At 46.9% G+C, this 288,358-nt stretch overlaps 2 protein-coding genes across 5 annotated transcripts; one reads left to right on the top strand and one right to left on the bottom strand.

Moving 5' to 3' along the window:
* Positions 1-33,743: 33,743 nt before the first annotated feature.
* On the bottom strand, positions 33,744-56,247 carry LOC134909001 (uncharacterized). Its single transcript, XM_063915345.1, has 22 exons — positions 56,064-56,247; positions 54,600-54,661; positions 54,423-54,515; positions 52,374-52,501; positions 52,137-52,280; positions 50,114-50,197; positions 49,200-49,370; positions 48,835-48,931; positions 46,948-47,171; positions 46,682-46,835; positions 46,420-46,616; positions 45,459-45,564; positions 44,463-44,647; positions 43,480-43,588; positions 40,944-41,113; positions 40,620-40,693; positions 39,842-39,969; positions 39,189-39,378; positions 37,520-37,658; positions 36,077-36,179; positions 34,472-34,565; positions 33,744-33,818 (listed from the first exon to the last, which is right to left on the bottom strand). Exons 1-21 carry the CDS (start codon positions 56,135-56,137, stop codon positions 34,495-34,497), a joined length of 2,703 nt encoding a protein of 900 aa, XP_063771415.1. The 5' UTR covers positions 56,138-56,247; the 3' UTR covers positions 33,744-33,818; positions 34,472-34,494.
* Positions 56,248-83,302: 27,055 nt separating this feature from the next.
* Positions 83,303-279,373, top strand: KCNS3 (potassium voltage-gated channel modifier subfamily S member 3). Of its 4 annotated transcripts, XM_063915342.1 has the most exons (3): positions 83,519-83,665; positions 224,891-224,968; positions 276,008-279,373. In XM_063915342.1, the coding sequence occupies exon 3, from the start codon at positions 276,054-276,056 to the stop codon at positions 277,518-277,520; it is 1,467 nt and encodes a 488-aa protein (XP_063771412.1). In that variant the 5' UTR covers positions 83,519-83,665; positions 224,891-224,968; positions 276,008-276,053; the 3' UTR covers positions 277,521-279,373. The 4 variants fall into 4 exon arrangements, with proteins under 4 accessions (XP_063771414.1, XP_063771412.1, XP_063771410.1 ...); XM_063915344.1 differs by lacking the exons at positions 83,519-83,665; positions 224,891-224,968 and adding an exon at positions 83,303-83,349; XM_063915340.1 differs by lacking the exon at positions 224,891-224,968 and having other exon boundaries at positions 83,520-83,665.
* The last annotated feature ends 8,985 nt before the right edge of the window (positions 279,374-288,358 follow it).

The following is a 288,358-nucleotide window of genomic DNA, read 5'->3' as shown; positions in this document are numbered from 1 at the left end:
ACTCTCTGCCTTAAACGTATTTATATCCGAGTGCCGCCGTACCTGGAAGTATGCTGTGGGCCTATTTAGGCACCTAGGAGGGCACCGGAGCAGTTGTATCTTTCACTAGGAGTGCTGCCCTACTTGCGGAATTATATATATATATATGTATGTATAGATAAAAAGCTGCGCATTTAAACACACTTTCCTTTAATATATTCGTCCATTATTAATGCAGAGGCAGAACTCTGGGAGGCAACGGAGTCATCTGCCGCCGGGCTCCTGCTCTGAAGGGGGGCACCTCTCCTCCCATTCTGTGACACCATTGAATTAAGTTAGTCGATAGCTGTCGCTGTCTTTTCAGAGGCCAACTTCCTCACTGGTCCCTGCACCTTACACATCACACCCTCTTTATTATACTGAATATACACATTTTACAAGTGTTATACCCAGGATTAGAAACCACAACCTATTACACTGGAAGCAGACACCTTACTGATGAAGCTGTTTGCTCCTGTATAGGAAATATGAGATTTCTAACTATATGAAGATACTTCTGTGACAATTACACGTAACTTCATATAGTTAGAATTCTCATGCTTCCTGTACAGGAGCAAATAACTCCATCAGTACAGTGTCTGCTGTTAGTGTAACAGGTCATGGGTTCTAATCCTGGGTATGACTGCTAAGAAATGTGTGATTTAAATAAAAGACAATGAAATGTATAAATACAGTATATACATTTTTTTCAGAACACTCCATACACACACACACACACACACACACACTTATCTTAATATAGGAAATAGGGGGGCACCAATATTTATCTTGCCTCCGGGCAACTGTGACGAACTTACGCCACTGTATTAATGTCCTGCGTCCCGTTATTTCTGATGTATGCTGCCGCTTCCTCCATTGTGAATCAGAGCCACTGATTCCAATAAGCATGTAATGAAAGAAAGGTGGAGAGCGCAGGTGTAAGTAAAAAAGTTGACAATTCCATTTATTAAGAAACAATGGGGGTCATTCCGAGTTGTTCGCTCGCAAGCTGCTTTTAGCAGCTTTGCACACGCTAAGCCGCCGCCTACTGGGAGTGAATCTTAGCTTATCAAAATTGCGAACGAAAGATTAGCAGAATTGCGAATAGACACTTCTTAGCAGTTTCTGAGTAGCTCCAGACTTACTCGGCATCTGCGATCAGTTCAGTCAGTGTCGTTCCTGGTTTGACGTCACAAACACACCCAGCGTTCGCCCAGACACTCCTCCGTTTCTCCAGCCACTCCCGCGTTTTTCCCAGAAACGGTAGCGTTTTTTCACACACACCCATAAAACGGCCAGTTTCCGCCCAGAAACACCCACTTCCTGTCAATCACATTACGATCACCAGAACGAAGAAAAAACCTTGTAATGCCGTGAGTAAAATACCTAACTGCATAGCAAATTTACTTGGCGCAGTCGCACTGCGGACATTGCGCATGCGCATTAGCGACTAACCGCTCCGTTGCGAGAAAAAAATAACGAGCGACCAACTCGGAATGACCCCCCATGCTCACATACATCTCAGCTTTAATTGGTGAACTCAATCCTCCATACAACGGCCAAGTCTCGGAACCGCTCACTCCCGTACTCGCTCGTACGTTAGATCTCAAGAATCGCGGGTGCCGCTCGTTGTTTCACCGGGACCCAGACACAGTTCCAGCAGTACGTCTCTCGCTCCACAGGCCACGCTATATATAAAACAGAAAGAAGACCCACACTATGCGTACAGTCTTATTTAATTACCCGAGTTCCCTCCTGGAGAACTGGAGACAGCTTTCATATAGTAAGAGTGGCATTCATCAGGCTTGACATGCAGAGGCGGTCGCTGGGCGGGAGGAGGCCGACCCGGCGGCGTTTGACCGCCGTCTTGGAAGCGCGGTCCGGGCAATGGAGGGTGCCCGGACCGTGCAAGGCGCGGGAGTGTCGGCAGCGTGATGTCAAATGCAGCCACTGTGACCCGGACAGCGACGGGTAGCTCCCTGCCAGCGCACAGGAGCTGCACAGATAGGTAGCTACTCGTCAAGTATAAAAGCGCAATGCTTTGTACTTGTGCGCGGGGGGGTAGGGCCAGACATGCGGGGCGAACTATCCCTGTGCAGTGCGTCCCCCCGCATGTCTGAGTAATTGATCATAGCCGTGCAGCTACGGTCAGGTCTGAAGTAGGCCCATTGTTTTTGGGTGTTTTATAGAAGATCTACAATGTCCAGGCCAACCCCATATGTTCAACATGCATTAGGTTGACACTGACAAAAGGTCAACACAGGAAAATGGTCAACACATTTTTTGTGTGTGTCGTTTTCACCGTCAGAGCACAGGGAACCCCAATTAGTATACCGCGTCCCCTTGCAGCTGCGCTCGGCACAGGTTATTATGCCCAATCATAGTCCACGTGGATGGTCAAGTATGAATAAGGTGTAAAAAAAAAAAAAAAAAACCTTAAAAAACTGTGTCGACCATTGCCATGTCAGCCATTTGTACCTATCGACCTTTTCCGAAGTCAACCAAGACATTGTCTATCTAAACTAGTGATGTGCACCGGAAATTTTTCGGGTTTTGTGTTTTGGTTCTGGATTCGGTTCCGCGGCCGTGTTTTGGATTCGGACGCGTTTTGGCAAAATCTCACCGAAAATTTTTGTCGGATTCGGGTGTGTTTTGGATTCGGGTGTTTTTTTCAAAAAACCCTAAAAAACAGCTTAAATCATAGAATTTGGGGGTCATTTTGATCCCATAGTATTATTAACCACAATAACCAAAATTTTCACTCATTTCCAGTATATTCTGAACACCTCACAATATTATTTTTAGTCCTAAAATTTGCACTGAGGTCGCTGGATGGCTAAGCTAAGCGACACAAGTGGCCGACACAAACACCTGGCCCATCTAGGAGTGGCACTGCAGTGTCAGGCAGGATGGCACTTCAAAAAAATAGTCCCCAAACAGCACATGATGCAAAGAAAAAAAGAGGCGCACCAAGGTCGCTGTGTGGCTAAGATAAGCGACACAAGTGGCCGACACAAACACCTGGTCCATCCAGGAGTGGCACTGCAGTGTCAGACAGGATGGCACTTCAAAAAAATAGTCCCCAAACAGCACATGATGCAAAGAAAAAAAGAGGCGCACCAAGGTCGCTGTGTGACTAAGCTAAGCGACACAAGTGGCCGACACAAACACCTGGCCCATCTAGGAGTGGCACTGCAGTGTCAGACAGGATGGCACTTCAAAAAAATAGTCCCCAAACAGCATATGATGCAAAGAAAAAAAAAAAGAGACTCACCAAGGTCGCTGTGTGACTAAGCTAAGCGACACAAGTGGCCAACACAAACACCTGGCCCATCTTGGAGTGGCACTGCAGTGTCAGGCAGGATGGCACTTCAAAAAAATTGTCCCCAAACAGCACATGATGCAAAGAAAAAAAAGAGACGCACCAAGGTCGCTGTGTGACTAAGCTAAGCGACACAAGTGGCCGACACAAACACCTGGCCCATCTAGGAGTGGCACTGCAGTGTCAGACAGGATGGCACTTCAAAAAAATAGTCCCCAAACAGCACATGATGCAAAGAAAAAAAGAGGCGCACCAAGGTCACTGTGTGACAAAGATAAGCAACACAAGTGGCCGACACAAACACCTGGTCCATCCAGGAGTGGCACTGCAGTGTCAGACAGGATGGCACTTCAAAAAAATTGTCCCCAAACAGCACATGATGCAAAGAAAAAAAGAGGCGCACCAAGGTCGCTGTGTGACTAAGCTAGTATACTTGACGACACAGAGGTAGGTAGAGCAGTGGCCTACTGTACCGTAATGCTATATATTATATACTGGTGGTCAGCAAACTGTGCAAAACTGAAATGCACCACAGGTATGGATGGATAGTATACTTGACGACACAGAGGTAGGTACAGCAGTGGCCTTCCGTACCGTACTGCTATATATACTGGTGGTCACTGTCAGCAAACTGCAAAACTAAAATGCACCACAGGTATAGAATGTAGATGGATAGTATACTTAATGACGACACAGAGGTAGGTACAGCAGTGGCCTTCCATACCGTACTGCTATATATACTGGTGGTCACTGTGTCAGCAAACTGCAAAACTAAAATGCACCACAGGTATAGAATGTAGATGGATAGTATACTTAATGACGACACAGAGGTAGGTACAGCAGTGGCCTTCCGTACCGTACTGCTATATATACTGGTGGTCACTGTGTCAGCAAACTGCAGAACTAAAATGCACCACATGTATAGAATGTAGATGGTTAGTATACTTAATGACGACACAGAGGTAGGTACAGCAGTGGCCTTCCGTACCGTACTGCTATATATAGTATACTGGTGGTCACTGTGTCAGCAAACTGCAAAACTAAAATGCACCACAGGTATAGAATGTAGATGGATAGTATACTAAATGACGACACAGTGGTAGGTACAGCAGTGGCCTTCCGTACCGTACTGCTATATATAGTATACTGGTGGTCACTGTGTCAGCAAACTGCAAAACTAAAATGCACCACAGGTATAGAATGTAGATGGATAGTATACTTGATGACGACACAGAGGTAGGTACAGCAGTGGCCTTCCGTACCGTACTGCTATATATACTGGTGGTCACTGTATCAGCAAACTGCAAAACTAAAATGCACCACAGGTATAGAATGTAGATGGATAGTATACTTAATGACGACACAGAGGTAGGTACAGCAGTGGCCTTCCGTACCGTACTGCTATATATAGTATACTGGTGGTCACTGTGTCAGCAAACTGCAAAACTAAAATGCACCACAGGTATAGAATGTAGATGGATAGTATACTCAATAACGACACAGAGGTAGGTACAGCAGTGGCCTTCCGTACCGTACTGCTATATATACTGGTGGTCACTGTGTCAGCAAACTGCAAAACTAAAATGCACCACACGTATAGAATGTAGATGGATAGTATACTTAATGATGACACAGAGGTAGGTACAGCAGTGGCCTTCCGTACCGTACTGCTATATATACTGGTGGTCACTGTCAGCAAACTGCAAAACTAAAATGCACCACAGGTATAGAATGTAGATGGATAGTATACTTAATGATGACACAGAGGTAGGTACAGCAGTGGCCTTCCGTACCGTACTGCTATATATACTGGTGGTCACTTTGTCAGCAAACTGCACAACTGAAATGCACCACAGGTATAGAATCTAGATGGATAGTATACTTAATGACGACACAGAGGTAGGTACAGCAGTGGCCTACTGTACCGTAATGCTATATATTATATACTGGTGGTCACTGGTCAGCAAAACTCTGCACTGTACTCCTCCTATATAATATTATACTGGTGGTCCCCAGTCCCCACAATAAAGCAGCACACTGAGCACAGATATGGAGTGTTTTTCAGGCAGACAACGTATACTGGTGGTCACTGTCAGCAAAACTCTGCACTGTACTCCTGCTATATAATACTAGAGATGAGCGCCTGAAATTTTTCGGGTTTTGTGTTTTGGTTTTGGGTTCGGTTCCGCGGCCGTGTTTTGGGTTCGAACGCGTTTTGGCAAAACCTCACCGAATTTTTTTTGTCGGATTCGGGTGTGTTTTGGATTCGGGTGTTTTTTTCAAAAAACACTAAAAAACAGCTTAAATCATAGAATTTGGGGGTCATTTTGATCCCAAAGTATTATTAACCTCAAAAACCATAATTTACACTCATTTTCAGTCTATTCTGAATACCTCACACCTCACAATATTATTTTTAGTCCTAAAATTTGCACCGAGGTCGCTGGATGACTAAGCTAAGCGACCCTAGTGGCCGACACAAACACCGTGCCCATCTAGGAGTGGCACTGCAGTGTCACGCAGGATGTCCCTTCCAAAAAACCCTCTCCAAACAGCACATGACGCAAAGAAAAAAAGAGGCGCAATGAGGTAGCTGTGTGAGTAAGATTAGCGACCCTAGTGGCCGACACAAACACCGGGCCCATCTAGGAGTGGCACTGCAGTGTCACGCAGGATGGCCCTTCCAAAAAACCCTCCCCAAACAGCACATGACGCAAAGAAAAAAAGAGGCGCAATGAGGTAGCTGTGTGAGTAAGATTAGCGACCCTAGTGGCCGACACAAACACCGGGCCCATCTAGGAGTGGCACTGCAGTGTCACGCAGGATGTCCCTTCCAAAAAACCCTCCCCAAACAGCACATGACGCAAAGAAAAAAAGAGGCGCAATGAGGTAGCTGTGTGAGTAAGATTAGCGACCCTAGTGGCCGACACAAACACCGGGCCCATCTAGGAGTGGCACTGCAGTGTCACGCGGGATGTCCCTTCCAAAAAACCCTCCCCAAACAGCACATGACGCAAAGAAAAAAAGAGGCGCAATGAGGTAGCTGACTGTGTGAGTAAGATTAGCGACCCTAGTGGCCGACACAAACACCGGGCCCATCTAGGAGTGGCACTGCAGTGTCACGCAGGATGTCCCTTCCAAAAAACCCTCCCCAATCAGCACATGATGCAAAGAAAAAGAAAAGAAAAAAGAGGTGCAAGATGGAATTGTCCTTGGGCCCTCCCACCCTTATGTTGTATAAACAAAACAGGACATGCACACTTTAACCAACCCATCATTTCAGTGACAGGGTCTGCCACACGACTGTGACTGATATGACGGGTTGGTTTGGACCCCCCCCAAAAAAGAAGCAATTAATCTCTCCTTGCACAAACTGGCTCTACAGAGGCAAGATGTCCACCTCATCTTCACCCTCCGATATATCACCGTGTACATCCCCCTCCTCACAGATTATCAATTCGTCCCCACTGGAATCCACCATCTCAGCTCCCTGTGTACTTTGTGGAGGCAATTGCTGCTGGTCAATGTCTCCGCGGAGGAATTGATTATAATTCATTTTAATGAACATCATCTTCTCCACATTTTCTGGATGTAACCTCGTACGCCGATTGCTGACAAGGTGAGCGGCGGCACTAAACACTCTTTCGGAGTACACACTTGTGGGAGGGCAACTTAGGTAGAATAAAGCCAGTTTGTGCAAGGGCCTCCAAATTGCCTCTTTTTCCTGCCAGTATAAGTACAGACTGTGTGACGTGCCTACTTGGATGCGGTCACTCATATAATCCTCCACCATTCTATCAATGTTGAGAGAATCATATGCAGTGACAGTAGACGACATGTCCGTAATCGTTGTCAGGTCCTTCAGTCCGGACCAGATGTCAGCATCAGCAGTCGCTCCAGACTGCCCTGCATCACCGCCAGCGGGTGGGCTCGGAATTCTGAGCCTTTTCCTCGCACCCCCAGTTGCGGGAGAATGTGAAGGAGGAGATGTTGACAGGTCGCGTTCCGCTTGACTTGACAATTTTGTCACCAGCAGGTCTTTCAACCCCAGCAGACCTGTGTCTGCCGGAAAGAGAGATCCAAGGTAGGCTTTAAATCTAGGATCGAGCACGGTGGCCAAAATGTAGTGCTCTGATTTCAACAGATTGACCACCCGTGAATCCTTGTTAAGCGAATTAAGGGCTGCATCCACAAGTCCCACATGCCTAGCGGAATCGCTCCCTTTTAGCTCCTTCTTCAATGCCTCCAGCTTCTTCTGCAAAAGCCTGATGAGGGGAATGACCTGACTCAGGCTGGCAGTGTCTGAACTGACTTCACGTGTGGCAAGTTCAAAGGGCATCAGAACCTTGCACAACGTTGAAATCATTCTCCACTGCACTTGAGACAGGTGCATTCCACCTACTATATCGTGCTCAATTGTATAGGCTTGAATGGCCTTTTGCTGCTCCTCCAACCTCTGAAGCATATAGAGGGTTGAATTCCACCTCGTTACCACTTCTTGCTTCAGATGATGGCAGGGCAGGTTCAGTAGTTTTTGGTGGTGCTCCAGTCTTCTGTACGTGGTGCCTGTACGCCGAAAGTGTCCCGCAATTTTTCTGGCCACCGACAGCATCTCTTGCACGCCCCTGTCGTTTTTAAAAAAATTCTGCACCACCAAATTCAAGGTATGTGCAAAACATGGGACGTGCTGGAATTTGCCCATATTTAATGCACACACAATATTGCTGGCGTTGTCCGATGCCACAAATCCACAGGAGAGTCCAATTGGGGTAAGCCATTCCGCGATGATCTTCCTCAGTTGCCGTAAGAGGTTTTCAGCTGTGTGCGTATTCTGGAAAGCGGTGATACAAAGCGTAGCCTGCCTAGGAAAGAGTTGGCGTTTGCGAGATGCTGCTACTGGTGCCGCCGCTGCTGTTCTTGCGGCGGGAGTCCATACATCTACCCAGTGGGCTGTCACAGTCATATAGTCCTGACCCTGCCCTGCTCCACTTGTCCACATGTCCGTGGTTAAGTGGACATTGGGTACAACTGCATTTTTTAGGACACTGGTGAGTCTTTTTCTGACGTCCGTGTACATTCTCGGTATCGCCTGCCTAGAGAAGTGGAACCTAGATGGTATTTGGTAACGGGGGCACACTGCCTCAATAAATTGTCTAGTTCCCTGTGAACTAACGGCGGATACCGGACGCACGTCTAACACCAACATAGTTGTCAAGGACTCAGTTATCCGCTTTGCAGTAGGATGACTGCTGTGATATTTCATCTTCCTCGCAAAGGACTGTTGAACAGTCAATTGCTTACTGGAAGTAGTACAAGTGGTCTTCCGACTTCCCCTCTGGGATGACCATCGACTCCCAGCGGCAACAACAGCAGCGCCAGCAGCAGTAGGCGTTACACGCAAGGATGCATCGGAGGAATCCCAGGCAGGAGAGGACTCGTCAGAATTGCCAGTGACATGGCCTGCAGGACTATTGGCATTCCTGGGGAAGGAGGAAATTGACACTGAGGGAGTTGGTGGGGTGGTTTGCGTGAGCTTGGTTACAAGAGGAAGGGATTTACTGGTCAGTGGACTGCTTCCGCTGTCACCCAAAGTTTTTGAACTTGTCACTGACTTATTATGAATGCGCTGCAGGTGACGTATAAGGGAGGATGTTCCGAGGTGGTTAACGTCCTTACCCCTACTTATTACAGCTTGACAAAGGGAACACACGGCTTGACACCTGTTGTCCGCATTTCTGGTGAAATACCTCCACACCGAAGAGCTGATTTTTTGGGTATTTTCACCTGGCATGTCAACGGCCATATTCCTCCCACGGACAACAGGTGTCTCCCCGGGTGCCTGACTTAAACAAACCACCTCACCATCAGAATCCTCCTGGTCAATTTCCTCCCCAGCGCCAGCAACACCCATATCCTCCTCATCCTGGTGTACTTCAACACTGACATCTTCAATCTGACTATCAGGAACTGGACTGCGGGTGCTCCTTCCAGCACTTGCAGGGGGCGTGCAAATGGTGGAAGGCGCATGCTCTTCACGTCCAGTGTTGGGAAGGTCAGGCATCGCAACCGACACAATTGGACTCTCCTTGTGGATTTGGGATTTCGAAGAATGCACAGTTCTTTGCTGTGCTGCTTTTGCCAGCTTGAGTCTTTTCATTTTTCTAGCGAGAGGCTGAGTGCTTCCATCCTCATGTGAAGCTGAACCACTAGCCATGAACATAGGCCAGGGCCTCAGCCGTTCCTTGCCACTCCGTGTGGTAAATGGCATATTGGCAAGTTTACGCTTCTCCTCCGACAATTTTATTTTAGGTTTTGGAGTCCTTTTTTTACTGATATTTGGTGTTTTGGATTTGACATGCTCTGTACTATGACATTGGGCATCGGCCTTGGCAGACGACGTTGCTGGCATTTCATCGTCTCGGCCATGACTAGTGGCAGCAGCTTCAGCACGAGGTGGAAGTGGATCTTGATCTTTCCCTAATTTTGGAACCTCAACATTTTTGTTCTCCATATTTTAATAGGCACAACTAAAAGGCACCTCAGGTAAACAATGGAGATGGATGGATTGGATACTAGTATACAATTATGGACGGGCTGCCGAGTGCCGACACAGAGGTAGCCACAGCCGTGAACTACCGCACTGTACTGTGTCTGCTGCTAATATATAGACCGGTTGATAAAGAGATAGTATACTCGTAACTAGTATGTATGTATAAAGAAAGAAAAAAAAACCACGGTTAGGTGGTATATACAATTATGGACGGGCTGCCGAGTGCCGACACAGAGGTAGCCACAGCCGTGAACTACCGCACTGTACTGTGTCTGCTGCTAATATATAGACTGGTTGATAAAGAGATAGTATACTCGTAACTAGTATGTATGTATAAAGAAAGAAAAAAAAACCACGGTTAGGTGGTATATACAATTATGGACGGGCTGCCGAGTGCCGACACAGAGGTAGCCACAGCCGTGAACTACCGCACTGTACTGTGTCTGCTGCTAATATAGACCGGTTGATAAAGAGATAGTATACTCGTAACTAGTATGTATGTATAAAGAAAGAAAAAAAAACCACGGTTAGGTGGTATATACAATTATGGACGGGCTGCCGAGTGCCGACACAGAGGTAGCCACAGCCGTGAACTACCGCACTGTACTGTGTCTGCTGCTAATATATAGACTGGTTGATAAAGAGATAGTATACTCGTAACTAGTATGTATGTATAAAGAAAGAAAAAAAAACCACGGTTAGGTGGTATATACAATTATGGACGGGCTGCCGAGTGCCGACACAGAGGTAGCCACAGCCGTGAACTACCGCACTGTACTGTGTCTGCTGCTAATATAGACTGGTTGATAAAGAGATAGTATACTCGTAACTAGTATGTATGTATAAAGAAAGAAAAAAAAACCACGGTTAGGTGGTATATACAATTATGGACGGGCTGCCGAGTGCCGACACAGAGGTAGCCACAGCCGTGAACTACCGCACTGTACTGTGTCTGCTGCTAATATAGACTGGTTGATAAAGAGATAGTATACTCGTAACTAGTATGTATGTATAAAGAAAGAAAAAAAAACCACGGTTAGGTGGTATATACAATTATGGACGGGCTGCCGAGTGCCGACACAGAGGTAGCCACAGCCGTGAACTACCGCACTGTACTGTGTCTGCTGCTAATATATAGACTGGTTGATAAAGAGATAGTATATACTCGTAACTAGTATGTATGTATAAAGAAAGAAAAAAAAAACACGGTTAGGTGGTATATACAATTATGGACGGGCTGCCGAGTGCCGACACAGAGGTAGCCACAGCCGTGAACTACCGCACTGTACTGTGTCTGCTGCTAATATAGACTGGTTGATAAAGAGATAGTATACTCGTAACTAGTATGTATGTATAAAGAAAGAAAAAAAAACCACGGTTAGGTGGTATATACAATTATGGACGGGCTGCCGAGTGCCGACACAGAGGTAGCCACAGCCGTGAACTACCGCACTGTACTGTGTCTGCTGCTAATATATAGACTGGTTGATAAAGAGATAGTATACTACTAATATTATATATACTGGTGGTCAGGTCACTGGTCACTAGTCACACTGGCAGTGGCACTCCTGCAGCAAAAGTGTGCACTGTTTAATTTTAATATAATATTATGTACTCCTGGCTCCTGCTATAACCTATAACTGGCACTGCAGTAGTGCTCCCCAGTCTCCCCCACAATTATAAGCTGTGTGAGCTGAGCAGTCAGACAGATATATAATATATATAGATGATGCAGCACACTGGCCTGAGCCTGAGCAGTGCACACAGATATGGTATGTGACTGACTGAGTCACTGTGTGTATCGCTTTTTTCAGGCAGAGAACGGATATATTAAATAAACTGCACTGTGTGTCTGGTGGTCACTCACTATATAATATATTATGTACTCCTGGCTCCTGCTATAACCTATAACTGGCACTGCAGTAGTGCTCCCCAGTCTCCCCCACAATTATAAGCTGTGTGAGCTGAGCAGTCAGACAGATATATATAATATTATATATAGATAATAGATGATGCAGCACACTGGCCTGAGCCTGAGCAGTGCACACAGATATGGTATGTGACTGAGTCACTGTGTGCTGTGTATCGCTTTTTTCAGGCAGAGAACGGATTATAAATAAAACTGGTGGTCACTGGTCACTATCAGCAAAACTCTGCACTGTACTGAGTACTCCTAATGCTCCCCAAAATTAGTAAATCAAGTGTCTCTCTAATCTATTCTAAACGGAGAGGACGCCAGCCACGTCCTCTCCCTATCAATCTCAATGCACGTGTGAAAATGGCGGCGACGCGCGGCTCCTTATATAGAATCCGAGTCTCGCGATAGAATCCGAGCCTCGCGAGAATCCGACAGCGTCATGATGACGTTCGGGCGCGCTCGGGTTAACCGAGCAAGGCGGGAAGATCCGAGTCGCTCGGACCCGTGAAAAAAAACATGAAGTTCTGGCGGGTTCGGATTCAGAGAAACCGAACCCGCTCATCTCTATATAATACAGCTGCTCCCCAGTCCCCACAATTAAGCAGTGTGAGCACAGATATATGCAGCACACTGAGCACAGATATGGAGTGTTTTTCAGGCAGACAACGTATTGCTGGTGGTCACTGTCAGCAAAACTCTGCACTGTACTCCTCCTATATACAGCTGCTCCCCAGTCCCCACAATTAAGTAATAAGCAAGCACAAAATATTTGCAATGCATCAACATAAACGGAGAGGACGCCAGCCACGTCCTCTCCCTAACATTTCCAATGCACGAGTGAAAATGGCGGCGACTTATATAGAATCCGAATCTCGCGAGAATCCGACAGCGGGATGATGACATTCGGGCGCGCTCGGGTTACCCGAGCCATACGGGAGAATCCGAGTATGGCTCGGACCCGTGTAAAAAGGGTGAAGTTCGGGGGGGTTCGGTTTCCGAGAAACCGAACCCGCTCATCACTACATAATTTACACTCATTTCCAGTCTATTCTGAACACCTCACACCTCACAATATTATTTTTAGTCCTAAAATTTGCACCGAGGTCACTGGATGACTAAGCTAAGCGACCCAAGTGGCCGACACAAACACCTGGCCCATCTAGGAGTGGCACTGCAGTGTCAGACAGGATGGCAGATTAAAAAAATAGTCCCCAAACAGCACATGATGCAAAGAAAAAAAGAGGCGCAATGAGGTAGCTGTGTGACTAAGCTAAGCACCCCAAGTGGCCGACACAAACACCTGGCCCATCTAGGAGTGGCACTGCAGTGTCAGACAGGATGGCACTTCAAAAAATAGTCCCCAAATAGCACATGATGCAAAGAAAAACGAAAGAAAAAAGACGTGCAAGATGGAATTGTCCTTGGGCCCTCCCACCCACCCTTATGTTGTATAAACAGGACATGCACACTTTAACAAACCCATCATTTCAGCGACAGGGTCTGCCACACAACTGTGACTGAAATGACTGGTTGGTTTGGGCCCCCACCACAAAAGAAGCAATCAATCTCTCCTGGCATAAACTGGCTCTACAGAGGCAAGATGTCCACCTCCTCCTCATCGTCTGATTACTCACCCCTTTCACTGTGTACATCCCCCTCCTCACAGATTATTAATTCGTCCACACTGGAATCCACCATCTCAGGTCCCTGTGTACTTTCTGGAGGCAATTGCTGGTGAATGTCTCCACGGAGGAATTGATTATAATTCATTTTAATGAACATCATCTTCTCCACATTTTCTGGAAGTAACCTCGTACGCCGATTGCTGACAAGGTGAGCGGCGGCACTAAACACTCTTTCGGAGTACACACTTGTGGGAGGGCAACTTAGGTAGAATAAAGCCAGTTTGTGCAAGGGCCTCCAAATTGCCTCTTTTTCCTGCCAGTATAAGTACGGACTGTGTGACGTGCCTACTTGGATGCGGTCACTCATATAATCCTCCACCATTCTTTCAATGGGGAGAGAATCATATGCAGTGACAGTAGACGACATGTCCGTAATCGTTGACAGGTCCTTCAGTCCGGACCAGATGTCAGCATCAGCAGTCGCTCCAGACTGCCCTGCATCACCACCAGCGGGTGGGCTCGGAATTCTGAGCCTTTTCCTCGCACCCCCAGTTGCGGGAGAATGTGAAGGAGGAGATGTTGACAGGTCGCGTTCCGCTTGACTTGACAATTTTCTCACCAGCAGGTCTTTGAACCTCTGCAGACTTGTGATATGACGGGTTGGTTTGGACCCCCCCCAAAAAAGAAGCAATTAATCTCTCCTTGCACAAACTGGCTCTACAGAGGCAAGATGTCCACCTCATCTTCACCCTCCGATATATCACCGTGTACATCCCCCTCCTCACAGATTATCAATTCGTCCCCACTGGAATCCACCATCTCAGCTCCCTGTGTACTTTGTGGAGGCAATTGCTGCTGGTCAATGTCTCCGCGGAGGAATTGATTATAATTCATTTTAATGAACATCATCTTCTCCACATTTTCTGGATGTAACCTCGTACGCCGATTGCTGACAAGGTGAGCGGCGGCACTAAACACTCTTTCGGAGTACACACTGGAGGGAGGGCAACTTAGGTAAAATAAAGCCAGTTTGTGCAAGGGCCTCCAAATTGCCTCTTTTTCCTGCCAGTATATGTACGGACTGTCTGACGTGCCTACTTGGATGCGGTCACTCATATAATCCTCCACCATTCTTTCAATGGTGACAGAATCATATGCAGTGACAGTAGACGACATGTCAGTAATCGTTGGCAGGTCCTTCAGTCCGGACCAGATGTCAGCACTCGCTCCAGACTGCCCTGCATCACCGCCAGCGGGTGGGCTCAGAATTCTTAGCCTTTTCCTCGCAGCCCCAGTTGCGGGAGAATGTGAAGGAGGAGCTGTTGACGGGTCACGTTCCGCTTGACTTGACAATTTTCTCACCAGCAGGTCTTTGAACCTCTGCAGACTTGTGTCTGCCGGAAAGAGAGATACAACGTAGGTTTTAAATCTAGGATCGAGCACGGTGGCCAAAATGTAGTGCTCTGATTTCAACAGATTGACCACCCGTGAATCCTGGTTAAGCGAATTAAGGGCTCCATCCACAAGTCCCACATGCCTAGCGGAATCGCTCTGTTTTAGCTCCTCCTTCAATCTCTCCAGCTTCTTCTGCAAAAGCCTGATGAGGGGAATGACCTGACTCAGGCTGTCAGTGTCTGAACTGACTTCACGTGTGGCAAGTTCAAAAGGGTTGCAGAACCTTGCACAACGTTGAAATCATTCTCCACTGCGCTTGAGTCAGGTGCATTCCCCCTCCTTTGCCTATATCGTAGGTAGCTGTATAGGCTTGAATGGCCTTTTGCTGCTCCTCCTTCCTCTGAAGCATATAGAGGGTTGAATTCTACCTCGTTACCACCTCTTGCTTCAGATGATGGCAGGGCAGGTTCAGGAGTGTTTGCTGGTGTTCCACTCTTCGACACGCGGTGGCTGAATGCCGAAAGTGGCCCGCAATTCTTCGGGTCACCGACAGCATCTCTTGCATGCCCCTGTCGTTTTTTAAATAATTCTGCACCACCAAATTCAATGTATGTGCAAAAACATGGGACGTGCTGGAATTTGCCCAGATGCAATGCACGCACAACATTGGTGGCGTTGTCCGATGTCACAAATCCCCAGGAGAGTCCAATTGGGGTAAGCCATTCTGCGATGATGTTCCTCAGTTTCCGTAAGAGGTTGTCAGCTGTGTGACTTTTATGGAAAGCGGTGATACAAAGCGTAGCCTGCCTAGGAACGAGTTGGCATTTGTGAGATGCTGCTACTGGTGCCGCCGCTGCTGTTCTTGCTGCGGGAGGCAATACATCTACCCAGTGGGCTGTCACAGTCATATAGTCCTGAGTCTGCCCTGGTCCACTTGTTTACATGTCCGTGGTTAAGTGGACATTGTGTACAACTGCATTTTTTAGGACACTGGTGACTCTTTTTCTGACGTCTGTGTACATTTTCGGTATCGCCTGCCTAGATGGAACCTAGATGGTATTTGGTACCGGGGACACAGTACCTCAATCAATTCTCTAGTTCCCTGTGAATTAACGGTGGATACCCGGAAACACGTTTCTCACCACCCAGGCTGCCAAGGCCTGAGTTATCCGCTTTGCAGCAGGATGACTGCAGTGATATTTCATCTTCCTCGCAAAGGACTGTTGGACAGTCAATTGCTTACTGGAAGTAGTACAAGCGGTCTTCCGACTACCCCTCTGGGATGACGATCAACTCCCAGCAGCAACAACAGCAGCGCCAGCAGCAGTAGGCGTTACACTCAAGGATGCATCGGAGGAATCCCAGGCAGGAGAGGACTCGTCAGACTTGACAGTGACATGGCCTGCAGGACTATTGGCTTTCCTGTCTAAGGAGGAAATTGACACTGAGGGAGTTGGTGGTGTGGTTTGCAGGAGCTTGGTTACAAGAGGAAGGGATTTAGTTGGCAGTGGACTGCTTCCGCTGTCACCCAAAGTTTTCGAACTTGTCAATGACTTCTGATGAATGCGCTCCAGGTGACGTATAAGGGAGGATGTTCCTAGGTGGTTAACGTCCTTACCCCTACTTATTACAGCTTGACAAAGGCAACACATGGCTTGACACTAGTTGTCCGCATTTGTGTTGAAATAATTCCACACCGAAGAGGTGATTTTTTTTGTATTTTGACCAGGCATGTCAATGGCCATATTCGTCCCACGGACAACAGGTGTCTCCCCGGGTGCCTGACTTAAACAAACCACCTCACCATCAGAATCCTCCTTGTCAATTTCCTCCCCAGCGCCAGCAACACCCATATCCTCATCCTGGTGTACTTCAACAGTGACATCTTCAATTTGACTATCAGGAACTGGACTGCGGGTGCTCCTTCCAGCACTTGCAGGGGGCGTGCAAATGGTGGAAGGCGCCACCTCTTCCCGTCCAGTGTTGGGAAGGTCATGCATCGCAACCGGCACAATTGGACTCTCCTTGGGGATTTGTGATTTCGAAGAACGCACAGTTCTTTGCTGTGCTTTTGCCATCTTAAGTCTTTTACGTTTTCTAGCAGGAGGATGAATGCTTCCATCCTCATGTGAAGCTGACCCACTAGTCATGAGGAACATAGGAGAGGGCCTCAGCCGTTCCTTGCCACTCCGTGTCGTAAATGGCATATTGGCAAGTTTACGCTTCTCCTCAGACGATTTTAATTTTGATTTTTGGGTCATTTTACTGAACTTTTGTTTTTTGGATTTTACATGCTCTCTACTATGACATTGGGCATCGGCCTTGGCAGACGACGTTGATGGCATTTCATCGTCTCGGCCATGACTAGTGGCAGCAGCTTCAGCATGAGGTGGAAGTGGATCTTGATCTTTCCCTATTTTACCCTCCACATTTTTGTTCTCCATTTTTTAATGTGTGGAATTATATGCCAGTAATATATTTATCAATAGCAATGGCCTACTACTATATATACTGCGCACAAAAACTGAAATGCACCATAGGTATGGATGGATAGCATACTTGACGACACAGAGGTAGGTAGAGCAGTGGCCTTCTGTACCGTACTGCTATATATTATATAATGGTGGTCAGCAAACTGTGCAAAACTGAAATGCACCACAGGTATGGATGGATAGTATACTTGACGACACAGAGGTAGGTAGAGCAGTGGCCTACTGTACCGTACTGCTATATATTATATACTTGTGGTCAGCAAACTGTGCAAAACTGAAATGCACCACAGGTATGGATGGGATAGTATTCTTGACGACACAGAGGTAGGTAGAGCAGTGGACTACTGTACTGTACTGCTATATATATATATATATATATATATATATATATATATATATAGTTATACTGGTGGTAAGCAAAATTCTGCACTGTCCTCCTACTATATACTACAATGCAACACAGATATGGAGCGTTTTTCAGGCAGAGAACGTATAATACTGGTGGTCACTGGTCAGCAAAACTCTGCACTGTCCTCCTACTATATAATACTGCTGCTCCCCAGTCCCCACAATAAAGCAATTAGCACACTGAGCACAGATATTTGCAGCACACTGAGCACAGATATGGAGCGTTTTTCAGGCAGAGAACGTAGATATTTGCACTTGCAGCACACTGAGCACAGATATTTGCAGCACACTGAGCACAGATATTTGCAGCCCACTGAACATAGAAACTGAGAGGACGCCAGCCACGTCCTCTCACGATCATCTCCAGTGCACGAGTGAAAAATGGCGGCGACACGCGGCTCCTTATATAGAATACGAATCTCGCGAGAATCCGACCGCGGGATGATGACGTTCACCGAGCAAGGCGGGAGGATCCGAGTTGCTCGGACTCGTGCAAAAAAAAGTGAAGTTCGGGCAGGTTCGGATCCCGAGGATCCGAACCCGCTCATCACTAATCTAAACATTGGAAACCATTATTTTGGGGGGCCATTAACAGAGTATAAAGCAGTGGTAGAGTAATACATAAGTTTAATGTGACGCTTTGTTATGTTCTGTCTGAGCAGACAGCGTAAAGCACATGCAGTTTGATGAATCTCACCAGCTAGCAGCTGCTCTTATTTTGCTACTTTTTCTGGCAAGTTTATAAGCCACTGGAAACTTGCATCAAGGTGCGGGTGATTCTGCCGGATTTCTATGGCGTTTGCCTATTTATCATATTCTATTACACATACGACATTAAAATTGGAGACTATTACATGTGCCCTCTGATATTTACTAAGCAGGAGAAAGTTTCCTTTTTAAAAGGCTTGTTACAGTATATCAATCAGTTATTTTCTAATGGTGCCCATACACTTGTGCGATTGTGCACAATGCGATATTGGGCTTCAATTTCCCTTGAAGCTCCCCATGTGAAAGTGCTTTTTGGTCCATTCGATGCGCAAACAATCATGCGGTTTATCGCATGCCCCTTGTGACCAGAAATCGGGTGATAGAATGGTATCGCATCTCATGCTGCCCAAAGCACACCAGATTTATCTGTGAGATCTGTTGAAATTTGCAAAGAGGGCTGGGCTATCTGTATCCTGTATCCTATGCACAATGGGTGGAGGGGAGTGTCCAGGAAGTGAGCTAAATACCTCACAGATTGCACATTGCAGTGCGATAAATCAAATGTGGTAAAAACAGCATACGATCGCACATGCGATCCGATAAATATTAAGTGCAGCACATAATATCTTGAGATGCGAGTATCGACCAGCGTGCCCGCGCATCGCATCGGGGGACACATTCGATGTGCATACAATCCTGCGATTTATCGCACAGATTCGGTCAAAATCGAACGGTTGTACCAGATATCTCACAAGTGTATGGGCACCGTAAGATGTAATTAGTAGAATCTGATTGGCTGTTACAGGCAACATCTCCACTTGTCCACTTTAGGTTTGAGAGTGAGCACTATTAGACTCTGGCACTGTGGCAGAGTCTACTGGGCATGCAGAGGGCTCCAGGAAAATGGCACGCTGGTGAATTTCCTATTGCACATATGCAAGACACCAGGAAAAATGGCAGCTGCGCAATTTTTGCAGTGATTTGTGCAGCGCTGCCACCGTGCAGCTACAGAAAGGTGAGTATTGAAGAAATGTGTGCAGGGTGTGCAGTGGGGACCTCCCGAACCCAGAGGCCCATGTACATCACACACCCATTCTACAGTAGATACTGTACACCACTGTGTCTAGTGTGGTACCCCGAAAAGTGGTGTGCATTCCCCTGTAAGACCTGACTCACCGGTCTGCAGAAGCACAAGGGGAGAACGCGGCCCAGCAAGAGTTAAAGCAGGGATCCTGGTCTGATAACATGGTCTGGATTTGGACCACTGATTGGACAGGGGCAGCCTGGGGGAAGAGAGCCTTGTAGGAAGGAGGTAGGAGTTGTGGTTGTGTGAAGAGACAGAGGGAATGCTTTCTGTACGCGGAGCAGAGCGGGAGCCGAAAACAAAGTGACAGCTGCGGGATGCTGGGCGTGATAGCAGCACAGCAGAGTGCTGCCAGAGAGACAATCTTGGGTCCGAGAGGAGCCATTCAGGACTGGCCTAGTAAGTGAACACCCCCGAGGTTAAGAGGGTCTGAGTGAGTGCATGAGTGAATAAGTAACAAGAGCCCCGGGATAGCCTGATATCCAGATTAAAGGAACCCTATCACAAACTGTGCAGTTAAAGGGCCTGCAAAGCCACATTCCGCAAGCAAAGCACTACAAGGAGGTTATTGAGGCAACACTCTTCCCCTTCCACATTGAGACTGTGAAAATATTTAAGACTGAGTTGTGTACCAGTGCCGATGCAGACATTCCTTTTTAACAGTCTGAGTGTGGCAAGTTTGAATATAGCCCTGTAAAACAGGAAAGAGACAGAGTTTGTTCCATTGGAGAGACCCTCATTGCTAAGTGACTTGAATCTGTTGAGAGGCACTACCATCCTTTTTGCATAGTACTGTGAACAATTGTCTCTGTTACCACACAGGATTTCCCCTTTAATTTGTGTGCCAATCCCCCATTGACATACTGCGGCACAACAGACTTCTACCTGAGCTCCAACGTTTATTGCTTGTGAAGATGGTCATACCTTGGCTAGGGAAAGTTAGTGTTTGCTATTACAGATGGTATTTTCATTACTCTCCTCATCACTACAGTATACAGTGGGATTTCAATTATCTCATGCCAATAATTATGATTCTAATTAACATGTTCATCTGTGATTCCCATGATATTCTGCCATTCTTTTGGGATTCCAATGTATTGTGTTGCATATTGAATGCTCTTTTGTGGTGTGAACTGTAGCCAATTGTCTTCTCTTTGTTCATCTTTTACGCTTAATTCTTCTTTTGTGAATAATTCAAATGAATGCCAATTAATAGTCATCATCTTCAATCCAGAATTAGTTGCCACGCAACGAAGACATCCTGTTGGAATTGCTCTCACTCCTGTTTTTATATTAATCTATCCTACCTCTCTGAACATGGTACCACAGGTCAAGGTACAAGGAGAAACATTACAGGGGAAAGGTCCGTGACCTGGCCCACCCAACACCCGTGATACCTATTTCAGCCACTTAGACATACCCGCCATACTCGGGGTTTTACACTAGCACTTCTCTACACAGTTATGATAGAAGTGGAAGCACCTCACTAGTGGGACAGCAGTTACTGTAGGAGAAAGGTGCTCCAGCTGAGCAACTGAACAGCAACAGCTGAGGAACTGAACTGCACAGATTCAGCAATGATGTAAGATCATTGCTTAAGGGGGACATTCTGACCTGATCGCTCGCTGCAGTTTATCTTTGTTACCTACTGGACTTCTACACTCTGCCTAACAAGCATTTTGCACGTCAAGCACTTTCATCTATATTTATAGACCGATATTGGCCTTGCAGCGGCTTATATTCTCTGCATGCCGCAGCTGACATCGAGGCCCGCCGAGCGGCATTGGTAACTCAGTCTCCATAGCGGCTCCTTTATACCTCCAGCAACGTCTCCGTGTAGGACTCCGCCCGGTGCAAGCTTTGCACTCTCCCTCCCAGTGACAGCTACGTGGTGGGCAACGCAGGAAAATCTAACCGAGGATGCTCGGTTAGAAACCAGCCCACGGCAGAGGTAATTTTGACTTTATCTGACATCAGAGTATTTTTACATACCGGAGCTCCATTAATACATTCATGGGACTGTAGTTACCAGTCTAAAACTTATGAATTACTCCATATTCTAACAATTCATTCATATCCAGGATACGATATGAGCCCTCATTCCGAGTTGTTCGCTCGCTAGCAGATTTTAGCAGCATTGCACACGCTAAGCCGCAGCCCTCTGGGAGTGTATCTTAGCTTAGCAGAATTGCGAACGAAAGAGTAGCAGAATTGCGAATAAAAATTTCTTAGCAGTTTCTGAGTAGCTCGAGACTTACTCCTACACTGCGATCAGTTCAGTCAGTTTCATTCCTGGTTTGACGTCACAAACACACCCAGCGTTCGCCCAGACACTCCCCCGTTTCTGCAGACACTCCCGCGTTTTTCCCAGAAACGCCAGCGTTTTTTCGCACACTCCCATAAAACGGCAAGTATCCGCCCAGAAACACCCACTTCCTGTCAATCACACTCCGATCACCAGAACGATGAAAAAACTTTGTTAGGCCGTGAGTAAAATACCAAACTTTTGTGCTAATTTACTTGGCGCAGGCGCACTGCGAACATTGCGCATGCGCAGTTTGCGACTAATCGCTCTGTAGCGGAAAAAAATAACGAGCGAACAACTCGGAATGACCCCCATTGTTTCCACTTGTTGGATACAAATGTTGCATATTGTTATCGCTCACATCACAAGTGCTTGTATTATCTGATATCCAGTACAGGCTATTTTATTATTTTCCCTCTAAGGTTTAATGTCCAGACTATGGGGTATATTATATTTTACTAAGGTCCCGATTTTGACCGAGATGCCGTTTTTTCATCAAAGTGTCATCTCGGTAATTTACTAAACTCAAATCACGGCAGTGATGAGGGAATTCGTATTTTTTGGGTAGTCCATGAAAATAATTACGAATGAATACACCATCGGTCAAAACGCGGCTGTTTAAGTATGAATCTCGGTCATTTACTAAGAAGTGCAAAGCAAAAAAAAAATAAAACACTGCCGTGAAAAATTACAACTCGTAAAAAAGTGCTAAAAAAAAACAGACCTGCTTTTTTAATCCGTGATTGTATAGGCATGCAGGGATCCATGAGATCCGTGCATGTATATCAGTGGGAAGGGGTGGGAAAGTGGTTATTTTCTTTAAAAAAATTGTGTGGGGTCCCCCCTCCTAAGCATAACCAGCCTCGGGCTCTTTGAGCCGATCCTGGTTGCAGAAATATGGGGATAAAATTGACAGGGGTTCCCCCATATTTAAGCAACCAGCATCGGGCTCTGCGCCTGGTCCTGGTTCCAAAAATACGGGGGACAAAAAGAGTAGGGGTCCCCCGTATTTCTAAAACCAGCACCGGGCTCCACTAGCTGGACAGATAATGCCACAGCCGGGGGTCACTTTATATAGTGCCCTGCGGCCGTGGCATCAAATATCCAACTAGTCACCCCTGGCCGGGGTACCCTGGGGGAGTGGGGACCCCTTCAATCAAGGGGTCCCCCCCCCAGCCACCCAAGGGCCAGGGGTGAAGCCCGAGGCTGTCCCCCCCATCCAATTGGCTGCGGATGGGGGGCTGATAGCCTTTTGTGAAAATGAAAAGATATTGTTTTTAGTAGCAGTACTACAAGGCCCAGCAAGCCTCCCCCGCATGCTGGTACTTGGAGAACCACAAGTACCAGCATGCGGCGGAAAAACGGGCCCGCTGGTACCTGTAGTACTACTACTAAAAAAATACCCAAAAAAAGACAAGACACACACACCTTGAAAGTAAAGATTTATTACATACATCCACACAAACATATACACATACTTACCTTATGTTCACACGCAGGTCGGTCCTCTTGTCCAGTAGAATCCATGGGGTACCTGTTGAAAAAATTATACTCACAAAATCCAGTGTAGATCGGTCCTCTGCAAATCCATTTGTAATCCACGTACTTGAGAAAATAAAAAAACGGAGTCCCGACCATGAACTGAAAGGGGCCCCATGTTTTCACATGGGACCCCTTTCCCCGTATGCCAGAAACCCACTCTGACTTCTGTCTTGGTGGGTTTCTTCAGCCAATCAGGGAGCGCCACGTTGTAGCACCCTCCTGATCGGCTGTGTGCTCCTGTACTGACTGACAGGCAGCACGCGGCAGTGTTACAATGTAGCGCCTATGCGCTCCATTGTAACCAATGGTGGGAACTTTCTGCCCTGCGGTTGACCGAAAGTGACCTCACCGCTGAGCAGAAAGTTCCCACCATTGGTTACAATGGAGCGCATAGGCGCTACATTGTAACACTGCCGTGTGCCGCCTGTCATACAGTACAGGAGCACACAGCCGATCAGGAGGGTGCTACAACGTGGCGCTCCCTGATTGGCTGAAGAAACCCACTTAGACAGAAGTCAGAGTGGGTTTCTGGCATTCGGGGAAAGGGGTCCCATGTAAAAACATGGGGCCCCTTTCAGTTCGTGGTCGGGACTCCGTTTTTTTATTTTCTCAAGTACGTGGATTACAAATGGATTTGAAGAGGACCGATCTACACTGGATTTTGTGAGTATAATTTTTTCAACAGGTACCCCATGGATTCTACTGGACAAGAGGACCGACCTGCGTGTGAACATAAGGTAAGTATGTGTATATGTTTGTGTGGATGTATGTAATAAATCTTTATTTTCAAGGTGTGTGTGTCTTGTCTTTTTTTGGGTATTTTTTTAGTAGTAGTACTACTACTACTACTACTACTACTACAGGTACCAGCGGGCCCGTTTTTCCGCCGCATGCTGGTACTTGTGGTTCTCCAAGTACCAGCATGCGGGGAAGGCTTGCTGGGCCTTGTAGTACTGCTACTAAAAACAATATCTTTTCATTTTCACAAAAGGCTATCAGCCCCCCATCCGCAGCCAATTGGATGGGGGGGACAGCCTCGGGCTTCACCCCTGGCCCTTGGGTGGCTGGGGGGGGGGGACCCCTTGATTGAAGGGGTCCCCACTCCCCCAGGGTACCCCGGCCAGGGGTGACTAGTTGGATATTTGATGCCACGGCCGCAGGGCACTATATAAAAGTGACCCCCGGCTGTGGCATTATCTGTCCAGCTAGTGGAGCCCGGTGCTGGTTTTAAAAATACGGGGGACCCCTACTCTTTTTGTCCCCCGTATTTTTGGAACCAGGACCAGGCGCAGAGCCCGATGCTGGTTGCTTAAATATGGGGGAACCCCTGTCAATTTTTTACCAATATTTCTGCAACCAGGATCGGCTCAAAGAGCCCGAGGCTGGTTTGGTTTAGGAGGGGGGACCCCACGCATTTTTTTGTGTGATTTTACAGTGTTTATTTAAAAAAAAAAAATGAACCCCAGCACAGATCACACAGATCCGGCCGAGATTCATTGTGATAAAGTCGGCAGTGTTTTGCTAATCACTGCCGTAAAAAACGGGACAAAAACACGAATGACATCGACATCGGAACAAATTAAAATGCAGAATACGACAGCTTAGTAAATTAGTCGTAATAAATTCAAAAAGTTGCAGTTTTACACTTTCGATGTCATTCGTGATTGAACTTTGACCTTTTTCCGAAAATTACGAATGTTAATAAATATACCCCATTATGTTTTATTGTATGTAATGTCCTTCATTGTCATATTAAATTCTTCTTTATAATTTATCTCAGCATACGTCAACTTTTGTTCATGTTTCCAATTTCACTGCGCAGCTGAGTTCTTTTTTCAATTCAGAAGTGCGCATGCGCCGGCGCATGACTGACAGCTGACGGCTGTCGCGGCCTAGCGATCGCCTCTGCCTGATTGACAGGCAGAGGCGGTCGCTGGGCGGGAGGGGGCAGCACGGCGGCGTTTGGCTGCCGTTTGTGGGTACTGTCCGGCCAACGCAGGCGTGGCTGGACCGTGCGGGGGGCGAGGCAGTGACGAAGTAGCTCCCGGCCAGCGCGCAAAAGCTACGCTGGCCGGGAGCTACTCCTGAAGTACAACTGCATCACCGCTGTGCAATGCTTTTGTACTTCAGCAACGGGGCAGGGAAGGACATGCGGGGTGGGCTAGCCCTGTGCTGGGCGTCCCCCCGCATGTCAGTGCGGATGATCGTATCTGTGCTAAATTTAGCACAGCTACGATCAACTCGGAATGACCCCCTAAGTTGGAAGGTCCTGCTGAGCGATGATCAGGGAAGAGCAGTCTTCAGAATTATTTTAAGAGTCAGGCTAAAAGCATGTGCCACAAACTAGCTGGCCTTAAAATAGTCTAGTCAAGGTCTAGATCTATTTTTTAAAGAGACTAGTACCCTTGCTGGTCACTGATAGCTTACCATGGGTGTGCAAATATGCATTCAGCATAATATAGGTTACTGTATATAAGAGCCCTGGTTTACAAAAAACTAAGAATTTAGCAGTTTTCTGTTTGAAACAAATCAACATTGCTGCAGCCTGTGCTGGTGTAGAGATTTTTTTATTAAGGAAACCTAATTTATACAGAGTTCCTGAATCATAATTAAGGCTGGGTACACACTTGCCGGCGGATTGGACGATATAACGTATACATCAGTGTGTGTATACCCTATATCGTTAATGATGCGCGCTGCCGCGGGTCATTAATGAGGTACGATATCTTTCATATTCAACTTGAAATCTAAAGATATTGTACGAGATGGCATGCACCTAGATGTGGGTGCATGCCGCCACTGACGAGACGCAAACTATATAGCTCAGTGTGTATGAACGATATTGTTTGCGGGGGATCTTGCACAATGTCACGGACATCAGCAAGTGTGTATTCAGCCTAGTCTGAATACACAACCGAATGATCTTCCTGCACATAATAATTTACTTATATGGAACACAAAAATTATAAGCTTGGGTACAAATTTCCATCAGACATTGGCACCAATCTATATAAAAGTACATAAACATTTAAGTTTCACAAGAAATATATATATGTATGTATGTATGTATGTATGTATGTATGTATGTATGTATGTAGATTGTTTTGATTATAGAATAATTCCACTGGCTGTAAATTAAAAGTAAAAGATAACTATAAGGGGCAGATTCAAATCAGCCACAGCACTAACGAGGTTGGAAAAAAAATTCTAGCATCCATAAGACTGTGCATACTCTTTATGGCTACAGAAGGGCCCAAAAGACAACACCCTAGGAAGGGAATGGTGAGTGATCATCAGGGATTGCTGCATACTTGCCTACCCTCCCGGAATAGCCGGGAGGCCCCCGAAAAACGGGTGACCCTCCCGGCCCCCCGGAAGAGCAGGCAAGTCTCGCGATATCCGTGGGTCACCCCCTGCCCGCCGCCCACTTAATGAGTAAAGTGGGCGGTCCGGGCAGGCGATGACACGATTCTTGTTGAATCGCGTCATCGTAGCCACGCCCCCTGCATTACACAGCGTGGGCGTGGCTTAAATGATGCAGTCCGGAAGCCACGCCCCGTTCTGCCTCTGGTCCGCCCCCCTGTCACGTCACCTCACTGCCCCCCCCCTGCTGAGCCGACGGGCTGCTCTCGGAGAGAGCAGCCCAGAAGTCGGCAACTATGGATTGCTGCCCAGTATCTCTTATACCCCTTTGGAACATGTGGTACAAGGGTAAAGACTCTAAGAGTGGACAAAAACACCCTCAAATTGTCACTACTTCAACCCATTCACATGTAGGATTTAGGGACACTCCTGGAGATTTACATGTTTAGAAGCAGTTTAGTCACAAATTAGCCATTTTAGATTCCCCCGCACAACAATCTGTTTACTAGTTACACAGTGGTACCTGGGCCGGATTAAGCATTCTCCCTGAACTTCCCTCTTAATATGTAATTGGTGTCACCTGTGTTGAACTATTTAATTGATAAGAAAGGTATTTTAACACACGTGATTGCAATCATAATTGATAAGGAAGTCTAGTTAGCAAACATTGTGCACCTCCTGGAATGGGTCATGCTGGGAGGTATGGATTGTGTATATTAAATTTAAACTAATGGCAGTGGCATAACTAGAAATTTTTCTCCCCCAAGCCAAAACAGTCCCCCCCCATCCCCATAATTGCCACTAGTAAAGTGACGAATCTCTGCGCGCCTTCGGCGTGCGCTGCAAAAAAAAAAAGGGGGCATGGTCTTGCTGAAATGGGTGTGGCTTTGTATAAAGGGGCATTTGCTGGAGTGCGGCATTTCAGGGAAGACTACCTTATAACCCAATTTTGCAACCTGCATGCCCAGACGTTGGCCACCACAGGAAAAAAAATAAGCCTGATTCATGCCCATTACATTATTTGTCATTTTTCCTCCTTATAGTAATGCCCAGTATACATTATGCCACAAACCGTAATGCCCCCGACACATTATGCCACACACCGCAATGCCTGTTATACATTATGCCACACTGCAATGCCCCTGAGACGACATACCACAGTGCCCGTGATATAAAATATACCACACACCATAATGCCTGACACATTAAGCCACACACTGCAATGTCCGTGATACATTATGCCACACACCGCAATACCCATTACACATTAAGCCCTACAGTAAGGCTTCTAATTACTTTTAAATTACCTGCTCATTCCAGGGGTTTCATGCTCTTGGTTCCATGCACGGTGCCAGGGGTTTTCATGCTCAGGGTGTCATGCACATTGCCAGGGGTTTCATGCGCTAGGTGTTATGTTTGTTGCCAGGGGTATCATGTGCTGGCTGTCAAGCTCGTTGCCAGGGGTTTCATGCACTGGGTGTCATGCTCATTGGTAAGGGGTAATGCTCGTTGCCAGGGCTGTGCCCCCAGTCCCAGATAAAAATATACCCCTCCTCCCCCCCAGTGCCAAATATGCCTTCCCAGGGCCAGATACACATATGCCCCCAGTGCCAAATCTGCCACCCCACTGCCAGGTACATACCCACCCACTGCTGCTGTGCGGGAAGGAGGGTACAGTCCGAGTCCAGGTAGGAGCCGGAAGGCACCGTGCGCCCCTCTCCTGTGTCCGTCCTGTGTCTTCAGCAGCGTGTCTGCCAAATGAAGCTGCGGCTCCTGATTGGCTCACGAGCCGGCACTTCATTTGACAGACATGCCACCACCAGGGACACAGGAGAGACATGCGCTGTGCCCTCCGGCTCCTTCCCAAACTCACAACAGCAATCAGTGTCGGCGCCCCCGCAACCCTGCACCTCCAAGCCTCCGCAGTGGCTGCGGGGGTGGGAGTTACACCACTAACTAATGGTGTATATTAGATTTAAACTAATAGTTTTATGATGCCCGAGTACTGTTTATAGCTACAGCTAATTGAAAGACAATTATTTTATAACATTTTCTTGTAGTGGAACAAAGACAACATAACCTTAAAATACACATAGAAAAAATAGAAACTATAATTTGCCATGCTCAGCTTGAGTTGAGGATCTGACGACTGACAATTGATTGAGGGAGCAGCTTTCAGCAAAGGAAGGAAATGAGATGGCTGAATGTAGTTATTACTGATGGATTGAAGACTTAGGCCTGAAGATGTAGAGGGGTAGGCAATGAGGACAATGAATGAGAACGATACACTAAAGAAAGATTAATTCAGCTTTACAGAGACCTCAATCACACACACAACGACTAGGAAATAAGTGAGTGAATTCGGAAAGATGAAATGTTCGTGACTTGTAAACAATGCTGAAAAATTCTGAATGAAGAGATGACTTGTAAACAATGCTGAAGAACACTTAATGAAGAGATGACTTGAAGAACGATGTTGGAGAGGATCGCTGTGAGCACCATCAGCAAACGGAGACCCTCTACCAGACAGAGGACCCAGCAGTTGAATTGCAAGAGCAGATGGACTGGGAGCAAAGGACTGCAATAAAATAACTGACCACCAGGTGGCCACAACAGAACCAGGATACCAGGGGTTAACCTGGGAGCACAGACCTTGAGCACCATACAGCAGCAAGTAACTTGGAGCACTGGCACCATGACTAAGCATCAACCCCTTTTTATAAGGGAAGACTGCACCAGATTGGCTGAATGCAAACTGGGATAACTATTGGCTTGGCTTGGTCTCCAACATGGTGGCTCCTTGCACAAAGGACACATGTGGAACCAGCACAAAGGACACATGTGGAACCAGCACAAAGGACACATGTGGAACCAGCACAAAGGACACATGTGGAACCAGCACAAAGGACACATGTGGAACCAGCACAAAGGACACATGTGGAACCAGCACAAAGGACACATGTGGAACCAGCACAAAGGACACATGTGGAACCAGCACAAAGGACACATGTGGAACCAGCACAAAGGACACATGTGGAACCAGCACACAGCCACTACCTCAGGCCTCAGCCACACTCCGGCAACAGCACACTTGGAAACAGACACCTCCGGCTGCCATGCTCCACACCCCAGGACCCAGACTCCGGCCTCCAGCCACCCGGCAGCCGCACTGGAGGACCTCGCTACCGCAGCTTCCATCCGCCACAGCAGCCCGCTAAAAGGAAGGCCACAGAGGTAAGACTCTGGATGCTGACATTATTTATCTGGTCACATGCAAGACTAGCAGAAGCCTCTGTACAACTTACACACTGGGACAGGACTCAGGAGGACGGTGTGTCTCTCTAGACCAGAGGTTCCCAAATGCAGTCCTCAAGGGACCCTAACAGTCCAGGATTTTAGGTATATCCATGGCTCAGCACAGATGGTTAAAGCAAGTTGACTGAGGTGCTAATTAAGTCACCTGTGGCCAAGCATCGATACATTTAAAACCTGGACTGGTGGGGTACCTTGATAACTGCATTTGGGAACCTCTACTCTAGCCCCTTATTTAATAACAGGTTACACATGACCCAGACATCCAGGCGGGAAGGATGAGAAGCTGGGATCCCTGTGTCACTTAGAGCTCCCTCCATCCTCCTCTCATTGGAAAACTGTCAGTAGCTCATGAAACTTGATACTCCTGTGTCTCTGCCTGCATTGCTTACTGTGCTGCTCGCATTCGGGCTGTCTGGTTCTGCTACTGTATAAGAGGGAAAGTTATTGATGTCAGTATGCTCCAGACAGGGGCACCCCAACAAAGGGGGACCCAGAGTACAGTATGCCCTGCCACCCACCATTAATCTGGCTGTGAGTGGTACTACTACACATGTAGCGTTACAACTTCTTGTTCTGACAAGAGTAAGAACGTAATTCATTCAACATTTATTGCAGTAAATGTTGAGGGCAGAGTTAAAATATTGCACGTGGGACATGCCCAGTAGCAAAGCAGCCTAAATGAAATCCTCTGTAAAAGTGTGAAGTGTTGTACACTGTGAAACTTACACTTCCAAACCAATTTACTTTTTCCATTAAGTGTGGCCACTGCACTATTGTAGTGCAATCAGCTACATGTCAGCAGCAAGCGCCCTCCAGTGGACTGCATAAGGTATACATCAGTTGGCATACACAGTTTAGTAGGCATATAGCCTCCCTTGAATTAGACCTCCCATTAAGTGTAGAAGATCAGAGTATTTAACTATTTTGAAATTAAATAAAACACAAAACCCACTTCTGCAGGCATTAGTTAAAACAGATCCAAAAAGGTATTTTTCCTGCCAATGGGAATAAAATAAAAAACCACATTAGAAGGGAAACATTTTAAAATATATATATCACACACAGGTTGAGTATCCCTTATCCAAAATGCTTGGGACCAGAGGTATTTTGGATATCAGATTTTTCTGTATTTTGGAATAATTGCATAAGATAATGAGATATCATGGTGATGGGACCCAAGTCTAAGCACAGAATGTATTTAGGTTATATACACAGCCTGAAGGTAATTTAATACAATATTTTTTTTATAACTTTGTGTCTTAAACGAAGTTTGTGTACATTGAGCCATCATAAAACAAAGGTTTCACTAAAACACTCACGCAAAAAAAAAAATCTGTATTTCGGATATGGTATAACACACACACAGGAATGGGGGTATAAGTGACCAATGGTGTCACACAATATTCCATATTAAAAAGGATCAGATACCTAAAGTATCTGAATTTATTTATAACATTTAAATATATTATAGTATACTTTGAGTGATTCGCGTCTGCACTGCAGGGCTGCCGTGGGACTCTGGAGGAGTAAGTATTCTATATGGGAGCAGGATGGACCCACCCAGACCTAGGGGTTGTGTGCAATGCATAAATTAAAGAAATGCCTATGATTATCACCTGTTTGATTAACCAATCATACCATACACCCAACTATAATCCTACAAAGTACCTGACTGTGCAAGTGTACCTTAAAGAGTTGTCCGTTTTGAAAGCAAAAGGTAGTCTCCCCAAATATGGATTTAGACTTCTCTTCTGTTTAAAAAAAAAAAAAAAAAACCTCCATAGAAGTGCAGGCAAATATGGACAAGATCGTCCATATTGGCCTGCCTGCACAGGAGACCAGCGATGAACGAGCGCGGGGCTGTGTATCATTCATCACTGGTGCCTCCATACTCCGATATGAATGGTATCTCGCTCATTAATGAAGATAATTCATATCCGAGTATTATCGCCCAGTGTGTAGGGCCTATTAGTTTTAATATGGTCAGTTAACCCTAGCAAACAGATGGACACTTCACAAGATGACTGCCCCCACCATAAACAGGTAGCCTTACAATGAGACTTCTACAAGCTGCAGGTAGTCCAAACAAACTCTGAAATCCAGGTAACCACCTCTAGCACTGCTCAATCAGCAACTGGTGAGGTCAGGGGCATACAGTATATTAACATCACTGTTCTATCAGGGCTTTATGACAGTCTGGGGCTCTCCACAGTACTAGAGGCTGTGTGGAAACCCATTCCATTGGAAGGTGGAGTGATGGCTCTCAAGATTGTGGATCACGTTACAATGCTATAGCGCAGAGTTTCCCCAACCTTGGTCCAAGGAACACCAACTGTCCAGGTTTTTGCGATATCCTTGCTTGAGTACAGTTAAGTGTGCATAAAGGACCATAGATTGGCACCCTTGCAGTACTCTAGTAGCCCAATTTTAGTTGTTATAGTAAGTGGCTTCCAAACAGTCCTCAAGGCACCACAGATGTCCAGGTTTAAGGATATCCATGTGTAGGCACCAGTGGTGTAGAGAAGGGGGGGGGGGGTACAGATTACCCAGGCCTGATGGAGGGCCCTCCCTTACTTGGCGGCAGCAGGTCTTCTCAGCTGCTGGGCTGTAGTGTGGCCATGGAGGTGCTTAATGTACTATTTTATTCTAAGGGTGCATGACCACACCTCCTGTGATTAGGCCACACCCCCTGAACTACCAGGGCCCCACCAGGCTCTCTACTGCCATGACTTAATTAGTACCTCAGTTTAACCATCTGTTCACAATCATGGAAAGCCCTAAAACCTGGACTGTTAAGGTGCCTTGAGGACTGCATTTGTGAAGCACTGATCTATGGTGATTGAGAATAGAGATGGCTCTACTACTGTATACATTAAAAGTTTACACACACCTTGTACTTAATTGTCCACCTTGACACCCCTGCTGCCCCCAAATATTAAGATATGTTGGCCATGGTTAGCCATCCATGGGTACTTGGAGTTTAAGCAGTTGACAAATGACATTTATACATTAGACCGGGGCCATAAGTAGATGTGGGCACAATGCGCTGCTGTGGAGCAGAAAAATCTCCATTAGCACCTGCCACCCTATTTGTCTACCTGCCAGCTCCTTCTCACTGGGAAGTTGTAGCCTGGCAGTGCTGCAGCTGCCCATCTGCCCCCTCTGTCCTGAGACTCGGGAGAAAAGTCATAAGGTGTCTCCCAGCCTGTCCCAACATACTGTGCCCTGCGAGGAGCCATGGTGTTGTGTTTTCTGGAGGGAGAGCCTGGAAGCAGAGCAGCCAGGTAGATTGGACAGTCCACCTCGCCTACAAGCAGCAGGTGCAGCACTGCAGTGTATGTACACCTGATAGTGTACCCCCACCCTGCAGGTCAGTGCCCTCAGTCAGTCTCACTGAGGGGAGGAGGGGGTTTCTGGTTCTACCAGGTGTAATGAAAGTGGCACCACCGTGTGGAATAATTTGAATGGAAACTACTGTGCAGTGTAATATGAATTATTATTATTTTGTGGTCACGCCCTATATTTGTGGCACACACCTACAACATGCACTGAACCCATTTTACATATGGGGGGTGCACGATGCAGTTTCTTGCACACATTGCTAAAATGTCTAGTTATGGTACGGCAGTAGATGGTAAGATGATTGTAGCACTAACAGCTTTAAGCAACCAATACATAAAATACTTGAAGACTCCAAGCATTATATCCTCTTTTTATTACCAAAAAAAGTGCTTAAAAATACATATTTAGTAGTTGAGGATGATTGTTCCAAGCTGCAAGACAAAATAGATGGAGTTAGTGGCTTAGTCTCAAAATCGTCACAGGCATAGTCAGTCTACAGTGTAAATACGGGACAAATATTTAACATAGGGGGCTTCCACAGGGCTGCTATAGAAACACTGTACAGTACTCATTTTCCAGGCCTCCTCAAAATAAATATGAAGTTACCATGTGTGGCAAAGAAAAACAAACCCTTTGGTTTAATTTATCATTTTTAAACCAATCATTTACGAATACCAAATGTTTAATACCATTCACCCAGCTAGTTTAGTCAAAGGGTGGATATCCAATTAGCCCTGGCAGGTCACAGCACTTCGAGTGGCAGTGCCAAGTCCCAGAGTGCTACGCCATGCCTGCAGTCTCAGCCTGCTGCAGCGGGCATGGGACGCTGCAAGCTATCTGCTATCACTGGAGACAGTTTCTGCCAAAAATGGGTCTCACTGAACCTGTGTGTTTGGGAGAAAGCCTGTTAAAAAAAAAAAAAAAAAAAATTCATCCTGATGTTTTTACCAAAAAACCCTACATTTTTTGGACCAGATGTTTTACCGGGGCTAATAGGATATCCCCCTTATTGTGTTTTGAGTAATGACCCAAATTCTGTCCCAACATGTTCGGTAAAAATCTAAGAAAACTGAAGTCTACTCACAGTGCATGGTGTCAGACGACCTTTCACGTCAGAAGGAAGACTGCTCTGGAGGTGGAGACCGATCTGTGCGCATCACTGGGTTTTATACTACGCCCTGGAAGTACAAAGACAATTCTGTGAATGCAAGACATATGCGGCACGCAGTTTTATACAGATTGTTCAGAGTATCCCTGGTTACATTGCAGGTTTCACTGAACCCAAGTGGCATGGTGAATGGAAGTCGGCCTTGTGTTATAAAATTCAGTTTTTTTTTATCTCCGAAAAAACCAACCTCAGCTTTAGGAGCAGATTACATTTTTTGCAGCTTCCCCCTGAAAGCGCATGTTTTGTTTTCAGGGGGTAACAGCAAATATGTAGTATCCCTTGAATGTATGACAGAGGGCCCACAGCAGATTTCCAATGCCTGCTACAATCCCTCAATTCCTGCTGGCAGCCCTTCCATAGGTTTCTATGTGGAATGCGATGTTGCCATATTTAAACTTCCGGAATGCAACACATTCCAGAGATTGGTCCCTGCAGCTGCTATCTGAAGCTAGTGGTACCCTATGGGCTACACCTCACAAATGTAGCTGGCTGATGGATCTACTGGAACCCTCCTGGCAATAGCCGCCATGCATGGGTGGTCATCTGGACAATGTATGCTCCATGTCCCCAGCAGCACCGAGCACAAACCCTCGGCTATGCACTAATAGTCTGTCAGTGGTTTGTGAAGCAGGAAGCTGCAGCACTGGAATGCATGGATGCCATGCTCAGATGGAGCAGCTCAGCTTTTGGTCATTTGGCAAGTTACCAAAATCACCACCAATGCGTTAAGTCATGACACAAGTGCTAATGACTGCTTGATACATTCACCGCTTTTTCAGAAGTTTTACCATTTAGTTGAGCTTCATTCCATAACCATTTCATTTCTTGTGCCAAAGAAATCACAATAGAACCATGTCCATGCTCAGCAGTTTTAAGTCCACTCTTCCCTTGCCGAGCATTTGTGCAAGCTGCACTGTAGACCGCTGCTCTAGGGTCAGATCATATTTTCCACACCAGCAATGCGTCTTCTTCCCTGTTCATTAGTTCTAGAGACTACACATAGCATTTGCTATTGTGTTGACCTGAACACATCTCCAGCTCCTCTCATGTTAAGGTTTCTGATGGTGGACACTCCAATCTAGAAGGTTGTACTGTAGTAGCTGTAGTCCTCAGCTAAGAAATAGTCCATGGTTGTAGAGAAGGCACAACAGCCATTCAAATCACCAATATGGACTACACCTTGATAAGTTTATGGATATTGTATACCTTAAATTGGCTTTTCTTTAATTAAAAAAAAGAGGCTGTCCAAACTATGTCCATCTTTCATAGACTGCATACCCACCAATCATGTTCCACTGTGGTGAAAGGGGTGCCATTTACCCATTAGGGGTGCGAACAGAGCAAACTGAGTGGATATTCACAGCGACAGCATTTGTTCTTAAGTTTGCTCAGAGTTCAAGGCTTCTGTATTACTGCAACACGAGTAGGATCAGCTCCAAAACAGACCAATCCTGTTTCTTGGACAAAGTTTGTTTTAACAAGATACAGTAGACCATACATACTTCGATTAATAGTACTTACCTGATCTCTGCTTGGTAGGTATACAAGATCCAATTCCTGTGCAGACTGAGTCAGAGGACAAGTTGGAAGCATCACAAATAATCACATTACAATGGAAATAGATCTGTTGGGAAAAAAAAAAAAAGGATTACAATATGGCATCTTAAAAAAAAAAAAAAAAAAAAAAAAACACCCCCCCACACAAACAATACACCCCACTGAAAGTTGACCAACATGTTCTATCACACTGCTCATGGTGAGCAATAATGCACACGTCTGAAGTCTGGTCTGCTTGGAGGAGAACATCAGGTCTTTAGTGCCTCTTGGCTGGGTGAAATTGGTAGTAGGGTAGGGCCACTTAGCATTTTAGCATGAACTATGCTAGCCTACGATGCTGGCCAGTTAAACCCTAAGAAAGTGAGGGCCAACAGCAATTTGAGTCAGCCTGTGAATTAGAAACACAAATGCCTATAAGAGTTGAAATGAGAGGAAGGGCTCTGATGAAGCTGCTCAAAATGCAGGAGAACCCCAATTCACTAATGATGCCAAACATTGATAGATGTGTTGGCATGTGTAGGATCTGGATGTGCCATAAAATGCTTGCAGTGATTAACTGGTTTGTTGCCACTAACTGCCAGTGTAATATCCACTTTCCTACAATCTGGGTGCTAGAGCATGGTCATTTGTTATAGAACCAGATATACTGTAACATGCAGGTGGGACAGCTGCAACATGTACAGAGTTCGATTTGGGTGGGGTGTGTTCAAATGGAAATCTAAATTGCAATGTAAAAATAAAGCAGCCAGTATTTACCCTGCACAGAAACAAGTAACCCACCCAAATCCAACTCTGCACATGTAATATCTGCCCCCCCTTCCTGCAGTGCACATGGTTTTGCCCATTAGACAACAAATTTGCTGCTGCGATCAGGTCTGCATTAGTCCCTGGGTCCATTACATTGCCCAGCCTGAACTGGGTGACATTACATTCAGCGAGGTGTGTAGTGGATGTTTTAATAGTGAGGGGGGGGGGGGGGGGAAGGCACACTAATGTGGCATAATCTGCCCTGGGGAAACTCCTGTGAGTTGGGGTACAAGGTGTACTGGCAGCCCTACAATGTGACAATGTAAACTAGGGACTACAGTTTAATAAAATAATCTAGGGTACTACTATGAGGCATAATATATTAACTAGGGCACTACTATAGTAACATGAACTAGGGCACTGTTATGGGCATAAAAATGAATAAAAAAAAAAAAAAACCTTGTGCAAAGAGGTTTCTCAAGAACCATTGACTGGCCTCTTTAATATGTTGCTATCGGGCCCACAAAGTTCTCCCATACAGAAGAATAGGATTGTGCTAGCAGACTGATCCACTGAGCTACCACGACAAGTTAGAAGGTAGATACACCACCAAGTACCAGGTTTGAAAAGCCAATGAATGGACCATTTTAATGTACTCGCCTCTCCCATGTAAGGTTGGTTACCATTCATAAATGTAAATGTTTTGACTTCAAATCTCTTGAAGTGGGATGGAAACTGAACTCTGGAGTCTGCAGTCACTTTGTAGAAGTTGGTCTGGTAGGGCTCATTGTGTTCACAGCTGCAAGGCAAAGCATATCGTTCTAGGAAAATAAGCAATCAGCTCCTGCCAGCATGTACATTCAACACTAGATGCAGCCATGACTACAAGGCATTAAATAGACCCCTAGCTAGAAGCTGCAGTTGCTATTTACTGGAGTGCAGGCTTACAGAAGTGAGATGTTGCCCACAGCAACCAGTTTCTAGCTTACCTTTTAGAAGGTGCAAGATAATGAAGTAGAATCTGATTGGCTGCTATGGGCAACATCTCCACTTCTGTAAACCAGACGTTCAGTAAATATACTCCTGGAATCCATCAAACCCCTCATACTTTACATCCTTAACATTCCTGGGTCCCACACCCTAGTCTGTATGCAGCACTACATACTTACAGGAACCATTTAAGAGACTTTACTACAGTCAGAGGCGGATTGGCCATAGGGTTTACAGGGAAGATTCCCAGTGGGCCGACGCACCCATGGGGCCCGTTTTGTTTGAGGACATGTGGTCCCTTTTATAGACCTAAAGAATAAGATGCAAAATAATTTGCATATATGAAAATTACTGCCACTTAGCCTGTGATTACAGATGATCTAGTGTATGCTCTGTCTGCCTGCTTGGCAGACATAAGATTGAGTGAATAGTGATTGGGATACGGTTGGTGTAATAAGCAAGAAAATGTATCTTTCTAAAGAATAGTTTCCTAAATTCTGAAGGTGTATCATATAATGTGCTCATAATATTTAATTTTATTTCTTTTTAACTTCCCCTTTGATGCTGGACATGCCCACTATCTGGAAAGCCTTGGGGGGGGGGGGGGGGGGGTGGTGCTGCCATGGCCCTTGGCTAGACCGTACACCTCTGGTGCTGCCCATGTGGGGCCACTAGTACAAATTTTTCCAGGGACGCTTTTTGTTCCCAATCCGCCCCCGACTACAGTAGAGCCAATATTTGATGTATTTTCTAAAGATGCAGGAACACTAGGTATAATGTTAAAGACAGTCGGCCAGTATTACTAGAAACACATTGGTGTACTCTGTAATGGGCCCTACACACCTAGCGAGCCACCCGATGGCAGTTTCTTCACTCCTGGCTCCATAACAGTGCATGCTAATATGGACGAGATAGTCCAGATTGGCCTACATGCACAAGCGATTGGGAACCAACGATGATCGAGCGCAGGGCCGCGCATCATTCATGCCTACACACGGAATGATATGAACGTGTTCTCGTTCATTAATGAGAAATAACATTCAGTTTTATTGCCCAGTGTGTAGGGCCTATTAGATGGATCAATGCTGCATTAATACCCAAATGGTTGGCTTTCCCCATAGATGTTACCACCATTATAGGCTACCTGAACCTCAAATACATCAATTTAGACCAGATAACTATATACAGTTTCATAGCACCCCTTCTGTTTTGTAGGCAGTGCTCCAGTGTTCGTTCAGGGCCCACCCATACCCAGTAGTCTTCAGTGTATGAAGTCACCCATTCCAAGTTATCCTGAATTAGCTACAGCAATAGGGATAGTGCAAACATTCGATTTCACCTGTTGTCAATAATGGGCCATGCAGGAAGGCTGCTCATATCAGACGTGGTTGTAGCCCAGCAGGTGTCCAAGAACAGCTCCAATCGTGGATCAGAGCTGTATAGGAGCTCAACTTCAAAGTAAAGGGAATCCCTCAAGTACTTTACAACTGGATAATCAACCTCTCCATAGAATGTAGTGTAGGTACTGTCTAGTGAGGAGAGGAAAAAAAAAAAAAAAAAAGTTTTAATTGTCAGAAAGCACAAATAGTAACAATGATCTCTGCAATATCCGACAGTTATCCACATTGCCCCAACAGGGTTTCATTATTCATAAATTGATCTCTTGCCAGAATATTGCCCTATACCACAACAGACTGCCCTCTTACAGCATCTCAGGAAGTCAAGTGGACCAGTCATCTGCATTAACCAGGTCACACATTTGGCTCCTATCAAACACTTTAGCTAGACATTTAGAATTAAACAGATGGCAGGGGGGCATGGAGGAGCACTTGGTGGTTGCTATGGAACATTATTGAATATGGATTAGAGTAGCAGTCATTCCAACAATTGTTCAACCACACCAGAGTCCGTGTAAGCAGCCTCCAGCTGGCAGAATGTGCTCACAGGTTCTCCATCCCAAGAGGGATTTAAAAAATAAAAAAAATCCTTTACCTTTGCTTAGTCTCAGAGTCAAATCGATGGAAGCTATTGCAGTCTGGGCACTGGGTGTTGGGTTGTCATCATAACCATAGCTTAAGACCAAGGTTCCATTAATTGTGTAGTCACATGTAACATTCATTCTGTACAGTAGTAAATGGACAGTTAGAAGCAATCTTTCCCTCAAACCTTTAACTTATTGCATTTTGAGTCAGGTGACCTTTAGGGGGAAGGCTTCCATTTAAAAAATAAATACAACCCCACACACACGAAGGTTAAGGAGAAGGGGGGATTGGATTGCAGGTTAGGGGAATCCTGCCTCCACGTAACACCCTGCTTGGTACACAATGTTGCTGCTTCCTAAACGGTCCAGCTTTCCAGTAACTCAGGAATGTTTAGGCCATATCTGGGGAGGTGGGTTGAAGTGGTACCAGACATGTTTGATTTGTGCCACCCAACAAGGCTGGAGAACCAAACCTGCAGATGTTACCACAACCGGTGCGATTAAGAGTCCCTGCGCCTTTCCTCATTTGAGTATCCATGTTTGCCACTTATTTATAGCACTACAGACTCAAGGGCCCAGACATCTGGTAGCCGTTTCCAGGACTCAAACAGCGATACATCTGGGAAATTCTTAAATAGTATAATTCCCCCTCACTGACGACCATCTTGAATATCAGATACCCCAGCATTGGAGATCTGCTACAGTTGCATTGGGGCCTTATCTTACATACCCTCCCAATCTTCAAATACTGTTATTTGCATCCTCTAGAGAGCAGTTTCTATTACTTACACATAAAGGAGTTTCCCAGATGTTCTACTGTAGTAGTATACTTCATTCTCATAGATCATCATATCTTGTTCAAACTGGAGGGGGGAGAATGAAAAAACCCTGTATTAGTAGTATCCACAGCTTGATTAGGCGCCTGGGGCATATTCATTCAGCGCTATGTGCAGTCAGATTAGTTGGGCAAAAGGCATTTGGACCAGGGTGGAGGGGTTCCAGTAGTTATACCACCCCTTTGTGGTAGCGCTGGGCCCACACCTAGTTGTGTTACTGTGCTGCCACAAGTGCATTATTGCTGCAATCATGATTAAACTTCAGGGAATGGTGTACCTGTCTTGTAGTTTTACAGGAGTTTGCAGCAAAGGTGAAATGCGCCATGTTGTTGCTGAAGTAATCCGGAGCACATTGGGGGTCTCTCAGGGTCAATAGAGACATATCCATATCCGGTATGTTGCTTACTTTCTTTACTGTAACCTCTATAGTCCCATTTGGAAAACAAGCTGGAACCAGGAAAAATGAAGTTAGCTTTGTAAGAATATAAAATTTTATACAGACAGTGTAATTGTTAGAATTACCGAACAAAGTACTGAGGTCAGTAGTTCTATTCCCACAATGACCCTCACTGTGTGGAGTTTGTATATTCTCCCTGTTCATGGGTGGCTCTCTTCTGGGTACTCCGGTTAACTCCCACAATCAAAACACACTGGTAGGTTAATTGGCTCCCAACAAAATGAACCCTAGCGTGAATGTGTGCATGTGGTCGAGAATATATATTGTAAGGTCCACTGGGGCAGGGACTGACACGAGTGGTCTAATATGCTCTGTAAAGTGCTGTGGAATGTGTGCACTATATAAATATGCAACTATGTTGAGTCATCCTTATTTGGGAGATGCATCAAGGTTTTTTTTGGCGGGGGGGGGGGGGGTTTAAAGAGTGGAATAGTGGATAAGTAGAGACATTGCCCTCAACCAGCTTTTAACTACTGGTGTGCACTGGGCCATTTTGGGTTGTGTGTTTTTTTATCTGGATTGGTTTTGACAAAAACCACCATTGCAGGTCTTTGTTCTGGATCTGTATTTTCCAGAACCACCCCCCCCCCCCTGCTAAAAATAACCAAATTTGGGGGTGTTTGTATACCTACAGTATTAACATCATCAACATTCATTTCCAAACTATGCTGAACACCTCACAATATTGTTTATACAGTTCAGGCCAAAAGGTTGCACAGAGGTGGACTAGCCACAGCTTTTGGATGTATATTGGGGGGGGGGGGGGGGGGGAGCATTAGTCAAGGCTAAAGACTTCTGTTCAGAGATGATTAAGGCAAAAAAAAAAAATTAGATTTAAAAAATGTTAAACTTCATTTAGAATAAAGTTATTTGTTTCCTCAGATAACAACGATGTGCAAAAAGTTCACTATGTGTGGAGTATAGTCATTTAATTTAAAATTATCCATTAATATTAATTTGAATTACAATGTGGTGATCAGAGTTATGAAAAATAGGACCATAAGTGATAAGAATTTCAGCTAAAGACATCACACCCTAAAATGGACAGAGCATGCCTGGATGTAATATGGCAAGATACATCACCAAAATAAAAAAAAGTCCTATTTTGGCTGGACTGACAGAACAGCTGCAGTCCCCGGATGTATACGGAGATGACAGCACAATATATAATAAATATATATATTTTATATAACATACTGCAGTTGGTGTCACACAAGTGAATCTGAAATCTATATAATTACACACTGCAGTTGACTACATAGACAGCATTTCACAATGCTATTACGAGTTGTAAATATACTGTGGTCTGACCAGTGTCAGTACTTTGGGGGGAGGGGGAATAAAATAAGTAGTACACTACATACAAAAATTCAGGCTTCGTTTTAGAATTTATTTTCATTTTACACTGGGGTGAAGCCCCTGAATGGATGGACAGAGCACCCCTTTCAAATAGAGATTTTTGGCTTTGGATCACACACACATAGCAGTAGTATACGGCTGCTGCAGTGACACCAACAGAAATATAATTGGTCTTTGGATCACACAGGATATATAGCGGTACACATACAGCCACAGAATGCTATGCAGAGCTTAACAGTGACAGCACACCAAACCCGCTGCTTTCTCCCACACAGGACAGACGGAACACGTCTTTACTGTGCACTCTCCAAGGCAGATGTGAAGATGGTGCTGATCGGGAGAGCTATATATTTTCAAAAACCTGCGAGATCTGACAGGATGATGTTTTTGCCTCATTTTCAGATCAGAGTTAAGCGCACAAAACAGAGCTCGATTTGGATCCCCAAGTTTGTGCAGGTTCGGTTCTCAGGGAACCTTACTCGCTCACCCACTTTTAACCATCAAGTACAAGATCTAAAAGTAGAAGCAGATGGTAGCTATGGGCAACTTTACTCTTTAGAATGTTTGATACATCTCCCCATGGGGGCAATTCAGCGTTGAATGTAGCCACACGTTTGTTAGCAGTTGGGCAAAAACCATGTGCACTTCAGGTGGGGGCAGCTAGAACATGTGCAGAGGGTTAGATTTGGGTGGGGTGTGTTCAAACTGAAATCTAATTTGCAGTGTAAAAATAAAGCAGCCAGTATTTACCCTGCACAGAAACAAAATAACCCACCCAAATCTAACTCTTCAAATGTTATATCTGCCACACCTGCACTGCACATGGCTGACAAAGTTGCTGCTACGATCAGGTCTGAATTAGGCCCCATGTCTGTTACACACTGCATCATGGGGCATGTTCTGAAAGCTGGCGATTGTGGTGAAATGTTAGTCTTTACATAGCAGTTAGTGACCAAGCATCAACACTTCATGTTACCATGTCAGCTACAGCCCTTACCAACTGGATTTATTGGTACATCACAGGAAAGAACAAACTTATACAGTGTGGCTCCATTCTGATCTTTTATGGTTAATGGCATGGTTACCACATGGCCCCCACTAACCACCTGTAAAAAAGTAAATAAAAATAAATTGTTTTAGTACTTGCAAAGTTTGTGTATTGAGTGCATTCACATAAGGCTCCACAATATATTGGACAACTTGGATCCTTGTGCACAACTGGCTTTTAGAGGTTTAAGGCTTGTCAATTTGTTAAGTTACTGTTCCCATAAAATTAAGGACTATGGGGTCCAATTACTAAAGCTTGGATGGAGATAAAGTACCAGCCAATCAGCTCCTAACTGCCATGTCAAAGGCTGTGTTTGAAAAATGAGTTATCAGCTGGCTAGCTGCCAACTATCTGTCCAGTGTCCACGTTCTCTCCAGTCAAGGATTAGAACATAAACCCCTTTAATCCTAAATGGTAGGATGTACTACACATCAAAGGCGATCCATACCACCAGTATGTACCTAGAAATTAGTTTAGAATTGTAGAGGACAGTGCTCCCGATAAGTTGTCCTATGCATCTGCTGGGAGGGATCCAGAGGGATCCCTCAGATCAAACTGAAGAGCCCATAGGCTTTGTTTAGAAATGCCATCTAAAGATTACGGTCAACACTCCTGAAAGCATCACATTCCAGGGCTTTGTACTGTACATATGGAAACTCAGCAAAAGTCAGAAAACTGCATTTTTGAAGTTACACATCCCGCTGGAAGTCTTTTGATATCACATAATGGAGGAAATGTCAGATTAAAGAAATGTATATCTATGGAACTGAACAAAGCTCAACCAAGTTTATACAAGTCAAGCATCAAAGTGGATACAATGGGTAACATGCCACAGCTAACTCCCATTAAATTGTATACCACACCATAGCGATTCCTAGAAGTGACCAAAAACTGAAAAAGGCTTATGCAATAGATACTGGTCTTGTACAAACCTCATGCATGATCTGTTCAGATGACGCAGGCACTTGGACCATAGTATGCGTTTTATTGGCAGTCAATCCATTGCTTAAGGTTAATTGTTGCTCTTCAATATAGATGTTCCAGTCTGGGCTCAAATTTCCAATTGCGGCTGTCAGTGAAAGACCATTCATTCCACAGGGTCCAACAGTAGGCTGGGCTGCAAGACAATGGAGTTATGGAGACTTCAGCTAAAAAAGGAGACATGGGGAACTGTGGCATATATGTAGCAGTCTTCCAGCAATGGACTCAGAAAGTTAATGTCTGCAACCACGAAATACTGTATCAACCAAAGTCCAAAACCAGCACTGGTCCGAGTGTCAGAGCAACATCTGAATAGTTTTAGAAAATCTGACTAAAAATAGAGCGGCAACTAATCAAATACATTTCATTGTTCGTTTCAGAAGTGTGCTTGGCCAGCTTCACGTAATTTGGGTTACCGTGTTACAATTGAAGGGAGAGCGGGGTTTTGGGGGGGGGGGGGGGGGGGACGGAGGGAGGAAGGAGGAGAGGGTAGTGGCAGTATCCTTTTGCCCATGTTTGGGGAGGGTTTACATCATAGTGAACTGAAGGATATTAGCACTTGGTATTTACTATATATAGCCATCATGTGGATATCTGGCATTGTGCAATTAAAAAATAGCAATTAGTTTTTAGTGTATGCTACAGAATACACAAGAACATCCTGGGCACGAGTTGGGTGTCCATACCTAGAGCAGAAATTCTCTAGCTCTGGAATGCCATCTGCTGTTGGAGCACCAGAACAAGACAACCTGAAGTCACCTACAGCAGGTACCAATACACTATTGCTGGACCTCAACTACCATTCATGATGTTTAGCAGTTAGAGGCTTCAATCCTAATTCTATTAAAGATAGATTACCATTTAATAGATACAACTGCTTTGGAAGTCTCCAGAGTTGCCCCTGGCCTTGAAGAAGCTGCTAAATGAGACTGGCAGGAGTGACTTACGGATAAAACTGACAATTGTAGCAGAGGAAGTGAAGGTCTCATCATAAGGATGAATCTTGAATCCAAAGACAACATTCAAGGTTAACCGTATGCCATCCGGGAAAAACTGAGGAAATAGAATTGTCAAACAACTTCACTAACGAGTTACAGTACTAGCATGAACAGTTTGATTAGAGCCACAACTATACTCAATTCTAGAATGCACTTTAGTGATATTTAGTGGTCAGTATCTATTAAATGTACAGATATAGGAATGCAGATAGTATTTATATACACCAGACTATACCCTTTGATCAAGGTAATATTGTAGCTTTAAAATGAGCTCCTACTGTAGCAGGTGTCACTCCTTTTGTTTCCACCAAAATGACCAAAGCATTGTGGAACTACTGGTTTGGAATGGTTTGTATGATCAGAACCTAGCCATCTGCGGGAGTTCTACTATAGCACAGTATCTGGTGCAGAACACAAAGCAGGAAGCAGCTATACCTACAACCAACAGATTACTTATCCATGTAGGATAACCGATGGACACATCTGTGGATGATACATGTAGGCATACTCTTAGCTCCAGCAATAAGATCATAGGAGTTTAATTGTACTAGGACGACAATTTGGCAGAGAATACTGGAAACCTGGGGAATGTTAATAGCTGCCAAAATCAGTACACAATATAAATATAATCTCCACTGGCTACCAAGACAAACTTTTGCTCAGTAAGGCCATTTAAGTCATTAGCAGCTGGGTGTAAGAATTTGACCCAATGCTTACAGCAAAACCATCTGCTTTTACTTAATGGTCCCTTTTGGACATCCCCCCCCCAAAAAAAGAAGTTTCCCTGGAGAGTGAATTAGCTAGTTAATGGCAAGGCTCAGTTGCCAGACTAGCTCCTTTCTAGAAGGAGACCCTTTATCCTGTAGATAAACTCCCAGTACTACAGACAAACGGAATTACTGGCACATACCTCCTTTGACACATGCGGATCCAGGAAGGGCACTTTAAGAACAAAGTCAGAACTCATGTTTGGATGGTGTTTTGTAGAAATAGGGTAGCTGACATTAATGGTCTGTTGTACACCACCAATGGTGAGGTTCACCAGCTGAACGTCCGGAAGAAAGGGTCCAATTGTGACATTAAATATTGAAGTTACTGGTATGGTGTCTACAAAAGAAAGCAAAGTTATACACTGCCACTTTAAACTGGATTTTACTTCTACGACATCTTACCATTTGTTATAATGGGAGGGCGACGGTCGAAGGGCGTTGTCATTTGTTTAACAATCGTGTACTTTGTTATACCCCAGGCATCATCCACCCAGAGATTTTCAAGGAATGGATTGATACTGTAGGTTATTCCATATTCCTTATTTACAACATGACTCTAGAAGGAGGATCAAGAAACTCGTTAGACTCAATTCAAAGAATGGCAATTAATCCTCTGCAGTGGAGACACTGGTCACTGCACCCATATATAAAGAGTTATATTCTGTTACCTTATAATATCCTCCTTCAGCACCCACAGGGATGGTCACTACAGTGGCCTTGCTGCTGTCTGTAATATTATACCTCCTGGAGTGTATTTCCCCATCTGTTAGATTCCAAAGGTTAACACCAAACTGAATTTGGCTGCTCTGGGTTATCTTTGCACCAATGAGCAATGGAGAAATGTTCTTTGGGATTGTCCATGTGATCCAGCTTCTTGTATAGGTCACATCATCTGATGAAAAAAAAAGACCGGCTTATGCACTTGCTGAGGCTAGAAAAGAAAATTCCATGCACAATGTAGGAAAGGGTTCTCCACGGTAAGAGCAATAAAGATTTGGAACTCACTGCCAGAGAAGTTAATAATGGCAGACTCTGTAAATGCATTTAAAAAAACGATAGAAATTTGTCCAAACTGGAAAACGTATCCAGGGCTTTAGCATAGACATTAAAAATTATCTGGGAGTGGTAGGAATCATTGCAGTCAATCAGTACTTAACCATTAATTCAGCAGGCACATCAAAATATGAACAGATTAACGCAGAATACAGGTTGAACCAGATGGCCATTTTGCCCTTTTTCAACCTCACCGACTATAACTTTATCAAACCATGTCACGCCATTTACTATCATTGTACTTTATCAGCCTGTTGATATATGTTGGTTTATGTCCCATAAAGAGGTTTGGCTAGGAACTGGTACATAGTAAACCCTTATGGTCATGACAAGTTGGCTGTTTGACATGGTACTAGCTTTCAGTGCTGGATTTGTAATCAAATTAATACACTGCTTAATATGTTGGCTGGGTCAAAAATCATCTATTAAGGGACTGAGCCCCCCCCCCACCCCACCATCTTTTGCCTGGTGGGACTGACCTACCAGCAGGGTGCCTAGGTTTGTTAAAGGGTGGTCCACATAAAATTAAGTCAGGGCTGTCCCAGTTGTTGCCCATTTCCTAGTGGCTGGACCTCAACCCAGAACCAGTCACCAATGAACTGCCGACCAGTCCTGTTCCACCCATTCAACTCTTTGAAAGAATTTTGCAGTCTGGTGCATGTACTGTATTTGAGAAACTACCAAAAAACAGCCTGGTTTCTACCAACAACCTGCATTAGAAGTCTTAAGACATGTGATCACGGCAAAGAGGCTCATTCAGGTGCGGTTGCTCATGCTGCCGCCATCTTTCACCATATGCAATTGCATGCCAATATGGGCAGAAGCTAACCCGAGCATAGGGACACCCACTGCTACAACAACTTCCATCAAACAGCATATAGTTGCCGATACATCAGTATTGTATTTGCAAATCGGGAAATATCCAAGAGTCTTGAGTGCCTGGTGTAGTGCAGGCTGAGCTGCTCTCCTGGGATGCAGAGGGCTCTCTAGTAGCAAGCAAGATTGCAACTGTCGATTTATGCACACCCAGAAAACTGCATCTGAACAGCTAGGACATTTCTGCATTAACCTGACCACTCCCCAAACACTGTTCCTGTCACTCATTTTTGACAGATTCCTCAGTATGACTGCAATTCATGCACATCACTGGGGCTCACACTCAATATAACTAGCTGCTACCCAGAGTACTCTCCTAGCTGAGCAAAATAATTCTCATTACTCCTGTCAATAGTTAGATTTTACTTACTAAAGACACCTACCCCCAGCTAGGATTTTAAAGCCTACCACTTACCAGTCCCACCCCCACTTCAAAATTAGTAGTAAACTGGATAGTGATGGCAAGTACATTTTTACACATTACACAGGTTCAGTGGTTTATTAACAAAGTTAAACAGACCTTAAGCCAGCCACAGATCTTGTGCAAATCACAAAAAAAAAAAAAAAAAAAAAAAAGTAATCCAAGTACCCTGAACTATGGAATAACCATGTAGAAAGTTACTCACCAACTGGGCAGGCTACTGCATTGTCAACCAAGAAGATAAACCAGCGTTGTTTATAGAATAGTGTGGCTCTTATAGTTGAGAAGGTCACTCCACCAACCTGAAATATAGTTCTAACAGTTGGAAGCTGAAGTGTAGCTACAGCTATATCCAAGAGAAACAAAAAAAAAAGGGACACAAATCTGACCAAGAAACTCCTGAGAAAAAGTAGTAAGCGGTCCATAGATATTCTCAGTCAGGATGAGACTATGCCATGCTGAGTGATTGTTACACCACAAACAAACTTGGGGGAGTAACTTGGGGGAGGGGTGACAAACCAAAAAACACCCTAAACCACTCCAGCTTATTTGTCTTGCCAAGTCACTTACCTTTTGAAAGACAGATTCACTGGAATTGTAGGGAGATCTCAGCAGAGTCCTGGATTCTGTTGTATTAATACCATATCCAATATTCTGCGCCCCATCAATCATCATCGTTGTTTTCTGATTTGCAGTCAGATGGAACACAACTTGCCAGATAGACATGAGTCCACTGACAGCCTGGAAAATCAAAGACCAAAATTATCCTTCAAAATAAGGTTTTTTTGTTGTTTTTTGTTTTTTTAACACAGGACAAGTCACCTGTAACCTCAAACAGTCTGTAAGACTAACCAAAGATGTAGCCATTAGCAGAACATGATTGTATTTGTATCAGGCATCTAGCTAGCAGACTCTACAACTCTGTAGGAGCTCTCAACTTATGAATTCAGGGAGTAGACAACCATAAGAATTTACAACCTAGAGTAGTTGAGAGCTGAAGAACTTTGCCTTTATCAAATTTGAATCGGTTATCTATAGAATCTGCAATAGCATCCCACAGCGAACAGAATTTAACATAGTATTTACTTACATTGCTTAATGGGCAAGGCCAAGGGGTCTATTTGTAATAATTGCTGCATTTAGGCTCAGACCTATTTAATATAGCGATGCCACTGTGGCTTTCCTTTTTGTACACATGGTTCTATGGGTACTGCATAAAAATTTTAATCATTTCAGGGCTGGGAATTGAATGACACTAGTTAGACTTTACATTCACCTCTACACTAGCTCAAGCACATAGGCTAGACTGTGAACACAGTACTAAAATAACCCCATCATTAGGACAGGGTTATTAGAGCCACTGCCCTGGCAACAGAATAAGCCATAAAAAGTTTTTTTTAATAAGCAGTTGTAGTTTATGGACCCACCCTGCCAACAATCACAAAAATATGCCCCATTTAGATTCTGGGGCTATTAATCGATACCTGGGGAATTGCAGATGACCAGTCCTCAGGCTCATCTCGAAACACTCCTTCTGATATCACTGGAATCTTCCTCCTGACTGATACCTGTTAAATACAAACTTTTAGATTGTTTTTAAGGGTGGAGGGAGAAGTGAAGGAACATGCACAAAACACTAAAAATGCCCTATGATCGTAGACATCAGGAACTTGCTAATCCAGTCCACACAGATCTTAATGAACTCTGGAAGCCAGAGGTTGCTTTGTGTAGGTAGTATGTACAGTAAATGTAGGATGATCCTGTGAGCAAGAAAACAATGACCTTTGCAGACCAGGTGCACCAGGGAGAGGAGTTTGGCAATTATAAGGCACTTGTCTACATGTGCTTATAGACTACCAGAGGATGCTCTTGGCACTAAGTCAGAAGACTTATTCTAGCAGCACAAGGTGTGACTTGACATACACAGGTATCAAAGCCCTTACATTTTTTTCTTTTTTTGCAAAAAAGTGTATTTCTATAACAGCTAGGAGTTCCCAAAATATTTGCAGTCTTTACGCTGGATTGGTGTTATTAGGGGGGCATCTAGTACATATGATTTGTGAGAAGTTAGATATACAACCAATCAATTATATCCCAGATTAGTGTTTGAGACAATACCATATTTCACAAGGGGAATTTTGTACTCAAGTTACATCAGTCCTAGCATGGACCTGGATTTTTAATTGGATAGCCAGTCATCAAGGACATAGCCATGACATCACTACAGGGGCAGGGTGTGTGATAAATTTGCTCAGGGTTAGATGTGGGGGAACTCTAAGTTGATGCCAGACCTGCATTTCCCCACAGTATCCCTAAACCAGAAAAAGCCAAATGCATTTCTGTGTAGGTGAATTTTGAAACTGCAGTGCATAGGTATTCTTTAATCAAGGGGCTCCCAGACTCTTGCATTACAGCACCCTAGGGTCTCCTCACTTTCCCTGGTACCTTTAGGCCAGAAGTTTGTTGGGGAGGCAAAAAATAAAATAAAAATTGTACAATGAAGTAAACTGCTGGTGTCATCCAGTCACAGCACCCCGTTTCGGAATCACTACCGAAACCTCATTTTAGGGTTAGGCTTAGTTGCAGAATTTGTGTAACTAATGTATTAGTCATTAGGAAGGCTTACCATATCCTCTTTAAGCCAAGACACTTACAAATAACAGATTCTATGGCTGGCTTCAAGCCTGTATTTCACCTGATTTTAAACATCCACAGAAGCTGTGTAATTCATGTGTCCCGGTTTAAAGGGATCGTATGGTAAGCCAATTAGTCCATGTCATATGCGCCAGATACCAGTCTGAGAAAGTTTAGACCCCTTTTTTATCATTTCCACTGGAGAGGGCAGTAGGTGTATGGTATAATGGGCAGAGTGATTGAATATTCATTGTATTATGGGCAGAGTGATAGAATAGTCATTGTATTATTTAGGCTCTGCTCTCACTACAATAGGACTTAGATCTGTGCAGTCAGTCCTGATGCTAGTAGAGTACTAGTCAGGGTGATAGTGTCTGACCATAGTCAGAGTGCCAAGTCATGGATAGCTACTGGGTCCCTAACAATCCAATATACTATAAACAAAAAAAAAAAAAAAAAAAAAATTAAAAAAATTGTGGATTTAAAGAACAATGGATCATGCTGGCACCATATATAAAACTTAAGTTTGTAGCAATGCCAAATATAAAGGTGGAGATGTACAGACCCTTGGAGGTATATAAAGTACCAACCAGCTCCTGCCTGCCATGTTACAGGCTGTGTTTGAAAAATGACAGAGGCCGATTGGTTAGCACTTTCTCCAAGCTTTGATAAGTCTCATAAGGGAGAGAACTTCACCCAAACAGGGACAGAGTATAATATTTAAGGAAACAGTCACATGACTAGCTATACGGTGGTGTACACTTCTTGCAATTTTCTACATAAAGTTAAACACATCAATACTACACAACAGGAAGACCTCAGACTTGAATACTAAAACCTAGAGCAGTAAAAGACATGCTAAGGATCTCTTGCCTCCATGTAGTTTGTTTCACAAAGTATTTCCCGGGGATGCCACACGTAAGGACAGCTGACCACCTTTATGTAGCCTTCTGCACCACTCATGTCAGGCTTGGATGCAATCTCAATCTTCACAGTCACTTCATAATGGGTATCATTCTGGATGGCAGATAAAACATCCAATGTTACTCTTTCTTCATAGAAGGGTGGGGGGGGGGGGGGGGGAGGAAGGAGAGGGGAAATTGGACCTACCCTAATTTCAGTGTAACAGCTAAACAGAGAAGTCCTGAAATCAATGTTACCCCAGCCATCTTGGGAAATTGTATAGCCACACTGTGAAGCCAAAGCTCTGGTGATAAGAAAGGCTCTTCCGTACTTATCTGCAGAGAAAATAAGATTTTTTTTAGAGGCCAAAAAAAACCCCCACACAACTCTACCAGTGATGCTTTAGAACATGCCACACCAATACGGTATTAATGAACTCTGCCCTGTTATAAGCTACAGATATTGTAAAACATGACCAAGCAAGGACTCAATGTCACATTTGGACATATTCCATTCTGCATTAAATGGACAAGAACGCTTGGCTGTAGTATGTCAGTCATTATACCACCCCCACCCCTCCATATCTCTGCTTCAGAGTTATTAAACAGACCGACAGCAAATAAGAACCACATGGCCCATCTAGTCAGAAACTTTAGCCATCCAATAACCTCAAGCCCCATTTGATTCTTAGGTCTATCCCAAGAATGTTTAAATTGCTCCACTATCGTAGTGTACCTCTGATGGGAGCCACTTGCCTTCCTCATTGCTTTGATATACTGCTTGCCCTACTTAAAGCCACCTGAAATAGCAACTCCTATATCCATTTCCTCCTCAGTATTTCCATTACAGAGCAGATACTATTTAGCCTTTGGGTCCTTTAGACATTCTGGTACCCAGTGACAAAACTAATTGGTGCCCCCTCTCCAGAGATTTAAAAACAGGGACTGTGCGTTCCAAAGGCATATATCAAAAATAAAGTGACATGGTTATGGCCACAGAAGAGCACCAATTCACATTACACTGCACAGTAGTAACTTATTCTAATTACACTTCACAGTAAGAGCCCCTTATACAAAGGGGATGGTGTGCAGGGGGTGTGGCCACTTACTGCACTGCTCCCTTTTGCCCTGTGATCTGCTACCTCTGGCCCCAGAAGTCCTCTACTCATTACACGACCGACTCACTGCTGTACCAGCGCTGCCTACGCTACAGAGTTAGAGGCCAGCGCTACAGCTTCACGATTGGGATAGTGGCAGATAGTGCCTTGCACACAGCACATTTGTGCTATGGGCAAACTGTCTGCCCTACCCTAGATACATCCATAATACCACCCACTAAGGGACCCTCTGTATGATTATGAGGGACATCACACGTAGCAATAATATGAGAGACTCGCCATTAAAGAAAGCGGTGTGTAGCCAGCATGTTTAATGTACAGTGGTGACAGTGGACACTTAACACCTGCAGGAGTCAGTGGACAAGTGAAAGTTCTAGTTCACTATGCACTGCTGGAGAGCATCTCATGGCCCCTGTAGAAAGAGGGGTTTGCGGGACAACACTTTAAAAAAGTGCTCACCAACTGTTGTGGACACACTGAGGCAAAGGTAGGAGAGAGAGAAGCGTTTCAGCGCTGTCTGACATCTCTGGCTGCTGACACCAATTGTGATCCGATTAAACCCTCACAGGAGTAGCCAGACCCAAATGCAGTGTGTGCAAAGTACCATCTGCCCTACCCTAGTTATGGCCCTGCAATCACACAGATTATACCCCCTCTGGATTTGCCCTTGCCCAAGGAGCACAATAGCACCCCCAAGCTTGTGTTTAGAATTACTGACAAAGTGTCTTCACCATTAGGTTGCATAAAGAGTGTAACCACATCTCCCATAATTAGGCCACCCCCCCAAAAAAAAAAAAAATTATATGTGGACCTACACCTGTGCACACAGCACAGGTTGCCTGGGGGAGGGACTGGCAGCCCCCACAAGCTCTAATTTGTCTGGGCTTGCAATCAGGACGTGGAGAGCCACACAGCATCTCTGTGCACTCCTGATGCCCATTGGAACCCAAGAAGTAGGCAAAGTAAGGCGTGATAAGCCGGTCTGCAGGTACTCTAATCAGAGACATCAGCCGCACTCACAGGAGTTAGTGACAGCAGTGCAAGGTGCACCGGAGTCTGACCCCCAGCTCCATGCAGTGCTGCTTGCGGAACACCCTCTTCTGCACTAGGCTGAGAGTTAGTATAACAAGTCTGCTTACCTATAGCTGAAAACTGCACAGATTTCCCGACAACATCCTGAGCAGGCAGATGAAACTGTATCAGAGACTTCCTGCAGCTGGATACTATAAAATCTGGAATAGAAAAGAGATGATGCTGCAGATTTGCTGCCAGATTCCCGCGCAGTGTAACAGATAGGTCAAAGTTACAGCGGTTACCTGAGTTAGGGCTTTGCTGTGCACAGACTTCAGTGGACAAAGCAGCCACTAGGACCATTACCCTAAAAGACAACAGGAATTACAGCATGTACTAGACAAGTTGCTGTAACAGTACGGTTTACGTGTGTGTTGGAGAGATTGTAATAAATTGCAGTTTTCCATTTAACAGTTTTGCAAATAACACACACATGGTATATAGGACGATCACATGTAATAATTTGTGTTATACCCCTTTCAGACCGACAAAAGTTTCCCAGGTTATTGCACATGAACACGCATCAACCCAGAAAATTGCTCAGCGTGAAAGGGTACAGAAACAATATCCCAGTATTTCATCCCAGGTCTCGACTAGGGTTGAATCCAGGATCGTCCCAGGATGTGGTGCAGTGTTAAGGCGCCCCAGCACCCATTCTCTGCATAGGAGGTGCGTGGAGAGGATTATCTCCAAGCACAGCCTCCGGTAGAGTCATTGATGACATCACCAACCCAGCAATATTCCAGGTCAGGCCGCAAGTCTGAAGGAGTCTCAAGCCGGGTGGCACATAGGAAGCACCCGTGTACACATTCCCAGGTCTTGTCAGTCTGAAAGGGGTATCATTTATTCCAAACAGGCAAGCTAAGCCTTGCAGTCTGTTTCAGTGTAATACAGCACAAGTAGATTAACAGAATGTCCAGAGTACAACACAAGGATAAGGTCTGGAAAGCATGGACATACTGGGGGGGTGATTCAATTGTTTAATCACAACCGATCCCCCGTGTAAAGTGACGAGAGATTGCGGGGCAATACTTAGTTGTCCCCAGTTATCACATCCAAATCAGTCAGGTATAACTGCATAGAGCAATAAACCCAATTAAACAAATGGGCACAACACGAAAAGTCCAAATTTGGGGGCCCAAACAGGTCACTTCGCATTTCAGGCCCCCAGGGGCAGAGAGCTGAAATTAAATTATCATGCATGAATAGCTGCCAGGGGCCTGCAGTAACATTTGTATATCACCCACTAGATCCATAAACAAATCAGTTATTTTGTAGATATTGGACGGACCACATCAGAACAGATTTAATACAGATCAAATCACTAGTGGGCAGCAAAGTTAACTGCATTCACATTTAAGAAGTGTTTTCACAGTACTTCTAGTTCTTTATCACAACATACACATTCCAGAGAATATTTGCCCATTCACATGTCCCTGCTCCAGCAGAGCTTAAAATCCATATTTCCTACCATATGTACAGACACAGGTTAATTTTAGAAGAACTGTACATCCCCAAATGCTCCGCCAGTTTCAGCATGCCCCAACACCAAAAAGGTCTCAGGGCATGCTGGGATGTGTAGTTCTACAGCAGTTGGTGTCCACTAGTTTTGGGCCTCATCTGAAGCAGTGAGAAAACATTAACATTAGTGTTCTGCAAGTAACTCAGGACACAGCCAACAACAGCCCAACGCTCACCCAGGATCTTACCTGAAAAACACCGCCATCTTGTCAGCCAGGGACTCACCAGCCAGTAGCAACCTCACTGTACAAACCTTTACCATGGAACCACAGTAAAACACCTCATCACAAAGTGCAGCACATACTTCTCAGCTACTCCTGTGTGACCAGCAACAGGGAAGAGACTACTGTGCAAATGCCTCCTACCAGACTCATATATCAGGTACTTATCTAATTGACCTAATTAATACATTCTGGTATAGATTATCCTAATTAATGGAGGTGACCAGCCATATGTTAGCAATAGTAGCTGTTATGTTCTCCTAGTTATATCAGATAGGAAACATGGCTATTTGGCATCTTACTAATATTTGGAACGTATTTAACGATAAAAACAATCTAAATGCTTTAAAATGTTGAGCTAAATAAAGCCATAAAAACTGCAATTTGTATCATACTTGCCTACCTGACCCTCTCCATGAGGGAGAAAATGCTCTGTTCCTGGACTTTCCTGGTAATGTATGATTGCCATCACCTGTGGTGAAACACCTTTCTTATCCATTAACTAGCTCACCACAGGTGATGGCAATCATACATTACCAGGAAAGTCCAGGAACAGAGCATTTTCTCCCTCATGGAGAGGGTCAGGTAGGCAAGTATGATTTGTATCAATATAACAAAAGGTACATGGTGATGTTTAAAAACTTACTGACAGAAAAAATGGCAAAACATTGTATTCAATCTATCCCATGGCCTCCCAAAGGATTCAGGTTGGAGTTATCAAGGGGAAAATTATGTGGAAGCTGCAACCTTCTGTAAAGAAAGTGCATTTCTGCATTTACTATACCTAGTCGCGCCACTATGTGGCAGCACCTGTCCTACTGGCAGCAATTTAGCTTTCTAATCAGGTTTCTGTGGTCACTCCATACAGGCTTCTGCAGCACAGTATATTCACTATATTGGAATACTCCAGCTGTTGAGAAACTACATATCCCAGCATGCCCTCACACAGTTTTGCTGTCAGAGAATGCTAAAGCTGTGTCAGGACACGATGGGATGTGTAGTTTCTAGAGATGTGCACCGGAAATTTTTTCGGGTTTTGTGTTTTGGTTTTGGATTCGGTTCCGCGGCCGTGTTTTGGATTCGTACGCGTTTTGGCAAAATCTCCCTGAAATTTTTTTGTCGGATTCGGGTGTGTTTTGGATTTGGGTGTTTTTTTTTCAAAACCCTCTCAAAAACAGCTTAAATCATAGATTTTGGGGGTAATTTTGATCCTATAGTATTATTAACCTCAATAACCACAATTTCCACTCATTTCCAGTCTATTCTGAACACCTCACACCTCACAATACTATTTTTAGTCCTAAAATTTGCACCAAGGTTGCTGGATGACTAAGCAAAGCGACCCAAGAGGGCGGCACAAACACCTGGCCCATCTAGGAGTGGCACTGCAGTGTCAGACAGGATGGCACTTCAAAAAATTGGCCCCAAACAGCACATGATGCAAAGAAAAGAGAAAAAGAAGTGCACTGTGGTCGCTGGACGGCTAAGCTAAGTGACACAAACACCTCAATATCACAAGAATTATTTGTTCTAATCAATGGTATTATTGGTCCAAATCACTGGAAGAAAATGACAAAATCACTGGAATTATTCGTAAACATTTGTAGAAAGTCACTGCTTTCTGATTACAGAAATGCTCAGATATTCCTGCGAATCCACAATCCCTTCCCAGAGGAAAAAGAAATTGAGAAACCGTTGTTTGAGAACGTTTGTTCTCTTTCACTTACAAAGGAACAAACCACTTTCCAAGAAGACTGAAGTTTTTGGGATTATGGAGACATAATGTTTTTGAATATAAATCCTAAAGCAGGTGGTGTATTAGAGAAAAAGAGTGCAAGAGACCAGCCATGCAGTTTCTGAAATATTATGACAAAATGTTACTGTATTTAATAAGCACTCATTCCTAACTCTGCTAAGTATACTGCTAGGTATACTGTATCTGGCTTCCATGAGGTAGTTGTCCATTATTTCAGCTTCCATTGACCTTTTTGAAAGTGGTAGAAGTTATCGATTCTTTTTTTCTATTTTTATTTTCCCCTATTTTTAATTTTCTCCTGCATAGCCCAGTAAAATGTTGCAATGTTAAGTATTGACTTGTGCCTTCTGGGGGTCCACTTCTTCACGAAACCCAGCCAAATTTCATCCTAACCCTCTGTTCCACGTTCTCTATGTACTCCATCTGTGTCACCCATGTCTGTCTACCCCTCCCCTTTAGATTGTAAGCTCTCACGAGCAGGGCCCTCTTCCCTCATGTGCTTATCCTTTGTCTTACTTTAAGAATATTCAACTGTACCACATCCAGCAGTCTTCTGCCACCTGATACTTATTCCAGTGTCATCTGCTGATGTAACTATGTTTATTTACCCTGTACTTGTCCTATACTGTCATCAACTGTAAGTTGCTGTTTTCCTGTTTGATTATTTATGTACTCTGTAATTGGGCGCTGCGGAACCCTTGTGGCACCATATAAATAAAGGATAATAATAATAATAATAATAATAATAATAATAATAATATAGGGTGTATAATCACCAGGTGTATCTCACACATCGCTCAGCACAGTATACAGGGTGTATAATCCCCAGGTGTATAACACACGTCGCACAGTACAGTATAAATATTGGTCACAACAATGCAGCAGATATTGAGCACTGATCAGGATACTAGAAGTGACACAGAGCTGCAAGATACAGCAATGGCCTACTGTACTGTACTATATATGTATACTGCTGGTCACCAAAATGCTGCACTGTATTACTATATATACTGCTCACAATAATGCAGCACAGATATTGAATGGATACTTGCAGTGACACAAAGCTGCAAGATACAGCAATGGCCTACTGTACAACTATATACTGTTGGTCACCAAAATGCTGCACTGTAATACTATATATACTGCTCACAAAAATGCAGCACAGATATGGAATGGATACTTGCAGTGACACAGAGCTGCAAGATACAGCAATGGCCTACTGTACAACTATATACTGTTGGTAACCAAAATGCTGCACTGTAATACTATATATACTGCTCACAAAAATGCTGCACAGATATGGAATGGATACTTGCAGTGACACTGTACTGTACTACTATAATTAATTATATACTGGTGGTCCCCAGTCCCCACAATAAAGCACACTGAGCACAGATATTTGCAGCACACTGAGCACAGATATGGAGCGTTTTCAGGCAGAGAACGTAGATATTTGCAGCACACTGAGCACAGATATTTGTAGCACACTGAGCACAGATTATTTGCAGCACACTGTGCACAGATTACGGAGCTTGTCAGGGAGAGAACGCAGCCACGTCTTCTCTGTTCAATCTCCAATGCACGAGTGAAAATGGTGGCGACGCGCGGCTCTTTATATAGAATACGAATCTCGTGAGAATCCAACAGCGGGATGATGACGTTCGGGCGCGTTCGGGTTAACCGAGCAAGGCGGGAAGATCCGAGGCTGCCTCGGAACCGTGAAAAATAGGTGAAGTTGGTTTTTTTTCCCGAACCCGCTCATCTCTAGTAGTTTCTCAACAGCTGGAGGGCCGCAGTTTGGACATGCCTGGCTTAAGGGGCAAATTTACTAAGATGGGAGTTCTATTTAACATGGGATGTTGCCCATAGCAACCAATCAGATTCCAGGTATTATCTTCTAGAAGTAGGATCTGATTAGTTGCTATGGGCAACATCCCATTTTAAATAGAACTCCCATGTTAGTAAATTTACCCCACAGTGTACTAAGCTAAACAAGCTGCAGACTAGTCCCCATTTTTGGCAGTGGGGACTGCGGCCAGATCTTATTTGCAAAGCTATGCTTTTCGGAGTTGTCCCCTTTAGCTAATGCCATCTTCTGATAATAAGAGGCTTGTGGGATTTATTTTCACAAAGGGGTGTAGAGAGCACTGGCGGGCCAAGGTACTTTTTTCGGGGACGTGGCCTAACCATGGGAGTAGGGTTACCACCTCATCCCTTTAATTCTGGACACATATTAATTACACAGGTTATGTGGCTGGCTGACTTCAAGACTCCATTTCACCTGGTTTTTTATCAGCCACAGATCTGTGTAATTAATATGTGTCCAGAATTAAAGGGATGAGGTGGTAACCCTACATGGTCAGGGCCTAATGCAAATGAATGCAAAAAATATATACTTTCAGCGCTGCAAAGCGCAGAATTGGGGGTGCTATTGTGCCCCTCAGCCAGGGGCAAATCCAGATGGGGGCTCAATCAAGAGGTGGCAGCAGCCTCCCTGCACCACCACAGCCCAGTCAGCACACAGCAGCGTGTGCTGGCTGGAGAAGAAGCTGCTGCTGACAGGCAAGGGGCATATTTATCAATTAATATTTGCAGGATATCCCCTGAAAACACCCATTTTTCCTACAAAATAAACCCACAAGGATAACATTCACCAGGATCATACTAGTGGTATGTCACAGTACACCAGAACCCGGAGTTCACATACTGGGTCTGATGGCAATGGCTTCCTGGGGCTGCAGCGGGCATGGGTCCGTCGGCATCCGGCACGGTGACATGGTGGAGGCCGGCGTTCCCCTTTTGCTGGTATCACCATCTGCTGTGTGTCAGACTTCCATAGGGACGTGCGCAGCAACTTGTTTAAAATGTAAAAGAGTATGCGCGCCAAACATGATGTCATGTATGGCGCCAAATTTGAATCTCCTCCCTATGAAAGGGAGTCTCTGAGCACTGACAAGTGCCAGAGTATGGGCTACCAAACTCCAGAATCTAAACCCCTGTGCTCATTGTGCATTTCCTTGGTGAGTTGTGATTCCTAATTCCTGTCACTCCTGTGTTCTGTTTCCTGACGATACCTTGTACCTGTGCTTTCCCTTCTTGTCTCAAGCCAGTCTGATGACTACAAACTGCATGCCTCACAACATATATCAGGTCCGGCTCATGTGTATACTAGCCGTGTACTTAGGAACCCAGACAGAGGGCCGCGACCTGCGTGTCGGGAGTAGTGAAGCTTAAACCTCCTTGCAGGGAACCCTTGTGAAAACCACCTGCTTGTTAGACTACGCGCCTCTGTTCTGGGTATCAATACAATTCTAAAGTATGGGTCAGCCTCCACGATATCTGTGAGTTTGCGATATGGTAGAAGTGCCCCACTGGAGCCTTACCAGCTCCTGTCCTTGCCTAATATTGCAGGGCATTCTTCTGTCCTTGCAAGGCACCCTGCACAGGACTTTCTGGATTGGGACTGTGCACACTCCTTAGCTTGCCAGTCCGTCTTCATTTCTTTACCCAGCGCCTTCTTTCTTTTTTCCAGTGTCTTTTCCCTGATTCCATCTTCCGGCACCGCCTGTCTTCACTCTGTTATCTATCTTCTCCCCTGCGGCGTCTTTGTCCTTCTTTTATCAGGAGCTCTTCTCTGCTCCCACATCTCTGCCGGACTACTCCGACGCTGCTGGCAGCCGTTTACATAAATTGCAGAGAGGGGGTAGAGCTATGATGCACCTTGATTGGCTCATTGTGACCATGTTATTGGCTACCAGTCCGCAAGCCATGATTAGCGATGGATGAGAACCAGTGTGTGGAAGATTAGTATTGTCAAAGCATTTAAAAATAGACTGCAGCAGGGACAGATAGCTACAGTAGACAGCAGGGTTGGGCTGGGCCACAGGGGTACCAGGGAAACCACGGTAGGCACCACTGTCTGAGGGCCCATCCTCTCCTCTAGGGATCCGGTTCCAGACCGTGCACTTGAATTATACATTATACATATGTTACATTATACAGCATAGGACTATGGTGTAGTTCCCACAGTGCATTGCTGTTACTAATCACATTATTATCATGCATGGACTAGCAGTATTTATGGGATGCAGTTGATACGCCGGCGGTCGGGATCCGGGAGGGCAGGAGACTGACGCCGGAATCCAGACCGCTGACAATGCCGCAAGCCGACACCCATAGAGTGGGAATTGAACCTGTAGTGAGTGCAGCGAGCCACTGAGCCCACAAGAGTCTCCGTTGCGCTCCCCACCCCACCATACCAGGATTCTGGCAGTCATGATCCCGTGGTCGGTATGCCCCAACCCATATTTACTATATGTATATTTCTGTAATGGATAGCCAAGCCTCTGTGGTGGCTGGCCACACCCCCTCTGGAGGCTGGTCACACCCATAAGCTTGAGACCCTACCACTACATTTCCTTGGTGGGCCCTTCATGCCCAGTCCGACACTGGTAGACAGGAAGAGGTTGCAGTAGCCTAACTGGAAGTTGATGAGAGAAGGGATAAGAGTTTTTAATGCATCTTACATAGAAACATAGAATGTGACGGCAGATAAGAACCACTTGGCCCATCTAGTCTGGACCTTTCTTTTTTTTTACTATATTTTATATCTCAAACCTTATTTGATCTTTATTTCTTTGTAGGGATATCCTTATGTCTATCCCATGCATGTTTAAATTGCTCTACTGTCTTAGCCTCTACCACCTCTGATGGGAGGCTATTCCACTTGTCCACTACGCTTTCTGTTAAGTAATTTTTCCTCAAATTTTCTCTGAACCTCCCCCCTCCAGTCTCAGTGCATGTCCTCGTGTCCTATTGCTTCTCTTCATTTGGAAAATGTTTCCCTCCTGTACTTTGTTAAACCCTTGATATATTTGATAGTTTCTATCATGTCCCCCCTTTCCCTGCTCTGCTCCAAACTATACATATTGAGATTTCTAAAGGTGCATACACACTGAGCGCTTTTCCCCCCTGCCCATTGATGTCAGTGGGGGTAAGCGTCTTTCCATAGCATCAGCGCTCACCGCTCATCGTTTGGCCATACACACTGGGCGGCTTTGAGCTGAAAGCAGCTCAAAACACCAAAAGTGATCTGCTTTCAGCTCAAAATCGCCCAGTGTGTATGGGCCTTAAGTCTTTCTGTGTATGTTTTGTGATGTAGGCCATGCACCATTTTAGTTGCCCTCCTTTGTACAGTCTCTAATGTATTAATATCCTTTTGAAGATATGGTCTCCAGAACTGAATACAGTATTCTAGATGAGGCCGTACCAATGACCTATACAGTGGTATTATTACTTCTTTCTTTCTGCTGCTGATTCCTCTCCCAATGCAGCCAAGCATCTGACTAGCCTTCCTCATTGCCTTGTTACATTGCTTACCTGCCTTTAAGTCATCTGAAACAGTGACTCCAAGATCCCTTTCCTCCTCAGTAGTTTCCAGTATAGTGCCATTAATACTATATTTAGCCTTTGGATTTTTGAGACCCAAGTGCATGATTTTTCATTTGTTGGCATTAAACTGTAATTGCCAGACTCTTGACCATTCCTCTAGTCTACCTAGATCCTCAATTATTTGTTTTACCTCTCCTGGTGTGTCTACCCTGTTGCATACCTTTGTATCATCTGCAAAGAGGTATACTTTCCCTTTAATGCCATGTGCAATGTCACCAATAAAGATATTAAAAGGGACTGGTCCAAGTACAGATCCCTGGGGTACTCCACTGGTAACATTTCCCTCCTGTGAATGCACTCCATTTACCACAACTTTCTGTTTTCTATCCTGCAACCAAGATCTTATCTTGGATAAGAAAAGACAGTGTTCTATGACCATTTCAAAGATGAGCTAATTCAGACCTGACTGGGAGAGAGCCTGGATGTGAGGAATGAAGTAGAGGCAGGCAGGGCTGCCATCAGAAATTATGGGGCCTGGGACTGACAAAACAGACAGGACCCCCCCCCCCCAAAAAAAAAATAAAAAAAAAAATGCCGCACTGCTCCACTCCTATGTGATGTCATACATTGTGACGTTACGTATAGGTGGAGTGTTGCGGACCTACAGTAACGGTTTATAGAGAGCTGATGCGCAGATAAGACTTGTTTTAAGAATTCCTCCTTGTGCATGAGACTGCCGTTGATCCACAGACTAAGCAGCTCTACAGGTATTGGTGGTAGGAGCCAGGGGTGGGCCCCCCTATCTGTATGGGCCCGGGACACCAGTTCCCACAGTCCCTGCTTGATGGCTGCCCTGGAGGCAGGAGTCCAAATTGACAGGGTAGCTGGGTTGGGAGACTGAGGAAATCATGGTGTTATTGACAGTGATGGAGACGTCAGGGAAGGTGATGACTTGAAGATGATCAGCTCTGGACCTGCAGAGTTCTAGGTCATATTGGGAGATCCATGTTTAAGTAGCAGAGATCCATCACCACTTTATTATACAGTACTAAGCAGAGGCAGCGCTCTAGAGCTGATGGCATCAGACGGTCCCAAGCGCTTCCAATAGTTGAAGAAGGTGACATTTCTTTTGCATATATGAAATAAGTTGACGTGTGTTGAAAAAGAAATATCTTCATGTAAGATGATGTGGAATGACGGAGATACCGCCTAATATAGCCCGTGTGAGGGTAACATGGGAAATCTACACCTGTCACTTCACAAGCTTAAAAGCTCCTGAGCCATAGTTGCCTACTTTTTAGCTTACCAATTCGATGGGTGGGGTCACTCTGTCGTGACACTAGCCCCACCCCAAAATATAATGGTTTGATGGTTTGAGTGAGGGTGGAGCTAAGTATGCAAATATGTGCCATTTAGCCCCGCCCCCTCCATACAATGCCAATATTTCCTGTATTATCTCTTCATCCTGCCCCATCACTAGGAAGCGGGCGGGATAAGGGAGATCTGGCCGCTCTTCTGTGGGTGTGGGGGACCACCCGAAAATTCATGAGTCTCCCGCAACTTGTGGGAGAATAGGTAAGTACAGACATGTCACTGTCTAGCGTCCTGGCATGTAAACAGCACCACTAGTCACGCCATGCTGTGGCATGACTCGGTAGCACTGAGCATATTGTTGTGCGCCTTTTTCCATGAAAATGCTTAGTACATCTTGTGTCAGATCCTAACTGCATTCCTTGTGCTGGGTGAATGTGCTGATCTACCAAGATACACACACTGACATTTTTAACCATCTTTAAAACGCATTTATGGTAAGTGTGTTACAGGAACTCAGTGGGGGAGATGTATCAAACCTTTGAGAGAGATAAAGTGAAGTTGCCCAAAGCAATTAATCAGCTTCTGTAGCTGTCATTTTATAAATTGTGCTAAATATATGACAGAAGCTGATTACAGCAGCTGCTGTTGGCAACTTACTTTATCTCTTTCCAAGGTTTGATACATCTCCCCTTATATGCTCTTGATACAGTATGTGTTTAGATGCATTTAGAAATGTTTTCAGTCCATATGTTTGACACTTAGGCCCTCATTCCGAGTTGTTCGCTCGCTAGATGCTTTTAGCAGCATTGCAAACGCTAGGCCGCCGCCCTCTGGGAGTGTATCTTAATTTAGCAGAATAGCGAACGAAAGATTAGCAGAATTGCTACTAAATAATTCCCTGCAGTTTCTGAGTAGCTCCAGACCTACTCCTAGATTGCGATCAGCTCAGTCCGTTTAGTTCCTGGTTTGACGTCACAAACACGCCCTGCGTTCGGCCAGCCACTCCCCCGTTTCTCCAGACACTCCTGCGTTTTTACCTGGCACGCCTGCGTTTTTTAGCACACTCCCTGAAAACGGGCAGTTTCCGCCCAGAAACACCCACTTCCTGTCAATCACACTACGATCACTCGAGCGATGAAAAAATGTCGCTCGAGCTTGTGTAAATCTACAAAGTTTTGTGTGAAAGTGCTTAGTGCATGCGCACTGCGTACCATGCGCATGTGCATTTTTGCCATTTTTTCACTTAATCGCTGCACTGCGAAAATCGGCAGCGGGCGATCAACTCGGAATGACCACCTTAAATCGGTCACCTTCATTTGGAATGGTAAGAGGGCTCAGACAGGTCTCATGGAATTGCAGCAAAGCAAACCACATGGTGGCATCTATTTCCCTAATATTGGGGGTCATTCCGACCCGTTCGCATGCAGCGGTTCTTCGCTGCGGTGCGAACCGGTCAGAAATGCGCATGCGCGGCGGACGCATTGCACATGCGTGGCGGATGCATTGCGCACGTGCGGCGACGATCATTGCCGCTACGCCACCAGTGAGAAATGTGATCGCAGCGGCGATCGCAAGAAGACGGATAGGCGGGAGGCGTTCCGGGGCAGATACTCACCGTTTTCCAGGCGTGGTGAGTCCAACGCAGGCAGATCCTGGTGTTTGGAGGGCGGATGTCTGACGTCACAGCCGGGACCTTCATCGCTGGATCCGTCGCACTGTAAAACCTCTGACGCGTTTCGCTCCTATTACAGGGGCTTTATCAACTTGATAAAGCCCCTGTAATAGGAGCGAAACGCGTCAGAGTTTTGGACCCCTGCAACAATTTTGGACCTCTATCTTGTCACCGCTATTGCTACTGACCACCAGCCGAATAGGAACCGGGAGGAGACCGCGCATTGGTGCTTGCACGCAGCACACAGAGGTTAGGACTCACAGAGCCCTGAGGTCGGGAAATACCATCAACAGCAGGCGCCAGCACAGGTGCCAGATCCAGCAGCCAGAGACCACCTCATTTGATATTGGGACTCTCCCTTGCTGACACCGCCGGCGGAAGCCGCACGTAAGGCTCCAGTGTGGAGCGTTTTGACATACTGCATTATTTATTGCTGAGTTACTGAGGAACAAAGTAACTGTTTAGGAATCCAACTGATATATGGGGTTAACCCAAATCGTTATTGATTTTATGGAATATAAAAGTGAATCTGAGTCTACAGACTGAGTTTTAACCGTATCCCCAAATTATACTTCAAGTTTGGCTCCACCTCCTTAGAGTGTTTAATGCATTGCATGTGATTGTATATTGCTATATTTAAGACCGGTCAAGTTTTTATAATAGTGAAATATTTTTCTTCTTCATAATAAATTTTATATTATATATAAAATACACAGTTTAATTTTGTTGGACTTTCAGCCATATCGTATTTTAAATATAGCGCAAGAGGGTATTCGTTTGAGTATGTAAGACTGGGATTACTACCTTGCTCAAAGTGTGGTGGGTAAATCGAGCCCATGAGGGTCTTCGTTACCAATAATTGGGATCACAGGTGATGAAAATTACCCCAAAAATAATAAAAAAAACTTGTGTCAACCGTTTTTGTGTCGACCATTCCATGTCAACCTTTTCATGTATACTGGACACATAGGGGGATATTCAATTGTTTGAAAAGTTAGTTGGGTGTCTAATAGACAGGAAAAAACAGACACCCAACCAACTTTTCAAACAATTGAATTCCACCCATAGAGCTTGTATGCTGGACGTATGGAGCATGTAAGCTGGACACATTGTGAACATATGCTGGACACACAGAGCATGTATGTTGGACACATTGAGCATGTATGCTAGACGCACTCTGCAGGCTTGCTGGATACATGAAGCATGTATACTGGATGCACTGAGCTTGTATTCTGGCCATATGAAGCATGTATGCTGACACACTGAGCATATATACTGGACACACTGAGCATGTATACTGGACACACTGAGTCTGCATGCTGGACACACTCTGCAGGGGATAAGTACGAGATCCCGGCGGTCAGGTCCTCGACTCCGGGAGCCCGACATCCGAGATCCCGGCGGCGAGCGCAGCATGTCCCCTCGGTGGCTTGCTGTGCTCGCCACGCTTCGGGCCCGGTGGCGACCTTAGGTCGCCATTGGCTTCTATTTCCCTCCGGGTGGTTGCATGGGCCACCACCCAAGAGGGGTAACCAGCCGGCGGTCAGGACTCCGACCGCCGCTATTTCAGCTGGTGTCGGGATTCCGGCGTCAGTATCCTGACCACCGGGTTCCCGACAGGCGGTCAGTAGACTGCCTCCCCTCTGCAGTTATGCAGGGCAGTGAGCATATATGCTGGACACACTGAGCATGCATGCTGAACACGCTCTGGACACATGGAGCATGTACTGCATGCCACACACTGTGCATGAATTGCTTTCTGATTTTAAAACTATTGGTCAGAGCCACCTATGATTGCCTGTTAGTAAATGTATCCCTATAGCTGAAGTTGAAATTTACACATTGTCAGTTAGGTATGGGCAGTGTCGGACTGGGGCATGTAGGGCCCACCGGGGGAATGCAGTGGTAGAGGCCCATGTCTAGGGGTGTGGCCAGTCTGCAGAGGGGGTGTGGCCTGCCACCTCTTTGGTTTGACTAACCATTAGAGAGTGCAACGTCTGGGCCCCTTCATAAATATAGACAGTAAATTCAGTTGCTGCATGCATGATAATGTACCAGATTAATAACAGCAATGCACTGTAGAAAATACACATCCTGTGCAGTATAAGGTAACATATGTATAATGTATAATTCAAGTGCACAGTCTGGAACCTGATCTTTAGAGCAGGAGGTGGGCCCCCAGGCACTGGGGCCCACCGGTGGTCTCCCCTGTATCCCTGTGGGCCAGTTCAAGCCTGGGTACAGGGCCCGATAACCAGCTGTAATGAAAAGTGGGGATTGTGGCTGTGGGAAGGTTTGCAAAGGCGCATGTCCGATAATTCTGGCTTTGCAATAATAATGATGTAATTTCCAGATTACCAACCATATTTGATCTGTATACAGCAATCTTGTATTGAATCAGATTATTGATATGGGAACTTTGAGTGGCCACCCATAACTCACCCCCTTACCTCTTTGGACACTGAAGGGTAAATTTACTAAAGGTCGATTTTAATTGATTTAAAATTGGTCTAAATCAATGTGTCTCAGGGACTAAAGACACATTTACAAACATTTAATCACTGTCCCAGAGTCTAGTGTGCATGTGCAGGTCTGTGGGAAAATGCAGCGGTGGCCATTTTACCAGTGACTTCCCTACTGCTCACGTGCGAAAAACACCAGGAAAATGGCCGTCACACCATTTTGACCACTGCAGTGTTGCTGCTGGAACCTGGGACTGGAGAGTAAGCACCCCAGGGGCCCCTGTACAGCGCACACACTGCACCCGTTATAAATTAGCCAGTGAATAATGGTCTGTTTGAAATATGCATTTTAGCCCCTGAAACACAACATCGATTCAGAACGATTTCCAGCCTCATCTCTATTGTTTGCCTGGTCTTAGCCCTGTTCTCCTCTGCTCTGTAGTGTATTCTCAGTACTCCTATCCGCCGGCATGGATCAAGGTCACTCAGGGTTGAACTCGTACTACTGCCAGCGGCGTAAGACCCGGTGGCATCCCAGTACCGGTAAGCACGTCAATGAGTTCTACGAGTCTCAACCCTGGGTGTACACTGCCAGAAGACCTTTAGAAGACGCGGATCCCTCAAGAAGAAGATCCTCCAGTTATAACACAGAGCTCATTTTCCCCTTCACTTACCATTGGATTAGCGGCAGTGAAATATAACCGTCGTCGTCATCGTCATCATCATCATCATCATCATCATCATCATCATCATCATCGTCAATAGAGGTGTCCCAAGGCTCAGTTAACTCTGGACCAGTATAACAATCCCAATACTGTTCCTGAAAATAAGGAGCAGCTAGAACTGATTTACATCACGCCTGAGTGTAATCCCTCACTCTATGTTTGTATGCAATGCTGATGTTCACGCAACAGAGAGACTATTGGCAGCGCATGTGCCACCATCACACTGCGCATGCGCCAAGGTAACTTTGCGATGCCGCTTGCGGTGATATTTTTAAGGCAGGGTGATAGACAGGAAGGGGGAGGTAATGGGGAGTAGCGGTAAAAACACTTTTGAGGCGTGTATCTACCCTTCAGCTGCGATCATGTACATAGAGACACATGGCACCAATGTAGCTACTGCCGCGGCCAGTCTGTGTGACCATAGACTCACTCGGGAGTCAATGATCCTCGTTATTGTGTCAGTGCAGCATATGTGTACACGGGACCAGTACGAGATCCCGCTGGACAGGATCCCGGCGGTCGGAATACTGACACCGGGATCCTGACTGGCACAATCCCAACAGGGGGCGAGCGCAGCCCCTTGTGGGCTCGCTGCGCTCGCCACGCTGCAGGCACGGTGCCTCACTAAGCTCGGCACACTCATTTATTCTCCCTCTATGGGTGTCGTGGACACTCACAGAGGGAGTATATGTCGGGATTGTGCCAGTCGGGATCCCGGTGTCGGTATCTTGACCGCATCCCGTACACAGTTGCCAAGGACTTTTTAGTGGCTCCAGTGGGATCTGCAGCTTCACTTGAGAGGTTTATCAAGTCCGTAGCTTGATAAATTGCAGCTGGCATGTACAAACAAACATGAATTTCAGTAGACCAGTGGTTCCCAAACTGTGTATCTAGGCACCCTGAGGTGCCGCCAGACTCTTGCACACAGCATCTATTCACCGCTGCTATGCTAAGCAGAGCAACGAGTGACAGCCTCCCAACTGCCCCCCCCCCCCCCCCCCCCTGCGGGACACTGCGGCCTGCGGGTGGGACAGCGAGACAGTCCCGAAAAAATGGGACTGCTTCGCAAAAATAGAGACAGTTGGGAGGTATGGTTTACTATATGTGCCTCTGCCTCCCACTCCACACCCCATGTGTGTCTCTGCCCTTCCTCCACTTCCCACGTGTCTCTGCCCTTCCTCCACTTCCCACGTGTCTCTGCCCCTCCTCCACACCTCTGCCCCTGTCACTTTCTTTCTTCCCCTATGTCACATTAACCCATCTTTCTCCGCATACCATCTGTTCCCCAATCTTCTTCTACTCTCTGACCGAATCATTCACTTTGCCAGACCTTTGTCCACCCTCCCACCCTCCATCTTCCACCTCTCCCCTCTTTATGTCTTTCCATCCTCATCTTCTGAATATTGTGCATAGAATCATGTCAAGGAACAAGGGACAAGCCGTGTTTTTTTCTGGGGCCAAAGAGTTTTTTTTTCCAGGGGGGCCCTTTCAAGATTTTGCTATGGGGCCCACAAAGTTTCAGTTACGCCCCTGACAGTAGGCCCTCAGTAGGAGAATGCGTGGAACCTCTGGCATTAGGACTGTGCAGAAGCCTCATCGTCGTCACATTCCCTATACCCTGCTCTGCTCCTATTTCTGTACACACTCCTGAGGTTGAACCACATGTTTTCAACAGGGGTCTCCTTGAAGTACATACAGCAAGTCTTTCAGTGTTTAATCTTCTCCCCTGTAAGTGACCCTGTGTTAGTGAAGTAACAGTCTGTAACGACTTCTGTGCTGTAGTAACAAGAGAATGATGAGATAATGTTACTAAAGCATATCCTAGCTTTTCTGGCAGCCGAGGAGTAATATTATCCTACTAGTATTTATAGCTGTATTTTCCTTCTTTCTTTTTGTGTGTGTGTAAATGCTCAGTAAGGAATAAGGCTAGGTCACTCTGTACACATGGTTTTTGCATTGCATATGTACATTTGTTAATCATACTTACCTACTTTCTGGCAGCCCTCTGGAGGGGCTGTCCGGGACAATGACGAGAGGAGGGGGCGGGGAGGAGGCGGAATGGGGCGTGGTGGAGGCAGGTACGAGGGTGGGGTTACATTGACACCGCTTTTAATCCACACCTCCCGCTCTGTAATGCCGCTATAACTGGCATTTTACAGCAGGGGGCGTGACTACGATGGCGCGATTCTTGTTGAATAGCGTCATCGAGTGTCCGGACCGCCCACTTTACTCTCAAAGTGGGCGGCCGGGCAGGTGGGAAGTGGAAAGTCGGGAGACTTGTCTGCTCTTCCGGGGGGCCGGAAGGGTCACCCGATTTTCGGGAGCCTCCCGGCCATTCCGGGAGAGTAGGCAAGTATGTTGTTAATATGAATGAGAATTATAATAATAATAATAATAATAATAATAATAATAATAATAATAAATATTGCTTGCTGTGTCTACCTATTGTTACCTGGTAAATGAGAAAAGAATAGAGGAAGGTGTGTGTGTGTGGCAGGCAGGACTGGATTAAGGGCTGGTAGAGCCTGAGGACAAAATGGGCCTATCGTGAGAAGTGGAGGAGGTGTGGCCAGTGCTGTATGGGTGTGGTCAGCAATGTGTGGGTGTGGCCAGTGCTGCATGGGTGTGGCCAGAGCCATGTGGGCATGTACTCCCCCTTCATTATCAGCCCCAATGTTTCCCTAAATATGTAAAAATATAAATATTGCATCATTTTGTGAGGTAAAAGGAAATGCCATTCTAATACAGTACTTATGGTTTATAGATTACCGTTATGGCCAGCTGGTAGTCATGTTGTCATGGAGATGGGCCTATTTTTATGTGGAGGTCTGGAGATGTAGTCCCAACTGCCCCATTATTAGTCTGGCCTTGTATGGTATGCATCCTACAATGACAGAATCCTCTTACTCCTTTGTGGCATAACTTAGCTTTCATCAGGTTTTGTCTACATCATGAGTCTTCAACCTGTGGCCCTCTAGCTGTTGTGGAACTACACATCCCAGCATACCCTGCTCAGGTTTAGCATACCTTCATAGCAAAACTGTGGCAGAGCGTGCTGGGATGTGCAGTTCCACAGCAGCTGGAGGGCTGCAGGTTGAAGACCCATGCTCTACATGGTGCATGAAATGGTGGTCAGTCAAGCTCTTCCATCCAATTAGTTGACTGTTAAATCGGTAAATTCTAAGATTTACAGATTAATAAAAACTATACGACATTCCACTCTCAGAGATGTTTTTATTATTATTATTACTATTATTATTTGTATAGTGCGAGTGTAGACATGTGCCCTGTATCGCAGTGCACATCAGAGCAGCAGCGGCGGGTGCCCGGTGCAGGGACCGCGTATTGGTTCCCTGCACCGGACCTGAAGTGGCGACGGGCGACGCCGCAGCAGCCAATCTGAAGGCGCCGGCGGCGGCATTTCAAATCCGGCGCTGTCCGCGAGCCAATCACGGCTCGCGGGGCGCCGGCCAATCACGGGCAGGCGCGGCGAGCGCCGATTGGCATAGTCCCCGCCCCCGGCAAGTGACGTCAGAAGCAACCGGGAGGAGAAGAAGACGGGAGGCCATGCCAAAGAGCGGTCAAGAGTCGGGCGGTGCCAGGAAGAAGAGGACGCCGCGGAGGGAGTTCCTGAGGCCGTGGAAGAGGCCTGAAGATGCGGGCAGCACCAGAGAAGATGTCCAGCGGCGGCTGGATGCGGAGAGGCGATGGCGGCGCTGCTGGCCAGGACGGGCCAGCGGCAGAAGACTGAAGAGGAGTGCCGGAGAGGCCACCAGGGGAGGAAAGCGAAAGAGCTAACGAAGCTCCCCCCTGGTGCCTCTCCCACTGGTACAGGTAGGCCCTCGGTGAGGGCGCCTGTCACCCCTTCTCTCTTCCCTAGACCACCAGGGATCGGGCATTAGGCCCATGGGGCACAGTCAGGCCACAGGCCTGTGGCAAGCAGGCGGGCACTAGGCCCGTGGGGTAATATCAGGCATTAGGCTTGAGCTACAATAGAGGGCATTAGGCCCTAGTTCATTTGCGGCCACTAGGGATATAAGGTGACCCTGGCATTAGGCCCAGGTCACCTCACGGGCCCGAAGTTAGGTGGGCGCTAGGCCCGAGGGAAAAGTCAGGCCTCTGGCCTGTGGTCAGTAAGAGGGCAGTAGGCCCAAGTAAGTGTACAGGAGGTGGGTAGGCTGTACGGCACTCACTCCCCAGAGAGCAGGTAGGGATTTAAAGGAACAGCACCGTTTAACCTTGTACTGTTACTGTGATTTGTGATGTGTTTGTTTCCGTGCAGGGCCAAGGTTGCTTATAGTTTGTTTTGTTTTGTCACAGCACACACACAGAGCTAGTTTGAGGGCTCTGCCGTTGTAGTTAGTGTAGTGCTGTTACATCAGGCTCCGAGAGGGGATCGCGATGTCCGGGTCCAACTGAAGGTTTCCAGGTCCGTTGAAGGTTCCGTGATCTAAAGGTGAGAGAGTGCGGCACCTGGTGAGTAGTTAGTCTACACCTGCACAGCAGCAGGCACTACTCCGCACCGCCACCCTCTTACACGAGCATATTCCACAGCAGTTTACACTTTGGAACAAACAGTGATAACACAAGACTGTGTAATAACAGACAGACAGGCTAGTAAGGTATTAGCTAATAAGGTAACAGGCTAATAAGGTATTAGCATGCATAAAGTGGGGAATTGATGCAAGGCACGAGAGTGTTATACTCCCATTATATAAATCACTAGTGAGGCCACACCTTCAATACTGTGCACAATTTTGGGCACCATACTACAAAAAGGATATCCTGGAGCTAAAAAAGGTACAGAGGCGAGCAACCAAACTTATTAAGGGCATGGGGATGCTGGAATATGAGGAAAGGCTTGTAAGGCTAGGCATGTTTACACTGGAAAAGAGTAAACTAAGAGGGGACATGATCAACATTTACAAATATACAAGGGGACAATACACAGAGCGTGCGGGGGACCTGTTTTTGGTAAGATCAACACAGAGGACACGTGGACACTCACTTAGGTTAGAGGAGAGGAGATTCCGCACAAAACGGAGAAAAGTTTTTTTCACAGTAAGGACAATACGTGTTTGGAATTCCCTGCCTGAGAGAGTAGTAATGGTGGACTCGGTCAACACCTTTACGAATGGGTTAGATAAATTCCTAATGGATAATGATATACGGGGTTATAGTGCGCAGTCACGCACTATAGTTATTATAAAAGAGATTAACAAACACAACGGCCGACATCAGCAACAAACAAAATTAGTCCTAAAATAATACAGCGTAGGAGATCACAATTAGGTTGAACTCGATGGACAAATTGTCTATTTTCAACCTCAGAAACTATGTTACTATGTTACATACCTCTCAGCTTTTAGATGTGAAGATTCGGAACCTCAGGCAAAGTGTCAGGGCCTCATCAGAAAGGGGGTGGAGTCTCATTGCATCCCTGTTTGCATCCTCCCCTTCTCAGTGTAGGCAGGGCCGGATTAAGCCTGGGCGGGGGGGCGGGGCTGGGGCATTTAGGACAGGGGGCCCCTGGGGGGGGGGGGGGGGGAGTATATTAGATTGTGCATAACTCAGTCTCAACATGACCCATTCCAGGAGGGACAAACTGCTCTCTACCTGGACTTCCCTTTTAATATATGATTAGCATCACATGTATTGAACTATTTAATTGATAAAAAAGGTATTTCAACAAAAATGATTACAATTATAAATTAAGAGGGAAGTCCAGGTAGAGAGCATTTTGTCCCTCCTGGAATGGGTCGTGTTTGGAGGTATGGATTGTGTATATTCTTCCTTTTCTAGGAAAGGTTATTGAGAAAGTGGTTGCAAATCAACTGGAAACCCGCCTGACAACCCATGATATTTATGATCCATTCCAGTCAGGATTCAGGAGAAGACATAGCACTGAAACAGCCCTGGTGTGTGTGCTAAATGATCTTTTGATGGCAAGAGACAGAGGTGACTGTTCAATCTTAATCCTTGTGGACCTCTCTGCAGCATTTGATACCATGGACCATGGGCTTCTGATTGAGCGACTGATACATTTTTGTGGACTGGATGGCACAGTCCTAAGCTGGTTCAAATCATTTCTCACAGGCAGGTCACAAAAAAAATCGTCTGGAGTATACTCATCACCATCAGTGCCATTGTCATGTGGTGTCCCACAAGGTTCTATACTATAGGTTCTATACTATCCCCCATGCTTTTTGCAGTATACATGCTCCCACTGGGTGAAATAATCAGGCGCCATGGCCTGGTCTACCACTGCTATGCAGATGACACACAACTGTACTTGTCCTTTGCTCCGGGCACTGATAACCCAATAGCAACCCTAAATGGCTGTCTAGCTGAGCTCCGGGAGTGGATGAGTGCCAGTTGGCTGCGACTGAACTCGGATAAAACAAAGGTCCTTATGATAGGACCTCAACATCAAAGGACAAGACTGCAGCATAGTCAACCAACTGGACTTACACTTGGGGATTCAGAATTACAAACCACTGATCGTGTGCGGAATCTTGGCGTTGTCCTGGATGGTGGCTTTACATTTAAACATCAGCTATTAACCACAATCAAATCCTCATTCTTTCATCTGAGGAACATAGCCAGAATCAAGCACTAATACCCTCAGATGATCTGCCAAAAGTCATACATGCATTTGTATCATCTCGATTAGACTATTGTAATGCCCTCTACCTTGGTCTCCCAGCAAAAGAATTGCACCGCTTACAGCTGGTGCAAAACACAGCTGCCAGGTTGGTAACCAACCAGCCCCGTTCTAGCCACATAACACACCCATCCTCTACTCCCTTCACTGGCTGCCTGTAAGATGGCGAACCATATTCAATAATTGGCTTACTGAGTTTCAAAGCACTACATAACCAGGGCCCAAGGTACCTGAAGGAGCTTCTGACACCATACTGCCCCACTCGATTACTGCGAACTGTAGATGAATGACTTTTAGCAGTACCTAGAATCTCCTGTAATTCATATAGGGGTCGAGCTTTTAGTCATGCGGCTCTGATTCTATGGAACTCACTTCCCTGCACAGTGCGAGAGGCCCCAACTATAGAATCCTTCAAAAGTAGACTCAAGACTTTCCTGTTTACTCAAGCATTTCCATAAGCCGGGCAAGCATGGAGAGGCTCCATACACACTGAGGAAGCCGCCGAGGACATACTAAGGCGGAGAAACGCGTATGTGGACAAGTGAGTTTACAGCCGGCCGGCTTAATCAATTCTTCAAGCAATTGCATGCTGTCTCATTTTCTCACCAACGTACTCAGTACCCGGACATCCGGACCCCAGTGCTAAGGGGGAATAGGGAGTACGCTCCCCTATCTGAGTTATATTACATCTCATTCAGAGGCAGCTGTTATACCCTAGTGCTAAAGGGAAGGACATATTATAAGCTTGACATAATTGCACTAACAATACTGCTTTGCTGACCGACGATCTTTGGGACGCTCTTATACCTGAGTTTTAAGACATCTCACTCAGAGGCAGCTGTGACACTTCAGTGCCAAAAGAAAAGACATATTATACATTTGTCAATATTGCTCTAACAATACTGCTTTGCTAACCTATGATCTTTGGGACAGTTTGGAATAAGTGACTGAAGCAATAACCTAAACAAACGGACATTATACGAATTACCTTACATTGCAGGGACGCCTGCAATGTTATAGGAGTCACCTAAAGGCAGTTATTTTAATTAGTGGAGTTCCCTTATGTGCACTAATGTTTTAATGTATGTTTTTAGGAGAAAATTTCTCTGTGTAGAATAGTTATGTGCTATAGAGGCACTAAATGCTATATATATACATTTGTTTGATTTGTGCAATATATGAAAACCGGCCGATAATTGTATAAGTATATACATTTTATACATATATCTTTTTTATTTGTGGGAATGAATAAAATCTTTAATTGAATGTTAAGCGCAGTTCCAGTCTTTTTGTTATTTCCATAATGACACTTTAGTATCTACTTGCTTCTGTATTTTATGAAAAGCTGTTCTGTACCTCAAGTATCTGTTAAGCACATTGAGTCCTATTGGAGAAAGAGTACTATATAAATAAAATGATTATTATTATTATTATTATTAAATATAAATCAATAATGTATATTAGATTTAAACTAATAGTTTAATAAGGCCAGTTACTTTTTATATCTCCACCTAATAGAGAGACAACTATTTTATAATGTTTTCCTGTAGTGGAACAAAGACAATTTAAGCTTAAAATACACATAGAAAAATAAAATCTATAATTTATATTGCAAAAATGCAATAGTAACAGCATCTGTACTACTTACACACTGGGACAGGATTCAGGAGGATGCTCTGTGTGTCTCTCTCTAGACATGAACGCTCTCATTAGATAACAGGTTACACAGGGCCCTGACACCCAGGCAGGAGGAGAAGCTGGGATCCCTGGGTCACTTACAGCTCTCTCCCCTCTGCTATCTTTACTCTAGTCAGAAAGCTCCGTCGGTATCTCTTGAAACCTGATACTCCTGTGTCTATGCCTGCAATACATACAGTCCTGCTCACATTCTGGCAGCCTGGTTCTGCTGCTGCACAAGAGGGAGAGCTAGTGATGTCAGTGTGCTCTGTCTAGAAGGCCCCTTGACAGAGGGGAGCCCGGGGTACAGTATGCCCTGCATCCCTCCCTTAATCTGGTTTTGAGTATAGGCGCTATAACATTTTCAGACCCAGGCCCATGTGGCCCTTAATCCGGTCCTGGGCGTGCAGCTGCCCCCTGGCTTTCCCTGGACTGTGTATACAATAGATGCGGTATGCATTGCGTCTATTTATAGCAGAGCAGCAGTGATGGTGCTTCCACCCCAACTTTTTCCCCCACCAGGACACTGTGGCCTGCGGGTGGGACAGCAGGACAGTCCCTGAAAAACAGGACTATTCCACTGAAAGCGGGACAGTTAGGAGGTATGCTGTTTGCAAGTTTATAATCTATAGGAAAATATAAGTTTGACACATGAGAATAAGTGGCACATATTACAATTAGGCCCAGTCAGACTGCAGTAGCAAAAGTGCTTTGTGGCGCTATGTGATCCTGCCAAATCGCAATATTGCTTATTTGAGAATAAAAAATAAATGCCTGTTTCAGCGGTGGATTCAATATGGAATGTTTTTGCAAATGGCAGGTGTTTTTCTACGGCGCATGTGTCTCAATCACATTGTGAATGTGCCGCAATGGATTTAAGATGGTGGTCATGGTCGTGTCGCGTAACTGGCTGTGAACTGAACCGTTTTATAGCGTACATTCAAGGCTATACTATGACAGAGATGGAGCTGGGTGCAGAAGTCTAAAGAAGCACCAAGCATCATCGTAACATCTAAAGACGCGCAAAGTGCATACTATTAGCATAAGTCACATACACAGATGCTGCTACGTCCGACTCTGAACTAGGGATAGCCATTGACCATCGATGATTCAAAATCATCGATGGTTTATGGCCGCTGTCGAATACTTTAGCCACCGATGGTGGAGAACCACATGGTTTCCTGCCATTGATGGTAAAGGCTAACCAAAATCCCTCCACCCCCCCCCCCTTTAAAATCTGTCTGGACATGGAGCATAGCCCGCTCCCTGAAACCCGCGAAGCCCCGCCCCGGTCACTGATTGGCCCACAGTCCGCTTCATAAGAATGCAGGGATAACCATCAATGGGTGAAACCATAGATGGATACCTAGCAGATAGTTTTATACCATCGATGGTTGCAATCAATGGTACTATTGATGGCAACCATCGATGGATAACCCACCGATGGCCATCCCTACTCTGAACCAAAACCTATATTTGATTAAGGTAGAACCATTGTCGAAATATTTATTTAAAATGTCTTTGTAAACAATATTTGCAGTTTTTCCATCAGGGATTAACACGACATGCTTGGGGCTACTAACTTGTGAGCAAGTCACGTAAAGCTGCCCATGGGAGTAGCAGCTGGTCCTGAGATCTACGCCTGCAGCCCTGAGCGTTTGCCCCTGCGACTTGTTGATTGTCATAGCGAAGCAGATGCTTACAGAAAACTGCAGGCGCTTGAATTGAAAAGGAAAATTGTTGGGAAAAAGAGGTATATATGGTATGAAGACAGTCTCACCTGCACCACATCCCATTAGAATCTCTGCCTCAATAAGGTTCTTCTGCAGAGCAGTCACTTTAAGGGTGTAAATCAGAGTTGATCGCAGCAGCAAATTTGTTAGCAGTTGGGCAAAACCATGGGGGTAATTCCAAGTTGATCGCAGCAGGAATTTGGTTAGCAGTTGGGCAAAACCATGTGCACTGCAGGGGAGGCAGATATAACATGTGCAGAGAGAGTTAGATTTGGGTGGGTTATTTTGTTTCTGTGCAGGGTAAATACTGGCTGCTTTATTTTTACACTGCAATTTACATTTCAGTTTGAACATACCCCACCCAAATCTAACTCTCTCTGCACATGTTACATCTGCCCTCCCTGCAGTACACATGGTTTTGCCCAAATGCTAACAAATTTGCTGCTGCGATCAACTCTGAATTAGGCCCTAAGTCGGGTCCATTGCATAACATATAATATAACTACATATTTATATACATATAGGGCCTAATTCAGTAAGGATCGCAAATTCTGCTAATTAGCAGAATTTGCAATCCTTTTGTTAGCATGCTGACTGCCGCCTTACCCCCTTCAACAAGCAGAAATTGCGAATGCATCGCAATTTCTTCTTGTTAGCAGAAATTAAGGATGCCTCCTGCGGCAGGAGGCCCGCCGCCATGTTCCCGTTTGCAGCGGCTGCGTGTGACGTCACGCAGCTGCTGCGATCACGCCCCCTGTTTACAGGCCATGCCCCCGCAACACTCTGTCTCGCCTAGGAAAAGGAGTGTTGCCGCCCCCCCGCCCCGGGCAGAGGCGTTCGCAATTTCTGCGGGGCACCTGCAGAAAGAGCGGGCGCATGCAAAGTACGTGTGCTGTACGTGCGCCTACGGGGCGAACACAATAATTCCAATTGGATCGCGATTTGCGATCCAACCTGAATTAGCCCCATAGTCTGGAATGCTGTCATACCGACGGCGGAATCCCGACACTGCTCGGAATACCCATGCCGAGATCCCTACAGGGATGACAATGCCGGGAACCCAAACGATGAACCGCCGCCACTCAGGAGAGGTAAACCGCGGAGGATTAGGTTTAAGCAGCGGGGGAAGGGTTAGGCTGCAGGGAGAGGGGTTACGCACCACCGGGGAGGATTAGGGTTAGGCTGCAGGAGAGGAAGCGTTAGGTTTAGGCTGCAGGAAAAGGTGGGGTTAGGCACCACCGGGAAGGATTAGGGTTAGGCTGCGGGACAGGAAGCGTTAGGTTTAGGCTGCAGGAAGGGGTGGGGTTAGGCACCACCGGGGAGGATTAGAGTTAGGCTGCGGGAAAGGAAGCGTTAAGTTTAGGCGGCGGGAAGGGGTGGGGTTAGGATTAGGCACCACCGGGAAGAATTAGGGTTAGGCTGCGGGGAGGGGGGGGGTTAGGGATTAGGGTTAGGAACCTCACTCTTTAGGTGCCAGCGCCGGGATGCTGCAGTCGGTATTTTGACTGCCAGCATCCTGACCGTCGGGATATTGTATGTATTCCATATAGTATTTTGAACTTGAGAAGCCTGTACACTGCACGCGCCGAGTGTCAAGCGTCTGTTTTTTCCTTTATTGTTCCTCTCCCTGATGTCACATAGAGATCATACATACCTCAGTCTCTTTCTAGGTCACTAAGCTATACAATAGTGAAAACGCCATCCAAATTCATCCTGTAGTTTTTGTGTGATGCCGGAACAAACAGACAGGCAGATAAAAATTCCGTTGTTTTTTTTTTGTACGAGTCTCCGTAGTTCATAAAGAGTCCCTAGAAGCATACTGTATTTCTATAAAAGATATTGCTATGTACAGACACAACCCGTACAGATTCATTATATGTAGTATCGATTGTAAAAGTTAACCTTTTGATGCCTTTGCTTATGGCCATGAACAGCCTTCTGTATGGTCCTGCTGACACTTTTCTGGGGTTCAGGGTGATTTTCCCCACTCTGCAGAGGCGGAACTACCGCCAGTGCAAGCAGTGCGTTGCACTGGGGCCCGCCTCTGTCCTGGGGCCCAAGCATGTAATGAGTCAAATTGACTCATTACATGCCGCTGTGCGCTGCGGGCAACCGCTGCCCGCAGCGCACAGCTGCCCACAGAGGAGAGGAGCAGCGGCACGGACGGGGGAAGGAGGAGGAGGGAGGTGAAGGAGGGAGCCGCAGCAGCGCTTTGTTACTGGTGGAGGCGCTGCTGCTGCTGCCCCTCTGCTTCACTATAGGCTGTCTTCAGAGAACAGCCTATAGTGAAGCAGAGGGGCAGCAGCAGCAGCGCCTCCACCAATAACACAGCGCTGCTGCGGCTCCCTCCTCCACCTCCCTCCTCCTCATTCTCTACTGCCCGGGAATCGCCTGACGCTGCACCGAGGAGCCTGAGCCAGCGGAGAGGGTAAGTATAATTCTTTCTTTCTTTCTTTCTTTCTCTTTTTCTTTCTTTCCTACAAAAAAGGGGGACTGTGTGCCAGAATGTGTAAAAACGGGGAATCTGCCTGCCGCAATGTGTAAAAATGGGGAATCTGCCTGCCGCAATGTGTAAAAATGGGGAATCTGCCTGCCGCTATGTGCAAAAATGGGGAATCTGCCTGCCGTAATGTGTAAAAACGGGGAATCTGCCTGCCGCTATGTGTAACAAGGACACGCTGTCTGCCGCATTGTGTAAAAAGGGGGAATCTGCCTGCCGCAATGTGTAAAAAAGGGGAATCTGCCTGCCGTAATGTGTAACAAGGGCACGCTGTCTGCCGTAATGTGTAAAAAGGGGACGCTGTCTGCCATTATGTGTAAAAAGGGCACGCTGTCTGCCGTTATGTGTAAAAAGTGTATGCTGTCTGCCGCTATGTTTAACAAGGGCACGCTGTCTGCCGTTATGTGAAAAAAGTGTACGCTGTCTGACGCTATGTTTAACAAGGGCACGCTGTCTGCCGTTATGTGAAAAAAGTGTACGCTGTCTGCCGCTATGTGTAACATGGGCACGCTGTCTGCCGTTATGTGTAAAAAGGGGACGCTGTCTGCCGTTATGTGTTAGGTCTCTACCTGGTGTAGTGTTGCTACTGTGCGGCGTAATTTGAATAATGGAGACTACTGTGCACCGTTTTATGAATTGCTATTATTTTGTGGCCACACCCCTTCCCCACGAAGCCACGCCACTATGTATTTTTGCGCGCGCCTACGGCGCGCACTGCCCCTGTTTTGCATTGGGGCTCCAATGACGTTTCTTGTACACAGTGATAAAATGCCTAGTTACGGCACTGTTGCTAGGTATCCACTTCCCTGAGCAGGTCCCCCCTCACCAGATCCTCTCCAGGGGTGAGGGGGTGGACTTGAATGGGATGGGGGGGGGGGGCCCAAGCCATTTTGTCGCACATGGGCCCACCGCTCGCTAGTTCCGCCACTGCCACTCTGTCATGCGCTTCACACCGGTCGTGTACTATAGAAATAACGCGCAGCACCTCTGGGACACCTGCGGCATGCCATTTGCAGCTGAATAACAGCGCACGCCTCAGGAACAAACAGTAAGCTGCGATTTGCGCAATTTGTAAAGCTGGGATTTTGCACTCCTAACTGAACTGACTCCCAAATGTATTTGCTACAGAATAAAATACCAATAGGCACACACTCAGATCCCCTGTGAAAGATGAGAAGGGTATAGTATGTAGTACAGGTGTGTGAGTGACAGCTCCTTAGTAAATGTCAGTCTTACCATAAATTAGTGCATAAAATCCCCAGGGTGCAACTCAATGGGAAGCTGGGAGATAGTGTTACATGTGTAACACACATCGACAAGAGACACATGAGTGTCTGAGCTGAGTGCAGTAGGAAATCTGTATGTATAACTAACGATATATGTGTATTTGGAGAGGGGGTCCCCAGGCATCTAGCACAGGGCACTGCTGCTACTCCCTGCTAGGTATTCCCAGGGCAGGAGGGGAAGAGGGGGCAGAACCGTGGAGATAAGGAGGTCCAATGATGGTTCTGCCTCCCCTGCCAGCCTCCCCTCCCCATGCAGCCTGCTGCTGCTGCTGCTGCTGTGTGCTCGGGAGGGACCGGCTGCAGCAGCACAGCCCGGCTCCAGGAGCACAGACACTCACAGGAGCAGTGTCACAGGAGCACGTTCCCCCATGCTGTGCCCGGCTCCCCAGGTATGTACCCACCTCCTCTGCTGTAACTGCTGCTGGGACCCCTGGCTCATCACCCTGCACCAGCTGCTGAGAACTTTTCTCCTGCTCTGCATTCACCACAGCAGGGAGAAAGTCCTGGCACAATTGCAAACTCATTCAAAGCCCTCTTCAGTTCTGCATTCTATACACTGGAAAACAATGACACTAGTGGTTGTGTTTTTGTTATCACCAATCTGTATATTTATAATCTTTTTAAATGTGTGTCTAATGAATATATATATATATATATATATATATACACACACACATATATATATATATATATTCATTGTTATTGCCTATGCAACTTATAATAGCTCAGCTCTGCAGACGTGTAATTTGTATTCTGTTTGAAATCTAATGACAAATAAACGGGGTGGTGACATCTGGCGTTATCTATCTATGTGTGTGTGCAAGATATATATATATATATATATATATCTGTGTGTGCGAGATATATATATATGTGTGTTTGTGTGTTATATATATATATATATATATATATATATATATAGTAATGTGTTGAATGCTGTTGGCAGTAGAGTTCATGTGGCCGTTATATTACTGTACTATGTCATCACCAATTTTCTATAAGTTTTACACCTATCTTTATAGTATTACATGTATTGTTGACATTTTATTTATGCATATTTGCTGCATATATGAATGTGCTGTCAGATAATTAGCAGTTTATGTTTTCTACAAAGCATCTTATCTGGGTGACATGGCTGTAACTGGACATACTGTGATGCAGCTCCTGCCTACGTACCAGCTCTGCCTATTTTATTGCACCTATAGAAAAGCAAGGTCAGGGTAGATTTGCTCTGGTCTGTTCTCTGCATACTTACTTTCAGTGCTATTTTGCAGTAGGTGCTGTTTAGTGTGAGCACCCCCAATGTTTTTGCTGACACTATCCATATACAGTATATTCATGGTATACTTACTTTTGAACAAGTTGGCTACTATTTAGTGTAACCCCAGGTAGTTTTCCGGTGTGCTGACAAGGATGTGGCACAAGCTTATGATAAGAAGTGTGAAAAGGGGACAGAATTGTATTGCAGAATAAACTACGGTATTCTACGTTAATTACTGCTGTTGCCAAATGGCACAAGGCTAACTAGTCACATGCCTGGGGCTCAGGCTTGGACTGGCCCACAGGGGTACAGGGGAAACCACCGGTGGGCCCCACTGCCTGGGGGCCCACCTCCTGCTCTAAGGATCAGGTTCCAGACTGTGCACTTGAATTATACATTATACATATGTTACCTTATACTGGACTATGGTGTATTTTCTACAGTGCATTGCTGTTATTAATCTGTTATTAATCTGGTTCATTATCATGCATGCAGCAGCTTAATATACTGTATATATTTATGAAGGGGCCCAGATGTTGCACTCTCTAATGGTTAGTCAAACCAATGAGGTGGCTGGCCACACCCCCTATGCAGACTGGCCACACCCCTAACATGGGCCCCTACCACTGCATTCCCCCCGGTGGGCCCTGCATGCCCCAGTCCGACACTGCTGGGGCTGCACAGTTGAGGGGCAGCATAGACATTGCTTTATCCTGATTCCATGTACTTTTACTTTTTGCATACTCCTGTGTTATTGCTTGACCAGCCAGCTATTTTTGTCAGTAATATATTAAAGGGCTATGTAGTGAAGGGCACATAGGGTGTAGTATTTAGAACAGTAGCAGGTTCATCTGCATGTGAGCTGCTGCAGACAAGCTCGGGACATAACGATGGGTGACAAGCCACAATTGCCCCAACGGACATGCATCTGGTTCCACTGACAAGTTGGAAGGGTTAAGACAAGGGTGGGTGAAGGTTTGGAGAAGTGGGAGATGGTGGTAAAGCAAAGGGTAAGAGAGATCCAAGTTTTCTTACTGTCCTTGGATGGATCTCCTTTGCTGGCCCTGCACCCCCAGATCCACATTTGGTGCTGCTTCTGTGCAGTCTTAACGCCTTGTCACAGTCTCTGTAAATGGTAGCACAAAGCCAGGAAACAACTGATTTTCCTGGAACTGTAGTGCGCCATTATGTGCTGTGAGCCAATAGAAGTAGTGATAAAGTTCCGTTGGTTACTCCTGGACGCATCACTACTGTATTTTGAGATTTAGACTATTCTCATCATACTGGTATTAATGTCTGTACTTTTGCTTGTAGCACTTAGTATTGTTGATCGTTCTGCCTGTATATATATTTTTTTAAAGCATATGATGCTAAAAACTCCCAAGAAGGTATTAGCAAATCCCCAGCCAGTCCCTGCACTTCTACCCAGAATCAGGGAACACTGCGGAATTGTGGATGAATGCTGTATATGCGGGTACGGGTCGTTGAGTCGACAGTAATTAGGTTTATATGCATTGGGCCGACCACTGAAGGTCGACATGCACTAGGTCGACAGGGTCGTTAGGTCGTCGTGAGCAAGGTCGACGTGGAAAAAGGGTGACATGAGTTTTTTTTTAGTTTTTTTGGGTGTCGTTTTCTTCGTAGAGTGACGGGGAACCCCAATTAGTGCACTGTGTCCCCTCACATGGCTCGCTTCGCAGTGCGATGCCAGGGGTGCCCTGCGGTCAGTGGTAGTCCCGAGGGGAATTCCTGCAGCTCAGCGCCCACCGCACCCTGACCTCCTGCAGCATGGAGTACGGCCTGAGACCCCCTGCCGGCACCCGCCCGTCTCCCTTCATATGCTTCTGCGTCCGGTCGTTACCACCATCAGCACCCGGAACCCCGGCACTTCATACAGGAACAAGCAGCTGTGCGGCCGGGGCAGGGTGCGGGGCAGCTGCAGGAAGCATCGGCTTCCGGAGGACGGAGAGGAGGAATAGGAGGACCCCCACCAGCTGCTGCAGGAGCTCGGAGGCGGCTGAGGATCCTGGAGCAGGCTGCCAGGACACTGATGAGAGAGGGGCAGCGTTTGGCGGCGAGTGCGGTGGGTTGCGGAAAGAAGCCCATAGGCTTCTATAGGGTATCATTACAGTAATAAATCAGAATCAGAATCAGAATCAGCTTTATTGGCCAGGTATACTTACGTATACTAGGAATTTGTCTTCGGTTTGCTATACAACAGCCAAGTAGGTAACAGGTAAGCTGGTGTGTGTGTGTGTGTGTGTGTGGGGGGGGGGGGGGGGGGCAAGTAAAGTTACACAGATAGGTATACCGTAGGGACACAAGTGAGTTACATGTACGTCTAGTCAGTCAATGTTCAGGAGTTCAGCAGGCAAATATATTAGTTATCACCACAATTTGACATTCACTGGGACATTTGCATCAGCAATAAAATAATGTTCAGCGGAACTAAGTAATTATTGAGTAAGAAAAGGGATGATTATTGCTCTGGAGCCCCAACTGTCCTCTATGGAGCGTTTGTGGTGAACCTTACTGCTTCATGCTTTTCACACTTCCAAATATCTGCCCACAGTGGCGAAAGTCTTTTAATACATAGGAGATTTAGCAAAGCTTGGAGAGAAATAAAGTGGAGAGAGAAAAAGTACCAACCAACCAGCTCCTAGCTATAAGGTCACAAACACAGCCTGTTAGAAGCTGATCGGTTGGTTCTCCAAGCTTTGATAAATCTTCCTCTAAGAGGGAAATTTATCAAACCTTCTAAAATTGAGACATTGAGTTGTTGGCTATAGCGACCAATCAGGTTCTAGATATCATTGATCTAGTTCAGCCTATAAAATAATGTCTACAATCGGATTGGTTTCAATGGGTGACGCCTCCACTTTTGTTCTTTAGGATTTTTGAGCCGGGGCTTCAGCTATACTTACCCCTTTCACACCGCCAGATGGTCCCGGGTCCCGGAGATGACGTCATCTCCAAGCACTCCAGAGCCAGCCAGTTGGCAGCTTCTAAACGTGACCCGGGTCATCAATGACTTGGGTCTGCCTTTCACACTGCAGTGGACCTGAGAAGAACCCAGGTCGCAACCCAGGTTGCGGACTTGGGAAGGACCCGGGATGCACAAGCTGGGTCGACCTTAACACACCGCACCTGGGCCGTGGTTGCGCTGGCTTGCCCTGGCAGTAGCCCACGTTCTCGGTTCTGTTTGATGGGGTATTCCCCTGCAATTAGGCCATACTGCAATTAGGCCATAGGCCAATGTCTGGTCCTACCAAAGATCAGACATTGCTTCTATACTACAATACCTTTTATTCTGAAACTTGATAACTATAATAGGTGTAACTGGGAGCTTAAACGTTTTTTTCATAGGCCAATTTCTCAGGAACAAGAATAGCAAGAATATAGATTTATTAAGGGGTGAAAAGCCCTATTGGTGGCAAAAGTGTTTGCTTTGTTTCGCCCAATAGAACAAACAGTTGCCAGTGTGACACCCACCCAACATTTTATTTTATTAGTGGCAATGAAAGCCCAGATCTGGTCTCTAATTCCCAAGGAATTCTATTCCTTACAGCTTTGGTACAGTATTGCCATCTGGAAGGGTCAAACTGGCCCACAGGCGTACAGGGGAAACCCCCGGTGGGCACCACTGCCTGAGGGCCCACCCCCTCCTCTAGGGACCAGGTTACAGACTGTGCACTTGTATTATACATTATACATATGTTACATATGTTATTACATTACTGTATACTGCACAGGACTGTATCTTCTACAGTGCATTGCTGTTATTAATCTGGTACATTATCATGCATGGACTATTTTTTGTAAGGGGGCCAGACAATCTCTAATGGTTAGCCAAGCCCCTGTGTTGGCTGGCCACACCCACTCTGGAGGCTGACCACACCCCTAAGCATGGGCCCTACCACTGCATTCTCCTGGTGGACCCTTCATGCCCCGGTCAAAAACTGCCAGCAGTGGCCTGTCTTGCCAGGGGTGGGGGGGAAGGGGGGGCTATAAACCAGAAACCCAAAGTGGGGTGGTCATGGCACTTTTGGCGTGTGCAGTGGCTCCTGGGATCTCTTGTGGCCCTGATTGTTGGCATCATAGCTTAGCTTCCCTGGTGATAATTATTGATGAAAGATGGTGCAAGTGCCCCATTTAATATATCAGTCTCCATAACCGCGTACAGGGGCTAATTCAGGTCGGATCGCAAATTGCGATCCTGCTGGAATTTTTGCGGGGGTGCCGCGGGCGCATGTGCAGCGGGCCCTACTGTGCATGCGTCCGCAATTTCTGCGGGGGGCCGCAGAAATTGCGGTCGCCTCTGCCTGTCAATCAGGCAGAGGCGGTCGCGGGGCGGCAACGCTCCGTTTTCAGGGAGGAAACGGAGCGTTGTGGGTGCGGGGCAGCACAAACGGGGGCGTTTTGGGGGCGCGGTCGCGTCGGCTGCATGACATCACATGCAGCCGATGCTACAGCTAAGATGGCGCTGGGACTCCTGCGGCCGCAGCTAAGCTGCGCCGGCAGGAGTCAACCTTAGTTTCTGCTGACAAGTAGAAATTGCGAGGCGATTGCAATTTCTGCTTGAAGCAGGAAGGGAGGCGCCGGTCAGCATGCTGGGCGGCCTTGCCCAGCGCTGGGCGGCCCCAGCATGCGTGCAGAAGGATAGCAAATTCTGCTGATTACCAGAATTTGCTATCCTTACTGAATTGGCCCCATGATACAAAATACAATTGAGAGTAAAACATTGAAAATATTCTGGAAATGCAAAAAATAGATTGGGGGTGGCACAGTGTACAATATTAATAAATATAACACACGTGACTTGTTTGTGTCCGTCATACAGTACAGCTACCGGATACACACAGTGGGGGTAATTCCAAGTTGATCGCAGCAGGACATTTTTTAGCAGTTGGGCAAAACCATGTGCACTGCAGGGGGGGCAGATATAACATGTGCAGAGAGAGTTAGATTTGGGTGGGGTGTGTTCAATCTGCAATCTAATTTGCAGTGTAAAATAAAGCAGCCAGTATTTACCCTGCACAGAAACAATATAACTCACCCACATCTAACTCTCTCTGCACATGTTTTATCTGCTGCTGCAATCAACTCTGATTTACACCCTTAAAGTGACTGCTCTGCAGAAGAACCTTATTGAGGCAGAGATTCTAATGGGATGTGGTGCAGGTGAGACTGTGTTCATACCATATATCCTGCTGCGATCAACTTGGAATTACCCCCCGTATACAGACACAACGTTGCAAGTGATCACTAATCCAAGTGGATTTCATTTCCTTGTGATAACTATGTTTTTTCCCCCTCTTCAAATCTACTCTTAATACTTTTATTCCTGTTGTTTTCTGCATCTCCTGCCTGTGTTCTAGGCTTCCAGTGCATTTTGCTGCCCCCTAATTCCCCAAAGGAACTGTGGAAAGCCGGAGAGTAGATTATGTGCTGATTGTTATTCAATGATGGTTCCTGGGAACTTGTTCTGTCGTGTGCTGTTATGTCAGAGTTCATACTAAGCAATATAATATAGGTCCTGCCTCTGTAAATGCCGACAGCCAACATTCATACGTATACTGCACAGACTATAGGGGGTCATTCCGAGTTGATCGCTAGCTGAAAATGTTCGCTGCACTGCGATTAAGTTAAAAACCGGCACTTCTGCGCATGCGTATGCGGCGCAGTGCGCACGCGCTACGTAATTTTACAACGCCCAATGTAATTTCACACAAGGTCTAGCGAAGCTTTTCAGTCGTAATGGCCGCCGCAGAGTGATTGACATGAAGTGGGCGTTTCTGGGTGTCAACTGACCGTTTTCAGGGAGTGTTCGAAAAAACACAGGCGTGTCTGGAAAAAGGCAGCCGTGGCTGGGCGAACGCAGGGCGTGTTTGTGACGTCAAATCTGGAACTGAATGGTCTGAAGTGACCGCAATCGCTGAGTAGGTCTGAAGCTACTCAGAAACTGCACAACATTTTTTTGTAGCCGCTCTGCGATGCATTCGTTCGCACTTCTGCTAAGCTAAGATACACTCCCAGAGGGCGGCGGCCTAGCGTTTGCACGGCTGCTAAAAACAGCTAGCGAGCGAACAACTCGGTATGACCCCCATAGTCCTTTAAGTAAGTTGATGTAATTTTTTTGTAAATGTAAATCAGATGTATCCTAGTTAATGACGGTGTCTCCTCAGTTCCATGATCCTTGAATGTTTCCACTGGCTAGCCTTTCATATTTACTAATTACAGGATACTTACTGGTAAAGTCTGGTTATCTGTTTATCATTTTTAAAGCATCTTAAATATGTAACCCTTTTTGCACTGCGTTCAGTGCTCGAAGTGGGCCGGTATATAATGTTATGGCATACCGGCACTTATATGAGCACCGTCCCCCGCCGGGCCACCGCCACAACAAACTGATTGCGGCGCTGCTATTTAAAATCTACCGCGGACCGGCAGCCAATCAGGAGCAGCCGCGCGGAAGCAGTGGCGTAACTACCATAGGTACAGGGGATGCGGCTGCTATGGGGCCCGAGATATACTTGGGGTCCGCAGCTCCCCTGCACACAATCATGCGGCAATACAGTGCAGGTCGCAGGAAGCACAGCAGCAGCTGCGAGCATGCATTTGGATGCTGCCTGCGTGTGCTGCCTGGTGTGTGGCGTGAGGGGGCGCCGGCTGCGGCTGTTGGGAACCGCGTTGCCGATGGCTGCTGTGTGCGAGTGCAGCCAGGTGTGGGGCGTGAGTGCGGGGGTGCTGGCCGCGGCTGCCTATCATCTGTGGACATAGGGTTACCACCTCATCCCTTTAATTCTGGACACATATTAATTACACAAGTTCTGTGGCTGGCTGACTTCAAGACTTAATTTCACCTGGTTTTAATCAACCACAGAACCTGTGTAATTAATATGTTTTCAGAATTAAAGGGATGAGGTGGCAACCCTATGTGGACAGTAGGTTTGTGCGCTGCGGTGCCGTGCGTTACAGGTGTGTGTGGGGGGATGGGGTGTTAAAAGAGGGCATGCTGGAACAGAGTGCAGTGTGCAGAGGGGATTGACGTACAGTGTACTGAAGGGGGTGGGGGGGGGGGGACTGATGGGGCGGTATTCAATTCTTTTCACCACCTTCCACACCCGTTCTGTTTCTGCTGACGGGCGTGGTATAATAATTTCAGCTTGCTACCCCTGGAGTAGCGGGGGCGCCCAACCCTTTACGCAGCTAAACCTGATTACAATGGGTGCAATATGTGGGATAACGGGTATCAGTTTAGAAAAGAAAATTGGGTGTGATATATCATTTGAATACCGCCCATGGACTCCTCTTAGCTAATGGATTGTCTACGTTGCTCGGTGTTGCCCTCTGCTTCCCTCTCCCCCTCTCTCCCATTCCCCATTGATCTTGGGGGCGTAGGGGGAGGCCCTTTCAGTAATTTGCTATGGGGCCCATAAAGGTCTAGTTACGCCCCTACGTGGCATATTTGAAATAGTAACGCCATGGTCGTAGGAGCAGCACTGCAGTGCCTCACCAAAGGCCGCCTACCACAGCCGCCTCCTCCTCCGGTGCACTGCCGCCGCTCTCTGCCTCCTCCTCCGCTGCACCGGCACCGCCCTCAGCTTCCTCTGCCGACATCGGTATGGGTGAGTTTCTCTGTTTGACTTTAAAATATAGATTGCCTTGCTCTAGATGGGCATACAGTGAGGAGCTAAACTGGTTAGACCTGTGCCCTCAGTCTTCCTCTGCACCTCCGCCAGCTCCCACAGCCTCCTCCTCCACACCATCTTCGAGGCCCACAGCCTCCTCCGCCCCACGCCGACCACAGCCTCTTCATCCACCGCACCGCAGACCACAGCATCCGCTGCTAAATAGGTAATTTTACCTTGCTGCCTTTCTCTCGCCCTAGTCCCTACTGTATGCCCCTGCTGTCCCTCTCTCTGTCACTCTCCCTGTCCCTATGTCCCTGCTGTCACTTTCCCTGTCCCTCTGTCACTCTCCCTGTCCCTATGTCCCTGCTGTCACTCTCCCTGAATTTTGTCTCATTCCATGTGGCATAATGTGAATTTCGGGTCATTCTTTGTGCTATAATGTGAATTTCGGCTCATTCTGTGTGTGCTATAATGTGAATTTCTCATACGTCCTAGAGGATGCTGGGGTCACTTCAAGAACCATGGGGTATAGACGGGATCCACAGGAGACATGGGCACTTTAAGACTTTCAAAGGGGTGTGAACTGGCTCCTCCCTCTATGCCCCTCCTCCAGACTCCAGTTTAGAATCTGTGCCCAGGCAGACTGGATGCACACTGAGGAGCTCTACTGAGTTTCTCTGAAAAGACTTTTAAGTTAGGTTTTTTATTTTCAGGGAGAACTGCTGGCAACAGTCTCCCTGCTTCGTGGGACTTAGGGGAGAGAAGTCAGACCAACTTCTGTGAGTTTAAAGGATCTGCTTCTTTGGCTACAGGACACCATTAACTCCTGAGGATTTGGAGCACTAGGTACGCCTAGGGGTTCATTCCCAGAGCCCGCCGTCACCCCCCTTGTAGAGCCAGAAGTCAGAAGACAGGTGAGTAGAAGAAGATCAGAAGACTTCAGTGACGGCTTTGTGGTACCGCACAGCGGCCACGCTGCGCGCCATGCTCCCACACACAGCAGCACTGCAGGGTGCAGGGAGCGGGGGGGGGGGGGCGCCTGGGGGGCGCCCTGGGCAGCATATAATACTCAATTATCTATCTGGCAACAGCGGACAAGGTGCCTGGGCACTGTCCGGACCCCCGCTAGTGTCAGAAAGTTTAAAAATGAGCGGGTCTGAAGCGCGCCAGTAAGGGGGCGGGGCTTAGCCCTCACAACACACAGCCCGGCGCCATTTCTCTTCACATGTCTGCAGATACGCTGGTCCTTCCTCGCACTGCTGTAACAAGTAACAGGGTGGAAAACGGGGGGGGGGGGGGGCACAGCGATTTTGGTGCATTGTACTAGTTTATAAAAGCGCTGCTGGTCTGGGACATTGGCTGTAGTGTTCAGACCGGGTTTGGGTGCTGGGGTGTGAGCTGGCTATATCTCCCTCTGTGTCTCTCTGACAGGCTTTGCTGTAGGTCTGTCCCCTATAGGCCCAGTGTATCTGCATGTGGTGGGTGCACATATGTCGGCATGTCTGAGGCGGAGTGCTCCTCCCAGGAGGAGACTGTGTTGGGGACGCAAAAGGCTGTGGGTGGGAGTGACCCTGTCGGCACCGCCGGCACCGGATTGGGTGAATGTTTTGAGTGCTTTGAATGCAAATGTGGCTCTGATTAATAAAAGATTGGATAAAGCTGAGTCTCAGAACCAGGCTTGGAAGAAATCCGTAGAGGATGTGTTGTTTCTAGTCCAGACCCCTTCGGGGTCACAAAAACGTTAATTTGCCCAGCTGGCAGACACGGATACCGACACGGACACTGACTCAAGTGTCGACTATAGTGATACCAGATTAGATCCAAAACTGGCAAAGAGCATTCAGTACATAATTGTGGCTATAAAAGATGTATTACATATCACTGAGGACCCTGCTGTTCCTGATACTAGGGTCTGTATGTTTAAAGGGAAGAAACCTGAGGTAACTTTTCCTCCCTCTCATGAACTGAACGCACTTTGTGAAAATGTTTGGGAAAATCCTGACAAAAAGTTTCAGATTCCCAAAAGGATTGTAGTGGCGTATCCGTTTCCCTCTGGGGATAGGGAAAAATGGGAGGCACCCCCCATTGTGGACAAGGCTTTATCACGGCTGTCCAAAAAAGTGGCTCTTCCGTCCCCTAACACGGCAGCCCTAAAGGATCCTGCGGATCGTAGGCAGGAAAATCCATTGAAATCCATTTATATTTCCACGGGTACGCTACTCAGACCAGCCATTGCATCTGCATGGGTGAGTAGTGCTATTGAAAAATGGGCAGATAACCTGTCCTCTGAATTGGATACCCTGGATAGGGATAAAATTCTTCTGACGCTAGGTCATATCAGGGACGCTGCAGTCTACCTAAAGGAAGCTGCGAGAGATATTGGCCTCTTGGGTTCACGGGCCAATGCCATGGCAGTCTCAGCTAGGAGAGCATTGTGGATTCATCAATGGAATGCTGATGCTGACTCCAAAAGCTATGGAGTCTCTACCGTATAAAGGTGGTGTATTGTTTGGTGACGGCCTCGCTGAATTGGTATATACGGCTACCACGGGTAAGTCATCATTTTTACCTTATGTGCCTGCACCACAAAAGAAAGCAAACCAGTATCAGATGCAGTCCTTTCGGCCCTATAAATACAAAAAAGGCAGAGGGTCTTCCTTCCTTGCTACTAGAGGAAAGGGAAAGGGTAAGCGATCACCGGCTGTGGCCGGTTCCCAGGAGCAGAAGTCCTCCAACGCTTCTGCCAAGTCCACCGCATGACGCTGGGGCTCCTCTGTGGGAGTCCGCACCGGTGAAGCCAGGCTCTTCAGTCAGTTCTGGGCTCGTTCGGGCCTAGACCCATGGGTTTTAGAAATAGTGTCCCAAGGGTACAAACTGGAGTTTCAAGACGTCCCCCCTCACCGATTTTTCAAATGAGCCTTACCAGCTTCTCTTCCAGACAGGGTAGTGGTATGCGCCGCGATACAAAAATTGTGTCACAATCAAGTCATTCCCGTTCCCCCCATCACAACAGGGAGAAGGCTTTTATTCGAGCCTGATCGTGGTCCCGAAGCTAGACGGCTCAGTCAGACCAATCATGAACCTCAAATCCATCAATTTCTACCTAAGAAAATTCAAATTCAAGATGGAATCTCTCCGGGCAGTGATCTCCAGTCTGGAGGAGGGGGATTTTATGGTATCAGTGGACATAAAGGATGCCTACTTACATGTTCCCATTTATCCTCCGCATCAGGCTTACCTGAGGTTTGCAGTTCGGGATTGTCATTACCAATTTCAGACGTTGCCGTTTGGTCTGTCCACGGCTCCGAGGATTTTCACCAAAGTAATGGCCGAAATTATGGTTCTCCTGCGCAAGCAAGGAGTCACAATTATCCCGTACTTGGATGATCTCCTGATAAAGGCGAGATCCAAGGACCAATTAATGCGGAACATTACGCTCTCCCTGACAATTCTGCAGCAACATGGTTGGCTCCTAAACTTGCCAAAATCACAGTTGGTTCTGACGAGACGGCTGTCGTTTTTGGGAATGATTCTGGACACAGAATTACAGAGAGTTTTTCTTCCAGTAGAAAAGGCGCTGGAAATTCAGAACCTGGTCAAACAAATTCTGAAACCAGCAAGAGTATCGATCCATCAATGCACTTGGTTGCTGGGGAAGATGGTGGCGGCCTACGAGGCCATTCAGTTTGGCAGATTCCATGCCAGAGTGTTTCAGTGGGACCTGTTGGACAAGTGGTCCGTTTCCCATCTGCACATGCACCGAAGGATAATCCTGTCTTCCAAGACCAGAATCTCACTCCTGTGGTGGCTGCACAGCTCTCACCTCCTAGAGGGACGCAGGTTCAGGATCCAGGACTGGATCTTAGTGACCATGGATGCGAGTCTCCGAGGCTGGGGAGCAGTCACGCAGGGGGAAAGCTTCCAGGGAAGATGGTCAAGCCAGGAAATGTGTCTACACATAAACATTCTGTAGTTAAGGGCCATTCACAACGGCCTTCTGCAAGCGGAACATCTTCTTCGCAATCGGCCCGTCTTGATTCAGTCGGACAACATAACGGCAGTAGCGTACATAAACCACCAGGGCGGAACAAAGAGCAGAGCGGCGATGGCAGAGGCCACAAAGGTGCTCCGTTGGGCGGAAAGGTATACAAGCGCTCTATCAGCGATCTTCATTCCAGGAGTGGACAACTGGGAAGCAGACTTCCTCAGCAGACACGATCTCCATCCAGGAGAGTGTGGTCTTCATCAAGAGGTTTTTGCAGAAGTGACAAGTCTTTGGGGACTTCCTCAAATAGACATGATGGCGTCTCGCCTCAGCAAGAAACTTCAAAGATATTGTTCCAGGTCGAGAGACCCTCAAGAAATAGCAGTGGACGCTCTGGTGACACCGTGGGTGTTTCAGTCGGTGTACGTGTTTCCTCCACTTCCACTCATTCCAAAAGTGATAAAGATCGTAAGAAGAACAAAGGTTCAAGCGATCCTCATTGTTCCAGACTGGCCAAGAAGGGCTTGGTATCCAGATCTGCAGGAATTACTCATAGGAGATCCCTGGCCTCTTGCTCTGAGGGAGGATCTGTTACAGCAGGGTCCGTGCGTGTTCCAAGACTTACTGTGACTTCATTTGACGGCTTGGAGGTTGAATGCCGGATCCTAGCCCAAAAGGGTATTCACAAGGAAGTCATCCCCACTCTTATTTAGGCCAGGAAAGGAGTAATGTCTACACATTACCACCGTATTTGGAGAAAATACGTGTCTTGGTGTGAATCCAAGAAGGCTCCTACGGAAGAATTTCAGTTAGGACGTTTTCTTCATTTTCTACAAGCCGGTGTGGATGCGGGCCTAAAGTTGGGCTCAATTAAAGTTCAAATTTTAGCTTTATCGTTTTTCCCCCCAAAACAATTGGCCTTCCTTCCAGAAGTTCAGACCTTCGTGAAAGGCGTGTGGCACAACCAACCTCCCTTTGTGCCCCCTGTGGCACCATGGGATCTTAACGTGGTGTTGCAATTCCTTCAATCTCATTGGTTTGAACCTTTACAGAAGGTAGAGTTGAAATTCCTTACTTGGAAAGTGGTCATGCTGTTGGCCTTGGCATCCGCAAGGCGGGTGTCTGAATTGGCGGCCTTGTCTCACAAGAGCCCTTATTTGATCTTCCATGAAGATAGAGTAGAGTTGAGGACTTGTCAGCAGTTTCTGCCAAAAGTGGTTTCGTCGTTCCACTTGAACCAACCTATTGTGGTGCCAGTGGCTACTGACGCCTTGCTGGAATCGAAGTTTCTCGATGTAGTAAGAGCTTTGAAAATTTATGTCGCCAGAACGGCTCAGTTTAGGAAAACAGAGGCTCTGTTTGTCCTGTATGCTTACAATAAAATTGGGGCTCCTGCTTCCAAGCAGACTATTGCGCGCTGGATCTGTCATACGATTCAGCAGGCTCATTCTACGGCTGCATTGCCGTTACCGAAATCGGTAAAGGCTCATTCTACCAGAAAGGTGGGCTCGACCTGGGCGGCTGCCCGGGGGGTCTCGGCATTACAGCTTTGCCGAGCGGCTACTTGGTCGGGTTCAAACACCTTTGCGAAGTTCTACAAGTTTGATACCCTGGCTGATGAGGACCTCATGTTTGGTCAATCGGTGCTGCAGAGTCATCCGCACTCTCCCGCTTGTTCTAGAGCTTTGGTAAAAACCCCATGGTTCTTGATGTGACCCCAGCATCCTCTAGGACAGGCATGTCCAAACAGCGGCCCTCCAGCTGTTGAGAAACTACACATCCCAGCATGCCCCTGACACAGTTTTAGCATTCTCTGACAGCATAACTGTGTCAGGGCATGCTGGGATATGTAGTTTCATAACAGCTGAAGGGCTGCAGTTTGGACATGCCTGCTCTAGGATGTATGAGAAAATAGGATTTTAATACCTACCGGTAAATCCTTTTCTCTTAGTCCATAGAGGATGCTGTGCGCCGGTCCCAGTGCGTACTGTATCTGCAGTTATTAGTTGTGATTACACACATGTTGTGTTACGTTTATAGTCAGCCTGTTGCTGATGTTATTCATGCCGTTGACTTGCGTTGTGTAAAATGCCATGTTGTACGCGTGCTTGAGGGGTGAGCTGGTATGTATCTCACCTTAGTTTAACAATAAATCCTTTTCCTCGAAATGTCCGTCTCCCTGGGCACAGTTCCTATAACTGGAATCTGGAGGAGGGGCATAGAGGGAGGAGCCAGTTCACACCCCTTTGAAAGTCTTAAAGTGCCCATGTCTTCTGTGGATCCTGTCTATACCCCATGGTTCTTGAAGTGACCCCAGCATCCTCTACGGAGTAAGAGAAAAGGATTTACCGGTAGGTATTAAAATCCTATTTTCATCTCATGCCGTGTGCTATACAGGAGCGGTTCTAGGCACGGGCAATCCCGCATCCTGCTCCCCCTCTGCAGTCGGCGCCAGTGCCAGATGCTAGAGGTCATAATTGACCTTTGGTGTCTGTGCGGCACTATGGGAGAGACGTCATGACTTCTCTCCCATAGAGAGGAGCGGGCGGCCAGAGACGGAGCGGCAGCAGCGATCGGGAAGCAGGAGCGGGGCTGGTGAGTATTGTTTTTTTTTTTTTGTGTTTGTAAGCGGTGCTACTAGGGGGCGCAACTGCAGGGGGCACAACTACAGGGGGCACAACTACAGGAGGCACAACTACAGGGGTCACAACTACTGGGAGCACAGCTACAGGGAGCACAACTACTGGGGGCACATCTACAAGGGGCCACAGCTACAGAGGGCACAGCTACAGGGGGCACAATTACTGGGGGGCACAGCTACAGGGGGCTCATTTTGGGTGCTATAATGTGAATTTCGGCTCATACTGTGTGCTATAATGTGAATTTCGGCTCATTGCATGTGCTATAATGTGAATTTCGGCTCATTTTGGGTGCTATAATGTGAATTTCGGCTCATTCCATGTGCTATAATGTGAATTTCGGCTCATTGCATGTGCTATAATGTGAATTTCGGCTCATTGCATGTGCTATAATGTGAATTTCGGCTCATTGCATGTGCTATAATGTGAATTTCGGCTCATACTGTGTGGTATAATGTGAAAGGGGCACCAGTACTAGATAGTATAAGGGGTCCTACTATTGTGGTGCATAATGTGTATAAGGGGTATATGGTGTGATAAACTACACTGAAGGACATGCTCCTTTTTAGTGACCACGCCCCCTGTTCCGGAGCGCGTGCGCGCCTTCGGCACGCTCATAGTTACAATCTTCACTTTTCCATACCCCCACTTCAAAATTTCCTCTTCGACCCCTGACCATCTATCTAGTATCTACCTATTTAGTATCTATCTATCTATCTATCTATCTATCTATCTATCTATCTATCTATCTGTCTGTCTGTCTGTCTGTCTGTCTGTCTGTCTGTCTGTCTGTGTCTGTCTGTCTATCTACTATATCTAGTATATATCCATGTATGTATGTATGTATTTATACATCTATCTATCTATCTATCTATCTATCTATCTATCTATCTATCTATCTATCTATCTATCTATTTTCTATCTATCTATCTATCTATCTATCTATCTATCTATCTATCTATCTGGTATCTATCTTTCTGCAGCGGGGTACACTGGTATTCCACAGGGAATAACATCGGGGTGTAGAGTTGGATCTTGATCCGAGGCACCAACAGGCTAAAGCTTTAACTGTTCCCAGGATGCACTGCACCTCTATAGCCCCGCCTCCAGGCACTGGAGCTCAGTTTGTAAGTTGGTGCCTGCAGTGCAGGCAGCTAACAGGTGGTGCTGCGCTAGGCAGCCCTAATAAGAGCTTTTTAAGAAGAAAGAAGACTACGAGGGCCGCAGCACAGGCACTCATGCTGACATTCTGTGCTGCAGCTCCATCACCTCCCCCAGCGGCGCTGTATACTCCCGCACCCTGGTTGCCGGGTACTTGCAGCGGAGGCGCTTCGGTCATCAGGCACACATCACCGCTGCTGCTCTCCTGGATCGCGTGGCCGCACTTCAGGGAGGAGGTATGAGGGTCCCCCAGGTGGGACCCGCCGAAATCTTGATCCGGTTGTGGTCCCAGGAGACGGACCGCGCAGCTGGCGTGGACACTGTGGCCATGCAGGAACCCCACTATATCCACCAGGGCAGGGAGTACAGGTCGGATTTACTAAAATCCGTTTATTATAGGCTCCATAGTACTCGGTGGTGAAGTCCAGCAGAGGGGATAAGGCGCTGACCTGTAGCCCCTCCCCCAGCTCCAGGCGCCATCTACAGCAGGTGTTCCCGCCCTGGAGCTGCATCTCTCTCTCTCACTCTCTCCCTGTCAGTGTTTGGGCGCCATTACACAGAGCTACGCTGATACTGGAACTGCTGGGCACTGTCTTCTCTGTAAAGCTGCCTGTCTCATCAGCGCTGTGCATTTACAGGACACTTAAGTATTCTACATGTCATTTAGACAGCGTTAGGTAAGAACAAGTATTTTGTGATATACAGCCAGTGTTTACTGTGCATTGTTATATCTGTATACATACATATCTCTATATAGTATTACTAGTCCAGTGTTGTCTTATTGTTTATATGTAATAATTTGTGCATTGTACCTGTGACTTTGTGTGCCTATAGCTGCTGTGTGGATTCTATTCTGTGTATCACACATATTGCTATCACTATATTCTGTGCCCTGGGGGTCTAAGTGCGTCAGGGTCTCAAATACCATATAGTGTTCCACAGGATATACTGTTTTGTAGTTTTCACTGTGTGTTTCAGTCACCTCATACCACTTAAATCCTCTGTTTGTGCTCTGCAATTGCAGTCAAATATCTTAGGTTTTTTTTGTCAGGTATTGTGTTTGCCTGGCTATATTGTACCGATACACCCTAAGGCTACATTCCCAATAACGTCTGCTACACAGGGCGGGAAATCCGCAGACGCTCCTGCATCATTCAGTGCTGGCGCCACGGATTTACTTGAGGAAATTATTTCTGCTCATGTTCAGGTACTGGGTGTTCTGCACCCCCTAGTCAGCCCACAGCACCTTTGGCAGATCCACCTTGGTCTGCATTTTTAAATATGTTGACTTCGCTTGTAACAAGACTTACGCCCCCTGTGGGACCTCCTGTGCCATTACAGCCATATTTCTCTAACGTCCTAAGTGGATGCTGGGACTCCGTAAGGACCATGGGGAATAGCGGCTCCGCAGGAGACTGGGCACAAAAGTAAAAGCTTGAACTAGCTGGTGTGCACTGGCTCCTCCCCCTATGACCCTCCTCCAAGCCTCAGTTAGATTTTTGTGCCCGAACGAGAAGGGTGCATGCTAGGTGGCTCTCCTGAGCTGCTTAGAGTAAAAGTTTATTTTAGGTTTTTTATTTTCAGTGAGTCCTGCTGGCAACAGGCTCACTGCATCGTGGGACTAAGGGGAGAAGAAACGAACTCACCTGCGTGCAGAGTGGATTGGGTTTCTTAGGCTACTGGACATTAGCTCCAGAGGGACGATCACAGGTTCAGCCTGGATGGGTCCCGGAGCCGCGCCGCCGGCCCCCTTACAGAGCCAGAAGAACGAAGAGGTCCGGTGAAATCGGCGGCAGAAGACGTTCCTGTCTTCAACTAAGGTAGCGCACAGCACTGCAGCTGTGCGCCATTGCTCTCAGCACACTTCACACTCCGGTCACTGAGGGTGCAGGGCGCTGGGGGGGGAGCGCCCTGAGACGCAATAAAAAACAGAAATACCTTAGGATGGCAAAAGAAATACATCACATATAGCTCCTGGGCTATATGGATGTATTTAACCCCTGCCAGTTTTCCAGAAAAAAGCGGGAGATAAGGCCGTCGTGAAGGGGCGGAGCCTATCTCCTCAGCACACAAGCGCCATTTTCCCTCACAGTTCCGCTGGAAGGACGGCTCCCTGACTCTCCCCTGCAGTCCCTACAGAATCAGGGTAAAAACGAGAGAGGGGGGGCACTATTGGCAGCTAAATTATAAACAGCAGCTATAAAAGGGAGTAACACTTATATAAGGTTATCCCTATATATATATATATAGCACTCTGGTGTGTGCTGGCAAACTCTCCCTCTGTCTCCCCAAAGGGCTAGTGGGGTCCTGTCCTCTATCAGAGCATTCCCTGTGTGTGTGCTGGGTGTCGGTACGATTGTGTCGACATGTATGAGGAGGAAAATGATGTGGAAGCAGAGCAATTGCCTGTATTAGTGATGTCACCCCCTAGGGAGTCGACACCTGACTGGATGGTTGTATTTAAAGAACTACGTGACAATGTCAGCACTTTACAAAAAACTGTTGACGACATGAGACAGCCGACAAATCAATTAGTGCCTGTCCAGGCGTCTCAGACACCGTCAGGGGCGATAAAACGCCCGTTACCTCAGTGGGTCGACACAGACCCAGACACGGATACTGAGTCCAGTGTCGACGGTGAGGAGACAAATGTAATGTCCAGTAGGGCCACACGTTACATGATCACGGCAATGAAGGAGGCATTGAACATTTCTGACACTACAAGTACCACAAAGAAGGGTATTATGTGGGGAGTGAAAAAACTACCAGTAGCTTTTCCTGAGTCAGATGAATTAAATGAGGTGTGTGATAAAGCGTGGGTTTCCCCCGATAAAAAAGTGCTAATCTCTAATAAATTATTGGCACTATACCCTTTCCCGCCAGAGGTTAGGGCACGTTGGGAAACACCCCCTAAAGTAGATAAAGCGCTCACACGTTTATCTAAACAAGTAGCGTTACCGTCTCCTGATACGGCCGCCCTCAAAGAACCAGCGGATAGAAGGCTGGAAAATATCCTGAAGGGTATATACACACATACTGGTGTTATACTGCGACCAGCAATCGCATCAGCCTGGATGTGCAGTGCTGGAGTGGCGTGGTCGGATTCCCTGACTGAAAATATTGATACCCTGGATAGGGACAGTATATTACTAACTATAGAGCATTTGAAGGATGCATTACTATATATGCGTGATGCACAGAGGGATATTTGCACCCTGGCATCAAGAGTGAGTGCTATGTCCATTTCTGCCAGAAGAGCGTTATGGACGCGACAGTGGTCAGGGGATGCGGATTCCAAACGACATATGGAAGTATTGCCGTTTAAAGGAGAGGAGTTATTTGGGGCCGATCTATCGACCTGGTGGCCACGGCAACGGCCGGAAAGTCCACCTTTTTACCCCAGGTCACCTCTCAGCAGAAAAAGACACCGTCTTTTCAAACTCAGTCCTTTCGTTCCCATAAGTACAGGCGGGCAAAAGGCCACTCATTTCTGCCCCGGGGCAGAGGACGAGGAAAAAGACTGCACCAGGCAGCCTCTTCCCAGGAGCAGAAGCCCTCCTCTGCTTCTGCCAAGTCTTCAGCATGACGCTGGGGCTTTACAAGCGGACTCGGACACGGTGGGGGCCCGTCTCAAAAATTTCAACGCGCAGTGGGCTCACTCGCAAGTGGACCCCTGGATTCTGCAGGTAGTATCACAGGGGTACAAACTGGAATTCGAGACGTCTCCCCCTCGCCGGTTCCTGAAGTCTGCTCTACCAAAGTCTCCCTCCGACAGGGAGGCAGTTTTGGAAGCCATTCACAAGCTGTATTCCCAGCAGGTGATAATCAAGGTACCTCTCCTACAACAGGGAAAGGGGTATTATTCCACGCTGTTTGTGGTACCGAAGCCGGACGGCTCGGTGAGACCAATTTTAAATCTAAAATCCTTGAACACTTACATAAAGAGGTTCAAATTCAAGATGGAGTCACTCAGAGCAGTGATAGCAGGGACTATATGGTGTCTCTGGACATCAAAGATGCTTATCTCCACGTCCCAATCTACCCTTCTCACCAAGGGTACCTCAGGTTTGTAGTACAAAACTGTCATTATCAGTTTCAGACGCTGCCGTTTGGGTTGTCCACGGCACCTCGGGTCTTTACCAAGGTAATGGCCGAAATTATGATTCTTCTTCGAAGAAAAGGCGTTTTAATTATCCCTTACATGGACGATCTCCTGATAAGGGCAAGGTCCAGGGAACAGTTAGAAGTCGGAGTAGCACTATCTCAGTTAGTGTTACGTCAGCACGGGTGGATCCTAAATATTCCAAAATCGCAGCTGATTCCAACGACACGTCTCCTGTTCCTAGGAATGATTCTGGACACAGTCCAGAAAAAGGTGTTTCTCCCAGAGGAGAAGGCCAGGGAGTTATCCGAGCTAGTCAGGAATCTCCTAAAACCAGGCCAGGTGTCAGTGCATCAGTGCACGAGGGTCCTGGGAAAAATGGTGGCTTCTTACGAAGCGATTCCATTTGGAAGATTCCATGCAAGAACGTTTCAGTGGGATCTTCTGGACAAATGGTCCGGATCGCATCTTCAGATGCATCAGCGGATAACCCTGTCGCCAAGGACAAGGGTGTCTCTTCTGTGGTGGCTGCAGAGTGCTCATCTACTAGAGGGCCGCAGATTCGGCATTCAGGATTGGATCCTGGTGACCACAGATGCCAGCCTGAGAGGCTGGGGAGCAGTCACACAGGGACAAAATTTCCAGGGCTTGTGGTCAAGCATGGAAACATCTCTTCATATAAACATTCTGGAACTAAGGGCCATTTACAATGCCCTAAGTCAAGCAAAACCCCTGCTTCAGGGTCAGGCGGTATTGATCCAATCGGACAACATCACGTCAGTCGCCCACGTAAACAGACAGGGCGGCACGAGAAGCAGGAGGGCGATGGCAGAAGCTGCAAGGATTCTTCGCTGGGCGGAGAATCATGTGATAGCACTGTCAGCAGTGTTCATTCCGGGAGTGGACAACTGGGAAGCGGACTTCCTCAGCAGACACGACCTTCACCCGGGGGAGTGGGGACTTCATCCAGAAGTCTTCCAAGAGATGGTAAACCGTTGGGAAAAACCAAAGGTGGACATGATGGCGTCCCGTCTCAACAAAAAACTAGACAGATATTGCGCCAGGTCAAGGGACCCTCAGGCAATAGCGGTGGACGCTCTGGTAACACCATGGGTGTACCAGTCAGTGTATGTGTTCCCTCCTCTGCCTCTTATACCAAAAGTACTGAGAATCATAAAAAGGAGAGGAGTAAGAACTATACTCGTGGTTCCGGATTGGCCAAGAAGGACTTGGTACCCGGAACTTCAAAAGATGCTCACGGAGGACCCGTGGCCTCTACCTCTAAGAAAGGACCTGCTCCAGCAGGGACCTTGTCTGTTCCAAGACTTACCGCGGCTGCGTTTGACGGCATGGCGGTTGAACGCCGGATCCTGAAGGAAAAAGGCATTCCAGAAGAAGTCATCCCTACCCTGATAAAGGCCAGGAAGGATGTAACCGCAAAACATTATCACCGCATTTGGCGAAAATATGTTGCGTGGTGTGAGGCCAATGAGGCCCCTACAGAGGAATTTCAACTGGGTCGCTTCCTACATTTCCTGCAAACAGGACTGTCTATGGGCCTAAAATTAGGGTCCATTAAAGTTCAAATTTCGGCCCTGTCGATTTTCTTCCAAAAAGAACTGGCTTCAGTGCCTGAAGTCCAGACGTTTGTCAAAGGGGTACTGCATATACAGCCTCCTTTTGTGCCCCCGGTGGCACCTTGGGATCTCAATGTGGTTTTGGGGTTCCTAAAATCACATTGGTTTGAACCACTCACCACTGTGGAATTAAAATATCTCACATGGAAGGTGGTAATGCTGTTAGCCCTGGCTTCAGCCAGGCGTGTCTCAGAATTGGCGGCTTTATCTTATAAAAGCCCTTACCTGATTTTTCACACGGATAGGGCAGAATTGAGGACTCGTCCTCAATTTCTCCCAAAGGTGGTTTCAGCGTTTCACGTGAACCAGCCTATTGTGGTGCCTGCGGCTACTAGGGACTTGGAGGACTCCAAGTTACTGGACGTAGTCAGGGCCCTCAAAATATATATTTCCAGGACGGCTGGAGTCAGGAAATCTGACTCGCTGTTTATCCTGTATGCACCCAACAAGCTGGGTGCTCCTGCTTCTAAGCAGACGATTGCTCGTTGGATTTGTAGTACAATTCAGCTTGCGCATTCTGTGGCAGGCCTGCCACAGCCAAAATCTGTAAAAGCCCATTCCACAAGGAAGGTGGGCTCATCTTGGGCGGCTGCCCGAGGGGTCTCGGCTTTACAACTTTGCCGAGCAGCTACTTGGTCAGGGGCAAACACGTTTGCTAAATTCTACAAATTTGATACCCTGGCTGAGGAGGACCTGGAGTTCTCTCATTCGGTGCTGCAGAGTCATCCGCACTCTCCCGCCCGTTTGGGAGCTTTGGTATAATCCCCATGGTCCTTACGGAGTCCCAGCATCCACTTAGGACGTTAGAGAAAATAAGAATTTACTTACCGATAATTCTATTTCTCATAGTCCGTAGTGGATGCTGGGCGCCCATCCCAAGTGCGGATTGTCTGCAATACTTGTATATAGGGGGTGATTCTGAGTTGATCGCAACAGCAAGTTTTTTAGCAGTTGGGCAAAACCATGTGCACTGCAGGGGGGACAGATATAACATGTGCAGAGAGAGTTAGATTTGGGTGTGGTGTGTTCAATCTGCAATCTAAATTGCAGTGTAAAAATAAAGCAGCCAGTATTTACCCTGCACAGAAACAAAATAACCCACCCAAATCTAACTCTCTCTGCACATGTTATATCTGCCTCCCCTGCAGTGCCCATGGTTTTGCCCAACTGCTAACAAAGTTCCTGCTGCGATCAACTCAGAATTACCCCCATAGTTATTGTTACAAAATTCGGGTTATTATTGTTGTGAGCCATCTTTTCAGAGGCTCCGCTGTTATCATGCTGTTAACTGGGTTCAGATCACAGGTTGTACAGTGTGATTGGTGTGGCTGGTATGAGTCTTACCCGGGATTCAATATCCTTCCTTATTATGTACGCTCGTCCGGGCACAGTATCCTAACTGAGGCTTGGAGGAGGGTCATAGGGGGAGGAGCCAGTGCACACCAGCTAGTTCAAGCTTTTACTTTTGTGCCCAGTCTCCTGCGGAGCCGCTATTCCCCATGGTCCTTACGGAGTCCCAGCATCCACTACGGACTATGAGAAATAGAATTATCGGTAAGTAAATTCTTATTATTGCCCCTGTAGTTAATCCACCATGGGCGAATACTCTATCAACCCAGTTACAGCAATTAAATAAGTCCTTGGTTAAACAAAAACCTAACCCTTGCCCTACTGGGACCAAAGGGTCATCTAAGCGGGCCATTTCTTCCTCACAATCCACTAATATTTCGGATGATTCTTCCGATTCGGATGGGGAATATACTGATCCATCAGATGCTGATACTGCTGCTTCTCATGAAGATTCTACAACACAGGTTGATGTTCCTGACCTAGTGATGGCTATCAAGCTGATTCTTCAGATTGATGATGAGATTGACTCTCCTGATACATCTAAGAAACCTGATAAGTTCAAACGTCAGAAGGTTACTAAATTAGTCTTACCACATTATGACCATTTAAGTGACATACGTCAGGAATCCTGGTCTTCTCCAGGAAATAAATTTTCCCTGTCTAAAATGATGCTAGCTCGTTATCCTATCTCTGCGGAATTGAGTAACAAGTGGGAAACCCCGCCACCAGTGAACTCACATGTAGCCTGTCTTGTAGTGTCATCTACTCTGCCTGTCACCACCGTCACCTCTTTGAAGGAACTGACAGATAAGCGTGTGGAGGGTTGCTTGAAGTCTATTTACACTCTTACTGGTGCTGTACATAGACCAACTATGGCAGCCTCTTGGGCTGCAAAAGGCATTGAAGCATGGGTTCAAGCAATTGAGGAAGAGCTACCTCTGAATTGTTCTGACACTGCCAGACAATATCTGTCCTATATTACCACAGCCTCTCACTATATTCAGGAGGCGACCTCTGATGCAGGCGTTATGGTGGCCAAGGCATCTACTACGTCTATCCTGGCTCGCCGGATTCTGTGGTTACGGTCCTGGTCGGTGGACATGGACTCTAAGAAGACCTTGGAGGTACTCCCTTTTAAGGGAGATATACTATTTGGAGATGATCTGAACAAGATTGTGACCAACTTGGCGTCGGCCAATACTGCGTTTCTCCAAAGTACTAATCCTTCGGTTCCGAAGGCTAAGAGTACTACTTTTTGTTCCTTTCGACCTCCAGGTAAAGCAAAGGGTCAGGCGTATCCGAGACAGGCTCGCATTTCCAAGTCCTCTAAGCTTGGGCCGCCCGTCAGCCTGCTTCCAAACCGGACAAGCCTGCTGCATGATAGGTTGGGCCTCCCCCTGGGGGACCCCAGGGTGGGACGTCGACTTCTGCATTTCACCCAGGTATGGTTAAAGACCACTTCGGACGCCTGGGTGCAGGAAGTGGTATCTCACGGGTACGCAATCTCTTTCAAGAGATGTCCCCCTCGCCAGTTTTGCTCAACGGTTATCCCTTCGGATCCGTTAAAAGCACAAACTCTTCATTTGGTTGTTCAATCCCTCCTGGATACAGTAGTGATAGTGCCGGTGCCTCTGTCTCAGAGAGGCAGGGGATCCTATTCGACGCTGTTTCTAGTTCCGAAGCCGAATGGATCCTCCCGGCCTATACTCAACCTTAAATCTTTGAACAAATTTGTGAGGGTGTCCAAATTCCGTATGGAAACTCTGCGCTCTATTGTACTGGGTATGGAACCCAAGGATTATATGGTATCCCTGGATATACAGGATGCTTACCTGCACATTCCTATTGCCATGTCGCATCAGCAATATCTACCAATTGCTATTGACAACCTTCATTATCAGTTCCTATCTATCTTTCTTTCTTTCTATCTATTTTATATCTATGTATCTAGTATTTGTCTATCTATCTATCTATCTATCTATCTATCTATCTATCTATCTATGTGTCTGTCTAATTTTATATCTATTTAGCTAGTATCTATCTATCTATCTATCTATCTATCTATCTATCTATCTGTCTGTCTGTCTAATTTTACATCTATTTATCTAGTATCTATCTATCTATCTATCTATCTATCTATCTGTCTAATTTTATATATATTTATCTAGTATCTATCTATCTATCTATCTATCTATCTATCTATCTATCTATCTATCTATCTATTTTATATCTATTTAGCTAGTATCTATCTATCTATCTATCTATCTATCTATCTATCTATCTATCTATCTATCTATCTATCATCTGTTTATTTAGTATCTATCTATCTATCTATCTATCTATCTATCTATCTATCTATCTATCTATCTATCTATCTATCTATGTGTCTGTCTAATTTTATATCTATTTAGCTAGTATCTATCTATCTATCTATCTATCTATCTATCTATCTATCTATCTGTCTGTCTGTCTAATTTTATATCTATTTATCTAGTATCTATCTATCTATCTGTCTAATTTTATATCTATTTATCTAGTATCTATCTATCTATCTATCTATCTATCTATCTATCTATCTATCTATCTATTTATTTTATATCTATTTAGCTAGTATCTATCTATCTATCTATCTATCTATCTATCTGTGTATTTAGTATCTATCTATCTATCTATCTATCTATCTATCTATCTATCTATCTATCTATCTATCTATCTATCTATCTATCTATCTATCATCTAAAGGGCCCTACACACATACCGATCCGCCGCCGAGCTGCCCGTCACCCGGCTCCATAGCACTGCACACTAATATGGACAATCTCGTCCATATTGGTCTGCATGCATAAGCGACGGGGCACCAACGATTAACGAGCCTACACACAGAACGATATGAACGAGTTCTCGTTCATTTATGAACGAGATCGTTCATATCGTTCTGTTTTATCTGCCAGTGTGTAGGGCCCATACCTCATATCTATCTATCTATCTATCTATCTATCTATCTATCTATCTATCTATCTATCTATCTGTCTGTCTGTCTATCTATCTATCTATCATCCATCCATCCATCCATCCATCCATCCAATGTATTTAAAATTAGTATCTCTCTGTCTGTCTGTCTATCTATCTATCATCTATCTGTTTATCTATATATCTATGTATTATTTAGTATCTATCTATCTATCTATCTATCTATCTATCTATCTATCTGTCTGTCTGTCTGTCTGTCTGTCTGTCTGTCTGTCTATATATCTATGTATTATTTAGTATCTATCTATCTATCTATCTATCTATCTATCTATCTATCTATCTATCTATCTATCTATCTGTCTGTCTGTCTGTCTGTCTGTCTGTCTGTCTGTCTGTCTGTCTGGTATTAGTATCTCTCTCTCTCTCTCTGTCTGTCTGTCTATCATCTATCTGTTTATATATCTATGTACAGGTTGAGTATCCCATATCCAAATATTCCGAAATAGGGAATATTCCGAAATACGGACGTTTTTGAATGAGAGTGAGATAGTGAAACCTTTGTTTTTTGATGACTCAATGTACACAAACTTTGTTTAATAGACAAAGTTATTTAAAATATTGTATTAAATGACCTTCAGGCTGTGTGTATAAGGTGTATATGAAACATAAATGAATTGTGTGAATGTAGACACACTTTGTTTAATGCACAAAGTTATAAAAAATATTGGCTAAAATTGCCTTCAGGCTGTGTGTATAAGGTGTATATGTAACATAAATACATTCTGTGCTTATTTATTTATTTATTTATTAACAGTTTCTTATATAGCGCAGCAAATTCCGTTGCGCTTTACAATTTGAAATAACAATAACAAACTGGGTGATAACAGTCATAGAGGTAGGAAGGCCCTGCTCGCAAGCTTACAATCTTAGATTTAGGTCCCATCACCATGATATCTCATTATGGTATGCAATTATTCCAAAATACGGAAAAATCCGATATCCAAAATACGTCTGGTCCCAAGCATTTTGGATAAGGGATACTCAACCTGTATCTATCTATCTATCTATCTATCTATCTATCTATCTATCTATCTATCTATCTATCTATCTATCTATCTATCTATCTATCTATCTCTCTATCATCTATCTGTTTATATATCTATGTATTTAGTATATGTCAGTTTATCTATCTATCTATCTATCTATCTATCTATCTATCTATCTATCTATCTATCTGTCTATCATCTATCTGTTTATATATCTATGTATTTAGTATATGTCAGTTTATCTATCTATCTATCTATCTATCTATCTATCTATCTATCTATCTATCTATCTGTCTATCATCTATCTGTTTATATATCTATGTATTTAGTATATGTCAGTTTATCTATCTATCTATCTATCTATCTATCTATCTATCTATCTATCTATCTATCTATCTATCTGTCTATCATCTATCTGTTTATATATCTATGTATTTAGTATATGTCAGTTTATCTGTCTATCTATCTACTCAGAATAATTAATGTGAAAACTTGCGGCATACAGTATAAACAGTATCATTGTAGTTTTGAAAGAAATATAGTTTTTACTGACCTTTATTTTCTTCTGACAATTAAAAATACATAAAGGAGACTTTAAGTGTTTCTCTGTGTCAGTAAATTTACAGACTTTTAGTCAGCCTGCCTTTCATATTTCCATACAGGTACAAAAGCGCATTACTCTGCTGCGTACTTGGGCACTCACAGGTGTGCAGCCCCCTGGCCGTGTCCCTCGCTGACGCAACCAGTGGTCAAGGTAATTAGTGACTGATGGCTGCAGGAGCCGCCAACTCTCACCAAGATTAATAGTAAAGCACTGACCAGCAAACACAATCTCAAACCTGGGGGTAAATTTACTAAAATGGGAGTTCTATTTAAGATGGGATGTTGCCCATAGCAACCAATCAGATCCCAGGTATTATCTTCTGGATTCTAGAAGATAATACCTGGGATCTGATTGGTTGCTATGGGCAACATCCCATCTTAAATCGAACTTCCATCTTAGTAAATTTACCCCCTATTGCTGTCATTGCTCCTTTGTCTAGAATGAGAGTGTCAGCAAGTTCTCCTGTTTGTATTGATAGTTGTATGTTTTTTCCTGTAACATTATCTCATAGTATTCATTGCTGCCAGCTACAAATGGATTGCAGTGAATTGTAACTGCAGTGCCACTGCTCACTTGCCAGGAATAAACTGCTGTTGGGGAAATAATCTCATGACAGACCCAGATTAGCAGCCCCCGGTTTATGTCGGCTAGTCCCTCCAAAATTGTGCCTAATTTAGACCTGATTGCGCCTTTGCGAATTTGCAGAGTTTTGCAATTGGATAGTCGCCACCAAGACAAAATGAAAATCCGCCCAGTGCAAGGCTGGGGACGCCATATAGAAAGCTTTGCAAATGCCGGCCAGCTGCAAATCCATTCGCATCTCGCGCACCATTGAATGATTTTTCCAGATTGTGCAGTTTGAGCATAGCCCATGATCTATCCCTACAGCGCGATACAAATAGGCTGATCGGGTCCGGAGCTGACGTCACACACGCTCCCTGAAAACGCTTGGGAACACTTGACACTCCCAGAAAACAGCCAGTTACCATCGTCCGCTTCCTCTCAATCAGCCTGCGTTCGCCCAGTGATCAAAAAAGACGCTGATTTATTTTGTAGTTTGGCCTTGCGCCTGCGCATTATGATCCGTATCCATGCGCAGTCGATCGATAATCGGTCGCTGTGCAATTTCACACAACAGCAATCAGGTCTGAATTAGGCCCTTGCTTTTTACTTTTGGGTGGAGATATCATTTTAGAAACATACGAGTCTTTAATAAGCAATATTTTAAAAGTGCAAAGTTGGAAATAAATGGTCACAAGGTGATTGTAGGACATTAAAATTACACTTTTAGCTTTGCCGCTACATTTTTGCAAATATCTCTGAAACGCATGTGCATGGATCGGGGCGACAGCTGTATAAGTGCATGTTGGACAATATGACATTATGGCCCAAATGTGATAGGCTCCGATTTGCTGGACTTGACATAATTCCAGTTCTATAGATACTGTACATACTGTATGTATAAAAGCTTACAGAGATATAAATCACCAACCAATCAGCTCATAACTGTCATTTTTCAAACACAGCCTGTAACATGGCAGTTAGGAGCTGATTGGTTGGTACTTTGGCCCAGATTAAAAAATTGCACGGTGATAAAGTACCAGCCAATCAGCTCCTAACTGCCATGTTACAAGCTGTGTTTGAAAAATGACAGTTAGTAGCTGATTGATTGGTACCGTGCAATGTATCACTCTCCAAGGCTCGATAAATCTGGACCATAATCTCTTTCCACTTTATCTTTCTCATTGCTTTGATACATATGCCTCTAAGGGATCTATGTATTAAATTTTGGAGAGAGATAAAGTAGTGAAAGATAAAATACCAACCAACCAGCCTGTGACATGGCAGTTAGGAGCTGCCTGGTTGGTACTTTATCTCTCTCCACTATATCACTCTCCAGAGCTTAGTACATCCCTAATAGATTTAAAGCAGCAATTAGTTTTAAGGCAAAATCTTGTTGGTTTTGCCTTAAACTAATTGCTTCTTTAAATCTAGCCGCTATGGGGGTCATTCCAAGTTGATTGTAGCCCTGCAAAATTTGCAGTGCTACGATCATGACAATAGCCATGCGGGGGGACGCCCAGCACAGGGCTATCACGCCCCACATGTCAGTGAAACCCCCCCTACCCTTGCAGAAGTGCAAAAGCATTGCACAGCGGCGATGCTTTTGCACTTTAGGAGTAACTCCCGGCCAGCGCAGCTTTAGCGTGCTGGCTGAGAACTCCTCTCTCTCCCCGGCCCGCAGCGACTGCGTGTGACATCACACAGCTGCTGTGCCCCGCCCCCCCATGGTCCGGCCACGCCTTTGTTGGCCGGACCGTGCCCACGAAACTGTGGCCGAACGCCGCCCTTCCAAAGCCCCCCCCGCCCAGCGACTGACTCTGCCTGTCAATCAGGCAGAGGCGATCGTAGCTCAGCGACGGCGCCGAAGTTCAGACCCGATCGCTGCGCTGCAAAAAACTGCAGCTTGCGATCGGGTCAGAATGACCCCATGACCGCCTATATCACTGGAATTCGACCGGATCCAGAAAATCGGAGCCTATTTTATTTGGGCCTGCTGTATGTGTGTTATATTTAGGTAAATGCTTTGTCGCCATTTCTCTATAGATAGCTGATCATTGTCAGAAAAGTAATGCAGTTATTCAGGGAAGTTTATCACATTACTTTGCTAATCAGTTCTCTAGCTGTCTCCCCTCTCTGTTTTCAGTGCTGGCACTTCCTATTCCCTTGGTGCCATTTTTAAAGCACTTTCATTCTGTAGCCAGATGGAAAACACCTGTATGGCCGGTGCAATGTGTACTCCGTCCTAAGCACTTGGCAGTCTCACAACCCTATTTGATGACATACAGCTGGTCCATTGCTGAACACTTTGTGCCTCTTGTTCTGATTCCCTTATTTTCCTGCTAGCACGTTTGGTGTATTTTCATGTATTGTTGTGCAGCACTGCATAATTTGATTGCAGTTTCTGAATGCGAGAATAATACATAATAATGGAGAAGAGAGGGTTAACTATGCACTGATCTATATAGGTGTCTTTTGCATAGAAGCCTGTAGTTCAGTGGCAGACCTATATTTTTGGGGCCCTGAAGCTTGAACTATTATGGGGGCCCCTTCACAAAGAACAACAATTGGGCAACATTCAACAAGGTTCAAAGGGCCTTGCTGCCCTTGCAAGGACCTCGATGCCCAGGGTAGTGGGGTGAAGTGCTTGAAAATGGGCCATACAGTGAGCCCCTTCCCACCAACCTTTGTCTATGGGGACAGGTCGGATATTTGGCATGGTGAGAGAATCTGTGGCGGGCAGATGTGGTGGATGATGTGGTGAGAGAGCCTGTGGGGCAGATGTGGTGGGTGATAGGACGAGAGCCTGAGAGCCAGGCCTGGTTACAGCTCAAACCCCCCTCCCAAGCCCCTTTAATGTCCACCTATCACAGCACCCCCCCTTCAAAAATCACCTAACAGCACCCCCCTTCAGTAATCACCTCACAGTACTCTCTCTCCTCCCTGCCTCTTCAATAAACACCTGACAGCACACACCGCTCAGCACCAGTAAAATTACCTTATTAGACGCCTCCTTGTCCCGGGCTCCTTCTCACCTTTCATTGCTCCCAGCCTCCTTCCTACGACAGGCCCTCTCAGGCTCCGCCACTTCTGAGAATGCCACTGTAAGGGTACCGAGATGGTGTAATACCTGCGACCGTAAAAGTGTACCACTGCTTACCTCCGATTGCGCCGCACCCTCTGTCCCACTCCGCCCTGGCTACGAAGCACTTCTCTTCGGCGCCTCCGCCCGGGGGTCAGTCTGGAAGCCGGCGGCTAGAGGAGACAAGGAATATTCTCACTGTGTGCCCACTCCTTCCTCGTAAGAGAATAAGTGGCACACCGGGGTGGTCGCGACGTTCACCGGTTAGGTGAATGTCATCATCGGCCCGTGGGCCTCAGCCACCCAAATCGTCACCTATTTGGCACTTGCGCACCAAGGTGGGAGCGAGCCCGCTAGGCCTAGCGGGGTCTCGCGACCGGCACTCAACACGGACAAGGACACACACTCACAGAGAATACTCACACTGGTACTCTTGTCAGCTTGCTTGACGCGAACTTCCGCTCCTGGGGAGAGAATGACAGCAGCCTCCCTACAACTAAACAAGGGCTACAACAGAACTGAGCCAAACTACTATAACTACAAACGGTTCAACTTGGTTGGCTACTTCACCTACTCTCCGTCAACATGTCAAGCAACTACGGGTCACAGTGTGAATATAATGTAAATGAGGATTACCTTCACCATCCGGTCCGATGCAGGTTCCGCTACCTCGCCCCAGTTGAGTCTCTCCACGGCCCCTCCCCACCCCAAAGGCCTATACAGGACGTGAGGGCCAGCCGACCCTCCGTGCCCAGCCTGCAAGGGACCCCGCGCGGGCTGCCACACAGCTCACCCACTGGAGTACCCAAAGGGCGGGGCTCCGCCTGAACTAAGATCGTCCCCCTGCCTAAGGACCTGGATTCTCCCTCAGGCCTTTTCCTGGCCGTGACACGGGCCTAGAGCCCGATTGCAGCCTCAGGCCTAGTGCCCGCCTAGTCAGTGCCCGCTGGGTGACCTGGCCTTGTGCCCAGGGTCACCTTATAGGTACCTACTGCCCAAAGTATGCTAGAGCCTAGCGCCCCCTAGCTATACCCCAGGCCTATAGCCTGTTTCTGTCCCTCGGGCCTAGTGCCCGCCTACGGTGTGGCTGAGGGTGGCTCGGGCTTAACGCCCGAACCCCCAGGTGGGTGAGAGGTCGGGTCTGGGCCTACAGGCCACGGGCCGAGGGGATCCTCGACTGCGCCTGGCCCCGGGCCCAGACACGCCGACCCACTGGTGCCCACGGACCGGAAGGGCCCGACTATCTGCCCACAGGCCGGGAGGGCCTGACTGTGCCCGCGGGCCTAATGCCCGAACACCCGGTGGTCTAGGGAGGGTAGGAGACTCGGCTCGAGGCCGCTTACCAGACCGTAGGGAGAGGCCGCAGTGGGGAGCTTCGTTAGCTCTTTTGCTTCCCACACCGCGGCACTCTCCACCGGACCTCCTGGTGGGCTCCTCTTCTCCAGCCGTCTCGACGTCTTCTCCTCGGGCGTCGCCTGTCACTCTCCGCGGGGGCCTCTTCCGGCTTCCTCTGGCGCCTCTTCTGCTTCTCGGCCGCCGCCGCCGCTTCTTCCTCTCGACCGCCGCTTCTTCTTTTCTTCGGGAGCTCTTCACTGCTCCGGGTCCGACGCCGACTGCCTGCTCCCGCTCCGCTGCGTCTGTTATAAGACGCTGGGAGGGGGCGGCGCTATGACGCGATGAGCCCTGTTTGGCTCGTCGCGGCATGCTCCCATTGGCTGACCGGGCGCGAGCCCTGATTGGCTCCCGCCCGGCGCCAACCTCGTCTTGCCGCGCCGTGATTGGAGGGGCTTGAATCCCACCGGATGCAAGCCCCTCCACGCCGGAGACCCGCCGCAACGCCGCTTGTGTCCCGCCGCTGTCTGCCCGGGGGGAACGAGGGTGAGCGACCTCCCCCGTCCCCCCAACCCGCTGTCCTCTCACATTCCCCCCCCCCTGTTTCCTTTGTAGTCCCTACAAAGATGTGGGCCGTGGCCCACTCGAAGTTTGGGTCCGCGAAACGGGGGGCCGGTACTCCCAATGTCGTTCGGGTTGAACGCCTGGGCAGGGTTGCTGAGGTTGGACCGGAAGCCTCCGGCACAGAAGCCACCGGGTCATTACCCTCGGCTGACTCTCCCGATGGCGGGGGGTCCAGTGCCCCTTCGGGCGGCGGAACCCACCAATCATCCTCCTCCAATTCAGGGGTAGCCCCTGGAACTGTTTCAATGGGGAGCAGATCCTCAAAGAGGCAAGGACGCAGCATGTTCCTATGCAAAGTGCGGGCACGTCCACTACCGTCTTCCGCCTTTACTTCATAAATGGGGTTGTCAGGAGACACTCGCCGCTGCACAATGTATGGCATCACCTCCCATCGCTCGCTCAACTTGTTCCCAGGACGTTTCTCTCGGACTAACACTCTTTGCCCCTCAGCGAATGGTCCTCCTAACGACCTCCCGGGACTAGGGTGTAGGTTGGATCCAATGTTCCCCTGCCGCCACTTCCCGGGCGAACGTCAGGCGGCGTTTCTGCTCCTCAATCCATCCACTGTGCGTCCACTGTTCCTCCTCCCCTGGTAGGGACAGATCGAGATCCTGCAGGTCCTTCTCCGGTCGGCCAAACAACAGAAAATACGGCGAGAACCCCGTGGTCCGGTGCACTCTGTTGTTATATACCCACACTAATTCCGGGACAAAGTCGGGCCAGCGTCGCTTCTTGTCAGCCTCCAGGACCCTCAGCATTTGTAGCAACGTCCGGTTGAATCGCTCGCAGGCTCCATTTCCCTGTGGATGGTACGGGGTGGTCCTTGATTTGTTCATGCCATAGGTGCGACACAGCCGTTCCATCACCCGACCTTGGAAGCACGCACCTTGATCGGAATGGACGCGCTCTGGGCAGCCGTACCTTCGGATAAAATGCTCGACACCACAAAGAGAAGTTGTGCAGGTTGTCAGGAATTGTAGTTTGAAACGGATACACGGTTCACGCTATTTACAGAGCACAAATTGCCTAGTTGGACTACAACTCCCGCGGTACTAAGCTACGAGCATTTAAGCTGTAAAAGCAGCTATGCTGTACTAGAAGCTTGGTTGTCAAGCTCTGAGATTCCGTCAGAACTCGTACGTTTTTTAAAGCGGCAATCATTTACAAGGTAAAACCAGGTTGGAATCTCGGAGCTCAGGCCATCCCGCACTGCATTACATCCGGCCCATGGTCTCTAATGGATGTCTAAGCCTCTGTGGGCTTGTATCAGCCTGTGGTAACTGGCCACACCCGTTAAGCATGGGCCCCTACCACTGCATTCCCTGGTAGGCCCTTCATACCCCAGTCCGCCATATGGTTCTCCACCATCGATGGCTAAAGTATTTGACGTTGCTGATTTTGAATCATCGATGGTCGATGGCTATCCCTAGTTATCAAAAAAGTGTGTGGTAAACTGTTATTTCAAATGAACCGTCCTAGTCGGCATTTTCTCTTCAAAAAATGCTCTACTATAGCTTAAATAAACAGCAAGAACTAATGAACAGTAGGTGTGGTATAGAAGATCTACATTCGTTATGTCTACAGTCATTAGGTCCACCACATGTGGTCGACAGACACAAGGTCAACATGGACAAAAGGTCGAAATATGACATAGGGTCAAAAGGTTGACATGACAATGTTTGCCACAAAAATGGTCAACACACTTTTTTTTGGCATTTTTGGGGTTAGTGTGGATAGTTTTTCCATCTGGGACCACCATTTGTAGAGACCTGTCCTCTCGCAGGATCGCTTCATGCACAGTGTCTTGCCTCGCTCGCCTCAAGGTTACTAAAGGTTATGATTTGTGCCATGGATAGTCAGGGAAGGAACAAGTCCAAAAACATAAAACTCTCCCAAAACCAAGCGTCCACCATATGTGTGTCAACCATTGCCATGTCGACCATATAAACCTGTCAACATTTGAACCTGCCGACCTTTTCCTGCGTCAACCTTTCATGTGTTGACATTTTGTCCATGTCGATATTTTGTCTGTCGACCGTATGGGGTCGACCTAATGAAATGCAGACCTAATGTATGTCGACCTATAGTCCGGATCTCTAAATATTTACCCTCAAATCTCTCATTCATTCATTAATTTTTTTTTATTTTTTTTACTCCTTGATAAAATGCTTAGGGTGATATTCAGTTACCACTTAAAAAGCTTTGGGTGATATTTCCCAATGTTCCATCTATGTTTTTTTTACCCGGAAAAAACATCCTTTTCACCCGAAAACACACTGGAGGCAGGTGAAACAAATTCCCGTAAAGTCGCGGCACGCGCCGGTTTATCGGGGCTAATTTAATAGCCCCCCCGGCGATACTTTTACACCTGGCGTAATTGATTATTCCCCTTATTCACAGAATAAATCATGTTTTCCAGCATTTTCTTCTGTTTTCTCTATACTGAGGGGACAATAACAGAACAAAGATTGCGCCGGTATACGCACCGCCACAATTCCAGTTATGTAAGCTTCCACGTGCTTTCTGCGGGGGAGCTTATATCCAGACAAATATGAAAATTCTTAGTTGTGCTTTGGCCAATGGTGACGTCCTGGTGTATGCTGTTCCTGCTTTCCCATTTAATATCAAAGTTTTAGTCCCAATAATTATAGGCCCTCATTCCGAGTTGTTCGCTCGCAAGCTGCTTTTAGCAGCTTTACACACGCTAAGCCGCCACCTACTGAGAGTGAATCTTAGCATAGTAAAATTGCGAACGAAAGATTCGCAATATTGCGAAAAGACATCTCTGTGCAGTTTCTGAGTAGCTCGAGACTTACTCTGCCAGTGCGATCAGTTCAGTGCTTGTCGTTCCTGGTTTGACGTCACAAACACACCCAGCGTTCGTCCAGACACTCCTCCGTTTCTCCAGCCACTTCCGCGTTTTTCCCAGAAACGGTAGCGTTTTTTCCCACACGCCCATAAAACGGCCTGTTTCCGCCCAGAAATACCCACTTCCTGTCAATCACATTACGATCACCAGAACGAAGAAAAAACCGTGAGTAAAATTCCTAACTGCATAGCAAATTTACTTGGCGCAGTCGCAGTGCGAACATTGCGCATGCGCACTAAGCGGAAAATCGCTGCGATGCGAAGAAATTTACAGAGCGAACAACTCGGAATGACCCCCATAATCTCTTATCGCAGCTTATCGCGGCAAAAAGAAATTAAAGGTTGCTGGCATTTATTAAAATGAACATGATGAATGTGATCACTTTACTTTCATTTTGTGAGGCGTGCTACTGTGCATGTGAGGACTGCGGACCATGGGGGTAATTCTGAGTTGATTGCAGCAACACGTTTGTTAGCAATTGGGCAAAACCATGTGCACTGCAGGGGGGCAGATATAACATGTGCAGAGAGAGTTAGATTTGGGTGGGTTATGTTGTTTCTGTGCAGGGTAAATACTGCCTGCTTTATTTTTACACTGCAATTTAGATTTCAGTTTGAACACAACTTACCCAAATCTAACTCTCTCTGCACATGTTATATCTGCCCCACCTGCAGTGCACATGGTTTTGCCCAACTGCTAACAAATTTGCTGCTGCGATCAACTCAGAATTAGGCCCCATGCTTGTGTGATTGGAGACTGCTAGGAGGGATCACCTACTTTTGCAAGAACCAATGCCATCTGAATATGGAGTTAGCTACCGATGCCAAGTTCTTGAATGCTTCAGATTCTGGATTCTTGGTAAATTCAGAAATAAAGTAGCACCTATAGAAAACTATTGCAATCGCAGCAGAATCTCCAATATCTGCTGCAGTTCCTTATAGATACATCCCGGGGATAATTAATATTTGCGGGTACATCCCATAAATGTGTGATTTGGGAGCATTCCACAAATATTCTTTGACCAATGAGCACTTTGATAATCAGAGACACATTTACTGTAATGAAGTGGTTGCTAGGAGAAAAAGTAGTGCGGCACCAGTTTCCTAAATCATCATGGAGCAGTCTCAGTCTAAACCAGATATCATGTAGGTTACATAAAGGGGCTTATCTATCTATAGCCCCCTTCTCTGGACATGAGGCTGATATTTTTAATGCTGCCCTTTTTCCACAAGGACATGAGTGAAGCAATTTTGCCGCTGCAGATAGCAGTTGTTGCTGGCATCGCTCATTTTCATTGGCAATTGCTCTGTTTGCCCTCTGATAAATTGCCTACAGTAACTGTAATGTTACAGGGACAGAAATCTCAAAGCAGCGTAAGAAGATACTGTAGTTCTTGGACAAGAACAATGAGTAATTGTGACTATGGCCCTCATTCCGAGTTGTTCGCTCGCAAGGCGAATGTAGCAGAGTTACACACGCTAAGCCGCCGCCTACTGGGAGTGAATCTTAGCTTCTTAAAATTGCGACCGACGTACGCGCAATATTGCGATTACAAACGAGTTAGCAGTTTCAGAGTAGCTCCAGACTTACTCTGCCTGTGCGATCATTTCAGTGCTTGTCGTTCCTGGTTGACGTCACAAACACACCCAGCGTTCGCCCAGGCACTCCCACCGTTTCCCCGGCCACTCCTGCGTTTTTTCCGGAAACGGTAGCGTTTTCAGCCACACGCCCCTGAAACGCCGTGTATCCGCCCAGTAACACCCATTTCCTGTCAATCACATTACGATCGCCGGAGCGAAGAAAAAGCCGTGAGTAAAAATACTTTCTTCATAGTAAAGTTACTTGGCGCAGTCGCAGTGCGAACATTGCGCATGCGTACTAAGCGGATTTTCACTGCGATGCGATGAAAAATACCGAGCGAACAACTCGGAATGAGGGCCTATATAACTACAAAACAAACATAATGTTTCCATACAAATATGGTTAAGGTCTGTGAACACCTTTATTGTGACATTGTAACCAATAAAATTGTGGGGGGGGAGGAATATTTTAGTGAAACAGTGAAGGACAAAAAAAATTCTGATACTCTGGTTTCATGTGTCTGCTTCCCATTTCCGTAATAAGGGCCTAATTCAGAGTTGATCGTAGCAGCAAATTTGTTTGCAGTTGGGCAAAACCATGTGCACTGCAGGTGGGGCAGATATAACACGTGCAGAGAGAGTTAGGTTTGGGTGGGGTAGTGTTCACTCTGGGGTATTTTTAGGGCAGGGTGCAGGTCATTAAGGAGGGCACTATTTTATTTTGAAGGGCACATTTTTGATGACGCTTTGCGCATAAAGCATAGTGCAAATGTTTATCGTTTTTGTACATATATTTTCCCCTTAATATATCCTTTACCCATACATACATACATACATACATACATACATACATACATACATACACACATACATACATACATATAGGACACCCATGTAACACCCAACATCTGTACTGAGAAACATACTGTATATGTCCAGTCTTCATGAAAGATTGGCTGTAGCATATACATAATAAGTAGATAATAATAAATGTCTCCTCCAGTGCTGAAGTGGTTATAATTCGTTATGTGTTATAAAACAGAAAAGTTAAGCAGAGGGTTCAAATATATACGTAAAAAAAATGTCTGTTCTACTAGGGAAATACTGTAAGCAGTACATGCTCACTGCTTACCCTGTTCTTTCCCTCTTCATCAGAGTGCTGTGTTATGCAGGCAGCCACAGCAGTGATGTTACAGTCCCTCATCTACCATCCAGTTCGCTAAGGATAGAATTTGTGCTCCAATTTCAAAGATGAGCAAGGAGTAGACAATAACATTGTAACATGCACTCTGACTGTTGCATTCTGTATACAAGGGGGCGATTTATGGTCCTGCAGGGTGCACTGAAAAAGGGCAGGGTGCTTTTTCACATTTCAAAAATGGGCAGGGTGCAGCACCCTGCTGATACAGCCTAGAAGGAACACTAGTGGGGTGTGTTCAAACTGAAATCTAAATTGCAGTGTAAAAATAAAGCAGCCAGTATTTACCCTGCACAGAAACAAAATAACCCACCCAAATCTAACTCTCTCTGCACATGTTATATCTGCCCCACCTGCAGTGCACATGGTTTTGCCCAACTGCTAACAAAATTTGCTGCTGCGATCAACTCTGAATTACCCCCTAAGTCTGTTAACCAGTCACATTCAAAATCATGTTCAAAGGTAATAAGCCTGGTTGCATAAGTGTACATAATTGAACTAAACATTTGTAGAACTGCTTTTGCTTTCATTATAGCAGATAGGAGGTAATTCCAAGTTGATCGCAGCAGGAAATTTTTTAGCAGTTGGGAAAACCATGTGCACTGCAGGGGGGGACAGATATAACATGTGCAGAGAGAGATAGATTTGGGTGTGGTGAGTTCAATCTGCAATCTAATTTGCAGTGTAAAAATAAAGCAGCCAGTATTTACCCTGCACAGAAACAAAATAACCCACCCAAATCTAACTCTCTCTGCACATGTTATATCTGCCTCCCCTGCAGTGCACATGGTTTTGCCCAACTGCTACAAAATATCCTGCTGCGATCAACTTGGAATTACCCCCATAGTCTTTGTTAATACTGTAATGCCCCCCACACACATGGCGATGTTCAGCCAAGGTGCCCTACGGCCGGCTAGCGACTCGGCAGTGGGGAAGGGGGGGAGTGACGGGGGGAGTGAAGTTTCTTCAAAATTGTCCATATTGGCCTGCATGCATAAGCGACGGGACACCAATGATGAACGAGCGCGGGGCCGCTTATCGTTCATCGTTGGTGCCTACACACTGCACGATATGAACGAGTTCTCGTTCATTAATGAACGAGAACGTTCATATCATTCAGTGTTATCTGCCAGTGTGTAGGGCCCATAAGTCTCTATCTACTTTGCAGAACTGGACGTAGCAAATCTATTCCACTCTTCCCTGCTCCAACTGCAGTATAATGCTCAGTGGATCACGGTGGTACGTGTACTGCCACAATGCTTCTTCTGTTATCTATCTCTCAGGATGAAGAAAATGAATGAAATGAAGCATTATTCTTTGAACATTTTTTTTTTAAATCTCTTTTTCTCTGACGTCCTAGTGGATGCTGGGAACTCCGTAAGGACCATGGGGAATAGCGGCTCCGCAGGAGACTGGGCACAAAAGTAAAGCTTTAGGACTACCTGGTGTGCACTGGCTCCTCCCCCTATGACCCTCCTCCAAGCCTCCGTTAGATTTTTGTGCCCGGCCGAGAAGGGTGCATTCTAGGAGGCTCTCCTGAGTTTCTTAGTAAAAGTTTAGTTTTAGGTTTTTTATTTTCAGTGAGACCTGCTGGCAACAGGCTCACTGCATCGAGGGACTAAGGGGAGAAGAAGCGAACCTGCCTGCTTGCAGCCAGCTTGGGCTTCTTGGCTACTAGACACCATTAGCTCCAGAGGGACCGAACACAGGCCCAGCCTCGGAGTCCGGTCCCAGAGCCGCGCCGCCGGCCCCCTTACAGAGCCAGAAGCAAGAAGAGGTCCGGAAAATCGGCGGCAGAAGACATCAGTCTTCACCAAGGTAGCGCACAGCACTGCAGCTGTGCGCCATTGCTCCTCAGGCACACTTCACACTCCGGTCACTGAGGGTGCAGGGCGCTGGGGGTGGGGCGCCCTGAGCAGCAATAGAAACACCTGGCTGGCGAAAATACATCACATATAACCCCCAGGGCTATATGGATGTATTTTAACCCCTGCCAGAATACAGCAAAAAGCGGGAGAAAAGTCCGCCGAGAAGGGGGCGGAGCCTATCTCCTCAGCACACGGGCGCCATTTTCCCTCACAGCTCCGCTGGAAGGACGTCTCCCTGACTCTCCCCTGCAGTCCTGCACTACAGAAAAGGGTAAAACAAGAGAGGGGGGCACTAATTAGGCGCAGTATAAATAAAACAGCAGCTATAAGGGGAAAAACACTTCTATAAGGTTATCCCTGTATATATATATATAGCGCTCTGGTGTGTGCTGGCATACTCTCCCTCTGTCTCCCCAAAGGGCTAGTGGGGTCCTGTCCTCTATCAGAGCATTCCCTGTGTGTGTGCTGTGTGTCGGTACGATTGTGTCGACATGTATGAGGAGGAAAATGGTGTGGAGGCGGAGCAATTGCTTGTAATGGAGATGTCACCCCCTAGGGAGTCGACACCTGAGTGGCTGAGCTTATGGAAGGAATTACGTGACAGTGTCAGCTCTTTACAAAAGACGGTTGATGACATGAGACAGCCGGCTACTCAGCTCGTGCCTGTCTAGGCGTCTCAAAAGCCATCAGGGGCTCTAAAACGCCCGTTACCTCAGATGGCAGATACAGACGCCGACACGGATACTGACTCCAGTGTCGACGATGAAGAGACGAATATGACTTCCAGTAGGGCCACACGTTACATGATTGATGCTATGAAAAATGTTTTACATATTTCTGATAATACAAGTACCACTAAAAAGGGTATTATGTTTGGTGAGAAAAAACTGCCTGTAGTTTTTCCTGCATCTGAGGAATTAAATGAAGTGTGTGATGAAGCGTGGGTTTCCCCCGATAAAAAACATAATTCCTAAAAGGTTATTAGCATCATACCCCTTCCCGCCAGAGGATAGGGCACGTTGGGAAACACCCCCTAAGGTGGATAAAGCGCTCACACGTTTGTCAAAACAGGTGGCACTACCGTCTCCTGATTCGGCCGCCCTTAAGGAACCTGCTGACAGAAAGCAGGAGAATATCCTAAAATGTATATACACTCACACGGGTGTTATACTGCGACCAGCAATCGCCTCAGCCTGGATGTGCAGTGCTGGGGTGGCTTGGTCGGATTCCCGGACTGACAATATTGATACCCTAGATAGGGACAGTATATTACTGACTATAGAGCATTTGAAAGATGCATTTCTATATATGCGTGATGCACAGAGGGATATTTGCCGACTGGCATCAAGAGTAAGTGCGCTGTCCATTTCTGCCAGAAGAGGGTTATGGACGAGGCAGTGGTCAGGTGATGCTGATTCCAAAAGGCATATGGAAGTATTGCCTTACAAAGGGGAGGCGTTATTTGGGGTAGGTCTATCAGACCTGGTGGCCACGGCAACTGCTGGGAAATCCACATTTTTACCCCAGGTAGCCTCTCAACATAAGAAGACGCCGTATTATCAGGCGCAGTCCTTTCGGCCCCATAAGGGCAAGCGGGCAAAAGGCTCCTCATTTCTGCCCCGTGGCAGAGGGAGAGGAAAAAGGCTGCAGCAAACAGCCAGTTCCCAGGAACAGAAGCCCTCTCCCGTTTCTGCCAAGTCCTCAGCATGACGCTGGGGCTTTACAAGCGGACTCAGGCACTCCCCTAAAGTCTGCTTTACCGACGTCTCCCTCCGACAGGGAGGCGGTATTGGAAGTCATTCACAAGCTGTATTCCCAGCAGGTGATAATCAAGATACCCCTCCTGCAACAGGGACAGGGGTATTATTCCACGCTGTTTGTGGTACCGAAGCCGGACGTCTCGGTGAGACCTATTTTAAATCTGAAATCCTTGAACACTTACATACACAGGTTCAAATTCAAGATGGAGTCACTCAGAGCGGTGATTGCGAACTTGGAAGAAGGGGATTATATGGTGTCTTTGGACATCAAGGAGGCTTACCTCCATGTCCCAATTTACCCTTCTAACCAAGGATACCTCAGGTTTGTGGTACAGAACTGTCACTGTCAGTTTCAGACGCTGCCGTTTGGTTTGTCCACGGCACCCCGGGTCTTTACCAAGGTAATGGCCGAAATGATGATACTCCTTCGAAGGAAGGGAGTTTTAGTTATCCCGTACTTGGACGATCTCCTGATAAGGGCAAGATCCAGGGAACAATTGGTAGTCGGGGTAGCACTATCTCAAGTAGTGTTGCGGCAGCACGGTTGGATTCTCAATATTCCAAAATCGCAGCTGATCCCGACGACACGTCTTCTATTCCTAGGGATGATCCTGGACACAGTCCAGAAAAAGGTGTTTCTCCCGGAGGAGAAAGCCAGGGAGTTATCCGAACTAATCAGAAACCTCCTAAAACCAGGCCAAGTGTCAGTGCATCAATGCACAAGGGTACTGGGAAAAATAGTGGCTTCCTACGAAGCAATCCCTTTCGGCAGATTCCACGCAAGAACTTTCCAGTGGGACCTGCTGGACAAATGGTCCGGATCGCATCTTCAGATGCATCAGCGGATAACCCTGTCACCAAAGACAAGGGTGTCTCTCCTGTGGTGGTTGCAGAGTGCTCATCTTCTAGAGGGCCGCAGATTCGGCATTCAGGACTGGGTCCTGGTGACCACGGATGCCAGCCTGCGAGGCTGGGGAGCAGTCACACAGGGAAGAAATTTCCAGGGCTTGTGGTCAAGCCTGGAGACATCACTTCACATAAATATCCTGGAGCTGAGGGCCATTTACAATGCCCTAAGCCAAGCAAGACCTCTGCTTCAAGGTCAGCCGGTGCTGATCCAGTCGGACAACATCACGGCTGTCGCCCACGTGAACAGACAGGGCGGCACAAGAAGCAGGAGGGCAATGTCAGAAGCTGCAAGGATTCTTCGCTGGGCGGAAAATCATGTGATAGCACTGTCAGCAGTGTTCATTCCGGGAGTGGACAACTGGGAAGCAGACTTCCTCAGCAGGCACGACCTCCACCCGGGAGAGTGGGGACTTCACCCAGAAGTCTTCCACATGATTGTAAACCGTTGGAAAAAAACCAAAAGGTGGACATGATGGCGTCCCGCCTCAACAAAAAATTGGACAGGTATTGCGCCAGGTCAAGGGACCCTCAGGCAATAGCTGTGGACGCTCTGGTAACACCATGGGTGTACCAGTCAGTGTATGTGTTTCCCTCCTCTGCCTCTCATACCCAAGGTACTGAGAATTATAAGATGGAGAGGAGTAAGAACTATACTCGTGGCTCCGGATTGGCCAAGAAGGACTTGGTACCCAGAACTTCAAGAGATGCTCACAGAGGACCCGTGGCCTCTACCTCTAAGTAGGGACCTGCTCCAGCAAGGACCCTGTCTGTTCCAAGACTTACCGCGGCTGCGTTTGACGGCATGGCGGTTGAACGCCGGATCCTGAAGGAAAAAGGCATTCCGGAAGAAGTCATTCCTACCCTGATCAAAGCCAGGAAGGATGTGACCGCAAAGCATTATCACCGCATTTGGCGGAAATATGTTGCGTGGTGCGAGGCCAGGAAGGCCCCAACGGAGGAATTTCAACTGGGTCGATTCCTGCATTTCCTGCAAACAGGAGTGTCTATGGGCCTAAAATTAGGATCCATTAAGGTTCAGATTTCGGCCCTGTCGATTTTCTTCCAGAAAGAACTGGCTTCAGTTCCTGAAGTTCAGACGTTTGTCAAGGGGGTGCTGCATATACAGCCTCCTTTTGTGCCTCCAGTGGCACCTTGGGATCTCAATGTAGTTTTGGGGTTCCTAAAATCACATTGGTTTGAACCGCTTAAATCTGTGGATTTGAAATATCTCACATGGAAAGTGGTCATGCTGTTGGCCCTGGCTTCGGCCAGGCGCGTGTCAGAATTGGCGGCTTTATCTTATAAAAGCCCTTACCTGATTTTTCATACGGACAGGGTAGAATTGAGGACTCGTCCACAATTTCTCCCTAAGGTGGTTTCAGCGTTTCACCTGAACCAGCCTATTGTGGTACCTGCGGCTACTAGGGACTTGGAGGACTCCAAGTTGCTGGACGTTGTCAGGGCCCTGAAAATATATGTTTCCAGGACGGCTGGAGTCAGAAAATCTGACTCCCTGTTTATCCTGTATGCACCCAACAAGCTGGGTGCTCCTGCTTCTAAGCAGACTATTGCTCGTTGGATTTGTAGAACAATTCAGCTTGCACATTCTGTGGCAGGCCTGCCACAGCAAAAATCTGTAAAAGCCCATTCCACAAGGAAGGTGGGCTCATCTTGGGCGGCTGCCCGAGGGGTCTCGGCTTTACAACTTTGCCGAGCAGCTACTTGGTCAGGGGCAAACACGTTTGCTAAATTCTACAAATTTGATACCCTGGCTGAGGAGGACCTGGAGTTCTCTCATTCGGTGCTGCAGAGTCATCCGCACTCTCCCGCCCGTTTGGGAGCTTTGGTATAATCCCCATGGTCCTTACGGAGTTCCCAGCATCCACTAGGACGTCAGAGAAAATAAGAATTTACTTACCGATAATTCTATTTCTCGTAGTCCGTAGTGGATGCTGGGCGCCCATCCCAAGTGCGGATTGTCTGCAATACTTGTACATAGTTATTGTTAACTAAATCGGGTTATTGTTGTTGTGAGCCATCTTTCCAGAGGCTCCTCTGTTATCATGCTGTTAACTGGGTTCAGATCACAAGTTGTACGGTGTGATTGGTGTGGCTGGTATGAGTCTTACCCGGGATTCAAAATCCTTCCTTATTGTGTACGCTCGTCCGGGCACAGTATCCTAACTGAGGCTTGGAGGAGGGTCATAGGGGGAGGAGCCAGTGCACACCAGGTAGTCCTAAAGCTTTACTTTTGTGCCCAGTCTCCTGCGGAGCCGCTATTCCCCATGGTCCTTACGGAGTTCCCAGCATCCACTACGGACTACGAGAAATAGAATTATCGGTAAGTAAATTCTTATTATTTATAAATGTAGTAGGCATTGAAAAGACTGTTACATATATTAGAACAGAGTCATGACATACATATGCAGGCATTTAGACTAAAAGATACAAATGATCAAACACATAATAACTAGATGTACATTAGATCATAGCAAGACATCAAATTCTGCAATGCAACATGAAAATTACCGATCTACCGTTTTTGTTCCTTTTTTTTTTTTCCGCCAACCGAACTACCATTTTTTTTTTTTAATCAATGTCTATGCGTATTTGTTTGCAAACAAACAATTTATGCATGCAATTCTGTTAAAAGAGTAATAGTAAAAGAGGATATATGGAGGGAAAAGAAGGAAAGGAAAAAAGGAAAGGGAATTAAAAAAAAAAAAATAATATGAATAAATAAATAAACTAATGGGAAAGTTTCACCAGGCGATAGTGTGATATTAATACCACAAAGAATTAACACAGTGCAGGCAGAGTTAAAGTGAGAAAACCATGGGGTCCAGACCTCGTGAAATTTAGCTGTTTTGTCATGTAGAAGAGCAGTAATGTACTCCATGGAAGCAGTGTACCAAACTCTGGGTGTAATTCCAAGTTGATCGCAGCAGGAAATTTTTTAGCAGTTGGGCAAAACCATGTGCACTGCAGGGGAGGTAGATATAACATTTGCAGAGAGAGTTAGATTTGGGTTGGTTATTTTGTTTCTGTGCAGGGTAAATACTGGCTGATTTATTGTTACACTGCAATTTAGATTGCAGATTGAACTCACCACACCCAAATCTAACTCTCTCTGCACATGTTATATCTGCCCCCCCTGCAGTGCACATGATTTTGCCCAACTGCTATAATTTTTCCTGCTGCGATCAACTTGGAATTACCCCACCTATTAACCACTTAACTGACGATTTATTTAGCCAAAAACCGCTACGAAATTGTTTTTTTTTTTATGAGTGAATTAGGTGAACAACATGAATTTAACGCTATCCCAAATGATTTTAGTTAAAAAATAAGAATTTACTTACCGATAATTCTATTTCTCGGAGTCCGTAGTGGATGCTGGGGTTCCTGAAAGGACCATGGGGAATAGCGGCTCCGCAGGAGACAGGGCACAAAAAGTAAAGCTTTAGGATCAGGTGGTGTGCACTGGCTCCTCCCCCTATGACCCTCCTCCAAGCCAGTTAGGTACTGTGCCCGGACGAGCGTACACAATAAGGGAGGAATTTTGAATCCCGGGTAAGACTCATACCAGCCACACCAATCACACCGTACAACTTGTGATCTAAACCCAGTTAACAGTATGATAACAGCGGAGCCTCCGAAAAGATGGCTCACAACAATAATAACCCGATTTTTGTAACTATGTACAAGTATTGCAGATAATCCGCACTTGGGATGGGCGCCCAGCATCCACTACGGACTCCGAGAAATAGAATTATCGGTAAGTAAATTCTTATTTTCTCTATCGTCCTAGTGGATGCTGGGGTTCCTGAAAGGACCATGGGGATTATACCAAAGCTCCCAAACGGGCGGGAGAGTGCGGATGACTCTGCAGCACCGAATGAGAGAACTCCAGGTCCTCTTTTGCCAGGATATCAAATTTGTAGAATTTTACAAACGTGTTCTCCCCTGACCACGTAGCTGCTCGGCAGAGTTGTAATGCCGAGACCTCTCGGGCAGCCGCCCAAGATGAGCCCACCTTCCTTGTGGAATGGGCCTTAACCGATTTAGACTGTGGCAGGCCTGCCTCAGAATGTGCAAGTTGAATTGTGTTACAAATCCAACGAGCAATCGCCTGCTTAGAAGCAGGCGCACCCAACTTGTTGGGTGCATACAGTATAAACAGCGAGTCAGATTTTCTGACTCCAGCTGTCCTGGAACATATATTTTCAGGGCCCTGACAACTCCTAGCAACTTGGAGTCCTCCAAGTCCCTAGTAGGTGCAAGGCACCACAATAAGCTGGTTCAGGTGAAACACTGACACCACCTTAGGGAGAGAACTGGGGACGAGTCCGCAGCTCTGCCCTGTCCGAATGGACAAACAGATATGGGCTTTTTTGAGAAAAAACCACCAATTTGACACTCGCCTGGTGCAGGCCAGGGCCAAGAGCATGGTCACTTTTTATGTGAGATGCTTCAAATCCACATATTTGACTGGTTTTAAACCAATGTGATTTGAGGAATCCCAGAACTACGTTGAGATCCCACAGTGCCACTGGAGGCACAAAAAAAAGGGGTTTGTATATGCAATACTCCCTTGACAAACTTCTGGACTTCAGGAACTGAAGCCAATTCTTTCTGGAAGAAAATTTACAGGGCCGAATTTGAACCTTAATGGACCCCAATTTGAGGCCCATAGACACTCCTGTTTTCAGGAAATGCAGGAAACGACCGAGTTGAAATTTCTTTGTGGGCCTTCCTGGCCTCACACCACGCAACATATTTTCGCCACACGTGGTGATAACGTTGTGCGGTCACCTCCTTTCTGGCTTTGACCAGGGTAGGAATGACCTCTTCCGGAATGCCTTTTTTCCCTTAGGATCCGGCTTTCCATCGCCATGCCGACAAACGCAGCTGCGGTAAGTCTTGGAACAGACATGGTACTTGCTGAAGCAAGTCCCTTCTTAGCGGCAGAGGCCATAAGACCTCTGTAAGCATCTCTTGAAGTTCCGGGTACCAAGTCCTTCTTGGCCAATCCGGAGCCATGAGTATAGTTCTTACTCCTCTACGTCTTATAATTCTCAGCACCTTAGGTATGAGAAGCAGAGGAGGGAACACATACACCGACTGGTACACCCACGGTGTTACCAGAACGTCCACATCTATTGCCTGAGGGTCTCTTGACCTGGCGCAATACCTGTCCCGTTTTTCGTTCAGACGGGACGCCATCATGTCCACCTTTGGTATTTCCCAACGGTCTACAATCATGTGGAAAAAACTTCTCAATGAAGTTTCCACTCTCCCGGGTGGAGGTCGTGCTGAGGAAGTCTGCTTCCCAGTTTCCATTCCCGGGATGAAAAACTGCTGACAGTGTTATCACATGATTTTCCGCCCAGCGAAAAGTCCTTGCAGTTTCTGCCATTGCCCTCCTGCTTCTTGTGTCGCCCTGTCTGTTTACGTGGGCGACTGCCGTGATGTTTTTCCCACTGGATCAATACCGGCTGACCTTGAAGCAGAGGTCTTGCTAAGCTTAGAGCATTATAAATTTACCCTTAGCTCCAGTATATTTATGTGGAGAAAAGTCTCCATACTTGATCACACTCCCTGGAAATTTTTTCCTTGTGTGACTGCTCCCCAGCCTCTCAGGCTGGGCTCCGTGGTTACCAGCATCCAATCCTGAATGCCGAATCTGCTGCCCTCTAGAAGATGAGCACTCTATAACCACCACAGGAGAGACACCCTTGTCCTTGGATATTGGGTTATCCGCTGATGCATCTGAAGATGCGATCCGGACCATTTGTCCAGCAGATCCCACTGAAAAGTTCTTACGTGAAATCTGCCGAATGGAATTGCTTCGTAGGAAGCCACCATTTTTACCAGGACCCTTGTGCAATGATGCACTGTTTTTAGGAGGTTCCTGACTTGCTCGGATAACTCCCTGGCTTTCTCTTCCGGGAGAAACACCTTTTTCTGGACTGTGTCCAGAATCATCCCTAGGCACAGCAGACGTGTCGTCGGGATCAGCTGCGATTTTGGAATATTTAGAATCCACCCGTGCTGATTGTAGCAGTATCCGAGATAGTGCTACTCCGACCTCCAACTGTTCCCTGGACTATGCCCCTATCAGGAGATCGTCCAAGTAAGGGATAATTAAGACGCCTTTTCTTCGAAGAAGAATCATCAATTCGGCCATTACCTTGGTAAAGACCCCAGGGTGCCGTGGACAATCCAAACGGCAGCGTCTGAAACTGATAGTGACAGTTCTGCACCACGAACCTGAGGTACCCTTAGTGAGAAGGGCAAATTTTTGGGACATAGAGGTAAGCATCCCTGATGTCCCGGGACACTATATAGTCCCCTTATTCCTGGTTCGTTATCACTGCTCTGAGTGACTTCATCTTAATTTGAACCTTTGTAAGTGTTCAAAAAAAAATTTTTAGAATAAGTCTCACCTAGCCTTCTGGCTTCAGTACCACAATATAGTGTGGAATAATACCCCTTTTCTGTAGTAGGAGGGGTAATTTAATTATCACCTGCTGGGAATACAGCTTGTGAATTTTTTCCCATACTACCTCCTTGTCGGAGGGAGACTTGGTAAAGCAGACTTCAGGAGCCTGCGAAGGGGAAACGTCTCGACATTCCCATCTGTACCCCCGGGATACTACTTGTAGGATCCAGGGGTCCTGTACGGTCTCAGCGCCATGCTGAGAACTTGTCAGACGCGGTGGAACGCTTCTGTTCCTGGGAATGGGCTGCCTGCTGCAGTCTTCTTCCCTTTCCTCTATCCCTGGGCAGATATGATCTTATAGGGACGAGAGGACTGAGGCTGAAAAGACGGTGTCTTTTTCTGCAGAGATGTGACTTAGGGTAAAAAACGGTGGATTTTCCAGCAGTTGCCGTGACCACCAGGTCCGATGGACCGACCCCAAACAAGTCCTCTTCCTGTATACGGCCATACTGTGCCGTTTGGAATCTGCATCACCTGACCACTGTCGTGTCCATAACATCTTCTGGCAGTTATGGACATCGCGTTTATTCATGATGCCAGAGTGCAAATATCCCTCTGTCCATCTCGCATATATAGAAATGCTCTATAGTCAATAAAATACTGTCCCTGTCAAGGGTATCAATATTTTTAGTCAGTGAATCCGACCAAGCCACCCTAGCTCTGCACATCCAGGCTGAGGCGATCGCTGGCCGCAGTATAACACCAGTATGTGTGTATATACTTTTTATTATATTTTCCAGCCTTGTCAGCTGGTCCTTGAGGACGGCCCTATCTATAGACGGTACCGCCACTTGTTTTGATAAGCGTGTGAGCGCCTTATCCACCTTAAAGGGTGTTTCCCAACGCGCCCTAACTTCTGGCGGGAAAGGGTATACCGCCCATAATTTTCTATCGGGGGGAACCCACGCATCATCACACACTTTATTTAATTTATCTGATTCAGGAAAAACTATGGTAGTTTTTTCACATCCCACATAATACCCTCTTTTGTGGTACTTGTAGTATCAGAAATACGTAACACCTCCTTCATTGCCTTTAACGTGTGGCCCTAATAAGGAATACGTTTGTTTATTCACCGTCGACACTGGATTCAGTGTCCCTGTCTGTGTCTGTGTCGACCGACTAAAGTAAACGGGCGTTTTAAAACCCTTGACGGTGTTTTTGAGACGTCTGGACCGTACTAATTGTTTGTCGGCCGTCTCATGTCGTCAACCGACCTTGCAGCGTGTTGACATTATCACGTAATTTCCTAAATAAGCCATCCATTCCGGTGTCGACTCCCTAGAGAGTGACATCACCATTACAGGCAATTGCTCCGCCTCCTCACCAACATCGTCCTCCTACCTGTCGACACACACGTACCGACACACAGCACACACACAGGGAATGCTCTGATAGAGGACAGGACCCACTAGCCCTTTGGAGAGACAGAGGGAGAGTTTGCCAGCACACACCAAAACGCTATAATTATATAGGGACAACCTTATATAAGTGTTTTCCCTTATAGCATCTTATATATATATAAGCATATCGCCAAATTAGTGCCCCCCCTCTCTGTTTTAACCCTGTTTCTGTAGTGCAGTGCAGGGGAGAGCCTGGGAGCCTTCCCTCCAGCCTTTCTGTGAGGGAAAATGGCGCTGTGTGCTGAGGAGATAGGCCCCGCCCCTTTTTCGGCGGCCTCGTCTCCCGCTCTTAACGGATTCTGGCAGGGGTTAAATATCTCCATATAGCCTCCGGAGGCTATATGTGAGGTATTTTTAGCCAAATTAGGTATTCATTTGCCTCCCAGGGCGCCCCCCTCCCAGCGCCCTGCACCCTCAGTGACTGCCGTGAGAAGTGTGCTGAGAGGAAAATGGCGCACAGCTGCAGTGCTGTGCGCTACCTTTAGAAGACTGAGGAGTCTTCTGCCGCCGATTCTGGACCTCTTCTTACTTCAGCATCTGCAAGGGGGCCGGCGGCGCGGCTCCGGTGACCATCCAGGCTGTACCTGTGATCGTCCCTCTGGAGCTGATGTCCAGTAGCCAAGAAGCCAATCCATCCTGCACGCAGGTGAGTTCACTTCTTCTCCCCTAAGTCCCTCGTTGCAGTGATCCTGTTGCCAGCAGGACTCACTGTAAAATAAAAAACCTAAGCTAAACTTTCCTAAGCAGCTCTTTAGGAGAGCCACCTAGATTGCACCCTTCTCGGCCGGGCACAAAAATCTAACTGGCTTGGAGGAGGGTCATAGGGGGAGGAGCCAGTGCACACCACCTGATCCTAAAGCTTTACTTTTTGTGCCCTGTCTCCTGCGGAGCCGCTATTCCCCATGGTCCTTTCAGGAACCCCAGCATCCACTAGGACGATAGAGAAAAAGGAAAACATTTTTTTTTATTTAAAAAATAAATAAATCCCCCCCCCCCAAAACCCCCCTCCCCATCAAAACATCGATTGGGAACATCGCGACCACCGCGGCTTTCATTTTGAAAGCTGGGACAGCCTCCAGGTATACAGGGGGTGGTCTGGGGGTGGCTTGGGAGGGTTAATTTACACTCCCCTGCGGCTGCCATTGTCTGCAGCCGCTGGAGGGGGGGGGGAGTTTCTGCCATGCTGACTGATCGGCAGCACGGCAATCAGTAGGGGAGAGTGCAGGGAGGCAGAGGTAACCTTCCGGTCCCTCCGTCTCTCTTCCCTGCCGCTGCTAACTCTCTCTATCTGACTGGTCTCGTCCTGTACAACCAGGTCAGATAGAGCACTTGCAGGCATGGTCGCATCTGATGCCACCATGCCAGGCAAGTGGTTAAAGCTGTGATAGAGGGTGCAGCAGGCTGTTTCCAATTTAGGGCAATTAGCAGTTTGGCAGCATTTAAAAAGTGTCCGCAGAGTTTATTAAAAGGTTTGGAAACCTCTGGGATCGGGGAACATAACAATACGCAAAGGGGGACTTTAGGAGGTAGAGAAGTAGTGAGATCACCCAACAAGGACATAACAGTGTTCCAATATTCAGAAATAAAGGGACAATTCCACCATTTATGAAAATAAGTACCTTTATGTCCGCATTAACGCCAACAGAGATCCGAGGTCATCGGATAAATAAAGTGCAATCTCTCTGGGACCATGTACCATCGGGTGTATATTTTGTAAGAGTTTTCTTTTAAATTAGTACTAATAGATGTCTTGGCTACTCTGTGACGGATGTCTGACCATTCCTCATCATCAAGATACCTCCCTATATCCTTTTCCCATGCTGCTTCGAAGGACTTTATCCGCGGTTGATGGGGTAGCTAATAATGAATTTAAGATAGATATAGTTCCCGTTCGTCCACGGTCGTAAGTACAAAGGTGCTCAAAAGTACTAAGGTCTCTAAATGTCCGTGATTTCCTAAGCGAATGAATGAAGCGAACAATCTGCATGTACTCAAAATGATGGTCAGCTTGCAATCCGTATTTTTAGCTTAATCATCAAAGGTCCGAGGGGCAAAGTTTCCTGAGTTATGGCACACGCTAGTGATCCCTGCTGCGACCCATGGGGGCATGTATGTGCCTACACAACCCATAGGGAAATGTGGATGTCGCCAAAGAGGTTTCAACGGAGAGGGATATGAGCCCAAGACTAACCGTTTATTTAGGTTATGCCAGACCTTCAAAATTGCTCTAACACAGGGGACTGAACAGACTGAGGCCGGTGTCAAACGAGGGGGAAGTCAGGGAAGAAATCCCACTCGATGGTCAACAATCAGATCGCTTTCTATAGTCACCCACTTCTTATCACCCTTATCTACATGCCAAGACATTATGTGACCCAGCTGAGGAGCATGGTAATATCTTTCAAACATAGGGAGGCCTAGACCTCCATTAGATGTAGGTTTAGGGCTGTATTCAATAGCTGTCGGAAGCTGCTCTCTGATTTCGGTTGGAAGGGGTTCCGACCTATTCAATATGGGCTGTTTTTTCCTGACAAATCGGGAATTCCCAACTTGTCGGAAAACACGTTGATTGGCGGAATTCCGCCGATCTGCGTGTTTCTGTTGGAAACGGGGCCAAATCCGACAGGTTTTGGCCCCATTTCCGACAATCTCAATCCGACTTAAAAAAAAAGTCGGATTGAGGTGAGGAGACGGGGGAGCGGTGCGGCAGGCTATGGGGAGCGAGGTGGCTATGGGGAGCGGGGTGGCGGGCTAGGGGCACCAGGGCATGCATGTACCTGACAGGCGTGCACCCTGCAGTGCTCCCTGGCCGGCACTGGGCTTCCTCCAGCAGCTCCCTGTGATCACACACATGGGAAGCTGCTGACAGCAGCTACACGGACGCCGGGCAAATCCAACAGTCGGATTAGGCTCAAATCCGACAGTCGGATTTGGCCACTCTATTGAATAGGGCTTGTCGGATCCATTCCGACAAGTGCATGTTGGAAGGAATCCGACTCTTATTGAATATACCCCTTAGCCAGACAATATCTACGATTGCGGGTCTTTCTACCCAGCCAAATAAATTTGCCACATAGCGATTGTATTTCGCGAAGGAATGTTGTCTGTACTGTGATAGGGACAGTCTGAAATAGGTAGAGCAGTGTGGGCAGAATGTTCAGCTTGACGGAGTAAATATGCCCTGTCCAGGAGATACAGAGGGGAGCCCACCTAGCTAAGTCAGATTTAATGGATTGCAAGAGAGGAACATAGTTAGCATTATACAATTGATCGTATTCTTTTGTAATTTGAATACCCAGGTATTTAAGAGATTTCGGCCGCCATAGGTATGTAAACTTACGTTCTAAAAGTGTCAGATCAGAGGAAGGAAGGTGAAATGCTATCGCTTCTGATGTAGACCTATTGATCCTGTACCCAGAGTACTTGCCATATAAGGCTATCTCAGTCTCCAAATTAGGAAGAGATGTCAGGGGAGAGGACAGGGTATCGTCTGCAAACAGCGACAATTTTGCGACTAGGAGTCCCTTAATGTCGGGATTACCTCGTATTTTAGCTGCCAAAGTGGGTCATTCCGACCCAATTGCAGCGTGCTTTCGTTCGCACAGCTGCGACCGGGTCACTACTGCGCACGCGCGGGGGCAACGACGCTGACTCTGAAGAAAGCGGTCGCAGCGGCGACCGCAAGAAGATTGACTGCAGGAAGGCGTTCCGGGGCGGCAACTCACCGTTTGGAGCCGTTTTCGGGGAGTGGTAAGGAAAACGCAGGCGTGTCCAGGCGAACGGAGGGCGGATGTCTGACGTCAAAGCCGTGCCCATCATCATTGGATCCGTCGGACAGGATTAGTATGTCCAGGGCTGGTCTTGTTTTGCAGGAAACTTTTTTAGCATAGCAAGGCTGCAAAAGCATTCGCAGCCCTGCTATGCTAAAATACACTCCCCCATAGGCGGAGATTTGTTGATCGCACCAGCAGCAAACAGTTGCTTGGTGCGATCAACTCGGAACGAGGGCCAAAGGCTCTATACTTAACGCATAGAGCAGAGGCGAGAGTGGACAGCCTTGTCTAGTCCCATTACTCAGATTAAACGGCATTAAAGAAAGCCCATTGACAGATACAGTCGCTCTAGGGTTAAGGTACAGAGCTTGTATCGCTGTGAGAAAGTCGCCACAAAGGCCATGTGACTGTAATACTTGAAACATAAAGGGTCATGACAACCTGTGAAAGGCTTTCTCAGCATCTAAGGAAAGCATGGCAGCAGGGATTTTAAGTCGGTCAATATGAGTAATGAGTGAGACGAGTGTTATCTAATGCTTGTCTGGTTGGCACGAATCCAACCTGGTCTGCGTCAATTAATTGTTGCAAATATAAATTTAGTCTATTTGCTAGTACTGCCGCAAATAACTTAATATCTGCATTGATCAAAGATATTGGTTTATAGTTAGTACAGCAGGCAGTATCTTTCCATGGTTTTGGTATAACAATGACAATGATTTTAGGGTGTCAACATGGAATTGTTCTCCCTGCATAATCTTATTAAAGAGCAAAAGCAAATGGGGCATCAAAACCCCTGAAAAGGAATTATAGTATGATGCAGGGAGCCCGTCTGGACACGGAGCTATAGAAGGCTTTTGAGCCTTCAAAGCTGCATCCAGTTCTTTCATAGTACTAGGTGAGTTGAGGTTGGAGATAGAGGTTTTACTTAGTTTGGGTAAATTCCAAGAGTCTAGATAAGCTTGTATAGCTGAAGAATGTGGTACCTGTACTGTATCGTCTTCCTGAAGATTATATAGCGATTTATAAAATGTATACAAGGATTCAGTGATAACAGTAGGATCAAAGTTTAGATGCCCTTCTTCGAAGGGCTGTAACGGTTTGGGATGCCCGTTTGGTGCTCAATTTAGATGCCAACAATGTGTCTGACTTGTTACCTTTTTTCCTAAAATTTCTGGTTTAACCATCGGAGAGATTTTTCAGTTTGTTCAGCTAGTAAAGATTGGAGCTCTCCTCTAATACCCTGTATCTGTTTGTATAGCTGGAGGGAATGTGTCGTTTTATGAATATGCTCAAGTTCTAACTGATTAGTGAGGTCTGCAATCCTTTGTGTGTGCTGTTTTCTCCTATGGGAGGAATATTTTATAATCGCACCACGCAACACTGCTTTGTGTGCTTTCCAGATTGTGGGAAATTGTACATCAGGGGAAACGTGAAGTGATAAGTAGTCCTCAATATGAGAACTAATATATTCTTTAAATGTAGAAATACGGAGAAGAGCCTCATTAAGTCGCCATGCGGGACGACCACGGGGGGAGTGGAGGGGATCGAATGAAAACATCACAATAGAATGGTCTGACCAAACATTAGGGATTAAACCCACATTTGTCAAGGCATTTAATACCCCACTACATCCCGTAAGCATGTCATTACGGGATTATGAACCATGTGGGTGTGAATAGAAGGTGTAATACCGGGAAGTTGGGTGACAGGCCCACCACGTATCAAAGACCAGCCTCAGCCATATGCCTACGGAGAGCCCCCGAAGTGTGACGCTGAGGGAGAACATGTCTAGGTCCAGATCTGTCTAGGTCTATAGATAAGATAGAGTTAAAATCTCCCACTAATATAACTATACCTCTCCGTAGTTTTTGTAATTCACTAAGGAGTGATCTGAAAAATCCAGACTGGCCTGTGTTGGGAGCATACAGGTTGGCAAGGGTTACTAATTGATGGCCTATTTGACAAACCATTATAATATATCTACCCTCAGTGTCCTTTTTAGTTGAGATCAATAGAAAGGGAACAGAAGAATGGACCATTAAAGCCCCTCCATTATTTTTAGAGGAGCGGGTAGAATATTCCACAGCAGGATATATACGAGATGTCAATGAAGGGTGAGAACCAGTTTTAAAATGGGTTTCCTGCAGAAAAGTAAGGTCTCCATGTTTAGCTTTGATCGTTTTATATAAGAGCAACCTCTTTTGGGGGGTGTTGAGACCTGTGACATTAAGCGATAATACAGTAATGGGCATTATAGAGGAATGAAAGGTTTTTCTATATAGTAATATCTATGAATAACCGAAAGCAGCGATGCCTGGTGAATAGAGAGGTAGGAAAGAAAGAAAGAAAGAAAGAAAGAAAGAAAGAAAGAAAGAAAGAAAGAAAGAAAGAAAGAAAGAAAGAAAGAAAGAAAGAAAGAAAGAAATTAAAGAAGGTAAAGGGGTATTTAGGGGAATGTGAACTAAATGCTCCTCTACAGGGTGCCAAAGGTTCGCACTGGTTGAGCCCTCGGGGAAAAGGAGGAGAGCTGTCTCAGTATTTGGGACAGATCTAATGGGCTCAAATATTTGGGAGTACGTATAAAGGAGCTAAATTACAGTCTACAACGATGATAGTAGACCATAGATAACCTCACACTAGTCCCACCGAATGGGGGGTGGGGGTGGATAGGTATGAGCAGACTAAAATCTGTCCACCCAGAAATATAATAATAATAAAAAAAACAGAACAAACTAGTCACTATACCTACACTATAGAGTTAACAGATATAGCGCAATAACACAGTCAACAATATATGTTTCTATGTATATATGAAAGTATGGGGTCAGGGCTCCTAGCGTATAAAAAAGGAAAACTATGGAATCTAAAACCGAGAGTTTGATGCCTAAAGCACCTTAGTGTATGACAGAACGTTAAGGAGATGAGGTCATGGTGGGGGAGCCCAGAGTCCATAATATAAAGGTGATGTCCATCCAGGGTGAATGACAACATCCATCATTCAGTTATACCAGAAGTGAGTATGTGAAGCGTTCAAGTAGGAGAGTTATCCTGATTGAGTGAGGGAAGGCATGATCCTCCACTAGTAAGCTTGAGCCTGTGGAGGAGAGCTTTACCTCCTTCAGGGTCACTCACAGATACCGGATGTCCTCCAACTTCTACAATCAGCCGAAAAGGGAAACTCCATTTATACTTGTAGCCATTGTCTCGCAAAGCTTTGGTAACCTCTCTAAGATCTCTACGTTTAAGAATAGTGGTAGGGGCCAAGTCCTGAAAAATCTGAAGATGGGCATCTTCAAAGAGAATATGAGGACAATGCTGTTGACAATCAAGTTCTTGGTTTTGAAGGACAGAAATTTCAGTGCAACGTCTCTAGCTGGGTCACCATCCTTAGGCTTCGGGCGTAAAGCCCTATGAGCTCTTTCTATGAGTAGAGATTGATCCAAAAGAGTGGGAACCAGCTTCAGGAAAAGGCATTTAGGGTAAGCTTCCAAGTTCTGAGAGGTAACGGATTCAGGGATGTTGCGAATCCAAAGATTATTCCTTTCCCTATTTTCTAAATCCTCATTCTTGTCCCGGAGAGAGGTGAGTTCTCTATACAAAAAGTCTACGAAAGTCTTGAACGACTTCGCATAAGCCTCTAGTATTAGATTCCACTTTAGATTCCACTGCTGTAATACGACCAGTTAATGTAGAAATCTCAGTTTTAAGGTCAGCAGATAAATGTTGAAAATTCACATTAAGGGATTTACTCAGATCACCAGTCATAGCTTGGATGTCACTTTTGGTGGCAAAGACAGGTTTGGAGGAGAGCCCTTACTCTGCGAGACCACTGGTGAAGGTGGGGAAGAGTCAGAAGAGTGGTGTGAGTTAGTGCGAGATAGATGTTCCATAATCCCTTGTTGGTTACCTCTCTTCACTTTGGGAGCCGTTTTGCTCATGCTGTATGACAAAAAAAAAAAAAAATAGGTAAAAAAAAAATATATATATATATATTTATAAAAATAAATAAAGTAATTAAAATTAAAATAAAAAACAGTGCAGGTTTAGTGATGTAAATCCCGGGTGAATGAAAAGAGTGCACGGACTAGCACATTGTCTGTTATGTGAGCCTAGCAGAAAAATAGATGAATGGACGGATCAATAGCCTGAATGCCTCTGTCGAGATAGACCGGAGGGGAGGAGTTAGTCCATGGACGTTGTGTCCGTTAGTCGACAACTCTCAGGCAGATGTCAGATCGGAGGCAGGCAGCCGGATGTCAGTGTAATCAGAGAACAATGGCGGATCCGGGCTACGGGCATGTGAGGATGCAGTGATCTCACTATGAAGTATCAGACAGGCGGAACAACAGGGTAGGAGGGAGTGTCGCTGCAATTAGAATTCCCTGATAAAGTTGACTGGTAGACAGCAGGGCAGGATAATACTTTGGTCTCTCAGCCTCGTGCACTGGAACTCAAATCCGTGAGGTGGTGGACAAATCGGTGTGCACAGCAATGTCTGCAACTGCGACCACTAAGGTGGTACTTCATCAGTGAACTGATGGAGCGGTCAGGGCGGTCTGAAAATGGTCAGATCGCGGGCAGGTATGGGCACACCACTGTAAAAGCTGTCTCCCCAAAAAGCCTGACACTCATGCAGAGTGTGTGTACTCAAGCTGTAGCTCCATGTGGTCACACAGCAACCACACTACCATTCACTGTACAACAGAAGGAGATAGCAGGGTTTGCAGCTGCTTGTGGGGAAAGACCCAGTGTATTGTACAAATTAGGCACCGGCAGCTGCAGGGAAGGAACAGAGTACCTCTGTGTGCTCGGAGCTGCGGTTAGCTACAAGGTCTGGGACTTCCGGGAGGGAGCAGCGGGAGGTGCCACCGGCAACAAGGTCCTCGATTGAAGAGATGACACTCCAAGTCCCTATCCACTGCGGGGGCTGTCAGGGAAAGCAGGAGGTGCGCACCCCATGCACCCGTCCACTCCAGATTATTGTAGGGATCACCACAAAATTTAACTCCCGGCTTCAGAGGGGGCAGGGCCTCAACCTGCAAGGGTCCAGGGGGGACCCTCCGGCTCTCGCCTACGCAATCCCCAGTAGCGACCTTGCAGGTAAGATATCACTAGGGTGTTTCAAACCCCGGAAGTTAGCCTGCGGTTAGGTGTTTTAATAGGCACAGGCCAGGAGCTCAGTGCAGACATGTCCTTGCAGTCTGCCCACCAGGCCACACCCCCACATTGTTCAGTGGTTCTGAATCTGGGTGCCACAGGGTACTTGCAGGGGTGCCAGGGTTTGGTAGACCAGGACTGAACCAAATTCATTATGGTCAAGGTAATAGGCAAAACCAGTGCTGTTGTCTGCAAATCATATGACACAGTCTGGGCTTTCACATAATTGCACATGCATGAACTGGCTGGAATACTGTATATATATATTCCCGGCGAACGGGATGGCGGCTGTCAGTATCCTGACAGCGGCATCCCGTCTGCCAGAATGCCGGCAGTGGGGTGAGCGCTACGAGTCCTTGCAGGCTTGCTGCACTCGCCACTCTATGGGTGTCTTGGACACCCATTAGTAAAATAGCCCCTGTGAGCTGGTATTTCGGCTGTCGGGTTTCCAGTGTCGGTATCCTCACCGCCGGAATCCCGACAGCTGGCAAATTGACTGCCTCCCAACCGGCAAACCTAATCACGGGTGCATCTATCCATTCAGACTGGCACCATGCGGTGCTAATCCCCCAGCTGCCCTGGCAATACATTTTTAATAGCAGTAATACATTGTCTTATCGCATTTTATTAGTCTTATCGCTGCATATTAATTACTATGTATTGTATGTTAAGGTACTTGAAACAGTCCTTAAATTGCTAAAAATCATACCTAGATTACATTGGGAGCTGTCGGGAAGAGATCAGTGTAATAATAATGATGCAGGCACAAATCACAAGACAATCAGATCAATCAGTCAAATGAACGGCTTGCTGGGACAGGTTTTGCTCGTTAGTGTTATGCGTCCTCTTTGTAAACATTTAGACCAGGGTGCTATCTGTGTGTAGTTTGCATGTCTTCCCCATGTACTGATGAGCAAGACATCACTGATCTCTAATGTAACCTCCGCAGTTTCACTGTACTGTTCATGTCTACTACCATGTACATTTTCTTAATCCTTAGAGTATCAGAATTTTTTTTACGGCACCCCTAGACCTAAAGTTTAATTTTGAGAAATTTAGAAAGAAATATTAAGTGAAGTAAATTGTGTTTATGTCATCCTTAGGGTCAGTTGTGTGGTGAGGAACAGGATTTGCTTCTGTTTGTCCACATATTATATTATTGACAGCCACCAGCACTGGTTTTGCCTATTATATTGACCATAAATTATTTAAATTGGTCCTGGACCACCAATCCAAGGCACCCCTGCATGTGTCCTGAGGCACCACAGGGAGCCTAGGCACACAGGGGCAGATTTATTAAGCTCGGGGAAGTGATAAAGTGGATGGTGATAAAGGACCAGCCAATCAGATCCTAACTACCATGTCACACGGTGGGTTTGAAAAATGACAGTTAGGAGCTGACTGGCTGGTCCTTTACCACCTTCCAATTTATCACTTCACCGAGCTTAATAAATCTGCCCCCTAGTTTGAGAACCACTGGCTTAAAGAGAGATAAAGTAGAGAGAGAGAGAGAGAGAGCGATAAAGTACTGACCAATCGGCTTCTAACTGCCATGTTACAGGCTGTGTCTGAAAAATGGCAGGAGCTGATTGCTTGGTACTTTATCTCTCTCCAAGCATTGATAAATCCCCCCCACCCCCTAAATCTTTAAGACAAGCGTATGCTACTGTAAGATCAACCTGGGAGCTTCGGGAGACGGCCTCTTACTAAATTTGCTCTGGTGGGTTTGTGTGCCTGGTTGAAAAATTAGATTGTAAGCTCCATTTCACTTTCGACTAGTAACCCTGAATAACAGTTTATAATTGATGTATTAATTAGAAATTACTTTTTACAAAGAGGACAACAGAGCTTATTCATGAGTCTTAAGACCTTCACATTTTAGTTTAAAAAGCTGTCATTGACGCCGCTATAACTTTATTGCCAGGTTGTGACCAACTGCAAGGCCGGTCATGTGACGGTACAGGCTGACAGAGAGGGATCTGGAGGTCTCTCGCTTGTGAATAGGCAGCCAGTGACAGATTAACAACAGATGGGCAGTTGCCCAAGGGCCTCCACACACTGGGGATGACCCATACATAGCTGTATCACCAGCATGGCGGTGCACTGTGGCATAATGTGAACTGGGAACATTACAGTGAGCGGGATGTACTAAGCGGAAAATGCGGTAAACCCCCTGTTTACCGCATTTTCCTGATGTACTATCCCCCGGCCGCCAGGTCAGCGCCGCGGCGGGGTTCGCCAGCTTTAGCTGGCGATAGTCCATAGAAGCCTATGGGCTTCTCTCCGTTCGGATCCCTCCCAGCATGCCCTGCGGCCGCCCCCGTCACCCCGCGCATGCGCAGACTGACTTCTGGGGCCGAATCCCGGAAGTCAGGCTGCCGCTGTGCACCGCGGAGGACAGCTCTTATCGGAAGAGCTGTCCTCCGCAATACTGATCGCATATGTTAGTACATATGCGATCAGCATCGTGGTGCAGGGCGGCGATGTACATTAGTAGATCCCGCCCAGTGTGTTTAACCATACTTGCTTTCACACCCGGAATGGCCATGAGGCTCCCGATTCTCCATTGGTGGTGGTCCTGACTGCCTGGAAGAGCATTTAAGTATCCCGCAGGTGCCTAAGTAAAGTGGGTGGGTCGGGGAGTGAGGGTGTGGGTATTGATGATGACGTGATTCGTTCTGAATCGCCTCATTTTAACCACGCCCCCACTTTACAATGAGGGAAATATCTACACTGTATGAGGGGGAATGAGGGGGAGGGTGATGATGTGATTGTGTCACCAGGCCACTTATACCTCCCACAATTGCTCCGCCGCAAGCCCCCTGCTTTGCTGGCCTGGCTGCCCCCTCCCGGAGGGAGAAGTCAAAAAGTCGGCAACTATGTGCTTAACACATTTGTGATACTCTGTGTATTTACATATTATGGGGCAAATTCAGAATGAATTGCAAGTAGCAATTCGTACAGAATTTTTGCTGAGGGGCCGCGGGCACATGTGCAGCAGGCCCTACTGCGCTTGCGCTCGCATTTTCTGCGGGGGGGGGGGCGCAGAAAATACAATCGCCTCTGTCTGTAAATCAGGCAGGGGCGGGAGGGGGGCAGCAACGCTCCATTTTCTGGGTGGAAATGGAGCGTTGCGGGGCGTGCCAGCCCACCGTTTGGGCTGGTACGCGCGAACGGGGGAGTGTCGGGGGTGCGACCGCAGCGGCTTCGTGACGTCACACGCAGCCGCTGCGACAGAAAAAATGGCGCCGGGACTCCTGCGGCCGCAGCTAAGCTGCGCCGGCAGGAGTCATCCTTAATTTCTGCTAACAAGAAGAAATTGCGTGCTGTTCGCAATTTCTGCTTGAAGCTTGGGGGGAGGCGTCGGTCAGCATGCTGGGCGGCCTTGCTCAGCGCTGGGCGGCCCCAGCATGCGTGCTATTGGTTAGCAAATTCTGCTGAGTAGCAGCATCCGCTAACCTTACTGAAGAAGAAAAAACACACAAGGTACCAGCGCTAGCTGTAAAAATGATAAAAGACGGTTTGGTGGATATAAAATAACAATTTATTAAACCATTAAAAAAAACAGGAATCGATTCCTGTTACCGAATATTAATAACACTTATGGTCATAGTCTCTCCCTGGATGAGATCTATTATCAGTGGCAGATTTAGGGGGGGGGCACCAAGGCACGTGCCCCCCCTGTCATTTTTAGTTGATTTTTTATTTTTTTATTTATTTTCTTTTGTGCGCACGCCGCGGCCCACCCACCCGACATGAGGCTGCTGCTGCTGGTCCTGAAGGATGTGGCGTAACTCCTGCCCCCGCAGCCCTCGCGGTGGCTTGGGGGCGAGGGTCTGCGGGGGCGCCACTGATTTAGTGCAGACTGACATGCGGACGAGCGTCCGCATGTCAGTCTGCGGTCTCGTTTCCTCCGCTGCTGTTAGGAGGGACACGGAGGGCACAGCGCACGCCTCCCAGTGTCCCTCCTGGGTCTCCGGCGGCCGCGGGTCTCATAAAGGAAGTGCCGTTCGTGAGCACTTCCTTTATTAGAGTGACCCGCGGCCGCCGGAGACCCAGGAGGGACACAGGGAGGCGTGCGCTGTGCCCTCCGTGTCCCTCCTAACAGCAGGGGAGCGGGGGGGAGCGGCGGCGGAGGAAGCGGGGGGGACGCACTGAGGGGGCATATCTGGCACTGGGGGGGAATATCTGGCACTGGGGGCATATTTGGCAGGGAGAGGGGGGGGAGAATATCTGGCACTGGGGACATATATGGCACTGGGGGGAATATCTGGCACTGGGGGCATATATGGCACTGGGGGGGGGAATATCTGGCACTGGGGGCATATGTGGCACTGGGGGGGAATATCTGGCACTGGGGGCATATGTGGCACTGGGGGGGAATATCTGGCACTGGGGCATATGTGGCACTGGGGGCATATATAGCACTGGGGGGGATATCTGGCACTGGGGGCATATGTGGCACTGTGGGGGAATATCTGGCACTGGGGGCATATGTGGCACTGGGGGGGTATATGTGTACCTGGCACATGGGGGGGGGGGCTATATTTGGCACTGGGGGCATGTGAGTACCTGGCACCGTGGGGGAATATCTGGCACTGGGGACATATGTGGCACTGGGAGCACAGCCCTAGCAACAAAGACTACCTCCTAGCAACGAGCATGACACCCAGTGCATGAAACCCCTGGCAACGAGTATGACACCCAGTGCATGAAACCCCTGGCAACGAGCATGACACCCAGTGCATGAAACCCCTGGCAACGAGCATGACACCCAGTGCATGAAACCCCTGGCAACGAGCATGACACCCTGAGCATGAAAACCCCTGGCACCGTGCATGGAACCAAGAGCATGAAACCCCTGGCAACGAGCATGACACCCAGTGCATGAAACCCCTGACAACGAGCAGGTATTTGAAAAGTAATTAGAAGCCTTACTGTAGGACTTAATGTGTAATGGGCATTACGGTGTGTGGCATAATGTATCACGGACATTGCGGGGTGTGTCATAATGTGTCATAGGCATTAGGGTGTATGGTATACTATATCGCGGCATTGTGATATGTGGTATAATGTCTCAGGGTCATTGCAGTGTGTGGCATAATGTATCACGGACATTGCAGTGTGTGTCATAATGTGTCAGGCATTACGGTGTGTGGTATACTATATCACGGGCATTGTTGTATGTGGTATAATGTCTCAGGGTCATTGCAGTGTGGCATAATATATAACGGGCATTGCGGTGTGTGGCATAGGGTATAACGGGCATTGCGGTATGTGTCACAGGCATTACGGTGTATGGTATACTATATCACGGGCATTGTGGTATAATGTCTCAAGGTCATTGCAGTGTGTGGCATAATGTGTCACAGGCATTGTATGTGCTATAATGTATCGGGCATTGCAGTGTGTGGTATAATGTATCACGGACATTGCAGTGTGTGTCATAATGTGTCACAGACATTGTATGTGCTATAATGTATCAGGGGCAGTGCAGTGTGTAGCATAATGTATAACGGGCATTGCAATTCCTGTCATAATGTGTCACAGGCATTATAGTGTGTGGCATAATGTGTCGGGGGCATTACGGTGTGTGGCATAATGTGTCGGGGGCATTACGGTGTGTGCATACTGTGTCATGTGCATTATTGTGTGTGGCAAAATGTCTAAGGGCCATTGCAGTATGTGGCATAATGTATACTGGGCATTACTATAAGGAGGAAAAATGACAAATAATGTAAGGGGCATGAATCAGGATTATTTTTCTTTCCTGTGGTGGCCAACGTCTGGGCGTGCAGGTTGCAAAACTGGGGTATAAGGTAGTCTTTTCCTGCAATGCCACGCCCATTCCAACGAAGCCACGCCCATTCCAACGAAGCCATGCCCCTTATGGTGCCCCCCCCCCCCTGTAATTTTTTTCTGGATCCGCCCCTGTCTATTATGAATCCACTCTCCTCTGGGACATATGTTGTTACGGCTAGGACAATCTCCAGATGGCATTCACTGTAACACAAGATAATTACCAGTTCCTCAGTAGATGTATATGATGGCATCAGCTTTAGGAAGAGTCCATTGCTAGCTGTATATGTGGATCAGGTCCCTGTTTGTAGAAATTTCCCAGTGATAGGAACAATGTCCAATTGTAGCCAAAAGTATCAAAGTCCCAATAAATGATGTCGGGAGTGGTGTCCAGGTGGAAGAATAAGCTCAACGCGTTTCGATGGCAACAGAGTGATTCAGCTTCCTCAGGAATAGGAATGGATTCCTGTTTTTTTAATGGTTTAATAAATTGTTATTTTATATCCAGCAAACCGTCTTTTATCATTTTTACAGCCAGCGCTGGTACCTTGTGTGTTTTTTCTTCTTCAGTATATTGGGGAATCTGACCATCCCCTTACCAGCTGCTGCTGACTGCGCACTTACACATCCTTGTACTTTTGCTAACCTTACTGAATTGGCCCCTCTATTTTAAAAAGCATCACCAGTATATCACAATATTATTGGTAGGTACCCGCACAACTTAGTTGCCCTGGGTCCCCCACAATCCTTTATCTGGTCTACAAGCCACAATTACGGTACCTATTGTTGCCAAGCTCAAAAAAGCTCTATCCTATTGTTAAATGGCCCTAGTACTAATACTTAACCTAACAGCAGGCCCACATGATTTGAGACAAATATTTACTTGTCAAATAGGCCACTATGTCAGGAGAAAACAATTATTATGTTTACATATAATGATTATTACATTAATAACAGCTATTTAGATTTCGGTGATATTTGTTCTTGAACGCATTGTGACAGGTGCACTGTGAAAGAGGCCGGTTCATTATTGAGGCTCCTGTTTTAGTTAGTACAGTCAGTATAGCATTCAGCAGTCATTGTGCAGCAGTAAGCCGGCATTGTATAGCATTCTCCCTTGCATTGTATAGGCCCAAATAATGTCTCTGGTTAGTCATGTGACTATGATATCACTGAGCCGTCCTGTACATCAGCAGTGTGTGTGTCTCCTGGAATAGGTTTTGTCCTCTGCTGTCTGCAAATATTTGTTCTCTGGGTCTGATGTACAGCTTGCTGAGGGTGCAACTTGTGTATTGATCAGCGCTCCACGTACAAGCCGATAAAGATCACAGTGTCCAAGCAAGTTGGCTTTGGCTGATGTGAGGTGCGGTACTGTCATACACACCAAAATACCCAGACTCCGCTCTGTGCTGTAACCCTTTCCAAACTTCCCCAGAGCATAGAGATATATGCAAAAGGGGTGGATCTTAGGGTCGACAGTCCTTAGGTCGACCACTATTGGTCGACAGTGGCTAGGTCGACACCTGAAATAGGTCGACATGGTCGTTAGGTCGACATGAAAAAGGTCAACATGATTTTTTGTTATTTTTTTTTTAGTGTAATATTCTTCGTAAATTGACCAGAAACCCCAATTAGTGCACCGTGTCCCCTCGCATGGCTCGCTCCGCTACCGCTGCGCTTGGCACAGGTTACTATTCCCAATCGTAGTCCACGTGGATCGTAAAGTATAAAAGAAAGTTTAAAAAAATGAAAAAAAGGTGACAAACTAATGTCGACCTGTTTATGCGTCGACATTTGCCACGTCGACCGAATGACCGTGTCGACCTAATGCATGTCGACCAATAGTGGTCAATTTAATGGGTGTCGACCTAAGTGCTGTCGACCTAAAGACTGGATACCATGCAAAAGTGTCTTGGGGTAAATCTAATACCCAGGGGGAGATGTACTATGCCTGAAAAGTGATACATTTCATGGTGATAAAGTGACAGCCAATCGGCTCCTAACTGCCATGTCACTGGCTGTGTTTGAAAAATGACAGTTGGGAGTGGATTGGCTGGTATCCTATCACCGTGATATTTATCACTTTTCAAGGCTTAGTACATCTGGGCCCCAGTGCAATCAAAGCTGCCGTGTCTTCATACTAAAGCATACCTCCCAACTTTCTTATTTAAGAAAGAGGGACATGCGCACGGCGAAGCCGCGCGCGCTCCCGAAAAGGGTGCGTGGTCTATGAAAAGGGGGCGTGGCTTCACGGGAGGACTCGCGATCGTGAGTCACGCCCCCGTTTTCGTCACTGAGGGGGCATGCCCAGCGCTCTGTGAGCTGCTGGCATGCCCCCTCTCCTCCTGTCTCCACTGCTTAGCAGAGCAGCGGTGACAGGAGCCTCCCAACTGCCCCCACACTGCGGCCCGCGAGTGGGACAGTCCCATAAAAACGGGACTGTCCCGCGAAAATCGGGACCGTTGGGAGGTATGCTAAAGTCATTGTCTGAAATCAAGAGCTGTGTGTGTGTGTGTGGCCGTGTGTGTGTGTGTTGCTGGTTGTGCAGATATTAATAAAAATACAACTTTCTTATTGTTTATGTGCATGAGTGCATTGGGACAACACAGCACAGTGGTTAGCATTGCTGCCTCACATCATTGGGGTCATGAGCTCTATGCCAAATAAGGGTACTATCAGTGGTGAGTTCGTATTCTTTCATGTTTCCGTGGCTTTCGTCGGCTGCCAGCCAGGATTCCTCCAGACAGAAGGTTTGTCCGGAGTCCGGAGTCTCTGTTAGATTCAGTCTCTATTGCAAATTAAGATGCAAAATGGAGGAAAAAGCTGCCACCCATGGACGGTGCAAAAGATAGTTGTACGAGTACACATCAGTAGAACAGTACTAGCTTCTTGTTCTGTAGTCACGTTTCCTTATCTGTTCTTAAGCTGTGTGAGTAACTAGTATCATCCAGCTTTTGCTGTAAAACTATTGTTACAGCTCATGCACACAGAGATGCTGATGGGGAACGTGCAAGTCATGTTGCATGCGGCTCATGCACAGTAAGCTGGAGATGTGGCTAATTCCCCTTTCACATCGCACAAATAACCCGGTATCGACCCAGTATATTGCCGGGTAGACACGGGTCACTGACCTGGTAATTCATCCCGGGTTATAAGAAGGGTTATTCCCGGGGTGAATACCGGGTCAGTGGCAGTGTGAACGGGTTACCGGGTCAATGCGACTCGGGACCCGTTCACTACATAGTTAAAGGCGGCGCGGAGATGAGCGCATCTCTCAGCGTCGCTTCCGCCCCCGCCACTACCCCCCACCGCTATGGCAGACCCTGGGTCGGGAAGCCTGCTGTTAGGGTCCAATGCCGGATCTCACCTGGGAAGGACCCATTTCCAATTCCCCAGCGGGATCCGGCATTGGAGATGTGAAAGGGGTATTAGTTAGAGTAGACTGTAGCTCCTGACCTGAAGGCTTTGAGATACATGCGGCTGATGATGACTATTAGCACGCCTCTTTACTTATGGTACAAGAAAAAGAGTAAATCAATAATGAAAGTAAAGTACCACACACACGTAACGATATGCACTGTCTAGTCAAGTTTCTAGTGCATGCAGTCTATATTTTCCAGCGATGACGATATGCAGGAGCGCACATCATTCATCATTGGTTCTGTACACACAGAACGATATGCACTTGTTTCTCTAACGATATATAGACTATATAGTTCATATCGTTAGCTCATATCGCACCGTGTGTAGGCCCCTATAGTTTCCCCGTGTGCAGTTATAAAACAATAAACACAATTTCATTGCTCTATTCTTAATATTACACTAAGGGCTCCATTGAACAATGCAACTTAATACTGTTGGCATATTTCACAGGGGTAGTCATCAGTTTGCCGGCTGTCGGGATCCCGGCGCACAGTATACCAGCGCCGGAATCCCAACACCCGGCATACTGACACCTTTTCTCCCTCTTGGGGGTCCACCACCCCCCTGGAGGGAGAATAAATAGCGTGGCATGCGTAGCAAGCCCGCAAGGGGCTCATTTGCGCTCGCCCAGCTGTCGGTATGCTGGCGGTCGGGATTCCGGCGCCGGTATGCTGGCCGCCGGGAGCCCGGTCGCCGGCCACTCATATTACATCCTTTCACAGTAATACTTTGTGCATAACTTATCCAGTGATGCCTTCCTCGATGGTTTCCTCTGCTGATCTCCGGCCAGCCTACAACCACCAGTGACAAGTTGCAAAGTAATGTGCATGCATGACGGCCGTCTGTGCACGTGTATAGCGCTTCAACCAACTGGGGTGTGTACCGCTAATGCCATCTAGGAAACTGACCCCGATGTACAGATAAGCCCCAAACCCATGCCTTGATTGGCTCGCTGCCTGCTCTGAAAGACAAGCATATATGTCCATCGATGCTAAGATCCAATGACACCATTGACGGTTAACCCCCGATGGCCATGCCTAGCTTGATACTGTATGTCCAAAATTGAACATGGCCACACCTAGGCCAAAAGGGGTCATGGCTGCATCACAGTAGCAGCATGTCAACATCGCAATGGGCATGTACACCCCCATGAGGGGTTCAGTATGATATACCGACGGACACAATACCGACGGTCATAATCCCGAAAGCCATTGACCGACAGTCAAAATACTGACACGGTCAACATACCAACATTCATTATGCTGACATATTCAAAACGAATACCGACATTTGAAATGCCAACATGTCAAAATGCTAACATGAGTTTTTCTGGGTTTTTTTTTGTGTCAATGTCGACATGGACACCGTCTAAGTGTACCGCGTCCCCTCGCATGGCTCGCTGTGCTCGCCGTGCTTCGGGCAAGGTGCCTCGCTGCACTCGGCACATTATTATATTCCCCTTCCAGGTCCACTGGAATAGTAAAGTATAAACAAGTCTGTTTTGGGGCAAAAAATCCTTAAAAACGCATGTCGGCATTTCAAATGTTGGTATTCTGACTGTCGGCATTTTGTACATGTCGGTCAATGGCTGTCTGGATTATGACCGTCGGTATTGTGCCTGTCGGTAAATCAACTACTACCCCCATGAGCATGCCTAATATTTCTAAAGTTCTAGGCTGACCTTAACCCAATCTCCTCTTCTAAAAATACTTTAGAATTGCCACACACATTGGAGGTGTCTGCCGACTACTAATGCCCCAACTTATTGCAAGTGGTGACACATATACCGATGGTGGCACAGGAGCGCTGAAATCGGGGCAGTTAGGAGGTATGCTACTTGCTAGTATTATAATTCTTTGCCTCACTAAACTTAAAATACAGTAAAAACATTGGTCAGAAGAGACTGACCTTGCCTATGTGATTCACGACTGTAGAAAGCGTTGATCAAAAGTTCTTACAGTATATCACAGAGCACACCCTATTAGTGATAGAGAATACACAGAGTCAGATCTTAAAGTGTTGTGCTTACACTATGGGGTAAATTTACTAAGGTGGGAGATTTTTAGAACTGGTGATGTAGGCCCATAGCAACCAATCAGATTATATCTATTATCTGCTAGAAGCAGCTAAAAAAATGGTAAGAAGAATCTGATTGGTTGCCATGGGCAACATCACCGGTTCTAAAAATCTCCCACCTTAGTAAATTTACCCCTATGACTTGTTCATCGATATCTTCTCTTTAGAGGTTCTAAGGGGTCTATTCATGAAGCAGTGAAAAGTGTGGAGTAGTGAGCCAATGGAGAAGTTGCCCATGGCAACCAATCAGCATTGAAGTAACATTTATAATTTGCATACAATACAATTGTACGGAGCAGCTGATTGTTTTCCATGGGCAACGTCTCCACTGGCTCACTTCTCCACTCTTTTCACTGCCTCATAAATAGACCCCGAAATGTGTCCAAGAATTCATTTTAAAATTGCACCCTTTCAAAAGCAAAATACTTCAGAAGAAAAACTATGGGGTCTATTTACTAAGCATTGGTTGGAGATAAAGTGGCTGGAGAAAAAGTACCAGCCAATCAGCTCCTAACTGTCATGCACTGGCTGTGTTTCAAAAATGACAGTTAGGTGATTGGCTGGTGCTTTTTCTCCATCCACTTTATCTCCACCTGAGGCTTAGTAAATAGACGCTCTTATATAAACCAAAGCTTATTTCATGTTCAGAAAGTAAAGTTTTGGGAAGTGCACTTAGCCACTAGAAACTGTCCGCACTCATTAGAAGTAAGATTGTTAAAAATGTAACTAAATGTTTTTTTGTTTTTTTTTGCTCATTGTGGCACCGCCCAATATATGAAAAGTGCTACCACTGCTATAGCTTTGTAATTGGAGGTCATAACCCTGACGGGGTGAAGGTTTGCTAGCTGATTGATGCCTGCTTTACGTCTGCAAACTGCCCATTTGCTCCAAGCCAGTACATAACATGTGTAGTGCTCAGTTGCTTCGGCAATGTATTTTGGTATTGCTGACATAAGTTAGCCTTCATTGCAGTGGTATGCATATGCAAACGCAGGGGGGTTTCCAGTTGCTCAGAAACCCCCTCCTCCACTTGGCAAGTTGCTCAAATTATGACAATAGCAATAATATGTAATACAATTACTAGAGCTGCCACCACATTGTGCAGTTTAAGAAACATGACCAGTGGCAGCAGCATCTTCTACCAAGTTTGCTGTGTGTGTGGATCTGAGTCCTCAATCAGTGCACTAGACCAGAGAGTAACTACCAGGAAGAAGAAACAGGAGCCTTACCATGAGGTGGGAGAATGTGTGCTTAGAAAGTGCAGTATTCTGTATATATAGTGTTAAATATTAATACTGTTTTCCATACAGTGTATTAAAAGACCAATGTTTTCATTAATGTCCAGGGTCATTACTGGGTTCTTCTACTGCTCCCCCAGACTCCCGCACTTGCTCCAGTGTTCTACAGAGTGGGATACTATGGACTGCACTTGGAAACCCCACTCTAGAAATCCTGCGTTTGCCACCTGTATACACTAATTAAAAAAATGATCAGACTTATTGCTATGATGGGTCTCTCAATAAGCTCCTCAGGTTTATTCCTGTATAAAGGCCACCTGAAAGAAAAACCACAACAACAACTGAAGCAGGATTGCCTGATTCTCCAAAAGTAAAAGAGATCAGCTTTACTGTAATCGAGGCAGGGTCACAGCAAATTCAGCTCCCTAGGACAGGTGGCAGATAGGTTTAAGAATTCTGCTGCATTAGCTGGGTGTGATTGGTGTGGTGTATGTGAAAGCATAAATGATTGTGGCATGACGTGGGCAGGGCTTCTGATGCTGACTAGCAGCTGGATGTTAGTGAGGGGCAATGGGGCATAGCTAGTGCCAGGAAGCCATATCATGTGAACAAATGTGCTGTCATAACATTTGTGAGGAATAAAGAAGCCCACTGACAAAGCACACCAGAGGGAGGAGTCTTTCTTTGTAAGCAGTTCTTTACAAATAATAATAATAATTATTATTATTATTTACTTACATAGGGCCTGATTCAGAGATGGACGCTATTGTCATCGCTACTGCGTCTTTGCACGCAGCAGCAATAAGAAAATATTCTAATCTTGCAGGAGTCGTCTGAGGATAAAAGACGCCTCTTTACAGCATTGCAGATATGATTGCTGTGTCCGAAGACACAGCATCGGGTCACCATTGGAACTGCTCAGCTGGGGCCAGGAAGTCTGCATCGGAAGACGCATACTCCTGCCTGACCGCACCTACAAAACGGGGGAGACACCCCATTTTGAAAAATGCTGCCCTGAACCGCCCCCAAACCGCCACAGCATGTCAATCATGCTATGGCTTGGGAGGACGCATTCTGCACATGGGGGGTAATTCCAAGTTGACATTACTGTTATGTTGTTCCGTCATTTTGACAGGCTGGTAACTAGTAGGATTGTAAATTACTTTTCATGGGGCTATAAATACAGTATCCTAAGTTTGAGCATGGTTATAGGCCAATGCAATGGATACCAATGTTGGCTAAAGGGCAGGAACAAATTGTTGGCACGTAAAGGGTTAACATCAAGCAATCCTTTTTCCAAGTACTCATCTCTTCTCATTCCTCCAGTCCACGGCGACTCTTTGAAACTTTCAACACTCTCCTTCGCCCCTCTCCTTCTCCCCTCCCTTCCTCCCTCACTGCCGCTGACTTTGCCTCCTTCTTCATCTCCAAAATTGAGGAAATCCGATACAATATCTCCTCTCGTCACCCTTCTGCTGCCCCTAGCCCCATCATCCTTCCCCTCCATCTATCCTACCCTGTCCTCCTTCCATCCCACTACAGACAAGGAAGTCTACTTCCTCATCTTATCCTCACCAACTCAACCTGCCCTCTAGACCCCCTCCTGTCTTCCCTGCTCTCTCTCTCCCCCACTGCCTGCTCCCATCTTGCTCACCTCTTCAACCTAACACTCTCTACCGCAATCTTTCCCTCACCAAACATGCTCTGGTCTGACCTATTCTTAAAAAAACCCAACCTCGACCCTTCATCACCCACTAGCTACCTTCTCTTTTCTCCCATTCGCCTCCAAACTACTTGATCGACTGGTCTACAGCCGTCTCACAAGTTACCTCTCTGACAACTCCATCCTTGATCCACTACAATCTGGCTTTCACCCGCTACACTCCACTGAGACTGCCCTGGTGAAAGTCACCAATGACCTGCTTGCGGCCAAATCCAGGGGCCACTTCTCTCTGCTTATCCTGCTGGACCTCTCTGCTGCCTTTGACACTGTGGATCATCCTCTCCTCCTCCGCACACTCCAAAACAATGGACTCTCTAGCACTGTCCTTGACTGGTTTACCTCTTACCTCACTAACCGCTCCTTCTCTGTGTCAACCTCCGGCACCACCTCACACCCTTCCATCCTTCCTGTTGGTGTCCCTCAGGGTTCTGTCCTCTGCCCCCTTCTGTTCTCCCTGTACACCTCTTCCCTGGGTGCGCTCATTAACTCCTTTGGCCTTCAATACCACCTGTATGCTGATGACACACAACTTTACCTCTCCTCTCCTGATCTGTCCCCCTCTGTCCTCTCTTAGGTTTCCAGCTGCCTCTTCGCCATCTCCTCCTGTACGGCTGAGCAATCCCTGAAGCTCAACATGTACAAAACGGAACTCATTATCTTTCCCCCAGCCAGATTAACACCACCTACCAATATCACTGTTGACAACACCATCATCTCCCCCGTTCCCCAACTCCGCTGCTTGGGCGTCACTCTTGACTCCTCCCTCTCCTTTGCACCCCACATCCAAGCTCTGGCACAATCCTGTTGGTTCCAGCTACGCAACATTGCTCGCATCAGGCCATTTCTCTCCCAGAATGCAACTAAACTTATCATCCACTCACTGGTCATCTCACGACTCGACTACTGCAACGTTCTCCTCACTGGCCTCACTTGCTCCCATCTTGCTCCCCTCCAATATGTCCTCAACTCAGTTAAGCTTATCTTCCTCTCCCGCCGCTCCACATCTGCCACTCCCCTTCAACAAAATCTACACTGGCTCCCATTCCCCTACAGAATCCTCTTCAAACTCCTAACCCTCACATACAAGACCATCTCTAATTCCACTGCTCCCTACATCTCCAACCTCCTCTCCCTTCATACTCCATCCCGCCTTCTACGGTCGGCCAACGAGCGTCGCCTCTCCTGTATCCTGGTCACTGCTTCTCATGCACAAGTTCAAGATTTTGTCCGTGCTGCACCCATTCAGTGGAACGCGCTCCCCCGCTCCATTAAACTCTCCCACACCTTGCAAAGCTTCAAAGGGGCACTGAAAATCCACCTGTTCGTCAAAGCATACCCTTCCGATGCATAACCTAGTCCTAAGGCTGCTCCTCCATCCCCCTGTCTTTTGTCTTGACCATCTCTGCTTTACTTACATCTTGCCATGAGGCTACCTCCCGCTTGCTTGCTCCTCATGTCATCTGTCTGTCACCCCTTCCCACTAGATTGTTAGCTCTTCAGAGCAGGACCCTCTTTCCTCTTGTTGTCAAAGCCCTCTTCTCACACATTTCACTCGCAGCGACCATCTTTACCCGCTTTTTCTAATGCTGGAAAAGGCTCATCTCCATCTATGGCCACCAGCTCCTAGTAGTACGCTGATCACTCACTCGCTACTTACATCTAATCTGTATTATGTTTTGAGAATTGTGGTGCTCTTTGTTACCTGTACTCTATTTTTGTTATTTATTTACTGTAATGCTAAGTTTTGTCTCCCTGTACTGTCCTTTGTACGGCCCTTTCGAAACACTTGTGGCACCTTATAAATAAAATGTAATAATAATAATAATAATAATAATGCCAGATAAAGATTTCTCCAGCTGTACATTACTTTTCCACCGATGTCTGGCTTTGCCAGATCACTTTTAAGTTAAACATGCAAGTTCGGCAGTCGCACTTGTGTATTTATACATTGACCCTTCGTCACCAGCTTTAGGCTGTTGGCAACTCAGAAGAGTTATATATAAAGATTGGTAGTTGTAGTACTTCTCCAACCATTAATTTAGATAAAGGGAAAGAGAAAAGGTGTATTTAGTGGGGATGCGGTCAGCATCCCGGCGGTCATGTGACTGACGCCGGAATCCCGACACCACTCGGAAACCCGGTGCCGGAACAGCGACTGCCGACACCCCGGAGGTAAGTATCGGGTTTAGTGTTAGGGCCTGGGTGGGTTAGGGTTAGGCACTGGGGAGCGGGGGTATAGCTGTAGCTGTCTCCTCCCCGACTCTTGGCCCTAGCTGCCACCTCAGGTGGGTTAGGGTAGGGAACAGGGGATGGGTAAAATAATTACCCCGTTCCCTGTACGCATTTTAATTGTCGAGATGCCGGTGTCGTTCATGTGACCTCCGGCCTCCTGTATCACACCCGTTTAGTGTACACTGTGTAATGATGTAAGGAAGTTCTCCTTGAGTAATATTGCGCCGATACCTGCCAGTGGTCACAATGTGCAATTTTGTCTCCTAGCATTCCAGCTGTTGTAGTTCTTAGAAGATATATAGAATACATTGGAAGAAAAAACCATGTCAAGACCCTCCAGATAAGGACTTACTGTATTGGTCCATACCGTTTTGCCTTTGGCAAATATATGTTCGCTTTGGACTTTAACTTGAACACCGATGTCCATCAGTGTCTTTGATGTTTTGTTATGACACAAGGCAGTGGAACCCTGGATTTTAAACATATTTTTTAATTAAATAGAATGTTAAGTGTAATGGGCCCTACACACATACTGATCCGCCCACGAGCTGCCCGACGGTGGATACGGCCGACGGGCGACCCAGCGGCGGAGGGGGGCAGTGACGGGGGAGTGAAGTTTCTTCACACCCCCCTGTCACCCGGCTCCATAGCAGTGCATGCTAATATGGACGAGATCGTCCATATTGGCCTGCATGCACAGGCAACGGGGCACCAGCGATGAACGAGCGCGGGGCCGCGCATCGTTCATCGCTGGTGCCTCCACACTGAAAGATATGAACGGTATCTCGTTCATTAATGAACGAGATCGTTCATAGCTTTCATTACTATCGCGCAGTGTGTAGGGCCCTTAAGACGACTCTAGTTTTAGAAAATGTATAGACTGTGTACATTTTGTGTGTATCTCCTGTTCACTTCTGATCAACTGTCAACATATTTTTGGCTGTAAAATCAATTACTGTATATATGTTTCATTTGTACTTCTTTTGGGTAGTTCTGTTTCCAATAAGTTTTATACAAGGGTCACACAGATGTAGCAGTCAAGTCACCACATGACTGTCGGCTGAGGACAAATATATTTCAGCGTGCCTGCTTCTACTGTACAGAGCTATTCAAAATAAAGGGAAAGGCTTTGCTCCATAACAAGAAAAATTATATTTAATGTTTTTTTTTAAATGCCTGCTGCACATCCGTACCCAGATCTATGAGTTTAGAAATTTAATGTTTACCAGATAAAGCACTTAAATAGAAAATAAGAGGAGCTAAAGTATTAAATTATACAATAGCAGAGTACATATTACACACACAACCAGCGCACTGTTTCCTGCTCTCGCTGGATCTGTGTGTTTCCGTTATTATTTCCAGTCCATTAGTCAAATAGCATTTTGTACCCAAGATGGGAGAACAAGTTACTTCAGAAGGTCGCAATATCTATACTTGGATTATTTTATATTTTAGCAGAGCGACTATGAAGGACTATTTGTACATATTTAACTTTAAACGGAACAGATTGTACCCCAACCACTGCAAGTGGAGGTTAAAGGGGCATGGGGCCTAATTCAGATGTGATTGGAGGTAGTATTGCTGCTGCCTACTTGGAAGCAGCAGCGACAGCTCTAATATGGTGGTGCAGCAGGAGTGTCTGATATAAGTAGGCGCCTCCTGCTTGCATTTGTGATTCGCTCTGTGTCCGAGGACGCAGCACTAGATCGGGTCACCTGCTACAGCACCGGCCGGCTACAGGACCCATAGGGTGGCGCAATCCGGATACCGCAGATCCAACTAAGGGGCCAGAAATGTCCGTCTTCTGACAAAGATCCTGGTCTTGTCATTCCTGCACACTGCAGTGGCACACCTCCATTTTCGGGAACGATGGCCATTGCTGCCCCCTCCCCGCCTCAAACGACAGCAGACTGTCAGTCACTGAATAAGGTACAACATAGAAAAAAATCATGGAAAACCACAGCCTGGCGCTTTGGCCCAAACTGTAGTTATGTCATAGGCTCGCCATGGAGAAATATCTTGTCAACAAGTATTTCATCCTTTATGGATTGTATAAGTAAGCCATACTTACCTCCCTGCCCGCTTTCTAGTGTAGTGGGCAAGATGAGGAGGTAATACTGGGAATCATGTGTCCGTATGGAGGAGGCGGGGCCAATATGACAATTCACGTAATTTTCAACTCACCCCCTATCCACGAACCTCATCCTGCCCGAGAGGTCATCTGCATCTCGTCTCAAGGAGAAGATAAAGTCAGCAAGTATGAAGTAAGCTGTTTTACAGGAAGAAAGAGCTAAGATGCCAGAAACGTGTTTTCTGTTGTATGTAATACATACTTGCCGACATTCTGTCAGCACAACAAGGAGTGGCTCAGGGTGCATGATGCAGCGCAGGATAGAGGTGACGGTTCAGTGTCATGGCATATTTGGTGGGTTATGGTTGCGTGTTCACACCATTGTGGCCACGTCCCCGCTAGACAATCCCGAGATTACCAGCATTGTACAGTGGGGGTGGCGTGGCTACATTTACGCAATTCAGCGCAAATCGCATCATCTTCCATCCACACCGCCTTTCATTGATAATTGGGAGGCTGGTGGCAGGTGGTGGCTGGGACCGGGAGACTTGCCTACTCTTCAGGGTGGCCGGGACAGAGAAAAGCATGTCATTATGTGACAGATGCGACACCGGTGTTTAGAGCCTATTTGTGGCGTACTATGAAAGTCAGACAAATTAGGTAAACACATGACACAGTAAGTAATTGTGTTATAACTATAAAAAGTTTGTGATGAATATTTCCTGGTTAGAACTTGGTACTTGACAGTTTTTCTGCAGCGTAGAATCATCTCCTGGCTGACAGTCAGTGGGTAAATAGGTTCTGAGCCAGCAAATTTCTAAAGTGAATGAAAAACAGCCATTATGACTCTGCCAGTGGTACAATCACTTAGAGCTGCTAACAGACAGTATCTGTCTTCCCGCTCATATGAGACATATCGGGGAGTATCTACTGTAGTTATCACCACCTTCCTATGAATTGTCTGCTGTCCCGTATGTATGAATATATGACATGTTTTGCAAGTGGGCAGGAATACTCCTATAGGTAAGCAAGACGGGGCTGCAATTGGTTCAGGCCTAATTATCATAGGAAGAAAAGCCCTAAATCATTGTTACATTTCCTTCAAATGTATCATGTGCTTTATTTTAATGCACTTAGGGGGTCATTCCGAGTTGATCGTAGCTGTGCTAAATTTAGCACAGCTACGATCGTTAACTCAGACATGCGGGGGTACGCCCAGCACAGGGCTAGTCTACCCCGCATGTCAGTGCCGCCCCCCCCCCCCCCTCTCCCCTCCGCACAAATACAAAAGCATCGCACAGCGGCGATGCCTTTGTATTTGAGGAGTAACTCCCGGCCAGCACAGCTCCTGCGGCTGGGCGGGAGTTGCTCGACGCTCCCGCTGGACGCAGCACGCAGCCGCCATAGCCCGCCCCCCCCCCCCCCAACGGTCTGGCCACGCCTGCGTTGGCCGGACCGCTCCCCCTAAACGGCGGCTTAACGCCGCCGTTCTGTCCCCTCCCGCCTAGCGACCACCTCTGTCTCAGAGGCGATCGATAGGTAACGAAAGCTGCCATGCGCCGGCGCATGCGCAGTTCCGACCCGATCGCTGCGACGCGACAAACTGCAGCGAGCGATCGGGTCGGAATGACCGCCTTACTCAGCAGGTCTTCTGTAAATGTACTTGGCATTGGCTCATGTCTCCCTTGGACCCTGGAGGGTCAGTGATAGTCCCTCTTGAGAAATCTTCAAGGCCTCAATTCCATTAGTTTCAGATCAAGTTTATTTGTGGTCATTGCAAATGTTCTGTCCGGTGTTGTATAATGTTTCTATATTTGTAATGACATTAAACTGAATCATTGCTGTTTCCAGCATCCCTCAAGGCAAGGATCAGGTTGGTTGCTGTGCATTGTGTGTATTTAAACCTTTGTCTGCAGTCTGGTGAGAAACATCTTCCATAAAGGTCATCTTTCATAAGTGCTTGTATTTTCATTTAAAATTAAGAGTCTACATTACAGGGCGGCATATTTCGCTAATGTAATTCATGTAAATAAATGCAATTTGTATTAATCTGAATTCATTTATGTAAATTATGTTACATTTAAATACATGAAAATAAATATATGTACAAAGTTTCAAGGCTAAACATAGTTGAAATCTGGATTTATTATGGGTGGGGGCGGAGGGGATACCATTTATAATGTTCAGCCAAACAATGAAAGCGCTTATGTAGAAACTCTGTCTGGGAGATATATCAAGCCTTGGAAGGTAAAGTGGAGAGAGATAAAGTACCAACCAGTCAGCTCCTAATTGCCATGTGGCCCAAATGTATTAACTTAATTAATTAAAGTGATAAAGTGGAGAGTGATAAAAAGTGAATAAGTACCAGCCAATCAGCTCCTGTCATTTTTCAAACACATCCTGTGACATAGCAGTTGGGAAGCTGATTGGTTGGTACTTTAACACTCTCTACTTTATCACTTTTTAAGGCTGAAATGCATTTGGGACGTTGTTTGAAAAATGACAGGAGCTGATTGGTAGGTGCTTTGGGGCCAATTTAGCAACGAGTTTTACCTATTTAAAACTCATTGCATATGATAAATGATGATCTGGCCAATCAGCTCCTGTCGTGTTTGAAAACTGACAGCTAGGAACTGATTGGCTGGGACACCATTTATCATACGCAACTAGTTTTAAATAGCTACAACTCGATAAATGGGCCAGTTTATCTCTGTCCACTTTTTCACATCTCCCCCAAAGTGGAGTTAAAGTACTAACCAATCAGGTCCTAACTGTCCTTATTCAAACACAGCCTGTAACATGACTAAAGTGGTTTATGTCTCCATTTTATGCTTTTTCAATATTTAATACAGGTTGGGTATGATTTGCCGGCGTTTGGGATGCCAGCGGTCAGAATACCGACCGCGACATCCCAAAGATCGGAAACCCCGGAGCCTAAACCTAACCCTTCCTCTCTGCAACCTAACCCTAACCCCCCTCTCCCCGCAGCCTAAACCTAACTCTATGGGCTGCAGTCTAACCCTCCCCCCTACAGACTAAACCTAACCTCAGAACCCCCTCACGGCTAACCCCTTTGGTGACACGGTGGATTGTCGTTCGGCATATTGGCTGTCAAAATTCTGGCGCCGGGGTGGTGAACCTATTGGGGAAGCCGGTGTCGGCATTCTGCATAGTGTCTGGATTCCAGCACCTGTATTCTGACAGCCGGGATACCGACAGCCGGGAACCTGCCCGGATCCTTTTTAATACATCTCCCTCATTGTATGACTTATCTGTTCATGAAGCCTATTTCTCTAACGTCCTAGTGGATGCTGGGAACTCCGTAAGGACCATGGGGAATAGCGGGCTCCGAAGGAGGCTGGGCACTCTAGAAAGATCTTAGACTACCTGGTGTGCACTGGCTCCTCCCACTATGACCCTCCTCCAAGCCTCAGTTAGATTTCGTGCCCGGCCGAGGTTGGATGCACACTAGGGGCTCTCCTGAGCTCTTAGAAAGTTATAGTCTTAGAATTTTTTTTTTTTTTCAGTGAGACCTGCTGGCAACAGGCTCACTGCAGCGAGGGACTAAGGGGAGAAGAAGCGAACTCGCCTGCTTGCAGCCGGATTGGGCTTCTTAGGCTACTGGACACCATTAGCTCCAGAGGGATCGACCGCAGGCCCAGCCTTGATGTTCGGTCCCGGAGCCGCGCCGCCGTCCCCCTTACAGAGCCAGAAGCAGGAAGATGGTCCGGAAAATCGGCGGCATGAAGACATCCTGTCTTCACCAAGGTAGCGCACAGCACTGCAGCTGTGCGCCATTGCTCCTCATACACACTTCACACTCCGGTCACTGAGGGTGCAGAGCGCTGGGGGGGGGCGCTCTGAGGCAGCAATAAAAACACCTTGGCTGGCTAAAATACCTCAATATATAGCCCCTGGGGCTATATATGAGGTAAATACCCCTGCCAGAATCCCAAAATAAGCGGGAGAATAGGCCGCGAAAAAGGGGCGGAGCCTATCTCCTCAGCACACTGGCGCCATTTTTCCCTCACAGCTCGGCTGGAAGGAAGCTCCCTGGCTCTTCCCTGCATTTCTACAATACAGTAAGAGGGAAAAAGAGAGGGGGGGCACTAAATTGGCACTGTATACAGTATAAGCAGCTATTAGGGACATAACTCAGTTAGTCCCTGTATATATATAGCGCTCTGGTGTGTGCTGGCATACTCTTACTCTGTCCCCCCAAAGGGCTTTTGTGGGTCCTGTCCTCTATTTGAGCATTCCCTGTGTGTGTGGAGTGTGTCGGTACGGCTGTGTCGACATGTTTGAGGAGGATAATGATGTGGAGGGGGAGCAGATGCCTTTAGCAGAGATGTCACCCCCTGCGGGGCAGACACCGGAGTGGATGGTATTATGGCAAGAAATGAGTGCACGTATAGACTCCTTACATAAAAAATTTGACGACATGCCGACTGTGGGACAGCCGAGTCTTCAGCTCGTGCCGGTCCAAGGGTCTCAAAAGTCATCAGGGGCTCTAAAACGCCCGTTATCTCAGGTGGCACAGGTAGATGTCGACACGGATACTGACGCCAGTGTCGACGACGATGAGTCAAATTTAATGCCCGTTAAGGCCATTCGCTGCATGATTGAGGCAATGAAAGAGGTGTTAAATATTTCTGATTTACATCCAGGTACCACAAAAAAGGGTATTATGTTTGGGGAGAAAAAACTACCTGTAGTTTTTCCCCCGTCAGATGAATTAAATGAAGTGTGTGAAGAAGCGTGGGCTTCCCCTGATAAGAAATTGGTGATTCCTAAGAAATTACTAATGGCGTTCCCTTTCCCGCCAGAGGATAGGTTACGTTGGGAAACACCCCCGAGGGTGGATAAAGCGCTCACACGTTTGTCAAAAAAGGTGGCACTACCGTCCCAGGATACGGCCGCCCTTAAGGAACCTGCTGATAGAAGGCAGGAGGCGATCCTGAAGTCTGTATATACACACTCAGGCATTATACTCAGACCAGCAATTGCGTCAGCTTGGATGTGCAGTGCTGCCGCTGCATGGTCAGATAACCTGTCAGAAAATATTGACACACTAGACAGAGACACGATCCTGTTAACAATTGACCATATCAAAGACTCAGTCTTATACATGAGAGATGCACAGAGGGAAATCTGCCGGCTGGCATCTAAAGTAAGTGCACTATCTATCTCTGCTAGGAGATGCTTATGGACTCGCCAGTGGACTGGAGATGCAGATTCCAAAAGGCACATGGAAGTTTTGCCTTATAAAGGGGAGGAATTATTTGGGGATGGTCTCTCCGACCTAGTTTCCACAGCAACGTCTGGGAAGTCAGCATTTTTACCCCATGTCCCCTCACAGCCTAAGAAGGCGCCATTTTATCAGGTTCAGTCCTTTCGATCCCAGAAAAATAAGCGGGGAAAAGGAGGGTCTTTTCTGTCTAGAGGCAGAGGCAGGGGAAAAAGGCTGCAGCAAACAGCAGGTTCCCAGGAACAAAAGTCCTCCCCCGCTTCCTCTTCCAAGTCCGCCGCATGACGGTGGGGCTTCACAAGCGGAGCCAGGTACGGTGGGGGCCCGCCTCAGGAATTTCAGCGATCAGTGGGTTCGCTCACAGGTAGATCCCTGGATCCTTCAAATAGTATCTCAGGGATACAGGCTGGAATTCGAGGCGATTCCACCCCGCCGTTTCCTAAAATCCGCCTTGCCGATTGCTCCCTCAGACAGGGAGGCAGTGCTAGCGGCAATTCACAAGCTGTATTCCCAGCAGGTGATAATCAAGGTACCCCTACTTCAACAAGGCCGGGGTTACTATTCCACACTATTTGTGGTACCGAAACCGGACGGTTCGGTGAGACCCATTCTAAATTTGAAGTCCTTGAACACATACATAAAAAAATTCAAGTTCAAGATGGAATCGCTCAGGGCGGTTATTGCAAGCCTGGACGAGGGGGATTACATGGTATCCCTGGACATCAAGGATGCTTACCTGCATGTCCCCATTTACAATTCTCACCAGGAGTACCTCAGATTTGTGGTACAGGATTGCCATTACCAATTCCAGACGCTGCCGTTTGGACTCTCCACGGCACCGAGGGTATTTACCAAGGTTATGGCGGAAATGATGATACTCCTTCGAAAAAAGGGAGTTTTAATTATCCCATACTTGGACGATCTCCTAATAAAGGCACGATCCAAGGAACAGTTGTTAGTGGGAGTAGCACTATCTCAGGAAGTGCTGAGCCAGCACGGTTGGATTCTGAATATCCCAAAGTCACAGCTGGTCCCCACGACACGTCTAATGTTCCTGGGAATGATTCTGGACACGGCCCAGAAAAAAGTGTTTCTCCCGGAGGAGAAAGCCAGGGAGTTGTCTTCTCTAGTCAGAGACCTCCTAAAACCAAAACAGGTATCGGTGCATCACTGCACGCGGGTCCTGGGAAAGATGGTAGCTTCTTACGAAGCAATTCCATTCGGCAGGTTCCATGCCAGAATCTTTCAGTGGAACCTGTTGGACAAGTGGTCCGGATCGCATCTTCAGATGCATCGTTTAATAACCCTGTCTCCACGAACCAGGGTGTCTCTTCTGTGGTGGCTGAACAGTGCTCATCTTCTGGAGGGCCGCAGATTCGGCATACAGGACTGGGTCCTGGTGACCACGGATGCCAGCCTACGGGGCTGGGGGGCAGTCACAAAGGGAAGAAATTTCCAGGGACTATGGTCAAGTCAGGAGACTGCCCTTCACATAAATATTCTGGAACTAAGGGCCATTTACAATGCCCTAAGTCAAGCAAAATCCCTGCTTCTACACCAGCCGGTGCTGATCCAGTCAGACAACATCACGGCAGTCGCCCATGTGAATCGACAAGGCGGCACAAGAAGCAGGACAGCGATGGCAGAAGCCACAAAAATTCTCCGATGGGCGGAGAATCATGTACTAGCACTGTCAGCAGTGTTCATCCCGGGAGTGGACAACTGGGAAGCAGACTTTCTCAGCAGGCACGACCTCCACCCGGGAGAGTGGGGACTTCATCCAGAAGTCTTCAAAATGATTGTAAATCAATGGGGTCGTCCACAGGTGGACATGATGGCGTCCCGCATAAACAAAAAACTAGAGCAGTATTGCGCCAGGTCAAGAGACCCTCAGGCGATAGCGGTGGACGCCCTAGTGACACCGTGGGTGTACCGGTCAGTATATGTGTTCCCTCCTCTACCTCTCATACCAAAGGTACTGAGAATAATAAGAAAGCGAGGAGTAAACACAATTCTCGTGGTTCCGGATTGGCCAAGAAGAGCGTGGTACCCGGAACTTCAAGAGATGATCTCAGAGGACCCTTGGTCCCTGCCGCTCAGACAGGACCTGCTACAGCAGGGCCCCTGCCTGTTCCAAGACTTACCGCGGCTGCGTTTGACGGCATGGCGGTTGAACGCCGGATCCTGAAGGAAAAGGGCATTCCGGAGGAAGTCATTCCTACGCTTATTAAAGCCAGGAAAGATGTTACGGCAAAACATTATCACCGCATATGGCGGAAATATGTTGCATGGTGCGAGGCCAAAAAGGCCCCAACAGAGGAATTTCAACTGGGTCGATTTCTACATTTCCTGCAAGCAGGAGTGAATATGGGCCTAAAACTAGGCTCCATTAAAGTACAGATCTCGGCTCTGTCGATTTTCTTTCAAAAGGAACTAGCTTCAGTACCTGAAGTTCAGACATTTGTGAAAGGAGTGCTGCATATTCAGCCCCCATTTGTGCCTCCTGTGGCACCGTGGGATCTCAACGTGATGTTGAATTTCTTGAAATCACATTGGTTTGAGCCACTAAAAACCGTGGATCTGAAATATCTCACGTGGAAAGTGGTCATGTTATTGGCCTTGGCATCAGCCAGGCGAGTGTCAGAATTGGCGGCTTTATCATGTAAAAGCCCTTATCTGATTTTTCATATGGATAGGGCAGAATTGAGGACTCGTCCCCAGTTTCTCCCTAAGGTGGTGTCAGCGTTTCACCTGAACCAGCCTATTGTGGTGCCTGCGGCTACTAAGGATTTGGAGGACTCCAAGTTGCTAGACGTTGTCAGGGCCCTGCAAATATATGTTTCCAGGACGGCTGGAGTCAGAAAATCTGACTCGCTGTTTATCCTATATGCACCCAACAAGCTGGGTGCTCCTGCTTCTAAGCAGACTATTGCTCGTTGGATTTGTAGTACAATTCAGCTTGCACATACTGTGGCAGGCCTGCCACAGCCTAAATCTGTCAATGCCCATTCCACAAGGAAGGTGGGCTCATCTTGGGCGGCTGCCCGAGGGGTCTCGGCTTTACAACTTTGCCGAGCAGCTACTTGGTCAGGGGCAAACACGTTTGCAAAATTCTATAAATTTGATACCCTGGCTGAGGAGGACCTGGAGTTCTCTCATTCGGTGCTGCAGAGTCATCCGCACTCTCCCGCCCGTTTGGGAGCTTTGGTATAATCCCCATGGTCCTTACGGAGTTCCCAGCATCCACTAGGACGTTAGAGAAAATAAGAATTTACTCACCGGTAATTCTGTTTCTCGTAGTCCGTAGTGGATGCTGGGCGCCCATCCCAAGTGCGGTCTATCTGCAATACTTGTACATAGTTATTGTTAACTAAATCGGGTTATTGTTGAGCCGTCTGTTGAGAGGCTCTATCGTTTCATACTGTTAACTGGGTTTCATATCACGAGTTGTTCGGTGTGATTGGTGTGGCTGGTATGAGTCTTACCCGGGATTCAAAATCCTTCCTTATTGTGTACGCTCGTCCGGGCACAGTACCTAACTGAGGCTTGGAGGAGGGTCATAGTGGGAGGAGCCAGTGCACACCAGGTAGTCTAAGATCTTTCTAGAGTGCCCAGCCTCCTTCGGAGCCCGCTATTCCCCATGGTCCTTACGGAGTTCCCAGCATCCACTACGGACTACGAGAAACAGAATTACCGGTGAGTAAATTCTTATTTTATAGTTGTTTTGTTTTTTTGGCATTAAAAATGTACTTGATGTTTTGGAATGCATTTCCAGGGCTGTTTGTGGTGTAGCAAGCCCATCCCAGCAAATGCACATGGGAGAGTAGAGTTAGGATCATGGAAAAATATGGATTTGTTGACAATCCCAAATTCCGAAACTTTGACTTGTTAAATGGGGCTCTTTTGCAGTACCTATAGAAAGTTATGGGGACTGATTTTTCAAGCGTATTAGATACCTACTGTACCTTATTGTTAAATGGTCTAATGCTATTTAAAGAGAGTCATCCATCTGAAAATGGCAGTTTCCCCATGCATGTAGAGTATTAACTGGGTATCAAATGAGTGTTTTTAGTGGCTAAAATCTGTTTTTGTAATATCAATCATTTTGATTGGGAATTAAGGGGGTCACTCCGAGTTGATCGCTAGCAGAAAATGTTCGCTGTGCAGCGATGATGCAAAAAAACCTGGCACTTCTGCGCATGCGTATGCCACGTACTTTCACAACGGGCGATGTAGTTTCACACAGGGTCTAGCGAAGCTTTTCAGTCGCACTGCTGGCCGCAGAGTGATTGACATGAAGTGGGCGATTCTGGGTGTCAACTGACCGTTTTCAGGGAGTGTTCAGAAAAACGCAGGCGTGCCAGGAAAAACACAGGTGTGGCTGGGCGAACGCAGGGTGTGTTCGTGACGTCAAAACAGGAACTGAACAGTCTGAAGTGATCGCAAGCGCAGAGTAGGTCTGAAGCTACTCTGAAACTGCACAAAATTATTTTGTAGCCGCTGTGCGATCCTTTCGTTCGCACTTTTGCTAAGCTAAAATACACTCCCAGTGGGAGGCGGCATAGCGTTTGCACGACTGCAAAAAACAACTAGAGAGCGATCAACTCGGAATGACCCCCTAAAGTCCTACTGTAAAGGTGCATACACATGGTGGGATGTAACCTTACGATTTTGACTATGTAGTCAAAATCATAAGGAAGGAATCAGAATCACTTTATTGCCAAGTATATCAGTGCACAATACACAATACACAAGGAATTTGTTTCCGAAAGCCACCGCTCCCAGACAGTATACATACTTAACAAGACCAAAACACACATGGGGAAGAGCAGCAGCAGGGTCGAGGGGGCACATACATAAAAACAAAAAAAAAGAGGAGCAGTAGCATCGGAGCAGCCTTCCCCGGCGCCATCTTGAAGGCTAAGGAAAGTTAGTGCAAATTGCACCATGTGTACACAGCTTGCGATACCGATGCACGCTCCCATGGGGTCAGTATCGCAAGAAAAGGTAGACTGTGCAGGCAAGGCAATCTTGCTATATTGTGTACAATCTGGTACAGGGGTGGCCAACCAGTCAGAGGCAAAGAGCAAAAAATCTTGTTAGGTACGTCAAAGAGCCAGCATCGAGCCGAAGGCATGCATACAAAAATAGGGTGTTTCCTTGTGCCTGCTAGACCACTCCCCTGGTATAAAATACATTTAAAAAGCCAGACCCAACATAAAATACATTTTAAAAAGCCACTTACACATAAAATAATTGAGACAGAAAGATCCACATAAAATATATTGAAAAAGCCAGATTCACATAATACACTTCAATTCCCCCATATGTCACTCCTGCAAGCTCCCTCAAGTGTCACTCCTGCTAGCACACTCCCATGTCACTCCATCCAGCGCCCCCATGAGTCATTCCTGCCTGCACTCTCCTGTCTCACTCCTGCCAGGACCCTCATGTGTCACTACCGCTCCCCACACATACCTTGTGCCATTGCAGCAGCCCCTTATGTGTCCTCTGTTTGCCAGTGGGTGTCTCACCTCTAGTATCTGGCTCCCTCAGTTCTGAGCCCCCGTAGTGCTTTTGCACCTAGTGAGTAGCTCCCTGCCAGCACAGCACATCTGCGTCAGAGTCTGAACAAGGGTCTAATTCAGACTTGGTCGCTGCAGCAGCAGCGGACGCAGGCTGAAGCCCTGTACTGTGTGCGCACACGCTGCAGCCGTACAGCACTTGCAGGCTGCTACCCGCTGCGTCCCTGGTCGCAGCGGCTGCGTGTGATGTCACGTAGCCGCCGCGGCCCGCCCACCCAACAGCCCGGACACGCCTCCGTTGTCCAGACCGCGCCCTGCCAACGGCATTCTAACGCCGATGGCACGCCCCCTCCCGCCCCGCGACCGCCTCTGCCTGTCAATCAGGCAGAGGCGATCGCAGCCGAGAGATGCTTTTAGCATGTCCCTGGGCTCCCGGGGTGCGTATGTGCATTCCACAAAAAATTCAGACTGCGAAAGTCTAAATGAGCCCTTTGTGTCTGGAACAAACCTGCTGCAATGCAAGGGGAGCAAATACATTTATATTGTTTCTGTGCAAGGTAAATACTGGGTGCCTTTGCATGTAGTCCACAAATGTTAGACAGCTTTATTTTTACACTGCAATTTAGATTTCAGTTTGAACACATCCCACCCAAATCTAACTCTCTCTGCACATGTTATATCTGCCCCACCTGCAGGGTTTTTGCCCAGTTGTTTTGCTTTTTTGCTTTGCTTGCAAATCAGAATCAGATCCACTAATCTGAGTATGACTAAGTGCCTAATTCAGACCTGATCGTAGACATGCGAAAAAACGCATATCTACGATATCTGCGAAAAAACGCATATCTACGATCAAAATTTCTGACATGCGGGGGGACGCCCAGCACAGGGCAAGTCCGCCCCGCTTGCTGGGTCCTGCCTTCCCTCGCAGACATGTAAAAGCATTGCACAGCTGTGATGCTTTTGCACCTGCCGAGTAGCTCTTTGCCTATGCAGCCTAGCTATGTAGCAGGCATCTACCCTCTGTGGCCTGCCCTGCAGATGGTACGGACACACCTGCGTTGTCCGAACTGCGCCCTGAAAACGCAGCCGTTATACCGCCAACATGCCCCATGACTGCCTGTCGCATTTCACTGTGCGCGCACGTGCAGTACGGCTACAGCGTGTGCGCACACAGTACAGGGCTTCAGCCTGCGTCCGCTGCTGCTGCAGCGACCAAGTCTGAATTAGACCCTTGTTCAGACTCTGACGCAGATGTGCTAAAATCGCTATGAAGCGATTTCTGCACATCTGCGCATGTATGTACGCCGGTAGACGCATGAGCAAGGTCCTAAACTGATTTCTCTTCAGACCTGAAGGGGTCGGGAACGGGATGTCAATGCCGCATTTTGTGAGCGTTAAAGCTCCGTTTTAGTGGCGCGGTCCAGACAGCACAGACATGTCCGGACCTTTTGCTGGGCCCTCAACATGGCAGGAAGCCACCTGCCATCCCAGCTAGGCTGCGCGGCAGAGGGCCACTCGAACCATCTGAAAGTATCGTCGCTGTGCGATGCTCTCGCATGCTGCGGGGGGGCTGGATCTGGCATGCGGCGCGAACTTGCCCTGTGCTGGGCATCCCCCTGCAGGTCAAAGCAATTGATCCTAGATGTGCGTTTTTACACTGCAATTTAGATTTTAGTTTTAACACACTCCACCCAAATGTCACTCTCTGCACATGTTATATCTGCCCCCCCCCCTCCCCGCAGTGCACATGGTTTTGCCCATTAGAGGAAAATGTTGTTTTGCACTCAACCTTGAATTAGGCCCATAGAGCCTAATTCAGAGTTGATCGCAGGAGCAAATTTGTTAGCAGTTGGGCAAAACCATGGGGGTCATTCTGACCCGTTCACACGCAGCGGTTCTTCGCTGCGGTGCAAACGGGCCAGAATTGCGCATGCGCGGCACCCGCAATGTGCATGCACGGCGCTCGCAATGCGCACGCACGCCGCTGCCCAGCAACAGCCGTCGCCAGGCAACGAGAGGAAGAGAGAAGAAAGTGATCGCTAGCGCGATCGCAAGAAGATTGATAGCGGTGAGGTGTTCCGGGGCGTCTACTCACCGTTTTCCGGGCGTGGAGATCCAAATGCAGGTGTGTCCAGACGTTTGGAGGGCGGGTGTCTGACGTCAATCCCGGGACCTTCGTCGCTGGATCCGTCACACATGGTAAGTAGGTCTGACCCTGGTCTTGTTTTGCAGGAAACGTTTTTAGCATAGCAGGGGTGCACAAGCGATCGCAGCCCTGCTATGCTAAAATACACTCCCCCATAGGCGGCGTCAAGTTGATCGCACGAGCAGCAAAAAGTTGATACGTGCGATCAACTCGGAATGACCCCCCATGTGCACTGCAGGGGGACAGATATAACATGTGCAGAGAGAGTTAGATTTGGGTGGGGTGTGTTCAAACTGAAATCTAAATTGCAGTGTAAAGATAAAGCAGCCAGTAATTACCCTGCACAGAAACAATATAACCCACCCAAATTTAACTCTCTCTGCAAATGTTATATCCTGCAGTGCACATGGTTTTGCCCATCCGCTAACAAATTAGCTACTGCGATCAACTCAGAATTACCCCCATATTGCGCTACATATGGCAAGTGTTTTCTCTCATTCAAAGTTTGGGACAAGTTCTTATCTCTTCCAGCTTTGAGCTGGTGCATATCCCAAAAGATATTTTGCAGAGGGGGAAGTCCGGCCACCGCAGTGCAGTTCCCATGGAAAGAGCCTTTCTTCACTGCATGTTCACATGGCGACAGTTTGTGCAACTTTAAATCTCGTGTCAGCATGTTTCTACATAGTGAGGAGCCCCGTCATGCGTATGTTACTCTTAAGTGGAAACACGTTCACTCCTAGCACTTCTCGCAAATGCGGCCATTTCAAACCTATGCTCTCTGGCAAAAATGTGACCACGTAGGGGGAGATGCATCAAACCTCCTAACGAGGACAGCTGAAGAAGTCATCCATCAGCTTCTCGCTATCATTTTATAGAATGTACTTGATAAATGGTAGTTAAAATGTGCCTGGTTGCTATGGGCAACCTCTGCACTCAGTAAAAGATTTGATATGTCTCCCCCTTATATGGAAGTTGAGGCACACAGCCAGTTGAAAGCTGTATTTGTGCCGCGTAGCCTCCGTAGTGTCCTTCACAAGTGACCTCTGTTATTACAATTATAATACACAGTAATAAGATGCAGTTATAGTAGAATAACCTCCATGTACTCTGCATAAGTAAGTAAGCTGCTGGAAGACATCACATTGTGTAGGCTTTCTATACAAGTCAAGTTACAATGAAACAGCCGAAATTGAAATATAATGATTTGCTTTGCTTGTGTCTATTTTGAAACCAGCAAGTCTATACATATATGAATTTTAATACAACTCTGGCTTAATATTCCTTTAAGGCATGAGACATCTCCTCCCAGTATCTATGTGCAAAGATAGTGCCTTTTTTTTTACTGTATAATACAGATGAGTCAACGCAGGAATGTGTAACGCAGCGGTTCTCAAACTGTGGGTCGCGACCCCATAGTGAGATGCGACCATCTCAGCATGGAGGGGCGCCTCTATGTTTCTGACCGTCAAGCTGATGACTTCTCTGATCTCTCAGCCAGTGATCCAAGGAGTCTGAAATATCAGTTGAATTGTCTGTTACTTCAGACTCCTCGGATCACTGGCTTAGTGCTCTGAGGAATCATCTGGCAGTTCCACCCCAACACCAGTCCTCTACTGTCTAGGGATGGACATCAGAACCCCACCATCAAATGATGGCTGGGCTTCCTCCATCAAATCTTTTGATGCAATGGTATCTGGCCATCGCATAAAAAGAATTTGATAGAAAAAGATAATTCATATGATTGCACTTGCGCCAAAAAAGCCCTGTTTGCGCATGTGCAAACCTCTGCAGCGTGGATGGCCAAGGATGGGACTGGGGACGGGACCATTACAGCACCATCAAATGTTTCCCATTCCATGGCGGTGAACATCGGAATGCTGCCATCGAATGGTAAAACCACTGCCATCGCAATGAAAAATTGATGGTTGCGAACCATCGCAATGCGATGTCCATTCCTACTCCTGTCCCGCCCAGCATCTGCTGCTGCTGCCACAAGCAGGCTGCGCTCTTGGCTCCCTCATCTACATGCTGATATCCACAGGGTGCACACGGCTGGCAGCAAGGGAACTCCCGGGTCCTGGGGCGTCTGAGCTGTAGGAAACTTAGGGGTACATTTACTAAACAGTGATAAGAGCGGAGAAGTGAGCCAGTGGAGAAGTTGCCCATGGCAACCAATCAGGACTGAAGTAACATCTATAATTTGCATACTATAAAATGATACAGAGCTGCTGATTGGTTGATGGGGAAATATCTCCACAGGCTCACTTCTCCGCTCTTATCACTGCTTAGTAAATGTACCCCTTAGAGATGAAACAGGCAGCCGGCAGTACTGCAGTCAGACTCAGAGGAGCCAGCTCTCAGCGTGCAGGACTCTGAGTCTGTGAAGAACCTCTTTTAAGTGCAGCATGGGGGGGTTCCAGGGCCGTCCTGGAAGGCAGCAGCAGGGGAGCATGAGGAGGAAGGAGGGGGGCACTATTCATATGGGATATGTCTGTTGATGGGCAGAAATGGAGAGCACACAGTGTAGGATGTGAAGGGGGAACATGGGAAAACTAATTAAACACCCACTGCCTCCCTCTTCTATCCCCCTGTCACCCTCTGTCTCTCCCTTATCACCCTCTGCCTCTATCTTTGCCACCCCAGGGTCAAATGCAGGTTTTCTAGAGGTGGGTTTCCAAATGCAATTAACAATCTTCTGCTTTGCAGAACACTGGAGCAAGTGTGGGAGTCGAGGGGAGCGGTAAAAGAACCTAGTACCCACCCAGGGCATATATGTACACGACACGTTGGTCTATTCATATACTAGATAGTGTATGGAAGACAGTATTAATAATAAATACTATGGATGGTGTAGATTTTATTGGCCAATGTTTCCCAACCTCGGTCCTCAAGGCGCACTAAATGTGCAAGTTTTAGTGACATCGATGCTTGAGCACAGATAGTTAATTCAAAATAACTGAGGTACTAATTAAGTCACCTGTGCTCAAGTATGACTATCCTTAAATCTGGCCTGTTAATGTGCCTTGAGAACCGTGGTTGGGAACCCCAGGTATAGGCCGTATCAAACATATTTAATAATTAAAACATAGTCACGAAAAGGTTAAACTTTTTAGAATAAACAAACAAACAAACATAATAGAACCAGTAGGAGACAGAACTGCACTTTCTAAGGAGACATTCTCCCACCTCATGGTAAGGCGTCTGTCTCTTCTTCCTGGCAGCTACTCTGGTCCAGTGCGCTGATTGAGCACTCAGATCTCCACACATAGCAAATGTGGTAGAAGCTGCTACACTGGCCATGTGTCCCTTAAACTGCATGTTGTGGCGGCAGCTCTAGTAATCGTGCTACTGATCATAACTTGAGAAGGGGCGGGGTCCCGGTCAACCGGAACCCCCCCTGTTTTTGCCTATGCGCCCACTGCCAGCCTCGTCACCCACTGACTCCCTTTGCCAACCCATGCTTTCCCCTCTCATCCTCTGCCATCTCCCTGTCACCCACTACCTCTCCCTCCTATCCACTGCCCCTCCCTAGTCACCCACTGCCTGTCCCTAGTCATCCTCTGCCTTCCACTGTCTCCCTGCCACCCCCAAAGTCTTCACAGCAGATATAAACTGAACATTTGCATGAAAACATTCAGGGCAGCGACTCCTAAAGGAGTTTTTCCCTATGACTGTGTAAGAAATTAATACCCCTTTTACACTGACAATTTTATCCCGAGATTTTGCACGTGAACGCGCATCATCCCGGGATTTTTGTCAGTGTAAAAAGGGTACACTTTCAATTTCCCGGGACGAGCATCCCGGGATTTCAACCCAGGTCTCGACCTGGGTTGAATCCGGGACCATCCTGGGAAGCTGTGCAGTGTAAACGGGTTTACCAGGTCAAGGCGACCCGGCACCCGTTCTCTGTATAGGAGGAGGCGGTGCTTGGAGAAGATTATCTCCAAGCACCACCTCCAGTAGAGTCAGCGGTGACGTCACCGACCCGGCAATATGCCAGGTCGGGCCGCTAATGTAAAAGTATAATTCCCGGTAATGTGTCCTGGGAAATATCCCGGGACACATTACTGGGAATGACCAGAGCCTGCGAGTGTAAAAGGGGTATAAGTGATCGCATTAGCAATCACTTCACTCTTGTTTTGTGCCTTTGCAATGCTACTGCGCATGTGCTGTCTGTGGTAACTTACTGGGGTAATAATAATCATTTTTATTGTATGACAGGGTACCAGAGCAGAATAGCTTGAGAACCCCTGGTGTAATGCAATGCGCGATATTTAGTGCTGCTGGGCTCCCATTCTTCTAGAGACACAACTGTTCATGTCACCAGTTTTAGGCTTCTGCTGTGGTCATTGGAATTTGTTTCATGAATAGAAGCTGTCTGTGTGCAGATGTAATTGCTGGTTGGTGCCAATAATAATCGCGCTCAGAATTTCACATTACAGTTTGACAAACAGTTATGTCAGGTCGCAGTCTCTGGCAGCTAATTGTAGGTTTCATGGCTATAGAATAATAATATAGACATGATTTTTTTAAGAGGCAGGTATTCTATTTGCAACATATTCTGGGACTGATTCCGAGTCTGAATCTCCGTTTGAGATTTTCTTGTCTCTAGTTGTTTTATTTCATATTGCGCACAAGTTACTACGCAATTTGAATTTTTTTCAGTTTCAAACGTGACTTGAAATTTGTGTGACTAGGGAACTAAGACCGAGGTGGGTATGGGTGTGACGTCACAGGAAGTGGGTGTGCGTACCATCGCGCATTTGCAACAAAATTACAATAAGAGTTCGTTTTGTGTGTGTGTGTGTGTGTGTGTGTGTGTGTGTGTAAGACTAAAATGGCCACTGAAAAGTCTTATTGGTAATCTCCTGAAGGGGTCGGAGTTGTGTGTGCGCTGACAGCGGTGTAAGTGTAAAATGTATAATGATAACTGCATGAAATTGGTCACAAATGGTGATAACACACTCAATTATGAAAAAGCCCTAAAATTGAAACAATAGAGTTTTAAAAGTGCACATATAAATAATGATTCATACTCAGCTGTGTGATAGGGAACACTGTGCGTATATTCTATATATATTTAGATACACTGTTTTTAACACTTGGGTACATTTTATCTCATACAGTAATTCGTCTTTGTACGCAATTGCGATTTTCTAGGATACAGAATTGTAAATGTTAGCAAGTGAAGCAGGTGCCAAGAAATGAAAATAGACACCCACTGGAGCCATTGTAAACTCACTTGCAATTGCGTACACATATGAAGGCATAATCGGTGTAAGGGTTGGTTTATGGCTACGCAGACTGGACACAGCAGCAGCGACGCAGACACCATGTTTTTGTATGTACGAGTTCTTTGCTGACAGACAATATACCCCGTGAAAACAGTCATGACACGCCTGCTTTTCCTAACCTCCAAACGGTCACTTCCCATCAATCACTTTTCCAGGAAATCCTCATTGTGAGTGGGATTGCAGCAGCACCAAGGCGCATGTAAATTGCAATTGCAGCATATGCACAGTCTACCAATAATCACCGTTACGTGATTATCGCCCATAGAGGGTCATTCAGACCCGATCGCACGCTGCATTTTTTTGCAGCCGTGCAATCGGGTCTGAACAGCGCATGCGTGCAGGCTGCAATGCACAGGGGCGTCGCTGTCCGGCGACACGGGTCGCCGGACAGCAACGGTTTCTACGATGAAAGCGATCGCAGGGGTGATCGCAAGAAGATTGACAGGCAGAAGGAGTTCCTGGGCGGCAACTCCCCATTTCCTGGGAGTATCGGAGAAAACACAGGCGTGTTTACCCATTCCGGAGGAGGGTTCCTGGCGTCACCAGCGGCCCGGATCGTCACATCGGCTGAGTAAGTCCTGGGCTGTGCAGAAATTGCACAAACTTTTGTTTGTGCAGCTCTGCACAGTCGTTCGCACCCCTGCGATGCGCTTACCTCCTCCCCTGTAGGCAGCGATTACCTGGTCGCAGCAGTGCAAAAAACCGCCTGCGTGCGACAAGGTCTGAATTGTGTACAAACATGAATTAGGCCCATTAACGGTAATATACTTCCATTGTGTGCTGCAATTTTTAGCATTTTAAGGAGTGACAGTTAAGCCACGTTACCAGTTGCAATCCAGTCTCACCATCTCAGCCAGGTACGACAAAAAGAGGGAGCTGCAGCAAAGAGAATGGGACTCTGAATTGGTAGCAAACAGGTCAAAGGATTTGCAATTGCATTCTGCGACTCCGGATGAAGCCATATCTAATTAAGGCTATATGTCCTTTGTGAATTTTTGGGCTTTTATCGTAGCAAAATCTTCCTTATGAATGCATGTTACAATATTAACAGCTGTAGTTTTGTTATCCCTATAGTATTGCAGTTGAAAAGTTATATTAACAATGCTGAAGCTGGGTAGTTTTAAAAAAGGACAAAAGATCTGCATCCAATATGACAAAGTGCCCTCTACAGGTAAGAATTACCTGTAGGGGGTGGGAAACTTACAGGTACAGTAAGTGCCACAGACCGCATATTGGCCCAGCCATATTTTAGTGGGAACCAGTGATTAGTTTGGGGTTATAATACAGTCACACAGCAATGCTGCTTTGGTAGTCAGTAGGGTGTTGATAGACTTATTTCTGTATTTCTAAATAATGGTTTTGTTCAAATTTTGCTGACAAATAGAAATGAGGGTTTGTCTTTAAGGCTGATATTCTCATATATTTTCTCAGAGTTGTTTAGTTTTGATTCCCACATATCCCCTGCAAAATTTCTATGAGCCATTGTTCGCAGGTGCATGATATATACAATGTTACATTTTAATGCAGCTGTGTGTTCTTTCTCAAGATAGCTGAATAGTTTGGAAATAGTAATAGTAATTTGCTTATTAATAATTTAAACAATACTGCCCACTGCTGTTAATATAAAATTGAGATTAAAGTGTGTAGGTGACATTGTTATCATGATTGGAAATAATTTGCACATGCTCAGAATATGAGATGACGCCTACTGAAAAAAGCTTTATAAACACCAATGACTCTATTAAACGTCAGAGTACTGCTGTAACACTAATGTTGTGTGTCTGTGTTTCCTTATTCTCCAGCCATGAAATTAACTCTTTATTTTACAGATATCTTAGTTGATTGACATTTGCTTTTGACAGTGTTAAAGGATATGTTAAGTACAGAAAGAGAAAATAAAGGGAAATGTGACATACAGTGTTGTGTGAACTGTGTTGAGGGTTGGGAATTGGGTAGAATGGCACGGAGTGGATAAGAGGGTGGTTGAGATGTAAGTTTGAGTGAAAAAAAATAGTTTTTTTGGGAAAGTTTGAAAGAGGGGATTACCCATTCCTATATCTGGGAATGGTAGCAGGTAATGAGGTTGGATGAGAGATGCAGATTTTATGCTGGCAGTTAGGTCATATTTAGGGAAAAGGGAAGAGATTTGTTGGTGCAGTTATTTTAATATCTTTGTTATTTATTAGAAGCATTCTACTTTGAATTCAGTAAAGCACAGGTAACCAATATAGGGCCCTACAGAGCGGGGCAGTGGCAGAAAAATATTTGCAGATGAAGTTAGTCTAACCTCTGGGTTCAATAAGAATTGCAAAAGCTAAAGTCTGATTTAGGGAAGATGAACAAAAATATAATTGCAATAGTCAATACCTACCGGTAGTGGCGTGAATGAAAGTTTCTGCCATGTCTTGTGTTCGATATTACTGCATGAATTCTGGAGAAAGTTGTAGATGCTTATAACAGAATTTGTATCCAGTCCACAGCAATGGTTTCTCCACATGCATCCTTGTGTGCCCAAAATGCTCCCAGTGTCTCCCTGACTTCCCTCCTCCACTGCAGCAAGTTCCCCACATCCCCACTACACAACACTGCATCCCTGCACTACATCCCTTCTATATGCTGTACTACATTACAACAGTACATCACAGCACTACATCTCCCTATATGCTGTCATACGTTACAACACTACATCACTACACTACATCCCCCTATATGCTGTACTATGTTACAACACTACATCACTGCACTACAATACTCAAAGCAACAGACCTTTGTGTCAAAAGGGTTAGGAATAGCACTATGAAAAAGAAGCCAGTGTGGTTTACAAAAGAGGTATCAACTAGCGTGAAAGCAAAAAAAAATGGCCTTTAGGAAATATAAGCAGACTCAACAATAATGGTGACAAACAGGTGTATCTTACCAGACAGCGGGAGGCTAAGAAGGTGATCAGACGTGCAAAGGCAGACTATGAGAAAATGGCCCAGTCAGCAGATAAAGGGGGCAAAACCTATTTTTAAGTATATAAGTGAAAGGAGAACATCAAATGGAGGAATAATCAGACTTGAGAGAGAGTGAAAGTTTGGTTGAGGGAGATATGAATGCCATTTTTAGATTTCTCACAAATATTTAAAATGCCCGCTCTAATATATATTGCAGACGCCAGGCACATCTTATTACCATATACGATAAAAGTGCGCTGTACATCGCAAACGCTGTATCCCTTACGAGAAAACAATACACCCACACATTATCTGAGTTCCAAAGCTCATTGATGTATATATTTGTTATTAAAAAGGATATGCAGGAATGAAAGCTATACCTTACACACACTTAGATACACTTTAAACCTTCGCAGTAACGCAATGCAATGATATTACACTTTAAACCTTATGCAGCAATGCAGTGTGATGCTATTACACTTTAAACCTTATGCAGCAATGCAGTGTGATGCTATTACACTTTAAACCTTAGCAGAGAAAAGAGGACACAACACTGATTTGTAGTTAATCACTGGGTTCCGACACCACAGAGTAATATTTCTGAAAGGGGGTTAACAATACAAATTATGCACTACAATACAACAGAGTAAATGGCTACATTCAATGTACATACGTGAGTAGATTCGCTTGCGCAACCCGGCCCGGTCCTCCGCAATCAGGTTGATTGCGTTGAGAGTCTTGTGTGACCAAGCCTGCTGCAGGCTCTCTTTATTCACTTCATCCAAAACATAACACAATGGATACTGTAATCTCTTTGTCCATTGGACACAGGGATGGTCATTTACAGTACAGGAGAGGTCATAGGTCTGTTTGAATAGGTGGGCGATGTCTATTTTCACTGCTCTTGTAGGTGGTCTCCTCTGGATTCCCGCTGCATACATAATGTACAGTAAATACAATTTATATCTATATTCTGCTTCTGCACATAACTATCCTCAGGAACATGCGATCTTCCGCAAACCAACACCAGAATGTTTCCCTTAAAATACCCTACAGCTGGATACCAAACACCACCTTGTAACCTTGTTCTGTCCCCTCCTATCCTGTAAAGGTGAATCCCTTTGTTCTGTTACCATTTAAACAGCTGTAATTTTCTGATGTGGTGCAGGGGGACTATGTGTACAATGTGCACTATTTGGATTAAATATGTAATGTTTTGATAGCCCTCCATGCGTTCACAAACTCTGCCGTAAATACCCACACCACGCGCAGGACCGCGGGAGCGACCGTACGCAAATTGCGGATATGTGCACGTACGGCAGAACAAGTACACGCGCAGCAGGCCATCTGTATGTAATTTGTACGTGATGTGTGTACTGCAATATTTTTCGACTTTGACAGAGACAAGGCAACAGCAGATCACCTAAATAATTATTTTGGCTCGGTATTCACTACAGAAGAAGAGCGGAAGTTGTCACAGTTAAGTTGCAAGGAAATTCATAATATAAAAGTAGATTATTATTATTATTATTATTATCTTTCATTTATATGGTGCCACAAGGGATACGCAGCGCCCATTACTGAGCACATAAACAAATTAGCAAAACAAGAAAAAAGCAATTACAGCTTGAGATAATATAGGACAAGTACAAGGAGTATACAGAAAACCAGGGGTTAGGTGCCATCAAAGGAAGTATTGAGTATAAGATAGTGTAAGCAAGAGAAGGAAAGGCACATGATGGTCTTGTGAACTTGCAATCTAAAAGGTGATGGTCTAACAGACCAGGGTGACACAGAAGAGGTAGACACTGAGCGTGGACAAGAGGGTTAGGATGAGATTAGGCTAGGTTTGGTGAAGAAGTGGGTCTTGAGAGCCTGTTTGATGTTTTGTAGAGATGTGGAGAGTCGGATGGGAAGAGGTAGAGAATTCCAGAGATAGGGAGCAGCACTTGTAGGTAGGAGTGGGAGGAGGTAATCAGTTGGCAGGAGAGTCGGCGTGCATTAGCAGAGCCCAGAGGATGGGTGGGAGTGTAGAGAGAGATGAGGTCAGAGATGTAAGAGGGCGTAAGAGTGGGTGAGGCCTTTGAAGGTGGGTGTAGATGAAAGTACACTTACAGAGGAGAAGGTCCCAACAGAACTCTCAAAACTGAAAGTGGATAAATCAATGGGGCCAGATGGGAACATCCAAGGATACTAAAAGATGTGCTGGTAGCACCATTAACAGAATTATTCAAGCAGTCACTAGCTACAGGAGAGATCCCAAAGGGCTGGAAAAGAGCAAATGTAGTATCACTGCACAAAAGTGGAAGCAAGGAGGAAGCAAGTACCTACAGACTGGTAAAGTCTTGCATCAGTAGTAGGGAAAGTAATGGAAATGCTATGAAAATAAAGAGTTGTGGAACATCTTAAATCCAACATTTTACAGGATCCCAAATCACACATCATGCCAAACAAATCTTATTGACTTTTTTGACTCCACTGGATAAAATTTCCGTTTCATCCTCATCCATCTAGCCTCAATATGACAAGCAGCATGAGATACCTTGTGTGAGTGAGCCGCAGATCCCATGCAACTCTGTTAACGTCAGGTCTTTTTTGTGCAAACAATACAACGCAATGCATCTAGGATGGAAGAGGACAGGGCCGGATTAACAATGGGGCGGATGGAGCTGCAGCTCCAGGCCCCCCACTGAAAATAGGCCCACAGACCGCCACAGTGAAGCCACATAAACGCCGGCATTACAAACAATGAGTCATACTGACTCATTGTATGCCGTCACCAGCACAGCCCCCGTCGCCACACAGTGCCCCAGTCTGTACATTTAAGTCCCGAACTCATGGCCGGAGCGCGAGGAGGACCCGCTCTCCCTTCTCCGAGCGTCTCCTCCCCCCAGCCTATTAGTGCAGTGATGCTGCCGCTACTGTGTTCAGTGACGTGGGGGGAGGACATTCTCCCCACTACTATCAGCTCCTCCCCCCAGACTTAGAGGGATATTTACGAACATGCGTGGTGCAGAGGGAGAGAGTACTGGGCTGGCGGGCTGGCAGCTGCGGGGGGCGGAGTCCTTACGGCCAGCCGCGGGTATGTGTGCAGGCGCCGCCTGGGCAGCGCTGCTGCTTTCCATTCCCGGCCGGCTTCCTGCAATCCCTGTCTGTCAGCCGAGCGGGGTGATTGGCACCGGAGCAGGCCGCTCGTCTGCTGTTCATATGTAATAGTGGCCACTACAGGGTGGGATGAAGAGAGGGAGGGAGTGACGGTGGATGCCTGAACGCTGCGCTGCTCTGGAGGTGGGTAGAAGCTGCCTGCAGAGTACAGGAGTGTGCTACTGTTTGTGCACGGAGGGGAGGGGTGCTGTGTTCTGTGTAGCACAGGTGGGGGGAGGGCAGAGAATAGAGAAATGCCTTTGTTTCTGACATGGGGAGGGGGGAGAGATGCAGCATGCCCCTGTGATGGGGGTAGGGAGTAGCCAATAATACTGTGCCCTCCCATTAAATGATGGCGGTCATGGGGACCTCACCAGAGCCACACCGAAGGCTTCCTCTCCACACTGCCGCCGCACATAGTCTCCTCTGCAACGCTGCCGCCCATGGCCTTCTCCGCACCGCCGCCACCCATGGGCTCCTCACCGCTGCCAACTACAGCCTCTGCACCGCCGCCGACCACAATTCCCTCCGCACCTCTGCTGCTCATTAGGTAATGTTACCCTGCTTCCCTATGTCCCTCTGTCGTGCTTTTTGTCCCTCTGTCACTCTCCCTGTCACTCTTTTTGTCCTTCTGTCACTTTCTCTGTCACTGCTGTCACTTTCTCTATCACTACTGTCACTCTCTCTGTCACTCTATCACTGCTGTCACTTTCGTTGTCACTCTCTCTCACTTTCACTCTCTCTGTCACTGCTGTCACTCTCTCTGTCACTGCGGTCATTCTCTGTCACAGCTGTCGCTCTCGCTGTCCTTCTGTCACTTTCTCTGTCACTGCTGTCACTCTGTCCCTGATGTCACTCTGTCTGTCCCTCTGTCACTCTCCCTGTCACTGCTGTCAGTATCTTTGTCACGGCTGTCACTCTCTCTGTCCCTCCTGTAACTGTCCCTGTCCCTCCTGTCATTCTCCCTTTCCCTCTGTCATTCTCCCTGTCACTCTCCCTGTCACTGCTGTCACTCTCTCTGTCCCTCTGTCACTGTCCCTGTCCCTCTCCCTGTCACTGCTGTCACTCTCTCTGTCCCTCTGTCACTGTCCCTGTCCCTCTCCCTGTCACTGCTGTCACTCTCTCTGTCCCTCTGTCACTGTCCCTGTCCCCCTCTCTGTCCCTCTGTCACTCTCTCTTTCACTGCTGTCACTCTCCCTGTCCCTGTTGTCACTCTCCCTGTCCATCTCTCTATCAATCTCCCTGTCCCTGAATTTTGGATCATACTGTGTGGCATTTTGTGAATTTTGGCTCATTCCGTGTGGCATAATGTGAATTTTGGCTCATTCCGTGGGAATTTTGGCTCATACTGTGTGGCATAATGTGAATTTTGGCTCATTCCGTGGGAATTTTGGCTCATACTGTGTGGCATAATGTGAATTTTGGCTCATTCCGTGGAAATTTTGGCTCATTCAGTGTGGCATAATGTGAATTTTGGCTCATTCCGTGGAAATTTTGGCTCGTACGGTGTGGCATAATGTGAATTTAGGTTCATTCTGTGTGATATAATGTTTAAGGGGCACCAGTACTAGATAATATAAGGGGCCTACTATTGTGGTGCGTAATGTGTATAAGGGGTATATGGTATGGTACACTAAACTTATGGACATGCCCCTTTTGAGTGGCCACACCCTCTTTTCCACAGCGAGGCGCACACATAATTACAACCTTCACTATTCCATACCCCCACTTCAAATTCCCACTTCGACAACCAGTGGGGTGATTCTCCAGAAAGTGAGCATAAAGTCGCGTGCATTACACGCTTTAAAAAATGTTTTCCTTTTAAACTGGTCTGTTAAGAAATTGTTATATTAAAACTTAATTGCTTAAATCTTGGTATTTTGGAGAAGTATGGGGGTCATTCCGAGTTGTTCGCTCGCAAGCTGCTTTTAGCAGCATTGCACACGCTAAGCCGCCGCCTACTGGGAGTGAATCTAAGCTTATCAAAATTGCGAACGAAAGATTAGCAGAATTGCGAATAGACACTTCTTAGCAGTTTCTGAGTAGCTCCACACTTACTCGGCATCTGCGATCAGTTCAGTCAGTTTCGTTCCTGGTTTGACGTCACAAACACACCCAGCATTCGCCCAGACACTCCTCCGTTTCTCCAGCCACTCCTGCGTTTTTCCCAGAAACGGTAGCGTTTTTTCACACACACCCATAAAACGGCCAGTTTCCGCCCAGAAACACCCACTTCCTGTCAATCACACTACGATCACCAGAACGAAGAAAAAACCTTGTAATGCCGTGAGTAAAATACCTAACTGCATAGCAAATTTACTTGGCGCAGTCGCACTGCGGACATTGCGCATGCGCATTAGCGACTAATCGCTCCGTTGCGAGAAAAAAATAACAAGCGAACAACTCGGAATGACCCCCTATATGTCATTTGAATTTGTGTAGCTGTCCTGTGCATCATGGAGAATCGCCAACCGTATGTATGTGTGTGTATGGGTCTGTTGCTCTGCTCCTCTATTAAGTGGTTGAAGGTAGGCACTAGCTATGACCTCCATGGAGATAGCCACACCCATGGTACAGGCCACACCCCTTATTTAGACCACCCCCACCGCAGCGATTGTCATGCCTCCTGCCAGGGCACACAATAGGCCTTTCATAAATTTCAGCTCCAGGCCCATTTGGACCTTAATCTGGCACTGGAAGAGGAGACTGTTGAGGAGACAGTGCTGATTAATTTGATATATGATACTTGTATATTGGTGGTCATTCCGAGTTGTTCGCTCGGTAATTTTCTTCGCATCGCAGCGATTTTCCGCTAATTGCGCATGCGCAATGTTCGCACTGCGACTGCGCCAAGTAAATTTGCTATGCAGTTAGGAATTTTACTCACGGCATTACGAGGTTTTTTCTTTGTTCTGGTGATTGTAATGTGATTGACAGGAAGTGGGTGTTTGTGGGCGGAAACTGGCCGTTTTATGGGTGTGTGTGAAAAAACGCCGCCGTTTCTGGGGAAAACGCGGGAGTGTCTGAAGAAACGGGGGAGTGTCTGGGCGAACGCTGGGAGTGTTTGTGACGTCAAACCAGGAACGAAACTGACTGAACTGATCGCAGTTGCCGAGTAAGTGTGGAGCTACTCAGAAACTGCTAAGAAGTGTCTATTCGCAATTCTGCTAATCTTTCATTCGCAATTTTACTATGCTAAGATTCACTCCCAGTAGGCGGCGGCTTAGCGTGTGCAAAGCTGCTAAAAGCAGCTTGCGAGCGAACAACTCGGAATGAGGGCCATTGTGCGTGACTGAGTCTGTACACGGAGCAGAACAGAACTTAAACTGGTCCTGGAGAGGTGGTGGAACTTTCTCCTATGCCAACTGCCCCCTCCCTATCCTCCCTCCCACCCAACATAAGATGGAGATACCCTGAGAAGTGGAGTTGAGGAGCAAATTTTTTAAAATATTGCCCCACGAAAATTTTTGTGTATAGGAAAGTGAATGGGCTGGGGGAGATGTGTCCAGGATCTGCCATCTTGTGACTGACGCTGAATCCCAACACCACTCGGCGGTCTGGCATTGGAAGTCCGACTGCTGACATCCCAAAGGCAAGTTGGAGGGTCACTGTTAGGGTTAGGGCCTGGGGTGGTGGTTAGGGTTAGGCACAAGAGGGGTTAGGGTTAGGCACTAGGGGGGTTACCCCTAGCCACCACTCCTCTAGGGTTAGCCCTAGCCACCAACCCTGGAGGCTTATTGTAGGGAAGGGGGTGGTAAAAAAGACTTGCCCAGTCAGATGTTGGGATCTTCAATGTCAGGATGTCGCTGTCAGTCATGTGACCGCTGGCATCCCGATTACTGGAATATCATACCGAACCCGCCTTGGGTTCGCTTAGGCCTACAGAAGCTTTAGGGGTTATGATACAGTAGTGTGAAATACATTTTAGATGATTTACTGAACATTACTGCCACCAGCTGAGACTACAATGGTCACTAAAAAAGAAAAAAGTTCTATGCTCAGTGCCACTCTTAATTATTTGACTGCTACTGTCTGAATTTTTTTATGGGTTCCCCAAGTCTTTGTCATTTGGGTGCCCCTAGGATTTTTTGCAACCACTTTCTTACCTATACCGTGGTGTCTCTGCAATGGGGGATCGCTGAAGAAATTGAGCCTCCCGAGGTAGTGCTCTGAGCTGATATTCGGTCTACACATAGGAGATCTTGCGGTATGGAAGCCACCTGTTTGTGTAGCAACAATTGGAATAACAGCGCTCAGAAGGTCTAGAATACAGGATATCTGTAGCAGCTTCTAATATTGCAGGGGGGGGGGGGGGGGGGGGTGTAGGGTCTGTGTGTGTGTGTGGGGGGGGGTGTAGGGTCTGGCATGCAGGGCGGACCCCCCGCATGCCTAAGATTTTGATTGTAGATGTGCATTTTTTTCACACATCCATGATCAGGTCTGAATTAGGCCCATTATAAGGTAGTATTTTAGGTGCTCTAAGATTTCCTACTTCATATGTCAGTTAATGACTCCTCTGTGTAGGGTTATACGTCTGTTCCAGTGAGTGATACTTGTTTTCTGTCGTATGCATCCGAACCAAAGTCCACCAAGTCTTCAATCTGGCAAAACCAAAGTCCAGCACAGTATAATTTTTTTATCCAGCAGAAAATGAACATCCAGCAAAGTATATATTAGTGTCCTGCACAAACCAAAACAAAAAAACCCCCAAAACATACCGGTAAGTCCAGCAAACTGTAATCAGAGACTTGTCCGTCAGATACACCCCTTATTCACATGTGCCACATGCCTCACGTGAAAACGTAGCAGCAGAGGATCAACCAGATAATACCCCCTAGCATCTGTCCAACACCAACCCCCTTATATCATTTCATCACCATCTTACTGTCTCTTACAAGCACCACCCTTCCATCACCAACCCCCCTTATGTAATTTCAGCACCATCTTACCGTGTCTTACATCTTACCATCTACCTAGCACCAACCCCCCTTATGTCATATCAGCGTCACCCCCCCACTTTGTCTATCCAACACCAACCCCCCTTATGTCATTTCAGCACCAACTTACTGTGTCTTACCAGTGTCACACCCCCTTCTCCCCCCCAAACCCGCCAACCCCCTCCGTCTATCCAACATCAACCCCCGTTGGTGTTTTAGGCTTCATATTTTAATCCTGTGGAAGCTACAATTTCTGCATGATTTTTAGTTTACTGAATCGGCCCCATAAAGACTAGAGAGAAGCTGGGATTAGAGCACTGAAGAGTGTAATTGCTTCTCATTGTTGCATTTTGCGTTACTGGGAGAGGTCGTTTAAAATGTTGGTAGAGCCTAATTGCCTTCCTGTGTGTGTTTTCATTAGTTGCTTTATACATATATTATTTACAGTTAGTGCAGAGCGGTGATAGCCTATTTTTATTACCACTTTGGATTATGGCATCCTTGTTGCTGAGAGATGCTGGGAAATTTCTATTTTAGCCCTACAGTACATTTGACATTACAGGGGACCATTTATACACTCCTCCCAACTTTTGTTAATAAGGAAGAGGGACTCCTGCGTGGCGTAGACGTGCCCACCGGAAATGGGGGCGTGGCTTCAGAGGAAGCGGCGTCACTTTGTATGAAAGGGTGCGTGGCTTCGCGGTAATGGTGCGATCGCGAGCCACGCCCCTCATTTTCTGCCACCGTGGGGGCATGGCCAGCGGTCTGTGAGCTGCTGTCATGCCCCCAGTCCCTCTGTCCTCGTGAATAGACAGAAGAGCAGCAGGTGAAAGGGTAGTGGACAAGTGGAACAGCCACCCATCAGAGGTGGTAGAGGCTAAGACAGTAGAGCAATTTAAACATGCATGGGATAGACATAAGGATATCCTTACAAAGAAATAAGGATCAAATAAGGTTAGAGATAAAAATAATGTAAAAAAAAAAGGGGCAGACTAGATGGGCCAAGTGATTCTTATCTGCCGACAAATTCTATGTTTCTATGTTTAGGTGACAGGAGCCTCCTAACTTGCACCCCTGTCCCCCCCCGTCTACCACCGCGGGACACTGCTGTCCACGGCTGGGACAGTCCAAAAAAATGCCCCATTCCCTCCGCAACCTAACTCTAACTGCCCCCAGCAGCCTCACCCGCCCCTCCCACAGCATAAATATCCCCTCCTGCAGCCTAAACCTAACTGCACCCCCCGCAGCCTAACCCTAACGGCCACATGCAGCCTAATCCACCTCTCCCGTAGACTAGCCATCCCCCTCCACTACCTAACCCTAAAAGACCCCCGCACCCCACCACAGCCTAATACTAATCCTCCCCCTAGTGAATAACCAAATTCTAAAACGGGTGTGGTATGGATGGTCAACAGTGTCTCGGTCGATCACTACTGGTCGACAGTAACTAGGTCGACAGGGGTGCTAGGTCGACAGGATCTGTAGGTCGACATGGTCTAGGTCGACAGGTCAAAAGGTCGGCATGAGTTTTTTTATGTTTTTTCGGTGTCGTTTTCTCACTACAGTGACCGGGAACCCCAATTAGAGCACCGTGTCCCCTTGCATGGCTCGCTTCGCTCACCATACTTCAGGCAAGGTGCGGTACTATTCCCAATCGTAGTCAGCGTGGATTGTAAAGTACGAAAAAGTTAAAATAAAGATTTTTTTTTTTTTAAACTTCAGTATGTAATACCGATGGCCAGGATGCCGGCCGTCAGTATGCCGACAGCAGCATCCCGGCCACCAGAATGCCGGCAGCGGGGCGAGCGCTAGTAAGCCCCTTGTAGACTTGCTGCACTCGCCACGCATAGAGGGAGAAAAGCCGGCATTGTAGCACTGTGCGGGTTCCTGACATCGGCATTGTGATCGCCGGGATCCCGTGCGGTGGGATCTTCACCGCTTCCCTTTAGGAGCAGCTGTCCGGGTTCCCTAATAGTAACATAGAGACACAAACCTGTCACGGTTCTGGTATTAATGGTCGATCATGTTAAGGTCGGCACTCATTAGGTCGACCACTATTGGTGGACATTGACATGGTCGACACGGGAGAGGTTGAGACATGAAAAGGCTGACCTGGATTTTTGAACTGTTTTTGGTGTCATTTTTTCCGTAACATGACCAGGAACCCCAGTTAGTGTACCATGTCCCCTTGCATGACTCGCTTCCCTCGCCATGCTGCGGGCAGGTTACTATTCCCAATCGCAGTACATGTGGATGGTAAAATATGAAAAATGTTAAAAGTCTATTAAAAAAAGAAGCCATGTCGACCTTTTCATGTGTCGACCTGCCATGTGTCATCCATTTTCATGTGTCAACAAATTGTCCACGGCGACCATGTCAATGTCGACCAATAATGGTCAGCCTAGTGACTGTCGACCCTTTGTAGGGTCGATCTGCCAAACGGATACCACCTGTCACTTCCCCTTCTCAGGTTTTAGCAGATCGCCACCCAATCTCCTGTTCATTTTTCAGTCCACATTAAAGACACCTGTAAAATCAACGGCACTCGTTGAGTCAAAAAAAAGAAAGTGACATTTACTGTAGTCATTCTCATACAGTTTTGTTTGGGTGTAGTAGGGTATGCCGGCGGCCGGGATCCCGGCGACCAGCATACCGGCGCCGGAATCCCGACAGCTTGGGCGAGCGCAAATGAGCCGCTTGTGGGCTCGCTGTGCTCACCACGCTGTGGGCGCGGTGGCGCGCTACGCGCGCCACGCTATCTATTCTCCCTCTAGGGGGGTCGTGGTCCCCCAAGAGGGAGAAAAGATGTCGGTATGCCGGCGGTCGGGATTCTGGCGCCGGTATGCTGGTCGTCAGGAGTCCGGCCAGCGGCAAACAGAAGACCACCCGTTTTGTTCTGTGAGGCTCAGGCTACAATTATATAGCTGAGGATGCAGTTTTAGCCATAGAAACATATTTTAATTGCAGATGTTCTGCTCTCTCTGTAAGACCAGTTTGCAGCGATCTGATTCTCTGCACTGATGCGCTGTTTTTCTGGGGATCCGGTCTGAAGATCGGCACTGTCTAGGTCGACAATGTTTAGTGAGTAGTTTAAATAGTCTCGGATTAGATTGTTCATTGATCCAGAAAAATGGGTGTGGATCATTAGATCGACAGTGTATAGGTCTACAATGTTTAGGTCGACCACTATAGGTCGACAGGCTTGGAAGGTCGACAGGGTTTCTAGGTCGACGTGTGCTAGGTCGACAGGTCAAAAGGTCGACACGAGTTTTTCAAATTATTTTTATTTTTTTGAACTTTTTCATACTTAACGGTCCACGTGGACTACGATTGGAACGGTAATCTGTGCCGAGCGAAGCAAGGCACCTTGCCCGAAGCATGGCGAGCGAAGCGAGCCATGCGAGGGGACACGGTGCACTAATTGGGGTTCCCGGTCACTCTATGAAGAAAATGACACCAAAAAAACAAACAAAAAAACTCATGTCGACCTTTTGACCTGTCGACCTAGCACATGTCAACCTTCCAACCCTGTCGACCTAGTGACTGTCGACCTATAGTGGTCGACCTAAACATTGTTGACCTAGACACTGTCGATCTAATGATCCACACCTGTTTTTCTGGACCAATGAACAATCTAATCTGAGACTATTTAAACTACTCAGCATGTTCAACCGGGAGGCATTCAATTTGCCGGCTGTCAGGATATCGACGCCGGAATCCCGTCACCTGGTGAAATACCCACTCGGGTGGTGGTCACCGCCACCACCCAAGGGATAATATAACCCTGTGGCGACCTAAGGTCGCCACCGGGCCTGAAGCGTGGCAAATCTACCGCCAGCTGTTTGCAGCCCCCCACACCCTCCCCTCGGCCGCCCACTTACACAAAACAAGTGAGCGGTCCATGGAACCCGATGAAGCGATTAAGATTGAATTTCGTCACCACTATGCAGTGCCTGTTTTCTTAGCACTGTATTGCGTGGGTGGAGCCATGATGACGCGATTGTGCCACTGCGCCCCCCACACAATCCACCTTGGCACCGCCCACGCCCCCTATGTGTTGACCAGGGTGCCCCCTCCTGGCAAATAGAAGATAATGGAATACATACTAATATTTGCTGTTTGTCAGCAAGTAATGCAGATTTATCTGATGGTGGTGGTTGGAAAGAGATGGCCTTTTAAAAAAAAAATTGTTTGTTTTTTGCCCGATTTTTTTAATATAAGCAAATAAATTACCCATACTCAAAATCAAAGAAAGCCAGTGATGCACTGCATTTGTCTCCATATCTCTGTCCACAGTGTCCCGCGGTGGGGGCGCAGTTAAGAAGATCCTGCTACCCACTGCTCTGCCTAGCAGAGCAGCGGTGAATGGACACTTTGCGCATGCAGGGATGCAGCCGAGAACAGCTTCACCGCGCCAGGGAGTCCCGCATTGCCATCTCCTGATGTTGGGAGGTATGGACACGTCCATCTCAGGATTGCTCTTACATGCACAAGGATGTGAATGTTTGCTGGGGATCAGTACTAAATGCCGCCGGTCGGAATCCCGGCGGTCGAAATACCGACGCCGGAATCCCGACCACACAATCCCGACAGGGGTGGCGAGCGGAACGCAGCCCCTTGCGGGCTCGCTTCGCTCGCCGCGCTGCGGGCACGGTGCCTCGCTACGCTCGGCACACTATTATATTCTCCCTCTATGGGTGTCGTGGACACCCACGGAGGGAGAATATGTCGGGATTGTGGCGGTCGGGATTCCGGCGTCGGTATTTCGACCGCCGGGATTCCGGCCGGCGGCATCTTGACCGCATCCCGTTGCTGGGGTGCATGCACAGTTTGCTAGCTCTCGCTAGATACGAATGCATTCCGCCTTGCGTGACTAAGGGGTAAATGTATGAAGCAGTGATAAGAGTGGATAAGTGAGCCAGTAGAAAAGTTGCCCATGGCAACCAATCAGCATTGACATAACATTTATAATTTGCATACTATAAAATTATACAGAGCAGCCGATTGGTTGCCGGGGCAACTTCTCCACTGGCTCACTTCTCCAAACTTATCACTGCTTCATACATTTACCCCTAAGAAACAAGCCCAGAGTTCCTATCTTTCGTATTTACATAACCATGCATAGTTATGAAGCTCCCATAAGCCTTCCTCACCCCACGCTTGTGCATGTTTTATCTACTGCCATCGGAAACAATAGTCGTTATTGTAAAATGAATACGTTTTGTTGTAATTTGCATCTTTGCAGTGCGGTGAAAGGGCCACATTAATGTCACTGTAGGAATTGTACTCTATTAGGTCTAGGCATAACAGAGAGCCTAGTCAGGATATGCAACAAATAGCCCAGTATTATATCTTATAAGGTAAATTACCTTTACCTTACCTGTAAATTACCTCTACTATACAAGCATGACCACCGGGTGGAAGTGCAAAGTCAGGGGGACTTTGCATTTCCACTGTGCCCCTGTGGACTGAGAGTGGTCCTGTTGTGCTTTGCATTATTCTGACAGACGGTCTTTAGCGATGTGTCTCTGTTCTGTCGGCCAGTCTTGAATTGCTGCCAGTTCTCTAAAACCCCATGAGATCTCCTCTAGTCTTCATCTTAACCTAGCATCGCGTTAATGCTCCCGGATGCTCCCAGGAGATCCCTCCTTTGCACTCACAGGCAGCTGGTGTGCGTCTGTCATTGTCAATCCTGCAAAAACAATAACCAAATACTGATGCTGTTGAACCGTAGAAGCCTTAGGGGTCTATTTACTAAGCAGTGATAAAAGTGGAGAAGTGAGCCAGTGGAGAAGTTGCCCATGGCAACCAATTCATTATTGACGTAACATTTACAATTTGCATACTATAAAAGAATACAGAGCAGCTGGTTGGTTGCCAGGGGCAGCTTCTCCACTGGCTCACTTCTCCACTTTTATCACTGCTTAGTACATGTCCCCCTTAGACTTGGATGTGAGGAGGTTTCATTATCCTCATCATAGACCGGCGCCATTTACCTTATTATAAAAAATAAGAATTTACTTACCGATAATTCTATTTCTCGTAGTCCGTAGTGGATGCTGGGGACTCCGTCAGGACCATGGGGAATAGCGGCTCCGCAGGAGACAGGGCACAAAAGTAAAAGCTTTAGGATCAGGCGGTGTGCACTGGCTCCTCCCCCTATGACCCTCCTCCAAGCCTCAGTTAGGATACTGTGCCCGGACGAGCGTACACAATAAGGAAGGATTTTGAATCCCGGGTAAGACTCATACCAGCCACACCAATCACACTGTACAACCTGTGATCTGAACCCAGTTAACAGCATGATAACAGCGGAGCCTCTGAAAAGATGGCTCACAACAATAATAACCCGATTTTTGTAACAATAACTATGTACAAGTATTGCAGACAATCCGCACTTGGGATGGGCGCCCAGCATCCACTACGGACTCCGAGAAATAGAATTATCGGTAAGTAAATTCTTATTTTCTCTAACGTCCTAAGTGGATGCTGGGGACTCCGTCAGGACCATGGGGATTATACCAAAGCTCCCAAACGGGCGGGAGAGTGCGGATGACTCTGCAGCACCGAGTGAGAGAACTCCAGGTCCTCCTCAGCCAGGGTGTGCCCCTGACCAAGTAGCAGCTCGGCAAAGTTGTAAAGCCGAGACCCCTCGGGCAGCCGCCCAAGATGAGCCCACCTTCCTTGTGGAATGGGCATTTACATATTTTGGCTGTGGCAGGCCTGCCACAGAATGTGCAAGCTGAATTGTACTACACATCCAACTAGCAATCGTCTGCTTAGAAGCAAGAGCACCCAGTTTGTTGGGTGCATACAGGATAACAGCAAGTCAGTTTTCCTGACTCCAGCCGTCCTGGAAACCTATATTTTCAGGGCCCTGACAACATCTAGCAACTTGGAGTCCTCCAAGTCCCCAGTAGCCGCAGGTACCACAATAAGCTGGTTCAGGTGAAACGCTGACACCACCTTAGGGAGAAACTGGGGACGAGTCCGCAGCTCTGCCCTGTCCGAATGGACAATCAGATATGGGCTTTTGTGAGACAAAGCCGCCAATTCTGACACTCGCCTGGCCGAGGCCAGGGCCAACATCATGGTCACTTTCCATGTGAGATATTTCAAATCCACAGATTTGAGCGGTTAAAACCAATGTGATTTGAGGAATCCCAGAACTACGTTGAGATCCCACAGTGCCACTGGAGGCACAAAAGGGGGTTGTATATGCAGTACTCCCTTGACAAACTTCTGGACTTCAGGAACTGAAGCCAATTCTTTCTGGAAGAAAATCGACAGGGCCGAAATTTGAACCTTAATGGACCCCAATTTGAGGCCCATAGACACTCCTGTTTGCAGGAAATGCAGGAATCGACCGAGTTGAAATTTCTTCATGGGCCTTCCTGGCCTCACACCACGCAACATATTTTCGCCACATGTGGTGATAATGTTGTGCGGTCACCTCCTTCCTGGCTTTGACCAGGGTAGGAATGACCTCTTCCGGAATGCCTTTTTCCCTTAGGATCCGGCGTTCAACCGCCATGCCGTCAAACGCAGCCGCGGTAAGTCTTGGAACAGACATGGTACTTGCTGAAGCAAGTCCCTTCTTAGCGGCAGAGGCCATGAGTCCTCTGTGAGCATCTCTTGAAGTTCCGGGTACCAAGTCCTTCTTGGCCAATCCGGAGCCACGAGTATAGTTCTTACTCCTCTACGTCTTATAATTCTCAGTATCTTAGGTATGAGAAGCAGAGGAGGGAACACATACACCTACAGGTACACCCACGGTGTTACCAGAACGTCCACAGCTATTGCCTGAGGGTCTCTTGACCTGGCGCAATACCTGTCCAGTTTTTTGTTCAGGCGGGACGCCATCATGTCCACCTTTGGTCTTTCCCAACGGTTCACAATCATGTGGAAGACTTCCCGATGAAGTCCCCACTCTCCCGGGTGGAGGTCGTGCTGAGGAAGTCTGCTTCCCAGTTGTCCACTCCCGGAATGAACACTGCTGACAGTGCTAACACATGATTTTCCGCCCAGCGAAGAATCCTTGCAGTTTCTGCCATTGCCCTCCTGCTTCTTGTGCCGCCCAGTCTGTTTACGTGGGCGACTGCCGTGATGTTGTCCCACTGGATCAATACCGGCTGACCTTGAAGCAGAGGTCTTGCTAAGCTTAGAGCATTGTAAATTGCTCTTAGCTCCAGTATATTTATGTGGAGAGAAGTCTCCAGACTTGATCACACTCCCTGGAAATTTTTTCCATGTGTGACTGCTCCCCAGCCTTTCAGGCTGGCATCCGTGGTCACCAGGACCCAGTCCTGAATGCCGAATCTGTGGCCCTTTAGTAGATGAGCACTCTGCAGCCACCACAGAAGAGACACCCTTGTCCTTGGAGACAGGGTTATCCGCTGATGCATCTGAAGATGCGATCCGGACCATTTTTCCAGCAGATCCCACTGAAAAGTTCTTGCGTGAAATCTGCCGAATGGAATCGCTTCGTAAGAAGCCACCATTTTTCCCAGGACCCTTGTGCAATGATGCACTGACACTTTTCCTGGTTTTAGGAGGTTCCTGACTAGCTCGGATAACTCCCTGGCTTTCTCCTCCGGGAGAAACACCTTTTTCTGGACTGTGTCCAGAATCATCCCTAGGAACAGCAGACGTGTCGTCGGAGACAGCTGCGATTTTGGAATATTTAGAATCCACCCGTGCTGTCGTAGAACTACTTGAGATAGTGCTACTCCGACCTCCAACTGTTCTCTGGACCTTGCCCTTATCAGGAGATCGTCCAAGTAAGGGATAATTAAGACGCCTTTTCTTTGAAGAAGAATCATCATTTCGGCCATTACCTTGGTAAAGACCCGGGGTGCCGTGGACAATCCAAACGGCAGCGTCTGAAACTGATAGTGACAGTTTTGTACTACGAACCTGAGGTACCCTTGGTGAGAAGGGCAAATTGGGACATGGAGGTAAGCATCCTTGATGTACAGGGACACCATATAGTCCCCTTCTTCCTGGTTCGCTATCACTGCTCTGAGTGACTCCATCTTGATTTGAACCTTTGTATGTAAGTGTTCAAATATTTCAGATTTAGAATAGGTCTCACCGAGCCGTCTGGCTTCAGTACCACAATATAGTGTGGAATAATACCCCTTTCCTTGTTGTAGGAGGGGTACTTTGATTATCACCTGCTGGGAATACAGCTTGTGAATTGTTTCCAATACTGCCTCCCTGTCAGAGGGAGACGTTGGTAAAGCAGACTTCAGGAACCTGCGAGGGGGAGACGTCTCGAATTTCCAATCTGTACCCCTGGGATACTACTTGTAGGATCCAGGGGTCCACTTGCGAGTGAGCCCACTGCGCGCTGAAACTCTTGAGACGACCCCCCACCGCAGCTGAGTCCGCTTGTACGGCCCCAGCGTCATGCTGAGGACTTGGCAAAAGCGGTGGAGGGCTTCTGTTCCTGGGAATGGGCTGCCTGCTGCAGTCTTCTTCCCTTTCCTCTATCCCTGGGCAGATATGACTGGCCTTTTGCCTGCTTGCCCTTATGGGGACGAAAGGACTGAGGCTGAAAAGACGGTGTCTTTTTCTGCTGAGATGTGACTTGGGGTAAAAAAGGTGGATTTTCCAGCAGTTGCCGTGGCCACCAGGTCCGATGGACCGACCCCAAATAACTCCTCCCCTTTATACGGCAATACTTCCATGTGCCGTTTGGAATCTGCATCACCTGACCACTGTCGTGTCCATAAACATCTTCTGGCAGATATGGACATCGCACTTACTCTTGATGCCAGAGTGCAAATATCCCTCTGTGCATCTCGCATATATAGAAATGCATCCTTTAAATGCTCTATAGTCAATAAAATACTGTCCCTGTCAAGGGTATCAATATTTTCAGTCAGGGAATCCGACCAAGCCACCCCAGCGCTGCACATCCAGGCTGAGGCGATCGCTGGTCGCAGTATAACACCAGTATGTGTGTATATACTTTTTAGGATATTTTCCAGCCTCCTATCAGCTGGCTCCTTGAGGGCGGCCGTATCTGGAGACGGTAACGCCACTTGTTTTGATAAGCGTGTGAGCGCCTTATCCACCCTAAGGGGTGTTTCCCAACGCGCCCTAACTTCTGGCGGGAAAGGGTATAACGCCAATAATTTTCTATCGGGGAAAACCCACGCATCATCACACACTTCATTTAATTTATCTGATTCAGGAAAAACTACAGGTAGTTTTTTCACACCCCACATAATACCCTCTTTTGTGGTACTTGTAGTATCAGAAATATGTAACACCTCCTTCATTGCCCTTAACATGTAACGTGTGGCCCAAATGGAAAATACGTTTGTTTCTTCACCGTCGACACTGGAGTCAGTGTCCGTGTCTGTGTCGACCGACTGAGGTAAATGGGCGTTTTAAAGCCCCTGACGGTGTTTGAGACGCCTGGACAGGTACTAATTTGTTTGCCGGCCGTCTCATGTCGTCAACCGACCTTGCAGCGTGTTGACATTATCACGTAATTCCCTAAATAAGCCATCCATTCCGGTGTCGACTCCCTAGAGAGTGACATCACCATTACAGGCAATTGCTCCGCCTCCTCACCAACATCGTCCTCATACATGTCGACACACACGTACCGACACACAGCACACACACAGGGAATGCTCTGATAGAGGACAGGACCCCACTAGCCCTTTGGGGAGACAGAGGGAGAGTTTGCCAGCACACACCAAAAACGCTATAATTATACAGGGACAACCTTTATATAAGTGTTTTTCCCTTATAGCATTTTAATATATATAGTCATATCGCCAAATAAGTGCCCCCCCTCTCTGTTTTAACCCTGTTTCTGTAGTGCAGTGCAGGGGAGAGCCTGGGAGCCTTCCCACCAGCATTTCTGTGAGGGAAAATGGCGCTGTGTGCTGAGGAGAATAGGCCCCGCCCCCTTTTCGTCGGGCTTCTTCTCCCGTTTTTCTGAGACCTGGCAGGGGTTAAATACATCCATATAGCCCCCAGGGGCTATATGTGATGTATTTTTAGCCAGAATAAGGTACTATCATTGCTGCCCAGGGCGCCCCCCCCAGCGCCCTGCACCCTCAGTGACCGCTGCTATGAAGTGTGCTGACAACAATGGCGCACAGCTGCAGTGCTGTGCGCTACCTTATGAAGACTGAAAAGTCTTCTGCCGCCGGTTTCTGGACCTCTTCACTTTTCTGCATCTGCAAGGGGGTCGGCGGCGCGGCTCCGGGACGAACCCCAGGGTGAGACCTGTGTTCCGACTCCCTCTGGAGCTAATGGTGTCCAGTAGCCTAAGAAGCCAATCCATCCTGCACGCAGGTGAGTTCACTTCTCTCCCCTAAGTCCCTCGATGCAGTGAGCCTGTTGCCAGCAGGACTCACTGAAAATAAAAAACCTAACAAAACTTTTACTCTAAGCAGCTCTTTAGGAGAGCCACCTAGATTGCACCCTTCTCGGCCGGGCACAAAAATCTAACTGAGGCTTGGAGGAGGGTCATAGGGGGAGGAGCCAGTGCACACCACCTGATCCTAAAGCTTTTACTTTTGTGCCCTGTCTCCTGCGGAGCCGCTATTCCCCATGGTCCTGACGGAGTCCCCAGCATCCACTTAGGACGTTAGAGAAAAGTAACAATCACTAAACATTAAGTATAATGTAACCATTAATGTTAAGGTCAGGTGAACCAGACAAAAAACTAAAGAACCCTCAGCTGTAAATAAAATGCTGTAAGAGGTCATCTTAAAACTGATGGTGTTCACACGCCTACTGTTATAATATAGAACCCCAAAAGTGATGGACTAAAGGCCTGATTCTGATTTGCAGGTCATGCAGACGCAACCCCGAACGCGCGCTGCAGTCAAAATGCAAATGGAATTCTAATGCCACTATATGCACGTTCAACTATGCGACGGCACCTCCTCCCTGTTCCGTACACGAGAACATCAACATCATTGGCACTTACTTATCCCATGCCAGGAGATGTGACTGAATTAGTGTCCACACTGCATAGTTATGACTCAGAATAGCAAGCAACTCTGGTTACACGCACATGACCATTCAATCAATACATCACCGTCTTCCCAACGGAGTCATGCTATTTAATGCAATTAGCTGAGAGGCTCATCGGCAGCATGGTGCACCTGGCTGATATGCACTACCAGGGGCGTCGGAATGGGGGGGCAAGGGGGCAGCTTGCCCCCCCCAAATATGACAGAGGCGCAGGGGAGCGCTTGGCTCTGGCGCTACCCGCTCAGCAGTCTGCAAAGGCGCTTTGTCCGCTCTGCTACTTGTGCTGCCGGCTACCACTGCGCCGCCTGACACACTGCATGACAAGCAGCGGCGCTGGCAGCACAGGGATGGGAGCCCTGCTGTTTGATCGTGTGACTCACTGGGGTAAATTTACTAACATTCGTAATTTTCCGAAAAAGGTCAAAGTTCAATCACGAATGACATCGAAAGTGTAAAACTGCAACTTTTTGAATTTATTACGACTAATTTACTAAGCTGTCGTATTCGGGTTTTTCTTTTCTTCCGATGTCGATGTCATTCGTGTTTTTTTTTATATTTTTACGGCAGTGATTAGCAAAACACTGCCGACTTTTTTTACAATCAATCTCGGCCGGATCTGTGTGATCCGTGCTGGGGTTCTTTTTTTTTTTTTTTTTAATTAAACAATGTAAAATAAAAATAAAAAATGCGTGGGGTCCCCCCTCCTAAGCATAACCAGCCTCGGGCTCTTTGAGCCGATCCTGGTTGCAAAAATATGGGGAAAAAAATGACAGGGGTTCCCCCATATTTAAGCAACCAGCATCGGGCTCTGCGCCTGGTCCTGGTACCAAAAATACGGGGGACAAAAAGAGTAGGGGTCCCCCGTATTTTTAAAACCAGCACCGGGCTCCACTAGCTGGACAGATAATGCCACAGCCGGGGGTCACTTTTATATAGTGCCCTGCGGCCGTGGCATCAAAAATCCAACTAGTCACCCCTGGCCGGGGTACCCTGGGGGAGTGGGGACCCCTTCAATCAAGGGGTCCCCCCCCAGCCACCCAAGGGCCAGGGGTGAAGCCCGAGGCTGTCCCCCCCCATCCAATGGGCTGCGGATGGGGGGGCTGATAGCCTTTGTTGTAAAAGAAAAGATATTGTTTTTAGTAGCAGTACTACAAGTCCCAGCAAGCCTCCCCCGCATGCTGGTACTTGGAGAACCACAAGTACCAGCATGCGGCGGAAAAACTGGCCCGCTGGTACCTGTAGTACTACTACTAAAAAAATACCCCAAAAAAGACAAGACACACACACCGTGAAAGTATAATTTTATTACATACATACACACATACATACATACTTACCTTATGTTCCCACGCAGGTCGGTCCTCTTCTCCAGTAGAATCCAAGGGGTACCTGTTGAAGAAATTATACTCACGAGATCCAGGGGTCCAGGCTCCTCGGGAAATCCAGGGGTAATCCACGTACTTGAAAAAAAAAAAAAAACGGTGTCCCGACCACGAACTGAAAGGGGACCCATGTTTGCACATGGGTCACCTTTCCACGAATGCCAGAAACCCACTTTGACTTCTGTCTTAGTGGGTTTCTTCAGCCAATCAGGGAGCGCCACGTTGTAGCACTCTCCTGATCAGCTGTGTGCTCCTGTCCTCACTGACAGGCAGCACACGGCAGTGTTACAATGTAGCGCCTATGCGCTACATTGTAACCAATGCTGGGAACTTTCTGCTCAGCGGTGACGTCACTTTAGGTCAACCGCAGGGCAGAAAGTTCCCATCATTGGTTACAATGTAGCGCATAGGCGCTACATTGTAACACTGCCGTGTGCTGCCTGTCAGTGAGGACAGGAGCACACAGCTGATCAGGAGAGTGCTACAACGTGGCGCTCCCTGATTGGCTGAAGAAACCCACTTAGACAGAAGTCAAAGTGGGTTTCTGGCATTCGTGGAAAGGTGACCCATGTGCAAACATGGGTCCCCTTTCAGTTCGTGGTCGGGACACCGTTTTTTTTTTTTTTTCAAGTACGTGGATTACCCCTGGATTTCCCGAGGAGCCTGGACCCCTGGATCTCGTGAGTATAATTTCTTCAACAGGTACCCCTTGGATTCTACTGGAGAAGAGGACCGACCTGCGTGGGAACATAAGGTAAGTATGTATGTATGTGTGTATGTATGTAATAAAATTATACTTTCACGGTGTGTGTGTCTTGTCTTTTTTTGGGTATTTTTTTAGTAGTAGTACTACAGGTACCAGCGGGCCAGTTTTTCCGCCGCATGCTGGTACTTGTGGTTCTCCAAGTACCAGCATGCGGGGGAGGCTTGCTGGGACTTGTAGTACTGCTACTAAAAACAATATCTTTTCTTTTACAACAAAGGCTATCAGCCCCCCCATCCGCAGCCCATTGGATGGGGGGGACAGCCTCGGGCTTCACCCCTGGCCCTTGGGTGGCTGGGGGGGGGGGACCCCTTGATTGAAGGGGTCCCCACTCCCCCAGGGTACCCCGGCCAGGGGTGACTAGTTGGATTTTTGATGCCACGGCCGCAGGGCACTATATAAAAGTGACCCCCGGCTGTGGCATTATCTGTCCAGCTAGTGGAGCCCGGTGCTGGTTTTAAAAATACGGGGGACCCCTACTCTTTTTGTCCCCCGTATTTTTGGGACCAGGACCAGGCGCAGAGCCCGATGCTGGTTGCTTAAATATGGGGGAACCCCTGTCATTTTTCCCCCCATATTTTTGCAACCAGGATCGGCTCAAAGAGCCCGAGGCTGGTTATGCTTAGGAGGGGGGACCCCACGCAATTTTTTTGGAAAAAATAAGCACTTTCCCACCCCTTCCCACTGATATACATGCACGGATCTCATGGATCCGTGCATGCCTATCTAATCACGGGGAAAAAAAAAAGGTCTGTTTTTTTTTAGCACTTTTTTACGAGTTGTAATTTTTCACGGCAGTGTTTGTTTTTTTTTGTTGCTTTGCACTTCTTAGTAAATGACCGAGATTCATACTTAAACAGCCGCGTTTTGACCGATGGTGTATTCATTCGTAATTTTTTACTTGGACTTGCAAAAAATTACGAATGCCCTCATCTCTGCCGTGATTAGTGTTTAGTAAATTACCGAGATGACACTTTGATGAAAAAACGGCATCTCGGTCAAAATCGGGAGCTTAGTAAATTTCCCCCACTGTGTGAGAGCACGGAACAGCAGCAGCAGGGGAAGTCCCTGTAACTCACAGTCTCACTGCGGTGCCGAGCCTCAGTCTCCTCCCTGATCTTAGCAACAGGGTCAGAAGAGCATGTGCCGAGCTGTGATTGGAGGAGCTCATCACATGCTGATTAGAAGAGCCCCTGATTGGCAGAGCGGTCACATGCTCCCCTGACCCCTGCTGGAACACGGAGTGAGGATCTCACAGACTCAGAGAAAGCACCTGGGCATATTATATGAGAACAGGGAAGTCTCTCTCTAAAGGTTGCTTCTTATACAGGTTTGCAGGCAGTCTGTGTCTTGTTGGCTGAATCTAGAGGGGACTCCGGGGGCATGAGAAAAGACTGGGAATGCAGAGGGAAATGTGAGATAGAGGGGCTGGGGGAATCAGGAACTTTGAGGGTGCAAATAAAGGAAACTGAGGAAAGAGATAAGGGGGTCAAGGTGAGTGCAGCTGGAAAGGCAGAGGAGTAGGGAAACCCTTAACTAGGTCAGAGGCTACACATCAGAGTGTGCCCTGCAGAAGGTGCACAACTGTGCATTACAGTGTCAGCTCCCAGAGAGACTTTACAGTGCATTACAGAAGTATACAGTACTTAATACCGTGTGCTGTAATGTGAATTTCGGCTCATTCAGTGTGCTACAATGTGAATTTCGGCTCATACCGTGTGCTACAAGGTGAATTTCGGCTCATTCAGCGTGCTAGAATGTGAATTTCGGGTTCACTACGATATGCCGGCGGTCGGGCTCCCGGCGACCAGCATACCGGCGCCGGGAGCCCGACCGCCGGCTTACCGACAGTGTGGCGAGCGCAAATGAGCCCCTTGCGAGCTCGCTGCGCTCGCCACGCTACGGGCACGGTGGCGCGCTACGCGCGCCACACTATTTTATTCTCCCTCCAGGGGGGTCGTGGACCCCCACGAGGGAGAATAAGTGTCGGTATGCCGGCTGTCGGGATCCCGGTGCCGGTATACTGTGCGCCGGGATCCTGTCAGTCGGCATACTGAAGACCACCCGTGAATTTCGGCTCATTCAGTGTGCTACAATGTGAATTTCGGCACATACCGTGTGCTAGAATGTGAATTTCGGCTCATTCAGTGTGCTATAATGTGAATTTCGGCTCATTCAGTGTGCTACAATGTGAATTTCGGCTCATTCAGTGTGCTACACTGTGAATTTCGGATCATTCAGTGTGCTACAATGTGAAGTTCGGCTCATTCAGTGTGCTATAATGTGAATTTCGGGTCATTCATTGTGCTACAATGTGAATTTCGGCTCATTCAGTGTACTAGAATGTGAATTTCGGCTCATTCAGTGTGCTACAATGTGAATTTGCTAGAATGTGAATTTCGGCTCATTTCGGCTCATTCAGCGTGCTTAGAATGTGAATTTCGGCTCATTCAGCGTGCTAGAATGTGAATTTCGGCTCATTCAGTGTGCTACAATATGAATTTCGGCTCACTCAGTGTGCTAGAATGTGAATTTCAGCTCATTCAGCGTGCTAGAATGTGAATTTCGGCTCATTCAGTGTGCTACAATGTGAATTTCGGCTCACTCAGTGTGCTAGAATGTGAATTTCGGCTCATTCAGCGTGCTAGAATGTGAATTTCGGCTCATTCAGCATGCTAGAATGTGAATTTCAGCTCATTCAGTGTGCTAGAATGTGAATTTCGGCTCATTCAGTGTGCTAGAATGTGAATTTCTGCTCATACCATGTGCTAGAATGTGAATTTCGGCTCATTCAGCATGCTAGAATGTGAATTTCAGCTCATTCAGCGTGCTAGAATGTGAATTTCGGCTCATTCAGCGTGCTAGAATGTGAATTTCGGCTCATTCAGTGTGCTACAATATGAATTTCGGCTCACTCAGTGTGCTAGAATGTGAATTTCGGCTCATTCAGTGTGCTACAATATGAATTTCGGCTCACTCAGTGTGCTAGAATGTGAATTTCAGCTCATTCAGCGTGCTAGAATGTGAATTTCGGCTCATTCAGTGTGCTACAATGTGAATTTCGTCTCACTCGGTGTGCTAGAATGTGAATTTCATCTCATTCAGCGTGCTAGAATGTGAATTTCGGCTCATTCAGCGTGCTAGAATGTGAATTTCGGCTCATTCAGCATGCTAGAATGTGAATTTCAGCTCATTTAGTGTGCTAGAATGTGAATTTCGGCTCATTCAGCGTACTAGAATGTGAATTTCTGCTCATACTATGTGCTATAATGTGAATTTCTGCTCATACCGTGAGCTATAATGTGAATTTCAGCACATTCATTGTGCTATAATGTGTATTTCGGCTCATTCGGTGTGCTATAATGTGAATTTCTGCTCATACCGTGTGCTATAATGTGCATTTCGGCTCCTACCGTGTGCTACAATGTGAAAGGAGCACCAGTACTAGATAGTATAAGGGATAAAACTACACTGAAGGACACGCCCCCTGTTGAGTGGCCATGCCCCCTTTTCCAGAGCGCGACGGCTGTCTCTCCTTCATAGTTGCATTACGGGGAGGAGGCGTGGCTATGGTCCCAGGATGTCCCAGCCTGGCCACGCCTCCTCCCAGTAATGCATCTGTGAAGGAGAGACAGCCGGCGGTGGCTAGGTCACAACTGAAGATAGGAGGACACAGCACCCTGCAGTAGCACACTGTTTTTAAAGGAGATGCTGCCCGCGTGGATCTGGAGGTAAGCGCTCATCCGCACAGCGGTGGGCGGCTAAAAAGGAAGAGGAGGCCGGCACCATAGGGGCGCCAAAATACTATTTTTCTACGCCCCCCCCAACCTAAAAACATTCCAGCGCCCCTGTGCACTACCACCTAGTAAGTATTTACTAGGGGCAACTTCCCTCCTCCTGGCCAGAGCCCTGGGGCTGCTTTGTGACATTTGTTTTCCTTGGGGCTCCTCCATTCCTTTTACAGGCCTGTCCAATCACCATGGATCAAAGTGTGAGGACAAATCACTAGTTACAATCAAGATAATAGTCTTTCTTGCAGATTTAGCGGAGTCCCAGGAAAAAACGGCTGCATGTAGCCTTAGTGCCGTGTTTAATGTGGGTGGTAGTCCGGCTTTATATATCGTCTTGTCACATTGAATCATTCTAACCATCATCATCATCATCATCATCATCATCATCATCATCATCATTATTGAAGTTTATCTATAAGGCTCTGCAATCCAGGCTGGCAAGGGCAGAATACAACTCAAAGCATGTGCAACGCCTACACATGGGGAATGAAATGAGTGTATGGGAATGGAGTGTGTTACACCTAGGGATGGCCATCGACCATCGATGATTTGAAATCATGGATGGTCTATGACCGATGTCAAATTCTTTTACAATCGATGGGGGAGAAGCAGATGGTTTCCCACCATTGATGGTTTAGTGGTACCTATTTTTTTTTTCCTTTCTCAAAATGTTAGGGCACGGAGCTCAGCCACGCCCCCTAACACCATTAAGCCACGCCCCGGGCTCTAATTGGCCCTCATTTCATTGTTTGGTAATGCAGGGGTGACCATCGATGTATCCCTTCCAGATGGTTTTAAACCATCAAGGTCTTCCATCAATGGTGACCATCAATGGATAAGCCACCTATGGTCATCCCTAGTTGCCCCTCAGAAGCTGGGGACAGGCCTGTGGGTGGCATCAGGTGATAAGATAGTCCTATGGGAATTGGAGGTGTATGTTTTAGACGTACCTTAGAGCTTGTTGTTCCTGCCTTTCCATCCTCCCTCCCTATTTTTTGTGGGATGTTTTGGTGGTTTCTGTGTTGCCAGTTTTCAGTGGGAAAGAACGGCAGGTTACAGTACCTGTTATTGGTGCAGATCTTGGTTGCATTTGATTGTAAGTTTTTAGGTGCATTCATCTTAGTTGACTGTTAATGTCTGCTGTACCACCCAGTCGGGGGCAGCATCATCACCCTACCGGTTGGGTAGTCTTGGTAGAAAGTTTGAATGGATGCCGTTTGTGGTTCTAGTGTAGTAGGACTGTTGCATGACGTGACCACTCCCCTTTCTCGTGGAGGCGTGACCATGTCCCACTGCTATCACTACTGCATCTTTATGCACATTGCACCTGTCGACTGACCATAGCCACTAGAGTCACGGCAACTGAGTCTTTAGACGCAGTCACTGTTACCGACACGCCCACCTGTGGTAGCTACCCCACCCCTCAGTTATGCAGTTTCATTCTGAGCCTCTATGCGGCAACAATCACGGTGCATGCCCGGCTGCATGCCCTCAGGAAAACTATCTATCGTCCAGTTGCACTCCGTGTCCTCATATGCGTCCTCCACAATATGAAATGAATATTGATTGTAAGATCCTCGGTAGAATCACTGAGGCAGCTCTGAGCTCAGTACTAAAATATCATCAGTTTCTGATTAAAAGGCTAGGTGTTAGCAATTATCTCAGATTGGCAAAGTTTGCGGAGCAGGGGGGAGAGGGGGCCTCAAATCGAATTGCATGGTGATGCAACCTGTCAGCAGAGATTAGTTGTGTTTTGTGATGATGCTGAGCTTTCTGCCAAGTATTGAATATTCCTGCATTGTCCGTCTACTGCTTCTGGACAGAATACTAATGACTTGTAGACTTTAAGAACAGTTCGAGACTAAAAAAAACCCAATAATTTTATTTCTGGGTAAGTCGATTAACATGATTAGTTTACTTTAGCATGTTAATATTATACTCACGTGACACACGGAGATCTATACCAAGAAATAAGAATAAAACCTCATATATAGTGGGGGTGAGCAGTGACGACACCTTTTCTCATCTCATTCTTTTATTGTTAGAACTAAGGGGGATATTTACTAAGCAGTGATAAGAGCGGAGAAGTGAGCCAGTGGAGAAATTGCCCCATCAGCCAATCAGCAGCTCTGTATCATTTTATAGTATGCAAATGATAGATGTTACTTCAGTGCTGATTGGTTGATGGGGCAACTTCTCCACTGGCTCACTTCTCCGCTCTTATCACTGCTTAGTAAATGCCCCCCTAATTCCATAATCAGAAATCAGTAAAATCAGAAATGAAGAAAATAAGCATCTGAAGACTTGTCCAGATGGGTAAGTAGCGAAAAGGTCCACAGTAACAATGCTGACATTTGTAATGTCAACACCACTCTGAAGACAGTTATGTTGACATTTATAAAATGTCGACAGGTAACGTGCCGACGTTCTCAGAATTGGTTGAGTCGCCATGTTCAAAATGTTGACCGATAATATGACAACATCCACAAAATCGACGTCCACATAATGTGGACCTGATAAAAAATCTCTACATTGTGAATGGTAATAATGTTGACCCATGCAATTAGTGTTAGCAACAATTAGGGTTAGCGATCAATTAGGGTTGAGGTTAAGGTTAGGCAGCAATTAGGGCTAGGTTTGTTTTAAGTTAAAATAGTACTGTGTCGGCGTTCTTAAAATGTTGACATTATGTTAGTGGTAACATTGTGTACGTTAACATGTCTTCTGTCGGAATGTCACCTGTTGACATATTGAATGACAACATTCTGTATGTCGACATATCATACACATAGGCGTTCGCAGAAGACGACACGGGGGTGCGCTCTGGGACTACCCCCCTCCGCCACAATATGGTCTACTCTCCCTTCCTCAGCCCCACCCATCCAGGACATAGACTGCTTACCTGGGTGACCCAAGTAAACAGTCTATGGGGGTCATTACGAGTTGATTGCTCGCTAGCAGTTTTTAGCAGCCGTGCAAACGCTATGCCGTCGCCCACTGCGGAGTGTATTTTAACTAGTGATGTGCACCGGAAATTTTTCGGGTTTTGTGTTTTGGTTTTGGATTCGGTTCCGCGGCATGTTTTGGATTCGGACGCGTTTTGCCAAAACCTCTCTGAAAATGTTTTGTCGGATTCGGGTGTGTTTTGGATTCGGGTGTTTTTTACAAAAAACCCTCAAAAACAGCTTAAATCATAGAATTTGGGGGTCATTTTGATCCCATAGTATTATTAACCTCAATAACCATAATTTCCACTCATTTTCAGTCTATTCTGAACACCTCACACCTCACAATATTATTTTTAGTCCTAAAATTTGCACCGAGGTCGCTGGATGGCTAAGCTAAGCGACACAAGTGGCCGACACAAACACCTGGCCCATCTAGGAGTGGCACTGCAGTGTCAGGCAGGATGGCACTTCAAAAAAATTGTCCCCAAACAGCACATGATGCAAAGAAAAAAAGAGGCGCACCAAGGTCGCTGTGTGACTAAGCTAAGCGACACAAGTGGCCGACACAAACACCTGGCCCATCTAGGAGTGGCACTGCAGTTTTCTAGCGAGAGGATGAGTGCTTCCATCCTCATGTGAATCTGAACCACTAGCCATGAACATAGGCCAAGGCCTCAGCCGTGCCTTGCCACTCCGTGTCGTAAATGGCATATTGGCAAGTTTACGCTTCTCATCAGACGCTTTCAATTTTGATTTTTGGGTCATTTTACTGAACTTTTGTTTTTTGGATTTTACATGCTCTCTACTATGACATTGGGCATCGGCCTTGGCAGACGACGTTGATGGCATTTCATCGTCTCGGCCATGACTAGTGGCAGCAGCTTCAGCACGAGGTGGAAGTGGATCTTGATCTTTCCCTATTTTAACTTCCACATTTTTGTTCTCCATTTTTTAATGTGTGGAATTATATGCCAGTATCAATAGCAATGGCCTACTACTATATATACTGCGCACAACTGAAATGCACCACAGGTATGGATGGATAGTATACTTGACGACACAGAGGTAGGTAGAGCAGTGGCCTTCCGTACCGTACTGCTATATATACTGGTGATCACTGTCAGCAAACTGCAAAACTAAAATGCACCACAGGTCTAGAATCTAGATGGATAGTATACATGACGACACAGAGGTAGGTAGAGCAGTGGCCTTCCGTACCGTACTGCTATATATACTGGTGGTCACTGTCAGCAAAACTCTGCACTGTACTCCTCCTATATAATTCTGCTGGTCCCCAGTCCCCACAATAGAGCAGTGTGAGCACAGATATATGCAGCACACTGAGCACAGATATGGAGTGTTTTTCAGGCAGACAACGTATACTGGTGGTGACTGGTCAGCATAACTCTGCACTGTACTCCTCCTATATAATATACTGGTCGTCCCCAGTCCCCACAATAAAGCAGTGTGAGCACAGATATATGCAGCACACTGAGCACAGATATGGAGTGTTTTTCAGGCAGACAACGTATACTGGTGGTCACTGTCAGCAAAACTCTGCACTGTACTCCTCCTATATAATACAGCTGCTCCCCAGTCCCCACAATTAAGCAGTGTAAGCACAGATATATGCAGCACACTGAGCACAGATATGGAGTGTTTTTCAGGCAGACAACGTATACTGGTGGTCACTGTCAGCAAAACTCTGCACTGTACTCCTCCTATATAATATACTGGTGGTCCCCAGTCCCCACAATAAAGCAGTGTGAGCACAGATATATGCAGCACACTGAGCACAGATATGGAGTGTTTTTCAGGCAGACAACGTATACTGGTGGATGGTGGTCACTGTCAGCAAAACCCTGCACTGTACTCCTCCTATATAATACAGCTGCTCCCCAGTCCCCACAATTAAGCAGTGTGAGCACAGATATATGCAGCACACTGAGCACAGATATGGAGTGTTTTTCAGGCAGACAACGTATACTGGTGGTCACTGTCAGCAAAACTCTGCACTGTACTCCTCCTATATAATACAGCTGCTCCCCAGTCCCCACAATTAAGGAATAAGCACAAATATTTTTGTATCAAGATTAATAAACGGAGAGGACGCCAGCCACGTCCTCTCCCTAACATTTCCAATGCACGAGTGAAAATGGCGACGCGCGGCTGCTTATATAGAGTCCGAATCTCGCGAGAATCCGACAGCGGGATGATGACGTTCGGACGCGCTCGGGTTAACCGAGCCATACGGGAGAATCCGAGTATGCCTCGGACCCATGTAAAATGGGTGAAGTTCGGGGGGGGGTCGGTTTCCGAGGAACCGAACCCGCTCATCACTAATTTTAACTTAGCAGAAGTGCGAACGCTTGTGCAGCCGAGCTCTGCAAAAACAGTTTGCAAACACTCCCTGAAAACGGTCAGTTGACACCCAGAAACGCCCCTTTCCTGTCAATCTTCTTGCGGCCGTCAGTGCGAATAAAAACTTTGCTAGAACCTGTGCACAACCACAAAGAGCTTTGTACCCGTACGTTGCGTGTGCGCATTGCGGGGCATACGCATGCGCATAAATGCCGTTTTTTCACCTGATCGCTGCGCTGCGAAAATCGGCAGCGAGCGATCAACTCGGAATGGCCCCCTATGTCCCAGAGCAAGGGGTGAGGAGGTAGTCTGTTACCTGGCGGAGGATGAAAGTCCCTGTGCGGCACCCCCGTGTCGGCTCCTGCGCATGCCTATGATTATACCCATCCCTGCAATAATATGTTCTATACGTTCAGGCAAATCTTACCAGTATGATAATGTAAGGTTTAGTTGTGCTATGGCCCTCATTCCGAGTTGTTCGCTCGCTAGCTGCTTTTAGCAGCACTGTAAACGCTAGGCCACCACCCTCTGGGAGTGTATCGTAGCTTAGCAGAACGAAAGGTTAGCAGAAGTGCTCGAAAATCTTTTCCTGCAGTTTCTGAGTAGCTCCACACCTACTCCTATGCGATCACGTCAGTCCGTTTAGTGCCTGCTTTGACGTCACAAACACGCCCTGCGTTCGGCCAGCCACTCCCCTGTTTCCCCAGCCACTCCTGCGTTTTAGCCTGACACGCCTGCGTTTTTTAGCGCACTCCCGGAAAACGCTCAGTTTCCGCCCAGAAACACCCACTTCCTGTCAATCACACACCGATCAGCAGAGCGACTGAAAAGCGTTGCTCGCCCTTTTGTAAAATTGCATAGTTTTGTGTGAAATTACTTGGCGCGTGCGCCCTGCGGCCCATACGCATGCGCAGAACAGCCGATTTTTAGCCTGATCGCTATGCTGCGAAAAACGGCAGCGAGCAATCAACTCGGAATGACCCCCTATATCTGCATTACCCTAATATCCCGGTTTCTCATCTCTGCACAGATGCCAGCTATAGACATATTGGCCCTCATTCCGAGTTGTTCGCTTGCTAGCCGCTTTTCGCAGCAGTACACACGCTAAGCCGCCGCCCTCTGGGAGTGTATCTTAGCTTAGCAGAATTGCGAACGAAAGATTTGCAATATTGCGAAAAGATTTTTCTGTGCAGTTTCTGAGTAGCTCGAGACTTACTCTTCCAGTGCGATCAGTTCAGTGCTTGTCGTTCCTGGTTTGACGTCACAAACACACCCAGCGTTCGCCCAGACACTCCCCCGTTTCTTCAGCCACTCCCGCGTTTTTCCCAGAAACGGTAGCGTTTTTTCACACACACCCATAAAACGTCCAGTTTCCGCCCAGAAACACCCACTTCCTGTCAATCACACTCCGATCACCAGAACGAAGAAAAAACCTCGTAATGCCGTGAGTAAAATAACAAACTTCTTAGCAAATTTACTTGGCGCAGTCACAGTGCGAACATTGCGCATGCGCAATTAGAGGAAAATCGCTGCGATGCGAAGAAAATTACTGAGCGAACAACTCGGAATGAGGGCCCTTGTGAGAAAGAACTCTGGCTCCATTGCGGGACAGTAGTCAGAATGCTAGAGATACAATCATGATACTCATGTTTCTCATGTAGTAGTGCTGCAGTCTGTGCTTCTTCTGTGCACAGGCAGCCTTATAAATAACCATTGTTATTTTTACATCGCTTTCAGTGTTTTGCCAGATTCACGGAGTGAAAAAAAAATATTCTCATGACTGTCTGTGACATTTGGATTGCGTCTCACTGGGAATTCTCTCCTCCTGCTTCTAGCTGGAGAAACAGTTGTACAGAGTTGTAAGCATAGCAGATTAAAATGTCATTTCAAAACATTCGGTTGCTCAGTATTCATTTTGCTGGTATTGTTGATTGATGTTTATTTATGAGGTTTTCCTGTTTTCTGTGTTTTAGCGCAGTTTGAATGTTTGTGTATAAAGAAGCGAACGTATGCTTACTGTAAAACAACATGCACCAGTCTTGGGGTTCAGAACTCTAAGGTGTCTATAGTAGAAGGAAGACCTTTTTAATCCAGAAAAAAAAAGTGTTTTTGTTAGAGATAGATTCTTTCCCTATTTACCAAGCCCCGGTGACGGCAAAAGCTATTTGTGGGCAGGAACGGATCTAGACTTTTCTTTTAGGGAGGGGGGGAGGGGCGTTTGCTGTTTAATCTTGACTCCTCCTCTCTCTAGTCACAACTCCTCCCATCTGCAATCCTAACTCCTCCTCTCTCAATTCCTGAAAAACTGAACTTTTTGAGTGAGACTGAGCTAGTGCTTTGTGATTGTTCTATGTACATGTGACTGTGCTGTGGGGTAATTGTATTTATTAGCCCTAGTACCCACACACCTGCAAGTGAGGGGCATATGCTCTGTAACCCTTGCTCTCCTGGCTCCTCTGTGCTGCTGTGGTATAGGCTGCAGCAAAGCGTTTTGCCTCAGGCTCTCCCTGGAGAGTTCTCTTCAGCTCAAAAGTGGGCGTGGCTATGACTGTGTTAGGGGGGGGGGGGGGTCGCCCCCTTCGCAACCCCTTAAATCCGGCCCTGTTTGTGGGTATTGGTGGCAATAGCCCTTGCCTCATACTCCGGGATGGTGCAGCCAGGTCAGCTCAGCTGGGAGGTGTATCGCGGGAAAGTTGGCAGGTCGATAGATGTGATGATGCGATTGCACCATCGTGGCCCCGCCCCTCGAACACCATACCGCGATTTTTGGCATTGTGAATCGGGGCAGGTCCTCGACATGATCCAATAATTTTTGGGAGCCTCTCTGACGTTCATGTATGTTTTGCCAGTGATACTTTGTAATAACTTTATTTGAGACGGGGTCTATTTACTAAGCCTTGGAAGGAGATACAGTAAACGGAGATAAAGTACCAGCCAATCAGTTCCTAACTGTCATTTTTCAAACCCAGCCTGTGACATGGCAGTTAGGAGGTGATTGGCTGATGCTTTATTTCCAGCCAAGGCTTAGTAAATAGACCCCTAACAATGTCAATGAATAGTGTTTATTTTATCAACAATATTGATCAGAGAGTGGCTTAAATCCCACTGTATGTATCCGGATGATAGGCCGACATGGATTAGGTTGACAGTCAATAGGTCTACCACTATTGGTCGACACTGACATGGTCGACATATGCAAAAATGTTGACCCGTTAAAATGGTCGACAGGGGACAGGTCGACGTGACTTTTTAAAATATATATATTTTTTTTAGTTTTTCATATTTTACCATCCCTGTGTACTACTATTGGGAATAGTAGTCTGTGCTGAGCGCAGCGGGGCACCTTGCGCGCAGCATGGCGAACGAAGTGAGCCATGCGAGGGGACACGGGACACTAATTGGGGTTCCGGGTCATGTTATGCAAAAAATGGCACCAAAAAACGTTTTCAAACGTCACGTCGCCCTTTTCATGTGTCAACAATTTTAATGTGTCAACTATTTCCCCGGTGTCGACCATGTCAGTGTCGACCAATAGTGGTCGACCTACTGACTATCGACCTACTAAAGGTCGACCCATTTATCCATAACCCTTTATCTACTGCAAGCGTTTTGCATAATACTGCAGTAAAATACCATATTCCGCCTGTCATTTTGGACATAATTGTATGGTTGTGGTTGGGTGGTTGGAAGAGTATGCGAAGAAACAAATACCTGAATGATCAGATACTGTATATATAATAATACAATTATTATTATTATTATTATTAGAACCACTCTTCATTACACACATTCATTTTATATTCTTAATATAAATAACAATGCAAAATACAATGTGGTACTTAACTGCACTCGAACCCCTACTGAAAATGTCTTGATTTGCTAGTGGTGGCCTGTAATAATCCTGTGAACCCTATATCGTCCTTTTTCAAAAAGCAAAGTTCATACAGTTCTTTTAGCCTCTGTGGGTCAAGGTGCCCTTTTGGAGTAAACGTAGGATATCTGTGTACTGTCCTTAATCCTGGAGATGCTAAAATCAATGAGTCCTTAAATTCTTAATACAAGTGACAGAGACCGGCGTCCCGTATCTCTGTGGGCGGTCTAGTGGATAACTGAGTTCTTACCGTTGCGGCCCTGTTCGTGAGGAGTCCGGGTGCGGGTATGAACTTTGCTTTTTGAAAAAGGACGATATAGGGTTCATATAAGGAGGCACAGCCTTATTTCATTGGCATATAATAAATGAGTTGTTATTCCAATACATTCAATTATCTGACCTTTATTGACAAAAGCACACAGGATTATTACAGGCCACCACTAGCAAATCAAGACATTTTCAGTAGGGGTTCGAGCGCAGTTAGGTACCACATTGTATTTTGCATTGTGTATCTTTATTTATAGCTTGCTCCAATAGGGTTGGACACCCTTTTAACTTGCAGCACACCCCGACCCACGGGCACTTAGCACCCCAGTGCGCAGATTACCAACTCCTATTTAATATTCTTACACAATTAATGTATTGATGATGGCGGGAGCTGATTTATATATTTACCTGTCTTCTGTGCCGGTTATTTACCTTCTTTGTAATACTGTAACATTGTAACATATATACTCTCCTGAGGAAGTCCAAGTGACGCCATTGGCTTTGCATCAGGACGAAACGTTTTGGGTTGCTGTGGGATTGGCCAATCTCTTCCGATTATTGAGATAACCCTAATATATGTTTATTATTGCACATTTGTTTCCTACTTTCATGGATTGTTTTATATGTCAATGGGATTACACTATGGGCCTAATTCATATTTGTGGGCAAACCCAATTGTTTACGTACAACAGATGTTTGGGGATTCATTCTGCACATATGCCGTACGGATCTTGCAACATTGCTTGCAGCCCCCTGTCAGCCGCAGCATGATTGACATGCATTTGGGGGGAGGCACCTGATACCGTTCTTCAGACCGATGGTTGTGATGGTCGCAATGGTGATCCGTCCTCAGATCTCACTAGTTCTAACAAGAAGCGTCTACCTCCTATAGACACCTCCTTTACATTGTACTGACACTAAACTGCACAGTAACTTCCTTGCAGCTGTGCAATTCCTTACAATCATGAATTAGGGGTACGGTCATTAGGTTGACAGCACTTAGGTCGACAGTCATTAGGTCGACCAATATTGGTCGGCATGCATTAGGTCGACATGGACAATAGGTCAACATGTACTAGGTCGACATGGAAAAAGGTCGACATGCGTTTTTCACATTTTTTGAACTTTTTCATACTTTACAATCGACGTGGACTACAATTGGGAACAGTAACCTGCCCGAAACATGATGAGTGAAGCGAGCCATGCGAGGGGACACGGTGCACTAATTGGGGTTCCCCGTCACTTTACGAAGAAAACGACACCAAAAACTGTAAAAAAAACTCATATCGACCTTTTGCCATGTCGACCTAGTACATGTCGACGTATTGACCAGGTCGACCTAGTGACCATATCGACCTAATGACTGTCGACCTAAGTGTGGTCGACCTAATGACCCATACCCCATGAATTAGACCCTATGGGCCTAATTCAGACCTGATCGCAGCAGCAAATTTGATAGCTAATGGGCAAACCATGGTGGTCATTCCGAGTTGTTCGCTCGTTGCCGATTTTCGCTATATTGCGATTAGTCGCTTAATGCGCAAGGTTTGCAGAGCGCATGCGCTTAGTTATTTTACACAAAAGTTAGGTATTTTGCTCACGGCATAACGAGGAATTTTCATCGTTCTGGTGATCGTACTGTGATTGACAGGAAGTGGGTGTTTCTGGGCGGAAACTGGCCGTTTTCTGGGAGTGTGCGAAAAAACGCTGGCGTTTCTGGGAAAAACGCGGGAGTGTCTGAAGAAACGGGGGAGTGTCTGGGTGAACGCTGGGTGTGTTTGTGACGTCAAACCAGGAACGAAACTGACTGAACTGATCGCAATGGCTGAGTAAGTCTGGAGCTACTCAGAAACTGCTAAGAAATTTCTGGCCCTCATTCCGAGTTGTTCGCTCGCAAGGCGAATGTAGCAGAGTTACACACGCTAAGCCGCCGCCTACTGGGAGTGAATCTTAGCTTCTTAAAATTGCGACCGACGTACGCGCAATATTGCGATTACAAACGAGTTAGCAGTTTCAGAGTAGCTCCAGACTTACTCTGCCTGTGCGATCATTTCAGTGCTTGTCGTTCCTGGTTGACGTCACAAACACACCCAGCGTTCGCCCAGGCACTCCCACCGTTTCTCCGGCCACTCCTGCGTTTTTTCCGGAAACGGTAGCGTTTTCAGCCACACGCCCCTGAAACGCCGTGTTTCCGCCCAGTAACACCCATTTCCTGTCAATCACATTACGATCGCCGGAGCGAAGAAAAAGCCGTGAGTAAACTTACTTTCTTCATAGTAAAGTTACTTGGCGCAGTCGCAGTGCGAACATTGCGCATGCGTACTAAGCGGATTTTCACTGCGATGCGATGAAAAATACCGAGCGAACAACTCGGAATGAGGGCCTCTATTCGCAATTGTGCTAATCTTTCGTTCGCAATTCTGCTAAGCTAAGATACACTCCCAGAGGGCGGCGGCTTAGCGTGTGCAATGCTGCTAAAAGCAGCTAGCGAGCGAACAACTCGGAATGAGGGCCCATGTGCACTGCAGGGGAGGCAGATGTAACATGTGCAGAGAGAGTTAGATTTGGGTGAGTTATATTGTTTCTGTGCAGGGTAAATACTGGCTGCTTTATTTTTGCACTGCAATTTAGATTTCAGTTTGAACACACCCCACCCAAATATAACTCTCTCTGCACATGTTACATCCAGGGCAGTCGAGAGCCAGGATGGGCCCAGGTACTTTTCAAGGGGTGTGGCCTAATCACAGTAGGTATGGTCATGTACCCTTAGAAAAAAATACTGAAAAAAATGAATTTTAAGCACCTCTATTGCCACACTGCAGCCCAGCACACAGCGGCGTGTGATGGGATGAGGAAAAGAGCTGTAGCTGCCGCTGCTAGGTAAGGGGGGGGGGGTGGCCTGGGCCCCTACTGGACCCTCATTGGGCCCCTCCATCAGACCTGGGCCGGGTAATTTGTACCCTCTCCCCCCTCTCTCGGCACCACTGGTTACATCTGCCCCACCTGCAGTGCACATGGTTTTGCCCAATGGAGAAAAATGTTGCTGCTGCGATCAGGTCTGAATTAGGCCCTATGTCTTTTTACAGCTTGTCTTTGAGCTCCATTAAAGAAGATTATGCATATTGAAAGCCATCAATGAAATTGTTTTAAGTTACCAGATAAGCTTTATGATCATTTTGGTACGGGGCCACTTCATTGTCTCTATTCAGGGCTATTTCTAGACAATATGTCTCCCAGTGCAAACAGGAAAAATGCCCCCCCCCCCCCCAGTAAAAATGCATCACACCAACAAACATTTGCACACGTCGTAGGAGCATGTGCGACAAAAAATGGTGTGACCTCACTACACGGTGCCTGGCCATGCAAGAAAAGACTTCCTTACCCCCAGTGCCCTCTCCCTTTCTTTCAACATGGAGAGCATAATATACGAATAACCCTCACCTGGCTGCTGCCTTCAGTTCCGTACCACACGCACAGTATCAGTGACATCTGGCATGGCAGCAGGCACTTTCTTATGGAGACAGTCAGATAGTGGCACTGGCAGACTGTCACACTCACTGCGAAGGCAGCCCTGCAGCAGACTAGTGGTGTAATAGCCTGTTACTGTACTTGGAGCCAGAAGCAGTCTGTGACTGACCTGAAGACTGAGTCACTGAGGTGACTCTCACAGTGCTGCCGCGGGCGCCTGCCTTTTTCTTCCCCTAATTTAAGGGTCTCTCTGCAGTCCCTGGTCCCTATGCACCTCCTCACTACGCTCTAAGATGGCGCCCGCTCCTCCACGGCATGCCCGCTGGCCATAACAACAGCTCTGGCTCCATAACATGGCGCAGCCGCGTCATTCCGAGTAACTCCGCTCAGTGGGCCTAATTCAGACCTGATCGTAGATGTGCTAAATTTAGCACATCTACGATCAGTTTCAGACATGCGGGGGGATGCCCAGCACAGGGCTAGTCACCCCGCATGTCTGGCTCTGCCCCTCCCCCGCACAGGTACAAAAGCATCACACGGCGGCAATGCTTTTGTACCTGAGGAGTAGCTCCCAGCCAGTGCAGCTCCTGCTTGCTGGCAGGGAGCTACTCGTCGCTTCCTGGGTCGCATCGGCTGCATGTGACGTCACGCAGCCGCCGTGGCCCACCCCCCGCACGGTCCGGGCACGCCTGTGTTGCCCAGACCGCGCCCCCCAAACAGCGGCCAAACGCCGCCGGCCCGCCCCCTCCCGCCCAGCAAACGCCTCTGCCTGTCAAGCAGGCAGAGGCGATCGCTGGGCAGAGATGCCGATCGCATCTCTGGCATGCGCCGGCGAACTGCGGCGCCGGCGCAGTTCAGACCTGATCGGCCACTGTCCGAAAACGCACAGCAGTGATCAGGTCTGGTTTAGGCTCAGTGAGCAGAGTACTGGGCAGGGATGGGAGGAAAATCCGGACGCAGGCATCAAACAGCAGGGGTCGTGGGCGCCCTGTGCAATTTTACTGGCCGCCTGCTGGCAGGAACGTCCCAGTCTCTATTACATGTTGGTACATATTGATACACTATTGCACTTCCAGGCACTTTTTAAAAAATTTGGTTTTATCTTTTTCAGATTTTGGATGTGGGGTGATTCATACAAGGTTGCTGCCATCCTGTAATGAGCATACGAATAGGCACTGGATTTTTGCAATATATTAGGGTGATATCGAGTTTATGCTGTATATACTTTGTTTTTCTTTATGGGTCCAGATTTAAGTGGTTTACCTGGAATGTAGTAAAAAAAAAGGGTTACAGAAGTCAGGAACTGGCTTTATTCCAAACACTAGTGCCACATATTGCTCTGCCTCCGTAGAGATGTACCTGTAGCACACACCTGCCCAGGAGTGTTCAGTAATTATAATGTGTATAGTCTCTGACACATGGTGTACTGGGGATTATTCAGGTTTGTTCAGGTTAGCAAACCAAAAGAGCAACAAACTAATGGGCAAAACCATGTTGCACTGCAGGTGGGGCAGATGTAACATGTGCAGAGAGAGTTAGATTTGGGTGGGATATATTGTTTCTGTGCAGGGTAAATACTGACTGCTTTATTTTTACACTTCAATTTTGATATCAGTTTGAACACACCCCACCCAAATCTAACTCTCTCTGCACATGTTACATCTCCCCCACCTGCAGTTTTACATGGTTTTGCCTGTTCGTGTGCTTTTTTGGTTTGCTGACAAACCTGAATAAGGCCCTGTGTATGCTTCTATTAAGGGATCCTTATTGCTGTGACCTGTGGTGTAATTATGACTCCTTCAGAACTGTCCAGAAAGTGATGGTATAAATAATTCTCTTTGAATGTATTGTGCAAAAAGAAGGGATGGATTACTGTAAGAGGGGTGTGCAATAACTTTCCGGATGCAAAGAAAGTACTATATTTACAAAGTGAACATTATATTTTTTTTTAGCTTATTCTCAAGAGGAGTCTATGCAAAATTTCATGCACTTGAAACACTTAGTGAAGCAGCTGAACCAGTCCGAAGCAGGTATGTTTTTTACATGTTGGATGAAGGCCTCCACTGCAGCTTCCGGTGACTCAAAAAATTAATCCCACACATCTTTCCTGGACTTGTGGGCAGGTGCATTGTCGTGATGGAGAAGAGCGCCACGAGCGCGATTTCTTGGACTGCACCTCAAAAATGGCTTTAAGCACTTGCGGTAGGCACTGGTTGACGTAACAGTGCCAAGTGATGGTGTGCTGCTGCATGAGTGTTATGGTAGTTACATGACCAGTCTTGGCCACAGAAACAGCCACCATCTGCTTGGCCACGCTGCACTAACATTGGAACTTCTGTGGCAATGCACTTCCAACTGAGGTCCGCTGGTCTCTGGGTTGAAACTGTAGATACAGGATTCATAGCCACTAATGATCTCTCTGACAGTGTTTGAGTGACCGCCATCAAACCTGGCCAGCACATTGCGGCACCAAGTCACCCAAGCCGCCTTCTGCTCGTGAGTCAGCTGATGGGGCACCCAACCTGCAGAAATCTTCCTCAGGCCAAGCTTGTCATGGAGTATCAAGTGGATGGATCCCGATGAGATCCCTATCTCCTTCTCTGACAGGACCACGGTCACCCTGGCATCAACCTCAACTATGGCCCACAGAGTAGCAATGTTGTCTTCAGTGATGGGGGACACAGGTCTTCCGCAGCGTTCCTAATCTTCCAGGGACCGCCTGGAACAGTGGCTCGGGATGGTGCTTCCTCCCCAAAACCAGCTGCAGTCAGTCAAAACCGTCATGCTGTTGCAGACCACTCTGTAGTCTTAGAAGATCATGGCCCTCCAGTGGCCCATGTTGAGTTTCATAACAAGTTTGTGAAGGAAGGGAACATGCTGACTTCTTTGGTGTGCAGTGCTGCTTATATACTGTTCTGTGCCCTGACATTTCACAAGAACTTTAGTCAGAGATTACAGTTTACATTCAGACAGTCAGATTGTCTACTCTACCTATGTATTGCACATCCGGAAACTTATTTCACACTCCTCTTACCAGCAACTACACTATAGTGATTGAGTATATATCAGTGGATCTCTAATTCGGACCTTGGGTCCCCAAACAGTTCATGTTTTCAAGGTCACCCATAGATATTTAAAAATGTGACAGTTGGACATACACCTGTGCACTGGAAAACGTGAACTCTTTGGGATACTTAGGACCAAGGGTGGCTGCAGGTCAGTTCAAATTTCAAATAAAGGAGCCACACCAACTGCCAGTGAGTCAGTTTAAAATGGCAGTTGGTGTGCCTCCCCTATTTGAAATTTGAATTGACCTGCAGCCCAACCTCTGGAGCCTCCACTGCTTAGGACCGTGTTTGAAAACCACTGCTCTATATAAATCAATCAAAGGGGCAGAAGCACACTTGGAAATGTTGAAAGAGGAGTGTGCTACTGCATAGACTCCATGTTGCTTCTACTCCAGGGAAACTTCATTCCTATACCAAGATGGCCACCACGGCTACTGCTGAGCATGCGCGGAACCATCTTGTCACTGTGAGTGTTGATCCTGCCCTTAAAAGTACCATCCGAGGCAGGATGACAGTACCAGGTGATGCAAGCCTTCTAGAGTACACTACATAGGTTACAGTGGGCAGAATGACAGTACCTGACGAGGCAGCCATCTAGGGTGCACTACATAGGTTACAGTGGGCAGGATGACAGTACCAGGCGATGCAGCCTTCTAGGGTACACTACATAGGTTACAGTGTGCAGGATGACAGTACTTGACGAGGCAGCCATGTATGGTGCACTACATAGGCTACAGTATGCAGGGTGACAGTACCAGGCAATGCAGCCTTCTAGGGTGCACTACATAGGTTACAGTGGGCAGTGTGACAGTACCAGGCGATGCAGCCTTCTAGGGTACACTACATAGGTTACAGTGGGCAGTGTGACAGTACCTGACGAGGCAGCCTTCTAGGGTGCACTACATACGTTAAAGCGGACAGGGTGACAGTACCATGCTATGCAGCCTTCTAGGGTACACTACATAGGTTACAGTGGGCAGGGTGACAGTACCTGACGAGGCAGCCATCTAGGCTGCACTACATAGGTTACAGTGGGCAGGGTAACAGTATCAGGCGATGCAGCCTTCTAGGGTGCACTACATACGTTAAAGCGGGCAGGGTGACAGTACCATGCGATGCAGCGTTCTAGGGTACACTACATAGGTTACGGTGGGCAGGGTGAGAGTACAAGGTGATGCAGCCTTCTAGGGAACACTACATAGGATACAGTGGGCAGGGTGACAGTATCATGCGATGCAGCCTTCTAGGGTACACTACATAGGTTACAGTGGGCAGGGTGAAAGTACCAGGCGATGCAGCCTTCTAGGGTACACTACATAGGTTACAGTGGGCAGGGTGACCGTACCTGACGAGCTAGCCATCTAGGCTGCACTACATAGGTTACAGTGGGCAGGGTGACAGTACCAGGCGATGCAGCCTTCTAGGGTACACTACATAGGTTACAGTGGGCAGGGTGACCGTACCTGACGAGCTAGCCATCTAGGCTGCACTACATAGGTTACAGTGGGCAGGGTGACAGTACCAGGCGATGCAGCCTTCTAGGGTACACTACATAGGTTACAGTGGGCAGGGTGAAAGTACCAGGCGATGCAGCCTTCTAGGGTACACTACATAGGTTACAGTGGGCAGGATGAAAGTACCAGGCGATGCAGCCTTCTAGGGTACACTACATAGGTTACAGTGGGCAGGGTGACAGTACCAGGCGATGCAGCCTTCTAGGGTACACTACATAGGTTACAGCAGGCAGGGTGAGCGATTCCCAGAAGGGTATCGTGCAGTGAGGAGTTACATAGAAAGAAAGGTGAGACCATAGATGACAGAATCAGCATAGGAGAAGCAAAAACACAACAGAGTTTAAACAGAAAGAAATGATCATTCTAGATGTTGCAATGGCACATGGAGCATGCAGAATATTATTATGGGTACAACACAAAGTGGGCAGCATATGAAAGTTTGTGGATGTAGAGGGTAATAGCCATGGGAGCAAATATCGGGAGGGAGGGATAAAAACTTTCAAAATAAAGTAAAATAATATGGCCTGCTACAGAAAAAGCTGCCAGTCTGATTGTAAAAGTCTCCACAGCCTTTACTACCAGATGCAGAAAGTGCCGCGCTCCTCCCTGCGTAGAGGGGGTGACTGGGCTTAGTGTCTGGGTAGGTGAAACGCTGTAGCTGGGAAGTTATCAAGTAGGGGGGTGCATCCAACAACCTGCCTAGCTGAGCTTTCCTCCTGGCACAGCCACAGGAGCTGGCAACAGATGCAGGAGGGGAAGCGTGCAGGCTGCAAGATGGCGGGCGCAATCTGGTCCTGGTGTTTCCCACCCCATGATTTCCCCACTTACCTGGATTCTGGGTTCATGACTGGATTCTGGGGTCATCGCTCGGAGGTACCAGGTCCCCATGGTGGGTGAGGGGAAGTGGCAGGGCCCTGTTGGGTGCAGAGGTTCATTCGATTTCACACTGTATATGACAGCAGTGTTCTTCTGTTGCTTCAGCCATGCCAAATAGCCCCTCTCAACAGACAATTTTTTCCTTCAAAACTGTTCATTACATTATTATTTTATTACATTTTTATTTGAAGATAGTTTTAAATTTTTTTTTTTCAATATTATGTTATGCACACCTGCAGAACAGATCTCCTCGTCAACAACTGGGGGACACAGTGGGGCGGTGCGTTTGTATGTGATCTGACCATGTCAGCTAAGTGGTTAAGCCACCAGATGATGTGCAACTCGCCTGTGGTGAAGGTATAATGTCATCATTCAGTGTTTGACACTGTGTGTTTAAGGTAGGTCTATCTCTGACCCAATGTAAAGCGAATCCTAATGCTAACCCTAACTCTAACCCCACTAAGTGGGCTATATATCTCAACTAATTATTCAATTGTCTGCTCCTATTGAATGAAACACGAGGCTCAAATCATGGCCCTCATTCCGAGTTGTTCGCTCGGTATTTTTCATCGCATCGCAGTGAAAATCCGCTTAGTACGCATGCGCAATGTTCGCACTGCGACTGCGCCAAGTAACTTTACTATGATGAAAGTAATTTTACTCACGGCTTTTTCTTCGCTCCGGCGATCGTAATGTGATTGACAGGAAATGGGTGTTACTGGGCGGAAACACGGCGTTTCAGGGGCGTGTGGCTGAAAACGCTACCGTTTCCGGAAAAAACGCAGGAGTGGCCGGGGAAACGGTGGGAGTGCCTGGGCGAACGCTGGGTGTGTTTGTGACGTCAACCAGGAACGACAAGCACTGAAATGATCGCACAGGCAGAGTAAGTCTGGAGCTACTCTGAAACTGCTAAGTAGTTAGTAATCGCAATATTGCGAATACATCGGTCGCAATTTTAAGAAGCTAAGATTCACTCCCAGTAGGCGGCGGCTTAGCGTGTGTAACTCTGCTAAATTCGCCTTGCGACCGATCAACTCGGAATGAGGGCCCATATATAATACAAAGCTAACGCTGCTCCTCACCTCTATGGGGGAAATTCAAGTGTGTTGCGCACCGAAGGCCAGTAGATGGCGCCTGACGGAGCAATTCCAGTGTTGCTCTGTTCAGGCGTGCACAACCACCGTAACTGACATTACTGCGATGTTGTTCTGTCCTTTTGACGGGCTGGTAAGTAGTGTACTAATAAATGGGTATGGGTCGTTGAATAGACACAACTTAGGTCGACCATTGAAGGTCGACATGGACAATAGGTCGACATGGCCATTATGTTGACATGTACTAGGTCGACAGGTCAAATGGTCGACATTAAGTTTTTGACTGTTTTTGGTGTCGTTTTCTCCGTAAAGTGACGGGGAACTCAAATTAGTGGACTGTGTCCCCTCGCATGGCTTGCTTCGCTCGCTGTGCTTCAGGCAAGGTGCCTTGATATGCTACCGCTTCGCTCGGCACATGTTACCGTTCCAATCGTAGTCCAGGTGGATTGCTAAGTATGAAAAAAAAATCCAAAAAATTAATAAAAATGTGAAAAACTCATGTCGACCTTTTGACCTGTTGACCTAACGGCCATGTCGACCTAATGCATGGTGACCTAATGGCATTGTCGACCTTCAGTGGTCGACCTAAGGGCCGTAACCCTAATAAATGACAATGCACTAATAAAACACATAAAATACACTGATAGTAACACATATAATACCAGCATGGTGCTGGGTACTTTTACTAGATGAGGACAAAAGACGTTGTGGCTCCTCTACTAATTACAGTTAATGGCAAGGATTATTAGCTACTTCATAGTGTCTGTGCCAGTAGAGTGTAAGCTTGCGAGCAGGACCCTCTTACCTCTTTGTCTGTTATTACCCAGTCTTGTTTTATTACTGTTTTGTACCCAATTGTAAAGTGCCATGGAATATGCTGGTATCCAAGAAAAAAAGAAATAGAAAAGGTTTAGTAAAATAAGTTCCTCTAATTCTGTTCTGTTTCCATCACTTTTTGTTTGTATTGAAAACTGAGAGTTAGAAGGTTACTAATAATTATGGCCCTCATTCCGAGTTGTTCGCTCGCTAGCTGCTTTCAGCAGCATTGCACACGCTAAGCCGCCGCCTACTGGGAGTGAATCTTAGCTTAGCAGAATTGCGAACGAAAGATTCTCAAAATTGCGAATAGAAATTTCTTAGCAGTTTCTGAGTAGCTCGACACCTACTCTGCCACTGCGATCAGTTCAGTCAGTTTCGTTCCTGGTTTGACGTCACAAACACACCCAGCGTTCGCCCAGACACTCCCCCGTTTCTCCAGCCACTCCCGCGTTTTTCCCAGAAACGGCAGCGTTTTTTTACACACTCCCATAAAACGGCCAGTTTCCGCCCAGAAACACCCACTTCCTGTCAATCACACTCCGATCACCAGAACGAAGAAAAAACCTTGTAGTGTCGTGAGTAAAATACCTAACTGCATAGCAAATTTACTTGACACAGCCGCAGTGCGAACATTGCGCATGCGCAGTTAGTGGAAAATCGCACCGATGCGAAGGAAAATAACGAGCGACCAACTCGGAATGAGGGCCTATGTTTGTCTGTTAACCGCACCATTGGAAATAATCCCTATGTGAGCATTCCTTCCTTGTTTTAATTGTCCATCTGGCACCCGATGCCAGGAGTTTATTTTTTGTTGAATGGAGTGAAATGTAGCTGAATATCTCACCTCTAGAGAATTGTGTATAAGGGTATGGAGATGGTATCCCGGCTGACGGGATACCGGCTGCTAGGATCCCGACAGTGGCATCCTGCCAGCCATGATACTGGCAGTGAGCACAGCAATTCCCCTTTGCGGGCTCACTGTGCTCGCCACGCTTTGGGCCCGGTGGCGAACTTTGCTCCACGGGCTCTATTCTCCCTCAGGTGGTGGCGTGGACCCGAGTGGGATCACCAGGAAGCAGCCGGTATTCCGACCGCCGGCATTTTACCGGCTGTAGGGATTCTAACGTTGGGATCCTGAACTCTGGGATTCCGACAGCCAGTATATTAATTACATCCCGTGTATAAGTATACAGGGGCGTATCTACCCATTGGCCAGGAAGGCACTCGCCAGGGGGGCCAGGCAAGGAGGGGACACTTGGGGTAGAATCCAGTAGTACTGTCAGACATTGCGACTGTCTGTTAGTGCCGGAGCCAGTGTCAGGCGGCAGCGCACCGCACTTCATTTGTAAGCAGACTCAACATAAACAAACAGCTCCCAGCAGCCCTTGTTGCCGGGAGCTGTAGTTTATTTTGAGTCTGATTGATCACTAGTGCAGTGCTGTGCCGCTGGACACCGGCGCCGGCAGTAACAGACAGTCACAAGGTACAATCCGGATTAAGTGAGGGGAGGGGTGGCACAAGACTGCACTGCTTGGCATTGGCCTTCGGAAAGTGGATGGAGTGGAAGCAGGGGGGCGGAGCTACACGGCACTCAGTCAGTGCCAGGCAACCCAGCAGCATGGAGGAGAGGGGGAGAGAATAAGGAGCTACTAAAGTGCATGCATTGAGTGTACCCTGTCTGTGAAGTGAGGGGGTAAACACTATATAGTCTGTCTGTATGTGTTTCTGTGACTGCATTTATGTATGTGACTATATGTGTATGTATGTTTGTGTGTGTATAAGTAACTACTGTATTTATGTGTGACTATGTATGTATGTATGTGACTGTATATATGTATGCATGTGTGTAACTATTTGTATATACTGCATGTGTGACTATACTGTATATCATATGTACTGTATGTGTTTTGTGTGGGACAGTATGTATGTAAGTGTATATGTGTGTGCCTATGGGGCAGTGGGGGTTATTCGGTAAGGAATGCAGATTCTGCTAAACAGCAGAATCTGCAATCCTTTCTATTGCATGCTGGGGGATGCTCATCCATTAAAGGGCAAGACCGTCCAGCATGCTGAATGGCCTGCTCACCGACTGCGTCCGCAATTTAATTGTGGTTGCAGTAACTGTGGAAGACCCCCTGCAGCTGCAGCTAGGCTGCGTATGCAGGTGGTCCGCCACCGTTTCTCTGACGTCCTAGTGGATGCTGGGAACTCCGTAAGGACCATGGGGAATAGACGGGCTCCGCAGGAGACTGGGCACTCTAAAAGAAAGATTAGGTACTATCTGGTGTGCACTGGCTCCTCCCTCTATGCCCCTCCTCCAGACCTCAGTTAGATTTCTGTGCCCGGCCGAGCTGGATGCACACTAGGGGCTCTCCTGAGCTCCTAGAAAGAAAGTATATGTTAGGTTTTTTATTTTACAGTGAGACCTGCTGGCAACAGGCTCACTGCAACGAGGGACTAAGGGGAGAAGAAGCGAACCTACCTGCTTGCAGCTAGCTTGGGCTTCTTAGGCTACTGGACACCATTAGCTCCAGAGGGATCGACCGCAGGACCCGTCCTTGGTGTTCGTTCCCGGAGCCGCGCCGCCGTCCCCCTTACAGAGCCAGAAGCATGAAGATGGTCCGGAAAATCGGCAGCAGAAGACTTCAGTCTTCACCAAGGTAGCGCACAGCACTGCAGCTGTGCGCCATTGCTCCTCATACACACTTCACACTCCGGTCACTGAGGGTGCAGGGCGCTGGGGGGGGGCGCCCTGAGCAGCAATAAAAACACCTTGGCTGGCAAAATAATCACAATATATAGCCCCAGAGGCTATATATGTGATAATTACCCCTGCCAGAATCCATAAAAAAGCGGGAGAAAAGTCCGCGAAAAAGGGGCGGAGCTATCTCCCTCGGCACACTGGCGCCATTTTCTCTTCACAGTGTAGCTGGAAGACAGCTCCCCAGGCTCTCCCCTGTAGTTTTCAGGCTCAAAGGGTTAAAAAGAGAGGGGGGGCACTAAATTTAGGCGCAATATTGTTTATACAAGCAGCTATTGGGGAAAATTCACTCAGTGATAGTGTTTATCCCTACATTATATAGCGCTCTGGTGTGTGCTGGCATACTCTCTCTCTGTCTCCCCAAAGGGCTGTGTGGGGTCCTGTCCTCAGTCAGAGCATTCCCTGTGTGTGTGCGGTGTGTCGGTACGGCTGTGTCGACATGTTTGATGAGGAGGCTTATGTGGAGGCGGAGCAGATGCCGATAAATGGGATGTCGCCCCCTGTGGGCCGACACCAGAGTGGATGGATAGGTGGAAGGTATTAACCGACAGTGTCAACTCCTTACATAAAAGGCTGGATGACGTAACAGCTATGGGACAGCCGGCTTCTCAGCCCGCGCCTGCCCAGGCGTCTCAAAGGCCATCAAAAACGCCCGCTCCCTCAGATGGCAGACACAGATGTCGACACGGAGTCTGACTCCAGTGTCGACGAGGTTGAGACATATACACAATCCACTAGAAACATCCGTTACATGATCCCGGCAATAAAAAATGTGTTACACATTTCTGACATTAACCCAAGTACCACTAAAAAAGGGTTTTATGTTTGGGGAGAAAAAGCAGGCAGTGTTTTGTTCCCCCATCAAATGAGTGAATGAAGTGTGAAAAAGCGTGGGTTCCCCCGATAAAAAACTGGTAATTTCTAAAAAGTTACTGATGGCGTACCTTTTCCCGCCAGAGGATAAGTTACGCTGGGAGATATCCCCTAGGGTGGATAAGGCGCTCACACGTTTGTCAAAAAAGGTGGCACTGCCGTCTTAGGATACGGCCACTTTGAAGGTACCTGCTGATAAAAAGCAGGAGGCTATCCTGAAGTCTGTATTTACACGCTCAGGTACTAGACTGAGACCTGCAGATAGTGCTGCTGCAGCGTGGTCTGTAACCCTGTCAAACAGGGATACTATTTTGCGAACATAAGACGTCGTCTTATATATGAGGGATGCACAGAGGGATATTTTGCCGGCTGGCATCCAGAATTAATGCAATGTCCATTCTGTCAGGAGGGTATTAGAGACCCGACACTGGACAGGTGATGCTGACTTTAGAAGGCACATAGAGCCTTATAAGGGTGAGGAATTGTTTGGGGATGGTCTCTGGGACCTCGTATCCACAGCAACAGCTGGGAAGAAATTTTTTTACCTCAGGTTTCCTCACAGCCTAAGAAAGCACTGTATTATCAGGTACAGTCCTTTCGGCTTCAGAAAAGCAAGCGGGTCAAAGGCGCTTCCTTTCTGCACAGAGACGAGGGAAGAGGGAAAAAGCTGCACCAGTCAGCCAGTTCCCAGAATCAAAATTCTTCCCCCGTTTCCTCTGAGTCCACCGCATGACGCAGGGGCTCCACAGGCGTAGCCAGGTACGGTGGGGGGCCGCCTCAAAAATTTCAGCGATCAGTGGGCTCGCTCACAGGTGGATCCCTGGATCCTTCAAGTAGTATCTCAGGGGTACAGGCTGGAATTCGAGGCGTCTCCCCCCCGCCGTTTCCTCAAATCTGTCTTGCCGACAACTCCCTCAGGCAGGGAGGCTGTGCTAGAGGCAATTCACAAGCTGTATTCCCAGCAGGTGATAGTCAAGGTGCCCCTACTTCAACAAGGACGGGGTTACTATTCCACACTGTTTGTGGTACCGAAACCGGACGGTTCGGTGAGACCCATTTTAAATTTGAAGTCCTTGAACACATACATAAAAAAATTCAAGTTCAAGATGGAATCGCTCAGGGCGGTTATTGCAAGCCTGGAGGAGGGGGATTACATGGTATCCCTGGACATCAAGGATGCTTACCTACATGTCCCCATTTACCATCCTCACCAGGAGTACCTCAGATTTGTGGTACAGGATTGCCATTACCAATTCCAAACACTGCCGTTTGGACTGTCCACGGCACCGAGGGTCTTTACCAAGGTAATGGCAGAAATGATGATACTCCTTCGAAAAAAGGGAGTTTTTAATTATCCCGTACTGGACGATCTCCTTATAAAGGCGAGGTCCATGGAGCAGTTGTTGGTCGGAGTAGCACTATCTCGGGAAGTGCTACAACAGCACGGATGGATTCTATACATTCCAAAGTCACAGCTGGTTCCTACCACACGCCTGCTGTTCCTGGGGATGGTTCTGGACACAGAACAGAAAAAAGTGTTTCTCCCGCAGGAGAAAGCCAAGGAGCTGTCATCTCTAGTCAGAGACCTCCTGAAACCAAAACAGGTATCGGTGCATCACTGCACACGAGTCCTGGGAAAAATGGTAGCTTCTTACGAAGCAAAATTCCATTCGGCAGGTTCCATGCAAGAACCTTTCAGTGGGACCTCTTGGACAAGTGGTCGGAATCGCATCTTCAGATGCATCGGCTGATAACCCTGTCTCCAAGGACCAGGGTATCTCTACTGTGGTGGCTGCAGAGTGCTCATCTTCAAGAGGGCCGCAGATTCGGCATACAGGACTGGGTCCTGGTAACCACGGATGCCAGCCTTCGAGGCTGGGGGGCAGTCACACAGGGAAGAAATTTCCAAGGACTTTGGTCAAGTCAGGAGTCGTCCCTACACATAAATATTCTGGAACTGAGGGCCATTTACAATGCCCTAAGTCTGGCAAGGCCTCTGCTTCAAAACCAGCCGGTACTGATCCAATCAGACAACATCACGGCAGTCGCCCATGTAAACCGACAGGGCGGCACAAAAAGCAGGATGGCGATGGCAGAAGCCACAAGGATTCTCCGATGGGCGGAAAATCACGTCTTAGCACTGTCAGCAGTGTTCATTCCGGGAGTGGACACCTGGGAAGCAGACTTCCTCAGCAGACACGACCGACACCCGGGAGAGTGGGGACTTCATCCAGAAGTCTTCCAACTGTTGGTAAACCGTTGGGAAAGGCCACAGGTGGACATGATGGCGTCCTGCCTAAACAAAAAACTAGATATTGCGCCAGGTCAAGGGACCCTCAGGCAATAGCTGTGGACGCTCTAGTGACACCGTGGGTATACCAGTCGGTTTATGTATTCCCTCCTCTGCCTCTCATACCAAAGGTACTGAGAATAATAAGAAAACGAGGAGTAAGAACGATACTCGTGGTTCCGGATGGGCCAAGAAGAGCTTGGTACCCAGAACTTCAAGAAATAATATCAGAGGACCCATGGCCTCTACCGCTCAGACAGAATCTGCTACAGCAGGGGCCCTGTCTGTTCCAAGACTTACCGCGGCTGCGTTGGACGGCATGGCGGTTGAATTCCGGATCCTAAAGCAAAAGGGAATTCCGGAGGAAGTCATTCCTACGCTGATAAAAGCCAGGAAAGAAGTAACCGCAAACCATTATCACCGTATTTGGCGAAAATATGTTGCGTGGTGTGAGGCCAGGAAGGCCCCAACAGAGGAATTTCAGCTGGGTCGTTTTCTGCACTTCCTACAGTCAGGAGTGACTATGGGCCTAAATTTGGGTTCCATTAAAGTCCAGATTTCGGCTCTGTCGATTTTCTTCCAGAAAGAACTGGCTTCACTGCCTGGAGTTCAGACATTTGTAAAGGGAGTGCTACATATTAAGCCCCTTTTTTGTGCCTTCTGTGGCACCTTGGGATCTCAACGTGGTGTTGAGTTTCTTAAATTCACATTGGTTTGAGCCACTTAAAACTGTGGATTTGAAATATCTCACGTGGAAAGTGGTCATGTTATTGGCCTTGGCTTCGGCCAGGCGTGTGTCAGAATTGGCGGCTTTGTCATGTAAAAGCCCTTATCTGATTTTCCATATGGATAGGGCAGAATTGAGGACTCGTCCCCAGTTTCTCCCTAAGGTGGTATCAGCTTTTCACTTGAACCAACCTATTGTAGTGCCTGCGGCTACTAGGGACTTGGAAGATTCCAAGTTACTGGACGTAGTCAGGGCCTTAAAAATTTATATTTCCAGGACGGCTGGAGTCAGGAAAACTGACTCGTTTTTTATCCTGTAGGCACCCAACAAAATAGGTGCTCCTGCTTCTAAGCAGACTATTGCTCGCTGAATTTGTAGCACAATTCAGCTGGAGCATTCTGCGGCTGGATTGCCGCATCCTAAATCAGTAACAGCCCATTCCACGAGGAAAGTGGGCTCATCTTGGGCGGCTGCTCGAGGGGTCTCGGCTTTACAACTTTGCCGAGCTGCAACTTGGTCAGGGGCAAACACGTTTGCTAAATTCTACAAATTTGATACCCTGGCTGAGGAGGACCTTGAGTTCTCTCATTCGGTGCTGCAGAGTCATCCGCACTCTCCCGCCCATTTGGGAGCTTTGGTATAATCCCCATGGTCCTTACGGAGTTCCCAGCATCCACTAGGACGTCAGAGAAAATAAGATTTTACTCACCGGTAAATCTATTTCTCGTAGTCCGTAGTGGATGCTGGGCACCCATCCCAAGTGCGGATTGTGTGCAATACTTGTATATAGTTATTGCCTAACTAAAAGGTTATTGTTGAGCCATCTGTTGAGAGGCTCAGTTATATTTCATACTGTTAACTGGGTATAGTATCACGAGTTATACGGTGTGATTGGTGTGGCTGGTATGAGTCTTACCCGGGATTCAAAATCCTTCCTTATTGTGTCAGCTCTTCCGGGCACAGTATCCTAACTGAGGTCTGGAGGAGGGGCATAGAGGGAGGTACCAGTGCACACCAGATAGTACCTAATCTTTCTTTTAGAGTGCCCAGTCTCCTGCGGAGCCCGTCTATTCCCCATGGTCCTTACGGAGTTCCCAGCATCCACTACGGACTACGAGAAATAGATTTACCGGTGAGTAAAAACTTATTTTTTCACATAGGGGTGGCTGTGTGTGATGTCACTCAGACGTCCCAAAAATGCAGATGGCTTGACCCCATTTTCCCCAAGCCGCCCCTGCAACGGTCCATCATCGCCCCCCACCCTACCCACGAACACCTCTGCCTGTCAAACAGGCAGAGGTGTTTACAGCCAATGAGAACAGAGATATTGCAGTCGCATCCCTGAATGTGGTTTGACCGCATTCCACTTATAAATATAGAAATATCTTTACCAGCACTGGTCCACATTTCTATTTTGTATTTGCATTCCCCATATGCCTTCCATAGACAGTGTTTCCTATAGGGGTATACTGTGTGGCATAACGTGAATAAGAGGCACTACTGTGCGGTGTAATGTGATACTGTGTGAATAACGTGAATAAGAGACACTACTGTGCGGTGTAATGTGATACTGTGTGGCATAACGTGAATAAGAGACACTACTGTGTGGTGTAATGTGATACTGTGTGGCATAACGTGAATAAGAGACACTACTGTGCGGTGTAATGTGATACTGTGTGGCATAAAGTGAATAAGAGACGCTACTGTGTGGTGTAATGTGATACTGTGTGGCATAACGTGAATAAGAGACACTACTGTGCGGTGTAATGTGATACTGTGTGGCATAAAGTGAATAAGAGATGCTACTGTGTGGTGTAATGTGATACCGTGTGGCATAACGTGAATAAGAGACACTACTGTGCGGTGTAATGTGATACTGTGTGGCATAACCTGAATAAGATATACTATTGTGCGGTGTAATGTGATACTGTGTGGCATAACGTGAATAAGAGACACTACTGTGCGGTGTAACGTGAATAAGAGACACTACTGTGCGGTGTAATGTGATACTGTGTGGTATAACGTGAATAAGAGACACTACTGTGCGGTGTAATGTGATACTGTGTGGCATAACGTGAATAAGAGACACTTCTGTGCTGTGTAATGTGATACTGTGTGGCATAACGTTAATAAGAGACACTACTGTGTGGTGTAATGTGATACTGTGTGGCATAACGTGAATAAGAGACACTACTGTGCGGTGTAATGTGATACTGTGTGGCATAACGTGAATAAGAGACACTACTGTGCGGTGTAATGTGATACTGTGTGGCATAACGTTAATACGAGACACTACTGTGCGGTGTAATGTGATACTGTGTGGCATAACGTGAATAAGAGACACTACTGTGCGGTGTAATGTGACTGTGTGGCATAACGTGAATAAGAGACACTACTGTGCGGTGTAATGTGATACTGTGTGGCATAACGTGAATAAAAGACACTACTGTGTGGTGTAATATGCTACTGTGTGGCATAATTTGAATTGGAAGTACTATTGTGTGGCCACGCCCCTTCCCATAAGGCCACGCCCTTTTTGATACACCCTCCTTATTTCAAATATGTGGGGGGAGGCACCAGCCCTTACTTTGCCTGGGGTGCTCGGACCCCCAGATGCACCCCTGTAAGTATACTGTATGTATTATACTGTACCAGAGTAAGACAACTTTCATGTGTAAATGACCGTGCCACGGGACTTACTCATAACTTGTAGGGATGTGTAGTACTTTATTGTGCCAGTAATGGTCCCTTATCATTCAATTCTGCTATTGAATGGAATGTTCGGGCCTGGTGCTAGAAAGGTCAAAAACACAATCATGGCATGTGTAAACAAGTTGTAATGAAACAGGAAATACAAATAAAGTTTTGCCACATCATAAATGTCCCAACTCAGCAAGGACGAGGCCATCTGACACCATCCTTGACCTAACGACTCGCAAGGGAAGGACCTACTGCCCAACCCTTACGGGGCATAACGACCAATCGATGAGGCCAAATGCCCGCATCGCCATCAACTTGAGGCACCCATCCATCCACGGCGAAGGATAAGAGCCCCACTTGGAACGGTGGTGGCCCTTGCCTGAAACTGAAAACCATGCCTGTGTTCCTCACCGTGGCTGTGATGGCCCCCCAGGGCAATAACCATAAATGAACCGCAACAAACTCACCGGCCATTCTGACACCGGCCACCCACAAAGCTGACACAAACATAAAAATGGACCTGACAAGCAACAACCAAACCAGGGAGGGCAAAAGTCCAGAAGCCAAGAGACCCTCCTTCAAACAAACAGCTACCAAATGCCATAAACACCTCCTTCTAACCACTAACAACCAATCAGAACCCCCTCCAACCAAACCTAAACCCTGCACAACAAAAGCTTAACCCCTTAGTATCCTCCGAGAGTTACGAATGTACAGACCTGGAGGTTTATGACACTGCTGTCAAATTCCATTCCCTCCGTGTTCTTTCTGCAAAATAAAAAAAAAAACGTCTTTGCGCTATACCACAAAACCAGCACCCACTCCCTGCCCGACAAGTAACGCCCTTACTCTGCCCATCTTCTCCTGGTGTAGCCTTCTGGTCTGCTTTATATAATTATTTATTTTATTAACAGTTTCTTATATAGCACAGCATATTCCATTGTGCTTTACAATTAGAACAACAGTAATAGAACAAAACTGGGTAAAAACAGACAGACATAGAGGTAGGAAGGCCCTGCTCGCAAGCTTACACTCTATAGGGAAATAGGCATTGATACACAAGGATAGATGCTACCTATTGCATAATGGTCCCCCCAGATTGCTAGGTTCTTAATGGGTTGTATGATATGATCACCCAGCAATGTTGGCCAAGTGTCAGGAGGGTGCGAGATATGTGATGTTATGTGTACTGTACAGAGAAGATGTAATTAGATAGGGAAGCACTGAAGGTTATGTGGGTGGGTCTGGAACTTGATAGGCTTGTCTGAAGAGGTGGGTTTTCAGGGAATGTTTAAAGGTTTGGAGACTAGAGGTGAGTCTTATTGTGCGTGGGTGGGCATTCCACAGAGTGGTATGAAGACCAGTTAAGTCCTGTCATTTTGAGTGTGAACAAGTAATGCATGTGGATGAGAGACGCAGATCTTGTGCAGAGCGGAGAGGTCGGGTAGGGAGATATTTTGAGATCAGTGAAGAGATGTATGTTGGTGCAGTTTGGTTAATAGCCTTGTATGTAAGTAAAAGTATTTTATATTTAATACGGTAGAATACCGGTAACCACTGGAGGGACTGACAGAGCGGATCTGCAGACAATGAACGTCTAGTGAGGAAGATTATTTATTACTTATTACCAGTTATTTATATAGCGCACACATATTCCGCAGCGATTTACAGAGAATATTTGCCCATTCACATCAGTTCCTGCCCCAGTGGAGCTTACAATATATATTCCCTACCACATGTACACCCACACACATTCACGCTAGGGTTAATTTTGTTGGGATCCAATTAGCATACCAGTATATTTTTGGATTGTGGGAGGAAACCAGAGGAAACCCACGCAAGTACGTGGAGAATATACAAACTCCACACAGTTAGGGCCATGGTGGCAATTGAACCCATGACCATTCAAAATGGATTGTAGTGGTGAGAGCCTATGTTTGGGAAGACCAGTCAGGAGACTATTACAATATACAATGCGGGAGATAATGAGAGCATGGATTAGAGTTTTTGCTGTGTCTTGTGTAAGATATGGTCATATTTTGGATATGTTTCTTAGATGTATATGTAACATGATCTTGAGACAGATTGAATATGGGGAACAAAGGACAGTTCAGAGCCAAGAATGACGGGTGTGGTATTGAAAGTCGACAGTAACTAGGTCGACAATGTCTAGGTCGACCACTATTGGTCGACAGTAACTAGGTCGACAGGGTGTCTAGGTCGACAGGGTCTTTAGGTCGACATGTTCTAGGTCGACAGGTCAAAAGGTCGACATGAGTTTTTAATGTTATTTTGGTGTCGTTTTCTTCGTAGAGTGACCGGGAACCCCAATTAGTGCACCGCGTCCCCTCGCATGGCTCGCTTCGCTCGCCATGCTTCGGGCATGGTGCCTTCGCTCTGCTACCGCTTCGCTCAGCACAGATTACCGTTCCAATCGTAGTCCACGTGGATCGTTAAGTATGAAAAGGTTCAAAAAAAGAAAAAAATTGTAAAAAACTCATGTCGACCTTTTGACCTGTCGACCTTGAACGTGTCGACCTAAAGACCCTGTCGACCAAGACACCCTGTCGACCTAGTTACTGTCTACCAATAGTGGTCGACCTAGACATTGTCAACCTAGTTACTGTCGACTTTCAATCCGGATCCCAGAATGACACCTAGGCAGTGAGCTTGTGGGGTAGGGATGATTGCTGAGTTATCAACAGTGATAGAGATATCAGGTTGGTAACTACATTTGGCCGGTGGAAATATAATTTCTCTGACGTCCTAGTGGATGCTGGGACTCCGTAAGGACCATGGGGAATAGCGGCTCCGCGGGAGACAGGGCACAAAATAAAAGCTTAAGGATCAGGTGGTGTGCACTGGCTCCTCCCCTTATGACCCTCCTCCAAGCCTCAGTTAGATTTTTGTGCCCGGCCGAGAAGGGTGCAATCTAGGTGGCTCTCCTGAGCTGCTTAGAATAAAAGTTTAGTTTAGGTTTTTTTATTTTCAGTGAGTCCTGCTGGCAACAGGCTCACTGCATCGTGGGACTAAGGGGAGAAGAAGCGAACTCACCTGCGTGCAGAGTGGATTGGGCTTCTTAGGCTACTGGACATTAGCTCCAGAGGGACGATCACAGGTACAGCCTGGATGGGTCACCGGAGCCGCGCCGCCGTCCCCCTTACAGAGCCAGAAGAGACGAAGAGGTCCGGTGAAATCGGCGGCAGAAGACATCCTGTCTTCAGACTAAGGTAGCGCACAGCACCGCAGCTGTGCGCCATTGCTCTCAGCACACTTCACACTCCGGTCACTGAGGGTGCAGGGCGCTGGGGGGGAGCGCCCTGAGACGCAATATAACAGTATATACCTTAGGTGGCAAAAAGAATACATCACATATAGCTCCTGGGCTATATGGATGTATTTTAACCCCTGCCATTTTTACACAAAAAAGCGGGAGATAAGGACGTCGTGAAGGGGCGGAGCCTATCTCCTCAGCACACAAGCGCCATTTTCCCTCACAGCTCCGCTGGAAGGACGGCTCCCTGACTCTCCCCTGCAGTCCTGCTTCAGAATCAGGGTAAAAAAGAGAAGGGGGGGCATTTTTGGCAGCAAATAACGATAATAACAGCAGCTATAAGGGAATAACACTTATATAAGGTTATCCCTGTATATATATAGCGCTGGGTGTGTGCTGACAGACTCTCCCTCTGTCTCTCCAAAGGGCTAAGTGGGGTCCTGTCCTCTATCAGAGCATTCCCGGTGTGTGTGCTGTGTGTCGGTACGCGTGTGTCGACATGTATGAGGAGGAAAATGATGTGGAGGCGGAGCAGTTGCCTGTGTTGGTGATGTCACCCCCTAGGGAGTCGACACCTGACTGGATGATTGTATTTAAACAATTAAGTGATAATGTCAGCAATTTGCAAAAAACTGTTGACGACATGAGACAGCCGGCAAATCAATTAGTGCCTGTCCAGGCGTCTCAGACACCGTCAGGGGCGCTAAAACGCCCGTTACCTCAGTGGGTCGACACAGACCCTGACACAGATACTGAGTCTAGTGTCGACGGTGACGAGACAAACGTAATGTCCAGTAGGGCCACACGTTACATGATCACGGCAATGAAAGAGGCATTGAACCTTTCTGACACTACAAGTACCACAAAGAAGGGTATTATGTGGGGTGTGAAAAAACTACCAATAGTTTTTCCTGAGTCAGAGGAAATAAATGAGGTGTGTGAAAAAGCGTGGGTTTCCCCCGATAAAAAACAGCTAATTTCTAATAAATTATTAGCATTATATCCCTTCCCGCCAGAGGTTAGGGCGCGTTGGGAAACACCCCCTAAGGTAGATAAGGCGCTCACACGTTTATCTAAACAAGTAGCGTTACCGTCTCCTGATACGGCCACCCTCAAAGAACCAGCTGATAGAAGGCTGGAAAATATCCTAAAAAGTATATACACACATACTGGTGTTATACTGCGACCAGCAATCGCCTCAGCCTGGATGTGCAGTGCTGGAGTCGCATGGTCGGATTCCCTGACTGAGAATATTGATACCCTGGATAGGGACAATATTTTGTTAACTATAGAACATTTAAAGGATGCATTGCTATATATGCGTGATGCACAGAGGGATATTTGCACCCTGGCATCAAGAGTAAGTGCTATGTCCATCTCTGCCAGAAGAGCGTTATGGACGCGACAGTGGTCAGGGGATGCGGATTCCAAACGGCACATGGAAGCATTGCCGTATAAAGGGGAGGAGTTATTTGGGGCTGGTCTATCGGACCTGGTGGCCACGGCAACGGCTGGGAAATCCACCTTTTTACCCCAGGTCACTTCACATCAGCAGAAAAAGACACCGTCTTTTCAAACTCAGTCCTTTCGTTCCCATAAGTACAAGCGAGCAAAAGGCCACTCCTTTCTGCCCCGGGGCAGAGGAAGAGGAAAAAGACTGCACCGTGCAGCCGCTTCCCAGGAGCAGAAGCCCTCCCCTGCTTCTGCCAAGTCTTCAGCATGACGCTGGGACTTTACAAGCAGACTCAGATATGGTGGGGGCCCGTCTCAAGAATTTCAACGCGCAGTGGGCTCACTCGCAAGTGGATCCCTGGATTCTACAGGTAGTATCGCAGGGGTACAAACTGGAATTCGAGGCGTTTCCCCCTCGTCGGTTCCTGAAGTCTGCTTTACCAAAGTCTCCCTCCGACAGGGAGGCAGTTTTGGAAGCCATTCACAAGCTGTATTCCCAGCAGGTGATAATCAAGGTACCCCTCCTGCAACAGGGAAAGGGGTATTATTCCACGCTGTTTGTGGTACCGAAGCCGGACGGCTCGGTGAGACCAATTTTAAATCTGAAATCCTTGAACACTTACATAAAAAGGTTCAAATTCAAGATGGAGTCACTCAGAGCAGTGATAGCGAACCTGGAAGAAGGGGACTATATGGTGTCTCTGGACATCAAAGATGCTTATCTCCACGTCCCAATATACCCTTCTCACCAAGGGTACCTCAGGTTTGTAGTACAAAACTGTCATTATCAGTTTCAGACGCTGCCGTTTGGATTGTCCACGGCACCTCGGGTCTTTACCAAGGTAATGGCCGAAATGATGATTCTTCTACGAAGAAAAGGCATTTTAATTATCCCTTACTTGGACGATCTCCTGATAAGGGCAAGATCCAGGGAACAGTTAGAAGTCGGAGTAGCACTATCTCAGGTAGTGTTACGTCAGCACGGGTGGATTCTAAATATTCCAAAATCGCAGCTGATTCCAACGACACGTCTACTGTTCCTAGGAATGATTCTGGACACAGTCCAGAAGAAGGTGTTTCTCCCGGAGGAGAAGGCCAGGGAGTTATCCGAGCTAGTCAGGAACCTCCTAAAACCAGGCCAGGTCTCAGTGCATCAGTGCACGAGGGTCCTGGGAAAAATGGTGGCTTCTTACGAAGCGATTCCATTCGGAAGATTCCATGCAAGAACGTTTCAGTGGGATCTACTGGACAAATGGTCCGGATCGCATCTGCAGATGCATCAGCGGATAACCCTGTCGCCAAGGACAAGGGTGTCTCTCCTGTGGTGGCTGCAGAGTGCTCATCTACTAGAGGGCCGCAGATTTGGCATTCAGGATTGGATCCTGGTAACCACGGATGCCAGCCTGAGAGGCTGGGGAGCAGTCACACAGGGAAGGAATTTCCAGGGCTTGTGGTCAAGCATGGAAACATCTCTTCATATAAACATTCTGGAACTAAGGGTCATTTACAATGCCCTAAGTCAAGCAAAACCTCTGCTTCAGGGTCAGGCGGTGTTGATCCAATCGGACAACATCACGTCAGTCGCCCACGTAAACAGACAGGGCGGCACGAGAAGCAGGAGGGCAATGGCAGAAGCTGCAAGGATTCTTCGCTGGGCGGAAAATCATGTGATAGCACTGTCAGCAGTGTTCATTCCGGGAGTGGACAACTGGGAAGCAGACTTCCTCAGCAGACACGACCTTCACCCGGGAGAGTGGGGACTTCACCCAGAAGTCTTCCACCTGATTGTAAACCGTTGGGAAAAACCAAAGGTGGACATGATGGCGTCACGTCTAAACAAAAAACTGGACAGATATTGCGCCAGGTCAAGGGACCCTCAGTCAATAGCAGTGGACGCTCTGGTAACACCGTGGGTGTACCAGTCAGTGTATGTGTTCCCTCCTCTGCCTCTCATACCAAAAGTACTGAGAATCATAAGAAGGAGAGGAGTAAGAACTATACTCGTGGTTCCGGATTGGCCAAGAAGGACTTGGTACCCGGAACTTCAAGAGATGCTCACGGACGAACCGTGGCCTCTACCTCTAAGAAAGGACCTGCTACTGCAGGGGCCTTGTCTGTTCCAAGACTTACCGCGGCTGCGTTTGACGGCATGGCGGTTGAACGCCGGATCCTGAGGGAAAAAGGCATTCCAGAAGAAGTCATCCCTACTCTGGTCAAAGCCAGGAAGGACGTAACCGCAAAACATTATCACCGCATTTGGCGTAAATATGTTGCGTGGTGTGAGGCCAAGAAGGCCCCTACAGAGGAATTTCAACTGGGTCGTTTCCTTCATTTCCTGCAAACAGGACTGTCTATGGGCCTAAAATTAGGGTCCATTAAGGTTCAAATTTCGGCCCTGTCGATTTTCTTCCAGAAAGAACTGGCTTCAGTACCTGAAGTTCAGACATTTGTAAAAGGGGTGCTGCACATACAGCCTCCTTTTGTGCCTCCAGTGGCACCTTGGGATCTCAATGTTGTGTTGAGTTTTCTAAAGTCACATTGGTTTGAACCACTTTCCACTGTGGACTTAAAATATCTCACATGGAAGGTGTCGATGCTGTTAGCCTTGGCTTCAGCCTGGCGTGTGTCAGAATTGGCGGCTTTATCATATAAAAGCCCTTACTTAATTTTTCATTCTGACAGGGCGGAATTGAGGACTCGTCCTCAATTTCTACCTAAGGTGGTTTCTGCATTTCACATGAACCAACCTATTGTGGTACCTGCGGCTACCAGGGACTTAGAGGACTCTAAGTTGCTTGACGTTGTCAGGGCCTTGAAAATATATGTTTCCAGGACGGCTGGAGTCAGAAAATCTGACTCGCTGTTTATCCTGTATGCACCCAACAAGCTGGGTGCTCCTGCTTCAAAGCAGACGATTGCTCGTTGGATTTGTAGTACAATTCAGCTTACACATTCTGTGGCAGGATTGCCACAGCCAAAATCAGTAAAAGCCCATTCCACAAGGAAAGTGGGCTCATCTTGGGCGGCTGCCCGAGGGGTCTCGGCTTTACAACTTTGCCGAGCAGCTACTTGGTCAGGGGCAAACACGTTTGCTAAATTCTACAAATTTGATACCCTGGCTGAGGAGGACCTGGAGTTCTCTCATTCGGTGCTGCAGAGTCATCCGCACTCTCCCGCCCGTTTGGGAGCTTTGGTATAATCCCCATGGTCCTTACGGAGTCCCAGCATCCACTAGGACGTCAGAGAAAATAAGATTTTACTTACTGATAAATCTATTTCTCGTAGTCCGTAGTGGATGCTGGGCGCCCATCCCTAGTGCGGATTGTCTGCAATACTTGTATATAGTTATTGTTACAAAAATTCGGGTTATTATTGTTGTGAGCCATCTTTTCAGAGGCTCCTTTGCGTTTATCATACTGTTAACTGGGTTCAGATCACGAGTTGTACGGTGTGATTGGTGTGGCTGGTATGAGTCTTACCCGGGATTCAATATCCTTCCTTATTATGTACGCTCGTCCGGGCACAGTATCCTAACTGAGGCTTGGAGGAGGGTCATAGGGGGAGGAGCCAGTGCACACCACCTGATCCTTAAGCTTTTATTTTGTGCCCTGTCTCCTGCGGAGCCGCTATTCCCCATGGTCCTTACGGAGTCCCAGCATCCACTACGGACTACGAGAAATAGATTTATCGGTAAGTAAAATCTTATTTAATTCTATTTTGGAAATATTAAGTTTGAAGTGGCGAGATGAAATGGAAGGAAGGCATTTAGTGACACGGCCCAATATAGCTGGTAACAAATCTGGGGAGGATAGGTAGATTTGAGTATCATCCGAATACAGATGGTACTGAAATCCGAAAGAGTTGATTACTGTAGTTTGCCAAGAGATATAGTATCGCTAGAGAAAAGCAGAGTAGTTGCGGTACTCCGAGAAAGGTAGTGAAGAGGAGGTGGAATCAGAGAAACGAACACCGAAGGAGCGATTAGATAGGTAGGTTGAGAACCAAGAAAGGGCTGTGTCCTGAATACCTAGGGATAATGCCATCTTGCCCAGCAAACCACTGCACATAAGCAGAATTCTAGGCAAACTGAAGCTAATCCAAACATGTGATGTCACCAAAGAGGATTGCACCGCATCTTGGCCGAGTTACAAGCGAAGCCCAGCGTTCCAGATGACAGGTTTCCTTTAAGAATGCACATTATAGTACATGCTGCTTGTAGTTGATAAATCGAAGCGTTCCTTACTTGGGAAAAGAACATTGAGCAGTTTGCAATGCCATTTTGAAAGCAAATCTATCTCCAAAAATGTAATAAATCTGGAGATGTCTGTGGAGGAGGAGGAAGCCAGAAGACCTGATGCATTAGGAACATAACAGCAAAGAGGATTAGTTGTTATTTTGCCTGGGCTTTTAGTGGAGTACTCAGGGAAAAGCATTAATAAGTCAGGCAGCTCTCATTGGTTTGGTACTGTTGTACTTGTTTCCACATTCCAGTGAAAACCTAATCAATCTTCATTCAGCTTATAGCCATCCGCTAATTGGTAGTCTTCTTCCACATATATTGCAGAACTGAAACATGTGAAGGGACATTTATTACCTCAGACACAGTAATATTTCTGTAATTAGCCATCTAAAAAAAAGCTTTTCTCTGTAATTGCCAATTTTTCTGTCACAAGCGCCATACAGTATAGCGTAGCTCAGTATAACAAGTGAAACATGGCCGATTGTTATTATCAATGACTAAGGATACTTCTCCTCCAGAATGATGCAGCTATGGATGAGAGTCGTATTTCCAATGTGACGTATTACTTGGCTTTACATTTCAATATTCTGCGAGGTAAGTACCTGTTGCACATGGCCGTTCCATCTGTATGTACCCACTCATAAGAAGGACTGGCTAGGCCAAGACCAAGATGTCATAATCAGAAAATACTTGTAATATTTGAATAAAATCACAGGGACATTTTCAGGTTGATGACACACGGGTTACAGTCATTAGGTCGACAGCACTTAGATCGACAGTCATTAGGTCGACCACTATTGGTCAACATGCATTAGGTGGATATGGTCAATAGGTCGACATGTACTAGGTCGGCATAGAAAAAGGTTGATATGAGTTTTTCACTTTTTTTTTCCATTTTTCCCCCCCATTTTTCATACTTTACGATCCACGTGGACTACAATTAGGAACGGTAACCTGTGCCGAGCACAGCGACAGCGGAGCGAGGCACCTTGCCCGAAGCATGGCGAGCGAAGTGAACCATGTGAGGGGACACGGTGCACTAATTGGGGTTACTCGTAACTTTACGAAGAAAAGGACACCAAAAACAGTAAAAAAAAAAAACACCTCATGTCGACCTTATCCCATGTCGACCCAGTACACGTCGACCTATTGACCCTGTCGACATATTGACCGTGTCGACCTGCATGTCAACCAATAGTGGTCGACCTAATGACCCATACCCTGACACACATTCATTTCTGCTGCGGGGTACACTGGGCTCCACAAGGATTAACATCGGGTGTAGAGTAGGATCTTGATCCGAGGCACCAACAGGCTCAAAGCTTTGACTGTTCCCAAGATGCACAGCGCCGCCTCCTCTATAACCCCGCCTCCATGCACAGGAGCTCAGATTGTAAGTTGGTGCCATGCAGTAAGCAGGCAATCAACAGGGGGGCTGCCTCTTGCAGCCCATTTATAGCTTTATTTGAAGAAAAGAAGAAAGAAATACTTTAAGACTTCAAGGGCTGCAGCATTTTATGTCAGAAAGACATTCCTTGCTGCAGCTCCATCACCCCCAGCGGCGCTGTATACTCCCGCACCCTGGTTGCCGGGTAACTACAGCGGAGGCTCCGGTGTCCTTCACGTTAGTCACACACACCCGCCGCTGCCCTCCAGGATCGCGTGGCCGCACATTCAAGGGGAGGTTAGGGGTCTCTTTGGCCGCTGTTACCGCGGGAGGCAGGACACTGTTACTGGGCAGCCGCTCCAATAGCCACCAGGGACACAGGTGGGGGTTTTTACCTCTGAAAACCCCCGTTTTTTTATGGCCCGCAAGTGCCCGTTGGGGATGCCAGCAGGGGGAGTAGGCCTAGGCTGTAGCCCCAGGGCGCCATTTCTGTGAATGTTCCCGCCCTGGAGCTGCATATCTCTCCCTCACTCCCTGTCAGCCGCCATCACACACACAGCTACACTGTTCTTGGTACTGCTGGGGCAAATCCTCGTCTGTAAAGCCGCCTGATCGCCAGCGCTGTGCATTTTACAGAACACTTACTGTAAGTATTCTACCTGTCACTGGGACAGTGTTAGTTAAGAAAGAGTGCATACATTCAGGGTTGTGTGGGTACAAACACCCTGCGATATACATCCAGTGGTACTGTGCTTTGTTATATCTATTGTTGACACATATAGCTATACTGAGTATTACTTTGTATTGCTAGTCCAGTGCAGTTTTATGGTGCATAATTTCTGCATTGTACGCTTGTGACTATATATATATGTGTGTGTGCATGTAGCTGCTGCGTGGCTGCCTTATTGGATATTTCACTCAGCGTGCTATTCCTATATTCCATAATCTGTGGGGGCTAAGTGTGTCAGGTTTTCTGTATAATATAAGATTTTTTTCACAAGATATAATTGTTGTGTATTATTACTTGTGATTTATAGTCACCATATATATCTCTTGGACTCCCGGTAGTTGTGCTGCCACAGTCATACTTCACGGGGATTTCTTGCTAGGTATATCGCTGCTACAAATGGTACCAGGTTGCCCAATATTGTGCTTACTATTATGTCAGCTACAAGAGGTAACGGAGCTGGGGCTTCTCCCACACCATGTGGTGGTGATGCTGCAGACATTTTGGAGGAAAATTTGGCAGCAGAGAGTTCAGTTTCAGGGGGTTCCTTACCCCCCAGTGGGTCTGTAGCACCGGGGGCAACAAATGATCCACCTTGGGCTACATTTTCCACGCTATTAAACACGCTTGTAACTAAATTGGCTCCTTCTGTGGGACCACCTGTGCCATTGCAACAGTTTATGGTCCCTGCTATTAATCCGCCATGGGCAGATCTCTACTCAGTTACAGCATTTGAACCGGTCACTGACTAAATCTAAGTGTCACTCTCGCCCGCCTAAGACTAAGTCGTCTTCTAAACGGGCCATTACCTCCTCCCAATCCACTGTTGTCCCGGACACGTCCTCTAAGGAGGATGGTGTATATACTGATCCCACAGACACTGACTCAGATGTCCCTGATCTGATTGAGGCAATCAGGCTTATTCTTCAGGTGTCTGTTGATCCTGAGCCTGAGGCTGTCTCTAAAAAGCCGGATAGGTTTAAACGTAAGAAGGTGGGTAAACAAGTTTCACCTCATTCTGAACACCTGGTTGACATACGTCAGGGATTCTGGGAAAATCCGGGGACAAAATTCACACCAAATAAGAGACTGTTTGCTAGCTATCCTCTCTCTGCGGAGATATGTAAGAATTGGGCAACTCCTCCGCCTGTAGAATCTCATGTGGCGCGCATGGTAGTTTCCTCTGCTCTGCCAGTAACTACCGTCACCTCTCTGAAGGAACCGATGGATAGACGTGAGGAGGGCTGTTTGAAAGCGATTTGCACCCTAATGGGGGTTGTGCATAGGCCAACCATTGCAGCAACATGGGCTGCTGAAGCTGTTGAGGCATGAGCTCAGGAGCTAGAGGTGGAGCTGCCTTCTAATGCATCTGAGCATGCTCGACAGTGTCTCTCATATATTACCACGGCTTCTCTGTACCTTAAGGAGGCAGCATCTGATGCCGGGGTGCTGGCGGCCAAGGCTGCTACTACGTCCGTCTTGGCCGGACGTATCCTTTGGTTGAGATCCTGGGCGGTGGATATGGATTCCAAGAAAGCCCTGGAAGTGCTTCCTTTCAAGGGAGACATTCTCTTAGGAGAAGACCTTAATAAGATTGTGGCTGATCTGGCTACTGCTAAAACAACTTGCCTACCTAGTAAGGCTCCTTGGCTAAAAGTACTTTCCCTTGGCCCTTTCGTCCTCCAGGTAAAGCAAAAGATCAGGCGTACCCAAAGCAAGCTCGTGCTTCCAGACCTGCCAAGCCCAGACCGAGCCGAGCCTGGGCTGCCCGTCAGCCTGCTTCCAAAACTGACAAGCCTGCTGCATGACGAGGCGGGCCTCCCTCTGGGGGATCTCAGGGTGGGGGTCCGACTTCTAGGTTTTGCCCAGGAATGGTTGAAGACCACTTCCGATGCCTGGGTAAGGGAAGTCGTCACTCGAGGTTACGCCGTACCCTTCAAGAATCATCCCCTCATCGATTTTGCCTGACAGCTGTTCATCTGGACCTGACAAAAGCAAATACTCTGCATTTGGTGGCAGTGTTGGGGTTGCAGTTGGTGTGGCTCCCCTATTTGAGTTTTGTACAGTGCTGCAGCCCCACCTCTGCAACTGCCCCTTCTGCCAATCATAAAATATGTGGACTAACAAAGCAAATCTTGCCCCTCACCGCTAACAAACACAATTTACTTAATTTAAGATTTTTTTCTGAATTTCTCAATAAGAAACTTATGGCCAGTGGGTGCCATGAAGACAATTCTGATACTCTAAGGCGTCGTGATTCAAAAAAGTTTGTGAACCACTTGTTTATGTTTTCTAAGTAAGGGACAAAAATGATATACACTGTAGTATTATTATTATTATTATTATTATTATTTATTTATTTATATGGTGCCACAAGGGTTCCACAGCGCCCAATTATAGAGTACATAACAAATAATCAAAACAGGAAAACAGTGACTTATAGTTGAAGACTATATAGGACAGGTACAGGGTAAACAAACATGGCTGCATCAGCAGATGACACTGACATAAGTATCAAGATGGCAGAAAACTGCTGGATTTGGTGCAGTTGAAGATTATTAAAATATAGGTAATATTTTATAATTTTAAAATCCTATAAGAAAAGTATAAGCACATGACGGAAGAGGGCCCTACTCGTGAGAGCTTACATTCTAAAGGGGAGGGGCAGACAGACAGGGGTGACACAGATGGGATAGACAGAGTGTGGAACAGAGGGTTAGGATGAGATTAGGCTTGGTTTGGTGAAGAAGTGGGTCTTCCGAGCCTGTTTAAAGTATTGTAGAGAGTTGTGTAGTTTTTTATATTTATTATATATGCTCGAAATGGGCCAGTATGCACCGGTATGGCATACTGGCACTGCGATTACTGAAGATCCCCTCCCCCGCAATTCGCGCTGTTCAAGCGGCCACTCCTGATTGGCTGCTGGTCCGTGGCAGATTTCAAATGGTGGCAGTCATAGGGACCGAAAGCCATCTCCACACCGACGCTGCATTGGGCCTTTTCCTCACCGCCGCCGGCCAAGTCCTCCTCATCCCTGCCGGCAGCCACACCCTCCTCAGTGCCGCCGCTGCCCAGGGCCTTCTACTCCGCTCCGCCACCATTCATTGCCTTCTCTTCACCGCCGCCGACTGCAGCCTCTGCACCGCTGCCGACCACAGCCGCCTCCGCTGCTCATTAAGTACAGTAACCCTGCTTCCCTATGTCCCTCTGTCACTCTCCCTGTCACTCTCTCTGTCCCTGCTGTCACTGTCCCTGTCACTCTCTCTGGACCTGCTGTCACTCTCTCTGGACCTGTCCCTGCTGTCACTCTCTCTGTCCCTGCCGTCACGCTCTCTGTCACTGTCCCTGCTGTCACTCTCTCTGTCCCTGCTAACACTCTCTCTGTCACTGTCCCTGCCGAGTTGCATAAAATGAATTGTGGATCATACCGTGTTGCATAATGTGACTTGTGGATCATAATGTGTGGCATATGTGAATTTTGGATCATACTGTGTGGCATAATGTGAATTTTGGATCATACTGTGTGGCATATTGTGAGTTTTGGCTCATTCTGTGTGGCGTAATGTGAATTTTGAATCATTCCATGGTAATTTTGGCTCATTTAGTGTGGCACAATGTGTAAGGGGTATCAGTACTAGATAGTATAAGGGGTCCTACTATTGTGGTGCATAATTTGTATAACGGGTATATGGTGTGGTACACAACACTTAAGGACACGCCCCATTTTGAGTGGCCACACCCCCTGTTTCCAGAGCGAGCACACCTTCGAAGCGCGCAGAATTACAACCTTCACTTATCCATACCCCCACTTCAAATTTTCCACTTCCACCACTATATATATATATATAGTTCTATATATATATATATATATATATATATATATATACTTCCAGTGTTAGCCGGCACTCATATCCAGGGATCAGCTTGCTCCTGTGCCAGTTTAAACAGCTTAATATCGATCCAGGTGAAACGGCACTCGGAGATCATGAAAAGTGAAGAGATTTTATTTCATGTCATTAACGTTTCGGGGCAGCAAGCCCCGTCCTCAGAATGAACACAGCAGAAATACAAGTGAATACACTTACCCATTTAAATAGAACCCCACACCGCCGGCGTCGCCATGGCGGAAGTGAAGGATGGCGACGCCGGCGGTGTGGGGTTCTATTTAAATATTGAACAAATCATATAAATACACTAGTCTGTGCCAGGGGGTTGGATGAGGCGTGTAAATGCAGCCAAAGTCCCATAAGGGTGTGTTGATGCAATGCATCCCATGGTGACTACAAGAAAGACGCATATGAAAACGAATCTCTTGTGGGTGCTCTACCGATGGTGAAAAGATGAGTGACTCATGATGGGTGATGCAAATGTCAAGTGCAGTGGGTGGTGCAACATAAATCGCATCATCAAGCCCCACCCCCTGAATCACAGCGTCGCACATTTTGCCCATCTCTCTTAGGGGGGAAGGGAAGATGGTGCCTTTCTCTCCCGGTAGTTGTAAAGGACCCTATGAAATTCGGCAAGCATGAGTAATGTGGCTGTTCTATCTATTCCCATTATCACAGTTAAATGTGAAGTGAGTATGCCGCAGCAAAGCATATTCACATTCCGGGGCTCATTTATCAATGATAAAACTCACTGTGAGTGATAAAACTCATTGCGTATGATAAATGATGCTCCATCCAATCAGCTCCCAGCTGTCATGTGTTCAGTTCCTAACTAAACTCCAAATGACAGTTGGAAACTGATTGGCTGGTGCACTATTTATCATACACAACGAGTTTTATCATTCACAATGAGATTATTCCCTTGTTGATAAATGGGCCCCTAGATCTTTTACAGAGGAATGTGACAGATGTGTGTTTTGACTTAAACGTACTACTTTCTATTTGTCTTTTTACGTATTGTTTTCATTTGTGTTTACATGGTAAATGCAACATTATTATTTATTAATAACACTATCTGGACATGTGCTTTATTGGATAAGAATAGTGGGGGTCATTCCGAGTTGTTCGCTCGTTGCCGATTTTCGCTATGCTGCGATTTGTTGCAAACTTTGCATGCGCAAGGCACGCAGGGCACATGCGCTTAGTTATTTAACTAAAAACTTAGCAGATTTGCTGTGGATTCTGCTGCGCTTTCAGGCGCACCGCTGATCGATGAGTGATTGACAGGAAAGGGGCGTTTCTGGGTGGTAACTCAGCGTTTTCCCGGCGTTTACAAAAAAACGCAGGCGTGTCAGGGAAAAACGCGGGAGTGTCTGGAGAAACGGGGGAGTGGCTGGCCGAACGCAGGGCATGTTTGTGACGTCAAACCAGGAACTAAACGGACTGAGCTGATCGCAATCTGTGAGTAGGTCTGGAGCTACTCAGAAACGGCAAATAATTATTTAGTAGCAGTTCTGCTAATCTTTCGTTCGCACTTCTGCTAAGCTAAAATACACTCCCAGAGGGCGGCGGCCTAGCGTGTGCAATACTGCTAAAAGCAGCTAGCGAGCGAATAACTCGGAATGACCACCTGTGTGCGGTAGGTGCTGTAAGTTTAATGCAGTTTTCCGATTATCATAAAAACTGCGCATGCACAGGACCCATGTGGGTCTTGTGTCCTTGCACGCAACGAGGCTGCAGACGTCAGGCGATTAACAGTCTGCAGCCATTTGGGGGCGGTGATGGGCTCAGTTTCACAAAACGGAGTCGTGTCGCCTCTGTTTTTTGAAAGTGTTAAGGCCAGGGTACCCGTATTCCGACAGAGATTTCCTGGCCTCAACGGCGGTGCTGCGGCGGCCGGTCTGCGCAACCTGAGGGTTGTTACGAAATGTGTTCTTGAACGCAGCACTGGATCGCGCTTGCAGAAAGCATCTATTAATACCAGATGCCTCCTGCTGCATTACCTCCAAGGAGGCAGCAGCTATGCTAACACCGAGCGGACCTAAATCAGGCTCCTGCTGTATGCGCATATACTACTGTTCTATGCAGGAGAAACCCAGGTGCACATGCCAGCCCTGCTTGGCTGGACGTATCATGCATAATGGATAGCTCTGCTTTTACTGTATGCTGGGAAGGTCATTAAAAAGGGTGGTCTTCAGGTTGCCGGCCTCCCGGCGACCACCATACCGGCGCCGGAATCCCGACCGCCGGCATACCGACATCTTTTCTCCCTCTTGGGGGTACACGACCCCCCTGGAGAGAGAATAGATGAGCAAGGGGCTCATTTGCGCTCGCCCAGCTGTCGGTATGCCGGCGGTCGGGATTCCGGCGCCGGTATGCTGGTCGCCGGGACCCCGACAGCCGGCAAACCATACTACACCCCATTAAAAAGTATTGACTGTTTTTTAGGCCAGTTGATCATTTGAAATACTGCCATTTAGATTTATATTTTCTTTTTGCAATTTGCAGAGTAGAGATCACTCGTTAGAGCTGATTAATGTTCTTTTCTCTACAATCTTTTACATATTTAGAAAATGCTTTTCTCTAAAATAAAGCAAATTTTATCAGTGATTTTGTACTGTTATCTCCATCCTAAGACGCCACCATGAAACTTGTTATATAGGCTATGCCGATAAAAGCCAGCGAATATTACCACCGGCAGGAGTTACCGATGGCAATAGCTTTTCAACCTTTTATAAATATAGCTGTTAGAATTAGTGGAATGCACTCCCCCGCTCCATTAGACTCTCCCCAACCTTGCAAAGCTTCAAACGGGCACTAAAAACCCACCTATTCATCAAAGCATACCCTCCCGATGCATAACCCAGTGCTGAAGCCGCGCCTCCACCCCCCTGCCTCATGCCGTGAACATCTCTGCTTTGCTTACATCCTGCCATCAGGCTACCTCCCACTTGCCTGCACCTCTTGTCATCTGTCTGTCGCCCCTCCCCATTAGATTGTTAGCTCTTCAGAGCAGGGCCCTCTTTCCTCTTGTTATCTAAGCCCTCGTCTCAACACATTTCACTCACAGCTCTCCCCTACTCAACGACCATCTTTATCCTGCTAGTAAAGGCTCATCTCCATCTATGGCCACCAGCCTCTAGTAGTACGATGATCACTCCCTCAATACTTACATCTTAGCTGTATTATGTCTTGAGAATGTGTGGTGCTCTGTTACCTGTACTCTATTTCTGTTATTTATTTACTGTAATGCAATGTTTTGTCCCCTGTACTGTCCTTTGTACGGTGCTGCGAAACACATGTGGCGCCTTATAAATAAAATGTAATAATATTAATAAAAATATTTACAGGTTGGACTAATGGTAAAGCTAAGCAAACAGTTTGTGGGATGTACTAATTTAATACAGGGGTAGAATAATATGTCCACCTTGTGTGGGTTTTATTTCTTTAACTGCAGTAGACTAAGGTGCTTTCTCCAGACTTCGCCGGAAAAAAGTCCAGTCACCTGGACCACCAGTGATGTAGGCTGAAGGGCGGGCTTGATTGGCCACAGCTTTATTCAACAACAAGAATAAACAAGGCAGGATGGAAAGTGGACAAGGGTGTGTTCTGCCTACCACATAAGCACTGCATTAACATCCCTTTAAAGTCTCACCTGGGGCGTGCACCCCCTTTACTTGCCTTTGGTACGCCACCCATAAAGGCCCAACTGTTGAAGCTGGACAAGCTATGCCTTGTGTGTGGTTTAACCCAGCGTGGCCACATGTGGCCCTTATGACCTTCCCCGTGAGAACAAAAGCCCCATGCCCTGTGACCATTGGCACTACTGATTCCAGGTCTTCCTGCAGCGTACTGCTAAACATACCACGCAACCTTGTATAATTGTTTCCTATCATCTCGATAATAGCCCCTGCAAATGTTCCTACTATGACAACTCCTTCCTTATGTCACCCTAAGCCATGCCCCAGCCAAGTCACTCTCACTGCCTTCTGCCTACAGTAAGTGTAGCCCATATGTTCGAGCTACTGCCCACCTTGATGCCCAGCAGGAGTGGCCGGCGATCAGCACTTGCTTCCTTCTGCCTGAACTGCTAAAGATCATTTATAATGTGATGACTGGGAACTTCTGACTTTGGGGGCGAGAAGGGTAGACGGAGAAAGGGTGGTGTTTTGTGGGTGTATACATGTACAAACGTGGGACATGAACTAACCCATGGCAGTCTATGAATCACGTAGGTTTTGTGATATTCAGATAATAATCTGATTTCCTCAGCCCTCAGCGAGTTCTCTGAAAGTAATTAGCATTCCATGAAGTGCCTTTTAGCTGTAAGACTGCTAAAAGAACAACTACAGTATGACAGGGAAAATTGGGTTAGTAGGCTTCTGTGTCAGGAAGGAATAATTTATGTTGTATATATTTTTAATAAGAATTCTTTAATTGGATTTATTGCGATGACAAACTGTATCTGCACCCCCCTCCCACCACACTGCATTGCCAAATCAAGGCCGCTCAACGGCCATGCCCAGTACATTACTCTGGCACCATTATACATGACTCTGGCACCATTCTGCTCCTTTGCACTCATCACTATTGGAGCCTTATTTTACACATAAGGATATTGGTTTCCTCTTTGTCCACCAGTAGGGACTTGAACTGTGATGGGCCACATGATGTTTTTCAGAAGGCCTCACAAGTTGTTCTCTGTCCCACAAGTGGGAGGAGGGGGGAGGGGGGAGGGAGGGGTGTTGGCACTTTACTTGGACAGAGAAGCATCAGTCCTATCATGAGATCAGAGCACCAGTATAAAGTGATCAGGCAGTTCAAGCAGTATGGCTGGCAAATCAAGCTAGAAAGGTACTATAGACATCATTATCCAATTGACTACCATAGACTTACCTTCGACATCAATAGTGTGTCCTCCGTATTCACTCTGTGACACCATTATTCAATATCGGAACAGCCTGCTGTGGGAGCGCACTATGCTCACTTTAACACCTCGGAAACATTAGCTAGAGGGTGTAAATTAATAATGATAATTATTATTAGTTAGAGCAGGGATTCTCAAACTTAGGGGTCTATTTACTACGCCTTGGATGGAGGTAAAGTGGATGGAGATACAGGGGCAGATGTATTAAGCCTGGAGAAGTGATAAAGCAGTGATAAGTGGAAGGTGCTAATACATCAGCCAATCAGCTCCTGTTAATTTACATATTGGAGCTGATTGGCTGGTGCGTTATCACCTTGCACTTATCACTGCTTGATCATTGCTTTATCACTTCTCCAGGGTTAATACATCTGCCCCAGTGTGGACTATTTACTAAGCCTTGGATGGAGGTAAAGTGGATATAGTAGCAACCAATCAGCTTCTAACTGTAATTTTTGAAACACAGCCTGTGACATGGCAATTAGGAGGCTGGTACTTTACCTCCGTCCACTTTATTTCCATCCAAGGCTTAGTAAATAGACCCCTTTGTCCTCAGGACCCCAAATGGTTCATGTTTTCCAGGTCACCTGTGGATCTTTAAAATGTGACAGTTGTTCATACACAGTGCAGCTGCACAATCTGTTAGGGGTCCTGAGGACTGGGTTTGAGAACATCTGAGTTAGAGGACTGAAAGGGTGGAAATGACTAGAGGGCCATCCCCATTGTGCTATGACATCCCTGTCACCTTATGGAAGAGTGAAGACACAACATAATGAGGCATATGTGGTGATTCTCAATTTTTTTATTGTCCAGTAATATTATATTTTGGCTACAGAGAACCGTCGCTGGTTTACAATGTGCAGATGTCTGGTTCCCATTATAACTTATTCCAGTTTCACTTTTGTAAAATCTCATGTAACTAAGGAAAGAACTGTGAGCTCTCTATAAACGCTATCCCCTTAGGGGGACAGAAATCCGCATTTCAGCAGTGCCTGATCAAGTAATTACATTACAAATTCAGATTGCCTATGGAGTGATCAATTTACAATTATCAAATGACATGAACGGTGTTATTAAAAGCTGTATAGGTCATTCCCAGTATTCTGTGCAGACATGGCACCTGAGATAACTAAACCTTGCTGATAGTAAATATAAGAGGGTGATAGCGTGATAAAGGTCCAAAGGCGATTTATAATGGTATAATGGGAAAATAGTGAAAATCGTCAGATTGAGGAAAGAAAATACTAAATTGCAGTAAAGGGGGGTACTCACGGAGCGATATTCTAAGCAATCTGACTAGAATTTAAGCATTATCGCTCCGTGTGTACCCCCTACAGCGATAGCGATGCGCAGCCCCGCTCATCGCTATCGCTGGTGCTAGACTGGCCTGCAGGCCAATCTAGCGGGTCGCTCACTTGAAATGAGCGCCCCCCCCCCGTCTTCCCCGCACGCTCAGCACACATCGCGCTGTGCTGAGCGGCGGGAGAGATGTGTGCTGAGCGGTTCGCTCAGCACACATCTCTCCCACATCGGCCCGTCTATATGGGCCTTAAGAAGGAAATTAATGAAACATAGGAGTTTATCCACAAACTATAGGGTGGCAGTGTGCCCTGTGCCAGCTTTGCCCTCTGAGCACAAGACATCATGACGTTGCATAGAGGGGACTGGGCTACCAGCTGCCAGGAAGAACAACAGTACCCAAAGCATCCTGGATGCTCCTGGGTTCTGTACATCTGGTGTGTGTGTTTCGGGCACCACTTCAGCAGCGATACTGGCTGTGGCACCCTGCTAACCAGAAGCAATGGTCATGGGGCAGCAACGGTGCCACCCTCTGGGCCATTCAGCTCTGTGCGATGACACTGCTTGCACACCCTTAATGGCGGCCCTGCAAAATGGCACCTAAAACCAGCTGCAGCCCTTAAATGCTACAGTATGTAGATACTTTTAACAGAGGAGTGGGTCTGTGCAGTCCCTTCATGCCAGCGAATGCCCAGTCAAAGTCTCTGGCACTCTGCAGCGTCCACTGTGCAAACCTCTTGGAAAATGGTTCTGGTGTGATTTCTCCACTGCACATGCGCATATCTCCAGGAAAGTGAGGCCTATGTCATTCTCCAGGTGATATCTGCAGCTGTGTCCGCAATGCAGAGTCGGACTGGGGCCGTGATGTAACCCTGGCAACCCACTGTGCGCATACAACAAGGGAAGTGGGGGGTTGGGGCGTGGCTATGAGTCAGGGGGGCCTGGCCTTGTGGCACACACTGTATACCAGCCATGGGTGGGACGGAGAGAGGGCGGATGGCTGAACAGAGTGATGGAAGGCTGCGCTGCTCGGCCAGTCCCGCTCTCAGTGTGGTCAGACTGGCCCATTCAGCCACAGGCCCTTCTGGCATTTGCCAGAAGTGGAAGATAGCCAGTCCAGCCCTGCCTCATGCTATCTTTTATGGGGAAATATAGCAAACATTGGAGAGACATAAAATTGAGAGAGATATACAGTAGGCCCTCATTCCGAGTTGTTCGCTCGCTAGCTGCTTTTAGCAGCATTGCACACGCTAGGCCGCCGCCCTCTGGGAGTGTATCTTAGCTTAGCAGAATAGCGAACGAAAGATTAGTAGAACTGCTACTAAATTATTCTTTGCAGTTTCTGAGTAGCTCCAGACCTACTCACAGATTGCGATCAGCTCAGTCCGTTTAGTTCCTGGTTTGAGGTCACAAACACGCCCTGCGTTCGGCCAGCCACTCCCCCGTTTCTCCAGACACTCCCGTGTTTTTCCCTAACTCGCCTGCGTTTTTTAGCACACTCCCGGAAAACGCTCAGTTACCACCCAGAAACGCCCCTTTCCTGTCAATCATTTACCGATCAGCAGTGCGACTGAAAAGCGCCGCAGGATCCACAGCAAAACTGCTAAGTTTTTAGTTAATAACTAGGCGCATGCGCCCTGCGTTCCTCGCGCATGCGCAATTAGCAACAAATCGCAGCATAGCGAAAATCGGCAACGAGCGAACTCGGAATGACCCCCAAAGTACCAACCAATCAGCGCCTAACTGTAATTTTTCAAGCAGAGCCTTTAAAATGACAGAAGCTGATTGGCTGGTACTTTATCTCTCTCTGCTTAATCTCTCTCCAAGGTTTGATACATCTCCCCCATGGTATGTCCATAGGAAAGTAGGAATTATGGACAGAAAGAAGGTAGGGAGAAATGAAGAAAAGGAGGGTTATCATTTTTATGAAAATACGTATTATCATTATGATGGGGAAAGAAAGACTCTTGTTATGCCATTGTATTAAAGGTTAAAAAATATGACAACAGTTTAAGAAAAGGTCTACGCTTTGTGCAAATACCCTTTAAAAAATAATGAAAGCATTGAAAAAACTCAGCGTTCTATAAGCGGCGCCTGGAAAATGTGTAAGTAAATGTCAATCACAGAAAAAATTGGAAATCAGTGAAGTATGGAGGACTTTTATAGTAATTACAAAAGGAGTTAGAGGTTATTTCATGCTTATAGATCAGACCGCCATTAAATTAAACTTGTGCTCTTTCTTATTTCTCTTACATCCTAGAGCAGAGGTTCTCAAACTCGGTCCTCGGGGGCCCACACAGTGCATGTTTTGCAGGTAACCCAGCAGGGGCATAGGTGTATTAATTACTCACTGACACATTTTAAAAGGCCCACAGGTGCAGCTTATTATTTCACTTGTGATTCTGTGAGGAGACCTGCAAAACATGCACTGTGTGGGCTCCTGAGGACCGAGTTTGAGAACCTATGTCCTAGAGCACAGGTTCTCAAACTCGGTCCTCAGGACCCCACACGGTGCATGTTTTGCAGGTAACCCAGCAGGTGCACAGGTGTATTAATTATTCACTGACACATTTTAAAAGGTCCACAGGTGTAGCTTACTATATCATTTGTGATTCTGTGAGGAGACCTACAAAACATGCACCGTGTGGGGTCCTGAGGACCGAGTTTGAGAACCTGTGTCCTAGAGGATGCTGGGGTCCACATTAGTACCATGGGGTATAGACGAGTCCACCAGGAGCTGTTGGTACTTTAGGAGTTTGAGAGTGTGGACTGGCTCCTCCCTCTATGCCCCTACCACCAGACTCAGTTTAGAAAATGTGCCCGGAGGAGCCGGTCACAGGTAGGGGAGCTCTCCAGAGTTTCCTTAGTAAAAGTTATTTTTTAGAGTTTATTATTTTACAGGGAGGCTGCTGGCAACAGCCTCCCTGCATCGTGGGACTAAGGGGGGTGAGCAGTGTCCGCCCTGCGGGGTCTGAGCCACTGTCTCCACTGACTGGACACTGAGCTCCAGAGGTGATAGATCGTTCCCCGCCACAGGGGATCGCTCAACCCAGCAGCATGCCGCCACCCCCTTGCAGAGCTGAAGATTGTGGTGAATGAGACACCGCCCCCCCCCTAGCAAGCGGGGGGCCGGTGTGTTGATGGCGGCATCAGGGTAGGAGCGCAGTATTAACTGTGCTCCGGGAGGCTCAGCGGTACATTGTGCGGCATGGTGAGGGGCGCCCTGAGCCAGCGCCTGCATCCCACACTGGTCACTCAGCCTGTCGGGGTCCCCGGATCTCAGCCAGCATCAATCCTCAGGCCAGTATAATCCTATGAAGAGCGGGAAGACAGCACCATTTTGGGGGCGGAGCTTCTCCTCAGAGCGGACCCAGCAGCTTTCAGCGCCATTTTTCTGCCTGCACACCGCTGTCCAGGAAAGAAGCAAGTCCCTCCACAGCAATCTCCAGCTATCTCACAGTACCAGAGGGTTGTAGAATGGGAGGAGGCTGCAAAACAGCTGTGTAACCTATTAAGGTACACAGTCAGTGCTCATAAGGGGTCTCCCTTATACAGTGTATGTATAAAAGCACTGTGTGTGGGTTGGCTACAATCTCTGTCTCTCCTGCCATTCTTGGGGAGAAACTCTGTCTGTATCCCCTGTGTGTGTGTGTGGAGTGTTTCTGGTCACCAATAGCAAGGTCCAGGGACCCTGTGTCATATGCTGCAGAGGATTTGTCCTCTCAAGATGATCCCATTCCATGTAATCAGGATTTGCACTGATTTAGCACAGATTCCAGCAAGGGAGCCGGAATGGTTATCCTCTATCAAAAATATGATTTCTCAGATTTCACAGAGGGTTGCACAAAATGAATTTGCTACCCAGGTGCTGCAGAATATGGCAGTCTGGCCCAGTTCTGGTACCTCAGGTCCCCCAGCTGTGTACTCCCATAAGCGTCCTTTAGCATAAATTATGCAGGATGACACCGATACAGATTCTGACAGTGATGATGGGGTACGGGGGACAGCATCTCTTGCTAAAGGGGTGCAGTTGATGATAGAGGCTATTAGGGATGTGTTGAATATTAATGATGATACACCACCTGAGCAGGTTGAGGAGGCTTACTTCACTGAGAATAAGAAAGCCTCGCTAACCTTCCCTGCAACAAATAATTAAATACTATTTTTGAAAAGGCTTGGGAAAACCCTGAGAAAAAATTCCAGATCCCTAAGAGGGTTCAGGTGGCATTTCCTTTCCCTGTTGAGGATAGGAAAAAATTTGAAAACCCGCCTATTGTTGACGCGTCAGTATCCAGACTTTCAAAAAAGGTGGTGTTGCCTGTTTTGGGATCTACCGCCTTGAAGGAGCCGGCTGATCGTAAGATTGATAATACGCTCAAATCCATGTACACGGCTTTAGGGGCTATACTGCGTCCCACTATTGCCAGTGCTTGGATTGCCAAAGCTATAGTAAAGTGGTCAGGCACCTTACTTGAAGATTTGGATACTATGGATAAGGATGATGTTGGCTTATTTTTGCGCAACATTCAGGATTCAGCAGGATTTCTGGTGGAATCCATGAAAGATCTGGGTTCCATGGCTGCAGGAATTTCGGTCTCAGCGCGGCAAGGACTGTGGCTACGTCAATGGTCTGCCGACACAGAATCCAGGAAAAGTGTGGAGTCCCTACCATATACAGGTCAGGCTCTCTTTGGGGAAGCGCTAGATGCGTGGATTACCATGGCTACAGCGGGTAAGTCTCCTTTTCTTCCCTCAGCTGCTCCTGCTCCGAAGAACCTGTTTTCTTCACCTACATCACAGCCCTTTCGGCCTACGAAGCCCAGAAAGGCCAGGCCGTCCAACACCTTCTTTCGGGGAGGTATGCCCAAGGCCAAGAGACCCGCTATGACAGGTTCCCAGGAACAGAAACCTATTTAAGGTACTCCAAAGTCCTCCGCATGATGGTGGACTGCTGGTCCCGGAGGTGGGGCCAGTGGGAGCGAGACTCAGGCAGTTCAGTCACGTCTGGGTGTCGTCCGGCCTGGATCCCTGGGTGCAAAATATTGTGTCCCAGGGGTACAGGCTGAAGTTTCAAAATCTCCCCCCTCACCGATTTTTCAAATCAGGTTTACCAGCTCTGCTGGCAGACGGACGGTCCTACAAGCCGCCGTCCAGAAGTTGGTGGAGTCACAAGTCATTGTGCCCGTACCACCTCATATGCACAACAAGGGTTACTATTCGAACCTTTTCGTGGTACTGAAACCGGATGGTTCGGTTAGGCCCATTCTGAACCTAAAGTCACTAAACCTCTTTCTGAAGGAGTTCAAGTTCAAAATGGAGTCTGTAAGAGTGGTGATATCAAGTCTGGAAGAGGGGGAGTTCCTGGTATCCCTGGATATCAAGGATGCGTACCTCCACATTCCGATATGGCTGCCGCATCATGCGTATCTCCGCTTTGCCTTGTTGGACTGTCATTTCCAGTTCCAGGCCCTGCCATTCGGCCTCTCGAAGGCACCGAGGGTATTCACCAAGGTGATGGCAGAGATGATGGTTCTCCTTCGCAGACAGGGGGTGAACACCATTCCATATCTGGACGATCTGCTGATAAAGGCATCGTCCAGGGAGAAATTATTGCGGTCCATTGCTCTCACGACCAATCTTCTCAATGTCCATGGTTGGATTCTGAACCTTCCAAAATCACACTTGGAACCAACCAGGAGGTTGTCCTTTCTGGGGATGATCCTCGACACGGAAGTACAGAGGGTATTTCTTCCACAATGGTCCGGGATGTCCTGAAGCCAGCCTGGGTGTCGGTTCATCAATGCATTCGCCTTCTGGGAAAGATGGTGGCCTCTTACGAGGCTCTCCAGTATGGAAGGTTTCATGCTCGGTCCTTCCATTTGGATCTCCTGGACAAGTGGTCAGGATCTCATCTGCACATGCATCTGAGAATTCGTCTGTCGCCAAAGGCCAGGATTTGACTCCTCTGGTGGCTCCAACTACCTCACCTTCTGGAGGGCTGACGGTTTGGGATTCAGGACTGGATCCTTCTAACCACGGATGCAAGCCTCCAGGGCTGGGGTGCAGTCACTCAAGAGGAGACCTTCCAAGGAAGGTGGTCAATTCTGGAAGTCGGCCTTCCGATCAACATTCTAGAACTAAGAGCCGTATACAACGTTCTTCTTCAGGCGGCCCATCTTCTAAGAAATCGGGCCATTCAAGTGCAGTCGAACAACGTAACAACACTGGCTTACATAAACCGACAGGGCGGAACGAAGAGCAGAGCTGCCATGGCGGAGGTAACAAGAATCCTCCTTTGGGCAGAAAAACACGCGTTGGCGCTGTCAGCAATCCTCATTCCGGGAGTAGACAACTGGGAAGCGGACTTCCTCAGCAGACATGATCTTCATTCGGGGGAGTGGGGTCTCCATCCGGAGGTGTTCAAAGACATAAGAGACCTTTGGGGATTACCCCAAATAGACATGATGGCCTCTTGTCTCAACAAGAAGCTTCGGCGGTATTGTTCCTGGTCGAGGGACCCACAGGCTGGTCTCTCCGTGGGTCCCTGGTGTCTCCGTGGGTGTTTCAGTCGGTGTACATGTTTCCACCACTCCCACTCATCCCAAGAATCCTAAAACTCATAAGGAGAACAAGGGTTCAAGCGATCCTCATTGCTCCAGACTGGCCGAGAAGGGCTTGGTACGCGGACCTTCCGGATCTACTACAAGACGAGCCGAGGTCACTTCCTCTTCGGGAAGACCTGCTGCAGCAGGGGCCATTTGCCTATCAGGACTTACCATGGCTACGTTTGACGGCATGGAGGTTGAACGCCTGATACTAGCTTGGAAGGGCGTTCCGAACAAAGTTATTCCTACCCTGATACAGGCTAGGAAAGGAGTAACGTCTAAACATCACCATCGTATTTGGAAAAAATATGTGTCTTGGTGTGAGTCCAAGAGGTTTCCTACGGTGGAGTTTCAACTGTGACGGTTTCTCCTCTTCCTGCAGGCAGGAGTGGATATGGGCCTGAGGTTGGGATCTGTGAAGGTCCAGATTTCGGCCCTATCCATTTTCTTCCAGAAACAATTGGCTGCCCTCCCTGAGGTTCAGACATTTTTGAAGGGAGTTCTGCACATACAGCCTCCCTTTGTACTGCCTACGGCACCATGGGATCTTAACGTGGTGTTGCAGTTTCTCCAGTCTGACTGGTTTGAACCTCTGCAAGAGGTAGAGGTCAAGTTTCTTACATGGAAGGCTGTCACTTTGTTGGCCTTAGCTTCTGCTAGACGTGTGTCGGAGTTGGGGGGCTTTGTCTTGTAAGAGCCACTACTTGATCCTCCATGAAGATAGAGGTGAGCTTCGCACATGTCAGCAGTTTCTTCCGAAGGTTGTGTCGGCATTTCATATCAACCAACTTATTGTGGTGCCAGTTGCTACTGACTCCTCAATTTCATCTAAGTCCTTAGATGTGGTAAGGGCTCTGAAGATCTATGTGAAGAGGACTGCTCGTCACAGAAAATTGGACTCTCTTTTTGTCCTATATGATCCCAAGAAAATTGGGTGTCCTGCTTCTAAGCAGACAATCTCTCGCTGGATCAGGTTCACTATCCAGCATGCATATTCTACGGTGGGATTGCCGTGTCCTAAGTCTGTTAAGGCCCACTCTACTCGTAAGGTGGGGTCTTCCTGGGCGACTTGACATTATAACTTTGCCGAACAGCAACTTGGTTTGGGTCAAACATGTTTGCAAAGTTCCACAAGTTCGATACTTTGGCCTCTGATGATCTGAAGTTCAGTCAATCAGTTTTGCAGGAGACTCCACGCTCTCCCTCCCGTTCTGGGAGCTTCGGTACATCCCCATGGTACTAATGTGGACCCCAGCATCCTCTAGGACGTAAGAGAAAAATAAGATTTTACTTACCGGTAAATCTATTTCTCGTAGTCCGTAGTGGATGCTGGGGACTCCGTAAGGACCATGGGGGATAGACGGGCTCCGCAGGAGACAGGGCACTTTAAGAAAGAATTAGGAATACTGGTGTGCACTGGCTCCTCCCTCTATGTCCCTCCTCCAGACCTCAGTTAAGGAAACTGTGCCCGGAAGAGCTGACAGTCCAAGGAAAGGATTTTGGAATCCAGGGTAAGACTCATACCAGCCACACCAATCACACCGTATAACTCGTGATAAACTTACCCAGTTAACAGTATGAACAACAACAGAGCATCAGATAAACCTGATGCAACCATAACATAACACTTATTTAAGCAATAACTATATACAAGTATTGCAGAAGAAGTCCGCACTTGGGACGGCGCCCAACATCCACTACGGACTACGAGAAATAGATTTACCGGTAAGTAAAATCTTATTTTCTCTAACGTCCTAGTGGATGCTGGGGACTCCGTAAGGACCATGGGGATTATAACCAAAGCTCCCAAACGGGCGGGAGAGTGCGGATGACTCTGCAGCACCGAATGAGCAAACACAAGGTCCTCCTCAGCCAGGGTATCAAACTTGTAGAACTTTGCCAAAGTGTTTGAACCCGACCAAGTAGCTGCTCGGCAAAGCTATAATGCCGAGACCCCTCGGGCAGCCGCCCAAGAAGAGCCCACCTTCCTTGTAGAATGGGCTTTTACTGATTTTGGAGGCGGCAATCCAGACGCAGAATGAGCCTGCTGAATCGTGTTACAGATCCAGTGAGCAATAGTTTGCTTTGAAGCAGGAGCACCCAGCTTGTTGGATGCATACAGGATAAACAGCGCCACAGTTTTCCTGACTCCAGCCGTTCTGGCTACATAAACCTTCAAAGCCCTGACTACATCTAGTAACTTGGCATCCTCCAAGTCACGAGTAGCCGCAGGCACCACAATAGGTTGGTTCAAATGAAAAGATGACATCACTTTTGGCAGAAATTGCGGACGAGTCCGTAATTCTGCCCTGTCCATATGGAAAACCAGATAGGGGCTTTTATGTGACAAAGCCGCCAATTCTGACACACGCCTAGCCGAAGCTAAGGCCAATAGCATGACCACCTTCCACGTGAGATATTTTAACTCCACGGTTTTAAGTGGCTCAAACCAGTGTGATTTCAGGAAACTCAACACCACGTTAAGATCCCAAGGTGCCACTGGTGGCACAAAAGGGGGCTGAATATGCAGCACTCCCTTTACAAACGTCTGAACTTCAGGAAGAGAAGCCAGTTCCTTTTGAAAGAAAATGGATAGGGCTGAAATCTGGACCTTAATGGACCCCAATTTTAAGCCCAAAGTCACTCCCGACTGTAGGAAGTGAAGGAAACGGCCCAGCTGGAATTCCTCCGTAGGGGCATTCCTGACCTCACACCAAGCAACATATTTTCGCCATATACGGTGATAATGTTTAGGCGTCACGTCCTTCCTAGCCTTTACTAGCGTAGGAATAACCTCATCCGGAATGCCTTTTTCTGCTAGGATCCGGCGTTCAACCGCCATGCCGTCAAACGCAGCCGCGGCAAGTCTTGGAACAGACAGGGCCCCTGTTGCAACAGATCCTGTCTGAGAGGCAGAGGCCATGGGTCCTCTGTGAGCATTTCTTGCAGTTCCGGATACCAAGTACTTCTTGGCCAATCCGGAACAATGAGTATTGTTCTCACTCCTCTTTTTCTTACGATTCTCAGCACCTTGGGTATTAGAGGAAGAGGAGGAAACACATAAACCGACTGGAACACCCACGGTGTCACTAGTGCGTCCACAGCTATCGCCTGAGGGTCTCTTGACCTGGCGCAATACATTTGTAGTTTTTTGTTGAGGCGGGATGCCATCATGTCCACCTGTGGCAGTTCCCAACGACTTGTAATCTGTGTGAAGACTTCTTGATGAAGTCCCCACTCTCCCGGGTGGAGGTCGTGCCTGCTGAGGAAGTCTGCTTCCCAGTTGTCCACTCCCGGAATGAACACTGCTGACAGTGCTTTTACGTGATCCTCCGCCCAGCGAAGAATTCTGGTGGCTTCTGCCATCGCCACCCTGCTCCTTGTGCCGCCTTGGCGGTTTACATGAGCCACTGCGGTGATGTTGTCTGACTGAATCAGCACCGGTTGGTTGCGAAGCAGAGGCTCCGCTTGACTGAGGGCGTTGTATATGGCCCTTAGTTCCAGGATATTGATGTGCAGACAAGTCTCCTGACTTGACCACAGACCCTGGAAATTTGTTCCCTGTGTGACTGCCCCCCACCCTCGGAGGCTTGCATCCGTGGTCACCAGGACCCAGTCCTGAATGCCAAACCTGCGACCCTCGAGAAGGTGAGCACTCTGCAGCCACCACAGAAGAGATACCCTGGCCCTGGGGGATAGGGTGATCAGCCGCTGCATCTGAAGATGCGATCCGGACCACTTGTCCAACAGATCCCACTGAAAGGTCCTCGCATGGAACCTGCCGAAGGGAATGGCTTCGTATGACGCCACCATCTTTCCCAGGACTCGCGTGCATTGATGCACCGACACCTGTTTTGGTTTTAAGAGGTCTCTGACCAGAGTAACGAGCTCCTGAGCCTTCTCCGCCGGGAGAAAAACCTTCTTCGGGTCTGTGTCCAGAATCATGCCCAGGAAGGGCAGACGTGTCGTAGGAATCAGCTGCGACTTTGGAATATTCAGAATCCAGCCGTGCTGTTGCAACACTTCCCGAGAGTGTGCTACGCTGATCAGCAACTGCTCTCTGGACCTCGCCTTTATGAGGAGATCGTCCAAGTATGGGATAATTGTGACTCCTTGCTTTCGCAGAAGCACCATAATTTCTGCCATTACCTTGGTAAATATTCTCGGTGCCGTGGACAGACCAAACGACAACGTCTGGAATTGGTAATGACAGTCCTGTACCACAAATCTGAGGTACTCCTGATGAGGTGGATAAATGGGGACATGCAAGTAAGCATCCTTTATGTCCAGAGACACCATAAAATCCCCCTCTTCCAGGCTTGCAATGACCGCTCTGAGCGATTCCATCTTGAACTTGAACCTTTTCAGGTAAATGTTCAGGGATTTTAAATTCAATATGGGTCTGACCGAACCGTCCGGTTTAGGTACCACAAACATTGTGGAATAGTAACCCCTTCCCTGATGAAGGAGGGGAACCTTTACCACCACCTGCTGGAGATATAATTTGTGAATTGCCGCTAACACTATTTCCCTCTCTATGGGGGAAGCTGGCAGGGCCGATTTGAGGTAACGGTGAGGGGGCATCACTTCGAATTCCAGCTTGTATCCCTGAGATACAATCTGTATAGCCCAGGGATCCACCCGTGAGCGAACCCACTGGTGGCTGAAATTTCGGAGACGTGCCCCCACAGATCCTGGCTCCACCTGTGGAGCCCCAGCGTCATGCGGTGGATTTAGTGGAAGCCGGGGAGGACTTCTGTTCCTGGGAACTAGCTGTATTGTGCAGCTTCTTTCCTCTACCCCTGCCTCTGGCAAGAAAGGACGCACCTCGGACTTTCTTGCCTCTTTGTGATCGAAAGGACCGCATTTGGTAATATGGTGCTTTCTTAGGTTGTGAGGGAATATATGGCAAAAAAATTGACTTTCCAGCCGTAGCTGTGGAAACTAGGTCCGAGAGACCGTCCCCAAACAATTCCTCACCCTTATAAGGTAAAACCTCCATGTGCCTTTTTGAGTCGGCATCACCTGTCCATTGCCGAGTCCACAGGACCCTTCTGGCAGAAATCGACATTCTTATTCTAGACCCCAGTAGGCTAATGTCTCTCTTGGCATCTTTCATATATAGGACAGCGTCTTTTATATGCCCCAGGGTCAGTAATATAGTATCCTTGTCCAAGGTATCAAGTTCCTCAGATAAAGTATCTGTCCATGCTGCTACAGCACTACACATCCAGGCCGACGCAATTGCCGGCCTTAGTATGGTACCTGAATGTGTATAAACGGACTTCAGGATACCTTCTTGCTTTCTATCCGCAGGATCTTTTAGGGTGGCCGTATCCTGTGACGGCAGGGCCACCTTCTTAGATAAGAGTGTCAAAGCTTTGTCTACCCTAGGGGAGGATTCCCAGCGTAACCTGTCCGCTGGCGGGAAAGGATACGCCATAAGCAACCATTTGGAAATCTGCATTTTTCTATCTGGAGATTCCCAAGCTTTTTCACATAACTCATTTAACTCATGGGAAGGGGGAAAGGTCACCTCATGCCTTTTTTCCCCAAACATATAAACCCTCTTGTCAGGGACTGGGTTTTCCTCTGAGATGTGCAATACATCCTTCATTGCTATAATCATGTAGCGGATGGCTTTTGCCATTTTAGGCTGCAACTTTGCATCATCGCCATCGACACTGGAGTCAGAATCCGTGTCGATATCTGTGTCAACAATTTGGGATAGTGGGCGCTTCTGAGACCCTGACGGCCTCTGCGCTGTAGGATCAGGCATGGGTTGAGACCCTGACTGTCCCAAGGCTTCAGCTTTATCCAACCTTGTATGTAAGGAAGTAACATTATCATTTAAAACCTTCCACATATCCATCCAATCGGGCGTTGGCGCCGTCGGCGGCGATCCCACATTCATTTGTACCCGCTCTGCTTCCACATAGCCTTCCTCGTCAAACATGCCGACACAAGCGTACCGACACACCACACACACAGGGGATGCTCTATTTGAGGACAGAACCCCCACAAGGCCTTTTGGAGAGACAGAGAGAGAGTATGCCAGCACACACCCCAGTGCTATATGACCCAGGAATTACACAGTAACTTAGTGTTTACCCAGTAGCTGCTGTATTTACTGATTTTGCGCTAAATTTATGTGCCCCCCCTCTCTTTTTACCCTCTTTCTACCGTGAATCTGCAAGGGAGAGCCTGGGGAGCTTCCTCTCAGCGGTGCTGTGGAGAGAAAATGGCGCTGGTGAGTGCTGAGGAAGAAGCCCCGCCCCCTCAGCGGCGGGCTTCTGTCCCGCGATTTTGTGTAAAATAATGGCGGGGGCCCATGCATATATACAGTGCCCAACTGTATCTATGCCACTTTGCCAAGAGGTCTCTAATTGCTGCCCAGGGCGCCCCCCCCCCCCCCCCCCCCTGCGCCCTGCACCCTACAGTGACCGGAGTGTGTGGGTTCAGTGTGGGAGCAATGGCGCACAGCTGCAGTGCTGTGCGCTACCTCATATGAAGACTGGAGTCTTCTGCCGCCGCTTTTGAAGTCTTCTTGCTTCTCACGCCGGCTTCTGGCTCTGCGAGAAGGACGGCGGCGCGGCTCTGGGATCGGACGACCAAGGGTGCGTTCCTGTGTTCGATCCCTCTGGAGCTAATGGTGTCCAGTAGCCTAAGAAGCATGACCTATCCACAGTGAGTAGGGCTGCTTCTCTCCCCTCAGTCCCACGTAGCAGAGAGTCTGTTGCCAGCAGATCTCTCTGAAAATAAAAAATCCTAACAAAATACTTTCTATTTAGCAAGCTCAGGAGAGCTCACTAAGGTGCACCCAGCTCGTCCGGGCACAGATTCAAACTGAGGTCTGGAGGAGGGACATAGAGGGAGGAGCCAGTGCACACCAGTATTCCTAATTCTTTCTTAAAGTGCCCTGTCTCCTGCGGAGCCCGTCTATCCCCCATGGTCCTTACAGAGTCCCCAGCATCCACTAGGACGTTAGAGAAATAGGATTTTAATTACCAACCGGTAAATCCTTTTCTCGTAGTCCATAGAGGATGCTTGGCGCCCGCCCAGCGCTTCGTTTTCCTGCAGTTGTTATCTGGTTCAGTACAACTTTTTTTTAGTTACGTACTGCATTATTACTAGTAATGTTTCAGCTGTTGCTGAAGTTTTTCAAGCTCGTTAGTCTGATGTGCCTTGTATGTGTGAGCTGGTATGAATCTTGCCACTATCTGTGTATAATCCTTCTCTCGAAAAAGTCTGTCTCCTCGGGCACAGTTTCTAGACTGAGTCTGGTAGCAGGGGCATAGAGGGAGGAGCTAGCCCACACTCTCAAACTCCTAAAAGGCCAATGGCTCCTGGTGGACCTGTCTATACCCCATGGTACTAATGTGGACCCAGCATCCTCTACGGACTACGAGAAAAGGATTTACCGGTAGGTAATTAAAATCCTGTTTTAAAGTGGAATCATCAGTTTTCTTTTAAAACCATTCCATATTTATGTAACGAACGCATGAAAGGGAGTGGGGGCCCTACAACGGTATTTAAATCAGTACAGTATATGTAAAGCAGTCTTAGATTTTTACAATTGAAAGGCCAGCTACAGCCTAGAAATCTAAACTTTTATCGATTAAACATGAACCCAATATATCATTTAAAAACACAGTAGAGCCGAACCATTGTTACCACTCTATTACAGACAACTGAAGCCATTTCATACATCTCTAGCACCTACGTGAGGTCTGATATGGATCCTCAGAGAGGTCCGATATGTATAGACAGCCAGAACATATTAATTCACATGCTCAGATACAGTAGAATATCAGTGCTTTACTTACCTTTATGGAGGAGATTATATCAAGCTGTGGAGAAGTTGCCTAAAACAATCAGCTTCTGTCATTTCATAGACTGTTTGATAAATAACAGCTGATCGGTTTACTTGGGCACCTTCTCCACTTCATATCTCTCCAAGGCTTGATACATGTCCCCCATATCCTTGTGATAATGACCATATGAGGTCAAATTGCAATCATTATGTGACTGCACTTTCTGCATTCTCACCAACATCTGATAGATGGGATTAATAGTCCAATGCCAGTCATTGGGGGGGGGATTAAATTGTTTGAAAAGACGGTTGGTTGTCTGTTTTTTCTTGTCAATTAGATTGGGGAGGGGGGGGGGATACCCAACTGACTTTTCAAACAATTGAATACCGCCCAATTTGTTCTAAAATGACCAAATTGGCAATCTTAACCTTGCACGATGTTGAATTAATCTACAGCTTTTATAAAGCATATTGTGATGGACATCTGCTTGCCAGTCTACAAGGTCTGTAGCTGTAGAATTGTAAGACAAAGAAGCACCACCTTCGTAAGCAAAATCACCTTTCTCTGAAGGAATAAACAGAGAGCATGCTGAAAAGGTGTACAGTATGTTGGCGTGAAGTCTTTCATGTAAATTTATCTAGCTCACAAATACACTTTCATTAATGTTTACATTAAATGTATTTGCTGTTCTTTAGATATATGTATGTGTATAATCAAATCTATCTTCTTTACACATAGGTGAAATGTAACCACTCCGGTTCACAGCGAGAGATTAGGAGTCAAGATGGTTTATGGAGAATTTTTTCATAGAACTAGAAATGATGAGGAAGAGGTGAAACTGAACGTTGGTGGTTTCAAGCAGTCAGTAGCCCAGAGGACTCTCTTGAGGTTTCCTCACACCAGGCTTGGAAAACTGCTCAATTGCCATTCAGAAGAAGCCATACTCGAACTCTGCGATGACTACAATGTTGCAGACAAGGAATATTACTTTGACAGGAACCCTTCCCTCTTTAGATACATCTTAAATTTTTACTACACTGGAAAACTTCACGTCATGGAAGAACTGTGTGTGTTTTCCTTTTGCCAAGAAATAGAATATTGGGGTATTAATGAGCTCTTCATTGATTCTTGTTGTAGTAACAAATACCAAGAAAAAAAAGAAACAATATCAGAGAAGGACTGGGATCAGAAGAGTGATGTCATCAGTGTGGGTTCATCTTCTGACCAGTCGTCTATTTTCGAGAAAGAACTGGAGATGTTTGATACATTAAAATTTGGGGAATTCCGAAGGAAAGTATGGATCAGACTTGAAAATCCTGCATTCTCTTTGTCAGCCAAGCTCTTCGCCATATCCTCTTTAAGTGTCGTCTTGACTTCCATTGTAGCCATGTGCATCCACAGCATGCCAGAGTTCCAAAAATTCGATGACAATGACCGAGAACTGGAAGATCCCGTCCTTGAAGTGGTGGAGATAGTATGCATTGTTTGGTTCACCACAGAACTTGTAATAAGACTTGCTGTAGCTCCTTCGCAGAAGAAATTCTGGAAGAACCCCATGAACATGATTGATTTTGTATCCATCATACCATTTTATGCCACTTTGGTTGTAGACACCAAGGACACCGAAAATGAAGGCATAGAGAACATGGGAAAGGTTGTCCAAATACTGCGACTGATGAGGATATTCCGTATCCTAAAGCTTGCTAGGCATTCAGTAGGCTTGAGGTCTTTAGGGGCCACTTTAAGGCACAGCTACCATGAAGTTGGGCTTTTACTTTTATTTTTATCTGTTGGGATTTCAATATTTTCAGTACTTGTTTATTACCTGGAAAAAGACGATGAATTATCACTTCTTACCAACATCCCGACCTGCTGGTGGTGGGCAACAATCAGCATGACTACCGTTGGCTACGGTGACACTCACCCGGTCACGTTATATGGAAAGCTTGTTGGGAGTGTTTGCATTCTTTGTGGTATACTAGTGGTTGCTCTTCCGATAACAATCATTTTTAATAAGTTTTCTAAGTACTACCAAAAGCAGAAAGCAATAGATGTGGATGGGTGTAATGAAGATGACCAAAAAGATAAATTTAATGACCTCCCGTATTTTAACATAAGAGATAGATATGCAAGAAGGATGAATTCCTTCATTTCAAGTCTTTCGTCGGTGGGAATTATTGCAAGCAATGACTCAACAGATGCCTCCAGCATCCAAGAAATGGAGGATTCTTACAATGCAACGTTCAAATGACAATTTCCCTTGCCATGTTCTCCTATGATTTCTCATCTGTATTGCTACCTCCCTATGCAAACCATAACGTCTTATGTTCTTTATAGCACTTAATTCTCAGGGTATGACTTGTAGCCATATTTTTGCACATTTATTGCTACCGAATGAATATTGTAGCTCGCATTTTTCGTTTCTTTTTAACTGAAATTCATAATTTGCCTCTTTTTTGTTTTATTTTTTTACATATATTTTTTGTACGGAAAAAGACTAAAAAAATATTTTATTGAATGCACATAAAATAGATATTTATTTGATTGCCATGCCAAACCACTTACAAGGGGGTTGCAGGTTTCTCTCCTAATGATTAAAAAAAAAAAAGGACAAAATGTTAGTTCAGTAAAAAAAAAAAAGTTGGAAGCTCCATATGTTTTAAACAATAATTACTGCTTTTGAGACTCAGCCGGGGAAAAAACTTGAAAAGGGAAAGCTCCGTTCAGCACTGGAGAGCGTGGCTGATGATTGGTCAAGAGATTCTGGATGGGCGCTGTCAAAAGCAGCAAGTGAAATTAAAATCAAAAGGGGGTGTACAGTATAGCCCCTATAAGATTTGCAATTGTTTATTTTTCATAAATTGGTTAAATACTGTAGCTTTTTTATTTCTCTGCATTTACTGAACCTTAGGTAATATTTTGTTGACTGCTACCAGACTCAGTCATATCTTGTTATTCTTAGTTAGGGAGTTTGATAAACTTATTGGGAGACATATTGATGATTTACAGGTATCTCCTTGGCATGCACGGTATGCATTATTGAACACTTGTGAATGCAGGAAAGCATGTAAGTCTGATATGAAACTACGGAATCTAATAAACTTCCTATTTCAGTGGCAACATTTTTTTTTAAATGTTTTCAATTATTAAATCAAAGAGATTAACACAAATAGATCAATTATACATGCATGACTTCTACTTGACCTGTTGGCTTGACTGATTAAGCCACATGTTCATCAGTTATCGCTAGAGAGGTGCGGCTTCAGATTTACTCGGATCTCAAAACGGCATCTTATTGGCTCTTGGAAGTCACGTGTTTTGGATAGCCAATAATAAAAATCCAGATTAATTGTCGCTGTGCAATGCTTTTGTACTGCGTCGGGACAGAGCCAGACATGTGGGGTGGACTAGCCCTGTGCTGGGCTTCCCCCCGCATGTCTGAGTAACTGATCGTAGCCGTGCAAAATTTTGCGCGGCTATGATCAAGTCTGAATTAGGCCCATGGTTTTGCCCATTAGCTAACAAATTTGCTGCTGCGATCAAATCTGAATTACCTCCAAGGTCCAACCATCAGGGCCATTGAAGATGGTGAAGAAATCAAATCCATTTGTGGGAAGGAAAAGGCTGTGTGTCCTCTCGCAAAGGAAAATACCCCTTTTGCCTCTATATTTAACAGTTCTGGGTAACAGGGTATCAGCGTGGTGTCACACATAAATAAATAGGATGTTAGTAATAACTCTTATCTATATTACAAGGGTACAGTATAACATTGCTTGCTATGTGCGCAGCTATTCATCTCCTCAATGCCTAATCTAATACACCATGATTCAATAGACTGTGACCAATATAGAATTAGCATTCCTTACTGAGTTTGTAAGGATTTAGCATCTACAAATTTCCATCACATTCATGAAAGAGCCACTATTTTTCCCCATCTACTGTATGCAGAGCAAATGAGAAATGTCTACGAGTATATTCATTTGTCATTTATTCCTAATGATATATTTTGCAATTCCTCCTTTATGCCCGCTTTTATATGTCTATAATGTGCTTTTTCTTTGCTTTTCAAGCTGTGAGTACAAATTAAAACCTTTCTGACTTCTTTGTTTGATGGATATTTCTCTTACGTCCCAGAGGATACTGGGGTCCACATTAGTACCATGGGGTATAGATGGGTCCACTAGGAGCCTTGGGCACTTTAAGAAATTTATAGTGTGTGCTGGCTCCTCCCTCTATGCCCCTCCTACCAGACTTGCCTCTCCCGGGGGCAGCCTCCTTAAAAGACACGGCTGACCGCAAGATTGAGACCACTCTCAAATCTCTGTACACAGCTGCGGGGGTAGCTCAGAGACCTACTATAGCTTGTGCATGGATCATGAGAGCCATTGCAAAATGGTCAGGTAACCTATTTGAGGAATTAGATCCCTTACTCCTACAATACATACAAGACTCAAAATTTATGGTAGAGGCCATAAAAGAGATAGGCTTGCTAAATGCACGCACCACGGCCATGACAGTGTCAGCACACAGGGGCCTATGGCTACGTCAGTGGACTGCGGATGTGGATTCCAGAAAAGGTGTGGAAAGCCTACCATTCACAGGTGAGGCCCTGTTTGGAGATGAACTGGATACATGGTTATCCAAGACTACGGCGGGTACATCTACATACCTTCCTTCCGCAGCTCCCCCAGCTAGGCAGACCTACTCAGCTCCGACTCTGCAGTCCTTTCAGACAGCAAATTTTAAAAATAAGAACAAATGTTCTTCTACAGCCTTCAAAGGTAATAGAGGTAAACACAGAAAACCAGCAACTGCAGGTTCACAGGAACAACACTCACGTTCTGTCTCCTCCAAGCCTTCTGCATGACAGTGGACCGCACTGCCTGGAAGACAGGCAGGTGGGTGCCCGATTAAAAGATTTCAGTCACATATGGGTGACATCATGCCAGGATCCCTGGGTCAAAGAGCTTATCGCCCAGGGTTATAGGCTGGAGTTTCAGGAACTCCCACCTCACAGATTATTCAAATCAGGCTTACCAGCTTCTCAAGAGGCAGGTAGAATTTTACAGGTGCAATTCAAAAACTGGTACAGACTCAGGTCATTGTTCCAGTTCCACCTTATCTACAGAACAAGGGTTATTATTCCAACCTGTTTGTGGTACCGAAGATGGACGGTTCGGTAAGACCCATTTTAAACCTCAAGTCGTTGAACCCGTACTTACGGGTGTTCAAATTCAAGATGGAGTCTCTGAGAGCGGTGATCTCAGATCTGGAGGAGGGCGAATTCCTGGTGTCTCTGGATATCAAGGATGCGTACCTTCATATTCCAATCTGGCCGCCTCATCAGGCTTATCTAAGGTTTGCATTACAGGACTGTCACTACCAGTGCCAGGCCCTGCCATTTGGCCTCTCCACAGCACCGAGGGTGTTCACCAAAGTAATGGCAGAGATGATGTTTCTCCTCCGCAAACATTGAGTGAACATAATTGTGTACCTGTATGACCTGCTGATCAAGGCACCATCCAGGGAGAGGTTGTTGGACAACATTGCCCTCTCAACTCAACTGCTCCGGCATCACGGTGGATTCTGAACCTACCAAAATCTCACCTGGAACCAACATGGAGTCTTCCGTTCTTGGGGATGATACTGCATACGGAGGCATAGAAGGTATTACTTCCATTGGTAATCCTGTTGATGGTACGGGATGTCTTGAAATCATCCCGGATCTCGGTACATCTCTGCATTCGCCTTCTGGGAAAGATGGTAGCCGCCTACGAGGCTCTACAGCATGGAAGGTTTCACACAAGGCCCTTCCAGCTGGATCTGTTGGACAAATGGTGCAGATCGCATCTCCACATGCACCAGAGGATAAGTCTGTCACCAAAAGCCAGGATTTCTCTCCTGTGGTGGCTTCAGACTTCTCACCTGACCAAGGGCCGAAGGTTCGGGATTCAAAATTGGATTCTGCTGACCACAGATGCAACCCTCAGAAGTTGGGGAGCAGTCACTCAAGGGAAACAGTTCCAAGGAAAATGGTCAAGTCAGGAAACCATTCTGGAAATAAGGGCCATATACAACACCCTTCTACGGGCATCACATCTTCTTCGAGATCAAGCCATCCAAGTTTAGTCGGACAATGTGACGCCAGTAATTTACATAAACTGACAATGTGGAACGAAGGGGCGTTGTCGGCAATATTCATTCCGGGAGTAGACAACTGGGAAGCAGACTTCCTCAGCAGGCACGACCTACACCCAGGAGAGTGTGGCCTCCACCCGGAGGTGTTCGGGTGCTTGACACGTCCGTGGGGCATTCCACTGTCAAAGTCAGAAAAATATCACGATGCACACTGCCATATTTGCACCTCATATGTGTCCCTGCTGCGCATGCGTGCGCTCTCCCGTACATGCGCATACTCGCTGTTGCGGGCACCCGCAGGCGCACGGCATGCGCATTTACGGTAGAGATTGTATGCGTCTAGCGGGCGAATCTTTCGTTACATATTTTCACCATATAATGTATTTTGTAGATTATGGTCCCTTTGATAGAATCTGAAAGTTTGGTTAATGTAGCATGTTCATGGACAGAGAAATCCCTCTTTGTTTGATACGAAGGGTCAGACAGGAGTAATACAGTGGTGTTTAGTATCCATCGGAAGAATATTTAATTTGCAATATTCCGGTGTTGGTTTGAAACAGATTAATCGCTCGTGCGAATAGTTATGGACATAAGAAGTTTATGTCCATTTACTATTATTTGCACTTACTTATCCATGCGGCGGGAAACCTAGTTTCCCACCCACCTGAGCAGTTGGAAGTAGACACAGCCCACCTGTATGAATCAACCTATGACCTTTTGTTATAATACGAAGAGGAATTCCTGTGTCCAATAAACAATGAGATTGTAGGGACCATTGAATTGTATTGTGTGTGGGGCATAAATAGACAAGCCGATCACATCCAGCTCTCACTCTTCAACGGTTCTCATTGCTGATAATCGGGAGCTGGATGTCCAGTGGCGCATGCGATCGTTCCCCTTTGTGCGTAAGTTTTTCTCCGCAATCATATTGTCTTTCTTGTTATTCTGAGCCATATCTCTCTCTCTCTCTTCTCTTTCTCTCTCGTTTCTCTTATATAGTTATTGTACTGATATTGTATTTCCTGTGTAGTTATCTGGTTAGGTAGTCTATGTTATATTGGTAGTGTATGACTTGTATTGTATTATTCTTTTTTCAAGTATAACAATCATATAAGGCGTTAGACCCTAAGTACGGTATCTGTGTATTTCTTATAGTGTTAAGTATTCTCAGAGCGCTTTAAAGTTAATAAGGTTACACTGTGTTGCATCCACACCCTATCTCTACACCAAGGTTTACTGCATAATACACTGTTTTATGGTATAGTTATAAAGGTTTAACATTGTGAGCGTCTGCGCCGCTGGTGATCTCCTCGTGGTCCCGAGCGTCCGCAACGCTATAGCGAATCATTACGTTAGTCGGCAGCCTATAGCGTGCCTGCCTGTGATCCCTTGGCCGTAAGCGAACGTGACGCTCGAGCGTCTCGACTACGGCTAAGCGATTGTTACGCAACGTGCGTACCCTTACGGTATACCATACGTCAATAGCGTACAGTGTTCTTAGACCTCTTAAAGGGTTTTAAATAAGATAAATATTCAGCTTTAACAATTGGCGGCTCGTCCGTCCTTCACATGTCTGCACTAGGTAATTTCAGCAGACATTATCCATCAGCAAAGGGCGGGAGATCATATTCCTCGTAGTGCTGTCTGGATAAGCGTCTGCTTCACTTAGTAAAGGGTGCTGAAGGAATCCGGAACCGGAGGTAAGAACAAAACGCTAGTGTCTTTTAAAAAACTGTTTATTTCTGTCTTGCGTACGCACGCACATATCTGCATTTCTTTTTCATTCGTGTATTTTCATATCACTCTCCTGTTTACCATTTTATAATTGATAAAACGTGCTAAGAGAGATTTGTCGCTATTTTATAGTTAAAGTGTAAAAGTAATATATTAAGGGATAAAGTGTAAAAGCACACACGCAACTCTACCTAAAGGTACAAGGAGAGATTGGTGTGGTGCGCGGTAGACGATCGAGGATCATCTACATTGATAAACGTGTTAGTTGTGTTACGGTGGATATTTGCTTTGCGTACACGTGTCTCTAACAAAGGGTGAGACTCGCGTACGCAACTCAAAGGCCGACGCACGCAGCGTATATTACGCAACGGAGCATCCGGATACGCCCACGTAACTCAAATCACACGGTAGTGTTATTTTAACAGGCGAAAAGGTGGCAACGCGATAAATAGCGCAAGTTTATTTTAGTGTCCGAAATTTAGACTAACAGATCCTTCTCCAAATTTACAACACATCTGGTTTAAAGAAAATTTCTGCGCAGAAATAGAAATAGAAACAAAAGTGTACATGTGGTGAGTGAGTGTTTGCAATTATATAAGTTTTTACAATTTTGGGGATTGAACCACAGAAATCATCGAGTTCTCGTGAAGTACATACGTGTAAGTGACATACATGGTGGCTAGGGAGGCATCCCTTGTTAAACATATAAAGAGCATTAGAGTGTAGCAGACCAGGAGGTCATACTGTAACAGACCAGGAGGTCAGACCAGGAGGTCGCATAACAGACCAGGAGGTCCAGGTACAGCAGACAAGGAAGTCCACTATAGAGTCAAGTAGCCCAACACCAAGAAGGGTTGGAGCGGAACCCATATAGGCCATAAAGCTCAGGCTGAAGGAATTCGCAGCTGCTGAATGTCGATTCCACTGGTCGCTCCGTACATAAGATTAGTTGCTTATGTACTGAACGATTGTACCGCACGTAATTGTGTGCATTAGTTAGTAACTTGACCTAGTACCATTTTGTGTACAAAAAGGGTCATAAACGCTATTTGTACATTCTAACGTGATTTGTGTAATTTTTTATTTTTAAAAGGGAAGTTCGCTGGTCACTCAGGAATTATCCAACAACCCCACAGTTACTGGAAAGGGTTAATGCTCTGCGGATCACACTCACATGTTCCAGTAAACAAAGGTTCATAGGGGCCCTGGGTCGAGTACGCCAGCACTATATCAGTGTGTGGGCGTATTGGTCGGCGTGGGCGAGTATGTGGGGTACTCGGTAAACCACCACCGTCAACCTATCTTTGAATATTTTGGTTTTTTGTAAGGGTTCGCTGAAGACCCTGATATAAAGGTCAGAGGTAGAGCAAGCAACACCTGCAAATTATGGGGGCCAGTTGTTCAGGAAGGGGGCGATCAACCTCGGTTCGGGTTGATTTAGTGAACCGACCAATCGGGTCGGCAAGGTACGTAATGTGTGAAAAATACGGCTCACACACAGAAGTTTTATGTGATGAATGGGAGAGAATGACGGTACATGACGGGGAGAAGTTCCCAAGAGTAGGCAGCTTTAGCCCAGAAGTGTTACAAAATCTAAGGAGAAGGATATGTCTCATTAAATCAACAAAGAGACGAATCAAACATTATGATTATTTGCAGCTATGGCAACAGGAGGGTGAAATACAGAGAGGATTGGCTCAGGCGGCGGGATCTAATCCTATCAGGAAACTGGTAGCCACGGCCCCGCCGCCACCATACATATCAGGAGAGAAATTGGTTGCGGAGAATGACGCATCAGGGGGTAACAAACAGGCACTTAGCAACTGTATAAATGTTAAGGATAATGTTAATAAGTTAACCAATGCAAGTATTAACCCGTGCAAGTTGTACCCTGTTTTGAACTTTCCCCAGGAGTGTGATCAAGAAGACGAAGCATCAACAATATTGGCGCTCTCTCTCGCAGCCACCATATCAGAGACAACAGTAGGCACGGACCAACCCTTAAGATTAGTAACAAAGGCCCCTAGCGGAGGGACAGGTGAGGTCGTGTCAACAGGTAAGTACGGCACCTTACACTATGCTGAAACCATTTCACCACAGGCTGTAGAATCTAATCAGAATGAGGTTATTAAACTTGCTCCCGTTAGGGTAATAGCTGTTCCAAATGGGAAAACGGACACTACAGGAGTCACTCCTATCAGGAACATTGCCATGTATAGCCCATTTTCCAGAATGGAATTAAGAACCATAGTGTCTGAATTCCCTGATCCTAGGAAAGATCTAGTTGCTAGCCAGAAATACATCAGAGACCTAGGAAATACTGTAGAGCCAAATAACAAAGACTGGCAGATATTGCTGAGGGCATGTTTACCCTCCAATGTCGACTCAGCTCAATTTTTAGCTGACTGTGGATTGGATCAGGATGTACCCCTTACAGATGTGTACAACAAAGACAATGTAAAAAGAATAAATTTACAGTTAAAGGAGTATTTCCCAGCTGTAGCCAAATGGAATAGAATTTTTTCCATTAAACAAAAAGAGTCAGAAACAGCTGCTGATTATTTTCACCGGGCATTATTAGAAATGGCAAAATACACTGGCATAGAGGACATTAGGACCAATGCAAATCATCAAGAAGTAGCAGTATCTGTGCTAATGGATGGTTTAAAAGAAGCATTAAAGACAAGGGTACAGACCACGCAACCATGTTGGCGAGGTCTGTCGGTGGCTACTTTGAGAGAGGCTGCTATTGATCATGACCGGAATATCACCAGACACAGGGAGTCACAAGGTGATAAGTTAATGGCCGTAAGTATACAGGCCCTGACCACAAAGCAGCCTTTGTATAGATCACCAAACCCTGTGGGTAAGTCGAATGTGGTAACATGTTATTTTTGTCATAAACAGGGACACATAGCACGAGACTGTAGAGCGAAAAATTCACAAAGATCATACCAACCCCCTAGACAACGACATGACACACGAAATTGGGATCAGGGTCCACAGAGACGGAGTTATGAGCCACATACAGGGGAAACAAAAAGATATCCCCCAAAAGGAGACTGGCAAACTTCTGGCAGTTCCCATTTAACCCCTTCACAAGTAGTTGCTGCCAGCGGGATTCAGGGAGGTCACCATACCCAATAGGGGTGTGGCCATACCTGTAATCTGCAGCCAGTAAAATTGATTGCAAATCCTGGAAGTGAACCCGAAATTGCAATAAATGTAGCTGGTAAATCATTAAACTTTCTTGTAGATACGGGGGCGGCCAAATCAGTGATAAATTCGACAGTGGGCATGAGAACCACTGGTAAGACAATTCCAGCCATAGGAGTAACGGGAGTAGTCCAGCACTACCCTGTTAGCAAACCAGCCGAGATTACAATAGGGCCTTTACATACCAAGCATTCCTTTTTGCTGGCTGCATCGGCACCGACTAATCTCCTGGGAAGAGACTTATTGTGTAAAATGGGGTGCGTCATTTATTGTACTCCTGAAGGTGTATTCTTGGACATACCTGAGAATCACGCTCAGGAAGTGCAAGACATGTTAGACTCCCCATCAAAATTAATGTCACATACCATTATGACAAATAGGACCCCATCCCAAGTAGAAGAAATGACATCCCAGATACCAGAGTCACTGTGGACTAAAGATGGACAGGACACTGGATTAATGGCAAACGTAGCTCCGGCAGTTGTACAAGTAAAAGATGGTAGGATAGCTCCAAAAATCCCACAGTACCCTCTGAAGCCAGAGGTGGAGTTAGGAGTGTATCCCGTAATAGAGCGCTTGCTACAACAGGGCATTCTGGTAAGAACGTCCAGCACTGCCAATAGTCCCATCTTCCCTGTAAAAAAGAGTGGGGGGAGGGGTTACCGGCTAGTGCAGGATCTAAGGGGGATTAACAAAATAGTTGAGAGTCAGTTCCCCGTAGTGCCAAATCCAGCTGTCATCCTTATGCAAATCCCTCCCACTGCGAAATTTTTCACTGTTATTGACCTCTGCTCCGCTTTCTTTTCGGTACCTCTGCACCCTGACAGACAATATTTGTTTGCATTTACATACAGAGGAGTCCAATACACATGGACTCGATTACCACAAGGTTTCATAGACAGTCCAAGTATATTTTCCCAGGCTTTGCATGATTGTTTACAGTCTTTCCAACCAGAGAGTGGATCAGTATTGATACAGTATGTGGATGATTTACTACTGTGTTCAGATTCATTGGAAGCATCCCTGAAGGATACGAAACAGCTCCTGTTTCATCTTTCAGACACAGGACACAAGGTTTCCAAAGACAAGTTGCAATTATGCCAAACTAAGGTAAAATATTTGGGACACTGTCTAACACAAGGACTGAGACACCTGACCGCTGATAGAATTCAAGCAATTAGAGACATGACTCTGCCACAAACCCAGCAACAGATCAGAACGTTTTTAGGAATGTGTGGGTATTGCCGTAACTGGATCCCAGGATTTTCCATTCTAGCATTACCTTTGCAGGAGATGGTTTCCTCAAACAAGCCTGATCGGATTTCGCACACAGACGAGTCCGAGATGGCATTTGAGAGACTCAAACAGTGCCTAACGCAGGCACCAGCATTAGGTATGCCAGACTATGGGAAACCCTTTGAGCTGTACGGAACAGAAAGTGCTGGTTGCGCGGCAGGCGTCCTAACCCAGAAGCACGGTGATGCCAGCAGGCCAGTAGCATACTACAGCGCTCAGCTAGATACGGTAGCGCGATCCCTCCCCACATGCTTGCGAAGCGTTGCAGCGATAGCATTGCTAGTAACGAAAAGCGAAGATGTAGTGCTAGGTCACAACCTCACAATTCATACACCACATGCAGTGTCAGCCTTGCTAAATTCTGCCCAAACCAGGCACGTCTCATCAGCGCGGTTTACAAGATGGGAATTGGCACTAATGGCCCCCGTAAACATCACCATAAGGAGATGCAGTGCATTAAATCCTGCAACATATCTCCCAGGTGTGCCTGGACAGGCACAAAGGGTGGAGGATGAGAGTGGTGGGGAAGGAGGATTTAATACAAAGGATGACACACATGACTGTATGGAATATTTGACCCAAAATTTCACGGCAAGGCCTGACATCAGTGACAACCCACTAGAAGATGTAGACTTTACTTTCTATACCGACGGTAGTTGTCACAGACAGTCAGACTCGGGAGACTTGTGTACTGGATACGCAGTC

The sequence above is a fragment of the Pseudophryne corroboree genome, chromosome 4 (genome assembly GCF_028390025.1).
Source record: "Pseudophryne corroboree isolate aPseCor3 chromosome 4, aPseCor3.hap2, whole genome shotgun sequence".
Taxonomy (NCBI): Eukaryota; Metazoa; Chordata; class Amphibia; order Anura; family Myobatrachidae; genus Pseudophryne; species Pseudophryne corroboree.
This window is presented reverse-complemented; position numbering and strand designations above follow the sequence as displayed.

Excerpts from the sequence above, each read along its gene's own strand:
- LOC134909001 (XM_063915345.1), bottom strand. The coding sequence starts at position 56,137 with ATGGTAAAGGTTTGTACAGTGAGGTTGCTACTGGCTGGTGAGTCCCTG. Across the intron at positions 47,172-48,834 it reads TGCAGTAGCCTGCCCAGTTG|ATGATGTGACCTATACAAGA; the intron begins GTGAGTAACTTT and ends TTTTTTCATCAG. Across the intron at positions 39,379-39,841 it reads GACTCTGAGACTAAGCAAAG|ACAGTACCTACACTACATTC; the intron begins GTAAAGGATTTT and ends TCTCCTCACTAG.
- KCNS3 (XM_063915344.1), top strand. The coding sequence starts at position 276,054 with ATGGTTTATGGAGAATTTTTTCATAGAACTAGAAATGATGAGGAAGAG.